This window comes from Salmo salar, chromosome 01 (genome assembly GCF_965601325.2).
Source record: "Salmo salar chromosome 01, fSalSal1, whole genome shotgun sequence".
In the NCBI taxonomy this organism is placed as follows: Eukaryota; Metazoa; Chordata; class Actinopteri; order Salmoniformes; family Salmonidae; genus Salmo; species Salmo salar.
The window spans coordinates 437,735-726,092 of record NC_138291.1 but is presented as its reverse complement, the minus strand read 5'-3'; the positions used below and the strand labels follow the sequence as shown (position 1 = coordinate 726,092).

The window sequence follows — 288,358 nt, the reverse complement described above, 5'->3', positions numbered from 1 at the left end:
GTGTGTGTGTGTGTGTGTGTGTGTGTGTGTGCCAATGTTTGTGTCTCTTCACAGTCCCCGCTGTTCCATAAGGTGTATTTTTTATCTGTTTTTTAAATCTGATTCTACTGCTGCATCAGTTACCTGATGTGGAATAGAGTTCCATGTAGTCATGGCTCTATGTAGTACTGTGCGCCTCCCATAGTCTGTTCTGGACTTGGGGACTGTGAAGAGACCTCTGGTGGCATGTTTTGTTGGGTATGTATGGGTGTCAGAGCTGTGTGCCAGTAGTTTAGACAGACAGCTCAGTGCATTCAACATGTCAATACCTCTCACAAATACAAGTAGTGATGAAGTCAATCTCTCCTCCAATTTGAGCCAGGAGAGATTGACATGCATATTATTAATATTAGCTCTCTGTGTACATCCAAGGGCCAGCCGTGCTGCCCTGTTCTGAGCCAATTGCAATTTTTCTAAGTCCTTTTTTGTGGCACCTGACCACACGACTGAACAGTAGTCAAGGTGCGACAAAACTAGGGCTTGTAGGATGTGGCGGATGAATCAGAATGTATCCCTTTGGACTCTTGGTGTTGGAAGCCTGAATTCTTCCCTCCGCTGGGGCTCAGTCACTTGGGGCCCAGAGATGGGAGAGGTCAGGCTTGTCTTTTACATATCCCTGGTGCTATGCAGAATATCAGAAAGGGAAGAGGACAGGATGGAACATTGTCTTCATATGTGAATGGATCTGTTAAACCATGTGAAGGGGTGGCGTGATTAATGGGGAACCAGTTACTTGTCTCCACAATGTCTGTGCGCAAGTCACTCCCTCCTTTGGCATTGGGGGGAGGTGTATGGCAGTGTCTGGAACCATTGTATGTCCTCTCTGATGTTGCACTTATCCTGGGATAGTGTATGACCTAGAGACTCACTCCCCTCAGTGAGCTTGTCCAGGAGTGGGGTCAAGAAGGAGTTTACTTGAGATGGGAGTATCTAGAGTTGTCAATTGATATATGCCATTGGATGAGATGGTGTTTTTGTGCTATGAAGTACCAGGAACGGGATTAGAACCTCGTTTTAGGGACCAAACTGAACGATAATTTATAGCGAATGCTATCTGGCTATGGGATACTCCTTTCTCAATTATAAAGTCCCTTTGTGAACTCTTCCTAAGATCTGTGGTTCCTCTTGTACGTTGAGAGGGGTGTATCTTGGCTATAAAAGATCTTTGTACTTTTGTGTTGTCACTCTCAACGGTTCATTAGAAATGGTGAATCGTTGAAAGTCTAGTGCTAATGCAAAGCTCTAATTATTAAAGATGTAGTTTAAGTATAACTCTGACTGGTGTGTGAAGTTTAACTCTCCTCATTTGGTAATGCAGAAATTAGCCACCACAAGGACCTGCCTTATTGATAGTGTTGTTAAGAAGGTAGAAACTAGGGCCTGTAGGAGCTGCCTTATTGATAGTGTTGTTAAGAAGGTAGAAACTAGGGCCTGTAGGACCTGCCTTGTTGATAGTGTTGTTAAGAAGGTAGAAACTAGGGCCTGTAGGACCTGCCTTGTTGATAGTGTTGTTAAGGTGAATGCACCAATTTGTAAGTCGCTCTGGATAAGAGTCTGCTAAATGACGTAAATGTAAATGTAAATGTTAAGAAGGCAGAGCATCGCTTTATTATAGACTCCTCCCCATCTTAGCTGCTACTGCATCAATATGTTTTGATCATGACAGTTTACAATCTAGGGTTACTCCAAGCAGTTTAGTCATCTCAACTTGCTCAATTTCCAAATTATTTATTACAAGATTTAGTTGAGGTTTAGAGTTTAAGGGGAAACTTTTAAATGTCTTGGAATGGTCTAATCAAAGCCCAGACCTCAATCCAATTGAGAATCTGTGGAATTACTTAAAGATTGCTGTACACCAGAGGAACCCATCCAACTTGAAGGAGCTGGAGCAGTTTTGCCTTGAAGAATGGGCAAAACTCCCAATGGCTAGATGGGCCAAGCTTATAGAGACATTTTTATTTCACCTTTATTTAACCAGGTAGGCCAGTTGAGAACAAGTTCTCATTTACAACTGCGACCTGGTCAAGATAAAGCAAAGCAGTGCGACACAAACAACACAGGGTTACACATGGGATAAACAAACGTACAGTCAATAACACAATAGAAAAATCTATGTACAGTGTGTGCAAGTGTAGTAAAGTTAGGGAAGTAAGGCAATAAAAAAAAAATGTAAATGTAAATAGGTCATAGAGGCGAAATAATTAATTAAGCATCAACACTGGAATGATAGCTGTGCAGATGATGATGTGCAAGTAGAGATACTGGGGTGAAAAGAGCAACAACAAACAAAAACAATACAGGGATGAGGTAGTTGGACGGGCTATTTACAGATGGGCTATTTACAGATGGGCTATGTACAGATGGGCTATGTACAGATGGGCTATTTACAGATGGGCTATTTACAGATGGGCTATGTACAGATGGGTTATTTACAGATGGGCTATGTACAGATGGGCTATGTACAGATGGGCTATTTACAGATGGGCTATTTACAGATGGGCTATGTACAGATGGGCTATGTACAGATGGGCTATTTACAGATGGGCTATTTACAGATGGGCTATGTACAGATGGGTTATTTACAGATGGGCTATGTACAGATGGGCTATTTACAGATGGGCTATTTACAGATGGGCTATTTACAGATGGGCTATGTACAGATGGGCTATTTACAGATGGGCTATTTACAGATGGGCTATGTACAGATGGGCTATGTACAGATGGGCTATGTACAGATGGGCTATGTACAGATGGGCTATTTACAGATGGGCTATTTACAGATGGGCTATGTACAGCTGGGCTATTTACAGATGGGCTATTTACAGATGGGCTATTTACAGATGGGCTATGTACAGATGGGCTATTTACAGATGGGCTATGTACAGATGGGCTATTTACAGATGGGCTATGTACAGATGGGCTATTTACAGATGGGCTATGTACAGATGGGCTATGTACAGATGGGCTATTTACAGATGGGCTATTTACAGATGGCTATTTACAGATGGGCTATGTACAGATGGGCTATTTACAGATGGGCTATTTACAGATGGGCTATTTACAGATGGGCTATGTACAGATGGGCTATTTACAGATGGGCTATTTACAGATGGGCTATTTACAGATGGGCTATTTACAGATGGGCTATGTACAGATGGGCTATGTACAGATGGGCTATTTACAGATGGGCTATGTACAGATGGGCTATTTACAGATGGGCTATTTACAGATGGGCTATGTACAGATGGGCTATTTACAGATGGGCTATGTACAGATGGGCTATTTACAGATGGGCTATTTACAGATGGGCTATGTACAGATGGGCTATTTACAGATGGGCTATGTACAGATGGGCTATTTACAGATGGGCTATTTACAGATGGGCTGTGTACAGATGGGCTATTTACAGATGGGCTATGTACAGATGGGCTATTTACAGATGGGCTATTTACAGATGGGCTATGTACAGATGGGCTATGTACAGATGGGCTATTTACAGATGGGCTATTTACAGATGGGCTATGTACAGATGGGCTATGTACAGGTACAGTAAGCTGCTCTGACAGCTGATGCTTTAAACTTAGTGAGGGAAATATGAGTCTCCAGCTTCAGTGATTTTTTTTTTTGTTGCAATTCGTTCCAGTCATTGGCAGCAGAGAACTGGAAGGAAAGGCGGCCAAAGTAGGAATTGGCTTTGGGGATCACCAGTGAAATATACCTGTGATGTAGTGATGCTAGTCGGGTGGGCGGGCGGGAGCAGGCAGCGAGCGGTTGAAGAGCATGCATTTAGTTTTACTTGCATTTAAGAGCAGTTGGAGGCCACAGAAGGAGTGTTGTATGGCATTGAAGCTCGTCTGGAGGTTAGTTAACACAGTGTCCAAAGAAGGGCCAGAAATATACAGAACGGTGTCGTCTGCATAGAGGTGGATCAGAGAATCACCAGCAGCAAGAGCGACATCCTTGATATACACAGAGAAGAGAGTCGGCCCGAGAATTGAACCCTGTGAAACCCCCATAGAGACTTCCAGAGGTCTGGACAACAGGCCCTCCGATTTGACATACTGAACTCTGTCTGAGAAGTAGTTGGTGAACCAGGCGTGGGAATAATTTCAGAAAACAAGGCTGTTGAGTCTGCCGATAAGAATGCGGTGATTGACAAGTCGAAAGCCTTGGCCAGGTCGATGAAAACGGCTGCACAGTACTGTCTTTAATCGATGGCGGTTATGACCTCGTTTAGGACCTTGAGCATGGCTGAGGTGCACCCATGACCAGCTCGGAAACCAGATTGCATAGTGGAGAAGGTATGGTGGTATTCAAAATGGTCGGTGATCTGTTTGTTAACTTGGCTTTCGAAGATTTTAGAAAGGCAGGGCAGGATGGATATAGGTCTATAAAAGTTTGGGTCTAGACTGTCACCCCCCCCCCCCTTTGAAGAGGGGGACTACCGCGGCAGCTTTCCCATCTTTAGGGATCTCAGATGACACGAAAGAGAGGTTGAACAGGCTAGTTATAGGGATTGCAACAATTTTGCTGGATCATTTTAGAAAGAGAGGGTCCAGATTGTCTAGCCCGGCTGATTTGTAGGGATCCTGATTTTGCAGCTCTTTCAGAATATCAGCAGTCTGGATTTTGGGGAAGGAGAAGCGGGGGGGTGCTTGGGCAAGTTTCTGCTGGGGGTGCAGAGCTGTTGGACGGGGTAGGGGTAGCCAGGTGGAAAGCATGGCCAGCCGTAGAAAAATGCTTATTGAAATGATCAATTATCTTAGATTTATCGGTGGTGACAATGTTTCCTAGCCTCAGTGCCGTGGGCAGCTGGAAGGAGATGCTCTTATTCTCGATGGACTTTACAGTGTCCCAAAACCTTTTGGAATTAGTGCTACAGGATGCAAATTTCTGTTTCAAAAAACTAGCCTTAGCTTTCCTAACTGATAGACTGTGTATATTGGTTCCTGACTTCCCTTAAAAGTTTAATTTCGCGGGGGCTATTTCATGCTAATGCAGTACGCCATAGAATGTTTTTGTGCTGGTCAAGGGCAGTCAAGTCTGGGGTGAACAAAGGGCTACATCTGTTCTTAGTTCTATATTTTTTGAATGGGGCATGCTTATTTAAGATGGTGAGGAAGGCATTTTTAAAGAATAACCAGGCATCCTCTACTGACGGAATGAGGTCAATATCCTTCCAGGATACCCAGGCCAGGTCGATTAGAAAGGCCTGCTCACTGAAGTGTTTTAGGGAGCGTTTGACAGTGATGAGTGGTGGTCGTTTGGCCGCGGACCCATTTCGGACGCAGGCAATGAGGCAGTGATTGCTGAGATCCTGGTTGAAAACAGCAGAGGTGTATTTAGAGGGCAAGTTGGTCAGGATGATATCTATGAGGGTGCCCATGTTTACGGATTTGGGGTTGTACCTGGTAGGTTCCTTGATAATTTGTGTGAGACTGAGGGCATCTAGCTTAGATTGTAGGACTGCCGGGGTGTTAAGCAGATCCCAATTTAGGTCACCTAACAGTACGAGCTCTGAAGATGGATGGGGGCAATCAATTCACATATGGTGTCCAGGGCACAGCTGGGGGCAGAGGGGGGTCTATAGCAGCTGGGGGCTGAGGGGGGTCTATAGCAGCTGGGGGCAGAGGGTGGTCTATAGCAGCTGGGGGCTGAGGGGGGTCTATAACAGCTGGGGGCTGAGAAGGGTCTATAACAAGCGACAACGGTGAGAGACTAATTTCTGGAGAGATGGGTTTTCAAAAGCAGAAGCTCAAACTGTTTTTTTGTTGTGTTTTTTAGGCCTGGATAGTAATTCTGCAGAGTTCTGTCAATCTTTGCAGTAGGTTGAAACTCTGATGTTAACATGCATGAAACCAAGGCTTTTACGGTTGCAGATGTCAACAAATGAGAGCGCCTGGTGAATAGGTGTGGTGCTGGGGTCAACAGGGCCTGGGTTAACCTCTACATCACCAGAGGAACAGAGGAGGAGTAGGATGAGGGTACGGCTAAAGGCTATAAGAACTGGTCGTCTGGTGCGTTGGGGACAGAGAATAAAAGGAGCAGATTTCTGGGCGTGGTAGAATAGATTCAGGGCATAATGTACAGACAGGGGTATGGTGGGGTTCGGGTACAGCGGAGGTAAACCTAGGCATTGAGTGACAAGGAGAGAGCTTGCATCTCTGGAGACACAAGCTAACCCAGGTGAGGTCTCATGTGTGACAAAAAGAGCTATCTAAGGCATGTTGAGCTGGACTAGGGGCTCTACAGTGAAATAAAACAACTACCCAAAACAGCAGAAGACAAGGCATATTGACATTAGAGAGAGTCATGTGTAGCCGAGGGATCATAGGGTCCAATGAGCAGCAATAGGTGAGTCCGGGAGCCATTCGGTAGTCGCTACTATGCTAGGTGAGCGGAAGTCACGGCATTCGGAAATCTAGCGGGCCGGGGCTAGCAGATGGGTCTTCGGCACGTCACAACGGAAAAGCCTGTTGAAACCCTCCTCGGAAGATTACGTCGGCAGACCAGTCGTGATGGATCGGCGGGGCTCCGTGTCGGCAATAAAGGGTCCAGGCCAGTTGGCAAAAGAGGTTTTGGTGCCCAAGAATTAGCTGGTGGACTTCTTCGGCTAGCCGGGAGATGGGCCTAGCTCGAGGCTAACTCAAGGCTAACTGGTTCTTGCTTCGGGACGGAGATGTTAGCCAGGAGTAGCCAATCGGATTGCAGCTAGCTAGCTGCGATGATCCGGTGTAAAGGTCCAGAGCTTGTGGTACGAATCCGGAGATGTGGTAGAGAAAAAGCAGTCCGATATGCTCTGGGTTGATATTGCGCTGTGCAGACTGGCAGGTATTGACCGAACTGAGGCTGGCTGATGTCCGAGTTAACGGTGAGGACCGCTAGCAGTGGCTAACTGACTGACTAGTAGCTAGTTAGCTGGCTAGGTTCTGATGGGGGTTCTGGTTCTAAGGTATAAAAATAGCAGATCCGTACCACATTGGATGAGCCGGGTTGCAGGAGAGTGTATTCAGTCCTTAGATGGAAAGTGAGATTGAAATATATACGAAATATATACCAAAAAAATGAGGAAAACGACATTTACTCGGGACAGGACAAGACAAAACACACGTCCGACTGCTACGCCATCTTGGACTTGTAACTGTAATTGCTGCCAAAGGTGGCTCTGCAAAGTATTGACTTTGGGGGGGTGAATAGCTATACACGCTCAAGTTTACTGTTGTTTTTTATGTCTTATTTCTTGTTTGTTTCACCCAAAAATATATTTTGGATCTTCAAAGTGGTAGGCATGTTGTGTAAATCAAATGATACAAACCCCCCAAAAATCTATTTTAATTCCAGATTGTAAGGCAACAAAATAGGAAAAATTCCAAGGGGGGGTGAAGACTTTCGCAAGCCACTGTAGGTAAATGTGATATTTCCATTTTTTATTTGGAAATTAGCAACATTTCTAAAAACCTGTTTTGGCTTTGTCATTATGGGTTATTGTGTGTAGATTGATGAGGGGGAAACTATTTAATACATTTTAAGGCTGTAACCTAACCAAATGTGGAGAAAGTCAAGGGGTCTGAATACTTTCCGAAGGCACTGTATGCACATCTGGCACAAAAGTGTTTCGTTATCGTAGAAATACGGGACGTGTGGAGGGTCGTTACAAGGCTGGACAAATTCCAGAAACTGTACGTTTTCAGACTTGTGCACTGGAGTGTTCGAGCCATAAGTGTGGCTTTCCATGCAGAGATGAACTACAAAATGCATTTATATGACATAATATTACTATATTTCAGGGACTGAACTACAAAGACGATTGGAAGCTGGTGACAGTGCTTATTGGAATGAATGACATCTGTGATTATTGTAAAAACAAAGTAAGGAAAAACATTTTTTTTCATAGATTGTTGGATATAAAGTCACCCCTGCCCAGTAGATACAGTCACTCCTGCCCAGTAGATACAGTCACTCCTGCCCAGTAGATGCAGTCACTCCTGCCCAGTAGATACAGTCACTCCTGCCCAGTAGATGCAGTCACTCCTGCCCAGTAGATACAGTCACTCCTGCCCAGTAGATACAGTCACTCCTGCCCAGTAGATGCAGTCACCCCTGCCCAGTAGATGCAGTCACCCCTGCCAAGTAGATACAGTCACTCCTGCCCAGTAGATGCAGTCACTCCTGCCCAGTAGATACAGTCACTCCTGCCCAGTAGATGCAGTCACTCCTGCCCAGTAGATACAGTCACTCCTGCCCAGTAGATACAGTCACTCCTGCCCAGTAGATACAGTCACTCCTGCCCAGTAGATACAGTCACTCCTGCCCAGTAGATGCAGTCACTCCTGCCCAGTAGATGCAGTCACTCCTGCCCAGTAGATGCAGTCACTCCTGCCCAGTAGATACAGTCACTCCTGCACAGTAGATACAGTCACTCCTGCCCAGTAGATGCAGTCACTCCTGCCCAGTAGATGCAGTCACTCCTGCCCAGTAGATACAGTCACTCCTGCCCAGTAGATACAGTCACCCCTGCCCAGTAGATACAGTCACTCCTGCCCAATAGATACAGTCACTCCTGCCCAGTAGATACAGTCACCCCTGCCCAGTAGATACAGTCACTCCTGCCCAGTAGATACAGTCACCCCTGCCCAGTAGATGCAGTCACTCCTGCCCAGTAGATACAGTCACTCCTGCCCAGTAGATGCAGTCACTCCTGCCCAGTAGATACAGTCACTCCTGCCCAGTAGATACAGTCACTCCTGCCCAGTAGATACAGTCACTCCTGCCCAGTAGATACAGTCACCCCTGCCCAGTAGATACAGTCACTCCTGCCCAGTAGATGCAGTCACTCCTGCCCAGTAGATACAGTCACCCCTGCCCAGTAGATACAGTCACCCCTGCCCAGTAGATACAGTCACTCCTGCCCAGTAGATGCAGTCACCCCTGCCCAGTAGATACAGTCACCCCTGCCCAGTAGATACAGTCACTCCTGCCCAGTAGATACAGTCACTCCTGCCCAGTAGATACAGTCACTCCTGCCCAGTAGATGCAGTCACCCCTGCCCAGTAGATGCAGTCACCCCTGCCCAGTAGATACAGTCACCCCTGCCCAGTAGATACAGTCACTCCTGCCCAGTAGATACAGTCACTCCTGCCCAGTAGATGCAGTCACTCCTGCCCAGTAGATGCAGTCACTCCTGCCCAGTAGATGCAGTCACCCCTGCCCAGTAGATGCAGTCACTCCTGCCCAGTAGATGCAGTCACTCCTGCCCAGTAGATACAGTCACTCCTGCCCAGTAGATACAGTCACTCCTGCCCAGTAGATACAGTCACTCCTGCCCAGTAGATACAGTCACTCCTGCCCAGTAGATACAGTCACTCCTGCCCAGTAGATGCAGTCACCCCTGCCCAGTAGATGCAGTCACTCCTGCCCAGTAGATACAGTCACCCCTGCCCAGTAGATGCAGTCACTCCTGCCCAGTAGATGCAGTCACTCCTGCCCAGTAGATACAGTCACTCCTGCCCAGTAGATACAGTCACTCCTGCCCAGTAGATGCAGTCACTCCTGCCCAGTAGATACAGTCACTCCTGCCCAGTAGATACAGTCACTCCTGCCCAGTAGATACAGTCACTCCTGCCCAGTAGATACAGTCACTCCTGCCCAGTAGATACAGTCACTCCTGCCCAGTAGATACAGTCACTCCTGCCCAGTAGATGCAGTCACCCCTGCCCAGTAGATGCAGTCACTCCTGCCCAGTAGATGCAGTCACTCCTGCCCAGTAGATGCAGTCACTCCTGCCCAGTAGATACAGTCACTCCTGCCCAGTAGATGCAGTCACTCCTGCCCAGTAGATGCAGTCACTCCTGCCCAGTAGATGCAGTCACTCCTGCCCAGTAGATACAGTCACTCCTGCCCAGTAGATACAGTCACCCCTGCCCAGTAGATACAGTCACTCCTGCCCAGTAGATACAGTCACCGCTGCCCAGTAGATGCAGTCACCCCTGCCCAGTAGATGCAGTCACCCCTGCCCAGTAGATGCAGTCACCCCTGCCCAGTAGATGCAGTCACCCCTGCCCAGTAGATACAGTCACTCCTGCCCAGTAGATACAGTCACTCCTGCCCAGTAGATGCAGTCACTCCTGCCCAGTAGATGCAGTCACTCCTGCCCAGTAGATGCAGTCACCCCTGCCCAGTAGATGCAGTCACCCCTGCCCAGTAGATACAGTCACTCCTGCCCAGTAGATGCAGTCACCCCTGCCCAGTAGATGCAGTCACCCCTGCCCAGTAGATGCAGTCACCCCTGCCCAGTAGATGCAGTCACCCCTGCCCAGTAGATGCAGTCACTCCTGCCCAGTAGATGCAGTCACTCCTGCCCAGTAGATACAGTCACTCCTGCCCAGTAGATACAGTCACTCCTGCCCAGTAGATACAATCACCGCTGCCCAGTAGATGCAGTCACCCCTGCCCAGTAGATGCAGTCACCCCTGCCCAGTAGATGCAGTCACCCCTGCCCAGTAGATGCAGTCACCCCTGCCCAGTAGATACAGTCACTCCTGCCCAGTAGATACAGTCACTCCTGCCCAGTAGATGCAGTCACTCCTGCCCAGTAGATGCAGTCACTCCTGCCCAGTAGATGCAGTCACTCCTGCCCAGTAGATACAGTCACTCCTGCCCAGTAGATACAGTCACTCCTGCCCAGTAGATACAGTCACTCCTGCCCAGTAATTACAGTCACTCCTGCCCAGTAGATACAGTCACTCCTGCCCAGTAGATGCAGTCACTCCTGCCCAGTAGATGCAGTCACTCCTGCCCAGTAGATGCAGTCACCCCTGCCCAGTAGATGCAGTCACCCCTGCCCAGTAGATACAGTCACTCCTGCCCAGTAGATACAGTCACTCCTGCCCAGTAGATACAGTCACTCCTGCCCAGTAGATGCAGTCACCCCTGCCCAGTAGATGCAGTCACCCCTGCCCAGTAGATACAGTCACCCCTGCCCAGTAGATACAGTCACCCCTGCCCAGTAGATGCAGTCACCCCTGCCCAGTAGATGCAGTCACCCCTGCCCAGTAGATGCAGTCACCCCTGCCCAGTAGATGCAGTCACCCCTGCCCAGTAGATGCAGTCACCCCTGCCCAGTAGATGCAGTCACCCCTGCCCAGTAGATGCAGTCACCCCTGCCCAGTAGATACAGTCACTCCTGCCCAGTAGATACAGTCACTCCTGCCCAGTAGATACAGTCACTCCTGCCCAGTAGATGCAGTCACTCCTGCCCAGTAGATGCAGTCACTCCTGCCCAGTAGATGCAGTCACTCCTGCCCAGTAGATGCAGTCACTCCTGCCCAGTAGATGCAGTCACCCCTGCCCAGTAGATGCAGTCACCCCTGCCCAGTAGATGCAGTCACCCCTGCCCAGTAGATGCAGTCACTCCTGCCCAGTAGATGCAGTCACTCCTGCCCAGTAGATGCAGTCACTCCTGCCCAGTAGATACAGTCACTCCTGCCCAGTAGATGCAGTCACTCCTGCCCAGTAGATGCAGTCACTCCTGCCCAGTAGATGCAGTCACTCCTGCCCAGTAGATGCAGTCACTCCTGCCCAGTAGATGCAGTCACTCCTGCCCAGTAGATGCAGTCACCCCTGCCCAGTAGATGCAGTCACCCCTGCCCAGTAGATGCAGTCACCCCTGCCCAGTAGATACAGTCACTCCTGCCCAGTAGATACAGTCACTCCTGCCCAGTAGATACAGTCACTCCTGCCCAGTAGATACAGTCACCCCTGCCCAGTAGATGCAGTCACCACTGCCCAGTAGATACAGTCACTCCTGCCCAGTAGATACAGTCACCCCTGCCCAGTAGATGCAGTCACCCCTGCCCAGTAGATGCAGTCACCCCTGCCCAGTAGATGCAGTCACCCCTGCCCAGTAGATGCAGTCACTCCTGCCCAGTAGATGCAGTCACTCCTGCCCAGTAGATGCAGTCACTCCTGCCCAGTAGATGCAGTCACTCCTGCCCAGTAGATGCAGTCACTCCTGCCCAGTAGATGCAGTCACTCCTGCCCAGTAGATGCAGTCACTCCTGCCCAGTAGATGCAGTCACTCCTGCCCAGTAGATGCAGACACTCCTGCCCAGTAGATGCAGTCACTCCTGCCCAGTAGATGCAGTCACCCCTGCCCAGTAGACACAGTCACCCCTGCCCAGTAGATGCAGTCACTCCTGCCCAGTAGATGCAGTCACTCCTGCCCAGTAGATGCAGTCACTCCTGCCCAGTAGATACAGTCACCCCTGCCCAGTAGATGCAGTCACCCCTGCCCAGTAGATGCAGTCACTCCTGCCCAGTAGATGCAGTCACCCCTGCCCAGTAGATACAGTCACCCCTGCCCAGTAGATGCAGTCACTCCTGCCCAGTAGATGCAGTCACTCCTGCCCAGTAGATGCAGTCACTCCTGCCCAGTAGATGCAGTCACCCCTGCCCAGTAGATACAGTCACCCCTGCCCAGTAGATACAGTCACCCCTGCCCAGTAGATGCAGTCACCCCTGCCCAGTAGATGCAGTCACTCCTGCCCAGTAGATGCAGTCACTCCTACCCAGTAGATGCAGTCACTCCTGCCCAGTAGATACAGTCACTCCTGCCCAGTAGATACAGTCACCCCTGCCCAGTAGATGCAGTCACCCCTGCCCAGTAGATACAGTCACTCCTGCCCAGTAGATACAGTCACTCCTGCCCAGTAGATGCAGTCACTCCTGCCCAGTAGATGCAATCACTCCTGCCCAGTAGATACAGTCACTCCTGCCCAGTAGATGTAGTCACTCCTGCCCAGTAGATGCAGTCACTCCTGTCCAGTAGATACAGTCACTCCTGCCCAGTAGATACAGTCACTCCTGCCCAGTAGATGCAGTCACTCCTGCCCAGTAGATGCAGTCACTCCTGCCCAGTAGATGCAGTCACTCCTGTCCAGTAGATGCAGTCACCCCTGTCCAGTAGATGCAGTCACCCCTGCCCAGTAGATGCAGTCACCCCTGCCCAGTAGATGCAGTCACTCCTGTCCAGTAGATGCAGTCACTCCTGCCCAGTAGATGCAGTCACTCCTGCCCAGTAGATGCAGTCACCCCTGCCCAGTAGATACAGTCACTCCTCCCCAGTAGATGCAGTCACTCCTGCCCAGTAGATGCAGTCACCCCTGCCCAGTAGATGCAGTCACTCCTGCCCAGTAGATGCAGTCACTCCTGCCCAGTAGATGCAGTCACCCCTGCCCAGTAGATACAGTCACCCCTGCCCAGTAGATACAGTCACCCCTGCCCAGTAGATGCAGTCACTCCTGCCCAGTAGATGCAGTCACTCCTGCCCAGTAGATGCAGTCACTCCTGCCCAGTAGATGCAGTCACCCCTGCCCAGTAGATACAGTCACCCCTGCCCAGTAGATACAGTCACCCCTGCCCAGTAGATGCAGTCACCCCTGCCCAGTAGATGCAGTCACTCCTGCCCAGTAGATGCAGTCACTCCTGCCCAGTAGATGCAGTCACTCCTGCCCAGTAGATACAGTCACTCCTGCCCAGTAGATACAGTCACCCCTGCCCAGTAGATACAGTCACCCCTGCCCAGTAGATACAGTCACCCCTGCCCAGTAGATGCAGTCACCCCTGCCCAGTAGATACAGTCACTCCTGCCCAGTAGATACAGTCACTCCTGCCCAGTAGATGCAGTCACTCCTGCCCAGTAGATACAGTCACCCCTGCCCAGTAGATGCAGTCACCCCTGCCCAGTAGATGCAGTCACCCCTGCCCAGTAGATGCAGTCACCCCTGCCCAGTAGATGCAGTCACCCCTGCCCAGTAGATACAGTCACTCCTGCCCAGTAGATACAGTCACTCCTGCCCAGTAGATGCAGTCACTCCTGCCCAGTAGATGCAGTCACTCCTGCCCAGTAGATGCAGTCACCCCTGCCCAGTAGATGCAGTCACCCCTGCCCAGTAGATACAGTCACTCCTGCCCAGTAGATGCAGTCACCCCTGCCCAGTAGATGCAGTCACCCCTGCCCAGTAGATACAGTCACTCCTGCCCAGTAGATACAGTCACTCCTGCCCAGTAGATACAGTCACTCCTGCCCAGTAGATGCAGTCACCCCTGCCCAGTAGATGCAGTCACCCCTGCCCAGTAGATGCAGTCACCCCTGCCCAGTAGATACAGTCACCCCTGCCCAGTAGATACAGTCACCCCTGCCCAGTAGATGCAGTCACCCCTGCCCAGTAGATGCAGTCACCCCTGCCCAGTAGATGCAGTCACCCCTGCCCAGTAGATGCAGTCACCCCTGCCCAGTAGATGCAGTCACCCCTGCCCAGTAGATGCAGTCACCCCTGCCCAGTAGATGCAGTCACCCCTGCCCAGTAGATACAGTCACTCCTGCCCAGTAGATACAGTCACTCCTGCCCAGTAGATACAGTCACTCCTGCCCAGTAGATGCAGTCACTCCTGCCCAGTAGATGCAGTCACTCCTGCCCAGTAGATGCAGTCACTCCTGCCCAGTAGATGCAGTCACTCCTGCCCAGTAGATGCAGTCACCCCTGCCCAGTAGATGCAGTCACCCCTGCCCAGTAGATAGAGTCACTCCTGCCCAGTAGATGCAGTCACTCCTGCCCAGTAGATGCAGTCACTCCTGCCCAGTAGATGCAGTCACTCCTGCCCAGTAGATACAGTCACTCCTGCCCAGTAGATGCAGTCACTCCTGCCCAGTAGATGCAGTCACTCCTGCCCAGTAGATGCAGTCACTCCTGCCCAGTAGATGCAGTCACTCCTGCCCAGTAGATGCAGTCACTCCTGCCCAGTAGATGCAGTCACCCCTGCCCAGTAGATGCAGTCACCCCTGCCCAGTAGATACAGTCACTCCTGCCCAGTAGATACAGTCACTCCTGCCCAGTAGATACAGTCACTCCTGCCCAGTAGATACAGTCACCCCTGCCCAGTAGATGCAGTCACCCCTGCCCAGTAGATACAGTCACTCCTGCCCAGTAGATGCAGTCACTCCTGCCCAGTAGATGCAGTCACTCCTGCCCAGTAGATGCAGTCACTCCTGCCCAGTAGATACAGTCACTCCTGCCCAGTAGATGCAGTCACTCCTGCCCAGTAGATGCAGTCACTCCTGCCCAGTAGATGCAGTCACTCCTGCCCAGTAGATGCAGTCACTCCTGCCCAGTAGATGCAGTCACTCCTGCCCAGTAGATGCAGTCACCCCTGCCCAGTAGATGCAGTCACCCCTGCCCAGTAGATACAGTCACTCCTGCCCAGTAGATACAGTCACTCCTGCCCAGTAGATACAGTCACTCCTGCCCAGTAGATACAGTCACTCCTGCCCAGTAGATACAGTCACCCCTGCCCAGTAGATGCAGTCACCACTGCCCAGTAGATACAGTCACTCCTGCCCAGTAGATACAGTCACCCCTGCCCAGTAGATGCAGTCACCCCTGCCCAGTAGATGCAGTCACCCCTGCCCAGTAGATGCAGTCACCCCTGCCCAGTAGATGCAGTCACTCCTGCCCAGTAGATGCAGTCACTCCTGCCCAGTAGATGCAGTCACTCCTGCCCAGTAGATGCAGTCACTCCTGCCCAGTAGATGCAGTCACTCCTGCCCAGTAGATGCAGTCACTCCTGCCCAGTAGATGCAGACACTCCTGCCCAGTAGATGCAGTCACTCCTGCCCAGTAGATGCAGTCACCCCTGCCCAGTAGATGCAGTCACCCCTGCCCAGTAGATGCAGTCACTCCTGCCCAGTAGATGCAGTCACTCCTGCCCAGTAGATGCAGTCACTCCTGCCCAGTAGATACAGTCACCCCTGCCCAGTAGATGCAGTCACCCCTGCCCAGTAGATGCAGTCACTCCTGCCCAGTAGATGCAGTCACCCCTGCCCAGTAGATACAGTCACCCCTGCCCAGTAGATGCAGTCACTCCTGCCCAGTAGATGCAGTCACTCCTGCCCAGTAGATGCAGTCACTCCTGCCCAGTAGATGCAGTCACCCCTGCCCAGTAGATACAGTCACCCCTGCCCAGTAGATACAGTCACCCCTGCCCAGTAGATGCAGTCACCCCTGCCCAGTAGATGCAGTCACTCCTGCCCAGTAGATGCAGTCACTCCTGCCCAGTAGATGCAGTCACTCCTGCCCAGTAGATACAGTCACTCCTGCCCAGTAGATACAGTCACCCCTGCCCAGTAGATACAGTCACCCCTGCCCAGTAGATACAGTCACCCCTGCCCAGTAGATGCAGTCACCCCTGCCCAGTAGATGCAGTCACTCCTGCCCAGTAGATACAGTCACTCCTGCCCAGTAGATGCAGTCACTCCTGCCCAGTAGATGCAGTCACTCCTGCCCAGTAGATACAGTCACTCCTGCCCAGTAGATGTAGTCACTCCTGCCCAGTAGATGCAGTCACTCCTGTCCAGTAGATGCAGTCACTCCTGCCCAGTAGATACAGTCACTCCTGCCCAGTAGATGCAGTCACTCCTGCCCAGTAGATGCAGTCACTCCTGCCCAGTAGATGCAGTCACTCCTGTCCAGTAGATGCAGTCACCCCTGTCCAGTAGATGCAGTCACCCCTGCCCAGTAGATGCAGTCACCCCTGCCCAGTAGATGCAGTCACTCCTGTCCAGTAGATGCAGTCACTCCTGCCCAGTAGATGCAGTCACCCCTGCCCAGTAGATACAGTCACCCCTGCCCAGTAGATACAGTCACCCCTGCCCAGTAGATGTAGTCACTCCTGCCCAGTAGATGCAGTCACCCCTGCACAGTAGATACAGTCACCCCTGCCCAGTAGATGCAGTCACTCCTTCCCAGTAGATGCAGTCACTCCTGCCCAGTAGATGCAGTCACTCCTGCCCAGTAGATGCAGTCACCCCTGCCCAGTAGATACAGTCACCCCTGCCCAGTAGATACAGTCACCCCTGCCCAGTAGATGCAGTCACCCCTGCCCAGTAGATGCAGTCACTCCTGCCCAGTAGATGCAGTCACTCCTGCCCAGTAGATGCAGTCACTCCTGCCCAGTAGATACAGTCACTCCTGCCCAGTAGATACAGTCACCCCTGCCCAGTAGATACAGTCACCCCTGCCCAGTAGATACAGTCACCCCTGCCCAGTAGATGCAGTCACCCCTGCCCAGTAGATACAGTCACTCCTGCCCAGTAGATACAGTCACTCCTGCCCAGTAGATGCAGTCACTCCTGCCAGTAGATGCAGTCACTCCTGCCCAGTAGATACAGTCACTCCTGCCCAGTAGATGTAGTCACTCCTGCCCAGTAGATGCAGTCACTCCTGTCCAGTAGATACAGTCACTCCTGCCCAGTAGATACAGTCACTCCTGCCCAGTAGATGCAGTCACTCCTGCCCAGTAGATACAGTCACTCCTGCCCAGTAGATGCAGTCACTTTTGTCCAGTAGATGCAGTCACCCCTGTCCAGTAGATGCAGTCACCCCTGCCCAGTAGATGCAGTCACCCCTGCCCAGTAGATGCAGTCACTCCTGTCCAGTAGATGCAGTCACTCCTGCCCAGTAGATGCAGTCACTCCTGCCCAGTAGATGCAGTCACCCCTGCCCAGTAGATACAGTCACTCCTGCCCAGTAGATGGAGTCACCCCTGCCCAGTAGATGCAGTCACCCCTGCCCAGTAGATGCAGTCACTCCTGCCCAGTAGATGCAGTCACTCCTGCCCAGTAGATGCAGTCACTCCTGCCCAGTAGATGCAGTCACTCCTGCCCAGTAGATGCAGTCACTCCTGCCCAGTAGATGCAGTCACTCCTGCCCAGTAGATGCAGTCACTCCTGTCCAGTAGATACAGTCACCCCTGCCCAGTAGATGCAGTCACCCCTGCCCAGTAGATACAGTCACTCCTGCCCAGTAGATACAGTCACCCCTGCCCAGTAGATGCAGTCACCCCTGCCCAGTAGATGCAGTCACTCCTGCCCAGTAGATGCAGTCACTCCTGCCCAGTAGATACAGTCACTCCTGCCCAGTAGATACAGTCACCCCTGCCCAGTAGATGCAGTCACCCCTGCCCAGTAGATGCAGTCACCCCTGCCCAGTAGATGCAGTCACCCCTGCCCAGTAGATGCAGTCACTCCTGCCCAGTAGATACAGTCACTCCTGCCCAGTAGATGTAGTCACTCCTGCCCAGTAGATGCAGTCACTCCTGTCCAGTAGATACAGTCACTCCTGCCCAGTAGATACAGTCACTCCTGCCCAGTAGATGCAGTCACTCCTGCCCAGTAGATGCAGTCACTCCTGCCCAGTAGATGCAGTCACTTTTGTCCAGTAGATGCAGTCACCCCTGTCCAGTAGATGCAGTCACCCCTGCCCAGTAGATGCAGTCACCCCTGCCCAGTAGATGCAGTCACTCCTGTCCAGTAGATGCAGTCACTCCTGCCCAGTAGATGCAGTCACTCCTGCCCAGTAGATGCAGTCACCCCTGCCCAGTAGATACAGTCACTCCTGCCCAGTAGATGGAGTCACCCCTGCCCAGTAGATGCAGTCACCCCTGCCCAGTAGATGCAGTCACTCCTGCCCAGTAGATGCAGTCACTCCTGCCCAGTAGATGCAGTCACTCCTGCCCAGTAGATGCAGTCACTCCTGCCCAGTAGATGCAGTCACTCCTGCCCAGTAGATGCAGTCACTCCTGCCCAGTAGATGCAGTCACTCCTGTCCAGTAGATACAGTCACCCCTGCCCAGTAGATGCAGTCACCCCTGCCCAGTAGATACAGTCACTCCTGCCCAGTAGATACAGTCACCCCTGCCCAGTAGATGCAGTCACCCCTGCCCAGTAGATGCAGTCACTCCTGCCCAGTAGATGCAGTCACTCCTGCCCAGTAGATACAGTCACTCCTGCCCAGTAGATACAGTCACCCCTGCCCAGTAGATGCAGTCACCCCTGCCCAGTAGATGCAGTCACCCCTGCCCAGTAGATGCAGTCACCCCTGCCCAGTAGATGCAGTCACTCCTGCCCAGTAGATGCAGTCACTCCTGCCCAGTAGATGCAGTCACTCCTGCCCAGTAGATGCAGTCACTCCTGCCCAGTAGATGCAGTCACTCCTGCCCAGTAGATGCAGTCACTCCTGCCCAGTAGATGCAGTCACTCCTGCCCAGTAGATGCAGTCACTCCTGTCCAGTAGATACAGTCACTCCTGCCCAGTAGATACAGTCACTCCTGCCCAGTAGATACAGTCACTCCTGCCCAGTAGATGCAGTCACTCCTGCCCAGTAGATGCAGTCACTCCTGCCCAGTAGATGCAGTCACTTTTGTCCAGTAGATGCAGTCACCCCTGTCCAGTAGATGCAGTCACCCCTGCCCAGTAGATGCAGTCACCCCTGCCCAGTAGATGCAGTCACTCCTGTCCAGTAGATGCAGTCACTCCTGCCCAGTAGATGCAGTCACTCCTGCCCAGTAGATGCAGTCACCCCTGCCCAGTAGATACAGTCACTCCTGCCCAGTAGATGGAGTCACCCCTGCCCAGTAGATGCAGTCACCCCTGCCCAGTAGATGCAGTCACTCCTGCCCAGTAGATGCAGTCACTCCTGCCCAGTAGATGCAGTCACTCCTGCCCAGTAGATGCAGTCACTCCTGCCCAGTAGATGCAGTCACTCCTGCCCAGTAGATGCAGTCACTCCTGCCCAGTAGATGCAGTCACTCCTGTCCAGTAGATACAGTCACCCCTGCCCAGTAGATGCAGTCACCCCTGCCCAGTAGATACAGTCACTCCTGCCCAGTAGATACAGTCACCCCTGCCCAGTAGATGCAGTCACCCCTGCCCAGTAGATGCAGTCACTCCTGCCCAGTAGATGCAGTCACTCCTGCCCAGTAGATACAGTCACTCCTGCCCAGTAGATACAGTCACCCCTGCCCAGTAGATGCAGTCACCCCTGCCCAGTAGATGCAGTCACCCCTGCCCAGTAGATGCAGTCACCCCTGCCCAGTAGATGCAGTCACTCCTGCCCAGTAGATGCAGTCACTCCTGCCCAGTAGATGCAGTCACTCCTGCCCAGTAGATGCAGTCACTCCTGCCCAGTAGATGCAGTCACTCCTGCCCAGTAGATGCAGTCACTCCTGCCCAGTAGATGCAGTCACTCCTGCCCAGTAGATGCAGTCACTCCTGCCCAGTAGATGCAGTCACCCCTGCCCAGTAGATACAGTCACCCCTGCCCAGTAGATGCAGTCACCCCTGCCCAGTAGATGCAGTCACTCCTGCCCAGTAGATGCAGTCACTCCTGCCCAGTTAGGACAGTCACTCCTGCCCAGTAGATACAGTCACCCCTGCCCAGTAGATACAGTCACCCCTGCCCAGTAGATACTGTCACCCCTGCCCAGTAGATGCAGTCACCCCTGCCCAGTAGATGCAGTCACTCCTGCCCAGTAGATGCAGTCACTCCTGCCCAGTAGATGCAGTCACTCCTGCCCAGTAGATACAGTCACTCCTGCCCAGTACATACAGTCACCCCTGCCCAGTAGATGCAGTCACCCCTGCCCAGTAGATGCAGTCACCCCTGCCCAGTAGATGCAGTCACCCCTGCCCAGTAGATGCAGTCACTCCTGCCCAGTAGATGCAGTCACTCCTGCCCAGTAGATGCAGTCACTCCTGCCCAGTAGATGCAGTCACCCCTGCCCAGTAGATGCAGTCACCCCTGCCCAGTAGATGCAGTCACTCCTGCCCAGTAGATGCAGTCACTCCTGCCCAGTAGATGCAGTCACTCCTGCCCAGTAGATACAGTCACTCCTGCCCAGTAGATGCAGTCACTCCTGCCCAGTAGATGCAGTCACCCCTGCCCAGTAGATACAGTCACCCCTGCCCAGTAGATGCAGTCACTCCTGCCCAGTAGATGCAGTCACTCCTGCCCAGTAGATGCAGTCACTCCTGCCCAGTAGATGCAGTCACTCCTGCCCAGTAGATACAGTCACCCCTGCCCAGTAGATACAGTCACCCCTGCCCAGTAGATACTGTCACCCCTGCCCAGTAGATGCAGTCACCCCTGCCCAGTAGATGCAGTCACTCCTGCCCAGTAGATGCAGTCACTCCTGCCCAGTAGATGCAGTCACTCCTGCCCAGTAGATACAGTCACTCCTGCCCAGTAGATACAGTCACCCCTGCCCAGTAGATGCAGTCACCCCTGCCCAGTAGATGCAGTCACCCCTGCCCAGTAGATGCAGTCACCCCTGCCCAGTAGATGCAGTCACTCCTGCCCAGTAGATGCAGTCACTCCTGCCCAGTAGATGCAGTCACTCCTGCCCAGTAGATGCAGTCACTCCTGCCCAGTAGATGCAGTCACTCCTGCCCAGTAGATGCAGTCACTCCTGCCCAGTAGATGCAGTCACTCCTGCCCAGTAGATGCAGTCACTCCTGCCCAGTAGATGCAGTCACTCCTGCCCAGTAGATGCAGTCACTCCTGCCCAGTAGATACAGTCACCCCTGCCCAGTAGATACAGTCACCCCTGCCCAGTAGATACTGTCACCCCTGCCCAGTAGATGCAGTCACCCCTGCCCAGTAGATGCAGTCACTCCTGCCCAGTAGATGCAGTCACTCCTGCCCAGTAGATGCAGTCACTCCTGCCCAGTAGATACAGTCACTCCTGCCCAGTAGATAGAGTCACCTCTGCCCAGTAGATACAGTCACCCCTGCCCAGTAGATACAGTCACCCCTGCCCAGTAGATACAGTCACCCCTGCCCAGTAGATGCAGTCACCCCTGCCCAGTAGATACAGTCACTCCTGCCCAGTAGATACAGTCACTCCTGCCCAGTAGATGCAGTCACTCCTGCCCAGTAGATGCAGTCACTCCTGCCCAGTAGATGCAGTCACTCCTTCCCAGTAGATGCAGTCACTCCTGCCCAGTAGATGCAGTCACTCCTGCCCAGTAGATACAGTCACCCCTGCCCAGTAGATGCAGTCACCCCTGCCCAGTAGATGCAGTCACTCCTGCCCAGTAGATGCAGTCACTCCTGCCCAGTAGATGCAGTCACCCCTGCCCAGTAGATACAGTCACCCCTGCCCAGTAGATACTGTCACCCCTGCCCAGTAGATGCAGTCACCCCTGCCCAGTAGATGCAGTCACTCCTGCCCAGTAGATGCAGTCACTCCTGCCCAGTAGATGCAGTCACTCCTGCCCAGTAGATACAGTCACTCCTGCCCAGTACATACAGTCACCCCTGCCCAGTAGATGCAGTCACCCCTGCCCAGTAGATGCAGTCACCCCTGCCCAGTAGATGCAGTCACCCCTGCCCAGTAGATGCAGTCACTCCTGCCCAGTAGATGCAGTCACTCCTGCCCAGTAGATGCAGTCACTCCTGCCCAGTAGATGCAGTCACCCCTGCCCAGTAGATGCAGTCACCCCTGCCCAGTAGATGCAGTCACTCCTGCCCAGTAGATGCAGTCACTCCTGCCCAGTAGATGCAGTCACTCCTGCCCAGTAGATACAGTCACTCCTGCCCAGTAGATGCAGTCACTCCTGCCCAGTAGATGCAGTCACCCCTGCCCAGTAGATACAGTCACCCCTGCCCAGTAGATGCAGTCACTCCTGCCCAGTAGATGCAGTCACTCCTGCCCAGTAGATGCAGTCACTCCTGCCCAGTAGATGCAGTCACTCCTGCCCAGTAGATACAGTCACCCCTGCCCAGTAGATACAGTCACCCCTGCCCAGTAGATACTGTCACCCCTGCCCAGTAGATGCAGTCACCCCTGCCCAGTAGATGCAGTCACTCCTGCCCAGTAGATGCAGTCACTCCTGCCCAGTAGATGCAGTCACTCCTGCCCAGTAGATACAGTCACTCCTGCCCAGTAGATACAGTCACCCCTGCCCAGTAGATGCAGTCACCCCTGCCCAGTAGATGCAGTCACCCCTGCCCAGTAGATGCAGTCACCCCTGCCCAGTAGATGCAGTCACTCCTGCCCAGTAGATGCAGTCACTCCTGCCCAGTAGATGCAGTCACTCCTGCCCAGTAGATGCAGTCACTCCTGCCCAGTAGATGCAGTCACTCCTGCCCAGTAGATGCAGTCACTCCTGCCCAGTAGATGCAGTCACTCCTGCCCAGTAGATGCAGTCACTCCTGCCCAGTAGATGCAGTCACTCCTGCCCAGTAGATACAGTCACCCCTGCCCAGTAGATACAGTCACCCCTGCCCAGTAGATACTGTCACCCCTGCCCAGTAGATGCAGTCACCCCTGCCCAGTAGATGCAGTCACTCCTGCCCAGTAGATGCAGTCACTCCTGCCCAGTAGATGCAGTCACTCCTGCCCAGTAGATACAGTCACTCCTGCCCAGTAGATAGAGTCACCTCTGCCCAGTAGATACAGTCACCCCTGCCCAGTAGATACAGTCACCCCTGCCCAGTAGATACAGTCACCCCTGCCCAGTAGATGCAGTCACCCCTGCCCAGTAGATACAGTCACTCCTGCCCAGTAGATACAGTCACTCCTGCCCAGTAGATGCAGTCACTCCTGCCCAGTAGATGCAGTCACTCCTGCCCAGTAGATGCAGTCACTCCTTCCCAGTAGATGCAGTCACTCCTGCCCAGTAGATGCAGTCACTCCTGCCCAGTAGATACAGTCACCCCTGCCCAGTAGATGCAGTCACCCCTGCCCAGTAGATGCAGTCACTCCTGCCCAGTAGATGCAGTCACTCCTGCCCAGTAGATGCAGTCACTCCTGCCCAGTAGATACAGTCACCCCTGCCCAGTAGATACAGTCACCCCTGCCCAGTAGATACAGTCACCCCTGCCCAGTAGATGCAGTCACCCCTGCCCAGTAGATACAGTCACTCCTGCCCAGTAGATGCAGTCACTCCTGCCCAGTAGATGCAGTCACTCCTGCCCAGTAGATGCAGTCACTCCTGCCCAGTAGATACAGTCACTCCTGCCCAGTAGATGTAGTCACTCCTGCCCAGTAGATGCAGTCACTCCTGTCCAGTAGATACAGTCACTCCTGCCCAGTAGATACAGTCACTCCTGCCCAGTAGATGCAGTCACTCCTGCCCAGTAGATGCAGTCACTCCTGCCCAGTAGATGCAGTCACTCCTGTCCAGTAGATGCAGTCACCCCTGTCCAGTAGATGCAGTCACCCCTGCCCAGTAGATGCAGTCACCCCTGCCCAGTAGATGCAGTCACTCCTGTCCAGTAGATGCAGTCACTCCTGCCCAGTAGATGCAGTCACTCCTGCCCAGTAGATGCAGTCACCCCTGCCCAGTAGATACAGTCACTCCTGCCCAGTAGATGCAGTCACTCCTGCCCAGTAGATGCAGTCACCCCTGCCCAGTAGATGCAGTCACTCCTGCCCAGTAGATGCAGTCACTCCTGCCCAGTAGATGCAGTCACTCCTGCCCAGTAGATGCAGTCACTCCTGCCCAGTAGATGCAGTCACTCCTGCCCAGTAGATGCAGTCACCCCTGCCCAGTAGATGCAGTCACTCCTGCCCAGTAGATGCAGTCACTCCTGCCCAGTAGATGCAGTCACCCCTGCCCAGTAGATGCAGTCACCCCTGCCCAGTAGATGCAGTCACTCCTGCCCAGTAGATGCAGTCACCCCTGCCCAGTAGATGCAGTCACTCCTGCCCAGTAGATGCAGTCACCCCTGCCCAGTAGATGCAGTCACTCCTGCCCAGTAGATGCAGTCACTCCTGCCCAGTAGATGCAGTCACTCCTGCCCAGTAGATGCAGTCACTCCTGCCCAGTAGATGCAGTCACTCCTGCCCAGTAGATGCAGTCACCCCTGCCCAGTAGATGCAGTCACTCCTGCCCAGTAGATGCAGTCACTCCTGCCCAGTAGATGCAGTCACCCCTGCCCAGTAGATGCAGTCACCCCTGCCCAGTAGATGCAGTCACTCCTGCCCAGTAGATGCAGTCACCCCTGCCCAGTAGATGCAGTCACTCCTGCCCAGTAGATGCAGTCACCCCTGCCCAGTAGATGCAGTCACTCCTGCCCAGTAGATGCAGTCACCCCTGCCCAGTAGATGCAGTCACTCCTGCCCAGTAGATGCAGTCACCCCTGCCCAGTAGATGCAGTCACCCCTGCCCAGTAGATGTAGTCACCCCTGCCCAGTAGATACAGTCACCCCTGCCCAGTAGATGCAGTCACCCCTGCCCAGTAGATGCAGTCACTCCTGCCCATTTAGTCTTTCTGCCCTACTTTAGATACATTGCAATGTTTGTTAACTCAAATAACTAGAATATCTGTTATCTAAACTCACCAGATGATCTGTTATCTAAACTCACCAGATTATCTGTTACCTAAACTCACCAGATTATCTGTTACCTAAACTCACCAGATTATCTGTTACCTAAACTCACCAGATTATCTGTTACCTAAACTCGCCAGATTATCTGTTACCTAAACTCGCCAGATTATCTGTTACCTAAACTCGCCAGATTTTCTGTTACCTAAACTCGCCAGACTATCTGTTACCTAAACTCGCCAGATTATCTGTTACCTAAACTCGCCAGATTATCTGTTACCTAAACTCGCCAGATTATCTGTTACCTAAACTCGCCAGATTATCTGTTACCTAAACTCAGCAGATTATCTGTTACCTAAACTCGCCAGATTATCTGTTACCTAAACTCACCAGATTATCTGTTACCTAAACTCACCAGATTATCTGTTACCTAAACTCAGCAGATTATCTGTTACCTAAAGTCAGCAGATTATCTGTTATCTAAACTCACCAGATTATCTGTTACCTAAACTCACCAGATTATCTGTTACCTAAACTCACCAGATTATCTGTTACCTAAACTCGGCAGATTATCTGTTACCTAAACTCAGCAGATTATCTGTTACCTAAACTCAGCAGATTATCTGTTACCTAAACTCACCAGATTATCTGTTACCTAAACTCACCAGATTATTTGTTACCTAAACTCAGCAGATTATCTGTTACCTAAACTCAGCAGATTATCTGTTACCTAAACTCACCAGAATATCTGTTACCTAAACTCACCAGATTATCTGTTACCTAAACTCAGCAGATTATCTGTTACCTAAACTCAGCAGATTATCTGTTACCTAAACTCAGCAGATTATCTGTTACCTAAACTCACCAGATTATCTGTTACCTAAACTCACCAGATTATCTGACAGAGTAATAATCGGTGTATATTAAACAGAGAAATAGAGCAGTGCTGTTCTAGCTGCTGTAAGACTGATACTGTTTAACTATTGGTTATTAATATTCCACAGACTCTCTTCTCAGCGGACAACTTCATCTACTACATGACAGAGATGCTTGACACGATGATGAACGAGGTATAGTCAAGTTATTTTGTAACATTTTATTATGCACTGAAGGGGATTCTATGATGACTAATATTGTGGTCCTTTATTCTTCACTGATTTCTCTTTCCGTCTCTTTTCTCCCCCCTCACTTCTCTCTCTCTTCTCTCTCCCTCTTCTCTCTTTCCCTCTTCTCTCTCTTCTCTCTCCCTCTTCTCTCTCCCTCTCTCTCTCCCTCTCCCTCTCTCTCTCTCCCTCCTCTCTCTCTCTTCTCTCTCCCTCTTCTCTCTCTTCTCTCTCCCTCTTCTCTCTTTCCCTCTTCTCTCTCTTCTCTCTCCCTCTTCTCTCCCTTCTCTCTCCCTCTTCTCTCTTTCCCTCTTCTCTCTCTTTTCTCTCTTCTCTCTTTCTTCTCCCCCTCGCTCTCTTCTCCCCCTCTCTCTCTTCTCCCTCTCTCTCTTCTCCCTCTCTCTCTTCTCCCTCTCTCCCCCACTCTCTCTTCTCCTCTCTCTCTTCCCCTCTCTCTCTCTTCCCCTCTCTCTCACTTCCCCTCTCTCTCTTCCCCCTCTTGTTCTCGTTCTTTCTTTCTTTCTCTCTCTCTCTCCCACTCAGGTCCCTAGGATGATCGTGAACATTGTGCAGATCCTACCCATGGAGGCTCTCAGAGAAGTTCAGAGGCCCTCCATCGGCTGTGAGCTCCAAAAGTAGGACTGCTCTCCCTAACCTTGATACAATTCCACTCAAGTGTCTTTAAATGTTGTAATTTCTACCACGGAGGTTCTGCTCCCGCTTGGTGTTACCAGAGGATAACTCTACTGACCTGAAGGAACTAGGGTTTGGTGTTACCAGAGGATAACTCTACTGACCTGAAGGAACTAGGGTTTGGTGGTACCAGAGGATAACTCTACTGACCTGAATGAACTAGGGTTTGGTGGTACCAGAGGATAACTCTACTGACCTGAAGGAACTAGGGTTTGGTGTTACCAGAGGATAACTCTACTGACCTGAAGGAACTAGGGTTTGGTGGTACCAGAGGATAACTCTACTGACCTGAAGGAACTAGGGTTTGGTGGTACCAGAGGATAACTCTACTGACCTGAAGGAACTAGGGTTTGGTGGTACCAGAGGATAACTCTACTGACCTGAAGGAACTAGGGTTTGGTGGTACCAGAGGATAACTCTACTGACCTGAAGGAACTAGGGTTTGGTGGTACCAGAGGATAACTCTACTGACATCTGTTAGGGGTTGGGGTTAAATTACTGAAATGTTGTAATCTCTACCAAGGAGGTTCTGCTCCTGCTTGGTGTTACCAGAGGATAACTCTACTGACCTGAAGGAACTAGGGTTAGATGTTAGGGGTTGGGGTTAAATTACTGAAATGTTGTCATCTCTACCAAGGAGGTTCTGCTCCTGCTTGGTGTTACCAGAGGATAACTCTACTGACCTGAAGGAACTTATAGAACTCAACTTTGAATTTCAGGTGCGTGTTGATACAACCCTCTATCCCAGGGGTGGGCAACTCCGGTCCTCAAGGGCCTGATTGGTGCCCACCCCTGCTCTATCCCAGCATGCAACTTGTGTGTACACTTCCCTATCTTCCACTGAGTACCCTTGAAATGATACTGTATTGATACCTATCTCCCATTGTGTTTCCAGTGGAGGCTGGAGAAGCTTCTGGAAAGCGACCGCTTCTTCAAAGAGGACTTTGCTGTGGTTCTGCAGCCCTATCTTCAAAACATCCAGCCACCAAGATTGCCTGTTCGTTCCCTACCCATGAACCTCTAACCTCTAACCCCTACCTATAACGCTCCCAACCACCAAGATGACCTGTTGTCATTTCCTAACCCCTAACCCCTAACCCCTACCTACAATACGCCCAATCACCAAGACTAACTGTTCGTTCTCTAACCCCTAACCCCTAACCCCTACCTACAATACGCCCAATCACCAAGACTAACTGTTCATTCTCTAACCCCTAACCCCTACCTACAACACACCGAACCACCAAGACTAACTGTTCGTTCTCTAACCCCTAACCCCTAACCCCTAACCCCTAACCCCTACCTACAATACGCCCAATCACCAAGACTAACTGTTCGTTCTCTAACCCCTAACCCCTAACCCCTAACCTCTACCTACAACACACCGAACCACCAAGACTAACTGTTTGTTCTCTAACCCCTAACCCCTACCTACAATACGCCCAATCACCAAGACTAACTGATTGTTCTCTAACCCCTAACCCCTACCTACAACACACCGAACCACCAAGACTAACTGTTCGTTCTCTAACCCCTAACCCCTAACCCCTAACCTCTACCTACAACAAGCTAAACCAGACTAATTGTTTGTTCACTAACCCCTAACCTCTAACCCCTAACCTCTACCTACAACAAGCTAAACCAGACTTATCGTTTGTTCACTAACCCCTAACCCCTAACCTCTACCTACAACAAGCTAAACCAGACTAATCGTTTGTTCCTTCAGGCCAAAGAGTTCAATCTTGGTTTCATCAGACGAGAAAATCTTGTTTCTCATGGTCTGAGAATCCTTTAAGTGCCTTTTGGCAAACTCCAAGCGGGCTGTCATGTGCCTTTTACTGAGGAGTTGCTTCCGTCTGGCCACTCTACCATAATGGCCTGATTGGTGGAGTGCTGCAGAGATGGTTGTCCTTCTGGAAGGTTCTCCCATCTCTACAGAGGAACTCTGGAGCTCTGTCAGAGTGACCATCGGGTTCTTGGTCACCTCCCTGACCCAGGCCCTTCTCCTCCGATGGCTCAGTTTGGCTCTAGGAAGAGTCTTGGTGGTTCCAAACTTCTTCCATTTAAGAATGATGGAGGCCACTGTGTTCTTGGGGACCATCAATGTTTTGGTACCCTTCCACAGATCTGTGCCTCAACACAAGCCTGTCTCTGAGCTCTACGGACAATTCCTTCGACCTCATGGCTTGTTTTTTCTCTGACATGCACTGTCAACAGTGAGACATGTTAAAGGATGCACCTGAGCTCCGTTTCTAGTCTCATAGTAAAGGCTCTGAATACCAATGTAAATAAGGTATTTATTTTTTTTTTTAAATGTTTATTTCTAAAAACCTGTTTTGGCTTTGTCATTACGGGGTATTGTCTATAGATTGATGAGGAAAGGTTTTTATTTAATCAATTTTAGAATAAGGCTGTAATGTAACAAAATGTAGAACAAGGGGAGGTTTCTGAATACTTTCTGAATGCCCTGTAAGTAACTCTACATGAAGCATATAGGAGTACCTGTGTCCTTTTTGACCGCTCTACACAGAATGGCCACATGAGGGCGCTCCCTCAAATCCTTTGGAGAAAACATCCTTTCTATTTTATTCAGCTTTGTTCAATTATATTCCTCATACTATAAAATAATGCCATGGAATTCTGAGCAAATCTGTAGAACACAGCCATATGGCATAACCACATCAGGACCTTAACATCAGGACAACTCAGAGGATGCTATTCTGTTCTTCTGAAATAGACTACATTTTCTTCATATCATGTTTCTTTAAACCTGTCTAAAATAAATAATGGATTTATTGTGAAGGTGTAGGCTATATTACATGGGTTTATTAGACTTTTTACATAACCCATTAAATGTTAAGGAGCCTTTTGGACCTAGACTTGGCGCTCCGGTACAGCTTGCCGTGAGGTAGCAGAGAGAACAGTCTATGACTTGTGTGAGTGGAGTCTTAACCCCTAAACCCTAACCTCTAACCCTTACCTACAACACGCGCAACCACCATGACTACTGGTTTTCATTTCATTTCCTTACCTCTAACCCCTATCTATAACACCCCAACCATTAAGAAAAAAGGTTTGTTTCCTAACCCCTAACCCTTACCCCCTAAACCCTAACCTCCAACCCCTACCTACAACAGGCCCAAACACCAAGACTAACTGCTCGTTCCCTAACCCCTAACCCCTACCCCCTAACCCCTAACCCCTACCCCCTAAGCCCTACCTACACTACAACAGACTGCCTATTAGTTCCCTAACCCCTACCCCCTAACCCCTACCTACACTACAACAGACTGCCTATTAGTTCCCTAACCCCTAACCCCTACCCCCTAAGCCCTACCTACAACATTCCCAACCACCAAGACTACCTGTTTTGTTCCCTAACACCTACACCACAACAGACTGCCTATTAGTTCCCTAACCCCTACCCCCTAACCCCTACCTACACTACAACAGACTGCCTATTAGTTCCCTAACCCCTACCTACACCACAACAGACTGCCTATTAGTTCCCTAACCCCTACCCCCTAACCCCTACCTACACTACAACAGACTGCCTATTAGTTCCCTAACCCCTACCTACACTACAACAGACTGCCTATTAGTTCCCTAACCCCTAACCCCTACCTACACTACAACAGACTGCCTATTAGTTCCCTAACCCCTACCTACACTACAACAGACTGCCTATTAGTTCCCTAACCCCTACCCCCTAACCCCTACCTACACTACAACAGACTGCCTATTAGTTCCCTAACCCCTACCCCCTAACCCCTACCTACACTACAACAGACTGCCTATTAGTTCCCTAACCCCTACCCCCTAACCCCTACCTACACTACAACAGACTGCCTATTAGTTCCCTAACCCCTACCTACACTACAACAGACTGCCTATTAGTTCCCTAACCCCTAACCCCTACCTACACTACAACAGACTGCCTATTAGTTCCCTAACCCCTACCTACACTACAACAGACTGCCTATTAGTTCCCTAACCCCTAACCCCTAACCCCTACCTACACTACAACAGACTGCCTATTAGTTCCCTAACCCCTACCTACACTACAACAGACTGCCTATTAGTTCCCTAACCCCTACCCCCTAACCCCTACCTACACTACAACAGACTGCCTATTACTTCCCTAACCCCTACCCCCTAACCCCTACCTACACTACAACAGACTGCCTATTAGTTCCCTAACCCCTAACCCCTACCTACACTACAACAGACTGCCTATTAGTTCCCTAACCCCTACCTACACTACAACAGACTGCCTATTAGTTCCCTAACCCCTACCCCCTAACCCCTACCTACACTACAACAGACTGCCTATTAGTTCCCTAACCCCTACCTACACTACAACAGACTGCCTATTAGTTCCCTAACCCCTAACCCCTAACCCCTACCTACACTACAACAGACTGCCTATTCGTTCCCTAACCCCTAACCCCTAACCCCTACCTACACTACAACAGACTGCCTATTCGTTCCCTAAACCCTACCTACCCTCCAACCGAGGCTGCCTGTTTGTTCCCTACCCCCTAACCCCTACCCCCTAACCCCTACCCTCTAACCTCTAACCTCTAACCCCTTCCTACAACACGCCCAACCAACCAAGATTTACACAGTATTCAATAAATCAAGTCGATCTGCAATCTATGATCTATGATTTTACTAAATAACCGAATCACTTAAAAATATATATGTTTTAGCATAGCACCCTTGATAAATTAATGAAAGTCTGTTATTGATTTTCACTTTAGGATGGAAAAATAGATCTCAGCTTTTTCACCGCAGACTGTTTCCACTTCAGAGTGAAGGGCCACGAGGAGCTGGCCAAGGGTTTATGGAACAACATGGTGAGTTAGGGGTAAAGGTTAAAGGGTTAAGGTTAGGAGCTGGCCCAGGAACAATGAAACAACATGGTGAGTTAGGGGTAAAGGTTAAAGGGTTAAGGTTAGGAGCTGGCCAAGGAACAATGGAACAACATGGTGAGTTAGGGGTAAAGGTTAAAGGGTTAAGGTTAGGAGCTGGCCCAGGAACAATGAAACAACATGGTGAGTTAGGGGTTAAGGTTAAAGGGTTAAGGTTAGGAGCTGGCCAAGGAACAATGGAACAACATGGTGAGTTAGGGGTTAAGGTTAGGTTAAAGGGTTTAGGTTAGGAGCTGGCCAAGGAACAATGGAACAACATGGTGAGTTAGGGGTAAAGGTTAAAGGGTTAAGGTTAGGAGCTGGCCAAGGAACAATGGAACAACATGGTGAGTTAGGGGTTAAGGTTAGGTTAAAGGGTTTAGGTTAGGAGCCGGCCAAGGAACAATGGAACAACATGGTGAGTTAGGGGTTAAGGGGTTAGGATTTAGGGGTTTGGGTTAGCAGTTGGGACTAACCTTTCTATGTTAAATAACGATATGGGAAAATATTGCATACATTTTTTTGCAAGACAACACCGAGTTGTGGTTTTGTTAATTTGAGCATAATGTCCTCCCATTTTTTTCCAGTTCCAACCGGAGGGACATAAAGAGTTGGTGAACACATTCTCAAACCCTATCAAACTCATCTGCCCTCCCAAGGTACTTGTATTGTATTTATTATGGATCCCCATTAGTTCCTGCCAAGGCAGCAGCTACTCTTCCTGGGATCCTGCAAAATTAAGATAGTCGTATACAATTTTAAAAACAACAATACATTTCAAAACCGATTTCACAACACATTAAGTGTTACTCTACAACACAAAATCCATGTGTACGTGTGTATAGTTCGTATGTTATAGTGTGTGTGTACAGTATGCATGTGTCTGTGTGTGTGTGTGTCTCTAAGATGGCGCAGACAGACATGGCCGCTCTGCTTCTGGCTCCAAAGCAACTTTGCAGTATTTTTTTTATTTTTGTGTGTTATGTCTTACATTATTGGCCCAGAACATTTTTTCCATTATTACATTCAACCAGAAATAAGTTTTGGATATCAGAGCGATGGTAATTCACTAGCATTCTGACCAGAAATACGACCGAATTGTTGATACCCCCCCAAGGCAATGTAACTTATCCCAGAGGCTGCTCCAAGATCACACCGGCGGAGAAGAGGTTTTTGGAGTGGACTTCTAGTCCGACTCATTAGGTGTGCACACCATCCACCACTTCCGAGTATATTACTCGCTAATGTTCAGTCTCTGGACAATAAAGTAGACGAACTCAGGGCGAGGATCTCCTTCCGAAGAGACATCAGGGACTGTAACATACTCTGTTTCACGGAATCATGGCTCTCTCCGGATATACTGTCTCCATCCATACAGCCAGCTGGGTTCTCAGTACATTGCGCAGACAGCAATAAAGAACTCTCCAGGAAGAAGAAAGGTGTATGTTTCATGGTTAACTACTCATGGTGTGATTGTCGTAATGTATAGGAACTCAAGTCCTTTTGTTCACCGGACCTAGAATCGCTCACAATCAAATGCCAACCGTATTACCTCCAAAGAGAATTCTCTTCGGTTATAGTCACAGCCGTGTATATTCCCCCCTCAAGCCGATACCACAGCGGCCCTCAAGGAACTACACTGGACTTTGTGTTAACTAGAAACCACATATCCTGAGGCCACAAATATTGTAGCTGGGAACTTTAAATAAAGCAAATCTGAGGAAAACTCTACCGAAATTCTATTAACACATTGCCTGTAGTATTCGTGCTTCAAAAACTCTCAACCATTGTTCCTCCCCCTTCCGGGATGGCTACAAGGCACGACCCCACCCTCCCTTTGGGAAATCAGATCACGACTCCATTCTGCTCCTGCCTTCTTATAGGCAGAACCTCAAACAGGAAGTACCCATGCTAAGGTCTATTCAACGCTGGTCTGACCAATCAGAATCCATGCATCAGGATTGTTTTTAAACACACAGACTGGGATATCAATTTATCAATCAAATGTATTTATTAAGCCGTTCTTACATCAGCTGATGACACAAAGTGTTGTACAGAAACCCAGCCTAAAACCTCAAACAGCAAGTAATGCAGGAATAGAAGCACGGTGGCTAGGAAAAACTCCCTAGAAAGGCCAGAACCTAGGAAGAAACCTAGAGAGGAACCAGGCTATGAGGGGTGGCCAGTCCTCTTCTGGCTGTGCTGGGTGGAGATTATAAGCAGAACATGTTCATAGATGACCAGCAGGCTCAAATAATAATCACAGTGGTTGTAGAGGGTGCAACAGGTCAGCACCTCAGGAGTAAATGTCAGTCGGCTTTTTCATAGCCGATCATTGAGAGTATCTCTACCGCTCCTGCTGTCTCTAGTGAGTTGAAAACAGCAGGTCTGGGACAGGTAGCACGTCCGGTGAACAGGTCAGAGTTCCATAGCCGCAGGCTGAACAGTTGAAACTGGAGCAGCAGCACGGCCAGGTGGACTGGGGACAGCAAGGAGTCATCATGCCAGGTAGTCCTGAGGCATGGTCCTAGGGCTCAGGTCCTCCGAGAGAGAGAAAGAAAGAGAGAATTAGAGAGAGCATACTTAAATTCACACAGGACACCGGATAAGACAGGATAAATACTCCAGATATAACAGACTGACCCTAGCCCCCCGACACAAACTATTGCAGCATAAATACTGGAGCATGAGACAGGAGGGATTGGGAGACACTGTGGTCCCGTCCGATGATACCCCCGGACAGGGCCAAACAGGCCGGATATAACCCCACCCACTTTGCCAAAGCACAGCCCCACACCACTAGAGGGATACCTTCAGCCACCAAGTTACTACTCTGAAACAAGACCGAGTATAGCCCACAAAGATCTCCCCCACGGCACGAACCCAAGGGGGGGAGCCAAACCCGGACAGGAAGATCACGTCAGTTACTCAACCCACTCAAGTGGCGCACCCCTCCTAAGGACGGCATGGAAGAACACCAGTAAGCCAGTGACTCAGCCCGTGTAATAGGGTTAGAGGCAGAGAATCTCAGTGGAGAGAGGGGAACCAGCCAGGCAACGACAGCAAGGGCGGTTCGTTGCTCCAGTACCTTTCCGTTCACCTTCACACTCCTGGGCCAGACTACACTCAATCATAGGATCTACTGAAGAGATGAGTCTTCAATAAAGACTTAAAGGTCGAGACCGAGTCTGTCTCTCACATGGATAGGCAGACCATTCCATAAAAATGTAGCTCTATAGGAGATAGCCCTGCCTCCAGCTGTTTGCTTAGAAATTCTAGGGACAATAAGGAGGCCTGCGTCTTGTGACTGTAGAGTACGTGTTGGTATGTATGGCAGGACCAAATCAGAAAGATAGGTAGGAGCAAGTCCATGTAATGCTTTGTAGGTTAGCAGTAAAACCTTGAAATCAGCCCTTGCCTTAACAGGAAGCCAGTGTAGAGAGGCTAGCACTGGAGTAATATGATCACATTTTTGGGTTCTAGTCAAGATTCTAGCAGCCGTGTTTAGCACTAACTGAAGTTTATTTAGTGCTTTATCCAGTAGTCTAATCTAGAAGTGACAAAATCATTGATACATTTTTCTGCATAATTTTTGGACAGAAAGTTTCAGATTTTTGCAATGTTATGTAGATGGAAAAAAGCTGTCCTTGAAACAGTCTTGATATGTTCGTCAAAAGAGAGATCAGGGTCCAGAGTAACGCCGAGAACCTTCACAGTTTTATTTGAGACGACTGTACAACCATAAAGATTAATTGTCAGATTCAACAGAGGATCTCTTTGTGTCTTAGGACCTAGAACTAGCATCTCTGTTTTGTCCGAGTTTAAAAGTAGAACATTTGCCGCCATCCACTTCCTTATGTCTGAAACACAGGCTTCCAGGGAGGGCAATTTTGGGGTTTCACCATGTTTCATCGAAATGTACACCTATGTGTCGTCCGCATAGCAATGAAAGTTAACATTGTTTCCGAAATGACATCACCAAGAGGTAAAATATATAGTGAAAACAATAGTGGTCCTAAAACAGAGCCTTGAGGAACACCGAAATGTACCGTGGATTTGTCAGAGGACAAACCATCTACAGAGACAAGCTGATATCTTTCCCGACAGATAAGATCTAAACCAGGGAAGAACTTGTCCATGTAGACCAATTTGGGTTTCCAATCTCTCCAAAAGAATGTGGTGATCGATGGTATCAAAAGCAGCACTAAGGTCTAGGAGCACGAGGACAGATGCTCCTAGACCTGATGCCATTAAAAGGTAATTTACCACCTTCAGAAGTCTCGGTGCTATGCTGGGGTCTAAAACCAGACTGAAGCGTTTCGTATACATTGTTTGTCTTCAGGAAGGCAGTGAGTTGCTGCGCAACAGCTTTTTCAAAATTGTTTGAGAGGAATGGGAGATTCGATATAGGCCGATAGTTTTTTTATATTTTCTGGGTCAAGGTTTGGCTTTTTCAAGAGAGGCTTTACTACTGCCACTTTTAGTGAGTTTGGTACACATCCGGTGGATAGAGAGCCGTTTAATATGTTCATCATAGGCGGGCCAAGCACAGGAAGCAGTCTTTCAGTAGTTTAGTTGGAATATGGTCCAGTATGCAGCTTGAAGGTTTAGAGGCTATTTGTTTTTTCATCAATGTGTCAAGGGATATAATATTTAAAAAACTTGAGTATCTCCCTTGATCCTAGGTCCTGGCAGAGTTGTGCAGACTCAGGACAACGGAGCTTTGGAGGAATACGCAGATTTAAAAAAAGATTTAAAAAGGAGTCCGTAATTTGCTTTCTAATGATCATGATCTTTTTGTCAAAGAAGTTCATGAATTTATCACTGCTGAAGTGAAAGCCATCCTCTCTTGGGAAATGTTGCTTTTTAGTTAACTTTGCGACAGTATCAAAAATAAATTTTGGATTGTTCTTATTCTCCTCAATTAAGTTGGAAAAATAGGATGATCGAGCAGCAGTGAGGGCTCTTCGATACTGCACGGTACTGTCTTTCCAAGCTAGTCGGAAGACTTCCAGTTTGGTGTAGCGCCATTTCCGTTCCAATTTTCTGGAAGCTTGCTTCAGAGCTTGGGTATTTTCCGTATACCAGGGAGCTAGTTTCTTATGACAAATGTTTTTTTGTTTTTAGGGGTATGACTGCATCTAGGGTATTGTGCAAGGTTAAATTGAGTTCCTCAGTTAGGTGGTTAACTGATTTTTGTCCTCTGACGTCCTTGCGTTGGTGGAGGGAGTCTGGAAGGGCATCTAGGAATCTTCGGGTTGTCCGAGAATTTATAGCACGGCTTTTGATGATCCTTGGTTGGGGTCTAAGCAGATTATTTGTTGGAATTGCAAATGTAATAAAATGATGGTCCGATAGTCCAGGATTATGAGGAAGAACATTGAGATCCACAACATTTATTCCACGGGACAAAACTAGGTCCAGAGTATGACTGTGGCAGTGAGTAGGTCCGGAGACATGTTGGACAAAACCCACTGAGTCGATGATGGCTATGAAAGCCTTTTGGAGTGGGTCTGTGGACTTTTCCATGTGAATATTAAAGTCACCAAAAATGTGAATATTATCTGCCATGACTACAAGGTCCGATAGGAATTCAGGGAACTCGGTGAGGAACGCTGTACATGGCCCAGGAGGCATGTAAACAGTAGCTATAAAAAGTGATTGAGTAGGCTGCATAGATTCCATGACTTCCAGCTCAAAATATGAAAATGCAGTCGTTTATTTTTGTAAATTTACATTTGCTATCGTAAATGTTAGCAACACCTCTGCCTTTGCGGGATGCGCGGTGATATGGTCACTAGTGTAACCAGGAGGTGAGGTCTCTTACCACAATAAATTCATCAGGCTTAAGCCATGTTTCAGTCAGGCCAGTCACATCAATATTATGATCAGTGATTAGTTCATTGACTATAACTGCCTTGGAAGTGAGGGTCTAACATTAATTAGCCCTATTTTGAGATGTGAGATATCACAATCTCTTTCAATAATGACAGGAATGGAGGAGGTCTTTATTCCAGTGAGATTGCTAAGGCGAACACCGCCATGTTTAGTTTTGCCCAACCTAGTTCAGGCACAGACACGGTCTCAATGGGGATAGCTGAGCTGACAACACTGACTGTGCTAGTGGCAGACTCCACTAAGCTGGCAGGCTGGCTAACAGCCTGCTGCCTGGCCTGCACCCTATCTCATTGTGGAGCTAGAGGAGTTAGAGACCTGTCTATGTTCATAGATAAGATGAGAGCACCCCTCCAGCTAGGATGGAGTCCGTCACTCCTCAACAGGCCAGGCTTGGTCTTTTTTGTGGGTGAGTCCCAGAAAGATGGACAATTATCTAGAAATTCTATCTTTTGGGAAGTGTAGAAAACAGTTTTCATTGAGTTGTGAGACTCTGCTGTACAGCCCATCACTCCCCCTAACTGGGAGGGGGCCAGAGACAATTACTCGATGCCGACACATCTTACCAACTGATTTACACACTAAAGCTATGTTGCGCTTGGTGACCTCTGACTGTTTCATCCTAACATCGTTGGTGCCGACGTGGATAACAATATCTCTATACTCTCTACACTCGCCAGTTTTAGCCTTAGCCAGCACCATCTTCAGATTAGCCTTAACGTCGGTAGCCCTGCCCCCTGGTAAACAGTGTATGATCGCTGGATGATTCATTTTAATTCTAATACTGTGGGTAAGGGAGTTGCCAATGACTAGGGTTTTCTCTTTGTCAGAGCTAATGGTGGGAGGCTTCGGTGTCTCAGACCCCGTAATGGGAGGATGAGAGACCAGAGAAGGCTCAGACCCCGTAACGGGAGGAGTAGAGACCAGAGAAGGCTCAGACCCCGTAACGGGAGGAGTAGAGACCAGAGAAGGCTCGGCCTCTGACCCCGTAACGGGAGGAGGAGAGACCAGAGAAGGCTCGGCCTCTGACCCCGTAACGGGAGGAGGAGAGACCAGAGAAGGCTCGGCCTCAGACCCCGTAACGGGAGGAGGAGAGAACGGAGAAGGTCTCGGCCTCTGACTCCGACCCGTTGCTTAATGGGGTGAACCGGTTCAAAGTTTCTGTCGGCTGAATGAGCGGCACCGGTTGAGCATTCCTACAGCATTTCCTTCCAGAAGCCATGAGAAAGTTGTCCGGCTGCGGGGACCGTGCGAGGGGGTTTATACTAACGTTACTATCTGTACTTACTGGTGGCACAGACGCTGTTTCATCCTTTTCCTACACTTAAATGACCCTTGCCTAACGATTGCATCTGAAGCTGGGCTTGCAGCACAGCTATCATCGCCATAAGGCGATTGTTCTCCTGTATATTATGAGTACAGCGACTTCAATTAGAAGGCATCATGTTAATGTTACTAATTAGCTTCGGCTGGTGGAGGCCCTGACGAACCACGTCCAGAAAAAGTTGAAATATAATAGTTGAGCAAGGGGGAAAAATAAAAACCGTAAAGTTGTCAGGTAGCAAAATAAGGCTAGCAACAAAACGCCCAGCAGCACGTTAACAAGTCCACAAGCTGTGACAGGAAATGACGTCATCAACCCCTTCATATAGCTATAGTTTATCATGTGTCTTCAGATGATGAATACTTTAGTGCCTTGTTGCAAACAGGATGCATTTTTGGAATATTTATATTTGTTCAATTAGGACCTAGACAATGAGGTGAGGGGTGTTCCTTACAATTCAGCGACCAATTAGGGTTTCCAATCTCTCCCCCCCAAAAAAGTGGGGATCGATGGTCTAGGAGCACGAGGACAGATGCAGAACCTTGGTCTGATGCAATTAAAAGATAATTTACCATTTTCACGAGTGCAGTCTCAGTGCTATGATGGAGTCTAAAACCAGACGGAATCGTTAAGTATGGTGTATAGGTCAGGGTTCCAGCAGGTCTGGGACAGCAGGTCTGGGACAGGTAGCACGTCCGGTGAACAGGTCAGGGTTCCAGCAGGTCTGGGACAGCAGGTCTGGGACAGGTAGCACGTCCGGTGAACAGGTCAGGGTTCCAGCAGGTCTTCGACAGCAGGTCTGGGACAGGTAGCACGTCCGGTGAACAGGTCAGGGTTCCAGCAGGTCTGGGACAGCAGGTCTGGGACAGGTAGCACGTCCGGTGAACAGATCAGGGTTCCATAGCTGCAGGCAGAACAGTTGGAACGGGATCAGCAGCACGGCCAGGTGTCTAAAACCAGACTGAAGCGTTAAGTATGCATTGTTTGTCTTCAGGAAGGCAGTGAGTTGCTGCGCATCAGCTTTTTTTTCTGGGTCAAGGTTTGGCTTTTCCAAGAGAAGCTTTATTACTGCCACTTTTAGTGAGCTTGGTACACATCCGGTGGATGTGGAGAGCCATTTATTATGTTCAATATAGGAGGACCAAGCACAGGAAGCAGCTCTTTCAGTAGTTTAGTTGGAATACGGTCCAGTACGCAGCTTGAAGTTTTAGAGGCCATGACTATATACATGAATGTACCAAGAGATATAGTATTAAAACACTTGTCTCCATGGCAGCGTTTAACTTCTTTATATTTTGTAAAAAATTACACTTTGACATTATGGGGGTATTGTGTTTAGGCCGGTAACAAGAAATCTAAATTCAATCTATTTTAAATTAAGGTTGTAACACAAGAAAATGTAAAAAGTCAAGCGACGTGAATACTTTCTGAAGGCAATATATAAGACTTTCCATTCGCCCCAGGGTGGGAGCGTTAGAATGAGGTTTGGACTTTCCATTCGCCCCAGGGTGGGAGCGTTAGAATGAGGTTTGGACTTTCCATTCGCCCCAGGGTGGGAGCGTTAGAATGAGGCTTGGACTTTCCATTCACACCAGGGTGGGAGCGTTAGAATGAGGCTTGGAAAAGAGGAATCATTCAGGAGATGGCAAGCACTCAATAAATAATGGCACGTATTTGAATGCTGCATATTGTTAAGTTGTCCGGCTGCGGGGACTGTGCGATGGGATTTATACTACTATCTGTACTTATTGGTGGCACAGACGCTGTTTCATCCTTTTCCTACACTTAAATTACCCTTGCCTAACGATTGCGTCTGAAGCTGGGCTTGCAACACAGCTATCCTCGCCATAAGGCGATCGTTCTCCTGTATATTATGAGTACAGCGACTGCAATTAGATACAGTCAGTATCTGGATAATACATCTGAAATGCTTGATAATGTACAGTGGTTCTTCCTTTAAAAGTTGCATCGTACAGCAGCACAGCTTGTTATTTAAGTGTCAGGCATTGTTGCCATTAATGGTAGTTAGTGTTACTGCTGTTTTAGTGTAACTTACTTATTGGCATAAAGGCCTACTTAAATATACAGTACATCAATCAATCACTCATTCATTTGTGCATGTCATCACACAGCATACAAGTCATCCATGTCTTTAAATACAGTCAAGCATTTTAGTTATAAAACAAACACATTTTACAATCACGGCTAAAGTGATTTAATTAGGGGTTTCCGTTAGGGGAAATATGGCGCTGTACAATGTGACTGGTCGGGAGTAGGCCTAGGCTACTAAGTGACAGAGTAAAGAGCAAAATAATCTTTACATTTCCACATAAAAATCTGATTGATTTATAAAGACCCATGCTCTGTCATTCAGTGATATTTATTTGCCTCGCAAACATCCATTAATACTGTACATTTAAAGTCCCTAAACTGTGCTGACCAACTGGCAGGTGTCTTCACTGACATTTTCAACATGTCCCTGACCCAGTCTGTAATATCAACATGTTTTAAGCAGACCACCATAGTCCCTGTGCCCAAGAGCACTAAGGTAACCTGCCTAAATGACTACAGACCCGTAGCACTCACGTCCGTAGCCATGAAGTGTTTGAAAGGCTGGTCATGGTTCACATCAACACCATTATCCCAGAAGCCCTAGACCCACTCCAATTTGCATACCAAACCGCCCAAACAGATCCACAGATGATGCAATCTCTATTGCACTCCACACTGCCCTTTCCCACCTGGACAAAAGGAACACTTATGTGAGAATGCTGTTCATTGACTACAGCTCAGCGTTCAACACCATAGTACCCTCAAAGCTCATTAATAAGCTAAGGACCCTGGGACAAAACACCTCCCTCTGCAACTGGATCCTGGACTTCCTGACGGGCCGCCCCCAGGTGGTGAGGGTAGGTAGCAACACATCCGCCACGCTGATCCTCAACACTGGAGCTCTCCAGAGGTGCGTGCTCAGTCCCCTCCTGTACTCCCTGTTCACCCACGACTGCATGGCCAAGCACAACTCCAACACCATCATTAAGTTTGCAGACGACACAACAGTGTCGTCTGCAAACTTGATCACCGACAACAATGAGATAGCCTATAGGTAGGAAGTCAGAGACCTGGCCGGGTTGTGCCAGAATAACAACCAAGACTAAGGAGATTATTGTGGACTACAGGAAAAGGAGGACCGAGCACGCCCCAATTCTCATCGACGGGGCTGTAGTGGAGCAGGTTGACAGCTTCAAGTTCCTTGGTGTCCACATCAACAACAAACTAGAATGGTCCAAACACACCAAGACAGTCGTGAAGTGGGCACAACAAAGCCTATTCTCCCTCAGAAAACTAAAAAGATTTGGCATGGGTCCTGAGATCCTCAAAAGGTTCTACAGCTGCAACATCGAGAGCATCCTGACTGGTTGCATCACTGCCTGGTACGGCAATTGCACGGCCTCTGACCGCAAGGCACTACAGAGGGTAGTGCGTACGGCCCAGTCACCCCAGTCATAGACTGTTCTCTCTACTACCGCATGGCAAGTGGTACCCGGAGAGCCAAGTCTAGGACAAAAAGGCTTCTCAACAGTTTTTACCGCCAAGCCATAAGACTCCTGAACAGGTAATCAAATGGCTACCCAGACTATTTGCATTGTGTGCCCCCCCAAACCCTCTTTTTACGCTGCTGCTACTCTCTGTTTATCATATATGCATAGTCACTTTAACTATACATTCATGTACATACTACCTCAATTGGGCCGACCAACCAGTGCTCCCGCACATTGGCTAACTGGGCTATCTGCATTGGGTCCCACCACCCGCCACCCACCAACCCCTCTTTTACGCTACTGCTCCTCTCTGTTCATCATATATGCATAGTCACTTTAACCATATCTACATGTACATACTACCTCAATCAGCCTGACTAACCGGTGTCTGTATGTAGCCTCGCTACTTTTATAGTCTGTCTTTTTACTGTTGTTTTATTTCTTTACTTACCTCTTGTTCACCTAATACCTTTTTTGCACTATTGGTTAGAGCCTGTAAGTAAGCATTTCACTGTAAGGTCTACTACACCTGTTGTATTCAGCATTTCACTGTAAGGTCTACACCTGTTGTATTCAGCATTTCACTGTAAGGTCTACTACACCTGTTGTATTCAGCATTTCACTGTAAGGTCTACTACACCTGTTGTATTCAGCATTTCACTGTGAGGTCTACTACACCTGTTGTATTCAGCATTTCACTGTAAGGTCTACACCTGTTGTATTCAGCATTTCACTGTGAGGTCTACTACAGCTGTTGTATTCAGCATTTCACTGTGAGGTCTACTACAGCTGTTGTACTCAGCATTTCACTGTAAGGTCTACACCTGTTGTATTCAGCATTTCACTGTGAGGTCTACTACACCTGTTGTATTCAGCATTTCACTGTGAGGTCTACCTACACCTGTTGTATTCAGCATTTCACTGTGAGGTCTACACCTGTTGTATTCAGCATTTCACTGTAAGGTCTACTACACCTGTTGTATTCAGCATTTCACTGTGAGGTCTACTACACCTGTTGTATTCAGCATTTCACTGTAAGGTCTACTACACCTGTTGTATTCAGCATTTCACTGTGAGGTCTACTACACCTGTTGTATTCAGCATTTCACTGTAAGGTCTACACCTGTTGTATTCAGCATTTCACTGTGAGGTCTACTACACCTGTAGTATTCAGCATTTCACTGTGAGGTCTACTACACCTGTTGTATTCAGCATTTCACTGTAAGGTCTACACCTGTTGTATTCAGCGCACGTGACAAATAAACTTTGATTTGAACTCGGCAAGAGGACTATTGTCCTGCTGATAGCCCATCAAGGGTGGTGGCTTCCAGCCCATCAAGGGTGGTGGCTTCCAGCCCATCAAGGGTGGTGGCTTCCAGCCCATCAAGGGTGGTGGCTTCCAGCCCATCAAGGGTGGTGGCTTCCAGCCCATCAAGGGTGGTGGCTTCCAGCCCATCAAGGGTGGTGGCTTCCAGCCCATCAAGGGTGGTGGCTTCCAGCCCATCAAGGGTGGTGGCTTCCAGCCCATCAAGGGTGGTGGCTTCCAGCCCATCAAGGACACATTGTTTGCAGAGTTCACAAACAGGAGCTGGAGTTCCAGAGCTCACAGGTGTGCCTGGTGGATTGTGACTCTATGCACAATAATAAATTCCCCCATTGTATTTATCCAAGTTTTCTCTTAACTCCAGGACCACTGACAGTTTCTGTTGTTGTTACCTGATGCAGGACTCTATTGCCAGGGAGGAGAGACTCTCAGACTGAAAACGGCTCCATTAATTTACGAAAAGCTTGTCAATTTGTTGTTGTTTAGATTACCGATAGATCAGCGTTCTAACGTTTAGTTGTTTAGATCAGCGTTCTAACTCCCCCTTGTGCAATGACAGAATGCCACCATCTACCACTAACCGTCGCGGCATAAGCTCAAAATTTTAAAGGAAGAACCACTGTATGTGATTTCAACAGAGAATAATATTTTCTGGGTAATTTAAATATTGACTGGCTCTCATCAAGCTGCCCACTCAAGAAAACTTCAAACTGTAACCAGTGCCTGCAACCTGGTTCAGGTTATCAGTCAACCTACCAGGGTAGTTACAAACAGCACAGGAATAAAATCATCAACATGTATTGATCACATCTTTACTAATGCTGCAGAAATGTGCTTTAAAGCAGTATCCAAATCCATAATGTAGTGATCACAATATAGTAGCCATATCTAGGAAAACCAAAGTTCCAAAGGCTGGGCCTAATATAGTGTAGAGGTCATACAATAAGTTTTGTAGCGATTCATATGTTGATGATGTAAAGAATATCTGTTGGTCTGTGGTGTGTAATGAGGAGCAACCAGACGCTGCACTTGACATATTTATGAAATTTCTTATTTCAGTTACTAATAAGCACCCATTAAGAAAATGACTGTGAAAACTGTTAAATCCCCGTGGATTGATGAGGAATTGATCAATTGTATGGTGGAGAGGGATGAGACAAAACGAACGGCAAATTAACAAATCATGTGACTAAACTAAATAAATAAAAATAAAAAACCTATACTATGAAACTTAAATAAATGATATACAGAATGACAGTCAAAAGCTTTGGAGCATCTCAAACTCAGCTCCATCATTCATTGAATCAGATGCCCATTTATCACAAAGCCCACTGATATTGCAAACTACTTTAATTACTTTTTCATTGGCAAGATAAGCAAACTTGGGGATGACATGCCAGCAACAAACGCTGACACTACACATCCAAGTATATGGGACCAAATTATGAAAGACAAGAATTGTACTTTTGAATTCTGTAAAGTCAGTGTGGAAGAGGTGAAAACAATTATTGTTGTCTATCAACAATGACAAGGCATCGGGGTCTGACAATCTGGATGGAAAATTACTGAGGATAATAGCAGATGATATAGAATAGAATAAAACTTTATTGTCCATCCAGGATGGAAATGTTTCTTTGGCATCACCTTCATTAAAATAATCACATACACATACATTGTCACATGACATTTAAACCAGTCAGTCCATCATGTTACATACACTAACAACACAGAGGACATTAACACATTCACTCACAACACAGAGGACATTAATACATTCACTAACAACACAGAGGACATTAATACATTCACTAACAACACAGAGGACATTAATACATTCACTATCAACACAGAGGACATTAATACATTCACTAACAACACAGAGGACATTAATACATTCACTAACAACACAGAGGACATTAATACATTCACTAACAACACAGAGGACATTACTACATTCACTCACAACACAGAGGACATTAATACATTCACTCACAACACAGAGGACATTAATACATTCACTAACAACACAGAGGACATTAATACATTCACTAACACAGAGGACATTAATACATTCACTAACAACACAGAGGACATTACTACATTCACTAACAAAAAAGAGGACATTAATACATTCACTAACAACACAGAGGACATTAATATATTCACTATCAACACAGAGGACATTAATACATTCACTAACAACACAGAGGACATGAATACATTCACTAACAACACAGAGGACATTACTACATTCACTAACAACACAGAGGACATTAATACATTCACTATCAACACAGAGGACATTAATACATTCACTAACAACACAGAGGACATTAATACATTCACTAACAACACAGAGGACATTACAACATTCACTAACAACACAGAGGACATTAATACATTCACTAACAACACAGAGGACATTAATACATTCACTAACAACACAGAGGACATTAATACATTCACTAACAACACAGAGGACATTACTACATTCACTAACAACACAGAGGACATTAATACATTCACTAACACAGAGGACATTAATACATTCACTATCAACACAGAGGACATTAATACATTCACTAACAACACAGAGGACATTACTACATTCACTATCAACACAGAGGACATTAATACATTCACTAACAACACAGAGGACATTAATACATTCACTAACAACACAGAGGACATTACAACATTCACTAACAACACAGAGGACATTAATACATTCACTAACATCACAGAGGACATTAATACATTCACTCAACACAGAGGACATTAATACATTCACTATCAACACAGAGGACATTAATACATTCACTAACAACACAGAGGACATTACTACATTCACTATCAACACAGAGGACATTAATACATTCACTATCAACACAGAGGACATTAATACATTCACTAACAACACAGAGGACATTAATACATTCACTAACAACACAGAGGACATTAATACATTCACTATCAACACAGAGGACATTAATACATTCACTAACAACACAGAGGACATTACTACATTCACTATCAACACAGAGGACATTAATACATTCACTAACAACACAGAGGACATTAATACATTCACTAACAACACAGAGGACATTAATACATTCACTATCAACACAGAGGACATTACTACATTCACTAACAACACAGAGGACATTAATACATTCACTAACACAGAGGACATTAATACATTCACTAACAACACAGAGGACATTAATACATTCACTAACAACACAGAGGACATTAATACATTCACTAACAACACAGAGGACATTAATACATTCACTAACAACACAGAGGACATTAATACATTCACTAACAACACAGAGGACATTAATACATTCACTAACAACACAGAGGACATGAATACATTCACTAACAACACAGAGGACATGAATACATTCACTATCAACACAGAGGACATTAATACATTCACTAACAACACAGAGGACATTAATACATTCACTAACAACACAGAGGACTTTCACACATTCACTAACAACACAGAGGACATTAATACATTCACTATCAACACAGAGGACATTAATACATTCACTAACAACACAGAGGACATTAATACATTCACTAACAACACAGAGGACATTAATACATTCACTATCAACACAGATGACATTAATACATTCACTAACAACACAGAGGACATTAATACATTCACTAACAACACAGAGGACATTAATACATTCACTAACAACACAGAGGACATTACTACATTCACTCACAACACAGAGGACATTAATACATTCACTCACAACACAGAGGACATTAATACATTCACTAACAACACAGAGGACATTAATACATTCACTAACACAGAGGACATTAATACATTCACTAACAACACAGAGGACATTACTACATTCACTAACAACACAGAGGACATTAATACATTCACTAACAACACAGAGGACATTAATACATTCACTATCAACACAGAGGACATTAATACATTCACTAACAACACAGAGGACATGAATACATTCACTAACAACACAGAGGACATTACTACATTCACTAACAACACAGAGGACATTAATACATTCACTATCAACACAGAGGACATTAATACATTCACTAACAACACAGAGGACATTACAACATTCACTAACAACACAGAGTACATTAATACATTCACTAACAACACAGAGGACATTAATACATTCACTAACAACACAGAGGACATTAATACATTCACTAACAACACAGAGGACATTACTACATTCACTAACAACACAGAGGACATTAATACATTCACTAACACAGAGGACATTAATACATTCACTATCAACACAGAGGACATTAATACATTCACTAACAACACAGAGGACATTACTACATTCACTATCAACACAGAGGACATTAATACATTCACTAACAACACAGAGGACATTAATACATTCACTAACAACACAGAGGACATTACAACATTCACTAACAACACAGAGGACATTAATACATTCACTATCAACACAGAGGACATTAATACATTCACTAACAACACAGAGGACATTACTACATTCACTATCAACACAGAGGACATTAATACATTCACTATCAACACAGAGGACATTAATACATTCACTAACAACACAGAGGACATTAATACATTCACTAACAACACAGAGGACATTAATACATTCACTATCAACACAGAGGACATTAATACATTCACTAACAACACAGAGGACATTACTACATTCACTATCAACACAGAGGACATTAATACATTCACTAACAACACAGAGGACATTAATACATTCACTAACAACACAGAGGACATTAATACATTCACTATCAACACAGAGGACATTACTACATTCACTAACAACACAGAGGACATTAATACATTCACTAACACAGAGGACATTAATACATTCACTAACACAGAGGACATTAATACATTCACTAACAACACAGAGGACATTAATACATTTACTAACAACACAGAGGACATTAATACATTCACTAACAACACAGAGGACATTAATACATTCACTAACAACACAGAGGACATTAATACATTCACTAACAACACAGAGGACATTAATACATTCACTAACAACACAGAGGACATGAATACATTCACTATCAACACAGATGACATTAATACATTCACTAACAACACAGAGGACATTAATACATTCACTAACAACACAGAGGACATTAATACATTCACTAACAACACAGAGGACATTACTACATTCACTCACAACACAGAGGACATTAATACATTCACTCACAACACAGAGGACATTAATACATTCACTAACAACACAGAGGACATTAATACATTCACTAACACAGAGGACATTAATACATTCACTAACAACACAGAGGACATTACTACATTCACTAACAACACAGAGGACATTAATACATTCACTAACAACACAGAGGACATTAATACATTCACTATCAACACAGAGGACATTAATACATTCACTAACAACACAGAGGACATGAATACATTCACTAACAACACAGAGGACATTACTACATTCACTAACAACACAGAGGACATTAATACATTCACTATCAACACAGAGGACATTAATACATTCACTAACAACACAGAGGACATTACAACATTCACTAACAACACAGAGGACATTAATACATTCACTAACAACACAGAGGACATTAATACATTCACTAACAACACAGAGGACATTAATACATTCACTAACAACACAGAGGACATTACTACATTCACTAACAACACAGAGGACATTAATACATTCACTAACACAGAGGACATTAATACATTCACTATCAACACAGAGGACATTAATACATTCACTAACAACACAGAGGACATTACTACATTCACTATCAACACAGAGGACATTAATACATTCACTAACAACACAGAGGACATTAATACATTCACTAACAACACAGAGGACATTACAACATTCACTAACAACACAGAGGACATTAATACATTCACTATCAACACAGAGGACATTAATACATTCACTAACAACACAGAGGACATTACTACATTCACTATCAACACAGAGGACATTAATACATTCACTATCAACACAGAGGACATTAATACATTCACTAACAACACAGAGGACATTAATACATTCACTAACAACACAGGGGACATTAATACATTCACTATCAACACAGAGGACATTAATACATTCACTAACAACACAGAGGACATTACTACATTCACTATCAACACAGAGGACATTAATACATTCACTAACAACACAGAGGACATTAATACATTCACTAACAACACAGAGGACATTAATACATTCACTATCAACACAGAGGACATTACTACATTCACTAACAACACAGAGGACATTAATACATTCACTAACACAGAGGACATTAATACATTCACTAACACAGAGGACATTAATACATTCACTAACAACACAGAGGACATTAATACATTTACTAACAACACAGAGGACATTAATACATTCACTAACAACACAGAGGACATTAATACATTCACTAACAACACAGAGGACATTAATACATTCACTAACAACACAGAGGACATTAATACATTCACTAACAACACAGAGGACATGAATACATTCACTATCAACACAGAGGACATTAATACATTCACTAACAACACAGAGGACATTAATACATTCACTAACAACACAGAGGACTTTCACACATTCACTAACAACACAGAGGACATTAATACATTCACTATCAACACAGAGGACATTAATACATTCACTAACAACACAGAGGACATTAATACATTCACTATCAACACAGAGGACATTAATACATTCACTAACAACACAGAGGACATGAATACATTCACTAACAACACAGAGGACATTACTACATTCACTAACAACACAGAGGACATTAATACATTCACTAACAACACAGAGGACATTAATACATTCACTATCAACACAGAGGACATTAATACATTCACTATCAACACAGAGGACATTAATACATTCACTATCAACACAGAGGACATTAATACATTCACTAACACAGAGGACATTAATACATTCACTAACAACACAGAGGACATTAATACATTCACTCACAACACAGAGGACATTAAACCATTCACTAACAACACAGAGGACATTAATACATTCACTAACAACACAGAGGACATTAATACATTCACTATCAACACAGAGGACATTAATACATTCACTAACAACACAGAGGACATTAATACATTCACTAACAACACAGAGGACATTAATACATTCACTCACAACACAGAGGACATTAATACATTCACTAACAACACAGAGGACATTAATACATTCACTCACAACACAGAGGACATTAATACATTCACTAACAACACAGAGGACATTAATACATTCACTATCAACACAGAGGACATTAATACATTCACTAACACAGAGGACATGAATACATTCACTAACAACACAGAGGACATTAATACATTCACTATCAACACAGAGGACATTAATACATTCACTATCAAAACAGAGGACATTAATACATTCACTATCAACACAGACGACATTAATACATTCACTAACACACAGGACATTAATACATTCACTAACAACACAGAGGACATTAATACATTCACTATCAACACAGAGGACATTAATACATTCACTAACAACACAGAGGACATTAATACATTCACTAACAACACAGAGGACATTAATACATTCACTAACAACACAGAGGACATTAATACATTCACTATCAACACAGAGGACTTTCACACATTCACTAACAACACAGAGGACATTAATACATTCACTATCAACACAGAGGACATTAATACATTCACTAACAACACAGAGGACATGAATACATTCACTAACAACACAGAGGACATTACTACATTCACTAACAACACAGAGGACATTAATACATTCACTAACAACACAGAGGACATTAATACATTCACTAACAACACAGAGGACATTAATACATTCACTATCAACACAGAGGACATTAATACATTCACTATCAACACAGAGGACATTAATATATTCACTATCAACACAGAGGACATTAATACATTCACTAACAACACAGAGGACATTACTACATTCACTATCAACACAGAGGACATTAATACATTCACTAACAACACAGAGGACATTAATACATTCACTAACAACACAGAGGACATTAATACATTCACTATCAACACAGAGGACATTTATACATTCACTATCAACACAGAGGACATTAATACATTCACTAACAACACAGAGGACATTAATACATTCACTATCAACACAGAGGACATTAATACATTCACTAACAACACAGAGGACATGAATACATTCACTAACAACACAGAGGACATTACTACATTCACTAACAACACAGAGGACATTAATACATTCACTAACAACACAGAGGACATTAATACATTCACTATCAACACAGAGGACATTAATACATTCACTATCAACACAGAGGACATTAATACATTCACTATCAACACAGAGGACATTAATACATTCACTAACACAGAGGACATTAATACATTCACTAACAACACAGAGGACATTAATACATTCACTCACAACACAGAGGACATTAAACCATTCACTAACAACACAGAGGACATTAATACATTCACTAACAACACAGAGGACATTAATACATTCACTATCAACACAGAGGACATTAATACATTCACTAACAACACAGAGGACATTAATACATTCACTAACAACACAGAGGACATTAATACATTCACTCACAACACAGAGGACATTAATACATTCACTAACAACACAGAGGACATTAATACATTCACTAACAACACAGAGGACATTACTACATTCACTCAACACAGAGGACATTAATACATTCACTCACAACACAGAGGACATTAATACATTCACTAACAACACAGAGGACATTAATAAATTCACTATCAACACAGAGGACATTAATACATTCACTAACACAGAGGACATGAATACATTCACTAACAACACAGAGGACATTAATACATTCACTATCAACACAGAGGACATTAATACATTCACTATCAAAACAGAGGACATTAATACATTCACTATCAACACAGAGGACATTAATACATTCACTAACACACAGGACATTAATACATTCACTAACAACACAGAGGACATTAATACATTCACTATCAACACAGAGGACATTACTACATTCACTAACAACACAGAGGACATTAATACATTCACTAACAACACAGAGGACATTAATACATTCACTAACAACACAGAGGACATTAATACATTCACTAACAACACAGAGGACATTAATACATTCACTATCAACACAGAGGACTTTCACACATTCACTAACAACACAGAGGACATTAATACATTCACTATCAACACAGAGGACATTAATACATTCACTAACAACACAGAGGACATGAATACATTCACTAACAACACAGAGGACATTACTACATTCACTAACAACACAGAGGACATTAATACATTCACTAACAACACAGAGGACATTAATACATTCACTAACAACACAGAGGACATTAATACATTCACTATCAACACAGAGGACATTAATACATTCACTATCAACACAGAGGACATTAATATATTCACTATCAACACAGAGGACATTAATACATTCACTAACAACACAGAGGACATTACTACATTCACTATCAACACAGAGGACATTAATACATTCACTAACAACACAGAGGACATTAATACATTCACTAACAACACAGAGGACATTAATACATTCACTATCAACACAGAGGACATTAATACATTCACTATCAACACAGAGGACATTAATACATTCACTAACAACACAGAGGACATTAATACATTCACTAACACACAGGACATTAATACATTCACTAACAACACAGAGGACATTAATACATTCACTATCAACACAGAGGACATTACTACATTCACTAACAACACAGAGGACATTAATACATTCACTAACAACACAGAGGACATTAATACATTCACTAACAACACAGAGGACATTAATACATTCACTAACAACACAGAGGACATTAATACATTCACTATCAACACAGAGGACTTTCACACATTCACTAACAACACAGAGGACATTAATACATTCACTATCAACACAGAGGACATTAATACATTCACTAACAACACAGAGGACATGAATACATTCACTAACAACACAGAGGACATTACTACATTCACTAACAACACAGAGGACATTAATACATTCACTAACAACACAGAGGACATTAATACATTCACTAACAACACAGAGGACATTAATACATTCACTATCAACACAGAGGACATTAATACATTCACTATCAACACAGAGGACATTAATACATTCACTATCAACACAGAGGACATTAATACATTCACTAACAACACAGAGGACATTAATACATTCACTAACAACACAGAGGACATTAATACATTCACTATCAACACAGAGGACATTAATACATTCACTATCAACACAGAGGACATTAATACATTCACTATCAACACAGAGGACATTAATACATTCACTATCAACACAGAGGACATTAATACATTCACTAACAACACAGAGGACATTACTACATTCACTATCAACACAGAGGACATTAATACATTCACTAACAACACAGAGGACATTAATACATTCACTAACAACACAGAGGACATTAATACATTCACTATCAACACAGAGGACATGAATACATTCACTATCAACACAGAGGACATTAATACATTCACTAACAACACAGAGGACATGAATACATTCACTAACAACACAGAGGACATTACTACATTCACTAACAACACAGAGGACATTAATACATTCACTAACAACACAGAGGACATTAATACATTCACTAACAACACAGAGGACATTTAATACATTCACTATCAACACAGAGGACATTAATACATTCACTATCAACACAGAGGACATTAATACATTCACTAACAACACAGAGGACATTAATACATTCACTAACAACACAGAGGACATTTAATACATTCACTATCAACACAGAGGACATTAATACATTCACTATCAACACAGAGGACATTAATACATTCACTAACACAGAGGACATTAATACATTCACTAACAACACAGAGGACATGAATACATTCACTAACAACACAGAGGACATTAATACATTCACTATCAACACAGAGGACATTAATACATTCACTAACAACACAGAGGACATTAATACATTCACTAACATCACAGAGGACATGAATACATTCACTATCAACACAGAGGACATTAATACATTCACTAACAACACAGAGGACATTAATACATTCACTAACAACACAGAGGACTTTCACACATTCACTAACAACACAGAGGACATTAATACATTCACTATCAACACAGAGGACTTTAATACATTCACTAACAACACAGAGGACATTAATACATTCACTAACAACACAGAGGACATTAATACATTCACTATCAACACAGATGACATTAATACATTCACTAACAACACAGAGGACATTAATACATTCACTAACAACACAGAGGACATTAATACATTCACTCACACCACAGAGGACATTAATACATTCACTAACAACACAGAGGACATTAATACATTCACTAACACAGAGGACATTAATACATTCACTAACAACACAGAGGACATTACTACATTCACTAACAACACAGAGGACATTAATACATTCACTAACAACACAGAGGACATTAATACATTCACTATCAACACAGAGGACATTAATACATTCACTAACAACACAGAGGACATGAATACATTCACTAACAACACAGAGGACATTACTACATTCACTAACAACACAGAGGACATTAATACATTCACTATCAACACAGAGGACATTAATACATTCACTAACAACACAGAGGACATTACAACATTCACTAACAACACAGAGGACATTAATACATTCACTAACAACACAGAGGACATTAATACATTCACTAACAACACAGAGGACATTAATACATTCACTAACAACACAGAGGACATTACTACATTCACTAACAATACAGAGGACATTAATACATTCACTAACACAGAGGACATTAATACATTCACTATCAACACAGAGGACATTAATACATTCACTAACAACACAGAGGACATTACTACATTCACTATCAACACAGAGGACATTAATACATTCATTAACAACACAGAGGACATTAATACATTCACTAACAACACAGAGGACATTACAACATTCACTAACAACACAGAGGACATTAATACATTCACTAACATCACAGAGGACATTAATACATTCACTCAACACAGAGGACATTAATACATTCACTATCAACACAGAGGACATTAATACATTCACTAACAACACAGAGGACATTACTACATTCACTATCAACACAGAGGACATTAATACATTCACTATCAACACAGAGGACATTAATACATTCACTAACAACACAGAGGACATTAATACATTCACTAACAACACAGAGGACATTAATACATTCACTATCAACACAGAGGACATTAATACATTCACTAACAACACAGAGGACATTACTACATTCACTATCAACACAGAGGACATTAATACATTCACTAACAACACAGAGGACATTAATACATTCACTAACAACACAGAGGACATTAATACATTCACTATCAACACAGAGGACATTACTACATTCACTAACAACACAGAGGACATTAATACATTCACTAACACAGAGGACATTAATACATTCACTAACACAGAGGACATTAATACATTCACTAACAACACAGAGGACATTAATACATTCACTAACAACACAGAGGACATTAATACATTCACTAACAACACAGAGGACATTAATACATTCACTAACAACACAGAGGACATTAATACATTCACTAACAACACAGAGGACATGAATACATTCACTATCAACACAGAGGACATTAATACATTCACTAACAACACAGAGGACATTAATACATTCACTAACAACACAGAGGACTTTCACACATTCACTAACAACACAGAGGACATTAATACATTCACTATCAACACAGAGGACATTAATACATTCACTAACAACACAGAGGACATTAATACATTCACTATCAACACAGAGGACATTAATACATTCACTAACAACACAGAGGACATGAATACATTCACTAACAACACAGAGGACATTACTACATTCACTAACAACACAGAGGACATTAATACATTCACTAACAACACAGAGGACATTAATACATTCACTATCAACACAGAGGACATTAATACATTCACTATCAACACAGAGGACATTAATACATTCACTATCAACACAGAGGACATTAATACATTCACTAACACAGAGGACATTAATACATTCACTAACAACACAGAGGACATTAATACATTCACTCACAACACAGAGGACATTAATACATTCACTAACAACACAGAGGACATTAATACATTCACTAACAACACAGAGGACATTAATACATTCACTATCAACACAGAGGACATTAATACATTCACTAACAACACAGAGGACATTAATACATTCACTAACAACACAGAGGACATTAATACATTCACTCACAACACAGAGGACATTAATACATTCACTAACAACACAGAGGACATTAATACATTCACTAACAACACAGAGGATATTACTACATTCACTCAACACAGAGGACATTAATACATTCACTCACAACACAGAGGACATTAATACATTCACTAACAACACAGAGGACATTAATACATTCACTATCAACACAGAGGACATTAATACATTCACTAACACAGAGGACATGAATACATTCACTAACAACACAGAGGACATTAATACATTCACTATCAACACAGAGGACATTAATACATTCACTATCAAAACAGAGGACATTAATACATTCACTATCAACACAGAGGACATTAATACATTCACTAACACACAGGACATTAATACATTCACTAACAACACAGAGGACATTAATACATTCACTATCAACACAGAGGACATTACTACATTCACTAACAACACAGAGGACATTAATACATTCACTAACAACACAGAGGACATTAATACATTCACTAACAACACAGAGGACATTAATACATTCACTAACAACACAGAGGACATTAATACATTCACTATCAACACAGAGGACTTTCACACATTCACTAACAACACAGAGGACATTAATACATTCACTATCAACACAGAGGACATTAATACATTCACTAACAACACAGAGGACATGAATACATTCACTAACAACACAGAGGACATTAATACATTCACTAACAACACAGAGGACATTAATACATTCACTAACAACACAGAGGACATTAATACATTCACTATCAACACAGAGGACATTAATACATTCACTATCAACACAGAGGACATTAATACATTCACTATCAACACAGAGGACATTAATACATTCACTATCAACACAGAGGACATTAATACATTCACTAACAACACAGAGGACATTACTACATTCACTATCAACACAGAGGACATTAATACATTCACTAACAACACAGAGGACATTAATACATTCACTAACAACACAGAGGACATTAATACATTCACTATCAACACAGAGGACATTAATACATTCACTATCAACACAGAGGACATTAATACATTCACTATCAACACAGAGGACATTAATACATTCACTATCAACACAGAGGACATTAATACATTCACTAACAACACAGAGGACATTACTACATTCACTATCAACACAGAGGACATTAATACATTCACTAACAACACAGAGGACATTAATACATTCACTAACAACACAGAGGACATTAATACATTCACTATCAACACAGAGGACATGAATACATTCACTATCAACACAGAGGACATTAATACATTCACTAACAACACAGAGGACATGAATACATTCACTAACAACACAGAGGACATTACTACATTCACTAACAACACAGAGGACATTAATACATTCACTAACAACACAGAGGACATTAATACATTCACTAACAACACAGAGGACATTTAATACATTCACTATCAACACAGAGGACATTAATACATTCACTATCAACACAGAGGACATTAATACATTCACTATCAACACAGAGGACATTAATACATTCACTAACAACACAGAGGACATTAATACATTCACTAACAACACAGAGGACATTTAATACATTCACTATCAACACAGAGGACATTAATACATTCACTATCAACACAGAGGACATTAATACATTCACTAACACAGAGGACATTAATACATTCACTAACAACACAGAGGACATGAATACATTCACTAACAACACAGAGGACATTAATACATTCACTATCAACACAGAGGACATTAATACATTCACTAACAACACAGAGGACATTAATACATTCACTAACATCACAGAGGACATTAATACATTCACTATCAACACAGAGGACATTAATACATTCACTAACAACACAGAGGACATTAATACATTCACTATCAACACAGAGGACATTAATACATTCACTAACAACACAGAGGACATTAATACATTCACTAACAACACAGAGGACATTAATACATTCACTAACATCACAGAGGACATTAATACATTCACTATCAACACAGAGGACATTAATACATTCACTAACAACACAGAGGACATTACTACATTCACTAACAACACAGAGGACATTAATACATTCACTATCAACACAGAGGACATTAATACATTCACTAACAACACAGAGGACATTAATACATTCACTAACAACACAGATGACATTACTACATTCACTAACAACACAGAGGACATTAATACATTCACTCACAACACAGAGGACATTAATACATTCACTCACAACGACCACTGTCCCAACTACACTTGCCACTCCTATTTGCCACATCTTCAATTTAAGCCTACTAGTGTGTGCCCTCAGGCCTGAGGGAAGCTAAAGTCATTCCGCTACCTAAGAATGGTAAAGCCCACTTTACTGGCTAAAATAGCCGACCAATCAGCCTGTTACCAACCCTCAGTAAACATCTGGAAAAAATTGTCTTTTACCAGATACAATGCTATTTCACAGAAAACATATTGACAAGACTTTCAGCATGCTAATAGGGAAAGACATTTAACAAGCACAAAACTTACACAAATGACTGATGATTGGCTGAAAGAAATTGATGATAAAAGATGGTGGGGGCTGTCTTGTTAGACTTCAGTGCAGCTTTTGACTTTATCGATCATAGTCTGCTGCTAGAAAAATGTAGGTGTTATGGCTTTACACCCCCTGCTATATTGTGGATAAAGAGTTACTTGTCTAACAGAACACAGAGGGTGTTCTTTAATGGAAGCATCTCAAATATAATCCATTTAGAATCAGGAGTTCCCCAGGGCAGCTGTTTAGGCCCCTTACTTTTTTCAATCTTTACTTATGACATGCCACTGACTTTGAGTAAAGCCATTGTGTCTATGTATGCTGATGACTCTACACTATACACGTCAGCTACTACAGCTAGTGAAATGACTGTAGCACTTAACAAATAGCTGCAGTTAGTTTCAGTGGGTGGCAAGGAATAAGTTAGTCCTAAATATTTCCAAAAGTAAAAACATTGTATTTGGGACGTATCATTCACTAAACCCTATACCTCAACTTGAAATTGAGCAAGTTGAGGTGAATAAACTGCTTGTAGTAACCCTGGATTGTAAACTGTTATGGTCAAAACATGTTGATGCAACAGTAGGTAAGATGGGGAGAAGTCTGTCCATAATAAAGTGCTGCTCTGCCTTCTTAAAAACACAAGGCAGGTCCTACAGGTCCTAGTTTTGTCACATCTTGACTACTGTTCAGTCGTGTGGTCAGGTGCCACAAAGAGGGACTTGGGAAAATTGCAGTTGGTTCAGAACAGGGCAGCACGGCTGGCCCTTAAAAGTACATGGAGAGCTAACATTAATTATATACATGTCAATCTCTCCTGGCTCAAAGTAGAGGAGAGATTGACTTCATTACTACTTGTTTTTGTAAGAGGTGTTGACAAGCTGAACGTACCGAGCTGTCTGTTTAAAATACTCAGACACCCACACATACCCCACAAGACATGCCACCAGAGGTCTCTTCACAGTCCCCAAGTCCAGAACAGACTATGGGAGGCGCACAGTACTACATAGAGCCATGACTACATGGAACTCTATTCCACATCAGGTAACTGATGCAGCAGTAGAATCAGATTTAAAAAACAGATAAAAAATACACCTTATGGAACAGCGGGGACTGTGAAGAGACACACACACACACCAAGGTACAGACACATACATACACACACATTGTGATATTGTTGTATGGTGGTATTATACATGTTGTATTGTAGATATGTAGTGGTGTAATAATGTTATATGATGTACTGTTTTATCTTTTGTTTTATATGTAATGTAAGTGGTGTCTTAATATGTTTGGACCCCAGGAAGAGTAGCTGCTGCCTTGGCAGGAACTAATGGGGATCCATATTAAACCCCAGGAAGAGTAGCTGCTGCCTTGGCAGGAACTAATGGGGATCCATAATAAACCCCAGGAAGAGTAGCTGCTGCCTTGGCAGGAACTAATGGGGATCCATAATAAACCCCAGGAAGAGTAGCTGCTGCCTTGGCAATGGGGATCCCTAATAAATACAAACCCTATATATTTTACAGTAGCCCCTATGTCAACCCTATGTCAGCTCTGTCTTCCACAGTAGGCCCCATGTCAACCCTACGTCAGCTTTATATATTTTACAGTAGGCCCCATGTCAACCCTGTCAGCCCTGTATATTTTACAGCAGGCACTATGTCAACCCTATGTCAGCCCTATATATTCTACAGCAGGCACTATGTCAACCCTGTATATTTTACAGTAAGCCCCATGTCAACTCTATATATTTCATAGTAAACTCAATGTCAACTATATATTTTACAGTAAGCCCCATGTCAACCCTACGTCAGCTCTATATATTTTAGAACAAGCCCCATATCAACCCTATATATTTTACATAGGAACTATGTCAACCCTATGTGTTCCACAATAGGCCCCATGTCAACCCTGTGTCCGGTCTATGTATTTTACAGTAGGCCCTATGTCAACCCTGTCAGCCCTATATATCTTACACTAAACCCCATGTCTACCCTATGTCATTCCTATATATTTTACAGTAAGCCCCATGTCAACCCTATGTCAGCCCTATACATTTTACATAGGCCATATGTCTTCCACAATAGGCCCCATGTCAACCCTATGTCAGCCCTATATATTTTACATAGGCCCTATGTCTTTGAATCTTGAATTACTCTTAAGTGAGATGTATGAACTAATGAATTGAAGACATTCACAGCTATCTGTTAATAATGGGGATGTTTTGTGATTTAGGATCATCCTTACATCTACACAAGACCCAGAGCTGTGTCTGCAGGACCACCACTGACCCTCCACATGCCCATGGTCATCCTCCTGCTACTCCTTACAATGTCTGCAATCTACTGATCTACATGACTGTTTCCAATGGGCTGATAATCTACATGACTGTTTCCAATGGTCTGATAATCCACATGACTGTTTCCAATGGGCTGATAATCCACATGACTGTTTCCAATGGGCTGATAATCCACATGACTGTTTCCAATGGTCTGATAATCCACATGACTGTTTCCAATGGGCTGATAATCCACATGACTGTTTCCAATGGGCTGATAATGCACATGACTGTTTCCAATGGGCTGATAATCCACATGACTGTTTCCAATGGGCTGATAATCCACATGACTGTTTCCAATGGGCTGATAATCCACATGACTGTTTCCAATGGGCTGATAATCCACATGACTGTTTCCAATGGGCTGATAATCCACATGACTGTTTCCAATGGGCTGATAATCCACATGACTGTTTCCAATGGGCTGATAATCCACATGACTGTTTCCAATGGGCTACTCTTCATGCAGTCACTGATATACTTTTATTTACAAAGCCATTTTGAGTTTACTACCATTTCATTTTGGCATTTTTATTGTTCAGAAATGTGGTGGGTCGTCTCTTCGTTCGCTGGACTTTATCCTGCTAACTGTTCCAAATGTCCGAACTGAATTTGGTAAAAGGGCTTTTATGTACTCTGCGCCATCGCCTTGGAAACGCCTTACAAAATACTTTTAAACTGGAAGAACTTGGTCCCGATTGGTGTTTTTAAATCACTGATGAATGATCTGGAGACTGATGCCCTGACATGTCAATGTTTTTAATTTGCTGTTTTTGATTTTGTTATACTCTTGTAAATTCTATGGTTTTTATTAGATTACTTGGAGTTTTTCATGTTGTCTGTCTTTAATTGTGTAATGACAAAACGACACTTCATGTTATCTATGGGACCCTTTGGATGATACATTCTGAAATCTTGCTCTGATTTAAGTACACATTTCACCTTCAGAGGTGAATTTATCAAACCTATCACAGTGAAAAAAATGTGTTTTGTTGTTAGGAGCTCTCCTCAAACAATAGCATGGCATTTTTTCACAGTAATAGCTACTATACATTGGACAGTGCAGTTATATTAACAAGAATTTAAGCTTTCAGCCAATATAAGACACTTATATGTACCGACATTTGTTGTTTCTCTTAAATCTGCGATGGTGACATAAGGCGCTGCATGATTTACAACTGTCCCGTTAACGGGATGCCTATCCCTAATGAAACACGGACATGAACAGCGTCTGGACAGGGGGAAAATAACGACATCAATGCTGACACAGGGAACAAACTGAGGAGCAGACAGATATAGAGGTGTAATCAACAAAGTAATGGAGTCCAATATTGCGCAGCTGCGCGTAATGATGGTGACAGCTGTGCGTAATGAAGGGCAGCCTGGAGGCCCTCGAGCGCCAGAGAGGGGGAGCGGGAGCAGGCGTGACACAGGTCAGCTTTGCAATAAATAACTTCAGCCAGACCCCCTTTCACCCGCAGAGGGGAACTGGTGGGGGGTTGACAGCTCACACCCTGTTGTAAATCAAAGACAAGAACATTCAACTATCTCCCTCTTCAAATTCACCAAAGAAATGTGCCTTTGTCTACACAGCCATTTTCCCGCCAAAACTCGAACACTTTCTGAAGAGAATACTGGAACATTATTTCTAACAGAGAACATGGGGAATGGTCAGAGGCGATCTAAAGAATAATAATGTAATTTGGTTGTTATTTTGTGATGTCATTAAAAATGTTATACAGGAAATACTGTAAATTGAAAAGTATACACAGTACATGTATGAAGTCTCCATCCTCTACATTGTGTACGAAATATGAAAAATTATGAAAGTGTTTTTTTGCTAAGAGAGGGATGTGACTGGTAGTGTATTGGAGCCCTGTGCAAGGACCAAGTTAGGCCTTACTGTTGAATTCAGTCTACATGAATTAAGTAGCAAATTATGTTATACACCAATAGAGCTGTAGGCAGGATTATCGTTCAGAGTATGTCTGTGTGTTTCCTTTTGACCCAGATAGCAGGGAAAGATTGACTCCGGTGTTGAATACCTGACAAAGGGTCAGAGTGTGTAGGATGAATTATTACGTTTCCAGAGCTAGGACATAAGAAAAGATATTTGTCGAGTAGTCTCGGCGAGTATTAATTTCCAGAGCTAGGACAAAAGGGCCAGCCGATTTAAGGAAATTTGAGTAATACATTTGTTTGGCCGAAGCGAAGTATTATCTCTCTGTCTATCGCGCTTCAGGAGCGTGAGTAACTTTGAGACGGCGAGTATTTATTTATGTCACCGAGTGTTCCGGTAACGTTGCTAGCAAGAAACGCTGATTGGGTTGAACGTGAGACGTTGTTAATAAACTCCGTTCCCGAATTGAAGGGGACCTTTTTGTGCTTGAAGTAAACATTCTGGTACAAGAACGGCTAGCTTTGCATTAGAGGCTAAGCTAACAAAGAGAGAGAATCCATTCTCCTTTGTTTACAGCGAAATCCTGCGCCTTGTGCGACGGAAGTCCTGCCTTTGCTGGAATCCCGTGTGATTTCAGCTTTCAGGGGTAAGTGACCCCTTATGGTGAAGTAATTATTTTTTGAGAAAAAAAAATCTAATGTGAGGGAAAATGTATTCTCACATCTGTAACAACTGGTTACACTTTATAATATCCAACGAATCTCAACTGATTGGATATCATTGTCTCATTCGATTTAACAAGGAAATTTAAATTGCCAAACAAATCACTAGGTTGATCACTCAGATAAGTTAATTTGTTCCAACGAATGAGACATTTTAAACTTGTCAATCTTAACTTGGATACAACGACGCTTCCAGGTTTATTAACCTCTTGGGGCTAGGTGGGACGCTAGCGTGCCACCCGTGGTGCACTCCATCAACAGCAGGTGCATTTCAAGAGCGGCAAATTTGAATCCAAATAAATGTCAAAATTCAAATTTTTCAAAAATACAACTATGTTACACCATTTGAAAGATAAACATCTCCTTAATCTAACCACGTTTTACGATTTCAAAAAGGTTTTACGGCGAAAGCATAAATTTAGAGTATGTTAGGACAGTACATTTACAAGAGTTGTGTGTAATGTTTTGTCAAGTCAAAGACAGGGTCACCAAAACCATAAAACCAGCTAAAATGATACACTAACCTTTTACAATCTCCATCAGATGACACTCCTAGGACATTATGTTAGACAATGCATGCATTTTTAGTTCTATCAAGTTGATATTTATATCCAAAAACAGCGTTTTACTATGGCATTGATGTTGAGGAAATCGTTTCCCTCCAATAACCGGCAGTCAAGTCAGCGTCACAAATTAAATAATTAAAATTAGAAAACATTGGTAAAATATTATATTGTCATTTAAAGAATTATAGATTTACATCTTTTGAACGCAATCAACTTGCCAGATTTAAAAATAACCTTACTGGGAAATCACACTTTGCAATAATCTGAGCACTGTGCCCAGAAAAATACGCGTTGCGATACAGACTAGACGTCATGTTGGGGAGATCTAAAATCGAAAATACTATGTAAATAATCCATTACCTTTGATTCTCTTCATCAGATGTCACTTCCAGGTATCACAGGTCCATAACGAATGTAGTTTTGTTCAAAAAAGCTCATCATTTATGTCCAAAAATCTCCGTCTCGTTAGCACATGATGTAAGCCAGCCGGACTTCTCGTCATGAACGAGGGGAAAAAATATATTTCCGTTCGTTCAAACATGTCAAACGTTGTATAGCATAAATCATTAGGGCCTTTTTTAACCAGAACATGAATAATATTCAAGGTGGACGAATGCATAGCCTTTTATAACGTATTGGAACGAGGGTACCCAACATGAAGTAGCGCGCCAGGTGTCTAATGGGACATCACCGTTCCATGGCTCTTGTTCGGTCAGATCTCCCTCCAGAAGACTCAAAACACTTTGTAAAGGCTGGTGACATCTAGTGGAAGCAATAGGAAGTGCCAAAATATTCCTAAACCCCTGTGTTTTTCAATGGGATAGGTTTAAAGTCAATACAACACATCAGGTATCCACTTCCTGTCAGAAAATGTCTCAGGGTTTTGCCTGCCAAATGAGTTCTGTTATACTCACAGACACCATTCAAACAGTTTTGGAAACTTTAGAGTGTTTTCTATCCATATATAATAAGTATATGCATATTCTAGTTACTGGGTAGGATTAGTAACCAGATTAAATCGGGTACATTTTTTTTATCCAGACGTGCAAATGCTGCCCCCTAGACCCAACAGGTTAAAGTTTAATTCCCAGATAGCCTATACGGATATGATTAATAATGAACTTTACATTTGTAATAAGTGTTGACAAGCTGAATGCACCAATCTGTCTGCCCCTGACACCCATCCATACCCCACAAGACATTCTACCAGAGGTCTCGTCACAGTCCCCAAGTCCAGAACAGACTATGGGAGGCGCACAGTACTACATAGAGCCATGACTACATGGAACTCTATTCCACATCAGGTAACTGATGCAAGCAGTATAATCAGAAAAAAACAGATAAAAATGCACCTTATGGAACAGCGGGGACTGTGAAGAGACACACACAAAGGTACAGACACATGCATACACATACACATACACACGCTGGACATGCCCACAGATGAGTTCAGATTGGTCTGCCATGTAGCACGCTTCTGTTAATAACATGAGCTGCTCAGTATGTGTAGGTAATCCTTTCTAACAGCTTTTTATATAGACATCACAAAGAACTGCAAAAAACCTCTGTCTCCGGATTACATCTTCAAACTAAGGGCAGCCATGGCATCTGTGACAGAGACGGAGAAGCGTTCATCCATGTATACGGGTAAGAGAGTCTAGCTAGCTACATTTTCAGATATTATACGTTTCTAATGCTGTCAGAAAGTTGTTTTCATTGCAAGTTAAAGCATACTGCTAGCTAGCTAGCTAACGTTACGTGTATGATCTGTGTAGTATTATTATTCATATCTCAATCCATTTGCATTGCTAGATATAGCATAATGTTAGCTAGCTATCTAACGTTGAACCTAACTTTAGCTACCTGTAGATTCATGCAGGGTAGTAACGTTATGAGTTGGGATTATGGTTCATTGTTTAGCTAGCTAGATAAAGGTTTAAACAGAAGACTCCACTATGCAAGTAACCATTTCACTGTACCGTTTACACTTTCTGTATCCTGTGTATGTGACAAATAAACGATGATTTTATTTGATATTGTGTGTGTTTACCAGAGACGGTAATGTGAAGAACAACATGACCTGCACCAAAGTCAAATAAGGATATAACGTTAGGCCAACGAGACTGTGTCCATGTCCTAACATTCTCCGGTAGAATGCCCTGCTTTTATAACCGTATGCTATTTTCTGTAATTAGCTTGCCGTTAACTTGGAAATATTCATCTTGTTGTAAGTTTATTTTCCTGCAATAGTGAATAGAAATTAGCTAAAGTAAAGACGTTACTAACTTAACGTTAGCCAGCTAGCTAACAAGCTAGAAACTAACCAAAACATTGTTTACAAAGTTGCTTTTAGTTGTCTGGTTTGCTAGATTGACATATACTAAGTTCATGTTTAAATGGATGGGTTAATTGGTGTTAAAATACACCAGTTATGCTATTTTGAACAACCAGGCTGCTGATGTCATGTAGCCTGCAGTTTTTGTGTTTACAGTTTTTCATTAGGACAACGACAAGTTTGATGTTGGACGACAATATAATGTTCATGATTTCACTATGACAACTGTCCACAGACATGTCGTTAGATGTAATATAAACAGTCTTGCAATCTTTGGTTGTTTAGTACACTCACACTGTTTAGCACATGGCCTCACGTGAATCCTTAAAGAGAAAGGTGGGGCTAAGGCGTAAGTGCTTGTGAAAAATACTGAATGGGTGTAGACAAAGAAGAGCTCTCCATTAGGTGTACCCAAAACATTTAAGGGCCATTTTCTCAAACGTGAGTTTACAAGTTTATGAACTTTCAAAGCAGAATTACTTTCCCATTGTTCCTGAACTGTAGTGTATGATATACAATTTTTTAGCTCTGAGCCTCTACTTTTATCCATTGTAAAAAATAAAAAAATAAAGATTTTGCTACATAGATCGAGGCGGTCGGTCACATATGAATGCCATCTGTTACTAGCAAGTTATTTATTTCATGAACCTTGTTTGAGGTCGGGGCTCTGTGCAGGCCAGTCAAGTTCTTCCACACTAATCTCAACAAATTATTTCTGTATGGACCTCGCTTAGTGCACAGGGTCATTCTCATGCTGAAACAGGAAAGGGTCTTCCCCAAACTGTTACCACAAAGTTAGAAGCACAGAATAATTGAGAATGTCATTGTATGCTGTAGTGTTAATTTCTCCCTTCACTGTAACTAAGGGGCCTTGCCCACAACATGAAAAACAGCCCCAGACCATTATTCCTCCTCCACCAAACTTTACAGTTAGCATTATGCATTGGGGCAGGTAGCATTCTCCTGGCCACTGCTCCAGAGCGGCGAGCTTGACACCACTCCAGCCAACAATTGGCATTGCGCATGGTGATATTAGGCTTGTCAGTCATGGAAACCCATTTCATGAAGCTCCTGACGAACAGTTATTGTGCTGACGTTGCTTCCAGAGGCAGTTTGGAACTCGGTAGTGAGTGTTGCAACCGAGGACAATCGATTTTTACTCGCAACGCGCTTTAACACTCGACGGTCCCGTTCTGTGAGCTTGTGTGGCCTACCACTTCACGGCTGCGCCGTTGTTGCTCCTAGATGTTTCCACGTCATAATAACAGCACTTACAGTTGACCAGGGCAGAAATTTGACTAACTGACTTGTTGGAAAGGTGGCATCCTATGAAAATGCCACGATGAAAAATACCTGTACTCTTCAGTAAGGCCATTCTACAATGTTTGTTTATGGATATTTCATGGCTGTGTGCTCAATTTTATTCACCTGTCAGCAACAGGTTAGGGTTAGGCCAAATCCACTAATTTGAAGGGGTGTCCACATACTTTTGTATATATAGTGCATGTTAATGTGGGCTATTTTGAGCACTTTTATGGGATTCTTGATTGTTTGTATTGCTTTACTGGGAAGCTTATCAGAAGTAGACATGACAATTTTATTTACAGTGCATTCGGAAAGCATTCAGACCCCTTTAACTTTTCCCACATTTTGTTATGTTTCAGCCTTATTCTAAAATTGATTTTTTTTAATATTCTCATCAATCTACACAGTACCCCATAATGACATCACAGTACCCTATAATGACATCACAGTACCCCATAATGACAAAGTGAAAACAGGTTTTTATGACCAGAAAATGTTTAACTTTTGATGGATAGGTGCCAGCCAACTTTGTCAAGACGGGTCACCACAACGTTTCCCCAGACGACTGGTTCACCAAAGAATATTTATAACTGAACCAAGATAGACCACCACCTGTCGTTTCAAATGGCAATACATTTGTCATAGTGGGCAGAACAAGCAAGAAGTTCGGCACCAGTGCAATAATTCAATTCGCCTTTTTACTCCTTCTAAACAACGCAAAAAAAAAAGTGTACACCTTTGTCAAAGGATTATGTCTACGACACGTAGTCCACTGTTCGTAACAGATTCTAGTTTTGGAAACCAAAAACTGTATTGAGATTAAATTTTTTACCGATGAGAAAATGTGCAGAATTTCGGCCAAAATCCATCTCGTTCCATCTTCTCCCACTGGGCTTCCTGTCACTACCATATTTGGTAGAGAGCGGAAACGCTAACCGGAAGCTTCACATTTAAACATCTGGTGAAATATCTGTCTCTTTGTTATATCTGTGGTTTCACTAAGTGGCTGTTAATGTCAAGTTACGTGAGGTTTAACCCACCAGGTTTACGCTAGTAAATGTCATTGCTACCAACAGCGAAGCTAGCATTGATGGGTTGGGAACACCGCGTTCAATAACTATTAGGAACTGTCAGGGTGAAAAATGCCCTAAAATAAGTCCTGGTTTCCGCTTTTACTTCAAAACTACGGCAACACAGCTAGGACAGAAGGTAATATTATGAAACTGGACTCCATGGCGGATGCAATAAATTGATTTGCATCAGGGGGGGAGAAAAAAAAGCGTTGTTAAATAAAATGCCTACAAACTATTGTTATTTATTTCACAAGAAATACCTGTCCTTAATCCTTACTCTAAATGTGTTTAGTGCCCTTAAGAAACTGCTAATTGCATTCCCTCGCCTAACAAAAAAAAAAAAACACAAATTGTCACTTTTCACTTCAACAAATAGCAATTTTGTCGTGTTGTGTTTGTCCCTGAATTATTGACGCAGGCCAATCATATTGGATGAGGAGCCCCAAATGAGGGGTGTTTTGTGGGTAAAGGAAGCTATCGACAATATGGCGGACGATGGAGACAGGGCGAGTGGAGGGCTGGGGACTTCAGACGACTCGGACTCCTTCAGTCTCGGCGGGATGTTATTAAATTTAACTATTTTAGTTTTACTTGTTACGATCTGCTATGTTATTTATCGACGATGGGGTAAACGGATTGGTACTGACGCCGCTAAACGAAGCGAGGCCTCGTCTCTTCCGAAAATGAGAAGACGGGATTTCACTTTGGAGCAACTTGGGGAATACGATGGACTGCAAAACCCCCGCATCATGATGGCTGTCAATATGAAAGTATTCGATGTTACCACCGGAAAAACGTTTTATGGCCGAGGTAAGAATCCGGTAACGGGAAATAAAACACACTGGATGACCATCGGTTGTTTGTGCGCAATAGTTAGCTTCTACTAGCTCGGTAAAGTTAGCCTGCTAACTAACTCCATTTAAAGCAAGTTAGCAGCTAGCTACCTAAACAGTTAATTTTACTGTTTTTATTTAGCACCGTTAGCCAACTAACTTAGCTGGTTAGTTAGTCTGGCACTGGCTTGTTTAGTTAACTTTTAGTTAGTTTATTCTAGGTTGTAGTTAGACACGTGTGCATGCTTACTGTACTAGTTTAGGTTAGCTGGCTAACGCTAGTTGAGCTAGCTACAAAAGCAACGCTACACTGACGCATGTTAACTAGCTAACGTTACATCACCCAGTTAAAGTATTACGGAAATGTCCACAAAAACCTGCATCAGAGGTTGTTTTAAAAAAAATGTAGTATGCAACTATAGACCTAGCTAGCGTTAGCTAGCTGGTGATTTAATGTTAATGTAACTAGCTAGTTCAAGTTAACTTAGCGTTAACGTTTGCGTTACTTGTTGTTACATAGGTAAGGTACAAATGCAGATTAACTCGTTAGCTAAACAGACTGATTAGCGTTTGCTTCAACGGGGACCAAGAGTAAACTAACGTTAGTTAATTAACGTTAGCTATCTAGCTAGTTATTCCCTAAAGCGTGTCAAAACCCGAGCCCCTGTTAGTTAGTGGTGGGGAGTCGACTCCAAAAGAATCGACTTCTTGTCCGTGGACTCCTATTTCTGGGTGTCAAAGCTTGGAATCGACTCCTAAGATTCAGTATTTTTTGCAGAAGAGGAAACCGTAGTCTACTTGGAACACACTCCCATGTTTCACTGGAGGAAGAGCGAGATGGGAGGGGTAGGCATGTCGGCCACCGGGCAGACCGTCATAACCGGTCAGCAAAAATGGCTCCCGTTTGGCGCAGCGGTCTAAGGCACTGCATCTCAGTGCTAGAGGCCTCACTGTAGACCCTGGTTCGATCCCGGGCTGTATCACAACTGGCCGTGATCGGGAGTCATATAGGGCGGGGCACAATTGGCCCAGCGTTGTCCTGGTTAGGGGAGGCCTGTTAGGCCGTCATTGTAATTAAGAATTTGTTCTTAACTGACTTGCCTTTTTAAACAAAAAATATATAGGCTATCGCAATGCTGTATTTTGCAATTTCTTGGCTTGCAATGACTCGTACAAGTTCACTAATGTAGGGGCTGTCAATGAGTAGGCTGAGCTATTCTACACGCAACAGTCCGAAGACCAAACTGGTGTTTGTCATGGCGACGAGAGGGGCGGGCGAGGGAAAGGGGCGGGCAGGAAAGGGGCGGGCGGGCAGGAAAGGGGCGGGCGAGGGAGAGGGGCGGCGGGAGAGGGGCGGCGGGCGAGGGAGAGGGGCGGGCGAGGGAGGGGAGAGGGGCGGGCGAGGGAGGGGAGCGGGCAGGAAAGGGGCGGGAGAGGGAGAGGGGCGGCGGGCGAGGGAGAGGGGCGGGCGAGGGAGGGGAGAGGGGCGGGCGAGGGAGAGGGGCGGGCGAGGGAGAGGAGCGGGCAGGAAAGGGGCGGGCAGGAAAGGGGCGGGCGAGGGAGAGGGGCGGGCAGGAAAGGGGCGGGAGAGGGGCGGCGGGCGAGGGAGGGGAGAGGGGCGGGCGAGGGAGAGGAGCGGGAGAGGGGCGGGCGAGGGAGAGGAGCGGGCGAGGGAGAGAGTCAGAACCGTGTGCATAGGCTAAATCTTGGTAATCTTGCAATGCCTCAAACTCACCAAAAGTATATTAAAGTATATATTAGGCTATCAATGAGTGTGGCTAAGCAATTCTTCATAGTGCCAGTGGATTGAAGTTGAACGTCACCAAATACATCAGTTTAATTGGGCCTAAATCGTCTTACCTGTGGCTCAGTTGGTAGAGCATGGTGTTTGCAACGCCAGCATGGTGTTTGCAACGCCAGGGTTGTGGGTTCGATTCCCACGGGGGACCAGTACGGAGAAAAAAAATGCATGAAATGTATACATTCACTACTGTAAGTTGCTCTGGATAAGAGCGTCTGCTAAATGACTAAAATGTAAATGTAAATAGCTTATTTAAAGAAACCCTGGCTGGCTGTTGGCGTCCTAGGTCTAGGCTCTCCAACCTCTTCCTGGAAAGCTACCTTCCTGTAGGTTTTCACTACAACCCCAGTTGTAACTAACCTGATTCAGTTCATCAACCAGGTAATTATTTAAATCAGATGCACTAGATTAGTGTTGGAGTGAAAACCTACAGGATGGTGACTCTACACAGACAGGGTTGGAGAGTCCTGTCCGAGGCAATAGATCACAAAGCAGCATACCACTAAACTTTTGGGAAATGGCAAGTTCACTTTCTCATCTGTAAACAGTCAAGTGCAAATACTGTTCAGCTGCTCAAATAGAATGAGGTGCATTGTTATACATTTTACATTTACATTTTAGTCATTTAGCAGACGCTCTGATCCAGAGCGACTTACAGTAGTAAATGCATACATTTCATCCATTTTTTTTTTTTCTTCTCCGTACTGGTCCCCCGTGGGAATCGAACCCACAACCCTGGCGTTGCAAACACCATGCTCTACCAACTGAGCCACACGGGACCCGTGTGGAAGGGCATCTACCATGGATGGATTGCTAAAATGATGATTATGATCACACTTTTAAATGTCATGGGGAGACCGATAGAGTACATTTGGCAGCCAAGCACGAGTTGTCAGTGTAGCGTATTATTGTCTAGACGTGACGTATACAATAAAAACATCCAGGCTTCCGTCACGAGTCAATTTAAATGTGAAAATATTAAGAATTACAGAGGGCAGTTCAGAAGAAAAAAAAACGAATCATGTATGAATCGTCCTCTGGAATAACGCACATGCTTGTATAATAATTACAAAACCAACGTCTAGTAAAAACCTGTCTGAACAGGGCTGTAACATGGCAAAGAATAGGCTTATCAGCGCTGCATCATCCCATGGGATCTGTCAAGGCTGCACACAGCAGAAATATCACAGTTCCTATACATCACCTTCTATATTCAAACAAAAAGCCCTTTCATAGGCAGATGGGCGGTATCATGCTCATGTCAGTCCTTTAAAACGCAGATGTAGTCTTCCTCGTAGGACTCTGTAATAATGAGGTGGGGCTCTGTAATAATGGCTAAATTATCCTACTGATATCTAACGGTTTTGAGATCATATCACGTTAGCTAGCAACGTTAGCTAGCAAAGTTAACCAGCATATTGGTGTTGAGAACAATGTGGCGGAGGCAGCAGCAGAGGGAGGAGATGAGGAAACAGACCTTGACTTATTGTCTAAGGAAAGGGAGGAGAGAGGGAACAGACCTTGACTTATTGTCTAAGGAAAGGGAGGAGATGAGGGAACAGACCTTGACTTATTGTCTAAGGAAAGGGAGGAGAGAGGGAACAGACCTTGACTTATTGTCTAAGGAAAGGGAGGAGAGAGGAAACTCCAACTTAATTATGTCTATAATCCATTGCCTTACTGTTAATGTGCCGGGCTTTACGACTCATCCATATGCTGTATATGTACAGAATTGAGATAGATCATGCTTCTGTTTGACTGTTTGGTTGATAGTCTACTGATTCTGTGAGCACCAATTCTCATGCAACAATTTCACAAATTCGGCTGTTTTTAATCTTTGCTGTAATAAAGTCTTTAGACCAGCCTCTGGTATTATTTATCATTCATTTATTGTTTACACTAGTGATGCACCGATGTGACATTTTTGGCCAATATCCAATATTTTCCTTGCCAAAAAAAACAATACCGATAGAAAAATGTTTTGCGGCCTTTTAAGCATCCTAGTATAGTTAACACACAGGGACGCAGCATCCTAGTATAGTTAACACACACAGGGACGCAGCGGTCTAACACGGAACCCAAACCGGCTGAGCACATGCGCCATCGTGCATAAATGTATGTTGTCCCCCCCACATCAAACGCGATCACAACCCGCAGGTTAAAATATCAAAAACTCTGAACCAATTATATTAATTTGGGGTCAGGTCGAAAAGCATTAAACATGTATGGCAATTTAGCTAGCTAGCTTGCACTTGCTAGGTAATTTGTCCTATTTAGCTAGCTTACTGTTGCTAGCTAATTGGTCCTGGGATATAAACATTGAGTTGTTATTTGACCTGAAATGCACAAGGTCCTCTACTCCACCAATTAATCCACACATAAAACGGTCAACCGAATCATTTCTAGTCTCTCTCCTCCTTCCAGGCTTTTTCTTCTCTTGACTTTATAATGTGATTGGCAATTAGCCAGGTACTTAACAGCTATCTATTTATTTTCATGAACAGAAGTTCAATAGGTGAACAAGTGTCAACCTAGCTAATACTTACAAGGATTCCTAAATCATTGCTAAGAATGAAAATGACTGCAGTTTTTACTGGTCATTGTTTTCAGGCTGGTTGTATTGGTGCTAGCTAGGTACCAAGCTAACGCTAGCTACCCCAGAAGTTGCGGTCGAACAAATAATGCTTTATTACCAGCGCGGTATTGTAAACACATCGTACGTGGACGGTGTTCGCTTGTTTGCTGACATTTTTTTTGTACAGCTTTGACAGTGCTAATGTGTTTTTTGACACGCTAACGGCGTTCCGTAGTATGTATGTCGTGATGCTAATAGCAGTGACGCTATTACTGTGTTACTCCGGTAGGGCAACATCTGAAAAATAGCGCACTTGGTAGTGTGTACCGGTGCTCGACCAGTCGGCGAAAGCCAACATCACCCACGACAGAGAACGGTTGATTGTCAAGGGCAATGAATTCCATTATCTTGGCTTTAATGGATTTCGCCTTTGAGTTGTCACGCTGAAATTTTGACTTGTTGACTTCTCGATCCACACAGCAGACATTGTGGGCTAGTTTAGGAACACTGGGTTGCACGTACAGCACAACACTTTACCTGTACCTTCGTTATATAGGTACGTCAGCTTTGACATCGGGCGTTAAACTAGACATCGGCCGATACCGATGTTGGCATTTGTAGCTAATATCGGCTGATTTACGCTATGTTCACCGATATATCATGCATCCCTAGTTTAGACTGTTCCAAATTGTGAAATTATAACAATAACCCTCCTTTTTCCTTGTTCTACTTATTGTTGACATTATTATAATGATGATAATAATATCATTAGTAGGCTTAGTATAGCAGACTTGTATATCCACCATCAAGCTGTAGGGCTAAGAGCGCATCCTGTTTAGTCTTAACACCTTAACTTACTTGGGCCTAAATTTCAATACTTGCAGTGCATTCGGAAAGTTTTCAGACCTCTTGACTTTTTCCACATTTTGGTAAGTTAGACTTAATCTAAAATAGATCAAATAAAAAAAGAATCCTCATCAATCTACACACAATACCCCGTAATGACGTCGCAATACCCCGTAATGACGTCGCAATACCCCGTAATGACGTCGCAATACCCCGTAATGACGTCGCAATACCCCGTAATGACGTCGCAATACCCCGTAATGACGTCGCAATACCCCGTAATGACGTCGCAAAAAACAGGTACTTTTTTTTGATTGCAAATGTACAGTACCAGTCAAAAGTTTGGACACCTACTCATTCAAGGGTTTTTCTTTTTACTATTTTATACATTTTATAATACAAAATTCAAAGGCACTCGCACATCTGAGCAATCTTTTTGCATGTGCATGGCAACAGTTGAATAAGGATAAAGGAAACCGCACACTGCTCTTGATGGTATCACTGATCTTTAATAAGCTTTACATATCGGCCTCACGGTCTTCCTCTGAGCTTTTGACCTAATGATGACCTAAAACATGACATTTCTATCTTTAGATTTTGTGGTATAGAGAAAGTTAAGATGTCAGACAGGGGAGGTGATATTAATAATACTCTTGAGCAAAAGAGAATGTTTTGGGATTTTCACCCTCCAGACATTATTTCCTAATGGTCTTAATGATGAAATGCCTCTGTGTGTTATGTTGTGAATTTGAAATATGTCCCCATTTCAGATTCCTCTGATGCTTTTCGTACGATGTACCCAATGATTAATGAAAACTTGCTGTGTCCTCATTGTGGTTTTATGGACGTGTTTAATGCGTCTTATTTATACACTTTGTGGTGTTTGTGAAATGCATATTGTTATGTTTGGTAGCACCTATTTATTTTTCCTTCGCCTCCAACCCCTTTCCATGCGTGGAACGGATGTGGGTGGGGCTACATAGGGGTGCTGTTTTTTTTTTTTTTTTTATCGCAAAAGCTCTGAGGAAGGCCGTGAGGCCGATACGTAAAGCTTATTAAATATCAGTGATACTATCAAGAGTGCGGTTTCCTTTTTCCTTCATTTTATAATAATAGGGAAGACGACTATGAAATAACACATTGCATCGTGTAGTAACCAAAAAAGTTATTTTAGATTCTTCAAAGTTGCCACCCTTTGCCTTGTTGACAGCTTTGCACACGCTTGGCATTCTCTCAACCAGCTTCACCTGGAATACTTTTCCAACAGTTTTGAAGGAGTTCCCACATATGCTGAGCACTTGTTGGCTGCTTTTCCTTGACTCCGCGGTCCAACTCATCCCAAACCATCTCAATTGGGTTGAGGTCAGGTGATTGTGGAGTCCAGGTCATCTGATGCAGCACTCCATCACCCTCCTTGGTCAAATAGCCCTTACACAGCCTGGTGGTGTGTTGGGTCATTGTCCTGTTGAAAAACAAATGATAGTCCCACTAAGCCCAAACCAGATGGGATTATGTATCGCTGCAGAATGCTGTGGTAGCCATGCTGGTTAAATGTGCCTTTTTAATTCTAAATAAATCACTGACAATATCACCAGCAAAGCACCATCACACCTCCTCCTCCATGCTTCACGGTGGGAACCACACATGCAGAGAGAGAGTAGGTGAACAAATTGTCTCACGAAGACACGGTGGTTGGAACCAAAAATCTGGACTCATCAGACCAAAGGACAGATTTCCACCGGTCTAATGTCCATTGCTCGTGTTTCTTGGCCCAAGCAAGTCTCTTCTTCTTATTGGTGTCCTTTAGTAGTGGTTTCTTTGCAGCAATTTGACCATGAAGGCCTGATTCACGCAGTCTCCTCTGAACAGCTGTTGAGATGTGTCTGTTACTTGAACTCTGTGAAGCATTTATTTGGGCTGCTATCTAAGGTGCCGTTAACGCTACTGAACTTATCCTCTCCAGCAGAGGTAACTCTGGGTCTTCCTTTCCTGTGGCGGTCCTCATGAGAGCCAGTTTCATCATAGCGCTTGATGGTTTTTGTGACTGCACTTGAAGATACTTTCAAAGTTCTTGAAATTTTCCAGATTGACTGACCTTCATGTCTTAAAGTAATGATGGACTGTCATTTCTCTTTGCTTGAGCTGTTTTTGCCATAATATGGACTTGGTCTTTTACCAAATAGGGGTGGTATACAGAAGATAGCCCTACCTTGTCACAACACAACTGATTGGCTCAAACGCATTAAGAAGGAAAGAAATTACACAAATTCACTTAACAAGGCACACCTGTTAATTGAAATGCATTCCAGATGATGGAAGCTGGTTGAGAGAATGCCAAGAGTGTGCAAAGCTGTCGTCAAGGCAAAGGGTGGCTACTTCGAAGAATATAAAACATATTTTGTTTAGGACTTTTCTAGTTACTACTATGATTCTATATGTGTTATTTCATAGATTTGATGTCTTCACTATTATTCTACAATGTAGAAAATAGTCAAAATTTGAAGAAAAACCCTTGAATGAGTAGGTGTCAACTTTTTACTGTATTCGGGATGAAACAGTTACCAGTTTCACAATAAACCACGGTAAAATTCCCGACGGTTAGTATTACTGTTTCAAATTTTAATTATCATTAAAACCGTGTTTGATTACCGCGGTTTGAAAAACTCACTGTAAATACTGTCCAGCATCAACCGAAGTTAGCAACAGTCTGATGCAGCTGCAACGCGGGGTTTGTTTTGTGTGGAAACACGGCGGGAGGCAGCGACAGCGCTCAGGAGGTTTTTTAGCCTTCTAAGAGGACTACATCTGAAGTGTGGTCGTATTTTGGGTTTTTACAAGAGTGCTGAGGGAAACTTAAATCGAAGATGGTCACCCTGTCTGCAGAACATGCAACAAAAAAAAATGAAAATCTCTGCGAAAGAGGACAACAACTCATCTCTCGAGTCATTTTTTTTGTGACCATCATCCACAACTTTATAGCGAATGCAAAGTAAGTTAATTTAACTCCATGCATGATGTGGGGGACTTGGGAACGGGGGAAAATGTCATGGTTTGTCCGTCTAACTTACTAATAGCTTGTCAATGTAAACTGAAGCTTCCAGTCTTACCTACTCTTGTAAAAACACTGCACGTCGTTCTGCTGCTGTACGAGTCGTGTGTCTGCAGACTCTATTCGCCAACACGTGATGTAGTTTAGTCACCCAACCTACATATTTTATTCATTTAAAATCCTTCAGTCGTCGACTTGGTTGTAAAAAGTGTTCCAACAGGAGAATCACTGTATACTCCTGTACAAAGACTCCTGTATTTATGTCAAATTGTTGGGCTCATTGCAGTTAATCGCCGTCTTAAGACTCATTTTGTATTTATGTAAATCTTGCATGGGGTCATTTTGCATATACTCAAATGCAACACAGAAGAAAGACGTGAGTTAATAATTATAAATGTAACAATAATATATTTTCTATTCTCTTGTTTACAGAGTGGGCGTGCTGCAGGCAAACCCAGTGACGCTACTGGTCCATCTACAGTTGTGACACAGACACTAGACCAAGTGTTTTAAAAGGCAGGCTGCAACCAAGTGTTTTAAAAGGCCGGCTGCAACCAAGTGTTTTAAAAGGCAGGCTGCAACCAAGTGTTTTAAAAGGCCGGCTGCAACCAAGTGTTTTAAAAGGCAGGCTGCAACCAAGTGTTTTAAAAGGCCGGCTGCAACCAAGTGTTTTAAAAGGCCGGCTGCAACCAAGTGTTTTAAAAGGCAGGCTGCAACCAAGTGTTTTAAAGGCCGGCTGCAACCAAGTGTTTTAAAAGGCCGGCTGCAACCAAGTGTTTTAAAAGGCCGGCTGCAACCAAGTGTTTTAAAAGGCCGGCTGCAACCAAGTGTTTTAAAAGGCCGGCTGCAACCAAGTGTTTTAAAAGGCCGGCTGCAACCAAGTGTTTTAAAAGGCCGGCTGCAACCAAGTGTTTTAAAAGGCCGGCTGCAACCAAGTGCTGGTAATTTTGTTTGTTTGTTTGTTTGATTTGCTTACTTAAGGTTGTTGATTAAAACCTGCACTAGGGAACCTTACCTCTCATGGCCACATGGTGTCATCTTTAATGTTTATGCACACAAAAAGTGCAGTGCTGCTAATTTTGTTGGTTTTCAATAGAAAACGGGTGAAATTTCAGTGTATCAGTACTTTTTGAACATTTCCAGCACATTAACAATACCGTGATAGTACTGATAGTACTGATAACGTGATGATACTGATAGTACTGATAACGTGATGATACTGATAACGTGATGATACTGATAACGTGATGATACTGATAGTACTGATAACGTGATGATACTGATAACGTGATAGTACTGATGATACTGATAGTACTGATAACGTGATAGTACTGATGATACTGATAGTACTGATAACGTGATAATACTGAGTACTGATAACGTGATAATACTGATAGTACTGATAGTACAGTACTGATAACATGATAGTACTGATAACACTGATAACGTGATAATACTGATAGTACTGATAACGTGATAATACTGATAGTACTGATAACGTGATAATACTGATAGTACTGTTGTGTCTTTGGCTATGCCGGATTAACCTGTTGGGGATAGGGGGCAGTATTGACACGGCTGGATAAAAAACATACCCGATTTTAATCTGGTTACTACTCCTACCCAGTAACTAGAATATGCATATAATTATTGGCTTTGGATAGAAAACACCCTAAAGTTTCTAAAACTGTTTGAATGGTGTCTGTGAGTATAACAGAACTCCTATGGCAGGCCAAAACCTGAGAAGATTTCAAGCAGGAAGTGGCCTGTCTGAGAAGTAGTGTTTCATCTTGGCTCTTTTTATTGAAGACTCAGGATCTGTGCAATAACGTGACACTTCCTACGTCTTCCATAGGGTCTCAGAGCCCGGGAAAACGTTGAACGATATCGAGGCAGACTCTGGCTTGCCAACACTTTATCGCTTTTGGCAAGTGGCCACTCAGAGTACTATGGGCTTAGGCGCGTGCCCGCTTCGACCGAATGCTTTCTTTTCCTTTGTCTGTTTATCTAAACGCAGATTCCCGGTCGGAATATTATCGCTAAAATTGATTTTAAACAGCGGTTGACATGCTTCGAAGTACGGTAATGGAATATTTAGAATTCTTTTGTCACGAATTGCGCCATGCTCGTCACCCTTATTTAGCCTTTAGGATAGTGTATAGAACGCACGAACAAAACGCCGCTGTTTGGATATAACGATGGATTATTTTGGACCAAACCAACATTTGTTATTGAAGTAGAAGTCCTGGGAGTGCATTCTGACGAAGACAACAAAGGTAAGAACATTTTTCTTATAGTAAATCTGACTTTGATGAGTGCTAAACCTGCTGGGTGTCTAAATAGCTAGCCCTGTGATGCCGGGCTATCTACTGAGAATATTGCAAAATGTGCTTTCACCGAAAAGCTATTTTAAAATCGGACATATCGAGTGCATAGAGGAGTTCTGTATCTATAATTCTTAAAATAATTGTTATGCTTTTTGTGAACGTTTATCGTGAGTAATTTAGTAAATTCACCGGCAGTGTTCGGTGGGAATGCTAGTCACATGCTAGTCACATGCTAATGTAAAAAGCTGGTTTTTGATATAAATACGAACTTGATTGAACAAAACATGCATGTATTGTATAACATAATGTCCTAGGGTTGTCATCTGATGAAGATCATCAAAGGTTAGTGCTACATTTAGCTGTGGTTTGGGTTTATGTGACATTATATGCTAGCTTGAAAAATGGGTGTCTGATTATTTCTGGCTCGGTACTCTGCTGACATAATCTAATGTTTTGCTTTCGTTGTAAAGCCTTTTTGAAATCGGACAGTGTGGTTAGATTAACGAGAGTCTTGTCTTTAAATAGCTGTAAAATAGTCATATTTTTGAAAAATTGAAGTAATAGCATATCTAAGGATTTGAATAACGCGCCACAGGATTCAACTGGCTGTTGAGTAGGTAGCCCATAGAGGTTAAGTGATATGACATGGTATTCTATAAAATCCTTTCTCTGTAATTAATATTACCTGATTAAGCTAATCATGTAAATGTAATTAACTAGAAAGTCGGGGCACCACGGAAGAACGTTTATAGAGCCGTTATCTTCCGAATAAACTCTTAAAATACTTTGTAATATTTTACATCGATAGCAGTCAATATTAACCCTTATCTTATTTTCAGTCTCATAATGAAAGTTGTAAATTCTTGGCTATCTTCACGAACCCTGGCTAACAAGTTGAATCAGCAATACCAAATTGGGTTTAATTATTTATTTACCAAATACATTTACATTTAAGTCATTTAGCAGACGCTCTTATCCAGAGCGACTTACAAATTGGTGCATTCACCTTTATAATATCCAGTGGAACAACCACTTTACAATAGTGCATCTAAATCTTTTAAGGGGGGGTTAGAAGGATTACTTTATCCTATCCCAGGTATTCCTTAAAGAGGTGGGGTTTCAGGTGTCTCCGGAAGGTGGTGATTGACTCCGCTGTCCTGGCGTCATGAGGGAGCTTGTTCCACCATTGGGGTGCCAGAGCAGCGAACAGTTTTGACTGGGCTGAGCGGGAACTGTGCTTCCTCAGAGGTAGGGAGGCAAGCAGGCCAGAGGTGGATGAACGCAGTGCCCTTGTTTGGGTGTAGGGCCTGATCAGAGCCTGAAGGTACGGAGGTGCCGTTCCCCTCACAGCTCCGTAGGCAAGCACCATGGTCTTGTAGCGGATGCGAGCTTCGACTGGAAGCCAGTGGAGAGAGCGGAGGAGCGGGGTGACGTGAGAGAACTTGGGAAGGTTGAACACCAGACGGGCTGCGGCGTTCTGGATGAGTTGTAGGGGTTTAATGGCACAAGCAGGGAGCCCAGCCAACAACGAGTTGCAGTAATCCAGACGGGAGATGACAAGTGCCTGGATTAGGACCTGCGCCGCTTCCTGTGTGAGGCAGGGTCGTACTCTGCGAATGTTGTAGAGCATGAACCTACAGGATTGGGTCACCGCCTTGATGTTAGTGGAGAACGACAGGGTGTTGTCCAGGGTCACGCCGAGGCTCTTAGCACTCTGGGAGGAGGACACAAGGGAGTTGTCAACCGTGATGGCGAGATCATGGAACGGGCAGTCCTTCCCCGGGAGGAAGAGCAGCTCCGTCTTGCCGAGGTTCAGCTTGAGGTGGTGATCCGTCATCCACACTGATATGTCTGCCAGACATGCAGAGATGCGATTCGCCACCTGGTTGTCTAATCACACAGAATTACAAATACACCGAATACAAATGATGTCATACATGATGGCTGGTTACACAAAGGAAAGGGGGTTGGGCTTGAATGAAAGAGCGGGAAGATTTAGGAACACAGAAACAGCAGCTATGCTATCGTAAATACATTATCTTATGCATTCTAAATTACCGCCCATTTGGAAAAGGAAAATGCAATAAATATTTACTCTGAGCTGCGCTTCAGTAGATTGGTCGTAGATGCTGGCCGGGTTGGCCAACAGATCTTCCTGTCCTCGGAAGAATGTCTCTGGTGGTCAATTGGATACGTGGTGGTATCTTCGTCCATCTGTTAGACTGGATCCGTCGTCCGTCCTTTCCTAGCCCCCGTCTACAGCGGCCGCTGCTAACTCAACGGCTAGGAAGTATCACTTCTGTAGTGAATAAGCTCAAAGTTCATACCATTCGCCACCAAAGCTCACGCCGAGGTTGGCTTAGTTCTGTACTTGACGTGTGTCCTTCTAACGTAGAGGCTGCAGCCCTCCCGTACTGGAACAACCTGGTTATCTTTTCGTCAAAGGCTTATATAGTGGAGAGGGGGGAAGGATGTGTTTCATCGTTTATAACCCCTGCCTCTTCACAGGGGTGGGCCACTGATCAAGCAGGGCACTTTCCTTATGAAAACCCAATTCTCTCATTTGGAAGCTAAAATTACATTTAATCTCCTAACAAACAATTTCAATATCAAACATTTCAATTGCATAACAATTCCATGTTACTCTGATAACTAGAGGGTGTATACTTTCTCAGGTACAGTTTATGTCGTCCTGTCATCAGTCATAATGTCTCAGATGACAACCGAACTGACATCCATACTCATTACGTTCCAACGCATATTTCCAACTGGTTCTATTACCAAAATATGGTTCCTTTCCCCCATTTGTTTGATGTTCCCAGACTCTCTATATTTAACACAGGCTATTCAAGTCCTTCAGTAGGGTCAGAGAGGGGAAGGGAGAAAGGTATTTATGGGGGGGGGGGGGTCATAAACCTTACCCACAGGCCAACGTCATGACAGTGCTGATGGTACTGATAACGTGATAATACTGATAACACTGATAGTACTGATAACCGTGATAGTACTGATAACGTGATAATACTGATAGTACTGATAACCGTGATAGTACTGATAACGTGATAATACTGATAACACTGATAGTACTGATAACACGTGATAGTACTGATAACGTGATAATACTGATAACATTGATAGTACTGATAACACTGATAGTACTGATAACGTGATAATACTGAGGTACTGATAACGTGATAATACTGATAGTACTGATAACCGTGATAATACTGATAGTACTGATAACCGTGATAATACTGATAGTACCGTGATAACGTGATAACACTGATAGTACTGATAACCGTGATAATACTGAGTACTGATAACGTGATAATACTGATAGTACTGATAACCGTGATAGTACTGATAACCGTGATAGTACTGATAACCGTGATAGTACTGATAACCGTGATGGTACCGATAGTACGTGATAACGTGATACGTACTGGATGGTACTGATAACGTGATAATGTGATGGTACTGATAACCGTGATGGTACTGATAGTACTGATAACCGTGATAATTTGTCACTATAGTCGTGATATGAAATGTTCTTTCCGTTTCATCTCTATACTGTTATGTAAATAAGGTATCTTTTTTATATTTAAGTATTCAGACCCTTTGCTATGAGACTCGAAAATTGAGCTCAGGTGCATCTTGTTTCCATTGATCATCCTTGAGATGTTTCTACAACTTGATTGGAGTCCACCTGTGGTAAATTCAATTGATTGGACATGATTTGGAAAGGCACACACCTGTTTATATAAGGTCCCACAGTTGACAGTGCATGTCAGAGCAAAAACCAAACCATGAGGTCGAAGGACTTGTCCGTAGAGATCCAAGACGACAGGATTGTGCAGCATTGACGGTCCCCAGTGGCCTCCATCATTCTTAGATGGAAGAAGTTTGGAACCACCAAGACTCTTCCTAGAGCTGGCCGCTCGGCCAAACTGAGCAATCGGGGGAGAAGGGCCTGGGTCCGGGAGGTGACCAAGAACCCGATGGTCACTCTGACAGAGCTCCAGAATTCCCCTGTGGAGATGGGAGAACCTTCCAGAAGGACAACCATCTCTGCAGCACTCCACCTATCGGGCCAGACGGAAGCAACTTCTCAGTTAAAGGCACATGACAGCCCGCTTGGAGTTTGCCAAAAGGCACCTGAATGACTCAGACCATGAGATTCAAGATTCAGTGAAGCATGGTGGTGGCAGTATCATGCCTGCCAGGATTCTTTTCAGCGGCATGGACTGGAAGACTAGTCAGGTTTGAGGGAAAGATTAACAGAGAAAAGTACAGAGATCCTTGATAAGAACCTGCTCACGACCTTAGACTTGGGCGAAGGTTCACCTTCCAACAGGACAACACAGCCAAGACAACGCAGGAGTGGCTTCGGGACAAGTCTCTGAATGTCCTTGAGTGGCCCAGCCAGAGCCCGGACTTGAACCCAATCGAACATCTCTGGAGAGACCTGAAAATAGCTGTGCAGCGACGCTCCCCATCCAACCTGACAGAGCTTGAGAGGAACTGCAGAGAAGAATGGGAGAAACTCACCAAATACAGGTGTGACGGGCTTATAGCGTCATACCCAAGAAGACTCAAAGCTGTAATCGCTGCCAAAAGTGCATCAAAGTACTGAATACTTAAGTAATCAGACAGTGTTTTTGCGTTCTGATTATTGGGTAGATTCAGGGGGGTTCATCCGTTTCAGATTAAAGCTGTAATGTAACAAAATGTGGAAAAAGGGAAGAGGTCTGAATACTTTCCCAATGCACTGTATATTCATTTATTTAGTATTTTCTTTGTTAGACATAAGACTAACACGGAAATCGGCTCCAAGTGATTTTTAATTTTGGAACTCTGTAACCAAGTATTTCCATGTGATCGTATGCAAATGTAAGCAAGGTTTGAAATTAAAACATAATCAAATATCTGTTTGGCTTCTTGCGGTCAATTTGCAGTCTACAAATTATTTGTAATTATGTTCGGTCCCCCCGACCTTCCTTCTACGCAAGAAATCATTCCACGACTGGATCGAGTTGAGGATCCCTGCTACAGACGGTCCGTGGTAGTGGGGGATCCCTGCTACAGACGGTCCGTGGTAGTGGGGGATCCCTGCTACAGACGGCCCGTGGTAGTGGGGGATCCCTGCTACAGACGGCCCGTGGTAGTGGGGGATCCCTGCTACAGACGGCCCGTGGTAGTGGGGGATCCCTGCGACAGACGGCCCGTGGTAGTGGGGGATCCCTGCTACAGACGGCCCGTGGTAGTGGGGGATCCCTGCGACAGACGGCCCGTGGTAGTGGGGGATCCCTGCGACAGACGGCCCGTGGTAGTGGGGGATCCCTGCGACAGACGGCCCGTGGTAGTGGGGGATCCCTGCGACAGACGGCCCGTGGTAGTGGGGGATCCCTGCGACAGACGGCTGTTTATAGAACTGAACCATACAGTTAAATTCAGTAGGTATATATTCTGTTTACTGAACTGTCTCTCTCCTACAGACGGTCCATATGGTATCTTTGCGGGCCGGGATGCATCGAGGGGTCTGGCCACGTTCTGTTTGGAGAAAGATGCCCTGAGGGAGGAGTATGATGACCTGTCGGATCTCAACGCTGTTCAGATGGAGTCAGTCAGAGAGTGGGAGAGGCAGTTCATGGGTAAGCTGTATGAACAATATGTAGGATACAGGGCCTAAAACACCTGCCAAAATGCGGGTAGATTTTGCCGTTGGCGGCTAAGAATGTCTAATTCACCAGCCATGGCAGGTAGTCACACTCAGGCCTTTACAGTGTGAGCAGAGTAAATGCTGCAGTAGCTGTTTTCAAAAGTATTTCTGCCATTTTGTTTCATGCTGGTAATGGACAATCTGAATCCTACCATTTATAGCTATCCCACCTCACGCAGCAAAGCTAGGGGGCTGTGTGCACTGAATGAAATGCTGCTGAAAGATTTTAGAAGCAATGTGCACAGGCATAAAAGTTTGTCTAATTTACTCGAATGTCTACCAAAGTGAGACTTTGTCCTTTTTGTGTTTTGGCTATTTAAACATTGTTTTGTTCACAAGCCAGGTTGGTTTGCATCTATTGCTAGCAAAGAGACATAGGCACACATGACAGGAATTTCCCCGTTACCAAGGTAACCTTAAAGGGCCAGCTGAATGTTTTGTCTGATATTTTGATCGAAAGACTCAGGTCAGAGTATTACATTTAAATTGAGCAATATACCACATTACTTTGTTTTAGGCCCTGGTAGGATATATGTTGGTGCTCGATTTAGAGTGTAATGTGGTTTTATTTGACCCTTGTGATCTCTCATTTCAGAAAAATACGATTATGTTGGTCGGCTGTTAAAGCCCGGGGATGAGCCGTCAGAATACACGGATGAGGAGGACATCAAGGACCACCTGAAACATGACTGAACTGTTGCCCTGTTCTGTTCACACCACCAACCAAAGCCTTGACCCAAACAGCTGACAGCATCTGTACCCCCCACACCCCCTCTTCCCCCCCCCCCCCCCCCCCTCTCAAGCCCCCTCCTTCGCTCCCTCTCAAGCCCCCTCCTTCGCTTCCCTCTCAAGCCCCCTCCTTCGCTTCCCTCTCAAGCCCTAATTTTCCTCTGGTTGGATAGCCCAGTCCTGGATGGCCCAGTCCTGGATGGCCCAGTCCTGGATGGCCCAGTCCTGGATGGCCCAGTCCTGGATGGCCCAGTCCTGGATGGCCCAGTCCTGGATGGCCCAGTCCTGGATGGCCCAGTCCTGGATAGCCCAGTCCTGGCCTGACTCCTCACCATACAGATCACCACTAACAGAAATGAGTGATGAAACTGTTTCAGGGGGATTTGAATGACATTAACTTGTCTTTGTGCTGTTAGAATATTTGAAAAAGGAAAAACAACATTTTTATAGAATTTTCCTTACTATGTCCCTGTTGTGTAAATGTGAACAGAGGCATAAAGGTCTCGACAAACCATTTCTGTATGGACCTTGCTTTGTGCCCGGGGGCATTGTCATGCTGAAACCGATAAGGTCCTTGCCACAACATATTTAGAATCACGATTGATTGATTGATTGATTGATTGATTGATTGATTGATTGATTGATTGATTGGGAATACAAAGGGAAGGACTGCTGACAAAGTTCTAATCAATCAACTGTTTCTAAACCACGCTACTGGATGTTGGTATCATCATCCCCAGGACATGAAATGGTCAAAGTGTTAATTGTGCCTTATTGTTTTTGTTTTTTATATATACTACTAAAATCCTGTCTAACAAAAAAAGAAGGGGGTGGGGGTGGTGGAAACTATTCTGCCCATGATGTTTATTGGTTTTCTTGGAGGTGCTATAGAAAGCGGTTCATCTTCTTGGGAAGTTGTATAGACTAGTTTCCTTTTTTTAAAGCCATCAGTCGAAGGCATGCTTTGGTCTGTCACACTGACTGGCAGAGACTCCACGCATCACTACCTTGTATATAGACCTCTCTTGCTGTCCTATTGATGTAGGTAATGGACTCCATATTGCTGGGTTGTGTTTTTCCTTTTTAGTTTTTTTGTTTGTTGCTGAGGTTCTTTTTAAACGTGGGTGAATGTTGAAAGGGTTGTGGTGTGGGACGGGGACGGGATCAGGGACGGGATCGGGGACGGGATCGGGGAATGTTCACATTTGGGAGAGAAGTTGCTTATCTTGTAAATATATCTATCATTTTATGAAAGCATGTGCGTCAATGTTGAGCAATGCTGAATTCCCACCATGTCATGTATTTAATGTTGGGTATATGTCTGCAGAGAGAGACGGGCATGCATAATAAAGTGATTTGGTTAATAATTCATGTCCGAGTTATTTCATTCCAGACAGAAGTATTTACACTACCGGTCAAAAGTGTTAAAACACCTTGTCAGTCAAGGGTTTATCTTTTTTTTACTATTTTCTACATAGTTGATGTTTTCACTATTTTATTCTACAATGAAATCATGTAGTAACCAAAAAAGGGTTAAATCAATCAAAATATATATTTAAGATTCTTCAAATGGCCACCCTTTGCCTTGATAGCTTTGCACACTCTTATTCTCTCAACCAGATTCACCTGGAATGCTTTTCCAATGGTCTTGAAGGAGTTCCCACATATGCTGAGCACTTGTTGTCTGCTTTTCCTTGACTCCGCGGTCCAACTCATCCCAAACCATCTCTATTGGGTTGAGGTCGGGGGATTGTGGAGGCCATTTCCTCTGATGCAGCACTCCATCACTCTCCTTGGTAAAATAGCCCTTACACAGCCTGGAGGTGTGTTGGGTCATTTGTCACGTTGAAAAACAAACACAATGAGTAACGGCTATATACAGGAAGTACCAGAGTCGATGTGCCAGGGGGTACGAGGTAATAACATGGCTTTATACAGGAAGTACCAGAGTCGATGTGCCAGGGGGTACGAGGTAATAACATGGCTTTATACAGGAAGTACCAGAGTCGATGTGCCAGGGGGTACGAGGTAATAACATGGCTTTATACAGGAAGTACCAGAGTCGATGTGCCAGGGGGTACGAGGTAATAACATGGCTTTATACAGGAAGTACCAGAGTCGATGTGCAGGGGTACGAGGTAATAACATGGCTTTATACAGGAAGTACAAGAGTCGATGTGCCAGGGGGTACGAGGTAATCCGTACATAGACAGTAGGTAGGGGTAAAGTGACTAGGCAACAGGATAGATAAAACAGCAGCAGTGTATGTGTTTGAGTCAAAAGAGTTAGTGAAAAAAGGGTAAATGCGGGTAGCGATTGGTTAACTATTGAACAATTTATCAGTCTTATGGCTTGGAGGTAGAAGCTGTTCAGGGTCCTGTTGGTTTCATGCTTGGTGCATCGGTATCGCTTGCTGTGTGGTAGCAGAGAGAACAGCCTGGCTTTTAGGCACTTTCCTCTGACACCACCTGGTATAGAGGTCCTGGATGGCAGGGAGCTGGGCCCCAGTGATGTACTGGGCCTTCCTCTGACACCGCCTGGTATAGAGGTCCTGGATGGCAGGGAGCTGGGCCCTGTGATGTACTGGGCAGTACGCACTACCCTCTGTAGCACCTTACAGTCGGATGCCAAGTAGTTACTGTACCAAGCGGAGATGCAGCCAGTCAAGATGCTCTCAGTGGTGCAGCTATAGAACATTCTGAGGATCTGAGGGCCCAAATCTTATCAGTCTCCTGAGGGGGAAGATGCGTTGTAGGGACTTCTTCATGACTGTGTTGGTGTGTTTGGACCATGATAATTCCCTTGTGATGTGGACAACTAAGAACGTGAAGTTGTCGACCCGCTACAGCCCTGTCAATGTGGATGGGGGCGTGTCCGGCCCTCCGTGGACTGCAGGACACAATCAGCTCCATTGTCTTGCTCACATTGAGGGACAGGTTGTTGTCCTGGCACCTCACTGCCAGGTCTCTGACCTCCTCCCTATAGGCTGTCTCATCATCTTCAGTGATCAGGTCTACCACCGTTAGGTCATCAGCAAACTTAATGATGGTGTTGGAGTCGTGCTTGGCCACGCAGTTGTGGGTGAACAGGGAGTACAGGAAGGGACTAAGCACACACCCCTGAGGGCCCCCGTGTTGAGGATCAGCATGGTGGATGTGTTGTTACCTACCATCACCACCTGGGGGCGGCCCCTCAGGAAGTCCAGGATCCAGTTGCAGAGGGAGGTGTTTAGTCCCAGGATCCTTAGCTTAGTGATGAGCTTTGAGGGCACTATGGTGTTGAACGCTGCGCTGTAGTCAATGAACAGCATTCTCATGTAGGTGTTCTGTGGATCTGTTCGGGCAGTATGCAAATTGGAGTGGGTCCAGGATGTCTGGGATGATAGTGTTGATGTGAGCCATGACCAGCCTTTCAAAGCATTTCATGGCTACAGATGTGAGTACTACGGGGCGATAGTCATTTAGACAGATTACCTTGGCGTTATTGGGCACAGGGACTATGGTAGTGTCCTTGAAACATGTAGGCATTAGAGACTGGGTCAGGGAGAGGTTGAAAATGTCATTGAAGACACTTGCCAGCTGGTTAGCGTATGCTCCAAGTACGCGTCCTGGTGATCCGTCTGGCCCTGCGGCCTTGTGAATGTTAACCTGTTTAAAGCTCTTACTTTGGTTATGGAGAGCGAGATCACCCAGTTATCCAACAGCTGTTGCTCTCATGCATGGTTCAGTGTTGCTTGCCTCGAAGCGAGCATAGAAGGAATTTTGCTCATCTGGTAGGCTCGCGTCACTGGGCAGCTCCCGATTGGGTTTCCCTTTATAATCCGTGATAGTTTGCAAGCCCTGCCACATCCAATGAGCGTCAGAGCTGGCGTAGTAGGATTCGATCTTAGTCCTGTTTTGACTGTTTGATGGCTCGTCGGAGGTCGTAGCGGGATTTCTTATAAGCGTCCGGATTAGTGTCCCGCTCCTTGAAAGCGGCAGCTCTAGCCGTTAGCTCAGTTTGGATATTACCTGTTATCCAAGGCTTCTGGTTGGGATATGTATAGTACGTACAGTCACTGTGGGGACGACGTCCTCGATGCACTTATTGATAAAGCCAGTGACTGATGTGGTGTACTCCTCATTGCCATCGGACGAGTCCCGAAACATATTCCAATCTGTGCTAGCCAGACATTCCTGTAGCTTAGCATCCGCTTCATTGGACCACTTCCGTATTGAGCGAGTCACTGTTACTTCCTGTTTGAGTTTTTGCTTGTAAACAGGAATTAGGAGGACAGCCTTATGGTTAGATTTGCCATATGGAGGGCGAAGGAGAGCTTTGTATGCGTCGCTATGTGTGAAGTAAAGGTGATCTAAAAATGTTTTGCCTCTAGTTGCACAGGTGACATGGTGGTATAAATGAGGTAAAACGGATTTCAGTTTTCCTTCATTAAAATCAGCGGCCACTAGGAAAGCTGCGAAAATTGTGTGGATAAAGGCATGACACAATCTCTATTTAGGCTAGTTACATTAACAGTAAACGCTGTAAACAAAAGGCAAATGGACTGGAAACAGCTCATGAGTACAGCAACACGTTGTCATATGGCACAATACACTTCTGTGGAATCAAATTCAACCCACCTAATAATTTAAGCAATGCCAGCCTACCACAAACACATTTCCAATAAGTACAGTTCCATTTCCAACCAGGAAGACCAACAGGCTACCAGAGTATTCCAGCCACTCTTGTCTTCTAGGCTAACCTGGGCTGGCTCCTCTGTTTCAAGATTGTTAGGTAACAGTCAGAGGTGAAGGGGGCTGTGGAGCCAAAATCCTGGCAGAGCTTGTGGAAGGGTGGGTAGGCCATCATGGCTGCTGGGCTTGGCGGCGTTATCGGTGGTTTGCTGCGGCTGCTCTCCTCCTTTTGGCTTTGTTTGGGTACTTTGGCGATTTCTGATATCCATCTTGGCAGTGGCAGATTAGCTGGTTTGAGCTAGCTAAATAGGCTAAGGCTAATAACGTTTTTTTTTTTTTTTTTACAGCTAGCTAAGAAGCTAACTAAACTCGGTAGTGGTGGGGCAGAGTTGAGTGAAGCAGCTTCAATGGTAAACTTGACTCCACCCTTATAAATGAAACTCAGATATTACAGACGGAGGAGTATCACGCCATTCACTTAGCCTACCACAGATGAGAAGCGTTTTCCTCCTGCTTTCTATGGAAACCCAAAGGAGTCATACTGTACCTAACCACACCAGTGGCTTTCCATAGCCCTCGTACACACACCGCGGCACACTCTGTCCATTGTGCTGACACAGCGCAGCGGAGATATAGATTTTGTGCCAACTTGTCACTCAATATTTTTAACTTTTTTGCAATTCTACATGACCAAAAGTATGTAGACACCTGCTTGTCGAACATCTCGTTCCTAAATCATGGGCATTAATATGGAGTTGGTCCCCCCTTTGCTGCTATAACAGCCTCCACTCTTCTGGGAAAGGTTTCCACTAGATGTTGGAACATTGCTGCTATAACAGCCTCCACTCTTCAGGGAAGGCTTTCCACTAGATGTTGGAACATTGCTGTTATAACAGCCTCCACTCTTCTGGGAAGGCTTTCCACTAGATGTTGGAACATTGCTGCAGGGACTTGCCTCCATTCAGCCACAAGTGCATTAGTGAGGTCGGGCACTGATGTTGGGCGATTAGGCCTGGCTCGCAGTCGGCGTTCCAATTCATCCAAAAGGTGTTTGATGGGGTTGAGATCAGGGCTCTGCAGGCAAGTCAATTTCTTCCACACCGATCTCGACAAACCATTTCGCTCTACTCGCTTTAGCACTCTGCCGTCCTGTTCTGTGAACTTGTGTGGCCTACGACTTCACGGCTGCGCCGTTGTTGCTTCTAGACTTTTCCACATCACAATAACAGCACTTACAGTTGACCGGGGCAGCTCTAGCAGGGCAGAAATTTGAGTTCTTCAGTAAGGCCATTATACTGCCAATGTTTGTCTATGGAGATTGCATGGCTATGTGCTCGATTTATACACCTGTCAGGGGCTGAAATAGCCAAATACACAAACTTGAAAGTGTGTCCCCATACTCACCCGTGTGGCTCAGTTGGTAGAGCATGGTGTTTGCAACGCCAGGGTTGTGGGTTCGATTCCCACGGGGGACCAGTACGGGGGAAAAAAATGTATGAAATGCATGCATTCACTACTGTAAGTAAAGGTGAGAGGTTAGCATGTCTTGGGGGGTATGAAATAAAATGCTAACCTCCCCTGTTATTGTAATGGTGAGAGGTTAGCATGTCTTGGGGGTATGATATAAAATGCTAACCTCCCCTGTTATTGTAATGGTGAGAGGTTAGCATGTCTTGGGGGGTATGATATAAAATGCTAACCTCCCCTGTTATTGTAATGGTGAGAGGTTAGCATGTCTTGGGGGTATGATATAAAATGCTAACCTCCCCTGTTATTGTAATGGTGAGAGGTTAGCATGTCTTGGGGGGTATGATATAAAATGCTAACCTCCCATGTTATTGTAATGGTGAGAGGTTAGCATGTCTTGGGGGGTATGATATAAAATGCTAACCTCCCCTGTTATTGTAATGGTGAGAGTTTAGCATGTCTTGGGGGTTATGATATAAAATGCTAACCTCCCCTGTTATTGTAATGGTGAGAGGTTAGCATGTCTTGGGGGTATGATATAAAATGCTAACCTCCCCTGTTATTGTAATGGTGAGAGGTTAGCATGTCTTGGGGGTATGATATAAAATGCTAACCTCCCCTGTTATTGTAATGGTGAGAGGTTAGCATGTCTTGGGGGTATGATATAAAATGCTAACCTCCCCTGTTATTGTAATGGTGAGAGGTTAGCATGTCTTGGGGGTATGATATAAAATGCTAACCTCCCCTGTTATTGTAATGGTGAGAGGTTAGCATGTCTTGGGGGTATGATATAAAATGCTAACCTCCCCTGTTATTGTAATGGTGAGAGGTTAGCATGTCTTGGGGGTATGATATAAAATGCTAACCTCCCCTGTTATTGTAATGGTGAGAGGTTAGCATGTCTTGGGGGGTATGATATAAAATGCTAACCTCCCCTGTTATTGTAATGGTGAGAGGTTAGCATGTCTTTTGGGTATGATATAAAATGCTAACCTCCCCTGTTATTGTAATGGTGAGAGGTTAGCATGTCTTGGGGGTATGATATAAAATGCTAACCTCCCCTGTTATTGTAATGGTGAGAGGTTAGCATGTCTTTACTGAAGACTTATCTCTTCAGTAGGTCCTATGATTAAGTATAGTCTGGCCCAGGAGTGTGAAGGTGAACGGAAAGGCTGGAGCAACGAACCGCCCTTGCTGTCTCTGCCTTGCCGGTTCCCCTCTTTCCACTGGGATTCTCTGCCTCTAACCCTTTTACAGGGGCTGAGTCACTGGCTTACTGGTGTTCTTCCATGCCGTCCATGGGAGGGGTGCGTCACTTGAGTGGGTTGAGTCACTGATGTGGTCTTCCTGTCTGGGTTGGCGCCCCCCCTTGGGTTGTGCCATGGCGGAGATCGTTGTGGGCTACACTCGGCCTTGTCTTAGGACGGTAAGTTGGTGGTTGGAGACATCCCTCTAGTGGTGTGGGGGCTGTGCTTTGGCAAAGTGGGTGGGGTTATATCCTGCCTGTTTGGCCCTGTCCGGGGGTATCATCGGATGGGGCCACAGTGTCTTCTGATCCCTCCTGTCTCAGCCTCCAGTATTTATGCTGCAGTAGTTTATGTGTCGGGGGGCTAGGGTCAGTCTGTTACATCTGGAGTATATCTCTTGTCTTATCCGGTGTCCTGTGTGAATTTAAATATGCTCTCTCTAATTCTCTCTTTCTGTCTTTCTCTCGGAGGACCTGAGCCCTAGGACCATGCCTCAGGACTACCTGGTATGATGACTCCTTGCTGTCCCCAGTCCACCTGGCCGTGCTGCTGCTCCAGTTTCAACTGTTCTGCCTGCGGCTATGGAACCCTGACCTGTTCACCGGACGTGCTTGTTGCACCCTCGACAACTACTATGATTATTATTATTTGACCATGCTGGTCATTTATGAACATTTTAACATCTTGACCATGTTCTGTTATAATATCCACCCTGCACAGCCAGAAGAGGACTGGCCACCCCTCATAGCCTGGTTCCTCTCTAGGTTTCTTCCTAGGTTTTTGGCCTTTCTAGGGAGTTTTTCCTAGGGAGTTTTTCCTAGCCACTGTGCTTCTTTCACATGCATTGCTTGCTGTTTGGGGTTTTAGGCTGGGTTTCTGTACAGCACTTTGAGATATCAGCTGATGTACGAAGGGCTATGTAAATACATTTGATTTGATTTGATTTGATCTTGGGGGGCATGATATAAAATGCTAAACTCCCCTGTTATTGTAATGGTGAGAGGTTAGCATGTCTTGGGGGGTATGATATAAAATGCTAACCTCCCCTGTTATTGTAATGGTGAGAGGTTAGCATGTCTTGGGGGGTATGATATAAAATGCTAACCTCCCCTGTTATTGTAATGGTGAGAGGTTAGCATGTCTTGGGGGGTATGATATAAAATGCTAACCTCCCCTGTTATTGTAATGGTGAGAGGTTAGCATGTCTTGGGGGTATGATATAAAATGTTAACCTCCCCTGTTATTGTAATGGTGAGAGGTTAGCATGTCTTGGGGAGTATGATATAAAATGCTAACCTCCGCTGTTATTGTAATGGTGAGAGGTTAGCATGTCTTGGGGGGTATGATATAAAATGCTAACCTCCCCTGTTATTGTAATGGTGAGAGGTTAGCATGTCTTGGGGGGTATGATATAAAATGCTAACGTCCCCTGTTATTGTAATTGTGAGAGGTTAGCATGTCTGGGGGTATGATATAAAATGCTAACCTCCCCTGTTATTGTAATGGTGAGAGGTTAGCATGTCTTGGGGGTATGATATAAAATGCTAACCTCCCCTGTTATTGTAATGGTGAGAGGTTAGCATGTCTTGGGGGTATGATATAAAATGCTAACCTCCCCTGTTATTGTAATGGTGAGAGGTTAGCATGTCTTGGGGGTATGATATAAAATGCTAACCTCCCCTGTTATTGTAATGGTGAGAGGTTAGCATGTCTTGGGGGTATGATATAAAATGCTAACCTCCCCTGTTATTGTAATGGTGAGAGGTTAGCATGTCTTGGGGGGTATGATATAAAATGCTAACCTCCCCTGTTATTGTAATGGTGAGAGGTTAGCATGTCTTGGGGGGTATGATATAAAATGCTAACCTCCCCTGTTATTGTAATGGTGAGAGGTTAGCATGTCTTGGGGGTATGATATAAAATGCTAACCTCCCCTGTTATTGTAATTGTGAGAGGTTAGCATGTCTGGGGGTATGATATAAAATGCTAACCTCCCCTGTTATTGTAATGGTGAGAGGTTAGCATGTCTTGGGGGTATGATATAAAACGCTAACCTCCCCTGTTATTGTAATGGTGAGAGGTTAGCATGTCTTGGGGGTATGATATAAAATGCTAACCTCCACTGTTATTGTAATGGTGAGAGGTTAGCATGTCTTGGGGGTATGATATAAAATGCTAACCTCCCCTGTTATTGTAATGGTCAGAGGTTAGCATGTCTTGGGGGTATGATATAAAATGCTAACCTCCCCTGTTATTGTAATGGTGAGAGGTTAGCATGTCTTGGGGGGTATGATATAAAATGCTAACCTCCCCTGTTATTGTAATGGTGAGAGGTTAGCATGTCTTTTGGGTATGATATAAAATGCTAACCTCCCCTGTTATTGTAATTGTGAGAGTTTAGCATGTCTTGGGGGTATGATATAAAATGCTAACCTCCCCTGTTATTGTAATGGTGAGAGGTTAGCATGTCTTTTGGGTATGATATAAAATGCTAACCTCCCCTGTTATTGTAATGGTGAGAGGTTAGCATGTCTTTACTGAAGACTTATCTCTTCAGTAGGTCCTATGATTAAGTATAGTCTGGCCCAGGAGTGTGAAGGTGAACGGAAAGGCTGGAGCAACGAACCGCCCTTGCTGTCCCTGCCTTGCCAGTTCCCCTCTTTCCACTGGGATTCTCTGCCTCTAACCCTTTTACAGGGGCTGAGTCACTGGCTTACTGGTGTTCTTCCATGCCGTCCATGGGAGGGGTGCGTCACTTGAGTGGGTTGAGTCACTGATGTGGTCTCACTGTCTGGGTTGGCGCCCCCCCTTGGGTTGTGCCATGGCGGAGATTGTTGTGGGCTATACTCGGCCTTGTCTTAGGACGGTAAGTTGGTGGTTGGAGACATCCCTCTAGTGGTGTGGGGGCTGTGCTTTGGCAAAGTGGGTGGGGTTATATCCTGCCTGTTTGGCCCTGTCCGGGGGTATCATCGGATGGGGCCACAGTGTCTTCTGATCCCTCCTGTCTCAGCCTCCAGTATTTATGCTGCAGTAGTTTATGTGTCGGGGGGCTAGGGTCAGTCTGTTACATCTGGAGTATTTCTCTTGTCTTATCCGGTGTCCTGTGTGAATTTAAATATGCTCTCTCTAATTCTCTCTTTCTGTCTTTCTCTCGGAGGACCTGAGCCCTAGGACCATGCCTCAGGACTACCTGGTATGATGACTCCTTGCTGTCCCCAGTCCACCTGGCTGTGCTGCTGCTCCAGTTTCAACTGTTCTGCCTGCGGCTATGGAACCCTGACCTGTTCACCGGACGTGCTTGTTGCACCCTCGACAACTACTATGATTATTATTATTTGACCATGCTGGTCATTTATGAACATTTTAACATCTTGACCATGTTCTGTTATAATATCCACCCTGCACAGCCAGAAGAGGACTGGCCACCCCTCATAGCCTGGTTCCTCTCTAGGTTTCTTCCTAGGTTTTTGGCCTTTCTAGGGAGTTTTTCCTAGGGAGTTTTTCCTAGCCACCGTGCTTCTTTCACATACATTGCTTGCTGTTTGGGGTTTTAGGCTGGGTTTCTGTACAGCACTTTGAGACATCAGCTGATGTACGAAGGGCTATGTAAATACATTTGATTTGATTTGATCTTGGGGGGTATGATATAAAATGCTTAACTCCCCTGTTATTGTAATGGTGAGAGGTTAGCATGTCTTGGGGGGTATGATATAAAATGCTAACCTCCCCTGTTATTGTAATGGTGAGAGGTTAGCATGTCTTGGGGGGTATGATATAAAATGCTAACCTCCCCTGTTATTGTAATGGTGAGAGGTTAGCATGTCTTGGGGGGTATGATATAAAATGCTAACCTCCCCTGTTATTGTAATGGTGAGAGGTTAGCATGTCTTGGGGGTATGATATAAAATGCTAACCTCCCCTGTTATTGTAATGGTGAGAGGTTAGCATGTCTTGGGGGTATGATATAAAATGCTAACCTCCCCTGTTATTGTAATGGTGAGAGGTTAGCATGTCTTGGGGGTATGATATAAAATGCTAACCTCCCCTGTTATTGTAATGGTGAGAGGTTAGCATGTCTTGGGGGTATGATATAAAATGCTAACCTCCCCTGTTATTGTAATGGTGAGAGGTTAGCATGTCTTGGGGGTATGATATAAAATGCTAACCTCCCCTGTTATTGTGATGGTGAGAGGTTAGCATGTCTTGGGGGGTATGATATAAAATGCTAACCTCCCCTGTTATTGTAATGGTGAGAGGTTAGCATGTCTTGGGGGTTATGATATAAAATGCTAATCTCCCCTGTTATTGTAATGGTGAGAGGTTAGCATGTCTTGGGGGTACGATATAAAATGCTAACCTCCCCTGTTATTGTAATGGTGAGAGGTTAGCATGTCTTGGGCGTATGATATTTGTGCTTCTAACTTTCTCACTCATCATTTACAATTTATTCAGGACTATCCATAACCACAGTCACATCCACATGAATGTAGAAGTGTTTAGAAACTTTTTCTATTCTTATTTACAATAAAAGTGACTCTAAAATTACACAATACTTTATTTACCATTAATTTCTATTGGGCACCAAATAATCTGAAACACAACCAAAACAAACTGCAAATGCATCCAACAAATGTGTGGAGCCACAAGCTTGATGTAATCATTGCGTGCTAAGAATATGGGACCAAATATGAAACTTTTGACTACTTTAATACACATAAGTGAATATGTCCCAATACTTTTGGTCCCCTAAAATGGGGGGACTATGTAAAAATGTGCATAGTTCATCCGATATGGATGAAAATACCCGCAAATTAAAGTTGACAGTCTGTACTGTAACCTCTAAGTCATTGTGTCACTTCAAATCCAAAGTGCTGGAGTACAGAGCCACAACAACAACACGTGTCACTGTCCCAATACTACTGGAGACCCTTGTATCTGCTCTCTATAATTCTCCAGACCTTATATTCCAATGCAGCCAATGTTATGCATGACCACCATGGTATTGTACAGCTGCTATCTGGGAACTCATCTGGTTCAGAAATCAAACTCTGGTCATCTTATTGCAGAACACATTGTATAACTGTTTTTAAGAGAAGATTGTATTGGAAGGTATGCTATATGTGTAGGCTATACCATGTGTATTGCTGGCTAATACACATATGCAGCTGTCTTTTTTAAACCTCCATTCTAGCATACATGACACACACATCTGTCAATCTATATGCTTTTATTTGGTTTTCAATGCAAATTATATGATAGAATGTCTTCAAGAATGTAGCTAGATACAGAATATGATTAAAAATGTAATTGACAGAGAGAGATAGCTAATGAAACACTAACTGCTCAGGACAGGCACATTGACGTTTCCAGTATTAGCTGGCTAGGCTAGGCAACATTGGCTAGCTTTCAATATATCGGCTAAATGCTCAACGGTGTTACCTCTTCATAGGATCAAGACTATCTGTATCCTCTACGTCTTTTACTTCTTCCCGTTCAAGATACACTACATGACTGCTCGTCAAACATCTCATTCCAAAATCATGGGTATTAATATGGAGTTGGTCCCCCCCTTCGCTGCTATAACAGCCTCCACTCTTCTGGGAAGGCTTTCCACTAGATGTTGGAACATTGCTGCGGGGACTTGCTTCCATTCAGCCACAAGAGCATTAGTGAGGTCTGGCACTGATGTTGGGCGATTAGACCTGGCTCGCAGTCGGTGTTCCAATTCATCCCAAATGTGTACGATGGGGTTGAGGTCAGGGCTCTGTGCAGGCCAGTGAAGTTCTTCCACACAGATCTCGACAAACCATATCTGTATAGACCTCTTTGTGCACGGGGGAATTGTCATGCTGAACCAGGAAAAGGTCTTCCCCAAACTGTTACGACAAAGTTGGAAGCACATAATCGTCTAGAATGTAATTGAATACTGTAGCGTTAAGATGTCCCTTCACTGGAACTAAGGGGCCCAAACCATGAAAAACAGCCCCAGACCGTTATTCCTCCCCCACCAAACTTTACAGTTGGCACTATGCATCGGGGCAGGTAGCGTTCTCCTGGCATCCGCCAAACTCAGATTCGTCCGTCGGACTGCCGGATGGTGAAGCATGAATCATCACTCGAGAGAATGCGTTTCCACTGCTCCAGAGTCCAATGGCAGCGAGCTTTACACCACTCCACCCAACGCTTGGCATTAGGCATGGTGATCTTAGGCTTGTGTGCGGCTGCTCGGCCATGGAAACCCATTTCATGAAGCTCCCGACGAACAGTTCTTGTGCTGACGTTGCTTCCAGAGGCAGTTTGGAACTCGCTAGTGAGTGTTGCAACAGAGGACAGATGATTTTTACGCGCTTCAGCGGTCTCTTTCTGTGACCTTGTGTGGCCTTCCACTTCGCGGCAGAGCCGTTGTTGCTCCTAGACATTTCCACTTCACAATAACAGCACTTACAGTCGACCGGGGCAGCTCTAGCAGGGCAGAAATTTGACGAACTGACTTGTTAGAAAGGTGGCATCCTATGACGCTGCCATGTTGAATGTCACTGAGCTCTTCAGTAAGGCCGATGAGGTTTAACGGCGGTTGGCATTCAATAAATGTTGCATTACCAACCACCTACTAGACTGGAGTATAACTCCCTTTTGCTTTGCTTGAAAATAAAAATCAACAAATACCCTACACTCTAATACTAAAAACCCACCACCCTACTACACTATTTAAATACCCTACCATCTACCATCTAACCCTACACTCACTAAAAACCCAGCACCCTACTACACTATTTAAATACCCTACCATCTAACCCTACACTCATTACCAACCCACCCCCTACTACACTATTTAAATACCCTACCATCTACCATCTACCCCTACACTCATTACCAACCCACCCCTACTACACTATTTAAATACCCTACCATCTACCCCTACACTCATTACCAACCCACCCCCTACTACACTATTTAAATACCCTACCATCTACCCCTACACTCATTACCATCTACCACCCTACTACACTATTTAAATACCCTACCATCTAACCCTACACTCATTACCAACCCACCCCCCTACTACACTATTTGAATACCCTACCATCTACCATCTAACCCTACACTCATTACCAACTACCACCCTACTACACTATTTAAATACCCTACCATCTACCATCTAACCCTACACTCATTACCAACTACCACCCTACTACACTATTTAAATACCCTACCATCTAACCCTACACTCACTACCATCTACCACCCTACTCCACTATTTAAATACACTTTTCCCAGCGCATACTTCACCCTTTAACACCTGACACGGGCTTCCTACATATGCATCCTTACCCAACAAACGCATTCCAACAAGAAGCGATTCATTATCATTCATACAAGTTTCCTCCACTCCAATTTTAGACCATTCCCTTTTTGTTGCAGTTTTCGCTACTACTGTTGTCCATTCAGAACATTTGTCTTCACCAACTTTGTTCGATGCACTGCTTGATTTTGAACTCCGCATTCACTTCCGCCATCTTTTTCCTGAACCAGAACCGTAGTCCTCACATGTGCGCCCCAATAGGAATTCATAGGTATAACCAATCAAACTCAGATCAGACATCAATAGAGGACACAGATCGTATGATCAACATTTAGATAAATGAATAGAATATGACTTACTGGTACACATTATGATTCTGTATAATTTCGTTATTATTAAGGCACTTTCAATAATATCTCACTACTAGGCTCATGCCATGAACATGCATAGCCATCTCGAAACAACTCTGATATTGTTTTTTTTTCTCAAAGTTGCCGTGTGACGTGCCCTACTCATATCAGTACACTCGTAACAACTTAAGCATGACGAAACTTATATTCGATCAAATAAACCTTATGTAGCAAATAAGCCATTCATTTTTTTTTGTGTTGTTGACCAAATTCTACACTCTCATTGACCTCCATACAAAAACTCATTGCTTGTTGGGTGAACCAATGCCACCTTCTGGAGGGGAGACAGATTTTTCACCGAGTTGGGCCTCTCTCTTCATTTTCCTCTCTGATGTGAGTAGATTGTTGTTTTTAAGGTTATCTTGGACGCAGTCTCCAGTTCTTATTATACCGTAGTGGTTCCCATATGTCTGAAAGCAGCATTTAGGGCGGAGAGACAAGTATCTTGTCAGTATATCCGTAATTCTTTGGTAACATCGTATAGATGTAGGCCATTGGCTGCCTTCATCACAAGGGGTAGGTACGGGAGTTCTGATTGGTTCCAAGTTTAGCAGTTTGCAAATATGCCTGGGCAGTGTTTGAAATATTTTGTTTTTACTGACAAACTGCAAGAATTGAATGTGCAACAAATTTTACAGTATTCAGGAATATTTTATTGTCAGATACAAAAACTAATCTCCTCCCTCGGCGTAGATCGATCAACTTCACTGTTTACGGCGTTGGTCCACCACCGAAACGAGCAGTATAATGCCGCACTACACAACTGGGAACTCTGATTTGGGACTTCGGTGCGTTCAAAACAACTGGAAACTCGAAGAAGATAAAAAACAAACTCCGCGGAAAAATCCGAGTTCCCAGTTGTCTTTATAGCGCCATAATTCCCTTTATTTTTGAAAATTGTTTTATACATTTTGTCGTTACAATGCTGCGCCAATACTGAGGTCGTCACTAGTTACCACAGCAACAAAGCCATAAACCCCGCCTATTTACAAAAAAAAAAAAAAAGTATTTTAAAAATGTTGAGATTTTGAAAGCTAACCCAAACCACACTGCTAACCTTAAATGAACACTGAAAAAAAAAAAACATTTTTGATTTCAGGAATTTTTATGGATATATATTGTGGCTGTGGTAACTAGTGACAACCCAATAGCTGATGACTGGTCATTTGTCAACGATCAATGCGCACAAACTCAAACCCCATTGGATGAGAAAGACAGAAGTCCCTCCGCTCTGACCGTTTCCTCCAATGGGGTTTTGAGAAAAGGACGCGAGGGGAATGTGATTGAGGAAAGGCCAATGTACAGGTTTGCGGTCCAAAAATAAATCGACCTATGGTTTATTCGGTTGACGGTTGTAAACGAGGAGTATTTGTCGATTGTGAACCTTTTTTTCCAGGCGGGTTTTAGGTCACCTTTTTCCGATTAATCACGCAAAAAAACGCGTTGGCCCGATGAAAGTGCCCCATCTTGCGACAACAGGCAGTAGTTGAGTATACCCTCCAAATCCACCATACGCCACTGTTTGTGTTTGAGGAATGCGGGGTGAGTGGTACTCTCTCCTACACCAGCTGTATTTAGACACCACCGCATCGGCCAGACGTGCTGTAGGTATTGTCCCCTATTTTTTTTTTTGTAAAATTTTTTTTCTTCTCGTTTTTAACAAAAAATAATCTTCCTCTGGGTTTTTTAAAACAGGAATTTCTCATGTAAACTTATGTTTTTCACCCCATGTGAACGTTGTGCTACCATATTTCCCAGCCCGTTAGCACTGAGTTTGCCGCTAGTTACTACGTCATTTAAAATGGCGCCAAGATTAAAGTTCAGAGGGCCACTGAATCTGTCATAATGCTCCGTAATAAACATACATTATATTCACTCGCATGCAGAGTGGTGGCACAATACCGTGTGGGCAAGCGCTGCTTGTACATCTCAGCCACATTCGTTGTAAGGGAACTTTAGCATTAGCTAGGCTAGATGGCTAACTAAAGCAGATAGCTACTAGCTAGCTTAGCTAGTTAACTAGCTACCGTGTTTACTAGTTAAAGGGGGTGCGACGAGCAAGTCTGCCAAGTTCGCACGTCGGGCAGGCTATCTTTCAGTGACAAACATGTTGTCTTATTTACTTGTTCGTATAGCTACTCAACTAGCTGCGAATGTTTGTTTGTTTTACACGTTGTCGCAGGTCATACATGGTTGTGCTTGCTTCAACATGAGGTAGCAGATTCGTAAAGTTTTTTGTTGTTGTTGTTGAGTCTGTGTCCTGCCTTAGCTATTTGTTTGCATATTGAGGTGGTTTATTATAGCTAAACACATTCTAACCTTATTCATCATGTGCGTTCAAGATAACTGGGAACTCGCAAAATACGAGGTCAAATCATGACGTCAGTGCTCTAGAAAGATGACCGCTCCAAAACCATTAATCCCATTTTGAGGAGGTTTATTCCGAGTTGCCAGTTGTTTGGAACGTGGCTTCGGTCATCATGGGCTCACCGTTTTTATATATTTTTATTTTATTTATTCAAAATACAGATCAACAATTTTACATCATACAAAACAACGCAGGTATTAACGAGAAAATACTGAAACAAACAAAAATAAGATAAACAACTCTAGTGCAATTGTTGAACATTCAGACACAGCCGTGAGGTCATTTGTGATGTAGTTAGTGTTTTTTGCTTGATAACTTGTATGGGAATAAACACTGTCAGTAACACAGGTGTGTTTCGCTTGTTGCTAGTTAGTTAGGAGGCTTGAAACAAATGCACGAAGAGTGACGAGCACTTCTGTGTGATGTTTCTGTGGAAGGCAGTGGAGGAGGTGACCATCTTATAACTGACCAGTAACGTTAATATTTTTGTTTCTTCATAATTGCAAACAAATGATTTACCATTATCTGTCAACTCTGTCCAATAACTCTTCATTGATCATCAGTCAGTCTGATGACAGCCATGTGTAGTGTCTGGTGACAGAGTTCTGTACATGGAGGCAAAGGAATCTGTCTGTACTTTGCAGTTAGTTATGAATCTTCTCTTTTCAGATTACACCTTGACCTCGCCAAGACAGACCATGAAGAGAAGTCGGCATCCAAGCAGCAGCGAAGAAGACTCTGATAATGGAAGTAAGCATTCTCTCTAGTCTAGAATAATGCTATGTTCAAAACAACTGGGAACTCTGACAAATACAAGGTCAAATCATGACGTCGTTGATTTTCAGGTCGGGAAAGTCTGAGCTCTAGAAAAAGGCCAGAGTTGGAATACCGAGTTGGATGACCGTTCAAATCGATTTTTCCCAGTTGGAGCTAGTTTTTTTTCCAGAGTTCCCAGTTGTTTTGAACGCACTGAAGTCGGAAGTCAGAGATTACCGAGTTCCCAGTTGATTTGAACACGGCATAACACTAACCTCTACCCTAGACTAACCCCAGGGCTTGACATTAGGGTTAGGGTCACTTGTCCAAAAATTCAAATTGTGTAATGCAAGGAACCACTTTATGAAATGCATTGCTGTATTATTTTTTTTCCCCATAGAGAATCCGACAGAGTAGAATACACTCTGCCTATTGGCTTCTTTGCACATTCAAGCCTGTTTCAAAATACCCTTGGTAGCCTAAGATATTGCTACATTGCAATTACAAAAAAAGTTAAATAGCAATGAGGCTGATGCAACAGATCAGACCGCTTAGCTTAAAATGTTGATCAAGTTTTATTTCTTCATATTATAAGCTCAGCACTGACTGTAGGCTACGTGCAAATGTTTCTGAAACGCAATGAGCGGGAAACGGCATGCTCAAATCAAATGTATTTATATAGCCCTTCTTACATCAGCTGATATCTCAAAGTGCTGTACAGAAACAAACAATAATAATCATAGTAGTTGTCGAATGCACAAGTGGTTTTAAATGTCAGAGATGCAAATGTATGTTAGAAATGAAGAAACGGGGGGGATCTGAAGATGCATCAACTACCCCGGGTTGTTAGTATGGCTAGGATTGGGTCTTTGGCTGCTGGACGATAACATCATGTTGTTTTGATAACCAATCCAACATGGTTTCATGGCATACGAAGTGTTTATAAAATAATCCCCTCAACGTTTCTAAGATCGTATTTTTAAAGGCTACTTTGAAACATGCTTCATGAAATGACATGACACTTTCAGATTTTAAACAATTACATTTATGGTTTATAAATAGTTTCAAAATGCTGACTGCATCTGCTCAGATTCCAGATGGGGGATGGGCGGTGCTTAACTGGCACTGTGATCTGAACCGCGCCTCGAGTATGTCAACAAAATCAAACCTTTATATGTTAATTCTTTCATCATATTTCTCAAACATGACTGTGTGCTGCTATAGCCCCTTGCTTTAGCTACTGTCATGGAGTTCGCTAAATATTTTCATCGAGAAGCTGATAAAACACACAGGTGCAAGATCAAGGTGACTTACAAAGGTGAGGACTAAGAGCAAGAGAGGGAGTGTGGTGACGTAGTGTCCACAACTAAAGAATCATTATGGAATCTGAAAAGACACGTATCCCGACAGCATGATGGCGTACTAAGTAGGTCCACATGCTAACAGAAAGGATTGAGGTGGGTAGCTAGCTGAGTGTGTCATTGTAGCAAGGTATTTCTGAACAAAACAATCAGATTTCCTTCTATTAGCCTATTAGCATAGATATCATTGATTTTTGTCCTAATAGGCCAGACATATTACCTCTTTCAAGGAAGTTTCCATTTTTATCTGGTTATTTTGCCTAAAAACCCTTTTAGGCCTACCTAATTTAAAAATATATTTTTAAATCTGCATCCCTGCCCAGACTGGCATGAATGAAGGGTGTTTAGCACCCCCATCGCATGAAGCCACAGACTCTGGCCGAACTCTCTGTTTCTAAAAATGAATTCAAAGGCACGGAGGCTAAAAAGGCATTTTTCATTTGCATTTCATTCTAAGTAAGTCACAGCCTATTTGTTGGAATTTATAGACTATAATGATTCAATAGAACGAAATGTTGTTTTAAATGCGGAGCTTTAATATTCCTGCCAGTCTAGTGTGTCACTTGCAATTGCTTTACTTATTTGTAGGCTATAGCTTTGAAATAACTGAAATAATAGGCTAGTAATATAGCCTAAATAATTCACTCCCTGTCTGGCTGTTGACCTATTCAGTGTTTATACGACAGGTATTTGAAATGATGAGCGCTTTTTACAGTCACCTTTCCATGTTTATGAAAATACTTTTCATTTAAATCATATGGTTTGGTTTCAATACTTCAAAACCAAATGGTAGGTCCAGGTAGTCACAAAAATAGGTTGGTGTTGGTGAAATGGTCATTTTAATGGTCAGAATTTGGAGCGGCAATTTCTTCTTATTCTTCCTGTGAGCGAGGAGCGTTTTTAGCGAAGTGGTTGGAAATGATGGAGCACGCCAGAGCGCGACCGATGAGCGGGATTTACGACCACTCAACATACTTGGCTCTGATCCAATGCTGATTGGAGTAATTATTTGATATTGTGATAAACATTTTTTGTTGTTGCTTATCCCGGACAAGTGTTAATGTCGAGCTCCATCTAACCTCTTTCCCCCAGACTAACCCTAACCTCTTTCCCCCAGACTAACCCTAACCTCTTTCCCCCAGACTAACCCTAACCTCTTTCCCCCAGACTAACCCTAACCTCTTTCCCCCAGACTAACCCTAACCTCTTTCCCCCAGACTAACCCTAACCTCTTTCCCCCAGACTAACCCTAACCTCTTTCCCCCAGACTAACCCTAACCTCTTTCCCCCAGACTAACCCTAACCTCTTTCCCCCAGACTAACCCTAACCTCTTTCCCCCAGACTAACCCTAACCTCTTTCCCCCAGACTAACCCTAACCTCTTTCCCCCAGACTAACCCTAACCTCTTTCCCCCAGACTAACCCTAACCTCTTTCCCCCAGACTAACCCTAACCTCTTTCCCCCAGACTAACCCTAACCTCTTTCCCCCAGACTAACCCTAACCTCTTTCCCCCAGACTAACCCTAACCTCTTTCCCCCAGACTAACCCTAACCTCTTTCCCCCAGACTAACCCTAACCTCTTTCCCCCAGACTAACCCTAACCTCTTTCCCCCAGACTAACCCTAACCTCTTTCCCCCAGACTAACCCTAACCTCTTTCCCCCAGACTAACCCTAACCTCTTTCCCCCAGACTGACCCTAACCTCTTTCCCCCAGACTGACCCTAACCTCTTTCCCCCAGACTGACCCTAACCTCTTTCCCCCAGACTAACCCTAACCTCTTTCCCCCAGACTAACCCGAGCCTGGCTTTCGGATCCAGAATTGTAACCCTAGACGGTCTTTCCCCCAGACTGAACCCGAACCTCCACCCTATTGGTGGAACTTGCTTTAACACTTTACAAGTATTTTTGTGGTAGTGGAAGAAGTTTAAAATATTTTACTTAAGCCAAGAAGTTAAATATAGTCAAAGTAAAATAATTGGTCTGATTACTTTGATAGACTACACATATTTGTTGCAAAATGCTGTTACGGGAGAACATCATTCTCAAACGAACACCGGATCGTTTTTTATCATGCGACAGAGCTGCATATTACAGCCTAATGGTAGAAACTTAGAGAGAATATCTGAAGATATAACGATAGGATTGCGCTTTACTGTTTTTGGACAGTAGTAGTAGAAGACATGCTGGTTTCAATATCAGGAAATCTAAGATTATTATTTTTTTCTTCTGTGGTGGTGGGATTTTGGCTGTAGGCAAGGTAGTCTGACTGACAGCTCTCACAGCTCATCCTCGCTCTATAATCACGTGGGTCGTGTCATTCAGGCTAGTGGAATCTGACTTTGTGGCTGTGGAATCTAGTGGAACCTGCATTCAGGCTAGTGGAATCTGACTTTGTGGCTGTGGAATCTAGTGGAACCTCGCTTTCTGCCCATTCAACTGGCGTTTTGCGTCCGTTCATCAAGTGGAAGCAGAGAGAGTTTCGGAGCGACAACTGTTTTGAGTGTCGGAATTTGACAGTTTTTTTTTTTTCTCAGAGTGAGAATGGAAGAGACACAGGGGACATCCTGCTGTGGGAAAGGGTTCTTAGCCATGAAGCGCATAAAGTCAGACTGGAGGTCCAGCCTGTCCACCAGCATGATGCACAGTTTACTGCTTGACTGACTGAGGACTGCAAGGCAGAGAGGGCCGTTAGCAAGTAATGGTTCTCAAAAAGGTCAAGGAGGCCGTTCTTCAGTGACTGAAGCAGGGAGGGTGAAGCAGGGAGGGTGAAGCAGGGAGGGTGAAGCAGGGAGGGTGAAGCAGGGAGGGTGAAGCAGGGAGGGTGAAGCAGGGAGGGTGAAGGCTGGGAAACACACCCACTTATTCTTTAACACAAGATGGCGCCGATAAAGATGGCAGCTTCGCTTCTAGTCCTTAGGAAACTGTGCAGTATAAAATAAATGTAATTCTTACATTGTTAGCCCAGAAAATGTGTTATTACATTCAACAGGGAAGAACTATTGGATATCAGAGAAACGTCAACTTACCAGCACTACGACCAGGAATACAACTTTCCAAGAGCGGATCCTTTGTCTGCACCTCCCAGGGCATTTGATCTGATTCCAGAGGCCGACCAGAAACGACGCCGCCAGAGAGAAGGGAGGGAGCCGGAACGGTCTTCTAGTGAGGCTTCGGATGCGCTCACAACACCCGCCGCTTCCCAGTATATTACTCGCTAGTGTCCAGTCCCTAGTTAGTCTTAGAAAGTAGGGCAAGTGTTGCTTTCTAAAGTGATATCCAGGATTGTAAACATATTTCACGGAAACATGGCTAGCTGTGGACATGCTGTCGGAGTCCGTACAGCCAATGGGATTTTCAGAATAAATATCTCTCCGGCAAGAAGAAGGGCGGAGGTGTATGTTTCATGATTAACGACTCGTGGTGTAATTGTAACATACAAGAACTCAAGTTCTTTTGTTCACCTGACCTAGAATTCCTCAATCAAATGCCGACTGTATAATCTCCTAAGGGAATTCTCCTCGGTTATCGTCACAGCCGTGTATATCCCAACGCAAGCGGATACCAGAACAAGGAACTTCACTGGACTTTATGCAAAATGGAAACCATATATCCTGAGGCTGCAGTTATTATAGTTGGGGATTTTAACAAAGCTAATTTGAGAACAAGGCTACCTAAATTCTATCAGCATATCGATTGCGGTACACGAGCGAGTAACACGCTCGACCATTACTACTCTAACTTCCGCGACGCGTACAAGGCCCTTCCCCCGCCCTCCTTTTGGCAAATCCGACCATGACTCCATCTTGTTGCTCCCCTCCTATAGGCAGAAACTAAAACGGGAAGCAGCGCCCGTGCGTAGGTCTATCCAACGCTGGTCTGACCAATCGGATTCCACGCTTCAAGATTGCTTCGATCACATGGACTGGGATATGTTCCGGGTAGCCTCAGAGAATAACATTGACGTATCCACTGACTCTGTGAGAGAGTTTTATATGGAAGTGTATTGGAGATCCACTGTGAGATGTATGACACATGTATAACTGTTTTGTGTTTAAGAATTTGTGTTTAAGAATCTGTTGCTTTTATATTGTTTTGTAAACAGTTCATTTGTATGTGGGACCAATACATTGGATATGCCTAGGATAAACGCTCAGGCACTTTTGGAGAGGTTGACAAAACACTTGGATATCCCCTGTATGTCCCGACACCACCACAATGTTTGAGAGAGGTTTAGTTTTTATAGTGAACAATAACTTTTAGGAACATCCATTGTGTACATACAGTGCAATTACCACATTTGGACACTTTGTAAGGCCACTTGAATGTACCCTGGATACCCCATAACACCACCACAATGTGGGAGTGAGGTTGATATTTTTACATTTACATTTTAGTCATTTAGCAGACGCTCTTATCCAGAGCGACTTACAGTACTGAATGCATACATTTCATACATTTTTTTTCTCCCCCCCGTACTGGTCCCCCGTGGGAATCGAACCCACAACCCTGGCGTTGCAAACACCATGCTCTACCAACTGAGCCACAGGGAAGGCCTGATATAGTGCACATGTTGCGGAAGCCATCTGATCTGTTTCCAGCTCTAGTCATCAATAATTCACATATAGCTTGACTTTCAAAACATAAAAATGTATTTTGTGTGAGCTTGATCTTGTGTATTCTGAACTATCTAACTCCTATCTTCTGATCATTTCCTCATCTCCCAGATGTCGTCTTTCCAAATATACCAAGTTTAACATTGTCAGAATCATGTAATTGCACATGAATAGCAGTTACTCTTGGGTATGTCTATTTAGGCAGAAATCTACATTTCTGAAGGCTTACATTCTTTATAATAGAGAGGCACATTTTTGTACATTTTGCTTCCTACTGACCCTCATTAACGGGTCAACAAACCGTTAAAAAAAAATCTGACCAGTAAAATGACGTGACCAACAGATAATACTATCAGAGATCTGTATATAATGACGAGAGGCTTATGTTTCCGCCCTAACAGTGGGAGTCGTCCCAATGTGGAAAGGCAGGCGACAAGCTTAGGCCCAATATAAGCCCATAGAAATGCATTGGACTTATTTTGGCGAGAGTGAAACCTCTCGCTTTGCCTCTTCCACTCTGATAAGTGCTTAATGTAAACATGCAACAATAGCAAGCCTATGTCTTACAGTCAAAAGGCCTGTTATTGAACGACTCCTGTAATATAGCAGCTAATAAAACCTCATTTTCAAAGATTTGCCAAAATGCAATTCACGGAAAACACAGTTCTAAACAGCGTACCTAATGCGAGCGGATCCATATGTGGCAGAAATGAAAATCTCTGTTAGAAACGTAGAAAAGGGGGGAATCTGACAACTACTATGATGGGCTGCTAATATGACTGGGATTGTGCTTCTGGACAATGGAGAAACAAGTTGATATGCAAACCAATAGAACAGGAGAGAAATGCGGGTCAACGGCATGAGGAAACCTCCACGTTTCTATGGATGGATTATCTCAAGATGTAAAGGAAGACACCTTTATTATTTGAAGTGAAGTAAAACGTTCAGGTTTCAAAAATTATACTGTCTCCAGCTCACATTACATTATGCTGTCTCCTCACGATGCGTTATACTGTCTCCTCACGATGCGTTATACTGTCTCCTCACGATGCGTTATACTGTCTCCTCACGATGCGTTATACTGTCTCCTCACGATGCGTTATACTGTCTCCAGCTCGTTATTTTTAACTTGTGGCCACAAGTTAACACGCAGTTGCATTTAGAATTGTTATTTGTTATGACTGGGGCTGACCAAGGACTGGGGCTGACCAATGACTGGGGCTGACCAAGGACTGGGGCTGACCCAAGGACTGGGGCTGACCCAAGGACTGGGGCTGACCCAAGGACTGGGGCTGACCCAAGGACTGGGGCTGACCCAAGGACTGGGGCTGACCCAAGGACTGGGGCTGACCCAAGGACTGGGGCTGACCCAAGGACTGGGGCTGACCAAAGGACTGGCCTTACAAAAGCAGGTTTCACTCCAGTAGTCTACAGACTTTGAAGAGCTTCTCTGGTGCTGTCTGACAGGTGGTAGACTATTCCTCTCCTCTAACTAGTCTGTCTGTGTGTGTGTGTGTGTGTGTGTGTGTGTGTGTGATTTAATAAAATGCATGACGACTAATGAAAATACACTTGCCAATTTTAATTCCACCAAATTATGCACATTTTTACTGATCAGCATGACCGGTCAAATGTTTTTCCGGTGGCTAACCGGTTAACATCCCTACTCCATAAATATTCATAGTTGACATATTCCCCCGTTGTATCTGTTTCCAGGTCTATGTTTCCTAGATGCATTAAGATTTTATAATGCTGTTTGTTTGTTTGTATGTAGTGCAGACAACTGACTACTTCTATTCCACATTTTAGCAATATCAGAGCTTGTAATATTGGGTTACATGAGTTTGTGGCCCTTCCTCCTTCCTGCCAGGCATGTTCTGCACTTTCTTAGATAAAGGGGTCTCTCACAATATTGATCAATTTAACCTATTTTGCAGTTAAACACTTTTACACAACCATCCATTTGATCAATGGGAGACATTAGGGATGTGAAAAAACATGGTTGTGTTTTGTTCTACCTCCTGGTAGGAGTTTCTCAAATGTAGTGGCCTTGCCACTGGCCTACAAGTAAGGAAATGTCAGATAATTGAGATGACTGAAGTCTGTGATGTCTTTTCTCTGTCATCTCTAAGGTAACTCCACTTCCTGGTCCCAACATTCTCAACCCAGGAGAACCAATTGGAAGAAGCCCTCAGAAGTAAGTCACCCAACCCTTAACACCTAATCCCTCACCCAGCTTCTGTCTGCCTGTTGCTGTGTGCTGCTGAATGTCGATGTCCCAGTTATTGAAGGATCTCTCTGTCTATGTCCCTATTTTCGGTTTGGGTGGTAGACCATATATACCGGAAAAGGCAATGGTATAGTTTTTCAATATCATCAAAACTATCCGTTTTTTTTTTTAGTAAGTTAATACCTGCAGTCAACTTGTACAATAGGTTAGGAGATTGCCTTCTTAATTTGACCTGTTACATTTTATATTATGAAGCTTACCGTGGTTCCCCAAAACAGTTGAGACGGTCATTTGTTTGTAAATAGCAGAACGGGTCAATGCGGGAGATGGTGACGATATTTCCACTGTCCGGACGATAACGATATATCATTTACTGTAACTTTTTTATTTTTTATTTTTTTGGGGTGACATTTTATGAGCCCTTCGAAGTTAATAAATTACAAAAATATTGCTTTTAACCACCTGAAAACCCTGCATGTGCACGAATATGAAGAATCTACCAGAATGCGTGCTGCAAACCCCCGGAGCAGCGGAGACACCTTCCAGCCAGAAACAGAAAGGGGGCATTGCACTTATTGTTTTACTTCTGTGGGAAACCTGTGCAAACATGAAACAAAGGTGTATGAGTTAAATAAAGATGCAGTAAAATTACATAAAAAAAATATTTAAGGTATTCAGGATGTAAAGCAAATGTAAAAACATTTCTTTACCTTTCCCTGCCAAATATAAATGTATTATAAATGTATAACACCGGCCATTATGAATTCAAGTTGTAAACCTTTTCAAACTAACTTCTTCAAGCAGGAACACAGTTTCTGACTTCAAAGTTGCCCTGTGGCATGTGTCCACGTTGCCCTCCGTGCTAAATGCTCAGAGGGCCATCTTGTGGCTGGGATGCACAAGATGCACCACTGGCTTTCTTAAAGAAGACTTCTTCGCTGATTTGTGGAGCAGTGGCAGCTTCTTTCTCTAGTCCTCTTCAAGAGAGAGGTCTCCCACGGCTGTGTTCCCTACCAGGAGGGCTTCTGTCTCGGAGGCAGCTCTCACCTTCACCAGCGGTTATGTATGTGGTCTTGAACCTTGGGTCCAGAAAGGTAGCCATGGTGAGCAGCTCATCTGTTTCAGGGTCGGTGTATTTGTCATTCAGGTACCGTAAATTCCGGACTATAAGCCGCAACTTTTTTTCCCAGGCTTTGAACCCCGCGGCTTAAAAAATGACGCGGCTAATATATGGATTTTTCCCGCTTTAAATTTTTTTTCTCTCCAAAAAAACATTATGTGACGTGCTCATGTTTTTGGCGGCATGAAGCTTTCATTAGACCAATGAAATTGTCGAACGGGTTAAGGTCAAACAACTTTTTAGTTTACTGTTTAGATTAAATCGAGCGCTCTCAAACTTCCCATCATTCTGATTACGGTAGTCATTTTGTCACCCTCATCATGGCAAAGACACGGAGAAATGCATATGATGCAGCTTTCAAGTTGAAGGCGATTGATCTGGCTGTTGGAAAAGGAAATAGAGCTGCTGCACGGGAGCTTGGTCTTAATGAGTCGATGATAAGACGTTGGAAACAGCAGCGTTAGGAATTGACTCAGTGCAAAAAGACAACTAAAGCTTACTGCAAATTTTTTATTTTTTGTTACAAGCCGTGTTTCGTTGAAGCCTATTTATTTTTGTTACAAGCCGTGTTTCGTTAAAGCCTATTTATTTTTGTTACAAGCCGTTGTCATGACGTTGGCCTGTGGGTAAGGTTTATGACCCCCCCCCCCCCCCCATAAATACCTTTCTCCCTTCCCCTCTCTGACCCTACTGAAGGACTTGAATAGCCTGTGTTAAATATAGAGAGTCTGGGAACATCAAACAAATGGGGAAAAGGAACCATATTTTGGTAATAAAACCAGTTGGAAATATGCTTGGGAACGTAATGAGTATGGATGTCAGTTCGGTTGTCATCTGAGACATTATGACTGATGACAGGACGACATAAACTGTACCTGAGAAAGTATACACCCTCTAGTTATCAGAGTAACATGGAATTGTTATGCAATTGAAATGTTTGATATTGAAATTGTTTGTTAGGAGATTAAATGTAATTTCATCTTCCAAATGAGAGAATTGGGTTTTCATAAGGAAAGTGCCCTGCTTGATCAGTGGCCCACCCCTGTGAAGAGGAGGGGTTATAAACGATGAAACACCTCCCTCCCCCTCTCCACTATATAAGCCTTTGACGAAAAGATAACCAGGTTGTTCCAGTACGGGAGGGCTGCAGCCTCTACGTTAGAAGGACACACGTCAAGTACAGAACTAAGCCAACCTCGGCGTGAGCTTTGGTGGCGAATGGTATGAACTTTGAGCTTATTCACTACAGAAGTGATACTTCCTAGCCGTTGAGTTAGCAGCGGCCGCTGTAGACGTGGGCTAGGAAAGGACGGACGACGGATCCAGTCTAACAGACGGATACGTGGATGGCATCCTCGTATCCAATTTACCACCAGAGACATTCTTCCGAGGAACAGGAATATCTGTTGGCCAACCCGGCCAGCATCTACGACCAATCTACCGAAGCGCAGCTCAGAGTAAATATTTATTGCATTTTCCTTTTCCAAATGGGCGGTAATTTAGAATGCATAAGATAATGTATTTACGATAGCATAGCTGCTGTTTCTGTGTTCCTAAGTCTTCCCGCTCTTTCATTCAAGCCCAAACCCCTTTCCTTTGTGTAACCAGCCATGATACAGGTTCCGTTCACCAGGGGTGAATTCTGTATGACATCATTTGTATTCGGTGTATTTGTAATTCTGTGTGATTTAGTTTAGGTATTTAGTAAATAAATAATTAAACCCAATTTTGTATTGCTGATTCAACTTGTTAGCCAGGGTTCGTGAAGATAGCCAAGAATTTACAACTTTCATTATGAGACTGAAAATGAGACAAGGGTTAATATTGACTGCTATCGATGTAAAATATTACTAAGTATTTTAAGAGTTTATTCGGAAGATAACGGCTCTATAAACGTTCTTCCGTGGTGCCCCGACTTTCTAGTTAGTTACATTTACATGATTAGCTTAATCAGGTAATATTAATTACAGAGAAATTATTTTATAGAATAGCATGTCATATCACTTAATCCGGCATAGCCAAAGACACGACACCGTGTTTCGTTAAAGCCTATTTATTTTTGTTACAAGCCGTGTTTCGTTAAAGCCTGTGTAAAGTTAATTTGTTTCAATGTACCGGTAGGCACCTGCGGCTTATAGACGTGCGGCTTATTTATGTTCAAAAAATATATATTTTTTAATTCAGTGGGTGCGGCTTATATTCAGGTGCGCTTAATAGTCCGGAAATTACGGTAATTGAGGACCCTCATCTTAATCTCTCGGGTCAGTTTGGCTTCACCCTCATTTGATTTGAGAACCTCTGTCTTGAGTGAGTGGAGGACCGGCTTCAGATAGGACATGTTCACGTATGACGGGGCATCTGTGAATCCGGGAGGGGCATAAGTGCTGGCGTGATAGATTCAAAGACCTCATTGTCTTGCATGGGGGGTGCAAGGTGGCGGTTTGTTGTTGTTGTCTGCTGCCAGGACTTGTGTGATGGCCTTTTTCTGCTCCAGGACTCTTTCCATCATCTGCAGTCCAGATCCCCACCTTGTCCGTGATGAGCTTGTGGAGGGGCAGACTCAGTTTATCCTATGCACTTATCAGACCACTGACCACTTTCTTGCACACTCCTATAGCCCGGGAACCCGAGGTTTGTTTTGGACACTCCTCTAAAAAAATAATAATAATTACATATGAATCACAATTATTCAATAGAAATAACATTGCATCTGCTGTAATTAGAACAATTTACAGCATGGACCCTGGACATCATTACAAATGTAATCCATCTATCGATTTACATACAACCGTTGTGATTGAGAGCTATGTTGCTTTAGAAAACGGGACCATTTATTGAGTTGGCTATTATTATTAAAAAAAGAGAAGATGGATAAATAATTGAAACCACAGGCTAATGTGACTGGATATTTCACACATTTTTACAAATAACATATGAGGATCAGGCAGTGTAGTCAGCTATAACTTTAAACAGAGGAGATAAGGAATACATTTTAAGTTGTTTGTTTTTAAGTTATGTTATTTTTCTACCTAGTTCTGTGTTTTGGATGTTGAAACTTACCAGCATTTATGGATTTCGTTGGCAACTCTGTCCCGACCATTCAGAGTTCTGGCAGACATGTTTTGCTGTAGTATTTACGGCTCGGGATCTCTCGTATCTTGGGTCTAGAGTTCGAATCAACTTTCTGAAACCGTCTTTCTCCACAGTTTGAATTGGTTCTACGTGATACGTAATTCCACTCGTTATCTCATTCCACTTGTTGCTCTTCTTGTCATAGGGAGTACCACTAACAAATGATGAGTGATAGCTGAGTGTAGGTCTGGCTGGAAGGTGTCTTGGGATTTGCTCCGCTGCTCCAGGGGGTTTGCTTCACGCATTCTGGGAGATTCTTCATATTCGTGCACATGCAGGATTTTCAGGTGGTGAAAAAGATTGCTGGTGTTTTCCACCTTTTTGGCTTTAGCACAATGCGTCAACACAACTTGTCCACCAAACGGTACTGTGCGAGGTGTGTTAGCTGAGTGTAGGTCTGGCTGGAAGGTGTCTTGGGATTTGCTCGTACTGTGCGAGGTCGGATGTCTTAACGGCAAGCCAGTTCCAAACGACGAGGCCTCCCTTTTTTTTGAAACAATTCTTCATTGTCCTGCAAATCATACTCAATGCTTGCTTACACTTTTGCGCTTGATTTTTGCTAACGAAAGGAGTTTACTTGACTAAATGTTCACTTACTCTGCAGTTGCACATGCTAGTTTGTTGAAGTTACACTTGTATATGCAGTTCACTACTAAATGTTTGCCATCAGATATCTTATAATGGCCAGAAGTCAAAGAGCTCTGGATGGGTTCTGTTCAGTTCTCCCCCTCTGGGCCGTTCTCCCCCTCTGGGCCGTTCTCCCCCTCTGGGCCGTTCTCCCCCTCTGGGCCGTTCTCCCCCTCTGGGCCGGTGTACACATGCTGCTCTTTCTTCAGAAAGGCATGCATCACAACTCTGTTCATTTGCACAATTTCTGTCGTTCACTTTCGCTTGTAAGTCCACACACGATTAAATGACATTCGGTAACTAGCTACGTTTGTATAACTTTATGAGATGGATTTTCCTACCTTTGCAATTAGTTTGTTCATTTTTGCTCATTAGCATTTAGTTAACAGCATCTATGTAATTTCGTTATTAATTGTGCTAAGTTTGTTAGCATTCTGGTAATAGATGCCCAATAAGCTTTTGTTGCGTTTTTGGCGCCATTAATAATAAATTCCATGTTGGCAGAAGAATGGTATGACAATCTGGATACCGCCCAAGCCTACCCAATGTCCCCGGTATTTAGTGAGTGACCTGTCTTTGTCACTACAGTGCATTCTGAAAGTATTCAGACCCATTGACTTTTTCCAAATTTTGTTACGTTACAACCTATTTCTAAAATTGATTCAATAGTTTTTCCCCCCTCATCAATCTACACACAATACCCCATAATGAAAATGCAAAAACAGTTGATAACGGTTAGCTGGAAATATATTTCTTTCCCCCCCATCTATCTTCAGAGTTCGTACTGTCAGGTGACCTAAACTGGGATCTGCTTAACACCCCGGCCGTCCTACAATCTAAGCTAGATGCCTTCAATCTCACACAAATTATCAAGGAACCTACCAGGTACAACCCTAAATCCGTAACCATGGGGGCACCCTCTTAGATATCATCCTGACCAACCTGTCCTCCAAATACACCTCTGCTGTCTTCAACCAGGATCTCAGCGTTCACGCCTCATTGCCTGCGTCTGTGTTCTGAATTTGCACGTGCAAGCCAAGCGCCACCACTACTATCAGTAGCAATGTCAAAGCTGAACAAAAAAAGTCTGCAAACACCGTCCACGAACGATGTGTTTACAATACCGCGCTGGTAATAAAGCATTATTTGTTTGACCGCAACTTCTGGGGTAGCTAGCTTAACCACCATGGAGCTGGAGGCCTGCTCCTACACCCTCCTTTGGGTTAGGGTTAACCTAACCACCATGGAGCTGCTCCTACACCCTCCTTTGGGTTAGGGTTAACCTGACCACCATGGAGCTGGAGGCCTGCTCCTACACCCTCCTTTGGGTTAGGGTTAACCTGACCACCGGGCGGAGGCCTGCCCCCCCCCGGGAGGGCCTCCCCGGAGCGCCCTCCCCCCGGGGGGCCTCCCCTGGAGCGGAGGCCGCTCCCCCTCCTTGGGTTAGGGTTAACCTAACCACCATGGAGCTGGAGGCCTGCTCCTACACCCTCCTTTGGGTTAGGGTTAACCTAACCACCATGGAGCTGGAGGCCTGCTCCTACACCCTCCTTTGTCTGGATCTCCAGTAGTTTCCACAGCTAAGCCAAATGTCTTCCACACATCTGACTTCCCCTTTCCCTTCTGAGCAACCAGTAAACATTAGCCTGTTTCCAGTTTGTTTTTCACGTCCTCTGCATCCATTTTGGTGTTACGGTGTTCAGAGTTTATAACCAATGTATTGATTTGATTGATAGGCTATTGGTCACGTGCATGTGATGCATACATGTGTCACATCAAGGGTTGAGGGAATAGGGAATGTTTTTTTCCTAAACAAATGAGGGATTTTGGTAACAACTTTTCAATCAGAATTGGCTGTGACTATGTTGAGAGAGAGAGAGAGATTTTTTGCGCAGCATGTCTGAGCCCGGCCCTACTCAATCAAATCAATTTCGTACTCCCTCTACAGTAATTTGTATGTGTTAATTATTTAAACAAACAGTGCGCTTAAAGAATCAGACCATCTCGGTTATTAAAACACAGGATGTGTCTATATATGGAAAAATACACGGCTAAAAATGTTTCAATCATTTGGTCGAAAGAACAGACGACTCTCACTCCTACCCTCATCAATTATTTAGTGAGTGATCTGTCTGTGTCCCAGGTATTTAGTGGGTGATCTGTCTGTGTCCCAGGTGTTTAGTGAGTGATCTGTCTGTGTCCCAGGTATTTAGTGAGTGATCTGTCTGTGTCCCAGGTGTTTAGTGAGTGATCTGTCTGTGTCCCAGGTATTTAGTGGGTGATCTGTCTGTGTCCCAGGTATTTAGTGAGTGATCTGTCTGTGTCCCAGGTATTTAGTGAGTGATCTGTCTGTGTCCCAGGTATTTAGTGAGTGATCTGTCTGTGTCCCAGGTATTTAGTGGGTGATCTGTCTGTGTCCCAGGTATTTAGTGAGTGATCTGTCTGTGTCCCAGGTATTTAGTGGGTGATCTGGTCTGTGTCCCTGGTATTTAGTGGGTGATCTGTCTGTGTCCCAGGTATTTAGTGAGTGATCTGTCTGTGTCCCAGGTATTTAGTGAGTGATCTGTCTGTGTCCCAGATGTTTAGTGAGTGATCTGTCTGTGTCCCAGGTATTTAGTGAGTGTCTGGTCTATGTCCCTGTGTTGTGCAGGTGTTCAGGACAGACTTCATCACGGCCATGAAGCTCCATGACACATACCATCTGAACCCAGAGGATTATTACGTCCTGGTCGATCCCTGGAGACAGGAGTGGGAGAAAGGAGTCCAGGTCCCTGTCAGCCCACACACCATCCCCCAGCCTGTAGCCCGGTAAGACATGTAGCCTGTAGCCCGGTAAGACATGTAGCCCACACACCGTCCCCCAGCCTGTAGCCCGGTAAGACATGTAGCCTGTAGCCCGGTAAGACATGTAGCCTAAACACCATCCCCCAGCCTGTAGCCCGGTAAGACATGTAGCCTAAACACCATCCCCCAGCCTGTAGCCCGGTAAGACATGTAGCCTGTAGCCCGGTAAGACATGTAGCCCACACACCGTCCCCCAGCCTGTAGCCCGGTAAGACATGTAGCCTGAACTCCATCCCCCAGCCTGTAGCCCGGTAAGACATGTAGCCTGAACTCCATCCCCCAGCCTGTAGCCCGGTAAGACATGTAGCCTGTAGCCCGGTAAGACATGTAGCCTGAACTCCATCCCCCAGCCTGTAGCCCGGTAAGACATGTAGCCTGAACTCCATCCCCCAGCCTGTAGCCCGGTAAGACATGTAGCCTGTAGCCCGGTAAGACATGTAGCCTGAACTCCATCCCCCAGCCTGTAGCCCGGTAAGACATGTAGCCTAAACACCATCCCCCAGCCTGTAGCCCGGTAAGACATGTAGCCTGAACTCCATCCCCCAGCCTGTAGCCCGGTAAGACATGTAGCCTAAACACCATCCCCCAGCCTGTAGCCCGGTAAGACATGTAGCCTGTAGCCCGGTAAGACATGTAGCCTAAACACCATCCCCCAGCCTGTAGCCCGGTAAGACATGTAGCCTGAACTCCATCCCCCAGCCTGTAGCCCGGTAAGACATGTAGCCTAAACACCATCCCCCAGCCTGTAGCCCGGTAAGACATGTAGCCTGAACTCCATCCCCCAGCCTGTAGCCCGGTAAGACATGTAGCCTGAACTCCATCCCCCCAGCCTGTAGGCCCGGTAAGACATGTAGCCTATCTCTGCTCTCTAGTCATATCTAATCTCTAATCATATCTCTGCTCTGTAGGGTGGTGGCTGAGCAGGGGATGGAGGTGATGTTCTCGACGCCTAAGAAGTGGATCCGTTCGGGGTGTTCAGGGGCGCTGGGGTACGTGGACGTCCAGACCCTGGCCGAGGGGGCGTGTCGATACGACCTCAACGACACTGACGTGGCCTGGCTGGAGCTCATCAACCACCACTTCACTCTGATGGGTCAGTAGATCTACCTCCACTACGGTTGTACAGCTCACTGTGTAGTGGTTCAGCGCTGTGTAGTATCGACTGTGTAGTGGTTCAGCGCTGTGTAGTGGTTCAGCACTGTGTAGTGGTTCAGCGCTGTGTAGTATCGACTGTGTAGTGGTTCAGCGCTGTGTAGTGGTTCAGCGCTGTGTAGTGGTTCAGCGCTGTGTAGTGGTTCAGCACTGTGTAGTGGTTCAGCGCTGTGTAGTGGTTCAGCACTGTGTAGTGGTTCAGCGCTGTGTAGTGGTTCAGCGCTGTGTAGTGGTTCAGCGCTGTGTAGTGGTTCAGCACTGTGTAGTGGTTCAGCGCTGTGTAGGGGTTCAGCACTGTGTAGTATCGACTGTGTAGTGGTTCAGCGCTGTGTAGTGGTTCAGCGCTGTGTAGTGGTTCAGCACTGTGTAGTATCGACTGTGTAGTGGTTCAGCACTGTGTAGTGGTTCAGCACTGTGTAGGGGTTCAGCACTGTGTAGTGGTTCAGCACTGTGTAGTATCGACTGTGTAGTGGTTCAGCGCTGTGTAGTGGTTCAGCGCTGTGTAGTGGTTCAGCGCTGTGTAGTGGTTCAGCGCTGTGTAGGGGTTCAGCACTGTGTAGTATCGACTGTGTAGTGGTTCAGCGCTGTGTAGTGGTTCAGCGCTGTGTAGTGGTTCAGCACTGTGTAGTATCGACTGTGTAGTGGTTCAGCACTGTGTAGGGGTTCAGCACTGTGTAGTGGTTCAGCACTGTGTAGTATCGACTGTGTAGTGGTTCAGCGCTGTGTAGTGGTTCAGCGCTGTGTAGTGGTTCAGCACTGTGTAGTATCGACTGTGTAGTGGTTCAGCGCTGTGTAGGGGTTCAGCACTGTGTAGTATCGACTGTGTAGTGGTTCAGCGCTGTGTAGTGGTTCAGCGCTGTGTAGTGGTTCAGCACTGTGTAGTATCGACTGTGTAGTGGTTCAGCACTGTGTAGTGGTTCAGCACTGTGTAGTGGTTCAGCACTGTGTAGTGGTTCAGCACTGTGTAGTGGTTCAGCACTGTGTAGTATCGACTGTGTAGTGGTTCAGCGCTGTGCAGCGGTTAATGTTATCTGTTCTCCAGGTATGGTGCTGCTGGACGAGATGACCATGGAGCGAGCGATGGAGGAGTTTGAGCGGCGTTGCTATGACAGAATGAGCCATGCCATGGCAACGGAGGAAGGGCTTGGCATGGAGTACGACGAGGACGTCGTGTGCGATGTCTGTCGGTCACCTGACAGCGAGGACAACAACGAGATGGTGTTCTGCGACAAGTGCAACATCTGTGTTCACCAGGTACGCTTCTGTGTTCACCAGGTACGCTTCTGTGTTCACCAGGTACGCTTCTGTGTTCACCAGGTACGCTTCTGTGTTCACCAGGTACGCTTCTGTGTTCACCAGGTACGCTCCTGTGTTCACCAGGTACGCTCCTGTGTTCACCAGGTACGCTCCTGTGTTCACCAGGTACGCTCCTGTGTTCACCAGGTACGCTCCTGTGTTCACCAGGTACGCTCCTGTGTTCACCAGGTACGCTCCTGTGTTCACCAGGTACGCTCCTGTGTTCACCAGGTACGCTCCTGTGTTCACCAGGTACGCTTCTGTAATCCGGCGGTATTTCCTCTTTCCTTGACCTTGATCGATGAATGAAGGTCACTGATTAGTAAGGACCTCCCTGGTTGTCTAGGTCTGTAAAAGACACCAGGCCCTCCGTGGAGGGGAGCAGATGAGAAGAGTCTCTTCCCTGACGATGGGATTTGTTGTCCACGGAGCAGAACGGCGGGCTGTCAAGCTCCCGCCTATTCCTCTCTTTGGATTGGTGGATACGTCTCGTTATGTTGATGAGAGATGTTGCCATCGGCGTCTATGCTATGCTGACCTCTCACCTCTAGAATATAGTCTTGTATTTCAACAGGGACAAACAACTCTGATGTAAAGGGTTTCTTCTCAGCATGGATGTCATTACCTCCCTCCTCAGCATTACCTCACTCCTCAGCATTACCACAGCATTGCCACACTCCTCACTCCTCAGCATTACCACAGCATTACCTCACTCATAACAACCTCGGCATTACCACACCCCTAACAACCTCAGCATTACTGCACTCCTCGCTCCTAACAACCTCGGCATTACCTCGCTCCTAACAACCTCGGCATTACCTCGCTCCTAACAACCTCGGCATTACCTCGCTCCTAACAACCTCGGCATTACCTCGCTCCTAACAACCTCGGCATTACCTCGCTCCTAACAACCTCGGCATTACCTCGCTCCTAACAACCTCGGCATTACCTCGCTCCTAACAACCTCGGCATTACCTCGCTCCTAACAACCTCGGCATTACCTCGCTCCTCACAACCTCGGCATTACCTCGCTCCTCACAACCTCGGCATTACCTCGCTCCTAACAACCTCGGCATTACCTCGCTCCTAACAACCTCGGCATTACCTCGCTCCTAACAACCTCGGCATTACCTCGCTCCTAACAACCTCGGCATTACCTCGCTCCTCACAACCTCGGCATTACCTCGCTCCTAACAACCTCGGCATTACCTCGCTCCTAACAACCTCGGCATTACCTCGCTCCTAACAACCTCGGCATTACCTCGCTCCTAACAACCTCGGCATTACCTCGCTCCTCACAACCTCGGCATTACCTCGCTCCTCACAACCTCGGCATTACCTCGCTCCTCACAACCTCGGCATTACCTCGCTCCTCACAACCTCGGCATTACCTCGCTCCTCACAACCTCGGCATTACCTCGCTCCTAACAACCTCGGCATTACCTCGCTCCTAACAACCTCGGCATTACCTCGCTCCTGTTAGATCAGATCTGTTGAGCAATGGGTAAAGTAATATGTAAATGATGTAGATATTCCTCTCAGAAAACCATTGGTCCAACCCTCATGCCTGTCATAATCCGATCAAAAGTTATTGGAGTTTTTTTTACCTATTATAAGATGACCAGAATTAGACTAAATCAATGGAAGCCAGAGGGGAAAAAGAGGTCAAAAATCTGGAAAATTGCATCTCGTCAGCTAGCCTGTTAGGGCTAGGGGGCAGTATTGCCAGCGTCCCACCTTGCCCATAGAGGCTAGGATTCTCTGCAAGAGAACTGGCTACCTGACAGGCTCACTTTCCCATTGAACTCGCCATCTTTCTTCTCGAATCCTCAGGACATGAAACAAAAGAGATGAGATATACATTTTTCAGACATGACGTAGTATTTTCATATTCATATTTTTTTTATTTCTCACAAATAAACAAGCGCAGCTCTGTGAAATGTCAACAGACCACTTAGCGCTGTGGTCACCCACCTTTTCTGATCACTTTCACAGTCAAACAGTAAGATCTCTCACTCAGATGTTTTTTGGTTTTAAACATGACTTTAAAAATGTAACATGAACCTAATAAAAACAGTTGTGTAGGAATGAGGTTTGTGGAGTAGGTCTAATACATTATCACAGCATAGTGGCTATATGCCTGGTCTAATACATTATCACAGCTTAGTGGATATATGCCTGGTCTAATACATTATCACAGCATATTGGCTATATGCCTGGTCTAATACATTATCACAGCATAGTGGCTATATGCCTGGTCTAATACATTATCACAGCATAGTGGCTATATGCCTGGTCTAATACATTATCACAGCATAGTGGCTATATGCCTGGTCTAATACATTATCACAGCATAGTGGCTATATGCCTGGTCTAATACATTATCACAGCATAGGGGCTATATGCCTGGTCTAATACATTATCATAGTGGCTATATGCCTGGTCTAATACATTATCATAGTGGCTATATGCCTGGTCTAATACATTATCACAGCATAATGGCTATATGCCTGGTCTAATACATTATCACAGCATAGTGGCTATATGCCTGGTCTAATACATTATCACAGCATAGTGGCTATATGCCTGGTCTAATACATTATCACAGCATAATGGCTATATGCCTGGTCTAATACATTATCACAGCATAGTGGCTATATGCCTGGTCTAATACATTATCACAGCATAGTGGATATATGCCTGGTCTAATACATTATCACAGCATAGTGGCTATATGCCTGGTCTAATACATTATCACAGCATAGTGGCTATATGCCTGGTCTAATACATTATCACAGCATAGTGGCTATATGCCTGGTCTAATACATTATCACAGCATAGTGGCTATATGCCTGGTCTAATACATTATCACAGCATAGTGGCTATATGCCTGGTCTAATACATTATCACAGCATAGTGGCTATATGCCTGGTCTAATACATTATCACAGCATAGTGGCTATATGCCTGGTCTAATACATTATCACAGCATAGTGGCTATATGCCTGGTCTAATACATTATCACAGCATAGTGGCTATATGCCTGGTCTAATACATTATCACAGCATAGTGGCTATATGCCTGGTCTAATACATTATCACAGCATAGTGGATATATGCCTGGTCTAATACATTATCACAGCATAGTGGCTATATGCCTGGTCTAATACATTATCACAGCATAGTGGCTATATGCCTGGTCTAATACATTATCACAGCATAGTGGCTATATGCCTGGTCTAATACATTATCACAGCATAGTGGCTATATGCCTGGTCTAATACATTATCACAGCATAGTGGCTATATGCCTGGTCTAATACATTATCACAGCATAGTGGCTATATGCCTGGTCTAATACATTATCACAGCATAGTGGCTATATGCCTGGTCTAATACATTATCACAGCATAGTGGCTATATGCCTGGTCTAATACATTATCACAGCATAGTGGCTATATGCCTGGTCTAATACATTATCACAGCATAGTGGCTATATGCCTGGTCTAATACATTATCACAGCATAGTGGCTATATGCCTGGTCTAATACATTATCACAGCATAGTGGCTATATGCCTGGTCTAATACATTATCACAGCATAGTGGCTATATGCCTGGTCTAATACATTATCACAGCATAGTGGCTATATGCCTGGTCTAATACATTATCACAGCATAGTGGCTATATGCCTGGTCTAATACATTATCACAGCATAGTGGCTATATGCCTGGTCTAATACATTATCACAGCATAGTGGCTATATGCCTGGTCTAATACATTATCACAGCATAGTGGCTATATGCCTGGTCTAATACATTATCACAGCATAGGGGCTATATGCCTGGCCTGCCAACATTGTTATTCTCAGACCATATTATATTTCAAAACTAGAGCAAATAGATCAGCATAAATTAAAATATTTTTACTTGACTGATGGTACCTGCATCTGATGGTCATGGTGCTTTCAGGACAACTGGGAACTCTGGGAGGGGAAACGAGGTCAAATCATGACATCAGTGATTTTCAGGTTGAAAAGTCGGAGCTCTAGAAAGATCACTCCTCCATTCTCCGACTTGGAATTCTGAGTTTGATGACCGTTCAAAACTATTTCCCAATCGGATTTAGTTTTTTTCCCTCAAGAGTTCCCAGATGTTTTGAATACGGCATTAGACTCAGGAGAGTCTGCCTCTCACCTTCCCTGCTCTCTCCTTCCTTTCCTCCGGTGAGACTGACCAGGATGAGGGGCCTCCGTCTTCCATCTGATGGTGAAACTCGAGTCGCAGAAGCATCTGCCTCATGCACACATTCATGTTACTGTCCATTAACACCGTGCTTCATTTTGTTTATCTGTCTGACCCAGCCTCAAACTCAGGCCCTGTGTGAAGCTAACTGACCCTCTCTGCCCATTCCATCGCCATTTACCTGTTGTTGTCTTAGCCATCCCAATCAACACCTGTGATTGCTTATGCCTCTCTAATGTCAATATGCCTTGTATACTGTTGTTTAAGGCAGCTCTCATTGTTTTATCATACAGCGGAGCCCCTAGTCCCACACAGACCTCACCTGGCTTAACTGGTGCCTCCCAGAGACATGCAACCTCTCTCATCGTCACTCAATGCCTAGGTTTACCCCCACTGTACTCACACCCTACCATACCCTTGTCTGTACATTATGTGTGGTGGCTAATTTCTGCATTACCAAATGAGGAGAGTTACAACTTCACACACCAGTCAGAGTTATACTTAAACTACATCTTTAATAATTAGAGCTTTGCATTAGCACTAGACTTTCAACGATTCACCATTTCTAATGAACCGTTGAGAGTGACAACACAAAAGTACAAAGATCTTTTATAGCCAAGATACACCCCTCTCAACGTACAAGACGAACCACAGATCTTAGGAAGAGTTCACAAAGGGACTTTATAATTGAGAAAGGAGTATCCCATAGCCAGATAGCATTCGCTATAAATTATCGTTCAGTTTGGTCCCTAAAACGAGGTTCTAATCCCGTTCCTGGTACTTCATAGCACAAAAACACCATCTCATCCAATGGCATAAATCAATTGACAACTCTAGATACTCCCATCTCAAGCAAACCCCCTCTTGACCCCTCTCCTGGACAAGCTCACTGAGGGGAGTGAGTCTCTAGGTCATACACTATCCCAGGATAAGTGCAACATCAGAGAGGACATACAATGGTTCCAGACACTGCCATACACCTCCCCCCAATGCCAAAGGAGGGAGTGACTTGCGCCCAGACATTGCGGAGACAAGTAATTGGTTCCCCATTAATCACGCCACCCCTTCACATGGTTTAACAGATCCATTCACATATGAAGACAATGTTCCATCCTGTCCTCTTCCCTTTCTGATATTCTGCATAGCACCAGGGATATGTAAAAGACAAGCCTGACCTCTCCCCTCTCTGGGCCCCAAGTGACTGAGCCCCGGGGTGACTGAGCCCCGGGGTGACTGAGCCCCGGGGTGACTGAGCCCCGGGGTGACTGAGCCCCGGGGTGACTGAGGCCCAGCTGAGGGAAGAAGTACAACTGCCAACACCAGAGTCCAAAGGGATACATTCTAATAACAAGTATCTCACATAAGCATATTATGCAGATAAGACATCTTCATTATCTATGTTACCCAACTAATTCTGATTCATCCGCCACATTATGCCCTGGATCTATTCTACCACGCCCAGAAATCTGCTCCTTTTATTCTCTGTCCCCAACGCACTAGACGACCAGTTCTTATAGCCTTTAGCCGTACCCTCATCCTACTCCTCCTCTGTTCCTCTGGTGATGTAGAGGTTAACCCAGGCCCTGTTGACCCCAGCACCACACCTATTCACCAGGCGCTCTCATTTGTTGACTTCTGTTACTGTAAAAGCCTTGATTTCATGCATGTTAACCTCTCTGGGCCAGTGGGACGTTTGCGTCCCACCCTATTCAATCAAGTTCATATTTATATCAAAAACCAGCTTTTCACATTAGCATGTGATGTTCAGAACTAGCATATCCACCGAAAACTTACAGTGAATTTACTAAATTACTCACGATAAACGTTGACAAAATACATAACAATTATTTTAAGAATTATAGATACAGAACTCCTTTATGCAAATGCTATGTCAGATTTTAAAATAGCTTTTCGGCGAAAGCACATTTTGCAATATACTGAGGACATAGCTCAGCCATCATGGCTAGTTAATTTGACATCCACCAAGTTTGGGACAACCTAAACTCAGAATTCCTATTAGAAAAATTGGATTACCTTTGCTGTTCTTCGTCAGAATGCTCTCCCAGGACTTCTACTTCAACAACAAATGTTTTGGTTCCAAATAATCCATAGTTATGTCCAAATACCTCCGTTTTGTTAGTGCGTTCAGGTCACTATCCGAAGTGTAACGCGCGAGCGCATTTCGTGACAAAAAAAATTCAAAATATTCCATTACCGTACTTAGAAGCATGTCAAACGCTGTTTAAAATCAATTTTTATGCTATTTTTCTCGTAAAATAGAGATAATATTCCAACCGGACAACGTTGTATTCATTCAAAGAGAGAAAGAAAAAAAATGGCGAAGTCTCGTGACTGCGCATCTGCAGACTCACTGTCCCCAGGCAGACCACTCACAAACAGAGCTGCTGTACTTTACCCAGAGACAGCAGACACCCCATTCCACTTTCTGGCGACTTTAGAGAGCCAATGGAAGCCTTACAAAGTGTCACGTTACAGCACAGATGCTGTAATGTCGATAGAGATGCAACAGAAGGACAACAAATTGTCAGACAGGGCACTTCCTGTATGGAATCTTCTCAGGTTTTGGCCTGCCATATGAGTTCTGTTATACTCACAGACACCATTCAAACAGTTTTAGAAACTTCAGAGTGTTTTCTATCCAAACCTACTAATTATATGCATATTCTCGTTTCTGGGCAAGAGTAGTAACCAGTTTAAATCGGGTACGTTTTTTTATCCAGCTGTGAAAATACTGCCCCCTAGCCCCAACAGGTTAACATTAAAAGCCTCCTCCCTAAGTTTGTTTTCTTCACTGCTTTAGGACACTCTGCCAACCCAGATGTCCTAGCCGGGTCTGAATCCTGGCTTAGGAAGACCACCCAAAACTCGGAAATTTCCGTCCCCAATTACAACATTTTCCGTCAAGACAGAATTGCTAAAGGGGGCGGAATTGCGATCTACTGTAGAGATAGACAGAACTCGATCCATCTCTCCAGAAATGAGTCTCTCACCGTTTTCGCTTGTTATAGACCCCCCTCAGCCCCCAGCTGTGCCCTGGACACCATATGTGAATTGATTGCCCCCATCCATCTTCAGAGCTCGTACTGTTAGGTGACCTAAATTGGGACATGCTTAACACCCCGGCCGTCCTACAATCTAAGATGGATGCCCTCAATCTCACACAAATTATCAAGAAACCTACCAGGTACAACCCTAAATCCGTAACCATGGGCACCCTCATAGATATCATCCTGACCAACTTGCCCTCTAAATACACCTCTGCTGTTTTCAACCAAGATCTCAGTGATCACTGCCTCATTGCCTGCATCCGTAATGGGTCTGCGGTCAAACGACCACCCCTCATCACTGTCAAACGCTCCCTAAAACACTTCAGCGAGCAGGCCTTTCTAATGGACCTGGCCCGGGTATCCTGGAAGGATATTGACCTCATCCCGTCAGTAGAGGATGCCTGGTTGTTCTTTAAAAGTGCTTTCTTCACCATCTTAAATAAGCATGCTCCATTCAAAAATGTAGAACTAAGAACAGATATAGCCCTTGGTTCACTCCAGACTTGACTGCCCTTGACCAGCACAAAAACACCCTGTGGCGTACTGCAGTAGCTTCGAATAGTCCCCGCGATATTCAACTTTTCAGGGAAGTCAGGAACCAATACAGTTAGGAAAGCAAAGGCTAGCTTTTTCAAACACACATTTGCATGCTGCAGCCCTAATTCCAAAACGTTTTTGGACACTGTAAAGTCCATGGAGAACAAGAGCACCTCCTCCCAGCTGCCCGCTGCCCTGAGGCTAGGAAACACTGTCACCACCGATAAATCCACTATAATTCGCTAATTTCAATAAGCATTTTTTCTCTACGGCTGGCCATGTTCTCCACCTGGCTACCCCTACCCCGGTCAACAGCCCTGCACCCCCCACAGCAACTTGCCCAAGCCTCCCCCATTTCTCCTTCACCCAAATCCAGACTAGCTGATGTTCTGAAAGAGCTGCAAAATCTGGATCCCTACAAATCAGCCGGGCTAGACAATCTGGACCCTCTCTTCCTAAAATGATCTGCCGCAATTGTTGCAACCCCTATTACTAGTCTGTTAAACCTCTCTTTCGTATCGTCTGAGATTCCTAAAGATTGGAAAGCTGCTGCGGTCATCCCCCTCTTCAAAGGGGGAGACACACTAGACCCAAACTGTTACAGACCTATTTCCATCCTGCCCTGCCTTTCTAAAATCTTCGAAAGCCAAGTGAACAAACAGATCACCGACCATTTCGAATCCCACCGTACCTTCTCCGCTATGCAATCTGGTTTCCGAGCTGGTCATGGGTGCACCTCAGCCACGCTCAAGGTCCTAAGCGATATCATAACCGCCATCAGATAATAGACAGTACTGTGCAGCCGTCTTCATCGACCTGGCCAAGGCTTTCAACTCTTGTCAATCACCATATTCTTATCCGCAGACTCAACAGCCTTGGTTTCTATAATGACTGCCTCGCCTGGTTCACCAGCTATTCCTCAGATAGAGTTCAGTGTGTCAAATCGGAGGGCCTGTTGTCAGGACCTCTGGCATGTTGTCAGGACCTCTGGAAGTCTCTATGGGGGTGCCACAGGGTTCAACTCTCGGGTGAGTCTTTTGTCTGTAAATATCAATGATTCTTTGATCCACCTCTACGCAGACGACACCATTGTGTATACATCTGGCCCTTCTTTGGACACTGTGTGAACTAACCTCCAAATGAGCTTCAATGCCATACAACTCTCCTTCCGTGGCCTCCAACTGCTCTTAAATGCTAGTAAAACGAAATGCATGCTCTTCAACCGATCGCTGCCCTCCCATCTAGCATCACTACTCTGGACGGTTCTGACTTTGAATATGTGGACAACTATAAATACCTAGGTGTCTGGTTAGACTGTAAACTCTCCTTCCAGACTCAAATTAAGCATCTCCAATCCAAAGTTAAATCTAGAATCGGCTTCCTATTTCGCAACAAAGCATCCTTCACTCATGCTGCCAAACATACCCGCGTAAAACTGACCATCCTACCGATCCTTGACTTCGGTAATGTCATTTACAAAATAGCCTCCAACACTCTACTCAGACTACATCCAATTTGCTATCACAGTACCATCCGTTTTGTCACCAAAGTCCCATATACTACCCACCACTGCGACCTGTATGCTCTCGTTGGCTGGCCCTCGCTTCATACTCGTTGTCAAACCTACTGGCTCCAGGTCATCTACAAGTCTATGCTAGGTAAAGCCCCGCCTTATCTCAGCTCACTGGTCACCATAGCAACACCCACCAGCAGGTACAGTTGAAGTCGGAAGTTTACATACACTTATGTTGGAGTCAATAAAACCCGTTTTTCAACCACTCCACAAATATCTTGTTGGCAAACTATAGTTTTGGCAAGTTGGTTAGGACATCTACTTTGCATGACAAGTAATTTTTCCAACAATTGTTTACAGACAGATTTTTTCACATAATTCACTGTATCACAATTCCAGTGGGTCAAAGTTTACATACACTAAGTTGACTGTGCCTTTAAATAGCTTGGAAAACTCCAGAAAATGTCACGGCTTTAGAAGCTTCTGATAGGCTAATTGACATAATTTGAGTCAATTGGAGGTGTACCTGTGGATGTATTTCAAGGCCTACCTTCAAACTCAGTGCCTCCTTGCTTGACACCATGGGGGAATCAAAAGAGATCAGCCAAGACTTCAAAAAAAATGTGTGGACCTCAACAAGTCTGGTTCATCCTTGGGAGCAATTTCCAAACGCCTGAAAGTTCCACCGTCATCTGTACAAACAATAGTACGCAAGTATAAACACCATGGGACCAGGCAGCCGTCATACCGCTCAAGAAGGAGATGCGTTCTGTCTCCTAGAGATGAACGTACTTTGGTGCGAAAAGTGAAAATCAATCCCAGAACAACAGCAAAGGACCTTGTGGAGATGCTGCAGGAAAAAGGTACAAAAGTATCTGTAAAAAGATCGTACTTTTTGGAGAAAGGTCCTCTGGTCTGATGAAACAAAAATATAACTATTTGGCCATAATGACCATCGTTATGTTTGGAGGAAAAAGGGGGAAGCTTGCAAGCTGAAGAACACCATCCCAACAGTGAAGCACGGGGGTGGCAGCATCATGTTGTAGGGGTGCTTTTCTGCCGGAGGGACTGGTGCACTTCACACAATAGATGGTATCATGAGGGAGGAAAATGAAGTGGATATATTGAAGCAACATCTCAAGACATCAGTCAGGAAGTTAAAGCTTGGTCGCAAATGGGTCTTCCAAATGGACAATGACCCCAAGCATACTTCCAAAGTTGTGGCAAAATGGCTTAAGGACAACAAAGTTAAGGTATTGGAGTGGCCTTCACAAAGCCCTCAATCTTATAGAAAATTTGTGGGCAGAACTGAAAAGCGTGTGCGAGCAAGGAGGCCTACAAACCTGACTCAGTTACACCAGCTCTGTCAGGAGGAATGGGCCAAAATTCACCCAACTTATTGTGGGAAGCTTGTGGAAGGTGACCTGACACATTTGACCAAGTTAAACAATTTAAAGGCAATGCTACCAAATACTAATTGAGTGTATGTGAACTTCTGACCCACTGGGAATGTGATGAAAGCTGAAATAAATCGTTCTCTCTACTATTGTTCTGACATTTCACATTCTTAAAATAAAGTGGTGATCCTAACCGACCTAAGACAGGGAATTTTTACTAGGATTAAATGTCAGGAATTGTGAAAAACTGAGTTTAAATGTATTTGGCTACGGTGTATGTAAACTTCCGACTTCAACTGTATATTTCACTGGTCATCCCCAAAGCCAACACCTCCATTCGCCTCCTTTCCTTCCAGTTCTCCGCCGTCAATGACTGGAACGAATTGCAAAAATCACTGAAGCTGTAGACTTATATCTCCCTCACTAACTTTAAGCATCAGCTGTCAGAGCAGCTTACCGATCGCTGCAGCTGAACACAGCCCATCTGTAAATAGCCCATCCAACTACCTCATCACCATATTGTATTTGTTTTTCTGCCCTTTGTACACCAGTATTTCTACTTGCAAATCCTCATCTGCACAAATATCACTGCAGTGTAAATTGCTAAATTGTAATTACATCGCCACTATTGGCCTATTTATTGCCTTACCTCCTTACTTCATTTTCACACACTGTATACAGATTTTGCTATTGTGTTATTGACTGTACGATTGTTTATCCCATGTGTAGCTGTTGTTTTTGTCGCACTGGCCTACCTGGTTAAAAAAGTATGACCATCTGCCTCGTAGACATATTCATGTTTGTGCTTAGTATTGTTTTCTATGGCAACTGTGGTATAAACTGGATGAACAGCTTAAACGCAACGGAATAAACATTTCTGTTATTCTGGCAGAAGAGGTAGTGACTGTGTTCCAGTATATCTGTGTGTTCCAGTGGGTCTGTGTGTTCCAGTATATCAGTGTGTTCCAGTGGGTCTGTGTGTTCCAGTGGGTCTGTGTGTTCCAGTGGGTCTGTGTGTTCCAGTGGGTCTGTGTGTTCCAGTGGGTCTGTGTGTTCCAGTCGTGTTATCAGTATTGTTCCAGGCGTGTTCTGTGTTCCTGTAATGATTGCGCTGAGAGTCGGGAAGGGAGTTCAGGGAGTGAGTGTTTTAATAAATAAAAGCAACACAAAACACCGACATGAAAACCGAGTGAATATCACCTGAGGAAAGGGGAGGGCTGATACAGGGAAGATAATCAAGGAGGTGATGGGAGTCCAGGTGAGTGTCATGTGGCGCAGGTGCGCGAGACGATGGTGACAGGTGTGGGGGATAATCAGCAGCCTGATGACCTAGAGGGAGGAGAGGAAGGATAATCAGCAGTCTGATGACCTAGAGGTCAGAGAGGGAGGATATTCAGCAGTCTGATGACCTAGAGGGAGGAGAGGGAGTATAATCAGCAGCCTGATGACCTAGAGGGAGGAGAGGGAGGATAATCAGCAGCCTGATGACCTAGAGGGAGGAGAGGGAGTATAATCAGCAGCCTGATGTCCTAGAGGGAGGAGAGGGAGGATAATCAGCAGCCTGATGACCTAGAGGTCAGAGAGGGAGGATAATCAGCAGCCTGATGACCTAGAGGGAGGAGAGGGAGGATAATCAGCAGCCTGATGACCTAGAGGTCAGGAGAGGGAGGATAATCAGCAGCCTGATGACCTAGAGGGAGGAGAGGGAGGATAATCAGCAGCCTGATGACCTAGAGGGAGGAGAGGGAGGATAATCAGCAGCCTGATGACCTAGAGGGAGGAGAGGGAGGATAATCAGCAGCCTGATGACCTAGAGGGAGGAGAGGGAGTATAATCAGCAGCCTGATGACCTAGAGGGAGGAGAGGGAGGATAATCAGCAGCCTGATGACCTAGAGGGAGGAGAGGGAGTATAATCAGCAGCCTGATGACCTAGAGGGCAGGAGAGGGAGGATAATCAGCAGCCTGATGACCTAGAGGGAGGAGAGGGAGGATAATCAGCAGCCTGATGACCTAGAGGGCAGGAGAGGGAGGATAATCAGCAGCCTGATGTCCTAGAGGGAGGAGAGGGAGGATAATCAGCAGCCTGATGACCTAGAGGGAGGAGAGGGAGGATAATCAGCAGCCTGATGACCTAGAGGGAGGAGAGGGAGGATAATCAGCAGCCTGATGACCTAGAGGGAGGAGAGGGAGGATAATCAGCAGCCTGATGACCTAGAGGTCAGAGAGGGAGGATAATCAGCAGCCTGATGACCTAGAGGGAGGAGAGGGAGGATAATCAGCAGCCTGATGACCTAGAGGTCAGAGAGGGAGGATAATCAGCAGCCTGATGACCTAGAGGTCAGAGAGGGAGTATAATCAGCAGCCTGATGACCTAGAGGGAGGAGAGGGAGGATAATCAGCAGCCTGATGTCCTAGAGGGCAGGAGAGGGAGGATAATCAGCAGCCTGATGACCTAGAGGGAGGAGAGGGAGTATAATCAGCAGCCTGATGACCTAGAGGGAGGAGACGTGACAATTCCAGACGTGTTCTAAGGAAAGGGAAAGGGGGGATACCTAGTCAGTTGTACAACTGAATGCCTTCAACTGAAATGGGTCTTCCACATTTAACCCAACCCCTCTGAATCAGAGAGGTGAGGGGGGGCTGCCTTAATAGACATCCACGTCTTCGGGCGCCCGGGGAACAGTGGGTTAACTGCCTTGCTCAGGGCCCGGGGAACAGTGGGTTAACTGCCTTGCTCAGGGCCCGGGGAACAGTGGGTTAACTGCCTTGCTCAGGGCCCGGGGAACAGTGGGTTAACTGCCTTGCTCAGGGGCAGAACGACAGATTTTTACCTTGTCATCTTGGGGATTCGATACAGCCACCTTTTGTTTACTAGTCCAACGCTCTAACCTAGTGGTTATGTTCTGTGTTCCAGGCTTGTTATGGGATTCTGAAGGTGCCAAAGGGAAGCTGGCTGTGTCGGACCTGTGACCTCGGCATCTTGCCAAAATGCCAACTCTGCCCCAAGAAGGGCGGGGCCATGAAACCCACCCGCAGCGGAACAAAGTGGGTCCACGTCAGCTGTGCTCTGTGGATCCCCGAGGTGACGACCCCTAACCTCTGACCCCTAAGCCTTTATAGTCTGTCCAATCATATGTCTTTGTCCAAGCCTATCCTGGTATGCGGCCTCATCAAGGCGGCTAGTCGTTATCAAGTGATACTATCCTAGTGTTTCAAAGATGGTTGCATAAAGGGGACTTTCACATCTTGGCAAGGAGTGTATTGTCTAATGATTGTGTGTGTAGGTGAGCATTCGGAACCCAGAGAAGATGGAGCCGATCACCAACATGTCCCACATCCCCAGTAACAGATGGGCTCTGACCTGCTGTCTCTGTAAAGACCAGACTGGAGCCTGTATACAGGTACACACGGACACTGGGGCTATGTAGCTACTGCATTGAGATGGCTTTCTACCTGGTAGTTACCTCAACAATCCTCTCTCTCTCGCTCTCTGCATTCCCTCAGTGTTCAGCTGGGATCTGTCTGTCTGTCTATTCCCTCAGTGTTCAGCTGGGGTGTCTGTCTGTCTGTCTGTCTGTCTGTCTGTCTGTCTGTATTCCCTCAGTGTTCAGCTATGACCTGTAACACTCTGTGTATTCCCTCAGGGTTCAGCATTTGTATCTCTCTCTCTGTCTCTCTCTCTGTCTCTCTCTCTGTCTCTCTCTCTGTCTCTCTCTCTGTCTCTCTCTCTGTCTCTCTCTCTGTCTCTCTCTCTGTCTCTCTCTCTGTCTCTCTCTCTGTCTCTCTCTCTGTCTCTCTCTCTGTCTCTGTCTCTCTCTCTGTCTCTGTCTCTCTCTCTGTCTCTGTCTGTCTCTCTCTGTCTCTCTCTCTGTCTCTCTCTCTGTCTCTCTCTCTGTCTCCCTCTCTGTCTCCCTCTCTGTCTCCCTCTCTGTCTCCCTCTCTGTCTCCCTCTCTGTCTCCCTCTCTGTCTCCCTCTCTGTCTCCCTCTCTGTCTCCCTCTCTGTCTCCCTCTCTGTCTCTCTCTCTCTCTCTCTCTCTCTCTGTGTGTGTATTCCCTCAGTGTTCAGCCGAGAGCTGTAACTTTCTCTCTGTATTCCTGGTGTCTGCCAGGTCGCAGTTGTAAATGAGAACTTGTTCTCAACTGGGCTACCTGGTTAAAAAAATTGAAATAAAATAAAAATTCCCTCAGTGTTCAGCTAAGAGCTGTAACTCTGTATTCTCTGTGTTCAGCTAAGAGCTGTAACTCTCTCTGTATTCCCTCAGTGTTCGGCTAAGAGCTGTAACTCTCTCTGTATTCCCTCAGTGTTCGGCTAAGAGCTGTAACTCTGTATTCTCTGTGTTCAGCTAAGAGCTGTAACTCTGTATTCTCTGTGTTCAGCTAAGAGCTGTAACTCTCTGTATTCCCTCAGTGTTCGGCTAAGAGCTGTAACTCTCTCTGTATTCCCTCAGTGTTCGGCTAAGAGCTGTAACTCTCTGTATTCCCTCAGTGTTCGGCTAAGAGCTGTCGGACAGCGTTCCATGTGAGCTGTGCCTTACAGAGCAGCCTGGAGATGAACACCATCCTGACAGAGCAGGATGAGGTCAAGTTCAAATCCTTTTGCCCCAAACACTCCGGTCTGAAGGGAGGCCAGGACGGAGAGGGGGAGGAGGGGGCCAGAGACAAGAAGTGGCGGAAGAGTGACAGAGTCAGAGGTGATGAAGGGCCACCCCTCGTCCCAGCCCCCCAGGAGGAGAGCAGGGTGAACCAGCAGGCGGTGAACCTGCGTCAGCTCAAACTGCAGCAGCTGGAGGAGGAGTTCTACCAGTTTGTTGACGTTAAGGAGGTAGCCAATCACCTGCAGTTGCCCCCGGAAACGGTAGACTTCCTGTATCAGTATTGGAAGCTGAAGCGCCGAGCCAATCACAGCCAGCCGTTGCTGACCCCCCAGAAAGAGGAAGAGGAGAGTCTGGCTAGGAGAGAGCATGATGTCCTCCTCCACCGCTTACAGCTGTTCACTCACCTCCGCCAGGATCTGGAGAGGGTAGGTTCTACTTCCTCTTCCTGTTGCGCTGGGGGAGGGGTCAGGGTGCCACATGTTCACAGGCCACGCCTCCCAGGCCAGCCACGCCCAGGCAGCCGGCGATGGCTTCTCTACTAGACTGACTGACTGACAGTACTACTCTACTAGACTGACTGACTGACAGTACTACTCTACTAGACTGACTGACTGACAGTACTACTCTACTAGACTGACTGACTGACAGTACTACTCTACTAGACTGACTGACTGTACTACTCTACTAGACTGACTGACTGCTGACTGACTGTACTACTCTACTAGACTGACTGACTGACAGTACTACTCTACTAGACTGACTGACTGTACTACTCTACTAGACTGACTGACTGACAGTACTACTCTACTAGACTGACTGACTGACTGACTGTACTACTCTACTAGACTGACTGACAGTACTACTCTACTAGACTGACTGACTGACTGACTGACAGTACTACTCTACTAGACTGACTGACTGACTGACAGTACTACTCTACTAGACTGACTGACTGACTGACTGACTGTACTACTCTACTAGACTGACTGACTGACAGTACTTCTCTACTAGACTGACTGACAGTACTACTCTACTAGACTGACTGACTGACTGACAGTACTACTCTACTAGACTGACTGACTGACTGACTGTACTACTCTACTAGACTGACTGACTGTACTACTCTACTAGACTGACTGACTGACTGTACTACTCTACTAGACTGACTGACTGACTGACTGTACTACTCTACTAGACTGACTGACTGACTGACTGACTGACTGTACTACTCTACTTGACTGACTGACTGACTGACTGACTGTACTACTCTACTAGACTGACTGACTGACTGTACTACTCTACTAGACTGACTGACTGTACTACTCTACTAGACTGACTGACTGACAGTACTACTCTACTAGACTGACTGACTGACAGTACTACTCTACTAGACTGACTGACTGACAGTACTACTCTACTAGACTGACTGACTGTACTACTCTACTAGACTGACTGACTGACTGACTGACTGTACTACTCTACTAGACTGACTGACTGACTGACTGACTGTACTACTCTACTAGACTGACTGACTGACTGTACTACTCTACTAGACTGACTGACTGTACTACTCTACTAGACTGACTGACTGACTGACTGTACTACTCTACTAGACTGACTGACTGACTGTACTACTCTACTAGACTGACTGACTGACTGTACTACTCTACTTGACTGACTGACTGACTCTACTAGACTGACTGACTGACTGTACTACTCTACTAGACTGACTGACTGACAGTACTACTCTACTTGACTGACTGACTGACTGACTGTACTACTCTACTAGACTGACTGACTGTACTACTCTACTTGACTGACTGACTGACTGACAGTACTACTCTACTAGACTGACTGACTGACTGACTGTACTACTCTACTAGACTGACTGACTGTACTACTCTACTTGACTGACTGACTGACTCTACTAGACTGACTGACTGACTGTACTACTCTACTAGACTGACTGACTGACTGACTGACAGTACTACTCTACTTGACTGACTGACTGACTGACTCTACTAGACTGACTGACTGACTGTACTACTCTACTAGACTGACTGACTGACTGACTGACAGTACTACTCTACTAGACTGACAGCAGCTGGAGACGCTCAGCGAGAGACGGAGGACGTGATTGTCACCCTACACATGTTTTAGTTGTTTATGACAAGATGAGATAAAATGGGATTATATGGGTGGGATTATATGGGTGGGATTATATGGGTGGGATTATATGGGAGGGGATTATATGGGAGGGGAATTATAAGGGAGGGGATTATATGGGAGGGATTATATGGGAGGGGATTATGGGTGGGGTTTATGTATGGGTGGGGTTTATGTATGGGAGGGGTTTATGTATGGGTGGGGTTTATGTATGGGAGGGGTTTATGTATGGGTGGGGTTTATGTATGGGTGGGGAATTATATGGGAGGGGTTTATGTATGGGTGGGGTTTATGTATGGGTGGGGTTTATGTATGGGAGGGGTTTATGTATGGGAGGGGTTTATGTATGGGAGGGGTTTATGTATGGGAGGGGATTATGTATGGGAGGGGATTAGTTATGTATGGGAGGGGTTTATATGGGTGGGGTTTATATGGGTGGGGTTTATATGGGTGGGGTTTATATGGGTGGGGATTATGTATGGGAGGGGTTTATGTGGTGGGGATTATGTGTGGGAGGTTTGAGTCTGTAAAGTTCGTGCCACCTGGTTCTGCGTGCCACCTGGTTCTGCGTGCCACCTGGTTCTGCGTGTCACCTGGTTCTGTGTGTCACCAGGTGCGTAACCTGACCTACATGGTGTCTCGGAGGGAGAAGATAAAGAGGACTCTGTGGAGGATCCAGGAACAGATCTTCACTCATCAGGCCGAGCTGCTGGACCATGAGATCATCAACGGTACGTCGTGGTTAGGGTTAGGCTGGTAGTCGTGGTTAGGGTTAGGCTGGTAGTCGTGGTTAGGCTGGTAGTCGTGGTTAGTCTGTTAGTCGTGGTTAGGCTGGTAGTCGTGGTTAGGATTAGGCTGGTAGTCGTGGTGAGGGTTAGGCTGGTAGTCGTGGTTAGGGTTAGGCTGGTAGTCGTGGTTAGGCTGGTAGTAGTGGTGAGGGTTAGGCTGGTAGTCGTGGTGAGGGTTAGGCTGGTAGTCGTGGTTAGGGTTAGGCTGGTAGTCGTGGTTAGGCTGGTAGTAGTGGTGAGGGTTAGGCTGGTAGTCGTGGTGAGGGTTAGGCTGGTAGTCGTGGTTAGGGTTAGGCTGGTAGTCGTGGTGAGGGTTAGGCTGGTAGTCGTGGTTAGGGTTAGGCTGGTAGTCGTGGTTAGGGTTAGGCTGGTAGTCGTGGTGAGGGTTAGGCTGGTAGTCGTGGTTAGGGTTAGGCTGGTAGTCGTGGTGAGGGTTAGGCTGGTAGTAGTGGTGAGGGTTAGGCTGGTAGTCGTGGTGAGGGTTAGGCTGGTAGTCGTGGTTAGGGTTAGGCTGGTAGTCGTGGTGAGGGTTAGGCTGGTAGTCGTGGTTAGGGTTAGGCTGGTAGTCGTGGTTAGGGTTAGGCTGGTAGTCGTGGTTAGGGTTAGGCTGGTAGTCGTGGTGAGGGTTAGGCTGGTAGTCGTGGTTAGGCTGGTAGTCGTGGTGAGGGTTAGGCTGGTAGTCGTGGTTAGGGTTAGGCTGGTAGTCGTGGTTAGGGTTAGGCTGGTAGTCGTGGTGAGGGTTAGGCTGGTAGTAGTGGTTAGGCTGGTAGTCGTGGTTAGTCTGTAGTCGTGGTTAGGCTGGTAGTCGTGGTTAGGTTAGGCTGGTAGTCGTGGTGAGGGTTAGGCTGGTAGTCGTGGTTAGGGTTAGGCTGGTAGTCGTGGTTAGGCTGGTAGTAGTGGTGAGGGTTAGGCTGGTAGTCGTGGTGAGGGTTAGGCTGGTAGTCGTGGTGAGGGTTAGGCTGGTAGTCGTGGTTAGGATTAGGCTGGTAGTCGTGGTTAGGGTTAGGCTGGTAGTCGTGGTGAGGGTTAGGCTGGTAGTCGTGGTGAGGGTTAGGCTGGTAGTCGTGGTTAGGGTTAGGCTGGTAGTCGTGGTGAGGGTTAGGCTGGTAGTCGTGGTTAGGATTAGGCTGGTAGTCGTGGTGAGGGTTAGGCTGGTAGTCGTGGTGAGGGTTAGGCTGGTAGTCGTGGTTAGGGTTAGGCTGGTAGTCGTGGTTAGGGTTAGGCTGGTAGTCGTGGTTAGGGTTAGGCTGGTAGTCGTGGTGAGGGTTAGACTGGTAGTCGTGGTTAGGCTGGTAGTCGTGGTGAGGGTTAGGCTGGTAGTCGTGGTTAGGGTTAGGCTGGTAGTCGTGGTGAGGGTTAGGCTGGTAGTCGTGGTGAGGGTTAGGCTGGTAGTCGTGGTTAGGCTGGTTGTCGTGGTTAGGGTTAGGCTGGTAGTAGTGGTGAGGGTTAGGCTGGTAGTCGTGGTGAGGGTTAGGCTGGTAGTCGTGGTGAGGGTTAGGCTGGTAGTCGTGGTTAGGGTTAGGCTGGTAGTCGTGGTGAGGGTTAGGCTGGTAGTCGTGGTTAGGTTGGTAGTCGTGGTGAGGGTTAGGCTGGTAGTCGTGGTGAGGGTTAGGCTGGTAGTCGTGGTGAGGGTTAGGCTGGTAGTCGTGGTGAGGGTTAGGCTGGTAGTCGTGGTGAGGGTTAGGCTGGTAGTCGTGGTGAGGGTTAGGCTGGTAGTCGTGGTTAGGGTTAGGCTGGTAGTCGTGGTTAGGGTTAGGCTGGTAGTCGTGGTTAGGCTGGTAGTCGTGGTTAGGCTGGTAGTCGTGGTTAGGCTGGTAGTCGTGGTTAGGCTGGTAGTCGTGGTGAGGGTTAGGCTGGTAGTCGTGGTGAGGGTTAGGCTGGTAGTCGTGGTGAGGGTTAGGCTGGTAGTCGTGGTTAGGGTTAGGCTGGTAGTCGTGGTTAGGGTTAGGCTGGTAGTCGTGGTTAGGCTGGTAGTCGTGGTTAGGCTGGTAGTCGTGGTGAGGGTTAGGCTGGTAGTCGTGGTGAGGGTTAGGCTGGTAGTCGTGGTGAGGGTTAGGCTGGTAGTCGTGGTTAGGGTTAGGCTGGTAGTCGTGGTTAGGGTTAGGCTGGTAGTCGTGGTGAGGGTTAGGCTGGTACGTCGTGGTGAGGGCTAGACTGGTTCGTCGTGGTGAGGGCTAGTTGGGCTAGACTGGTACGTCGTGGTGAGGGTTAGACTGGTACGTCGTGGTTAGGGTTAGGCTGGTAGTCGTGGTTAGGGTTAGGCTGGTAGTCGTGGTTAGGGTTAGGCTGGTAGTCGTGGTTAGGCTGGTAGTCGTGGTAAGGGTTAGGCTGGTAGTCGTGGTTAGGGTTAGGCTGGTAGTCGTGGTTAGGGTTAGGCTGGTAGTAGTGGTGAGGGTTAGGCTGGTAGTCGTGGTTAGGGTTAGGCTGGTAGTCGTGGTGAGGGTTAGGCTGGTAGTCGTGGTGAGGGTTAGGCTGGTAGTCGTGGTTAGGGTTAGGCTGGTAGTCGTGGTTAGGCTGGTAGTCGTGGTTAGGGTTAGGCTGGTAGTCGTGGTTAGGGTTAGGCTGGTAGTCGTGGTTAGGCTGGTAGTCGTGGTTAGGCTGGTAGTCGTGGTTAGGGTTAGGCTGGTAGTCGTGGTTAGGGTTAGGCTGGTAGTCGTGGTGAGGGTTAGGCTGGTAGTCGTGGTTAGGGTTAGGCTGGTAGTCGTGGTGAGGGTTAGGCTGGTAGTCGTGGTTAGGCTGGTAGTCGTGGTTAGGGTTAGGCTGGTAGTCGTGGTGAGGGTTAGGCTGGTAGTCGTGGTGAGGGTTAGGCTGGTAGTCGTGGTTAGGGTTAGGCTGGTAGTCGTGGTTAGGGTTAGGCTGGTAGTAGTGGTGAGGGTTAGGCTGGTAGTAGTGGTGAGGGTTAGGCTGGTAGTAGTGGTGAGGGTTAGGCTGGTAGTAGTGGTGAGGGTTAGGCTGGTAGTAGTGGTTAGGGTTAGGCTGGTAGTCGTGGTTAGGGTTAGGCTGGTAGTCGTGGTGAGGGTTAGGCTGGTAGTCGTGGTTAGGGTTAGGCTGGTACGTCGTGGTGAGGGCTAGACTGGTTCGTCGTGGTGAGGGCTAGTTGGGCTAGACTGGTACGTCGTGGTGAGGGCTAGACTGGTACGTCGTGGTGAGGGTTAGACTGGTACGTCGTGGTTAGGGTTAGGCTGGTAGTCGTGGTTAGGGTTAGGCTGGTAGTCGTGGTTAGGCTGGTAGTCGTGGTTAGGCTGGTAGTCGTGGTTAGGGTTAGGCTGGTAGTCGTGGTGAGGGTTAGGCTGGTAGTCGTGGTGAGGGTTAGGCTGGTAGTCGTGGTTAGGGTTAGGCTGGTAGTCGTGGTTAGGGTTAGGCTGGTAGTCGTGGTTAGGGTTAGGCTGGTAGTCGTGGTGAGGGTTAGGCTGGTAGTCGTGGTGAGGGTTAGGCTGGTAGTCGTGGTTAGGGTTAGGCTGGTAGTCGTGGTTAGGGTTAGGCTGGTAGTCGTGGTGAGGGTTAGGCTGGTAGTCGTGGTTAGGGTTAGGCTGGTAGTCGTGGTTAGGGTTAGGCTGGTAGTCGTGGTTAGGGTTAGGCTGGTAGTCGTGGTTAGGGTTAGGCTGGTAGTCGTGGTGAGGGTTAGGCTGGTAGTCGTGGTGAGGGTTAGGCTGGTAGTCGTGGTGAGGGTTAGGCTGGTAGTCGTGGTGAGGGTTAGGCTGGTAGTCGTGGTGAGGGTTAGGCTGGTAGTCGTGGTGAGGGTTAGGCTGGTAGTCGTGGTGAGGGTTAGGCTGGTAGTCGTGGTGAGGGTTAGGCTGGTAGTCGTGGTGAGGGTTAGGCTGGTACGTCGTGGTGAGGGCTAGACTGGTTCGTCGTGGTGAGGGCTAGTTGGGCTAGACTGGTACGTCGTGGTGAGGGTTAGGCTGGTAGTCGTGGTGAGGGTTAGGCTGGTAGTCGTGGTGAGGGTTAGGCTGGTACGTCGTGGTGAGGGCTAGACTGGTTCGTCGTGGTGAGGGCTAGTTGGGCTAGACTGGTACGTCGTGGTGAGGGTTAGACTGGTACGTCGTGGTTAGGGTTAGGCTGGTAGTCGTGGTTAGGGTTAGGCTGGTAGTCGTGGTTAGGCTGGTAGTCGTGGTTAGGGTTAGGCTGGTAGTCGTGGTTAGGCTGGTAGTCGTGGTTAGGGTTAGGCTGGTACGTCGTGGTGAGGGCTAGACTGGTTCGTCGTGGTGAGGGCTAGTTGGGCTAGACTGGTACGTCGTGGTGAGGGCTAGACTGGTAGTCGTGGTGAGGGTTAGACTGGTACGTCGTGGTTAGGGTTAGGCTGGTAGTCGTGGTTAGGGTTAGGCTGGTAGTCGTGGTGAGGGTTAGGCTGGTAGTCGTGGTTAGGCTGGTAGTCGTGGTGAGGGTTAGGCTGGTAGTCGTGGTTAGGGTTAGGCTGGTAGTCGTGGTGAGGGTTAGGCTGGTAGTCGTGGTGAGGGTTAGGCTGGTAGTCGTGGTGAGGGTTAGGCTGGTAGTCGTGGTTAGGGTTAGGCTGGTAGTCGTGGTTAGGGTTAGGCTGGTAGTCGTGGTGAGGGTTAGGCTGGTAGTCGTGGTTAGGCTGGTAGTCGTGGTGAGGGTTAGGCTGGTAGTCGTGGTTAGGGTTAGGCTGGTAGTCGTGGTGAGGGTTAGGCTGGTAGTCGTGGTGAGGGTTAGGCTGGTAGTCGTGGTGAGGGTTAGGCTGGTAGTCGTGGTGAGGGTTAGGCTGGTACGTCGTGGTGAGGGCTAGACTGGTTCGTCGTGGTGAGGGCTAGACTGGTAGTCGTGGTGAGGGCTAGACTGGTACGTCGTGGTGAGGGCTAGACTGGTAGTCGTGGTTAGGGTTAGACTGGTAGTCGTGGTTAGGGTTAGGCTGGTAGTCGTGGTGAGGGTTAGGCTGGTAGTCGTGGTTAGGGTTAGGCTGGTAGTCGTGGTTAGGGTTAGGCTGGTAGTCGTGGTGAGGGTTAGGCTGGTAGTCGTGGTGAGGGTTAGGCTGGTAGTCGTGTTGAGGGTTAGGCTGGTAGTCGTGGTTAGGGTTAGGCTGGTAGTCGTGGTTAGGGTTAGGCTGGTAGTCGTGGTTAGGGTTAGGCTGGTAGTCGTGGTTAGGGTTAGGCTGGTAGTCGTGGTTAGGCTGGTAGTCGTGGTTAGGGTTAGGCTGGTAGTCGTGGTGAGGGTTAGGCTGGTAGTCGTGGTGAGGGTTAGGCTGGTAGTCGTGGTGAGGGTTAGGCTGGTAGTCGTGGTGAGGGTTAGGCTGGTAGTCGTGGTGAGGGTTAGGCTGGTAGTCGTGGTGAGGGTTAGGCTGGTAGTCGTGGTGAGGGTTAGGCTGGTAGTCGTGGTTAGGCTGGTAGTCGTGGTTAGGCTGGTACGTCGTGGTGAGGGTTAGGCTGGTACGTCGTGGTGAGGGCTAGACTGGTACGTCGTGGTGAGGGCTAGACTGGTACGTCGTGGTGAGGGCTAGACTGGTACGTCGTGGTGAGGGCTAGACTGGTACGTCGTGGTGAGGGCTAGACTGGTACGTCGTGGTGAGGGCTAGACTGGCACGTCGTGGTGAGGGCTAGACTGGTACGTCGTGGTGAGGGCTAGACTGGTACGTCGTGGTGAGGGCTAGACTGGTACGTCGTGGTGAGGGCTAGACTGGTACGTCGTGGTGAGGGTTAGACTGGTACGTCGTGGTGAGGGCTAGACTGGTACGTCGTGGTGAGGGCTAGACTGGTACGTCGTGGTGAGGGCTAGACTGGTACGTCGTGGTGAGGGCTAGACTGGTACGTCGTGGTGAGGTTCAGACTGGTACGTCGTGGTGAGGGCTCGACTGGTACGTCGTGGTGAGGGCTAGACTGGTACGTCGTGGTGAGGGTTAGTTGGGGTTAGACTGGTACGTCGTGGTGAGGGTTAGTTGGGGTTAGACTGGTACGTCGTGGTGAGGGCTCCTCTGGTACGTCGTGGTGAGGGTTAGACTGGCACGTCGTGGTGAGGGTTAGACTGGTACGTCGTGGTGAGGGTCAGACTGGTACGTCGTGGTGAGGGCTAGACTGGTACGTCGTGGTGAGGGCTAGACTGGCACGTCGTGGTGAGGGTTAGTTGGGGTTCCTCTGGTACGTCGTGGTGAGGGTTAGTTGGGGTTAGACTGGTACGTCGTGGTGAGGGTTCCTCTGGTACGTCGTGGTGAGGGCTAGACTGGTACGTCGTGGTGAGGGCTAGACTGGCACGTCGTGGTGAGGGTTAGACTGGCACGTCGTGGTGAGGGTTAGACTGGCACGTCGTGGTGAGGGTTAGACTGGTACGTCGTGGTGAGGGTCAGACTGGTACGTCGTGGTGAGGGCTAGACTGGTACGTCGTGGTGAGGGCTAGACTGGCACGTCGTGGTGAGGGTTAGTTGGGGTTCCTCTGGTACGTCGTGGTGAGGGCTAGACTGGTACGTCGTGGTGAGGGTTAGACTGGCACGTCGTGGTGAGGGCTAGACTGGTACGTCGTGGTGAGGGCTAGACTGGTACGTCGTGGTGAGGGCTAGACTGGTACGTCGTGGTGAGGGCTAGACTGGTACGTCGTGGTGAGGGCTAGACTGGTACGTCGTGGTGAGGGCTAGACTGGTACGTCGTGGTGAGGGTTAGACTGGTACGTCGTGGTGAGGGTCAGACTGGCACGTCGTGGTGAGGGCTAGACTGGTACGTCGTGGTGAGGGTTAGACTGGTACGTCGTGGTGAGGGCTAGACTGGTACGTCGTGGTGAGGGCTAGACTGGTACGTCGTGGTGAGGGCTAGACTGGTACGTCGTGGTGAGGGCTAGACTGGTACGTCGTGGTGAGGGCTAGACTGGTACGTCGTGGTGAGGGCTCGACTGGTACGTCGTGGTGAGGGCTCGACTGGTACGTCGTGGTGAGGGCTCGACTGGTACGTCGTGGTGAGGGCTCGACTGGTACGTCGTGGTGAGGGCTCGACTGGTACGTCGTGGTGAGGGCTCGACTGGTACGTCGTGGTGAGGGCTCGACTGGTACGTCGTGGTGAGGGCTCGACTGGTACGTCGTGGTGAGGGCTCGACTGGTACGTCGTGGTGAGGGCTCGACTGGTACGTCGTGGTGAGGGCTCGACTGGCACGTCGTGGTGAGGGCTAGACTGGCACGTCGTGGTGAGGGCTAGACTGGTACGACGTGGTGAGGGCTAGACTGGCACGTCGTGGTGAGGGCTAGACTGGCACGTCGTGGTGAGGGTTAGTTAGGGTTAGACTGGTACGTTAGGGACGGATTAGTGTTATTTGATGGATAGACGTTATAATAAAATAATACATAGCTAATATTAATAATGTAAATCTCCCATTGTGTCTGAACTTCTCTGGTTTCCAGACTAGTACCTAAAATAATATGGTACTAGTCTGTTATTCACCAATAAACATTCTCGTTGGCTTGGTCTGGCAGATACGGGTATAAATTAGTCTAGGAGATTCGTATTGTCACTAATCAAATGTTATTGGTCACATGCACATGTTTAGCAGATGTTAATGCGGGTGGAGTGGAATACTTGTATTCCCAGAGCCAACAGTGCAGTAGTATCTAACAATACTACTAACAGTATCTAACAGTGCAGTGCAGTAGTGTCTAGCAGTGCAGTGCAGTAGTGTCTAACAGTGCAGTAGTGTCTAACAGTGCAGTAGTGTCTAACAGTGCAGTAGTGTCTAACAGTGCAGTAGTGTCTAACAGTGCAGTGCAGTAGTGTCTAGCAGTGCAGTAGTGTCTAGCAGTGCAGTAGTGTCTAACGGCAGTGCAGTAGTGTCTAACAGTGCAGTAGTGTCTAACAGTGCAGTGCAGTAGTGTCTAGCAGTGCAGTAGTGTCTAGCAGTGCAGTAGTGTCTAGCAGTGCAGTAGTGTCTAACAGTGCAGTAGTGTCTAGCAGTGCAGTAGTGTCTAACAGTGCAGTGCAGTAGTGTCTAACAGTGCAGTAGTGTCTAGCAGTGCAGTAGTGTCTAACAGTGCAGTGCAGTAGTGTCTAACAGTGCAGTAGTGTCTAACAGTGCAGTGCAGTAGTGTCTAACAGTGCAGTAGTGTCTAACAGTGCAGTAGTGTCTAACAGTGCAGTAGTGTCTAACAGTGCAGTAGTGTCTAGCAGTGCAGTAGTGTCTAGCAGTGCAGTAGTGTCTAGCAGTGCAGTGCAGTAGTGTCTAACAGTGCAGTAGTGTCTAACAGTGCAGTAGTGTCTAACAGTGCAGTAGTGTCTAGCAGTGCAGTAGTGTCTAGCAGTGCAGTGCAGTAGTGTCTAGCAGTGCAGTAGTGTCTAACAGTGCAGTAGTGTCTAACAGTGCAGTAGTGTCTAGCAGTGCAGTAGTGTCTAGCAGTGCAGTGCAGTAGTGTCTAACAGTGCAGTAGTGTCTAACAGTGCAGTGCAGTAGTGTCTAGCAGTGCAGTAGTGTCTAGCAGTGCAGTAGTGTCTAGCAGTGCAGTGCAGTAGTGTCTAACAGTGCAGTAGTGTCTAGCAGTGCAGTAGTGTCTAGCAGTGCAGTAGTGTCTAGCAGTGCAGTGCAGTAGTGTCTAACAGTGCAGTAGTGTCTAGCAGTGCAGTAGTGTCTAGCAGTGCAGTAGTGTCTAGCAGTGCAGTAGTGTCTAGCAGTGCAGTAGTGTCTAGCAGTGCAGTAGTGTCTAGCAGTGCAGTAGTGTCTAACAGTGCAGTAGTGTCTAACAGTGCAGTAGTGTCTAACAGTGCAGTAGTGTCTAGCAGTGCAGTAGTGTCTAACAGTGCAGTAGTGTCTAACAGTGCAGTGCAGTAGTGTCTAACAGTGCAGTGCAGTAGTGTCTAACAGTGCAGTAGTGTCTAGCAGTGCAGTAGTGTCTAACAGTGCAGTAGTGTCTAACAGTGCAGTGCAGTAGTGTCTAGAGGCAGTGCAGTAGTGTCTAGCAGTGCAGTAGTGTCTAACAGTGCAGTGCAGTAGTGTCTAGCAGTGCAGTAGTGTCTAGCAGTGCAGTAGTGTCTACAGTGCAGTGCAGTAGTGTCTAGCAGTGCAGTGCAGTAGTGTCTAGCAGTGCAGTGCAGTAGTGTCTAGCAGTGCAGTGCAGTAGTGTCTAACAGTGCAGTAGTGTCTAACAGTGCAGTAGTGTCTAGCAGTGCAGTAGTGTCTAACAGTGCAGTAGTGTCTAGCAGTGCAGTAGTGTCTAGCAGTGCAGTAGTGTCTAGCAGTGCAGTAGTGTCTAGCAGTGCAGTAGTGTCTAGCAGTGCAGTAGTGTCTAGCAGTGCAGTAGTGTCTAGCAGTGCAGTAGTGTCTAGCAGTGCAGTGCAGTAGTGTCTAACAGTGCAGTAGTGTCTAACAGTGCAGTAGTGTCTAGCAGTGCAGTAGTGTCTAACAGTGCAGTAGTGTCTAACAGTGCAGTGCAGTAGTGTCTAGCAGTGCAGTAGTGTCTAGCAGTGCAGTAGTGTCTAGCAGTGCAGTAGTGTCTAGCAGTGCAGTAGTGTCTAACAGTGCAGTAGTGTCTAGCAGTGCAGTAGTGTCTACAGTGCAGTGCAGTAGTGTCTAACAGTGCAGTGCAGTAGTGTCTAACAGTGCAGTAGTGTCTAACAGTGCAGTAGTGTCTAACAGTGCAGTGCAGTAGTGTCTAGCAGTGCAGTGCAGTAGTGTCTAGCAGTGCAGTAGTGTCTAGCAGTGCAGTAGTGTCTAAGGCAGTGCAGTAGTGTCTAACAGTGCAGTAGTGTCTAGCAGTGCAGTGCCGTAGTGTCTAACAGTGCAGTGCAGTAGTGTCTAGCAGTGCAGTAGTGTCTAGCAGTGCAGTAGTGTCTAGCAGTGCAGTGCAGTAGTGTCTAACAGTGCAGTAGTGTCTAACAGTGCAGTAGTGTCTAACAGTGCAGTAGTGTCTAACAGTGCAGTAGTGTCTAACAGTGCAGTGCAGTAGTGTCTAGCAGTGCAGTGCAGTAGTGTCTAGCAGTGCAGTAGTGTCTAGCAGTGCAGTAGTGTCTAGCAGTGCAGTAGTGTCTAGCAGTGCAGTAGTGTCTAGCAGTGCAGTAGTGTCTAGCAGTGCAGTAGTGTCTAGCAGTGCAGTAGTGTCTAACAGTGCAGTAGTGTCTAACAGTGCAGTAGTGTCTAGCAGTGCAGTAGTGTCTAGCAGTGCAGTGCAGTAGTGTCTAGCAGTGCAGTAGTGTCTAACAGTGCAGTAGTGTCTAGCAGTGCAGTGCAGTAGTGTCTAACAGTGCAGTGCAGTAGTGTCTAACAGTGCAGTAGTGTCTAGCAGTGCAGTAGTGTCTAGCAGTGCAGTAGTGTCTAGCAGTGCAGTAGTGTCTAGCAGTGCAGTGCAGTAGTGTCTAGCAGTGCAGTAGTGTCTAACAGTGCAGTAGTGTCTAACAGTGCAGTAGTGTCTAACAGTGCAGTAGTGTCTAGCAGTGCAGTAGTGTCTAGCAGTGCAGTAGTGTCTAGCAGTGCAGTAGTGTCTAGCAGTGCAGTAGTGTCTAGCAGTGCAGTAGTGTCTAACAGTGCAGTAGTGTCTAGCAGTGCAGTAGTGTCTAGCAGTGCAGTAGTGTCTAGCAGTGCAGTGCAGTAGTGTCTAGCAGTGCAGTGCAGTAGTGTCTAGCAGTGCAGTGCAGTAGTGTCTAACAGTGCAGTAGTGTCTAGCAGTGCAGTAGTGTCTAGCAGTGCAGTAGTGTCTAGCAGTGCAGTAGTGTCTAGCAGTGCAGTAGTGTCTAGCAGTGCAGTGCAGTAGTGTCTAGCAGTGCAGTAGTGTCTAGCAGTGCAGTAGTGTCTAGCAGTGCAGTGCAGTAGTGTCTAGCAGTGCAGTGCAGTAGTGTCTAGCAGTGCAGTGCAGTAGTGTCTAGCAGTGCAGTAGTGTCTAACAGTGCAGTAGTGTCTAACAGTGCAGTGCCGTAGTGTCTAGCAGTGCAGTAGTGTCTAGCAGTGCAGTAGTGTCTAACAGTGCAGTAGTGTCTAGCAGTGCAGTAGTGTCTAACAGTGCAGTAGTGTCTAACAGTGCAGTAGTGTCCAACAGTGCAGTAGTGTCTAACAGTGCAGTAGTGTCTAGCAGTGCAGTGCAGTAGTGTCTAGCAGTGCAGTGCAGTAGTGTCTAACAGTGCAGTAGTGTCCAACAGTGCAGTAGTGTCTAGCAGTGCAGTGCAGTAGTGTCTAGCAGTGCAGTGCAGTAGTGTCTAGCAGTGCAGTGCAGTAGTGTCTAGCAGTGCAGTAGTGTCTAGCAGTGCAGTGCAGTAGTGTCTAGCAGTGCAGTAGTGTCTAGCAGTGCAGTGCAGTAGTGTCTAGCAGTGCAGTGCAGTAGTGTCTAGCAGTGCAGTAGTGTCTAGCAGTGCAGTAGTGTCTAGCAGTGCAGTAGTGTCTAGCAGTGCAGTAGTGTCTAGCAGTGCAGTAGTGTCTAACAGTGCAGTAGTGTCCAACAGTGCAGTAGTGTCTAGCAGTGCAGTGCAGTAGTGTCTAGCAGTGCAGTGCAGTAGTGTCTAGCAGTGCAGTGCAGTAGTGTCTAGCAGTGCAGTGCAGTAGTGTCTAGCAGTGCAGTGCAGTAGTGTCTAGCAGTGCAGTGCAGTAGTGTCTAGCAGTGCAGTGCAGTAGTGTCTAGCAGTGCAGTAGTGTCTAGCAGTGCAGTAGTGTCTAGCAGTGCAGTAGTGTCTAGCAGTGCAGTGCAGTAGTGTCTAGCAGTGCAGTAGTGTCTAGCAGTGCAGTAGTGTCTAGCAGTGCAGTGCAGTAGTGTCTAGCAGTGCAGTGCAGTAGTGTCTAGCAGTGCAGTGCAGTAGTGTCTAGCAGTGCAGTGCAGTAGTGTCTAGCAGTGCAGTGCAGTAGTGTCTAGCAGTGCAGTGCAGTAGTGTCTAGCAGTGCAGTGCAGTAGTGTCTAGCAGTGCAGTGCAGTAGTGTCTAGCAGTGCAGTGCAGTAGTGTCTAGCAGTGCAGTAGTGTCTAGCAGTGCAGTAGTGTCTAGCAGTGCAGTAGTGTCTAGCAGTGCAGTGCAGTAGTGTCTAGCAGTGCAGTGCAGTAGTGTCCAGCAGTGCAGTGCAGTAGTGTCCAACAGTGCAGTAGTGTCCAGCAGTGCAGTAGTGTCTAACAGTGCAGTAGTGTCTAGCAGTGCAGTAGTGTCTAGCAGTGCAGTAGTGTCTAGCAGTGCAGTAGTGTCTAGCAGTGCAGTGCAGTAGTGTCTAGCAGTGCAGTAGTGTCTAGCAGTGCAGTGCAGTAGTGTCTAGCAGTGCAGTGCAGTAGTGTCTAGCAGTGCAGTGCAGTAGTGTCTAGCAGTGCAGTGCAGTAGTGTCTAGCAGTGCAGTGCAGTAGTGTCTAGCAGTGCAGTGCAGTAGTGTCTAACAGTGCAGTAGTGTCCAACAGTGCAGTAGTGTCCAGCAGTGCAGTGCAGTAGTGTCCAACAGTGCAGTAGTGTCCAACAGTGCAGTAGTGTCCAACAGTGCAGTAGTGTCCAGCAGTGCAGTAGTGTCCAGCAGTGCAGTAGTGTCCAGCAGTGCAGTAGTGTCTAGCAGTGCAGTAGTGTCTAGCAGTGCAGTAGTGTCTAGCAGTGCAGTAGTGTCTAGCAGTGCAGTAGTGTCTAGCAGTGCAGTAGTGTCTAGCAGTGCAGTAGTGTCTAGCAGTGCAGTGCAGTAGTGTCTAGCAGTGCAGTGCAGTAGTGTCTAGCAGTGCAGTGCAGTAGTGTCTAGCAGTGCAGTGCAGTAGTGTCTAGCAGTGCAGTGCAGTAGTGTCTAGCAGTGCAGTGCAGTAGTGTCTAGCAGTGCAGTAGTGTCTAGCAGTGCAGTAGTGTCTAGCAGTGCAGTAGTGTCTAACAGTGCAGTAGTGTCTAACAGTGCAGTAGTGTCTAACAGTGCAGTAGTGTCTAGCAGTGCAGTGCAGTAGTGTCTAGCAGTGCAGTGCAGTAGTGTCTAGCAGTGCAGTGCAGTAGTGTCTAGCAGTGCAGTGCAGTAGTGTCTAGCAGTGCAGTGCAGTAGTGTCTAGCAGTGCAGTGCAGTAGTGTCTAGCAGTGCAGTGCAGTAGTGTCTAGCAGTGCAGTGCAGTAGTGTCTAGCAGTGCAGTGCAGTAGTGTCTAGCAGTGCAGTGCAGTAGTGTCTAGCAGTGCAGTGCAGTAGTGTCTAGCAGTGCAGTGCAGTAGTGTCTAGCAGTGCAGTGCAGTAGTGTCTAGCAGTGCAGTGCAGTAGTGTCTAGCAGTGCAGTGCAGTAGTGTCTAGCAGTGCAGTGCAGTAGTGTCTAGCAGTGCAGTAGTGTCTAGCAGTGCAGTGCAGTAGTGTCTAACAGTGCAGTGCAGTAGTGTCTAACAGTGCAGTAGTGTCTAACAGTGCAGTGCCGTAGTGTCTAGCAGTGCAGTAGTGTCTAGCAGTGCAGTGCAGTAGTGTCTAACAGTGCAGTGCAGTAGTGTCTAACAGTGCAGTGCAGTAGTGTCTAGCAGTGCAGTAGTGTCTAGCAGTGCAGTGCAGTAGTGTCTAGCAGTGCAGTCCAGTAGTGTCTAGCAGTGCAGTAGTGTCTAGCAGTGCAGTGCAGTAGTGTCTAACAGTGCAGTGCAGTAGTGTCTAGCAGTGCAGTGCAGTAGTGTCTAGCAGTGCAGTGCAGTAGTGTCCAACAGTGCAGTGCCGTAGTATCTAAAAACAATTCACAACAATTCACACCTAAAAGTAAAGGAATGGAATTAAGAAATGTATAATTATTAGATTGAGCAACATCAGAGTGGCATTGACTAAAGCAGTATGTAAACGTTATTTAAACATTGTTAAAGTGACCAGTGATTCCATGTCTATGTATATGGGGCATCAGCCTCTAAGGTGCAGGGCTGAGTAACCAGGTGGTAGCCGGCTAGTGATGGCTGTTTACCAGTCTGATGGCCTGGAGATAGAAGCTGTTTACCAGTCTGATGGCCTGGAGATAGAAGCTGTTTACCAGTCTGATGGCCTGGAGATAGAAGCTGTTTACCAGTCTGATGGCCTGGAGATAGAAGCTGTTTATCAGTCTGATGGCCTGGAGATAGAAGCTGTTTATCAGTCTGATGGCCTGGAGATAGAAGCTGTTTATCAGTCTGATGGCCTGGAGATAGAAGCTGTTTATCAGTCTGATGGTCCTGGAGATAGAAGCTGTTTAACAGTCTGATGGCCTGGAGATAGAAGCTGTTTACCAGTCTGATGGTCTGGAGATAGAAGCTGTTTTTCAGTCTCTCGGTCCCAGCTTTGATTCACCTGTACTGACCTCTCCTTCTGGATGGTAGCGGGGTGAACAGGCAGTGGCTCGGGTGGTTGTTGTCCTGGAGGGACCCAGTTGCCGTACCAGGCGGTGATACAGCCCGACAGGATGCTCTCCATTCTGCATCTGTAAAAGTTTGATGGTTTTAGGACCAAGCCACATTTCTTCAGCCTCCTGAGGTTGAGGAGACGCTGTTGCTCCTTCTTCACCACACTGTCTGTGTGGGTGGACCATTTCAGATCGTCAGTGAAGTGTACGTCGAGGAACTTGAAGCTTTCCACCTTCTCCACTGCAGTCCCGTCGATGTGGATAGGGGGCTGCTCCCTCTGCTGTTTCCTGAAGTCCACGATCATCTCCTTTTTGTTTTGAGGTTATTTTCCTGGCACCACTCTCCCAGGGCCCTCTCCTCCTCCCTGTAGACTATGTCATCCTTGTTGGTAATCAGGCCTACTACTGTCGTCTGCAGACTTGATGACTGAGTTGGAGCTGCCGTGCTTGGTAGTCATGGGTGAACAGGGAGTACAGGAGTGGGCTGAGTACGCACCCTTGTGGGGCCCCTGTCTTGAGGATCAGCGGAGTGGAGATGTTGTTTCCTACCTTCACCTCCTGGGGGCGGTCCGTCAGGAAGTCCAGGACCCAGTTGCACAGGGCGGGGTTGAAACCCAGGGCCCCGAGGTACATGATGAGCTTGCAAGGTACTATAGTGTTGAAGGATGAGCTGTATTCAATGAACAGCATTCTTATATAGGTATTCTTCTTGTCCAGATGGGATAGGGCAGTGTGCAGTGCAATGGTGATTGCATCGTCTGTGGATCTATCGAGGCGGTAAGCAAATTGAAGTGGGTCAGTTGAAGTGACATGATCCTTAACTAGCCTCTCAAAGCATTTCATGGGTACAGGAACAATGGTGAACATCTTGAAGTAAGTGGAGATAGCAGACTGGGCTGGGAGTGATTTAATATGTCCGTAAATACGCCAACCAGCTGGTCTGCGCATCCTCTGAGGATGCGGTTAGGGATGCCGTCTGGGCCGGCAGGTCTGCGAGGGTAACGCGCTTAAACGTCTTACTCACATCAGCCACGGAGGAGGAGAGCCCACAGTCCTTGGTAGCGGGCCACGTCGGTGGCACTGTGTCATTCTCGAAAGTGGGCAAAGGAGGTGTTTAGCTTGTCCGGAAGCAAGACGTCTTAGTCCGCGACCTGGCTGGTTTTCCCTTTGTAGTCTGTTGTTGTCTATAGACCCTGCCACATACGTCTTGTGTCTGAGAGGTTGAATTGCGACTCCACTTTAATTGCTTTTACGAGGGAATAACTACACTGTTTGTATTCGGGCCATATTCCCTGTCATGGTTAAAATGCGGTGGTTCACGCTTTCAGTTTTGTGTGAATGCTGTCATCTATGCACGGTTTCTGGTTTGGGTTTAAATAGTCACAGTGGGAATAACAACTCCTATACACTTCCTGATAAACTGTCACCGTATCCGTATATTTGTCCATATTATTCTCAGAGGCTACCCGGAACATATCCCAGTCCGCGTGATCAAAACAATCTTGAAGCATGGATTCCGATTGGTCAGACCAGCGTTGAATAAACCTTAGCACGGGTACTTCCTGTTTGAGTTTCTGCCTATAGGAAGGGAGGAGCAAAATGGAGTCGTGATCAGATTTGCTGAAGGGAAGGCGGGGCAGGGCCTTGTTGGCATTTCAAGAAGTTGAGTAGCAGTGGTCCAATGTTTTACCAGAGTGAGTACTACAGTCAATGTGTTGATAGAACTTCGGTAGCGTTTTCCTAAATTTGCTTTGTTAAAATCCCCAGCTACAATAAATGCATTCTCAGGATATGTGGTTTCCAGTTTGCATAAAGTCCAGTGTAGTTCCTTGAGGGCCGCTGTGGTATCGGCTTGAGGGGGGAATATACACGGCTGTGACAATAACCGAAGAGAATTCTCTTGGGAGGTAATACGGTCGGCATTTGATTGTGAGGGATTCTAGGTCGGGTGAACAAAAGGACTTGAGTTCCTATACATTACGACAATCACACCATGAGTAGTTAATCATGAAACACACCTCTGCCTTCTTCCTGGAGAGTTCTTTATTCCTGTCTGCACAATGTACTGAGAACCCAGGTGGCTGAATGGACGGGGACAGTATATCCCAAGAGAGCCATGTTTCTGTGAAATAGAGTATGTTACAATCCCTGATGTCTTTGGAAGGAGATCCTCGCCCTGAGCTCGTCTACTTTATTGACCAGAGACTGAACATTAGCGAGTAATGTACTCGGAAGCGGTGGATGGTGTGCACGCCTCCTGAGTCGGACTAGAAGTCCACTCCGAATACATGTTCGCCGGCGGTGTTTTGGAGCAGACTCTGGAATTAGTTAAATTGCCCTGGGGGGTACGAACAAAGGATGCAATTTGGAAAAGTCGTATTCTTGGTCGTAATGCTGGGACAGAAACAGAATGCTTCCAATGTTTAAGTAGGCTAGTAGTACTCTCTCTTATCAATGTTCTGAAAACTCGATCAAACTCACTCACTCACTGTTAACCTCTATGGGCTAGGTGGGACGCATGCTAGCTACGTAACAGCCACTGCCAGCCTGTGGCGCGATTTTCAAAACCTTAAAAATCCTATTACTTCAATTTCTCAAACATATGACTATTTTACAGCCATTTAAAGACAAGACTCTCGTTAATCTAACCACACTGTCCGATTTCAAAAAGGCTCTCTCTGGTTTTGACCTGCCATTTGAGTTCTGTTATACTCACAGACACCATTCAAACAGTTTTAGAAACTTTAGGGTATTTTCTATCCATATGTAATAAGTATATGCATATTCTAGTTACTGGGTAGGAGTGGTAACCAGATTAAATCGGGTATGTTTTTTATCCAGCCGTTTCAATACTGCCCCCTATCCCCAACAGGTTAAAGCTTTAGGCATTCTAAATGGGCGTTCTCCCACTTTCTGATTTGAAGGAATGACCTCGGGGGAAAGGTAACTAGCTCTATGAACACAGTGTCTTCAGAAAGTATTCAGACCCCTTGACTTTTTCCACATTTTGTTACGTTACAGCTTTTTTCTAAAATTGATTAAATCGTTTTTTCCCTCCCTTAACAACATACAATACCTCAATGTCTAAGCAAAATTGTTACTAATTTATAAAAAAATAAATAAAAATGTTCACATTTACATAAGTTATATACATATTCAGACTCTTTACTTTGAAGCACCTTTGGCAGCGATTACGGCATCTTCTCTGCCTAAGCTCTGTTGGATGGGGAGCGTCATTGCACAGCTATTTTCAGGTCTCTCCAGAGATGTTCAGGCTCTGGCTGGGCCACACTAGGACATTCAGAGCCTTGTCCTGAAGCCACTCCTGTGTGGTCTTGGCTGTGTGCTTAGGGTTGTTGTCCTGTTGGTAGGTGAACCTTCTCTCTGGAGCAGGTTTTCATCAAGGATCTCTGTTCTTTGCTCCGTTCATCTTTCCCTGACTAGTCTCCCAGTCCCTGCCACTGAAAAACATCCCCACAACATGATGCTGCCACCACCATGCTTCACCGTAGAGATGGTGCCACGCTTCCTCCAGATGTGACACTTGGCATTCAGGCCAAAGAGTTCAGTCTTGGTTTCATCAGACCAGAGAATCTTGTTTCTAATAGTCAGAGTCCTTTAAGTGCCTTTTGGCAAACTCCAAGCGGGCTGTCATGTGCCTTTTACTGAGGAGTGGCTTCCGTCTGGCCACTCTACCATAAAGGCCTGATTGGTGGAGTGCTGCAGAGATGGTTGTCCTTCTGGAAGGTTCTCCCATCTCCACAGAGAAACTCTGTCAGAGACCATCAGGTTGTTGATGACCTCCTTGACCGAAGCCCTTCTCCCCAGATGGCTCCGTTTGGCCGGGTTCATGTAATACAGCTATTAGATTTACCCTAGGCTACTTCAACGTCAATTAATCACAAGCTGCTACTACTAGAATTGTCATCTTTTGCTCAAATCAAATTTTATTTATCACATGCGCCGAGTGTAGACTTGACCGTGAAATGCTAACTAGCTAGCTATGCTAAATAAGAGAATTAGCCAATAAAATGTAAAAATAAAATAAAAAAGACAGCCTCTGTTATTTTATAGTGTTACTATGTACCAGGAGGACCAGGACAGAGACAATGTGCTTGGCGGTACGAGGTAGTTGAGGTAATATAATGTAGGTAGGGGTGAAGGGACTATCCATAGATAATAAACAGAGTAGCAGCAGTGTTGGTAGTTGAGGTAATATAATGTAGGTAGGGGTGAAGTGACCATCCATAGATAATAAACAGAGTAGCAGCAGTGTTGGTAGTTGAGGTAATATAATGTAGGTGGGGTGAAGGGACCATCCATAGATAATAAACAGAGTAGCAGCAGTGTTGGTAGTTGAGGTAATATAATGTAGGTAGGGGTGAAGGGACCATCCATAGATAATAAACAGAGAGTAGCAGCAGTGTTGGTAGTTGAGGTAATATAATGTAGGTAGGGGTGAAGTGACTATCCATAGATAATAAACAGTGTGTAGCAGCAGTAAGTGTAAAGAGTGTGCTGGAGTGTGTGTGTGTGTGTGTGTGTGAGCTGGAGTGTGTGTGTGTGTGTGCTGGAGTGTGTGTGTGTGTGTGTGCTGGAGAGTGTGAGTGTGTGAGTGTGTGTGCTGGAGAGTGTGAGTGTGTGTGCTGGAGAGTGTGAGTGTGTGTGCTGGAGAGTGTGTGTGAGTGTGTGTGTGCTGGAGAGTGTGAGTGTGTGTGCTGGAGAGTGTGAGTGTGTGTGCTGGAGAGTGTGAGTGTGTGTGCTGGAGAGTGTGAGTGTGTGTGCTGGAGAGTGTGAGTGTGTGTGCTGGAGAGTGTGAGTGTGTGTGCTGGAGAGTGTGAGTGTGTGTGCTGGAGAGTGTGAGTGTGTGTGCTGGAGAGTGTGAGTGTGTGTGCTGGAGAGTGTGTGTGCTGGAGAGTGTGTGTGCTGGAGAGTGTGACTGTGTGTGTGCTGGAGAGTGTGACTGTGTGTGTGCTGGAGAGTGTGACTGTATGTGTGCTGGAGTGTGTGAGTGTGTGTGTGCTGGAGAGTGTGAGTGTGTGTGTGCTGGAGAGTGTGAGTGTGTGTGTGCTGGAGAGTGTGAGTGTGTGTGTGCTGGAGAGTGTGAGTGTGAGTGTGTGTGCTAGAGTGTGTGTGCTAGAGAGTGTGCGCTAGAGAGTGTGTGTGTGCTAGAGAGTGTGTGTGTGTGTGTGTGTGTGTGTGTGGGTAGAGTCCTGTCAGTGTACATAGAGCCAGTGCAAGAAAGTCAGTGAAAAAACGGGATCAATGCAAATACCCCAGGTAGCCATTTGATGAACTGTTCAGCAGTCTGATGGCTTGGGGGTAGAAGCTGTTAAGGAGCCGTTTGGTCCCAGACTTGGCCCCCCGGTACCGCTTTCCATGCGGTAGCGGAGAGAACAGTCTATGACTGGGGTGGCTGGAGTCTGACAATTTTTAGGGCCTTCCTCTGACACAGCCTGGTGTAGAGGTCCTGGATGGCAGGAAGCTTGGACCCAGTGATGTACTGGGCCGTACGCACTACCCTCTGTAGTGTCTTGCGGTCGGAGGCCAAGCAGCTGCCGTAACAAGTGGTGATGCAACCAGTCAGGATGCTCTCAATGGTGCAGCTGTAGAACCTTTTGAGGATCTGAGGACCCATGCCAAATCTTATCAGCATCCTGAGGGGGAATTGGCTTTGTCGTCCCCTCTTCATGACTGTGTTGGTGTGTATGGACCATGATCCGTCCTCAGTGATGTGGACACTGAGGAACTTGAAGCTCTCAACCTGCTCCACTGCAGCCCCGTCGATGTGAATGGGGGGCGTGCTCGGTCCTCTTCTTTTAGTCCACGATCATCTCCTCAGTCTTGCTCACATTGAGGGACAGGTTGTTGTCCTGGCGCCACACTGCCATGTATCTGACCTCCTCCCTATAGGCTGTCTCGTCGTTGTCGGTGATCAGGCCTACCCCTGTTGTGTCGTCGGCAAACTTAATGATGGTGTTGGAGTCGTGCCTGGCCATGCAGTCGTGGGTGAACAGGGAGTACAGGAGGGGACTGAGCACACACCCCTGAGGGGCCCCGTGTTGAGGATCAGCATGGCAGATGTGTTGCTACCTACCCTCACCACCTGGGGGCGTCCCGTCAGGAAGTCCAGGATCCAGTTGCAGAGGGAGGTGTTTAGTCCCAGGATCCTTAGCTTAGTGATGAGCTTTGAGGGCACTATGGTGCTGAGCTGTAGTCAATGAACAGCATTCTCACACAGGTGTTCCTTTTGTCCAGGTGTGAAAGGGCAGTGTGGAGTGAATAGAGAATGTGGCATATGTGGGTGTGTCTGGGATGATGGTGTTGATGTGAGCCATGACCAGCCTTTCAAAGCACTTCATGGCTACAGATGTGAGTACTACGGAGCGATAGTCATTTAGGCAGGTTACCTTGGCGTTATTGGGCACAGGGACTATGGTGGTCTGCTTGAAACGTAGATATTACAGACTGGGTCAGGGAGAGGCCAGCTGGTCATGCTCTGAGTGTGTTACAGACTGGGACAGGCCAGCTGGTCATGCTCTGAGTATATTACAGACTGGGTCAGGGAGAGGCCAGCTGGGCATGCTCTGAGTATATTACAGACTGGGTCAGGGAGAGGCCAGCTGGTCATGCTCTGAGTGTGTTACAGACTGGGTCAGGGAGAGGCCAGCTGGTCATGCTCTGAGTATATTACAGACTGGGTCAGGGAGAGGCCAGCTGGTCATGCTCTGAGTATATTACAGACTGGGTCAAGGAGAGGCCAGCTGGGCATGCTCTGAGTATATTACAGACTGGGTCAGGGAGAGGCCAGCTGGTCATGCTCTGAGTATATTACAGACTGGGTCAGGGAGAGGCCAGCTGGTCATGCTCTGAGTATATTACAGACTGGGTCAGGGCAAGGCCAGCTGGTCATGCTCTGAGTGTGTTACAGACTGGGTCAGGGAGAGGCCAGCTGGTCATGCTCTGAGTGTGTTACAGACTGGGTCAGGGAGAGGCCAGCTGGTCATGCTCTGAGTATATTACAGACTGGGTCAGGGCAAGGCCAGCTGGTCATGCTCTGAGTGTGTTACAGACTGGGTCAGGGAGAGGCCAGCTGGTCATGCTCTGAGTGTGTTACAGACTGGGTCAGGGAGAGGCCAGCTGGTCATGCTCTGAGTATATTACAGACTGGGTCAGGGAGAGGCCAGCTGGCCTTTCCCTGTCTGCAGCGTCCCAACAGTTTGGGCTCCTGTGACGAGCCGGGTGCAGTGCACGCTGACACGGTCGCCAGTTGTACGGTGTTTCCTCCGACACATTGGTGCGGCTGGATTCCGGGTTAAGAGAGCAGAGTGTCAAGAAGCAGTGCGACTTTGCAATATCGTGTTTCGGAGGACGCACGGCTCTCGACCTTTGCCTCTCCCGAGTCCGTAGGGGAGTTGGATATCATGAAAATGGGGGGTAAACATAATAATAATAATAATAATGATGACCATCAGTGTAGAGATCTGGTTTGGATGAGTCTCAATCCACCGCATCTGCCGATGTCGCACTTCCGCATCGCGGTGAAAGGTGACAGAGCTAGAGCTGTGTTTGTCAGTCTTCGTTCTTCTCACAAAAATCGTCTGTAGCTTCAGGACGGTTTGGCCTACAAAATTATTATGACCCCTCTATGGAAAGATGAGACTCTCACGATGGTGTTCTCTGACCCCCACAAGCATCTTGTGACTCGCCGAGCAGCCGATCTGCCAACTTCTGTCTGCAGCGTCCCAACAGTTTGGGCTACACATTAATATGACCCCTCTGTGGAAAGCTGAGACTCTCATGAGCATGTACATGTCAGTTGCTTTGCCCTCAGGCCTCTAAAGACTTGTCTGAATTAAACTGGCTCTCATGAGGACAGCCACAGAAAAGTTCATTAGAGTTAATTGAACCTCAGATTGCAGCCCAAATAAATGCTTCAGAGTTCAAGTAACAGACACATCTCAACATCAACTGTTCAGAGGTGACTGCGTTAATCACGACTTCATGGTCAAATTGCTGCAAAGAAACCACTACTAAAGGACACCAATAAGAAGAGACTTGCTTGGGCCAAGAAACACGAGCAATGGACATTAGACCGTTGGAAATCTGTCCATTGGTCAGATGAGTCCAAATTTCAGATTTTTAGTTCCAACCACCGTGTCTTTGTGAAATGCAGAGTAGGTGAACGGATGATCTCTGCATGTGTGGTTCCCACCGTGAAGCATGGAGGAGGTGGTGTGAGGGTGATTTGCTGATGACACAACCAGCATGGCTACCACAGCATTCTGCAGCGATACGCCATCCCATCTGGTTTGCCCTTAGTGGGACTATCATTTGTTTTTCAACAGGACAATGACCCAACACACCTCCAGGCTGTGTAAGGGCTATTTGACCAAGAAGGAGAGTGATGGAGTGCTGCATCAGATGACCTGGCCTCCACAATCCCCTGACCTCAACCCAATTGAGATTGTTTAGGGATGAGTTGGACCGCAGAGTGAAAGAAAAGAAGCCAACAAGTGCTCAGCATATGTGGGAACTCCTTCAAGACTGTTGGAAAAGCATTCTAGGTGAAGCTGGTTGAGAGAATGGGTGGCTACTTTGAAGAATCTGAAATATATTTTTAATTGTTAGACACTTTTTTGGTTACTAATTTATTCCATATGTGTTATTTCATAGTTTTGATGTCTTCACTATTCTACAATATTAAGAAAAACCCTTGAATGAGTAGGTGTCTCAACTTTTGACTGGTACTGTATATATGGAGACTGTTTAGTGCCAAAAATAAGGGGTTAAATGCAATTTCCTGATATTTATACTTATCTCTCAGATATAGGACAGACACTTCAGAACAAACTTCCTTTAGATATTTTGGCGGGGACTATAATCCATGTGAATCTGTTATTCAATGTGTTTGTATGGGCTAACAGCAGTAAGGCCAAAAATAATTTTACAGAAAAAAATTAAGAAATATTGGTGCTTCAAAGGGTCTTAAAATTCTAAATCAAATAGCAAAATGATCCAAATCCATATAACTGTTTATTGTTAAAAAAAATATGGGGTTAAATCCATGTCAAAAAAGCAATACGTTTCCTAATCTTTCTTATACAGTGCATTCGGAAAGTATTCAGACACCTGACTTGTTCCACATTTTGTTACGTTACAGTCTTATTCTAAAATGGATTAAATAGTTTTTCCCCCCTCATCAAGCTACACACAATAACCCATAATGACAAGCATAAACAGAGCTTACCCGACGCTGTCATTCTATCCTGCCGACGTATAGAAAAACAGCTAGATTTGATATTTTTCATGTCAGCCATGACTTGGTGAAACACAGGATATTACAATCTTTTGACCTGACAACAAAAACATTATCATAATGGGGATGGGTGTTCTGATTCTCAATGGGGATGGGTGTTCTGATTCTCAATGGGATGGGTGTTCTGATTCTCAATGGGGATGGGTGTTCTGATTCTCAATGGGGATGGGTGTTCTGATTCTCAATGGGGATGGGTGTTCTGATTCTCAATGGGGATGGGTGTTCTGATTCTCAATGGGGATGGGTGTTCTGATTCTCAATGGGATGGGTGTTCTGATTCTCAATGGGGATGGGTGTTCTGATTCTCAATGGGGATGGGTGTTCTGATTCTCAATGGGGATGGGTGTTCTGATTCTCAATGGGGATGGGTGTTCTGATTCTCAATGGGGATGGGTGTTCTGATTCTCAATGGGGATGGGTGTTCTGATTCTCAATGGGGATGGGTGTTCTGATTCTCAATGGGGATGGGTGTTCTGATTCTCAATGGGGATGGGTGTTCTGATTCTCAATGGGGATGGGTGTTCTGATTCTCAATGGGGATGGGTGTTCTGATTCTCAATGGGATGGGTGTTCTGATTCTCAATGGGGATGGGTGTTCTGATTCTCAATGGGGATGGGTGTTCTGATTCTCAATGGGGATGGGTGTTCTGATTCTCAATGGGGATGGGTGTTCTGATTCTCAATGGGATGGGTGTTCTGATTCTCAATGGGGATGGGTGTTCTGATTCTCAATGGGATGGGTGTTCTGATTCTCAATGGGGATGGGTGTTCTGATTCTCAATGGGGATGGGTGTTCTGATTCTCAATGGGGATGGGTGTTCTGATTCTCAATGGGGATGGGTGTTCTGATTCTCAATGGGGATGGGTGTTCTGATTCTCAATGGGGATGGGTGTTCTGATTCTCAATGGGGATGGGTGTTCTGATTCTCAATGGGGATGGGTGTTCTGATTCTCAATGGGGATGGGTGTTCTGATTCTCAATGGGGATGGGTGTTCTGATTCTCAATGGGGATGGATGTTCTGATTCTCAATCACTGGTTATATCAAGAGGCATTCAGCCATAGCATAATTAATAACACATAATTCAGCTAACCAAAATACTTACAATGCCGACGTTAGCATAGCTAGCTAGCTACTGTACTTCTGTACAATTGCTCAAAGCTGTGCGCATAGTGTGATTGGGTTAGCATAGCGCGATTGGCCACACCACAATAAAGACAATAACACAACATAACTGCAGCTCTCACTGAGTGCAGGGTCCATGCGGAAACACGTGCGCTTAAAGAGGGCTCATGCGCTCAAAGAGGGCCCCCGCGCGCTTAGAGGGCCCCCGCGCGCTTAGAGAGGGCCCCCGCGCACTTAGAGAGGGCCCCCGTGCGCTTAGAGAGGGCCCCCGTGCGCTTAGAGAGGACCCGTGCGCTTGATGGAGATGTGATTAAAGGTGTAAATAGAAAATGTAATGAGTTAACTTTGACAGCCCTAATTGGAACACATGTTGCAAACATTCATATCGACCACACGGTGGCGCTGTAACGGGCACATGTTTATCTCTTGATCTGTTTGACTCGGTGATGAAATTTGGCACACATACTCAGGGATATGAGTCTAGCTAACCCACGCAATATCTTAGACACCTTTAGCCCGGTTTTGGGTGAATGATGCAGCATTTTAAAATCACACTGATTGGTCCAAGGGTTGCATCATTCATGGGATGTTTACTGTGTCCTTGTTGGATATTAATGTTCCTGATGTTTACATGTGGAAGATTTCCCTCTTTAGGCAGATCGGTGTCCAGTTGAACCTGTATTAACCCTGTGTTGTCTTCATCAGGGTGTCTGAACGACAGCGCGCGTCTCAGTGTGGTTTCAGCTCCAGTGGCGGTGTTGGGGTACAGCGGTCTGAAGACCCAGAGGAGAGACCGGAGAGGAGGCCTGCATCTACTACACAGTCTGACTGACGGGGGCAGTAGACACGTCAGAGGACAGACGGACAACAACTCCAGAGGACAGACGGACAACAACTCCAGAGGACAGACAGACAACAACTCCAGCAAACTGAAGACAGAAAGTAGAGAGAGCAGCAGACCCAGAATAGAGGGTAGTAGGAGCCTGAGGAAGGAGGCCCCAGAACCTGAGCAGCAGAAGAGCAGCAGGAGGAAGAGAGGAGAGGACCAGGGATCGGAGGAGAGGACCGAGGACCAGGAAACAGAGAGGAGAAAGAGGAGAAGAGAGGAGGATCAGGGAAGGGTGGAGAGGAGGAGGAGGAGGAGGAGGAGAGGAGAGGTGGACCATGGAACAGAGAGGAGGAGAGGACTCAAGGAAACCTCTCCAATCAAAGCCAAAACCAGACTGGGGTCAAAGGCTGGTGAGAAACTAGCCAGTAGGGTCAGTGATATGACTGATGCTAAACCAGCCAATAGAATGAGTGAAGCTAGGGTTAGGTTAACTAGGATCAAGGTTCATAATGTGACTGAGGCTAGGGTCAGGTTAACGAGGGTCAGGGTTAGCGATCACGTGACTGAAGTGAAGGAGAGGAAAGTGAGGCTCAGCGGAACAGACAGCCAATCAGACCCCAGAGACACCGCTGTATCCATGACAACCAAACACAACGGCTGGCCGGCCAGTAGCCATCTTAAGAACTGGGGTAAGTTCAGAATCCCCAAGAGGAGCGAGAGGCCAAAGGAGGAGCCATCGAACTCCACACAGCGCAGGCCACGACTCCGTACGGAGAGCGATGGGTACTCCTCTGAAACTCCGCCCAGTGGGCTGGACATGAAGGCCTGTCTGAAGAGATGCCACGCCCACCAGCTGAGGGGCGGGGCCTATGGCTCTGACATCATCCACCAAGGGGTTTTAGCCTCCTGATGACATGCACATAGCTAACGAAGCTAGCCCGAAGCTGAGGCTTTTTTATAATCAAATCACAACTGATATTATTTATTATCATTTGTTAAGGTTGTATATATTTTCAATTATGTTATCAATAAAAAAGTTAAGATTATTTTTCAGTGAATGTATTATGACATGGCGAATAGCCTCAAAATCACACATGACAACTGGTTTTATGTTGAAGCATAAAGCCACATCTTTAATTTGTAGTTTCGAAATCACATTATAGCACTGGCACACAATCGAAGAATGGTCAAGTATTAATGATTAGTAGAAAATGAATAATGGAAATTTTACCTGAAACCAAACACTACACAACGAGTCAGAATAAATCCTTTCTGTACTTCCCAGCAGTGAATCAAGAGGTCTAATATACTGCTCAAAAAATAAAGGGAACACTTAAACACAATGTAACTCCAAGTCAATCACACTTCTGTGAAATCAAACTGTCCACTTAGGAAGCAACACTGATTGACAATAAATTTCACATGCTGTTGTGCAAATGGAATAGACAACAGGTGGAAATTATAGACAATTAGCAAGACACCCCCAATAAAGGAGTGGTTCTGCAGGTGGTGACCACAGACCGCTTCTCAGTTCCTATGCTTCCTGGCTGATGTTTTGGTCACTTTTGAATGCTGGCGGTGCTTTCACTCTAGTGGTAGCATGAGACGGAGTCTACAACCCACACAAGTGGCGCAACTCATCCAGGATGGCACATCAATGCGAGCTGTGGCAAGAAGGTTTGCTGTGTCTGTCAGCGTAGTGTCCAGAGCATGGAGGCGCTACCAGGAGACAGGCCAGTACATCAGGAGATGTGGAGGAGGCCGTAGGAGGGCAACAACCCAGCAGCAGGACCGCTACCTCCGCCTTTGTGCAAGGAGGAGCAGGAGAAGCACTGCCAGAGCCCTACAAATGTGCATGTGTCTGCTCAAACGGTCAGAAACAGACTCCATGAGGGTGGTATGAGGGCCCGACGTCCACAGGTGGGGGTTGTGCTTACAGCCCAACACTGTGCAGGACGTTTGGCATTTGCCAGAGAACACCAAGATTGGCAAATTCGCCACTGGCGCCCTGTGCTCTTCACAGATGAAAGCAGGTTCACACTGAGCACGTGACAGAGTCTGGAGACGCCGTGGAGAACGTTCTGCTGCCTGCAACATCCTCCAGCATGACCGGTTTGGCGGTGGGTCAGTCATGGTGTGGGGTGGCATTTCTTTGGGGGGCCGCACAGCCCTCCATGTGCTCGCCAGAGGTAGCCTGACTGCCATTAGGTACCGAGATGAGATCCTCAGACCCCTTGTGAGACTATATGCTGGTGCGGTTGGCCCTGGGTTCCTCCTAATGCTAGACCTCATGTGGCTGGAGTGTGTCAGCAGTTCCTGCAAGAGGAAGGCATTGATGCTATGGACTGGCCCGCCCGTTCCCCAGACCTGAATCCAATTGAGCACATCTGGGACATCATGTCTCGCTCCATCCACCAACGCCACGTTGCACCACAGACTGTCCAGGAGTTGGCGGATGCTTTAGTCCAGGTCTGGGAGGAGATCCCTCAGGAGACCATCCGCCACCTCATCAGGAGCATGCCCAGGCGCTGTAGGGAGGTCATACAGGCACGTGGAGGCCACACACACTACTGAGCCTCATTTTGACTTGTTTTAAGGACATTACATCAAAGTTGGATCAGCCTGTAGTGTGGTTTTCCACTTTAATTTTGAGTGTGACTCCAGACCTCCATGGGTTGATAAATTGGATTTCCATTGATTATTTTTGTGTGATTCTGTTGTCAGCACATTCAACTATGTAAAGAAAAAAGTAATTAATAAGATTATTTCTTTCATTCAGATCTAGGATGTGTTGTTTAAGTGTTCCCTTCATTTTTTTGAGCAGTATATTTCTAGAAAACCTTTGAACCAACAGTGGCTGAACTAGGAAGGGTTCTCATTAATGTCTGATGGTGCTGAAGTGTTAATGGTGGGATTGATGTTTAAAGGTCGTTCGCTGACCTTCAGCGATACGGTTTGAATAGAAGGGCTGATCTGTCTATAAGGCAAAACTGATCAGAGGCTTTATGGAGAACGGCCCAGAGCTTAAAGACTGAAACCATTTCCTAGTCATCGGATGGACTTGTCTATGTCTCTTTATTATTGGTGGCTGGGCTTGGAAGAAATTATCTTTACAGAAAAACATTTTGTACCATCGACTGCTGCATCATCGTTATGCAAATGACCAGTTCTGTCACGTCTTAAATAAATTCACCTCAACGTGGTTCCTCGGACAGGTTTCCTGGACAGGTTAAGGGGTCTAGAATCAGCTGTCATTAGACAATGATCATGGACCACAAACTGGACAAAAAGTTGAAACAAATGTGAGTGTACTGAACTAATAACTTCAATAAAGTCCTCTTTATTCCGGTATAAAGCCACAGGTACATGTTGGGCACCATGGTTAGCTGAAGGGTTACAGTCCACAAGGTTTCTGTGCTTTAATAACTCTGAACAGGTGGGTAATCGCATTACTCAAATGAAAACAATTAGTTCAAATTAAAACAATATGCTGTACTTGTCTATAGTAAGTCAAGACCTATCCATAGTGTCTTACGATATTACTTCAGATAAAAACAGATTCAACCTGGCACTAACAATATTCCAGTATTATAATTTTGGTCTTTCATATACACACACATATATATATACACATATAAAACACTACTGGGGAGAGGAGTGATGAGACTAATGCTGTATCTGTCTCTGCAGTCTTTGTGCTTTTCTACCACAGGTGTTGTTCTCAGTGCAGACGAGTTACAGACGAACACAACAGGTTACAAGCTGAGTGGAAGGACCCGATTGGCTGGCTGAGTGTAAAAGGACCTGATTGGTTGAATGAGCTGTAGAGAAAAATCCCTGATGAGAGAGGAGTGCCGTCAGTCATATTGAAAACATAATGGAGTTGGGTTCCTGTTCTGCTGCAGGTCAGCGTCTCCCAGTCTCTAGACCTGAACCGTCAGGCCTCTCGGAGCGTTTAGAGGCCCAGGGGCGGTCAGGCCTCAGTCCGCTCCAGGTCAGGGAGTTGGGGTAGGGTCAGGGATCATCGTGCTCCTGGCAGCAGAGCTGTCCGGTGTGGGGCCAGGGCCGCAGGGCCCCCTCCTGGTGGTTCTTGCAGAATGAGTTGGGGCACAGCTGGCAGAACGACTCAGATGGTTTCCCACACACATCACAGTGGTGCCACGGGCAGTCCCAGCGCCCTGAAATATATAAAACAATCTCTGAAATATAACGGACAAGAGCTGAAATATATAAAACAATCTCTGAAATGTTATTCAAAAAGCTTATTTCTCTCATTGTTGTTTACATCCCTGTTCGTGAGCATTTCTCCATCCACCTGACAGGTGTGGCACAGCATGATCATTACACAGGTGCACCTTGTGCTGGGGACAATAAAAAGGTCACAAATGGTGCTGAGGAGTATTTGTCTGTAATAAAGCCTGATTGGCTGGGTGGGGCTATGCCCACCCATGGTTGCGCCCCTGCCCAATGAATTTATTTCATTTGACTGATTTGCTTCTATAAACTAACTCGGTAAAATCTTTGAAATTGTTGGGTTTATATTTTTGTTCAGCATATACACTACCGTTCAAAAGTTTGGGGTCACTTAGAAATGTCCTTGTTTTTGAAAGAAAAACATTTGTCTGTTAAAATAACATTCATTGATCCGACATTGTAAATGACTTGTAGCTGGAAACTAGATATTCCATAAAACAATCTGCCGAGGCCCATTTATCAGCAACCATCTGAGAAATGATGGCTATTCCATGCAAGAAACTGAAGATCTTGTACAACGCTGGGTTTCTACTCCCTTCACAGAACAGAGCAAACTGTCTCTAACCAGAATAGAAAGAGTGGGAGGCCACGGTGCACAACTGAGCAGGACAAGTACATTCGAGTGTCTAATTTGAGAAACAGACGCCTCAAGTCCTCAACTGGCAGCTTCGCAAAACACCAGTCTCAGCGTCAACAGTGACGAGGCGACTCAGAGATGCTGGCCTTCTAGGCAGAGTTGCAAAGAAAAAGGCGTATCTCAGACGGGTCAACAAAAAGATGGGCAAAAGAACACAGACACTGGACAGAGGAACTCTGCCTAGAAGGCCAGCATCCCGGAGTCGCCTCTTCACTGTTGACGTTGAGACTGGTGTTTTGTGGGTACTATTTAATGAAGCTGCCAGTTGAGGACTTGTGAGGCATCTGTTTCCCAAATTAGACACACTAATGCACTTGTCCTCTTGCTCAGTTGTGCACCGGGGCCTCCTACTCTTTCTATTCTGGTTAGAGCCAGTTTGCGCTGTTCTGTGAAGGGAGTAGTACACAGCGTTGTACGAGATCTTCAGTTTCTTGGCAATTTCTCGCAAAGTTCTTTGTTTCTGGCCATTTTGAGCCTGTAATCGAACCCACAAATGCTGATGCTCCAGATACTCAACTAGTCTAAAGAAGACCAGTTTTATTGCTTCTTTAATCAGAACAACAGTTTTCAGCTGTTCTAACATAATTGCAAAAGGGTTTTCTAATGATCAAATAGCCTTTTAAAATGATGAACTTGGATTAGCCAACACAACATGCCATTGGAACACAGGAGTGATGGTTGCTGATAAAGGGCCTCTGTACGCCCATGTAGATATTCCATAACAAATCTGCAGTTTCCAGCTACAATAGTCATTTACAGTGCATTCGGAAAGTATTCAGACCTTGACACTTTTACGTTACAACCTTCTACTAAAACGGATTTAAAAAATCAGTTCCTCCTCAATCTACACACAATACCCCATCATGACATCACAATACCCCACAATGACATCACAATACGCCACAATGACGTCACAATACATCACAATACCCCATAATGACAAAGCAGAAACAAGTTGACATTTTTGCAAATATATTAAAAATAAACTGAAATATCTATTTACATAAGTATTCAGACCCTTTACTCAGTACTTTGTTGAAGCACCTTTGGCAGCGATTACAGCCTCGAGTCTTCTATGACGTTACAAGCTTGGCACACCTGTATTTGGGGAGTTTCTTCCATTCTTCTCTGTAGATCCTCTCAAGCTCTGTCAGGTTGGATGGGGAGCGTCATTGCACAGCTATTTTCAGGTCTCTCCAGAGATGTTCATGGCTGGGCCACACTAGGACATTCAGAGCCTTGTCCTGAAGCCACTCCTGTGTGGTCTTGGCTGTGTGCTTAGGGTTGTTGTCCTGTTGGTAGGTGAACCTTCTCTCTGGAGCAGGTTTTCATCAAGGATCTCTGTTCTTTGCTCCGTTCATCTTTCCCTGACTAGTCTCCCAGTCCCTGCCACTGAAAAACATCCCCACAACATGATGCTGCCACCACCATGCTTCACCGTAGAGATGGTGCCACGCTTCCTCCAGATGTGACACTTGGCATTCAGGCCAAAGAGTTCAGTCTTGGTTTCATCAGACCAGAGAATCTTGTTTCTAATAGTCAGAGTCCTTTAAGTGCCTTTTGGCAAACTCCAAGCGGGCTGTCATGTGCCTTTTACTGAGGAGTGGCTTCCGTCTGGCCACTCTACCATAAAGGCCTGATTGGTGGAGTGCTGCAGAGATGGGAGAACCTTCCAAAAGGACAGCCATCTCTACAGAGGAACTCTGGAGCTCTGAGTGACCATCGGGTTCTTGGTCACCTCCCTGACCCAGGCCCTGCTCAGAATGATGGAGGTCACTGTGTTCTTGGGGACCTTCAATGCTGCAGAAATGTTTTGAATGAGAGACTACCAAGAGTGTACAAAGCTGTCATCAAGGCAAAGGGTGGCTACTTTGAAGAATCTCAAATATATTTTGATTTGTTCAACACTTCTTTGGTTACTACATGATTCCATGTGTTATTTCATAGTTTTGATGTCAACACTTATTCTACAATGTAGAAAAACCCTGGAATAAGGAGCCCAAACTTTGGATTGGTTCTGTATACAGTCCCAGCGCCCTGAAATATAATATACACATAACATTAGAATATCCATCTATCCAGAGATAGATGTTTGGGTCTACCGAAGGTTCTCTTGGTGCGGTCCAGACAGGAGAGGTGGAAGGGTCAGGGGGTTAAGGTCTTACCGAAGGGTCTCTTGGTGCGGTCCAGACAGGAGAGGTGGAAGGGTCAGGGGGTTAAGGTCTTACCGAAGGGTCTCTTGGTGCGGTCCAGACAGGAGAGGTGGAAGGGTCAGGGGGTTAATGTCTTACCGAAGGGTCTCTTGGTGCGGTCCAGACAGGAGAGGTGGAAGGGTCAGGGGGTTAATGTCTTACCGAAGGGTCTCTTGGTGCGGTCCAGACAGGAGAGGTGGAAGGGTCAGGGGTCAGGGGGTTAATGTCTTACCGAAGGGTCTCTTGGTGCGGTCCAGACAGGAGAGGTGGAAGGGTCAGGGGGTTAAGGTCTTACCGAAGGGTCTCTTGGTGCGGTCCAGACAGGAGAGGTGGAAGGGTCAGGGGTCAGGGGGTTAAGGTCTTACCGAAGGGTCTCTTGGTGCGGTCCAGACAGGAGAGGTGGAAGGGTCAGGGGTCAGGGGGTTAAGGTCTTACCGAAGGGTCTCTTGGTGCGGTCCAGACAGGAGAGGTGGAAGGGTCAGGGGGTTAATGTCTTACCGAAGGGTCTCTTGGTGCGGTCCAGACAGGAGAGGTGGAAGGGTCAGGGGTCAGGGGGTTAAGGTCTTACCGAAGGGTCTCTTGGTGCGGTCCAGACAGGAGAGGTGGAAGGGTCAGGGGTCAGGGGGTTAAGGTCTTACCGAAGGGTCTCTTGGTGCGGTCCAGACAGGAGAGGTGGAAGGGTCAGGGGTCAGGGGGTTAAGGTCTTACCGAAGGGTCTCTTGGTGCGGTCCAGACAGGAGAGGTGGAAGGGTCAGGGGTCAGGGGGTTAAGGTCTTACCGAAGGGTCTCTTGGTGCGGTCCAGACAGGAGAGGTGGAAGGGTCAGGGGGTTAATGTCTTACCGAAGGGTCTCTTGGTGCGGTCCAGACAGGAGAGGTGGAAGGGTCAGGGGTCAGGGGGTTAAGGTCTTACCGAAGGGTCTCTTGGTGCGGTCCAGACAGGAGAGGTGGAAGGGTCAGGGGTCAGGGGGTTAAGGTCTTACCGAAGGGTCTCTTGGTGCGGTCCAGACAGGAGAGGTGGAAGGGTCAGGGGGTTAAGGTCTTACCGAAGGGTCTCTTGGTGCGGTCCAGACAGGAGAGGTGGAAGGCCTTGGTGCAGCTCTTCTTGTCACACAGAACCAGCTGCCCTCCGTCCCCACAGCGGAAACACTCGTCCTCAGACTCCTTCCCCTCGTTACGCGTCCGACGCTTCTTCACTTTCTTCTTGGCTTTCTTCTCCTTGGGCTCCGCAACCTGGAAACCAGACGTCTGGACAGGAAACAACAGTCAGATAGAGGTCTGGACAGGAAACAGCAGTCAGATAGAGGTCTGGACAGGAAACAGTCAGATAGAGGTCTGGACAGGAAACAGCAGTCAGATAGAGGTCTGGACAGGAAACAACAGTCAGATAGAGGTCTGGACAGGAAACAGCAGTCAGATAGAGGTCTGGACAGGAAACAGTTCGTACCAAGAGGAGCCAACTCACCTTGGGCCGGTCTCCAAGGAAACCGCTACAGTTGGGAGCCCCACAGCGACACACTGTCTTCTCGTTACCAAGGCAATCCAGGTTGTAGTTGAAGGTGAGCTCTGTCCCTGTACACCACAATATTACTACAACTAACCCAAACCACCAAGACAACAGCAGTCTCTGGCCTACCCTCGTTTTTTAACCACAAAGTGTTTTACAATAAGGAGATGGCTGATGCTCACCAGCAGGGACGTCACAGACGGCAAAGAGCCCGACCCTGGTGTCTCCGTTCACCGTCCATTTCTGCGTCTCACAGTTGGGCTGGCAGCTGTGGTTCATGAAGCGGGAGTAGTTCCCTTTAGGCCCGGCGTCTATGATCCGATCCTGGAAACACAGGTCAGGCTGGTGAAGAGGTACGCAGTAACAGATGACGATAGATACAGCTATAGATGTGTAGTACTGAAGTACAGCTATAGATGTGTAGTATTGAAGTACATCTACAGCTGTGTAGTATTAAAGTAGAGCTACAGTTATAGCTATAGAGTATGTAGTATTGTTTTCTGTAATGTCACAGAGGTCTTGAGTGTAACATCCCCAAAGCAATACTGTTCCTCTGGCTCTGGCAGTCAAGGACACAGCCACAGACAGGCAGGTCCTCCCATGCTGGAGCAGACAGGCAGGTCCTCCCATGCTGGAGCAGACAGGCAGGTCCTCCCATGCTGGAGCAGACAGCACTTCTCTGTCCAGGCTCCCCGATGGTGGAACGCTTCCCCCTGACGCAAGGACAGCAGTCCCTGCCCATCTCCCGAAAACATCTGAAACCCTACCGCTTCAATAAGTATTTTAAATAATCCCACAGCGCCACCCACGAACCCCCCCCTAATAATATATTTGGTGAACACGCGAACTTTACTTCCCCCCTTACTAGCTCTGATACGCTGATAGCTACTTTATTAAGGAAAAATATACTTACTGTCTATGATATGTGGCTGTCCAATGAATGGATTAACAGTAAATCGCTCTGGATTAGAGCATCCGCTAAATGACAAATGTACATTTACTCCACCACCAGGGAGGAATAGTGTAGTACTCCACCACCAGGGAGGAATAGTGTAGTACTCCACCACCAGGGAGGAATAGTGTAGTACTCCACCACCAGGGAGGAATAGTGTAGTACTCCACCACCAGGGAGGAATAGTGTAGTACTCCACCACCAGGGAGGAATAGTGTAGTACTCCACCACCAGGGAGGAATAGTGTAGTACTCCACCACCAGGGAGGAATAGTGTAGTACTCCACCACCAGGGAGGATAGTGTACTACACCACCAGGGAGGATAGTGTACTACACCACCAGGGAGGATAGTGTACTACACCACCAGGGAGGATAGTGTACTACACCACCAGGGAGGATAGTGTACTACACCACCAGGGAGGATAGTGTACTACACCACCAGGGAGGATAGTGTACTACACCACCAGGGAGGATAGTGTACTACACCACCAGGGAGGATAGTGTACTACACCACCAGGGAGGATAGTGTACTACACCACCAGGGAGGATAGTGTACTACACCACCAGGGAGGATAGTGTACTACACCACCAGGGAGGATAGTGTACTACACCACCAGGGAGGATAGTGTACTACACCACCAGGGAGGATAGTGTACTACACCACCAGGGAGGATAGTGTACTACACCACCAGGGAGGATAGTGTACTACACCACCAGGGAGGATAGTGTACTACACCACCAGGGAGGATAGTGTACTACACCACCAGGGAGGATAGTGTACTACACCACCAGGGAGGATAGTGTACTACACCACCAGGGAGGGTAGTGTACTACACCAGGGAGGGTAGTGTACTACACCAGGGAGGGTAGTGTACTACACCAGGGAGGGTAGTGTACTACACCAGGGAGGGTAGTGTACTACACCAGGGAGGGTAGTGTACTACACCAGGGAGGATAGTGTACTACACCAGGGAGGATAAGGTACTACACCAGGGAGGATAAGGTACTACACCAGGGAGGATAGTGTACTACACCAGGGAGGATAGTGTACTACACCAGGGAGGATAGTGTACTACACCAGGGAGGATAGTGTACTACACCAGGGAGGGTAGTGTACTACACCAGGGAGGGTAATGTACTACACCAGGGAGGGTAATGTACTACACCAGGGAGGGTAGTGTACTACACCAGGGAGGGTAGTGTACTACACCAGGGAGGGTAGTGTACTACACCAGGGAGGGTAGTGTACTACACCAGGGAGGGTAGTGTACTACACCAGGGAGGGTAGTGTACTACACCAGGGAGGGTAGTGTACTACACCAGGGAGGATAGTGTACTACACCAGGGAGGATAGTGTACTACACCAGGGAGGGTAGTGTACTACACCAGGGAGGATAGTGTACTACACCAGGGAGGGTAGTGTACTACACCAGGGAGGGTAGTGTACTACACCAGGGAGGGTAATGTACTACACCAGGGAGGGTAATGTACTACACCAGGGAGGGTAGTGTACTACACCAGGGAGGGTAGTGTACTACACCAGGGAGGGTAGTGTACTACACCAGGGAGGATAGTGTACTACACCAGGGAGGATAGTGTACTACACCAGGGAGGGTAGTGTACTACACCAGGGAGGATAGTGTACTACACCAGGGAGGATAGTGTACTACACCAGGGAGGGTAGTGTACTACACCAGGGAGGGTAGTGTACTACACCAGGGAGGATAAGGTACTACACCAGGGAGGATAGTGTACTACACCAGGGAGGGTAGTGTACTACACCAGGGAGGGTAGTGTACTACACCAGGGATGGTAGTGTACTACACCAGGGAGGGTAGTGTACTACACCAGGGAGGATAAGGTACTACACCAGGGAGGATAGTGTACTACACCAGGGAGGGTAGTGTACTACACCAGGGAGGGTAGTGTACTACACCAGGGAGGGTAGTGTACTACACCAGGGAGGATAAGGTACTACACCAGGGAGGGTAGTGTACTACACCAGGGAGGATAGTGTACTACACCAGGGAGGGTAGTGTACTACACCAGGGAGGGTAGTGTACTACACCAGGGAGGATAGTGTACTACACCAGGGAGGATAGTGTACTACACCAGGGAGGGTAGTGTACTACACCAGGGAGGATAGTGTACTACACCAGGGAGGGTAGTGTACTACACCAGGGAGGGTAGTGTACTACACCAGGGAGGGTAGTGTACTACACCAGGGAGGATAGTGTACTACACCAGGGAGGATAGTGTACTACACCAGGGAGGGTAGTGTACTACACCAGGGAGGATAGTGTACTACACCAGGGAGGGTAGTGTACTACACCAGGGAGGGTAGTGTACTACACCAGGGAGGGTAGTGTACTACACCAGGGAGGATAGTGTACTACACCAGGGAGGATAGTGTACTACACCAGGGAGGGTAGTGTACTACACCAGGGAGGGTAGTGTACTACACCAGGGAGGATAGTGTACTACACCAGGGAGGATAGTGTACTACACCAGGGAGGATAGTGTACTACACCAGGGAGGGTAGTGTACTACACCAGGGAGGGTAGTGTACTACACCAGGGAGGGTAGTGTACTACACCAGGGAGGATAGTGTACTACACCAGGGAGGATAGTGTACTACACCAGGGAGGATAGTGTACTACACCAGGGAGGGTACCTTGTCGATGGTGAGCATGTAGAAGTGAGTGATGTCATTCTCCTGGTAGTACTTGATCCTGGAGCGACATTCCTCTTCATCGATCAGCTCTCCGATGTACTCATTCACAAACTCACCCTGCGGAGAGGTATTCACCAATCAGATCACAGATAGCCATGAAATGCTTTGAAAGGCTGATCATGGCTCACATCAACATTATTATCCCATAAACCCTAGACCCACACCAATTTGCATACCACCCCAACAGGTCCACAGATGATGCAATCTCTATTGCACTCCACACTGCCCTTTCCCACCTGGACAAAAGGAACACCTATGTGAGAATGCTATTCATTGACTACAGCTCAGCGTTCAACACCATAGTACTCTCAAAGCTCATCACTAAGCTAAGGACCCTGGGACTAAACACCTCCCTCTGCAACTGGATCTTATGACTTCCTGACGGGCCGCCCCCAGGTGGTGAGGGTAGGTAACACATCCGCCACGCTGATCCTTGACATGGGGACCCTTCAGGGGTGTGTGCTCAGTCCCCTCCTGTACTCCCTGTTCACTCACGACTGCGTGGCCAAATGACGACTCCAACACCATCATTAAGTTTGCTGACGACACAACAGGGGTAGGCCTGATCACCGACAACGACGAGACAGCCTATAGGGAGGAGGTCAGAGACCTGTCCGGGTGGTGCCAGGACAACAACAACTCCCTCAATGTAAGCAAGACTGAGGAGATGATCGTGGACTCCAGGAAAAGGAGGGCCGAGCACGCCCCCACTCATATCAACAGGGCTGTAGTGGAGCAGGTTGAGAGTTTCAAGTTCCTTGTTGTCCACCAACGAACTACCATGGTCCAAACACACCAAGACAACACCTTTTCCCCTTCAGGAGACTGGAGAGATTTGGAATGGGTCCCCAGATCCTCAAAAAGTTCTAAAGCTGTACCTGAGGTCATCCTGGCTGGTTGCATCACCACCTGGTACGGCAACTGCTCTGCATCTGACCGTAAGGTGCTACAGAGGGTAGCGCGTACGGCCCAGTACATCACTGGGACCAAGCTCCCTGCCATCCAGGACCTCTATACCAGGTGGTGTCAGAGGAAGGATCAAAAATGTACTTGGTACCGGTAACCCCTTTATATAGCCCCATTGTTATTTTATTGTTACTTTTTAAATATATTTGACTTTATTTAGTAAATATTTTCTTAACCATTTCTTGAACTGCATTGTTGGTTAAGGGCTTGTAGGTGAGCATTTCACAGGTCTGGTTTTATGTGACAGGTTTGATTTGTTGATTTGTTTATTAATCCAAATTGTCACACAATACCCAATAATGACAAAGCGAAAAGGTATATATTTTTGCAAATGTATATATATATTTTAAACGGAAATACGTTATTTACATAAGTATTCAGACCCTTTTGCTATGAGAGTTGAAATTGAGCCCAGGTGCATCCTGTTTCCATTGATCATCCTTGAGATGTTTCTACAACTTGATTGGAGTCCACCTGTGGTAAATTCAACTGATTGGACATGATTTGGAAAGGCACACACCTGTCTATATAAGGTCCCACAGTTGACAGTGCATGTCAGAGCAAAAACCAAGCCATGAGGTCGAAGGAATTGTCCGTAGAGGTCTGAGACAGGATTGTGTCGAGGCATAAATCTGGGGAAGGGTACCAAAACATTTCTGCAGCATTGAAGGTCCCCAAGAAAACAGTGGCCTCCATCATTCTTAAATAGAGCTGGCCCCAGAGCGGTCAGGACCTCAGATTGGTGCGAAGGTTCACCTTCCAACAGGAAAATGACCCTAAGCACACAGCCAAGACCACGCAGGAGTGGCTTCAGGACAAGTCTCTGAATGTCCTTGAGTGGCCCAGCCAGAGCCCGGACTTAAACCCGATCGAACATCTCTGGAGAGACCTGAAAATAGCTGTGCAGCGACGCTCCCCATCCAACCTGACAGAGCTTGAGAGGATCTGCAGAGAAGAATGGGAGAAACTCCCCAAATACAGGTGTGCCAAGCTTGTAGCGTCATACCCAAGAAGACTCGAGGCTGTAATCGCTGCCAAAGGTACTTCAACAAAGTAGAGTAAAGTGTCCAAATACTTATGTAAATTTGATCTTTTTATTTTTAATACATTTGAAAAATTCTAAAAATGCTGTTTTGCTTTGTCATTATGTGGTATCGTGTGTAGATTGATGAGGGAAAAAAATGAATTCATCAATTTTAGAATAAGGCTGTAAAAGTAACAAAATGTAGAAAGAGTCAAGGGGTCTGAATACTTTCCAAATGCCCCGTATAAATAATAAATATACCTTCTTAATATCCCGTAGTGCCACCAGACCCCAGCCCTTTCCAGCAGTCTTGACGATCTTAGTTTCTGGGTAGTGTCTCTTGGTGAAGTCCTGGTTGCAGCATCGCTCTGCGTTGGGACAGACCTGAGGGTGGCACTCGTACATCAACATCCTGTTCAGGCATTCTGACTCAAACCCACACGGCTTCTCATCCGTGGGCTTACAGTTACACTTGGGGATCTCCGACACGTCGGCTGTGTAGACCTGCACCCGGCCACACGGCTTGTTGATCTGCAGAACAGGGGAGAACAACTATTACATACATGTAATATATCAAAACTGGACTGGGTCGAGACAGTTTCACGACAGAAGAGTTAAAGGGTTATAAGCGTTCAGACCTTGATGTATTTGTACGGAGGTGGTTTCCTGTTGTTCTCCTGCGCCTCCTTGGCCTCCCGTTCCATCTTGATCTCCTTGAAGCGCTGCTCCGCCTCCAACAGCGCTGGAGAGAGATTATATTGTTATATTCTGTCGTCTTACAGTTATACTATAACGAATATTAGATTAATAACGTGTAATATTATATTAATATAAACTCGGCAAAAAAAAGAAACGTCCCTTTTTCAGGATCCTGTCTTTCAAAGATAATTCGTAAAAATCCAAATAACTTCACAGATCTTCATTGTAAAGGGTTTAAACTCTGTTTCCCCATGCTTGTTCAATGAACCATAAACGATTAATGAACACGCACCTGTGGAGCGGTCGTTAAGACACGAACAGCTTTGGTTTCAAGGGCTTCACAGAAAACATTATTAATAGCTTGAGTCCAACAACTACAGTTGATTAATGGATACTTCCAAGACTTCAGTGAGAAAATAATGTCAAAACTTAGCCAACGTGTAAGCTGGACAGCACAACAGCTCGCAATTAAGGTCACAGTTATGAAAACTTAGGACACTAAAGAGGCCTTTCTACTACTGACTCAAAAACACCGAAAGATGTCCAGCGCTACAGGTAGACAGGACGGACAGCTGATCGTCCTCGCAGTGGCAGACCACGTGTAACAACACCTGCACAGGATCGGTACATCCGAACATCACACCTGCGGGACAGGTACAGGATGGCAACAACAACTTCCCGAGTTACACCAGGAACGCACAATCCCTCCATCAGTGCTCAGACTGTTCGCAATAGGCTGAGAGAGGCGGGACTGAGGGCTTGTAGGCCTGTTGTAAGGCAGGTCCTCACCAGACATCAACGGCAACAACGTCGCCTATGGGCACAAACCCACCGTCGCTGGACCAGACAGGACTGGCAAAAAGTGCTCTTCACTGACGAGTCGCGGTTTTGTCTCACCAGGGGTGATGGTCGGATTGTGTTTATTGTCGAAGGAATGAGCGTTACACCGGGGCCTGTACTCTGGAGCGGGATCGATTTGGAGGTTGAGGGTCCGTCATGGTCTGGGGCGGTGTTTCACAGCATCATCGGACTGAGCTTGTTGTCATTGCAGGCAATCTCAACGCTGTGCGTTACAGGGAAGACATCCTCCTCCCTCATGTGGTACCCTTCCTGCAGGCTGATCCTGACATGACCCTCCAGCATGACAATGCCACCAGCCATACTGCTCGTTCTGTGCGTGATTTCCTGCAAGACAGGAATGTCAGTGTTCTGCCATGGCCAGCGAAGAACCCGGATCTCAATCCCATTGAGCACGTCTGGGACCTGTTGGATCGGAGGGTGAGGGCTAGGACCATCCCCCCCAGAAATGTCCGGGAACTTGCAGGTGCCTTGGTGGAAGAGTGGGGTAACATCTCACAGCAAGAACTGGCAAATCTGGTGCAGTCCATGAGGAGGAGATGCACTGCCGTATTTAATGCAGCTGGTGGCCACACCAGATATTAACGCTTACTTTTAATTCTGACCAAAAGTAAGTGTTTCTTGCTCCATGATTGACTCTCTGCTAGACACCAATAAAAGACCCATCGTATCTGGCCCTGATCCCTTCTCTGAATCGCGGCATTGAACACTTTAGCAGGATTCTCTCTTCACAACTGGCTACGTGATTGCAGTTTTAATGGGTGTAACTTTTGTTGACAAATCATTTGGGTTCCTGGATCCTTTCACAGCATTAAACTTATCAATGACCTAAGCCCAGCTCAGTGAAACATCTACCCTTGTGACAATGAGCTGTCACAATGGTTCAGAAAATGTACATTATACCAGGGGCGTTGAAAAGACAAAGTAACCTAATATATGTCCCTCTAACTGCCCTGAATGTCTCTGCTGATCCTACAGCTACTGTATGCAGTAATCATACGCCTACGAACCAGATTTATACTGTTAGCACTGAGGACGTGTGCCCTAGTAGGAAGTCCACTGTGTGCAGCTCACCCTGCACTAACATAAATAACATGAGCACATCTACTGCTGCTAAGCTTCCCAGTAAAGCAATGAAAAACAAGCAAGCATCCCAGAAGTGCTCAAAATAACACATGGTAACACATGTAGCTTAAGAAACAAGGTTCATGAAATCAATCATTTGCTAGTAACTGATGACATTCATATTCTGACAATCTCTGAAACTCACTTAGATAATACCTTGTATTGCTACCATTGTATCCATCAAAGGTTATAACATTTACAGGAACAACAATGGTGGAGGTGTTGCTGTTTATATTCAGAACCACATTCCTGTAAATATTAGAGAGGATCTCATGTTAAATACTGTTGAAGTAATATGGCTACAGGTTAATCTGCCTCACCTAAAGCCCATTCTGGTGGGAAGCTGCTATAGACCACCAAGTGCTAACAGTCAGTATCTGGATAATGTTAAATACTGTTGAAGTAATATGGCTACAGGTTCATCTGCCTCACCTAAAGCCCATTCTGGTGGGAAGCTGCTATAGACCACCAAGTGCTAACAGTCAGTATCTGGATAATGTTAAATACTGTTGAAGTAATATGGCTACAGGTTCATCTGCCTCACCTAAAGCCCATTCTGGTGGGAAGCTGCTATAGACCACCAAGTGCTAACAGTCAGTATCTGGATAACATGTGTGTGAAATAATTTGAGGTATATTTTCTGGGTGACTTTGTTTTTCCCTCCATCAAGCTGCCCACTCCAAGAAAAAGTTTCAAACTGTAACCAGTGCCTGCAACCTGGTTCAGGTTATCAGTCAACCTACCAGGGTAGTTACAAACAGCACAGGAATAAAATCATTAACATGTAATCCATCTAATCTTTCCTACAGAAATTTGCTTTAAAGCAGTATCCAAATCCATCGGAAGTAGTGATCACAATATAGTGGCAATATCTAGGAAAACCAAAGTACAAAAGGCTGGCCCTAATTGTGTATGTTTTGTAGAGATTCCTGTTGTTGATGTAAATAATGTTTGTCTGTAATGAGGAGCAACCAGACAGTACACTATTCCAGTTACTAATAAGCCATTTAACCCGTTTAACGAAATGACTAAAAACATTGAGGAATTGAAACATTTTATGGTTGAGAGAGATGATCCAAAAGGAATGGCCAATAAGTCTGGCTTCACAACCGATTTGACAATGTATTGAGCATGCGCAGACCAGCTGTCCCAACATGCTTCAAGATGGCCACCATTGTTCCTGTACCCAAGAAAGCAAAGGTAAGTGAACTAAATGACTACCGCCCCGTAGCACTCACGTCTGTCATCATGAAGTGCTTTGAGAGACTAGTCAAGGACCATATCACCTCCACCCTACCTGACACCCTAGACCAACTCCAATTTGCTTACGGACCCAATAGGTCCACAGACGACGCAATCACCATCACACACACTACCGTTCAAAAGTTTGGGGTCAAGTAGAAATGTCCTTGTTTTTGAAAGAAAAGCTATTTTTTGTCCATTAAAATAACATCAAATTGATCAGAAATACATTGAAATAGATTGTTAATGTTAATAATAGATACATTGTTAATGTTGTAAATTACTATTGTAGCTGGAAACGGCTGATTTTTAATGGAGAATCTGTGTTCCAATGGCACGTTGTGTTAGCTAATCCAAGTTTATCATTTTAAAAGGCTAATTGATCATTAAAAAACCCTTTTGCAATTATGTTAGCACAGCTGAAAACTTGTTCTGATTAAAGAAGCAATAAAACTGGCCTTTAGACTAGTTGAGTATCTGGAGCATCAGCATTTGTGGGTTCGATTACAGGCTCAAAATGCCCACAAACATTTACATTTTAGCCATTTAGCAGACGCTCTTATCCAGAGCGACTTACAGTAGTGAATGCATACATTTCGTACTGGTCCCCCGTGGGAATCGAACCCACAACCCTGGCGTTGCAAACACCATGCTCTACCAACTGAGCCACACGGGACCAAAGCACTTTCTTCTGAAACTCGTCAGTCTATTCTTGTTCTGAGAAATGATGGCTATGATGAAACTGGCTCTCATGAGGACCGCCACAGGAAAGGAAGACCCAGAGTTACCTCTGCTGCAGAGGATAAGTTCATTAGAGTTACCAGCCTCAGAAATTGCAGCCCAAATAAATTCTTCAGAGTTCAAGTAGCAGACACATCTCAACGTCAACTGTTGAGAGGAGACTGTGAATCAGGCCTTAATGCTTGAATTGCTGCAAAGAAACCACAACTAAAGGACAGGCAGGACCAAGAATAGGAGCAGTGGACATTAGACCGGTGGAAATATGTCCTTTTTGTCTGAGAACAAATTTGAGATTTTTGGTTCCAACCGCCGTGTCTGTGTGAGATGCAGAGTAGGTGAACGGATGGTCTGCGCATGTGTGGTTCCCAACGTGAAGCATGGAGGAGGTGGTGTGGGGGTGCTTTGCTGGTGACACGGTCAGTGAATTATTTAGAATTCAGGGCTCACTTAACCTCAAAGCACCATTTTACCTTAACCTCTATGGGCTAGGTGGGACGCTTGCGTCCCACCTACTCAACAGCCAGTGTAATCCCGTGGCGCGATATTCAAATACCTCAAAAATGCTATTACTTCAATTTTTCAAACATATGACTATTTTACACCATTTTAAAAGACAAGACTCTCGTTAATCTAACCACACTGTCCGATTTCAAAAAGGCGTTTACAACGAAAGCAAAACATTAGATTATGTCAGCAGAGTACCCAGCCAGAAATAATCAGACACCCATTTTTCAAGCTAGCATATAATGTCACATAAACCCAAACCACAGCTAAATGCAGCACTAACCTTTGATGATCTTCATCAGATGACAACCCTAGGACATTATGTTATACAATACATGCATGTTTTGTTCAATCAAGTTCATATTTATATAAAAAAACAGCTTTTAACATTAGCATGTGACTAGCATGTGACTAGCATTCCCACCGAACACTGCCGGTGAATTTACTAAATTACTCACGATAAACGTTCACAAAAAACAATTATTTTAAGAATTATAGATACAGAACTCCTCTATGCACTCGCTATGTCCGATTTTAAAATAGCTTTTCGGTGAAAGCACATTTTGCAATATTCTCAGTAGATAGCCCGGCATCACAGGGCTAGCTATTTAGACACCCAGCAAGTTTAGCACTCACCAAAGTCAGATTTACTATAAGAAAAATGTTATTACCTTTGCTGTCTTCGTCAGAATGCACTCCCAGGACTTCTACTTCAATAACAAATGTTGGTTTGGTCCCAAATAATCCATTGTTATATCCAAATAGCGCCGTTTTGTTCGTGCGTTCAAGACACTATCCGAAAGGCTAAATAAGGGTGACGAGCATGGCGCATTTCGTGACAAAACATTTCTAAATATTCCATTACCGTACTTCGAAGCATGTCAACCGCTGTTTAAAATCAATTTTTATGCCATTTTTCTCGTAAAAAAGCGATAATATTCCGACCGGGAAATCGTTTTTTTAATACAAAGAGAGTGAAAGTAAAAGCATGCTATCCCCTCATGCACGAGCCTCAGTCTGATGGCCCTCTGATAGAGCACTTGCCAAACGCGATAATGTGTTTCAGCCTGGGGATGGAATTACATCGTTCAGCTTTTTCCCGCCTTCTGAGAGCCCATGGGAGCCGTAGGAAGTGTCACGTCATGCCAGAGATCCCCTGTATTTGTTAGAGATGATCAAGGAGGGCAAGAAATGGTCAGACAGGCCACTTCCTGTAAGGAATCTTCTCAGGTTTTGGCCTGCCAAATGAGTTCTGTTATACTCACAGACACCATTCAAACAGTTTTAGAAACTTTGGGGTGTTTTCTATCCAAAGCTAATAATTATATGCATATTCTAGTTACTGGGCAGGAGTAGTAACCAGATTAAATCGGGTATGTTTTTTATCCGGCCGTGCAAATACTGCCCCCTAGCCCCAACAGGTTAACCGGCATGGCTACCACAGCATTCTGCAGCGATACACCATCCCATCTGGTTTGCGCTTAGTCCCACTATCATTTGTTTTTCAACAACAATTCTTACTGGTTGGTAGGTGATCAAATACTTATGTCATGCAATAAAATGCAAATTAATTACTTAAAAATCAAACAATGTGATTTTCGTTTTAGATTCCGTCTCTCAAGGTTGAAGTGTGCCTATGATAAAAATGACAGACCTCTACATGCTTTGTAAGTAGGAAAACCTGCAAAATCGGCAGTGTATCAAATACTTGTTCTCCCCACTATATGTGTGTGTAGCAAGAATTTTGTGGAGTGGTTGAAAAAAAGAAAAATATATAATCTAATGTTTTGCTTTCGCTGTAAAGCCTTTTTGAAATCGGACAGTGTGGTTAGATAAAGGAGAGTCTTGTCTTTAAAATGGTGTAAAATAGTCATATGTTTGAAAAATGGAAGTTTTCGGATTTGAGGACTTTGTATTTCGCGCCACGCCCATCATCGGATATTGGAGCAGGTGTTCCGCTAGCGGAACGTCTAGATGTAAGAGGTTTTTAAGCAATAAGGCCCAAAGGGGTGTGGTATATATACAAAAGGGTATATGGCCAATATACCACGGCTAAGGGCTGTTCCTGGGCATGACAGAACGGGTGGAGCAGTGGCAGGACAGAGTTTGGGAAACCCTGGCTTAGAGGATACAACATGATCAAGATGGGGGCTGACCGTTCTTGAAGACCTTCCCTATCCCATTCTTCTGGAACCTGCTGCCCCTGTCTCCCTCCATGTAGGGGAAAACTCGGCCCTGGTGCGTCCAGAAGTAGTCCTTAGAACCGAAGAAGAAGACTGGGAACTCTCCGATCTCGTGGCGAAGGTGCTGGATGTTGGTGGGGATGTTCCGAGGGTGCTGGATCTCTGCAGGCCACCACCTGGACAGGGTTAGGGTAAGTTAGGTCAAGGGAGAGAAGAGGCAGTGCTCTACACAAACATACTGCTGACTGATCCCTAGTCTCTGCTAGGTAAAGCCCCGCCTTATCTCAGCTCGCTGGTCACCATAGCAGCACCCACCTGTAGCACGCGCTCCAGCAGGTATATCTCACTGGTCACCCCCAAAGCCAACTCCTCCTTTGGCCACCTTTCCTTCCAGTTCTCTGCTGCCAATGACTGGAACGAACTGCAATAATCTCTGAAGCTGGAGACTCTTATCTTCCTCACTAGCTTTAAGCACCAGCTGTCAGAGCAGCTCACAGATCACTGCGCCTGTACATAGCCCATCTGTAAATAGCCCACCCAACTACCTCATCCCCATACAGTTATTTATCTTGCTCCTTTGCACCCCAGTATCTCAACTTGCACATTCATCTTCTGCACATCCTACCATTCCAGTGTTTAAATGCTATATTGTAATTACTTCACCATGATGACCTATTTATTGCCTTACCTCTCTTATCCTACCTCATTTGCACATGCTGTATATAGATTTTTCTACTGTATTATTGATTGTATGTTTGTTTATTCCATGTGTAACTCTGTGTTGTTGTTTGTGTCGAACTGCTTTGCTTTATCTTGGCCAGGTCGCAGTTGCAAATGAGAACTTGTTCTCAACTTGCCTACCTGGTTAAATAAAGGACTTGTTCTCAACTAGCCTACCTGGTTAAATAAAGGACTGGTTCTCAACTGGCCTACCTGGTTAAATAAAGGTTAATTAAATACATTTAAAAAAATAAATGTGGGCCAGGTCCCTGTACTGACCCATAGTGGGGCCAGGCACTGACCCGTAGTGGGGCCAGGCACTGACCCGTAGTGGGGCCAGGCACTGACCCGTAGTGGGGCCAGGCACTGACCCGTAGTGGGGCCAGGCACTGACCCGTAGTGGGGCCAGGCACTGACCCGTAGTGGGGCCAGGCACTGACCCGTAGTCGGCCAGGTCCCTGTACTGACCTGTAGATGCCCAGTTTGACCCAGATGATGTCTCTGTATTTGGGTTTCTTTCCGGCCCGGCAGTCGTTACAGAACCAGCTGCCATCCGGCATGGCGATGTTCAGACAGTCTGGATGGAACGCTGCTGGACACGACTCACAGCACAGGAGCTGGCCACCTGCACACACACACACACACTTACAACACAAGGCAGCACGTCTCTCCTGCTTGGACTACAGACGAACTGTTCAGAACAGAATTGTGTAGCTGACGTGTGAGTGGTGGTTTTTGCTCTAACATGCACTGTCAACTGTGGGACCTTATATAGACAGGTGTGTGCCTTTCCAAATCATGTCCAATCAATTGAATTTACCACAGGTGGACTCCAATCAAGTTGTAGAAACATCTGAAGGATGATCAATGGAAACAGGAGGCACCTGAGCTCAATTTCAACTCTCATAGCAAAGGGATCTGAATACTTATGTAAATAAGGAATCTGTTTTTTTGTTCTTTGTCATTATGGGGTATTGTGATGTCATTGTGGGGTATTGTGATGTCATTGTGGGGTATTGTGATGTCATTGTGGGGTATTGTGATGTCATTGTGGGGTATTGTGATGTCATTGTGGGGTATTGTGATGTCATTGTGGGGTATTGTGATGTCATTGTGGGGTATTGTGATGTCATTGTGGGGTATTGTTTGTAGATTGATGAGGGGGAAAAATAATTTAATTAATTTTAGAATAAGGCTTCAACGTAACAAATGTGGAAAAGTCAAGGGGTCTGAATACTTTCTGAATACCCCGTCTATGCTACTGCTCAACAAAACAAGAATCTGTCGACCAACAGCCTATTGACCAAACAATGGACTAGTTAGTGGCTGTGCATCTGTGTAGTAGTGTCTGTGTAGTAGTTGGTAGTGTCTGTGTAGTAGTTGGTAGTGTCTGTGTAGTAGTTAGTAGTGGCTGTGCATCTGTGTAGTAGTGGCTGTGCATCTGTGTAGTAGTGTCTGTGTAGTAGTTAGTAGTGTCTGTGTAGTAGTTAGTAGTGTCTGTGTAGTAGTTAGTAGTGTCTGTGTAGTAGTGTCTGTGTAGTAGTAGTAGTGTCTGTGTAGTAGTTAGTAGTGGCTGTGCATCTGTGTAGTAGTGTCTGTGTAGTAGTTAGTAGTGTCTGTGTAGTAGTTAGTAGTGGCTGTGCATCTGTGTAGTAGTGTCTGTGTAGTAGTTGGTAGTGTCTGTGTAGTAGTTGGTAGTGTCTGTGTAGTAGTTAGTAGTGTCTGTGCATCTGTGTAGTAGTGGCTGTGCATCTGTGTAGTAGTGTCTGTGTAGTAGTTAGTAGTGTCTGTGTAGTAGTTAGTAGTGTCTGTGTAGTAGTTAGTAGTGTCTGTGTAGTAGTGTCTGTGTAGTAGTTAGTAGTGTCTGTGTAGTAGTTAGTAGTGGCTGTGCATCTGTGTAGTAGTGTCTGTGTAGTAGTTAGTAGTGTCTGTGTAGTAGTTAGTAGTGTCTGTGCATCTGTGTAGTAGTGTCTGTGTAGTAGTTAGTAGTGTCTGTGTAGTAGTTAGTAGTGGCTGTGCATCTGTGTAGTAGTGTCTGTGTAGTAGTTAGTAGTGTCTGTGTAGTAGTTAGTAGTGTCTGTGTAGTAGTTAGTAGTGTCTGTGCATCTGTGTAGTAGTGTCTGTGCATCTGTGTAGTAGTGTCTGTGCATCTGTGTAGTAGTGTCTGTGCATCTGTGTAGTAGTGTCTGTGCATCTGTGTAGTAGTGTCTGTGTAGTAGTTAGTAGTGTCTGTGTAGTAGTTAGTAGTGTCTGTGTAGTAGTTAGTAGTGTCTGTGTAGTAGTTAGTAGTGTCTGTGTAGTAGTTAGTAGTGTCTGTGTAGTAGTTAGTAGTATCTGTGTAGTAGTTAGTAGTATCTGTGTAGTAGTTAGTAGTGTCTGTGTAGTAGTTAGTAGTGTCTGTGTAGTACTGCGTCTGATAGAGGAGGAGGAGATACTGACCTTTGGAGCAGACGAAGCACCAGCTGACGTTGACGTGAGAGTGATGGCTGTAGCCCTTCTGGGGCGAGAAGTGGTTGGTGCAGATGATGGTGGTGGGGGTCAACATCTCACTGCCAGCCGCAACACACACCTCTCCTGTATGGTACGCCACCGGACATCGCAGGCACCTCATCAGCTTACCTACAATACACGGTTATATTAACACACCTGACCTACAATACACCGTTATATTAACACACCTGACCTACAATACACCGTTATATTAACACACCTGACCTACAATACACCGTTATATTAACACATCTGACCTACAATACACCGTTATATTAACACACCTGACCTACAATACACCGTTATATTAACACACCTGACCGATAATACACCGTTATATTAACACATCTGACCGATAATACACCTGACCTACAATACACCGTTATATTAAGGGCTGTCCCCCCTCCCTCCCAAAATAAATCTTGGTCGACCGAGAGTTCTGTGTCTGAAGTGGATTTATCCCCTCAGACCAATCAATTTTAAAACGTGCCAGATGGTGAAGCGTGATTCATCACTCCAGAGAACACGTTTCCACTGCTCCAGAGTCCAATGCCGGAAAAGCCAACGCTTGGCATTGCGCATGGTGATCTTAGACTTGTGTGTGGCTGCTCGGCCATGGAAACTAGTTTCATGAAGCTCCCGATGAACAGTTGTGCTGACATTTAAAAGTGCTTTCCTCACCATCTTAAATAAGCCCCATTGAATAATAAACAGGAACAGATTTAGTCCTTGGTTCACTCCAGACCCGACTGCCCTTGACCAGCACAAAAACATCCTGTGGCGTTCTGCATTAGCATCTAATAGCCCCTGTGATACGCAACTTTTCAGGGAAGTTAGGAACTAATATACACAGGCAGTTAGGAAAGCAAAGGCTAGCCTTTTCAAACAGGAATGTGCATCCTGTAGCTCTAACTCCAAACAGTTCTGGGACACTAAAGTCCATGGAGAATAAGAGCACCTCCTCCCAGCTGCCCATTGCTCTGAGGCTAGGAAACTGTCACCACCGATAAATCCACTATAATTGAGAATTTCAATAAGCATCTCTCTACGGCTGGCCATGTTCTCCACCTGGCTACCCCTACCCCGGTGAACAGCCCTGCACCCCCTGCAGCAACTTGCCCAAGCCTCCCCCATTTCTCCTTCACCCAAATCCAGACAGCTGATGTTCTGAAAGAGCTGCAAAATCTGGATCCCTACAAATCAGCCGGGCTAGACAATCTGGACCCTCTCTTCCTAAAATGATCTGCCGCAATTGTTGTAACCCCTATTACTAGCCTGTTCAACCTCTTTCGTATCGTCTGAGATTCCCATAGATTAGAAAGCTGCCGCGGTCATCCCCCTCTTCAAAGGGGGAGACACACTAGACCCAAACTGCTACAGACCTATATCCATCCTGCCCTGCCTTTCTAAGGTCTTCGAAAGCCAAGTGAACAAACAGATCACTGACCATTTCGAATCCCACCGTACCTTCTCCACTATGCAATCTGGTTTCCGAGCTGGTCATGGGTGCACCTCAGCCACGCTCAAGGTCCTAAACGAGGTCATAACCGCCATCGATTAAAGACAGTACTGTGCAGCCGTATTCATCGACCTGGCCAAGGCTTTCGACTCTGTCAATCACCACATTCTTTTCGGCAGACTCAACAGCCTTGGCTTCTCAAATGATTGCCTCGCCTGGTTCACCAACTACTTCTCTGATAGAGTTCAGTGTGTCAAATCGGAGGGCCTGTTGTCTGGACCTCTGGCAGTCTCTATGGGGGTTTCACAGGGTTAAATTCTCGGGCCGACTCTCTTCTCTGTATACATCATTGATGTCACTCTTGCTGCTGGTGATTCTCTGATCCACCTCTACGCAGACAACACCGTTCTGTATACCTCTGGCCCTTCTTTGGACACAACTGACCTCCAGACGAGCTTCAACGAGCTCAACCGATCGCTGCCTGCACCTGCATCACTACTCTGGACGGTTCTGACTTAGAATATGTGGACAACTACAAATACCTAGGTGTCTGGTTAGACTGTAAACTCTCCTTCCAGACTCACATTCAGCATCTCCAATACAAAATTACATCTAGAATCGGCTTCCTATTTCGCAACAAAGCATCCTTCACTCATGCTGCCAAACATACCCTCGTAAAACTGACTATCCTACCGATCCTTGACTTCGGCAATGTCATTTACAAAATAGCCTCCAACACTCTACCCTGCAAATTGGATGTAGTCTATCACAGTGCCATCCGTTTTGTCACCAAAGCCCCATATACTACCCACCACTGCAACCTGTATGCTCTCGTTGGCTGGCCCTCGCTACATACTCGTCGCCAAACCCACTGGCTACAGGTCATCTACAAGTCTCTGCTAGGTAAAGTCCCACCTTATCTCAGCTCACCAGCACCCACTCGTAGCACGCGCTCCAGCAGGTATATCTCACTGGTCATCCCCAAAGCCAATTCCTACTTTGGCTGCCTTTCCTTCCAGTTCTCTGCTGCCAGTGACTGGAACGAATTGCAAAAATCACTGTATATACTTCTCTATTGTATGTTTGTTTATTCCATGTGCTGTGTTGTTGTTTGTGTCACACTGCTTTGCTTTATCTTGGCCAGGTCGCAGTTGTAAAAGAGAACTTGTTCTCAACTGACCTGGTTAAATAAAGGACTGGTTCTCAACTGGTTAAATAAAGGTGAAATAAATTAAATTACGAACTGACTTGTTGGAAAGCTGGCATCTTATGACAGTGCCACATTGAAAGTCTATTGTATTTGGGAAGCTCCTCCCATTCCTAAAACAAAAAGTGATAAAATAGTTTCCCCCCCCCTCATCAATCTACACACAATATCTCATAATAAAAAAGCAAAAAAAGTTTAGAAATGTTTGCAAATTTATTGTTAAAAACGAAATATAACATTTACATAAGTATTCAGACCCTTTACTCAGTACTTTGTTGAAGCACCTTTGGCAGCGATTACAGCCTCAGGTCTTCTTGGGTATGACGCTACAAGCTTGGCAACACCTGTATTTGGGGAGTTTCTCCCATTCTTCTCTGCAGATCCTCTCAAGCTCTATCAGGTTGGATGGGGAGCGTCGCTGCACAGCTATTTTCAGATCTATCCAGAGAAGTCCGATCAGGTTCAAGTACGGGCTCTGGCTGGGCCAATCAAGGCCATTGAGACTTGTCCCGAAGCCACTCCTGTGTTGTCTTGGCTGTGTGCTTAGGTTCATTGTTCAGTTGGAAGAATAACCTTCGCCCCAGTCTGAGGTCCTGAGCGCTCTGGAGCAGGTTTTCATCAAGGATCTCTGTACTTTGCTCCGTTCATCTTTCCTTTGATCCTGAATAGTCTCCCAGTCCCTGCCGCTGAAAAACATCCCCACAGCATGATGCTGCCACCACCATGCTTCACCATAGGGATGGTGCCAGGTTTCCTACAGATGTAACGCTTGGCATTCAGGCCAAAGAGTTCAGTCTTGGTTTCATCAGACCAGAGAATCTTGTTTCTAATAGTCAGAGTCCTTTAGGTGCCTTTTGGCAAACTCCAAGCGGGCTGTCATGTGCCTTTTACTGAGGAGTGGCTTCCATCTGGCCACTCTACCATAAAGGCCTGATTGGAGTGCTGCAGAGATGGTTGTCCCATATCCACAGAGAACCTCGAGCTCTGTCAGAGTGACCATCGGGTTCTTGGTCACCTCCCGGACCCAGGCCCTTCTCCCCTGATTGCTCAGTTTGGCCGGGCGGTCAGCTCTAGGAAGAGTCTTGGTGGTTCCAAACTTCTTCCATTTAAGAATGATGGAGGCCACTGTGTTCTTTGGGACCTTCAATGCTGCAGAAATGTTTTGGTATCCTTCGCCAGATCTGTGCCTCGACACAATCCTTTCTCGGAGCTCTACGGACAATTCCTTCGACCTCATGGCTTGGTTTTTGCTCTGACATGCACTGTCAACTGTGGGACCTTATATAGACAGGTGTGTGCCTTTCCAAATCATGTCCAATCAGTTGAATTTACCACAGGTGGACTCCAATCAAGTTCTAGAAACATCTCAAGGATGATCAATGGAAACAGGATGCATCTGAGCTCAATTTCAGGTCTCATAGCAAAAGGTCTGAATACTTACGTAAATAAGGAACGTTTTAATTTTAATAACGTTCCAAAATGTCTAAAAACCTGTTTTCGCTTTGTCCTTATTGAGTAGTATGTGTAGATTGACGAGGAATTGTTTTCATTTAATCCATTTAAGATTAAGGCTGTAAGGTTGTGCCACTAGGAAGGAGGAGATAAAGATAGCTCTTTCAGCTCTCTAGGAGGAAGCTCTTGGTTGGCGCGACAGTTTGATTGGGTGTGCTATGCTGCAGAAGTCCTTGTTTATTTTCAGCGTGTTTAGTTTATAAAGTGTTTAACTCGTCGGTGTGACCCCTCTAGGTCGTGGTTGTTATCGTTGGGGACCGTGCCGGTTATGGATCGCGTGGATTAGTAGCAACATTGTTGCGAAGCTTTGACATACAAGCCAACAAAACATCGGACGGTCAGACAACTGCCTGAAGTCAACAGCTAAGATCTCTTTCCGTCTCTCTTTTCCCCTCTATCGTTCCAGTGCTTTACACTGCAGCAGACTTTCTATTTTCAAATGCACTTCCCGTTGATGTTGATTAGCGCTGGACTATTATTGCCCTGCCAGAAGTATTTGGGTTGACATTTTAGTTAACCTGTTGGGGTGTAGGGGGCTGTATTTTCACGGCCGGAAGAGTCTCCTAAGCAGACTCTTCAGTATCGTTGTCACTTCAGAGCTGTGTGTGTGTGTGTGTGTGTGTGTGTGTGTATATACACAAAAAAAAAAAGCATAATAATCGGCCGATTAATCGGTACCGGCTTTTTTGGGCCTCCAATAAATCGGCATAGAAAAATAATCGGTCGACCTCTACTCCACACTGCCCTTTCCCACCTGGACAAAAGGAACTCCTATGTGAGAATGCTGTTCATTGACTACAGCTCAGCGTTTAACATCATAGTGCCCTCAAAGCTCATCACTGAGATAAGGACCCTGGGACTAAACACCTCCCTCTGCAACTGGATCTTATGACTTCCTGACGGGATGCCCCCAGGTGGTGAGGGTAGGTAACACATCCGCCACGCTGATCCTTAACACAGGGGCCCCTCAGGGGTGTGTGCTCAGTCCCCTCCTGTACTCCCTGTTTACCCATGACTGCATGGCCAGGCACGACTCCAACACCATCATTAAGTTTGCTGATGACACAACGGTGGTAGGTAGGCCTGATCACCGACCGAGAGCAGCCTATAGGGAGGAGTTCAGAGACCTGGCAGTGTGGCGCCAGGACAACAACCTCTCCCTCAATGTGACAAAAGGAGCTGATCGTGGACTCCAGGAAAAGGAGGGCCGAGCACGCCCCCACTCATATCAACGGGGCTGTAGCGGAGCGGGTTGAGAGAGTCAAGTTCCTTGGTGTCCACAACACTAAGGACCTATTATGGTCCAAACACATCAAGACAGTCGAGAGCATCCTGACCGGTTGCATCACCGCCTGGTATGGTAAGTGCTCGGCCTCCGACCGCAAGGCGCTACAGAGGGTAATGCGTACAGCCCAGTACATCACAGGGCCGAGCTCCCTGCCATCCAGGACCTATACCAGGCGGTGTCAGAGGAAGGCCCAGTACATCACAGGGCCGAGCTCCCGCCATCCAGGACCTATACCAGGCGGTGTCAGAGGAAGTTGCAAAAAATGGTCAAAGACTCCAGCCACCCTAGTCATAGACTGTTCTCTCTGCTACCGCATGGAAAGCGGTACCGGGGGGCCAAGTCTGGGACCAAACGGCTCCTTAACAGCTTCTACCCCACAAGCCATCAGACTGCTGAACAGTTCATCAAATGGCTACCTGGGGTATTTGCATTGACCCCTTATTTTATTATTTATTTGTGCAACAACTCTTGCATAGGCTCGATGTACACTCACTGGACTCTAACCCCACACACACACACACACACACACACCCCCCCGATGCTGCTGCCACTCCGTTAATTAACTATGCATAGTCACTATACACCTACCTATATGTACATATGACCTCAGTTACCTCTACTAACCGTACCTTTGCACATTGACTCGGTACTGGTACTTCTATATAGCCATATTATCTGGTTACTATTTTTCCTTTAGTTCATGTTACCTATATTTTTTTAAACCCCCTGCATTGTTGATTAAGGGCTCGTAAGCATTTCACGATACCTTTTGTATTCGGCGCATGTGACAAATAAAATTAGATTTTGATTTATAAAAGACCGGCACATTAACAGTTAGGCTATGGATTATAGACATAATTAAGTTGGAGTTTCCTCTCTCCTCCCTTTCCTTAGACAATAAGTCAAGGTCTGTTCCCTCTCTCCTCCCTTTCCTTAGACAATAAGTCAAGGTCTGTTTCCTCTCTCCTCCCTTTCCTTAGACAATAAGTCAAGGTCTGTTCCCTCTCTCCTCCCTTTCCTTAGACAATAAGTCAAGGTCTGTTCCCTCTCTCCTCCCTTTCCTTAGACAATAAGTCAAGGTCTGTTTCCTCATCTCCTCCCTTTCCTTAGACAATAAGTCAAGGTCTGTTCCCTCATCTCCTCCCTTTCCTTAGACAATAAGTCAAGGTCTGTTTCCTCATCTCCTCCCTTTCCTTAGACAATAAGTCAAGGTCTGTTCCCTCTCTCCTCCCTTTCCTTAGACAATAAGTCAAGGTCTGTTCCCTCTCTCCTCCCTTTCCTTAGACAATAAGTCAAGGTCTGTTTCCTCATCTCCTCCCTTTCCTTAGACAATAAGTCAAGGTCTGTTCCCTCTCTCCTCCCTTTCCTTAGACAATAAGTCAAGGTCTGTTCCCTCTCTCCTCCCTTTCCTTAGACAATAAGTCAAGGTCTGTTTCCTCTCTCCTCCCTTTCCTTAGACAATAAGTCAAGGTCTGTTTCCTCATCTCCTCCCTCTGCTGCTGCCTCCGCCACATTGTTCTCAACACCAATATGCTGGTTAACTTTGCCATTATGCCCATCGCAACATGGTCTAGGAAAAGGCGCCAATTCAGAACCGCCCTGATGTGTTTCAGAACCACGGACAGCGACCACTATCCAACGCAGGAGAACGCACATTTGTTATAAAATAATACTTTTTTAGTGTTCCACCATTGTTCTTACATAATACAACCATATGCAATTTCAGTAGCACCATGTCTTAGAGGGATGGACTGCTCCATCCCCACAACGGATCAGCACATCTCGCCTCCGGTAGCCTAGGGTTAGGGTACTGACTCACCCTTGGTAGCCTTGGGTTTAGAGTGGCAGCTGAGACAGGTGTGGAGGGGGCAGCGGAAGCCCTTGTTGTCGAACACCGTGAGGGCGTTGGGCCGGACGCAGGCTTCATGGTAGAACTTCCCACAGTGCTGCACGTTACAGCGATGCACCTGGCCCTCCGACAGCTTACAGCTGAAACACTGGTGCACCCCTGGAGAGGAGAGGACAGAGAGATGGGGTTAACCTGCCACCAGTCATTACCTGAGCTGCTACAGACAAGCAGCCTGACTGATGATCTTACCTGAGGTGCAGTCTGGACAGAGCAGCCTGTCCTGTGGTTGGAGGATGGATCCTAGACAGGAGAGGTGAAAGGACCCACAACACAGACCTTCACATGGCACCACGTCCTCTCCAGCCTGCTCACACACCTACAACACACACACACACACACACACAGCAACACAGTGAACCCCACACCTACAACACACACCGCCAGCAGCATAGTGAACCCCACACCGCCAGCAGCAGCATAGTGAACCCCACACCGCCAGCAGCAGCATAGTGAACCCCACACCGCCAGCAGCAGCATAGTGAACCCCACACCGCCAGCAGCAGCATAGTGAACCCCACACCGCCAGCAGCAGCATAGTGAACCCCACACCGCCAGCAGCAGCATAGTGAACCCCACACCGCCAGCAGCAGCATAGTGAACCCCACACCGCCAGCAGCAGCATAGTGAACCCCACACCGCCAGCAGCAGCATAGTGAACCCCACACCGCCAGCAGCAGCATAGTGAACCCCACACCGCCAGCAGCAGCATAGTGAACCCCACACCGCCAGCAGCAGCATAGTGAACCCCACACCGCCAGCAGCAGCATAGTGAACCCCACACCGCCAGCAGCAGCATAGTGAACCCCACACCGCCAGCAGCAGCATAGTGAACCCCACACCGCCAGCAGCAGCATAGTGAACCCCACACCGCCAGCAGCATAGTGAACCCCACACCGCCAGCAGCATAGTGAACCCCACACCGCCAACAGCCAGCAGCAACATAGTGAACCCCACACCGCCAGCAGCATAGTGAACCCCACATCGCCAACAGCCAGCAGCAGCATAGTGAACCCCACACCGCCAGCAGCATAGTGAACCCCACACCGCCAACAGCCAGCAGCAGCATAGTGAACCCCACACCGCCAACAGCAGCATAGTGAACCCCACACCGCCAACAGCATAGTGAACCCCACACCGCCAACAGCCAGCAGCAGCATAGTGAACCCCACACCGCCAACAGCCAGCAGCAGCATAGTGAACCCCACACCGCCAGCAGCATAGTGAACCCCACACCGCCAACAGCCAGCAGCAGCATAGTGAACCCCACACCGCCAGCAGCATAGTGAACCCCACACCGCCAACAGCAGCATAGTGAACCCCACACCGCCAACAGCAGCATAGTGAACCCCACACCGCCAACAGCAGCATAGTGAACCCCACACCGCCAGCAGCAGCATAGTGAACCCCACACCGCCAACAGCCAGCAGCAGCATAGTGAACCCCACACCGACAACAGCCAGCAGCAGCATAGTGAACCCCACACCGCCAACAGCATAGTGAACCCCACACCGACAGCAGCCAGCAGCAGCATAGTGAACCCCACACCGCCAACAGCCAGCAGCAGCATAGTGAACCCCACACCGCCAGCAGCATAGTGAACCCCACACCGCCAGCAGCATAGTGAACCCCACACCGCCAGCAGCATAGTGAACCCCACACCGCCAACAGCATAGTGAACCCCACACCGACAGCAGCCAGCAGCAGCATAGTGAACCCCACACCGCCAACAGCCAGCAGCAGCATAGTGAACCCCACACCGACAACAGCCAGCAGCAGCATAGTGAACCCCACACCGCCAACAGCCAGCAGCAGCATAGTGAACCCCACACCGCCAGCAGCATAGTGAACCCCACACCGCCAACAGCCAGCAGCAGCATAGTGAACCCCACACCGCCAGCAGCATAGTGAACCCCACACCGCCAACAGCAGCATAGTGAACCCCACACCCACAACAGCCAGCAGCAGCATAGTGAACCCCACACCCACAACAGCAGCATAGTGAACCCCACACCGCCAACAGCAGCATAGTGAACCCCACACCGCCAACAGCAGCATAGTGAACCCCACACCGCCAACAGCAGCATAGTGAACCCCACACCGCCAGCAGCATAGTGAACCCCACACCGCCAACAGCATAGTGAACCCCACACCGCCAACAGCCAGCAGCAGCATAGTGAACCCCACACCGACAACAGCCAGCAGCAGCATAGTGAACCCCACACCGCCAACAGCATAGTGAACCCCACACCGACAGCAGCCAGCAGCAGCATAGTGAACCCCACACCGCCAACAGCCAGCAGCAGCATAGTGAACCCCACACCGCCAGCAGCATAGTGAACCCCACACCGCCAACAGCATAGTGAACCCCACACCGCCAGCAACATAGTGAACCCCACACCGCCAGCAACATAGTGAACCCCACACCGCCAGCAGCATAGTGAACCCCACACCGCCAACAGCATAGTGAACCCCACACCGACAGCAGCCAGCAGCAGCATAGTGAACCCCACACCGACAACAGCCAGCAGCAGCATAGTGAACCCCACACCGCCAACAGCCAGCAGCAGCATAGTGAACCCCACACCGCCAACAGCCAGCCAGCAGCATAGTGAACCCCACACCGCCAACAGCATAGTGAACCCCACACCGCCAACAGCAGCATAGTGAACCCCACACCGACAACAGCCAGCAGCAGCATAGTGAACCCCACACCGCCAGCAGCCAGTAGCATAGTGAACCCCACACCGCCAGCAGCCAGCAGCATAGTGAACCCCACACCGCCAGCAGCATAGTGAACCCCACACCGCCAGCAGCATAGTGAACCCCACACCGCCAGCAACATAGTGAACCCCACACCGCCAGCAACATAGTGAACCCCACACCGCCAGCAACATAGTGAACCCCACACCGCCAGCAACATAGTGAACCCCACACCGCCAGCAACATAGTGAACCCCACACCGCCAGCAACATAGTGAACCCCACACCGCCAGCAACATAGTGAACCCCACACCGCCAGCAACATAGTGAACCCCACACCGCCAGCAGCATAGTGAACCCCACACCGCCAACAGCATAGTGAACCCCACACCGCCAACATAACACACTGAAACTCCTCCCCCAACCCTAGGAGATGAGCTGTTCTCACCTGACAGACAGATTCCTTCTTGGGGGCTCCTCCGTTGGTCTTCTTGGCCCCGTTGGCCTGGTCTACGCTGTCACTGGGGGACTCTGGACGCTCCTCAATGCCAGAACCCTCTGGCTCAGGACTGGCTGCTGCTCGCTTCCTCTTCTTGGTCTGGGAGGCTGCTAATTGGCTGGCTGAGTCCAGCCTCCTCTTCATGATTGGCTTTGTCTTCTCTGGTTCTTTCTCTGGCGATTTAGAACTAATGAATCCTTTAACTTCCGTCTCCGTCATCTTCCTGTTTCTCTTCTTCGTGGGGGCGGAGGAGTCTGCTGCCACAGCCTGAGGTTAGAGTTAGGAGAGGAAAATCCGACTCGTCATCACGGACATCTAAAAAGGCAACAGACTGGCAGTGTTTTCCACACGTACATGGAGTAGCCAGCTAGAAGGAGTAGCCAGCTAGAAGGAGTAGCCAGCTAGAAAAAGGGTCCAGACAGGTTCCCGCGGGCCAGCTTGGTTTTGGTGGCCTCCAGTACATTCTAATGCCTTGATACAATCCAAAATACACAGCTAAATTATTTAATGCTTTAACTGAGTTTACTTCCCAGGAAAATAAGCAAATCCTGCAGGGTCTAATTTTGTCTTATCTTGATTATTTTCCAGTCCTGTGGTCAAGTGCTGCAAGGATAGACCTAGTTAACTTGTTATGGATAGGGGGCAGTATTTTCACGGCCGGATAAAAAACGTACCCGATTTAATCTGATTATTACTCCTGCCCAGAAACTAGAATATGCATATAGTTATTAGCTTTGGATAGAAAACACTCCAAAGTTTCTACAACTGTTTGAATGGTGTCTGTGAGTATAACAGAACTCATTTGGCAGGCCAAAACCCTGAGAAGATCCCAAACAGGAAGCGCCCTCTGACTATTTCTTGGCCTCCTTGATCATCTCTATCCAAAACAGGGGATCTCTGCTGTAACGTGACATTTTCTAACGCTCCCACAGGCTGTCAGAAGGCACCAGAACGTTGAATGATGACTTTGCAGGCCATGGCTGAAAAACATTAGCGCATTTGGATAGTGGTCGATCTGAGAACAATGAGACTGGGGCGCGTGCACGAGACGTCTTTGAACGAAAACAGGGTTTCCCGGTCGGAATATTATCGCTTTTTTACGAGAAATCGCATAAAAATTGATTTTAAACAGCGTTTGACATGCTTCGAAGTACGGTAATGGAATATTTTGAATTTTTTTGTCACGAAACGCGCCGGGTGCGTCACACTTCTTTACCCTTCGGATAGTGTCTGGAACGCACGAACAAAACGCCGCTATTTGGATATAACAATGGATTATTTGGAACCAAACCAACATTTGTTATTGAAGTAGAAGTCCTGGGAGTGCATTCTGACAAGGAACAGCAAAGGTAATAACATTTTTCTTATAGTAAATCTGAGTTTGGTGAGGGCTAAACTTGGTGGGTGTCTAAATAGCTAGCCATGATGGCCGGGCTATCTACTCAGAATATTGCAAAATGTGCTTTCACCGAAAAGCTATTTTAAAATCGGACACCTCGATTGCATAAAGGAGTTCTGTATCTATAAATTCTTAAAATAATTTATGTTTCTTGTGAACGTTTATCGTGAGTAATTTAGTAAATTCACCGGAAGTGTTCGGTGGGAATGCTAGTTCTGAACGTCACATGCTAATGTAAAAAGCTGGTTTTTGATATAAATATGAACTTGATTGAACAAAACATGCATGTATTGTATAACATAATGTCCTAGGGTTGTCATCTGATGAAGATCATCAAAGGTTAGTGCTGCATTTAGCTGTGGTTTTGTTTTTTGTGACATATGCTAGCTTGAAAAATGGGTGTCTGATTATTTCTGGCTGGGTACTCTGCTGACATAATCTAAATGTTTTGCTTTCGCTGTAAAGCCTTTTTGAAATCGGACAGTGTGGTTAGATAAAGGAGAGTCTTATCTTTAAAATGGTGTAAAATAGTCATATGTTTGAAAAATTGAAGTTTTTGTATTTTTGAGGAATTTGTCATTTGCGCCACGCCCATCATTGGACATTGGAGCAGGTGTTCCGCTAGCGGAACGTCTAGATGTAAGAGGTTAACCAGAACAACAGTTTTCAGCTGTTCTAACATAATTGAAAAAGGTTTTTTTAATGATCAATTATCCTTTTAAAATGATAAACTTGGATTAGCTAACACAACGTGCCATTGGAACACAGGAGTGATGGTTGCTGATAATGGACCTCTGTACGCCTATGTAGATATTCCCTTAGATTATTTTTTAATCGTTTCCAGCTACAATAGTCATTTACAACATTAATGTCTACACTGTATTTCTGATCAATTTCATGTTATTTTAAAGGAATGTTCTATTTTTTTGCTTTTCTTTCAAAACAATAAGTTCTACGTGACCCCAAACCAGCAGTGAATACCCAGCCACGTTCTGTTCACGCTCCCTATTATACCCAGCCACGTTCTGTTCACGCTCCCTATTATACCCAGCCACGTTCTGTTCACGCTCCCCATTACACCCAGCCACGTTCTGTTCACGCTCCCCATTACACCCAGCCACGTTCTGTTCACGCTCCCCATTACACCCAGCCACGTTCTGTTCACGCTCCCTATTATACCCAGCCACGTTCCGTTCACGCTCCCTATTATACCCAGCCACGTTCTGTTCACGCTCCCTATTATACCCAGCCACGTTCTGTTCACGCTCCCCATTATACCCAGCCACGTTCTGTTCACGCTCCCCATTACACCCAGCCACGTTCTGTTCACGCTCCCCATTACACCCAGCCACGTTCTGTTCACGCTCCCCATTATACCCAGCCACGTTCTGTTCACGCTCCCTATTACACCCAGCCTCGTTCTGTTCACGCTCCCTATTACACCCAGCCACGTTCTGTTCACGCTCCCCATTATACCCAGCCACGTTCTGTTCACGCTCCCTATTATACCCAGCCACGTTCTGTTCACGCTCCCTATTACACCCAGCCTCGTTCTGTTCACGCTCCCTATTACACCCAGCCACGTTCTGTTCACGCTCCCCATTATACCCAGCCACGTTCTGTTCACGCTCCCTATTATACCCAGCCACGTTCTGTTCACGCTCCCTATTATACCCAGCCACGTTCTGTTCACGCTCCCTATTATACCCAGCCACGTTCTGTTCACGCTCCCCATTATACCCAGCCACGTTCTGTTCACGCTCCCTATTATACCCAGCCACGTTCTGTTCACGCTCCCTATTATACCCAGCCACGTTCTGTTCACGCTCCCTATTATACCCAGCCACGTTCTGTTCACGCTCCCTATTATACCCAGCCACGTTCTGTTCACGCTCCCTATTATACCCAGCCACGTTCTGTTCACGCTCCCTATTATACCCAGCCACGTTCTGTTCACGCTCCCCATTATACCCATCCACGTTCTGTTCACGCTCCCTATTATACCCAGCCACGTTCTGTTCACGCTCCCCATTATACCCAGCCACGTTCTGTTCACGCTCCCTATTATACCCAGCCACGTTCTGTTCACGCTCCCCATTATACCAGCCACGTTCTTTTCTAATTACTGTGTGTGTGTGTGTAGCCAAGTTATTTTTATTCCTCGTGTCATTTCTATTTAATAATATCTTTAACTCTGCGGTGTTGGAAACGGACCCGTAACTAAGCATTTTACTGTTAGTCTACAAAGCATGTGACAAATCAAATTTGATAAAAAAATGGCCAACGCACCACGACTCAAAGAAAATAAATGAATTTGCCAGAAAACTAGGCTGAGTTGATTTCGACACATCATTCGTTACCACTTACCATTGTAATGTAGGAGCATCATGCTCTCCACCTCTTTAATGTAATGACATTTGACTGCAACCAGCTACTGGGAGGTGGAACAGACTGTGAAACCAGCCGTTCTCTGTCATTGCTCGCTTTGTGACCCGACAGGTGACTTTCCTCTCAATAGATCGCTAGGAGATGCATATCGTTCATTCTAGCAGGAGAGGGCTCAACTTAAATTCTGACTACCGTATTTAAACGTTTAAATGAAAAAGTAGCCTTGTTAATATGAAGTGGAAAAAGTCTTACCGGCTGTTTAGCCGTCAACCAGTACGAATGGAAAACAGCGATCATACTGGATACACCAACGTTTCATAATAACTCACCTTCTGTTTGGCGCCAACTCCACGTATCTTCAACCAGTACGAACAGCGATCATACTGGATACACCAACGTTTCATACCGTATAATAACTCACCTTCTGTTTGGCGCCAACTCCACGTATCTTCTTGGGTTGTTGGTCCTTGTCCTCATCGATCTCTAGAGCTTGTTTACCAGGCAGCTGCTGCTTCTTCTTCTGAGGATCCTTCTTACCTGGAAACAAGTTAAAGAGGCCAGATTGTGATGAAACTACAACTGAGGGACCCTCACGGCAAACGTTCACCTGATCAGTAGAGACTCAGTGGAACTAACGGCGAGTATCAACAACTTTCCACCTTTAGGTTCTGCCTTTCGCTGTTCTTTAACGGGACAGGTCTTGGTACCTTTCTTAGCTAGGAGGAAAACCGACATGTTAGCTGACATTTTTTACAAAACTAAATAATACCCTATCTATAACTGACGATATGTTGATATGACCCTGACTTACCTATAGGTGCACGTGACAGGGTTTCTAGCATGTTGGTAGTCATGGCAACCCCTTTGGACCTTTTCCTCGCTGTCTTGGCAGGTAGTTGAGGTTTCAGGTTGGACTTCTGTTTCTGCTTGTGAGGTTCAAGTAGTTCAGTCTCTGAGCTAGGGGAGACAAGATCCTACAAAACAACAACTTCCTCAAAAATAAGGACAACACAAAAGAGTGAAAACAGTCACTTTCTAAACACAATACATTTGGCCTGTAGATAACAGTATATCAGTCCCTTCCAGGATTCCCAGGATTCTGAGATCGCATAATTCAATGCAAAAATCAACCAATCAGCGCATATTATTATATTACCAATCCCCGCTGAAAGAATCAAGGTGAGTGGCATTTTACTCAAACTTTTACTCCGCTAATCTTGGCTTTACTAGGGTGGTCGGCACTCTGCTCTCCCCAGTCTGTCTATGGAGAGCGCTGCTCAAAGCACAGAGTGCTATTTGCCAGCATTGCCAGCAGTATTCGGATGAATGACGTGCCCAAATTAAACTGCCTACTTCTCGGGCTCAGAACGTAGGATATGCATATTATTAGTAGATTTGGATAGAAAACACTCTGACGTTTCTAAAACTGTTTGAATGATGTCTGTGAGTATAACAGAACTCATATGGCAGGCAAAAACCTGAGAAAAAAATCCTACCAGGAAGTGACTTGTAGTTCTATCTAATCCCTATTCAAACTACAGTGTCTGTGGGGTCATTTTGCACTTCCATTGGCTGTCAACAGCCTTTAGAAACTTGTTTCATCCGTCTACTGTTACTGGACAGAGAATAGGAGCTCAGTCATGCGTCTAATGTTACTGGGCAGAGAATAGGAGCTCAGTCATGCGTCTACTGTTACTGGACAGAGAATAGGAGCTCAGTCATGCGTCTAATGTTACTGGGCAGAGAATAGGAGCTCAGTCAATCAGTGGACTGCCTGGGACCAGTGAGTTGTTTACTGCGCGGGCACATTGGCACGCCTCTCCTTTTTCCTCCAATGAATACGCTATTGTCCGGTTGGAATATTATCGACGTTTTATGTTAAAAAGACCCTAAGGATTGATTGTAAACATCGTTTGACATGTTTCTATGAACGATAATGGAAGTATTTGACTTTTCGTCTCTGGTTCTGCGCTCGCGCGTTATGCCTTTGGATTAGTGACCTGAACAAAACAGAGGTATTTGGACATAAATATGGAGTATTTCGAACAAAAAGAACATTTCTTGTGGAAGTAGGAGTCCTGGGAGTGCATTCCGACGAAGATCAGCAAAGGTAAGGGAAGATTTATAATACTAATTCTGAGCTTAATTGACTCGAGAACTTGGCGGGTAACTGTATAGCTTGCTTTGATGGCTGAGCTCTGTACTCAGAATATTGAAAAATGTGCTTTCGCAGAAAAGCCATTTTAAAATCTGACACAGCGGTTGCATTAAGGAGTAGTATATCTATAATTCTTTCAATAACTGTTGTAAAGTTTATCAATGTTTATGATGAGTATTTTTGTAAATTGATGTGCTCGTTCACCGGTAGTTTTGGTGGGAATACATTTTCTTAACCTCTCTAGGGTAGGGGGCAGTATTTGCACGGCCGGATAAAAAACGTACCCGATTTAAGCTGGTTATTACTACTGCCCAGAAACTAGAATATGTATATAATTGATTTGGATAGAAAACACCCTAAAGTTTCTAAAACTGTTTGAATGGTGTCTATGAGTATAACAGAACTCATATGGCAGGCCAAAACCTGAGAAGATTCCATGCAGGAAGTGGCCTATCTGACAAGTTGTGTTTCATCTTGGCTCTTTTTATTGAAGACTGAGGATCTTTGTTATAACGTGACACTTCCTACGGCTCCCATAGGCTCTCAGAGCCCGGGAAAAAGCTGAACGATATCGAGGCAGCCTCTGGCTGAAACACATTATCGCGTTTGGCAAGTGGCCGATCAGAGGACAATGGGCTTAGGCTCGTGCCCGAGTCGACCCCATGCTTTATTTTCTTTCGTCTGTGTACCTAAACGCAGATTCCCGGTCGGAATATTATCGCTTTTTTATGAGAAAAATGGGATAAAAAATGGATTTTAAACAGCGGTTGACATGCTTCGAAGTACGGTAATGGAATATTTAGAATTTTTTTGTCACGAATTGCGCCATGCTCGTCACCCTTATTTACCCTTTCGGATAGTGTCTTGAACGCACGAACAAAACGCCGCTATTTGGATATAACTATGGATTATTTGGGACCAAACCAACATTTGTTATTGAAGTAGAAGTCCTGGGAGTGCATTCTGACGAAGACAGCAAAGGTAATAACATTTTTCTTATAGTAAATCTGACTTTGGTGAGTGCTAAACTTGCTGGGTGTCTAAATAGCTAGCCCTGTGATGCCGGGCTATCTACTGAGAATATTGCTAAATGTGCTTTCACCGAAAAGCTATTTTAAAATCGGACATATCGAGTGCATAGAGGAGTTCTGTATCTATAATGCTGAAAATAATTATGCTTTTTGTGAACCTTTATCGTGAGTAATTTAGTAAATTCACTGGCAGTGTTCGGTGGGAATGCTAGTCACATGCTAATGTAAAAAGCTGGTTTTTGATATAAATATGAACTTGATTGAACAAAACATGCATGTATTGTATAACATAATGTCCTAGGGTTGTCATCTGATGAAGATCATCAAAGGTTAGTGCTGCATTTAGCTGTGGCTTTGTTTTTTGTGACATTATATGCTAGCTTGAAAAATGGGTGTCTGATTATTTCTGGCTGGGTACTCTGCTGACATAATCTAATGTTTTGCTTTCGTTGTAAAGCCTTTTTGAAATCGGACAGTGTGGTTAGATTAACGAGAGTCTTGTCTTTAAAATGGTGTAAAATAGTCATATGTTTGAGAAATTGAAGTAATAGGATTTCTAAGGTATTTGAATATCGCGCCACGGGATTCCACTGGCTGTTGAGTAGGTGGGACGATTTCGTCCCACATACCCTAGAGAGGTTAACATCACGCGCCAATGTAAAATGGGGTTTATGGATATAAATATGAACTTTATCGAACAAAACATACATTATTTTGTAACATTGAGTCCTGGGAGTGTCATCTGATGAAGATCAAAGGTTAGTGATTTATTTTAGCTGTATTTCTGTTTTTTGTGACGCCTCTCCTTGCTTGGAAAATGGCTGTGTGGTTTTTCTTGTCAAGGTGATGTCCTAACAATGTAATGTTTTGCTTTCGCCGTAAAGCCTTTTTGAAACCGGACACTGTGGTTAGATTAAGGAGAATCTTATCTTTAAAATGGTGTATAATACTTGTATGTTTGAGAAATTTGAATTATGAGATTTTTGTTGTTTTGAATTTGCCGCCCTGTTATTTCACTGGCTGTACCGCGGGTGGGACGCACATAGCCCATACTAGATAAACTCTAAAACTTAACACTGTTCACGAAAGAACAATCTTTCTGGATTTAAAAAAAATGGTAATACTGTTTTAAAAGTACATCTCCCTTATGACTCTTTCAGAAAGAAAAAAAATAAAATCACAATCTCTTATTAAAAACTTATTAGAAAGAAATATCGATCTTCAAATTGAAAGTGATTGATCACCTTTGAATCTATTTGGGTTTTTTGAGAAAGAGAAGGAATGGGAGGGTCATCCCGTGCTGATAGCAAGCCCCAAGCCTGATGGAGAGGAGAGGTGTGTGAGAGTGGGAATGGGAGGGTCATCCCGTGCTGATAGCAAGCCCCAAGCCTGATGGAGAGGAGAGGTGTGTGAGAGTGGGAATGGGAGGGTCATCCCGTGCTGATAGCAAGCCCCAAGCCTGATGGAGAGGAGAGGTGTGTGAGAGTGGGAATGGGAGGGTCATCCCGTGCTGATAGCAAGCCCCAAGCCTGATGGAGAGGAGAGGTGTGTGAGAGTGGGAATGGGAGGGTCATCCCGTGCTGATAGCAAGCCCCAAGCCTGATGGAGAGGAGAGGTGTGTGAGAGTGGGAATGGGAGGGTCATCCCGTGCTGATAGCAAGCCCCAAGCCTGATGGAGAGGAGAGGTGTGTGAGAGTGGGAATGGGAGGGTCATCCCGTGCTGATAGCAAGCCCCAAGCCTGATGGAGAGGAGAGGTGTGTGAGAGTGGGAATGGGAGGGTCATCCCGTGCTGATAGCAAGCCCCAAGCCTGATGGAGAGGAGAGGTGTGTGAGAGTGGGAATGGGAGGTGCATCCCGTGCTGATAGCAAGCCCCAAGCCTGATGGAGAGGAGAGGTGTGTGAGAGTGGGAATGGGAGGGTCATCCCGTGCTGATAGCAAGCCCCAAGCCTGATGGAGAGATGTGAGTGGATTATGACGGAGCTGTTTGTTCAGGAAAATAAACACAATTGAGCACTTTAGATGTTTCTAATTGTTGTCGTTTTCTGCTTGAAATCATCCTAAAACGGAGCACATATGACTTCTTATTAATTTATATGAAATTAACGTGGGAAAAAACATAGCAAAATGTATGGCAGGATTTCAGAAAAGCTGCCGCAAAAATCAAGCATTTTTTGCCGCAGAAATCACATAAGTGTTGCGAAATCCTGGAGGGACAGGTATATAGACCATGAAAATGATTGTAGTTTATCCAGACCTGAGAAGGCATCTGTGTTTGTCCTTTATGGGAGACCAGGACTTTAGTCTTTGTAGTCGTTTTCAGTGTTGAAGTGCTCTGCTTCCGTTTCCCTCGTTTCTCAGCTGTGTTTCTGGGGCCACCGCTCTTCTTTTTCTCCAGCGAAGTGCTGCAGTCTGTGGGGGTGGGCTGGACCGGGGGACTGGTTGGACTGGGAGACAGGAGAGTCAGCCTGGATGGCTCCTGGTCCGGTGTTTGGGCCTTTGTCTGCTCTGGTCCTGTGTCGGGGCCGTGCTCAGCCAGCAGGCGGGGGTTGAGGTGTGGTCCGTCAGTATCGTAGGTAAAGGTAAACCTGGCCAGGCGTTCCTCCAGGGCCAGGCTGGCAGCTTCCTTGGCCTGAGTGATGCCCACCACCCACTGGGCATGGAGCTTCCTGGGTATGGAAGAAGTGGAACTCTGGGAACAGAGGACAGTAAAACTCAGAACTACTAGTAAAGGACAGCAGGGCTCAGGCCGACAGTGATGTCATTGTTAGAAAAGGTCAATTTCCTGAAGAAACCTTGAGTAATTGAGTGGGGGTTTAAGGTTACTGTACCTTTCTGTGGACGACCCGGGAAGATGGTTGTTTGTTGCCATGGCAGAGCTCAACATATTGCTCCTCCCTACTGAAGGAGGCCATGTTCTTCTCAAAGATGTAACCCCTCTCCGCGGTGTTCCCAAAATACTGGACGTGGTACAGGATGCCAGACGTATGGCTGTTAATTGCTAAAAAAAAAAAAAGTTACATTAAAAACATTAGTTAGAACTTCTGTGCAAAAATATTCCACTGGTCACTATTGCCATCTAAAACATGCTTTCTAATGTCTCTTTTCAATGTAACCAAACTGTGTGTGTGTATAAGGACTTGGCAGGTAGTCTGTTCTGTTATGCGTTTCTACCTTTGCGTTTGAGGTGTGTGTTGAGTTCTGGGTCGGTAGAGACCATGCAGGGCCACCATGGGTATCCTGACACCTTGGTCCACACCACATCACCCACAGAGAACACTGTATGGACAGGGAGCTCCTCCTCCTGCCTCTGATCCACCAGAGGACTGGCCTGCTGCATCTGAGAGGAACAGCATGCTGTCAGAAACCTCAATATTAACACTGAGGATCAGGAGGACTCTCAGAAACAAGGACTCACAAGGAGTGTATGATAAACTTCTATTGAATCACAAAGACTGACAGGCACAAGTGACACTCTATGGTCAGCCTTTCATTTGGTCAGGGTCCAGCCCATAGAGATACAACAGTTGTTTTATGTCAATGATCTGGCCTTCTGTGTATTGAACTATAAAACCCAGCCCCACCTGTTGTGGTGCAGCAGTGCCATCTTCTGGCTGACTGGCAGCTGACACCTCCACAGGAACTGGGTCATGGTTAGAGGCAGAGGAAAGTTTGTGCAGAGGTTTGGGTTTGATGAGTCTTCTCTTCCTCCCTGCCCTACTGGCTGGAACCAGGAGGCCCTCAGTAGGCAGGTTGGGCCCCTCTCCACAGAACGCCTCGAAGCGCCCCGGCTTCCCCTTGGACACCATCTTGGTGATCTTCAGTTTAATCTCGGGGGAGGTGGCCTTCCTCTGGGGGCTGGGGTGGGAGGACGGGGCCTCAGCACCCTTCAGGATGGGGGGCTCGGGGGGGCACAGCTTGGGCAGCTTGTCCTGGTCGCCGTTCAGCATGCGGGACGTCAGGTCCTTCAGCCTCTCATGACTATGACCATGGGAGGCCATCTTGTTTAGAACACTGTCCTGGAGCGTCACGGCCAACTGGGCAGCTGCCTTGTCCATCAGCAGGGCCGGGTCCGCCCCCAGGTCCCCCCCACCCCGACCCTTCCTCCCCCCCAGGGGCTCAGACGGCTGCTTCATGCTGACTGGGTTGAGGGCCTCTGGCATCGAGGGAAGAGACCTCCCCTTACTGGTACTGTCCATCCCAGACCGTCCCTTACTGTCCATCCCATCTAACTCCAGCCTCACTCAGCTACAGCACAGAGGGGGAAGGAGAGAAATAATGAATTACACTTTATGGTCCAAAGCCCTCGCATCTTCCAAACACACTTCCACTTTAAAGTCTGATTCAATAGGCATCAATCTGATTATTACATTACTCATCATGATGTTGTCAAGTAACTTGACAATCAAAAATCATACTTACACTAACTCTTAATTTAATGGAAAAATATAAGGCATTCTAGATTTCACATTGCATATTTTATGGCAGCCATTCATTTTTTAAAGTGTGTATTGTCTAATGGAAGAGTCAGGGCTTTTCCCCTAAGAGTCGAGAATGACAATACTGAGCATTCAAACAAGCTTGATCTACAGGTGAAAAACAACATTCACAACTGCACCTGTTCTGAGTGGTTTAGCAATGCATGTTGGAGGATGCAGAAAGTCTTAACACTCCAATATAACAGAACAATAGTGCAAACAAATAGTCAGTGAAAAATGCACAGGCGGATATATCAAACACTGGACTGAAAGCTGATAAAGCCGCGTCATTAACGCACTAAGATGGCTCCACATTCAAATCGGAACAGTGCAAATTAGCTAGTAGAACAGTTAGCTACTTTGATAACATGCTGACCAACTACTAGCTGTAGTATCTGATACGCACCGAGTGGACACTTTGCTACATTTGACATAATTTACTGTAACAATCAGAAGAATTACCAGCTCGCTAAACACTCTATAGTAGTTGGCCTGCTTACTACTGCAATGTCCCAACATTGAATGAATGGCTAGTACAGGCAAGGAACAGCTAGCTAGCTCGCTAACCACATGCAATGTGTAACAAGCTAACAGTAACGCAGCCAGCATCGCCGACCGTGAAAAGCCGCGGAAACTTGAGACAGTCTAGCTAGTTAACATACTTCACCAACAGAAAAATGTAGACATTGTCAATCACATATTACGAATAAATAAAAGTCAATACACTTTTTCTTTTCTTCTAAGTCTCACTCTTTAGGAATATGGTAACATATTTCCCATTTTGAGATACTGACGCGACAACAATAACGAATTAGTTAGCTAACGTTACAGTTAGCTAACTGGTTTAACTTAGCTAGGACCTCTGGGTTACGTTAATGGCCAAGGTTAGTTGCAGATAGCTAACGTAGCGTCAACTAAACCGTGCCATATGAAAAAATACAGAATGGCAATGTCCTGTTAGCTACTTCACATAATGAAATGAATCCGAAAATGATTTAAATTAACCGACGCTCAATGACACTAGCTCCCGAGTTAAGTCAGTTAGCTAGAGGAGCTAACTGGCTAGCTAGCCACCATTCAAAGTTAGCTAGCGACGTGCCAACTTGCCTGACATGCGCAGCTACAGCTAGCTAGCTAGCTAGCTAACGTTACATTGCTAGCTAACTCGCTACGTTAGAAGAGACAAGTTTATTCAAAGATGACCATGCTACACTTGTCCTTCCATAATTCTAGTAATGTGTTAAATTACCTGTGTTGAATTTCTCGAATAGTTATCAAATTTGAAAATAGTCTGTTTGAATCATCTTGAAAACGCCGATTTCATTCAACTTGAATCAAAGCTTGCGGGAAACTCTACTCCCAATCAGCGCGAAAAATACTCACTTCCGATTGGTTGGGAGGAGCGACGAGTTTAACCGGTCCTTTCAAAAATGTCTGCGCTATTTGAGATCCTTGGGACGTTTACATTTTAAATGGAGACGGTCAGGTAAGGGTTATAGTAAAGGTAGGGGTCGGAGTTAAAGGAAAAAAGATACATATATTGTGCTTTTCTGTGTTTTGTCGTAAAAAGATAGAAGGAGATACAACGTTTACAGATGCACCTTGAGAGCATCCTGTAGGGCTGTATCGCCGCCTGGTACGGCAACGGCATCTTGAGAGCATCCTGTCGGGCTGTATCGCCGCCTGGTACGGCAACGGCACCTTGAGAGCATCCTGTCGGGCTGTATCGCCGCCTGGTACTGCAACGGCACCTTGAGAGCATCCTGTCGGGCTGTATCGCCGCCTGGTACTGCAACGGCACCTTGAGAGCATCCTGTCGGGCTGTATCGCCGCTTGGTACGGCAACGGCACCTTGAGAGCATCCTGTCGGGCTGTATCGCCGCCTGGTACTGCAACGGCACCTTGAGAGCATCCTGTCGGGCTGTATCACCGCCTGGTACGGCAACTTCACCACCCGCAACCGCAGGGCTCTCCAGAGGGTGGTGCGGCCCAACACATTACCGGGAGCACAGAACATCTACAGCACCCGGTGTCACAGGAAGGCCAACAAGATCATCAAAGACCACAGCCACCCGAGCCACTTCTATCTCAAGGCCAAAATAGCCACCACTAGCTAGCTAGCTAGCTGCCCAGTACCCCACTTCAGTCACTAGCCGGCTACCACCCGGTTACTTTACCATGCACCTTAGAGACTGCTGCCCAATGTACATAGTCAGGGATTGTTGTTGTTGAAATTTAACTAGGCAAGTCAGTTAAGAACAAATTCTTATTTACAATGACAGCCTACCAGGGAACAGTGGGTTAAACTGCCTTGTTCAGGGCCCGGGGAACAGTGGGTTAACTGCCTTGTTCAGGGGCAGAACAACAGATTTTTACCTTATCAGCTCTGGGATTCGATCCAGCAACTTTTCGGTTACTGGCCCAACGTAACCCAGAGGTCCTAGCTAAGTTAAACCAGTTAGCTAACTAACTAATTCGTCTTCACTAGGCTACCTGTCGCCCCTCACTGGTTGCTTTAATAATGTTTACATAATGTTTACATACTGTTGTTCTGTTGTACTGTTCTTAACTTTATACCCACTTCATATTGCTGTAATATACTATTTTTCACATATATTACATATTCTATCCATATACTGTCCATATTGTCAATACATCCCATCACATATGTATGACTCCTTGAGAAAATAAAGGTTAGATAAATACATTTAATTATATTTATAATCTGGACTCCGACATAATATTTATGTTTCTTAACTCCGTTATTTTACTTTAGATGTGTGTGTATTGTTGTGAATTGTTAGATACTACTGCACTGTTGGAGCTGGGGGAAAAAGCATTTCACTACACCCGCAATAATCTAGAGGTGAAAGAAACGCGCACCTATTAGAATAAAGGAGAGCCGCACTCTCCAGGAGCTCAGATGCTAAAACATTTATCCAACGTTTGGACAGACAAGCTGTCTTCATCAGGGTATAATGACAAACACTGCGAGATGACTCATTTATATAGTGTCAGAAGACACACACAGGGGTCTGTAATCATGGCAAGGTGTGGCCTGATATCATTGATTCATTCTCATATATTAAAATAGCATACAAAAAAAAACATAAATGGATAGCGTACGAAATTAGATACAATTTAGCTACATAAGCCTACAAACATTTACAATAGCAAAATCACAATAATCACAAGAACGGCTTCAGATCAAAGTCTACTTTGAGACCAAAATTACAGATCCAGGCAGCCTGCCGTTTTAACAATAAATTGTCGAGGTCACCCGGTCTCCTAGGGAGGGTGACATGGTCGATGCTGATATAACGTAGAGACGAAAGCGAGTGGTTTTCTTCCAAAAGGTGGGCTGCGACTGGTAAGTCGAGTTTTACCACCTAATGGTGCTACAATGCTCCGAGATACGTGCTTTCAATTGTTTTACCCACATCATTTTTACCACAAGGACAAGTTATAAGATAAATAACTGCCTTAGTGGAGCAGGTGGAAACACCTTTGATTGGGATCTGTTTCCCTGTTTGTGGGTGTTTGAAGGATCTACATTTATAAGTGCCATTGCATTGGGCACAGTTGTTACATTTGTAGTTTCCATCCAGTAGGAGCGCAAATAGATGTTGTTCAGGGATATCTTGGGGTGGTAAATCCTCTGAGGTTTCTGCCCCGAGAGAATACGACCAAGGGAAGGTCTGAAAACACATTACCGATACTATCATCGGATCTTACAATGTGCCTCTGTTTGGGAACGATTCCCTTAATTTGTTCAGAGCGCTTTGAATAGCGGGTAGTTACAACGCAAGAATGCTTCAATGGCAATATTAATCTGACCATTTTTGTACCCCCTCTCCTTGAATTTTCTTTGAGTCTCAGCTATATTTCTGAGCGATGTCGGATTGTTTTTTACAAATTCTTTTGATTCGACAGAATTGGCTCTAGGGCAAACTGTTTTCAAGGGAAGTGGGTGACAACTATCAGCCCTCAACAAACTGTTACGATCAGTAGGTTTCCTGTAAAGATCAGTAGGTTTCCTGTAAAGATCAGTAGGTTTCCTGTAAAGATCAGTAGGTTTCCTGTAAAGATCAGTCGTTTTCCTGTAAAGATCAGTAGGTTTCCTGTAAAGATCAGTAGGTTTCCTGTAAAGATCAGTAGGTTTCCTGTAAAGATCAGTAGGTTTCCTGTAAAGATCAGTAGGTTTCCTGTAAAGATCAGTAGGTTTCCTGTAAAGATCAGTAGGTTTCCTGTAAAGATCAGTCGGTTTCCTGTAAAGATCAGTCGGTTTCCTGTAAAGATCAGTAGGTTTCCTGTAAAGATCAGTAGGTTTCCTGTAAAGATCAGTAGGTTTCCTGTAAAGATCAGTCGTTTTCCTGTAAAGATCAGTAGGTTTCCTGTAAAGATCAGTAGGTTTCCTGTAAAGATCAGTAGGTTTCCTGTAAAGATCAGTAGGTTTCCTGTAAAGATCAGTAGGTTTCCTGTAAAGATCAGTAGGTTTCCTGTAAAGATCAGTAGGTTTCCTGTAAAGATCAGTAGGTTTCCTGTAAAGATCAGTAGGTTTCCTGTTACGATCAGTAGGTTTCCTGTAAAGATCAGTGTATAGAACATTATCTTCACACAAGATCAGAATATCAAGGAAACTGATTTGAAGGGTGTCAGACTGCAGAGTAAATCTCAAATGCTCAGAACACGAGTTAAGAAAAGCATGGAAAGCTTGGAGCTGTTTTGCATCACCCCTCAATAGAACACAAATATCATCAATATACCGTTTCCAAATAACGATGTAAGGCAAGAAAACATTTTTGAGAGGGCTGAAAATAGATTGTTTCTCCATGTAACCCACATACAAATTAGCATAGTTAGGAGCCATGGGGGATCCCATAGCAGTACCCTTCATCTGAATAAAGAAATCATTTAGAAACATGAAATAGTTATGTGTGAGTACTATTTCAGCCAATGTTACAATGCAGCACTGGAAGGTAGTTCATTAGGGTCACGTTGCAGAAGAAAATGTTCCATGGCTTCAATACTGCCCTCGTGTGGAATATTTCTGTATAACGACTCAACATCAAACCAAACTAACAAAGTATTCCCTGTAGCTCAGTTGGTAGAGCATGGTGTTTGCAATGCCAGGGTTGTGGGTTCGATTCCCACGGGGGGCCAGCACAGAAAAAATGTGTGAAATATATGCATTCACTACTGTAAGTCACTCTGGATAAGTGCGTCTGCTAAATGACTAAAATGTAAATCTATTCATTCTCAGGGAGAGGATCAAGAGATTGAATAATAGAGATCATGCTAGTGGTGTCCTTTACAATCTATTCATTCTCAGGGAGAGGATCCAGAGATTGAATAATAGAGATCATGCTAGTGGTGTCCTTTACAATGTTTCTAAAAATAACTTTAACATCAAAATCGTTGCACTGAGTTCTAGGCACAAAATATAACCCTTTATTAAACAAGGAGATATGGGCAGGGCTCAATATCTTGCTTGATAAATTAAAAACACTCAGTCCCGTGGGTTCTGGGACCGTGTGAACGGTCTCCTCTGCCTCTGGTGGTCGTTTCTTCTTACCCCGTCGGGTGCGGCATCTCGTCGGTGCGCGTGCCCGCGGCCACATCCGCCCTTCCGTTGGCCCACACCAGAACTCGCTGTCACAAGGATGGTTCTATTTGCCACCTGAGCCCCCCGTGGAACACCCGCTAAATATATGTGCGCGACCAATACAATTGGATTTGAAGTGTTTCCAATAACATCATCGGTGTGCATCGTGATTTTAACACATTTTTAGTATGTGTTGCATACTAATTACCAAGTCATTGTCTACTAATTGGTTGGTGATGTCATTGGAAACACTTATCTTCCTCTATCTATTTTACCACAAAACATAGAAATGCCCATTTTCACATTTGTTGAAGTTGGGATGGTCCTGGAAATGATGGAAAAGGTAGGGACGCCCCAAGAATCCCAGATAGCATTGCCCTGTTCAAAAACAAACCTTTGTTAGTTATCTCCATGGGTTCTCTGAAGAATATCAAAATAACTATTTTGACTCCATGGCATTGTTGAATATTAATTTCTGATTGGCCTGAAGGCCATTCTAGAGCGTGCATTATTTCCCTATAATGCACGCTATAATTCAATTACTTTCAATTCCAAGATGGCGTAGCAGTCAGGTGTCTGTTTTGTTTGTCTTGTCCCATCCCGTGAATATATCGTTTTCTTCCTATATATTTCGTACATATTTTTAATCTCAATTTCCATCTACAGACTGAACATACTCTCCTGCAACCCACCTCACCCAATGTGGTACGGATCTGCTATTTTTATACTTTAGAACCGGAACCCCCATCAGAACCTAGCCAGCTACTAGCTACTAGCTAGTAGTCAGTTAGCCACTGCTAGCGGTCCTCACCGTTAACTCGGACACCAGCCAGCCTCAGCCCGGTCAATTCCTGCTAGTCTGCACAGCGCGATATCAACCCAGAGCATATTGGACTGCTTTTTCTCTACCAAATCTCCAGATTCCTACCGCAAGCTCTGAACCTTTACGCCGGATCATCGCAGCTAGCTAGTTGCTATCTGAGTGGCACCTCCTGGCTAACGTCTCTGTCCCGAAGCAAGCACCAGTTAGCCTGGAACTTGCCTGATGCTAGGCCTATCTCCCGGCTAGCCGAAGAGATCCCTCAGACAATTCCTGGGTTTCAATAAATCTTTTGCCAATTGGCCTGGACCCTTTGCTGCAGACACGGAGCCCTGCCGATCCATCAGGACTTGTCTGTCGACGTAATCCGTCCAAGGGGGTTTCAACAGGCTCTTCCGTTGCAACGTCCCCCTGAGGCCCATCTGCTAGCCCTTTTGTTCCACCCCTCACACATGGAGTGACCTCACCTGGCTTAAATGGTGCCTCTAGAGACATAACCTCTCTCATCGTCACTCAATGCCTAGGTTTACCTCCACTGTACTCACATCCTACCATACCTTTGTCTGTACATTATGCCTTGTATCTATTCTTCCGTGCCCAGAAATCTGCTCCTTTGACTCTCTGTTCCGAATGCACTAGACGACCAGTTCTTATAGTCTGTAGCCGTACTCTTATCCTTTTCGTCCTCTGTTCCTCTGGTGATGTAGAGGTCAACCCAGGCCCTGCAGCCCCGAGCTTCACTCCCATTCCCCAGGCGCTCTCATTGGTTGACTTCTGTAACCGTAAAAGCCTTGGTTTCATGCATGTTAACATCAGAAGCCTCCTCCCTAAGTTTGTTTTATTCACTGCTTTAGCACACTCTGCCAACCCGGATGTCCTAGCTGTGTCTGAATCCTGGCTTAGGAAGACCACCAAAACCCCTGAAATTTCCATCCCTAACTATAACATTTTCCGACAAGATAGAACTGACAAAGGGGGCGGAGTTGCAATCTACTCCAGCGATAGCCTGCAGAGTTCTGTCATACTATTCAGGTCTGTGCCCAAACAATTCGAGCTTCTACTTCTAAAAATCCACCTTTCCAGAAACAAGTCTCTCACTGTTGCCGCTTGCTATAGACCACCCTCTACCCCCAGCTGTGCCCTGGACACCATATGTGAATTGATTGCCCCCCATCTATCTTCAGAGCTCGTGTTGTTAGGTGACCTAAACTGGGACATGCTTAACACCCCGGCCATCCTACAACCTAAGCTTGATGCCCTCAATCTCACACAAATGATCAATGAACCTACCAGGTACAACCCCAAATCCGTAAACACGGGCACCCTCATAGATATCATCCTAACCAACTTGCCCTCTAAATACACCTCTGCTGTTTTCAACCAAGATCTCAGTGATCACTGCCTCATTGCCTGCATCCGTAATGGGTCTGCGGTCAAACGACCACCCCTCATCACTGTCAAACACTCCCTAAAACACTTCAGCGAGCAGACCTTTCTAATCGACTTGGCTCGGGTATCCTGGAAGGATATTGACCTCATCCTGTCAGTAGAGGATGCCTGGTTATTCTTTAAAAGTGCTTTCCTCACCATCTTAATTAAGCATGCCCCATTTAAAAAATGTAGAACCAGGAACAGATATAGCCCTTGGTTCACTCCAGACCTGACTGCCCTTGACCAGCACAAAAACATCCTGTGGCGTTCTGCATTAGCATCGAATAGCCTCTGTGATACGCAACTTTTCAGGGAAGTTAGGAACCAATATACACAAGCAGTTAGGAAAGCAAAGGCTAGCTTTTTCAAACAGGAATTTGCATCCTGTCGCACAAACTCTAAAAAGTTCTGGGACACTGTAAGAGAATAAGAGCACCTCCTCCCAGCTGCCCACTGCACTGAGGCTACGAAACACTGTCTCCACTGATAAATCCACGATAATTGAGAATTTCAATAAGCATTTTTCTACGGCTGGCCATGCTTTCCACCTGGCTACCCCTACTCCGGTCAACTGCCCGGCACCCCCACAGCAACTCACCCAAGCCTCCCCCATTTCTCCTTCACCCAAATCCAGATAGCTGATGTTCCGAAAGAGCTGCAAAATCTGGACCCCTACAAATGAGCCAGGCTAGACAGTCTGGACCCTCTCTTTCTAAAATGATCTGCCGAAATTGTTGCAACCCCTATTACTAGCCTATTCAACCTCTCTTTCGTATCGTCTGAGATCCCCAAAGATTGGAAAGCTGCCACGGTCATCCCCCTCTTCAAATGGGGAGACACTCTAGACCCAAACTGCTACAGACCTATATCTATCCTTCCCTGCCTTTCTATGGTCTTCGAAAGCCAAGTTAACAAACAAATCACCGACCATTTCGAATCCCACCGTGCCTTCTCCGCTATGCAATCTGGTTTCAGAGCTGGTCATGGGTGCACCTCAGCCATGCTCAAGGTCCTAAACGATATCATAACCGCCATCGATAAGAGACATTACTGTGCAGCCGTATTCATCGACCTGGCCAAAGCTTTCGACTCTGTCAATCACCACATTCTTTTCGGCAGACTAAACAGCCTTGGTTTCTCAAATGACTACCTCGCCTGGTTCACCAACTACTTCTCTGATAGAGTTCAGTGTGTCAAATCGGAGGGCCTGTTGTCTGGACCTCTGGCAGTCTCTATGTGGGTGCCACAGGGTTCAATTCTCGGGCCAACTCTCTTCTCTGTATATATTAATGATGTCGCTCTTGCTGCTGGTGATTCTCTGATCCACCTCTACGCAGCCGACACCATTCTGTATACTTCTGGCCCTTCTTTGGACACTGTGCTAACTAACCTCCAGACGAGCTTCAATGCCATACAACTCTCCTTCCGTGGCCTCCAACTGCTCTTAAATGCAAGTAAAGCTAAATGCAACCGATTGCTGTCTGCCCATCCAGCATCACTACTCTGGACCGTTCTGACTTAGAATATGTGGACAACTACAAATACCTAGGTGTCTGGTTAGACTGTAACCTCTCGTTCCAGACCCACATTAAGCATCTCCAATACAAAATTAAATCTCGATTCGGCTTCCTATTTTGCAACAATGCCTCCTTCACTCATGCTGCCAAACATACCCTCGTAAAACTGACTATCCTACCGATCCTCGACTTTGGCGAAGTCATTTACAAAATAGCCTCCAACACCCTACTCAGCAAATTGGATGCAGTCTATCGCAGTGCCATCCGTTTTGTCACCAAAGCCCCATACACTACCCACCACTGCGACCTGTATGCTCTTGTTGGCTGGCCCTCACTTCATACTCGTCGTGAAACCCACTGGCTCCAGGTCATCTACAAGTCTTTGCTAGGTAAAGCCCCGCCTTATCTCAGTTCACTGGTCACCATAGCAGCCCCACCCATAGTACGCGCTCCAGCAGGTATATTTCACTGGTCACTCCCAAAGCCAATTTCTCCTTTGGCTGCCTTTCCTTCCTGTTCTCTGCTGCCAATGACTGGAACGAACTGCAAAAATCACTGAAGTTGGAGACTCTTATCTCCCTCACTAACTTCAAGCACCAGCTGTCAGAGCAGCTCACAGATCACTGCACCTGTACATAGCCCATCTGTAAACAGCCCATCCAACCACCTCATCCCCATACTGTATTTATTTATCTTGCTCATTTGCACCCCAGTATCTCTACTTGCACATTCATCTTCTGCACATCTACCACCCCAGTGTGGAATTGCTATATCGTAATTACCTCGCCACTATGGCCTATTTTATTGCCTTACCTCCCTAATCTTACCTCATTTGCACACACTGTATATATACTTTTTGTTCTGCTGTATTATTGACTGTATGTTTGTTTATCCTATGTGTAACTCTGTGTTGTTTGTGTCGCACTGCTTTGCTTTATCTTAGCCAGGTCGCAGTTGTAAATGAGAAATTGTTCTCAACTAGCCTACCTGGTTAAATAAAGGACTTGTTCTCAACTAGCCTACCTGGTTAAATAAAAATAATAAAAAACCTCTGCACTTAGCAAAATATTACAGTCTGCACTGCTATTTTAGTTTTTAATCTGACTATTTTACTATTCGCTTATTGATTTCATTTATACTGATCAAAAATATGAATGCAACATGTAAAGTGTTGGCACCATGTTTCATGAGCTGAAATAAACGATCACAGAAATTGTCCACGAGAAGTTTATTTCTCTAAAATGTTGTGCCCAAATTTGTTAACATCCCTGTTAGTGATTTCTCCTCTACCAAGATAATCCCGCCACCTGACAGGTGTGGCATATCAATAATCTGATGAAATAGCATCCGACGCCGACAGAGATGGCTTCGCGTTCCTAGGAAACTATGCAGTATTTTTTATTTTTTTATGTGTGTTATTTCTTACATTGTTACCCCAGGAAATCTTAGGTTTTATTACATACAGCCGGGAGGAACTATTGGATATAAGAGCAACGTCAACTCACCAACATTACGACCAGGAATACGACTTTCCCGAAGCGGATCCTCTGTTTGGCCCACCTACCACCCAGGACAATGGATCGGATCCCAGCTGGCGACCCAAAACAATGGCGCCGCAGAAGGGGCAGACAGAGCGGTCTTCTGGTCAGGCTCCGTAGACGGGCACATCGCGCACCGCTCCCGAGCATACTACTCGCCAATGTCCAGTCTCTTGACAAGGTAGACGAAATCCGAGCAAGGGTTGCCTTCCACAGAGACTGTAACGTTCTTTGTTTCACGGAAACATGGCTCACTCGAGACACGCTATCTGAGTCGGTACAGACACCTGGTTTCTTCACATCTCTCTGGTCAGAAGAAGGGCAGGGTTGTATGCCTTATGATTAACGAGACGTGGTGTAATCATAACAACATACAGGAACTCAAGTCCTTTTGTTCACCTGACCTAGAATTCCTCACAATCAAATGCCGACCGCATTATCTACCAAGAGAATTCTCTTCGATTATAATCACAGTTGTGTATATTCCCCCCCCCCCCCCCCCAAGCAGACACATCGACGGCCCTGAACGAACTTAATTTGACTCTATGTAAACTGGAAACCACATATACTGAGGCTACATTTATTGTAGCTGGTGATTTTAACAAGGCTAATCTGAAAACAAGGCTCCCTAAATTTTATCAGCATATCGAATGCACGACCCGGGCTGGCAAAATCCTGGATCATTGTTATTCTAACTTCCGCGATGCATATAAGGCCCTCCCCTGCCCTCCTTTCGGAAAAGCTGACCACGACTCCATTTTGTTGCTCCCAGCCTATAGACAGAAACTAAAACAGGAAGCACCCGTGCTCAGGTCTGTTCAATGCTGGTCCGACCAATCGGATTCCACGCTTCAAGATTGCTTCGATCACGTGGACTGGGATATGTTCCGCATAACGTTGAACAACAATATTGATGAATACGCTAATTCGGTGAGCGAGTTTATTAGCAAGTGCATCGGTGATGTTGTACCCACAGCGTCTATTAAAACATTCCCCAACCAGAAACCGTGGATTGATGGCAGCATTCGCGCAAAACTGAAAGTGCGAACCACTGCTTTTAATCAGGGCAAGGTGACCGGAAACATGACCGAATACAGACGGTGTAGCTATTCCCTCCGCAAGGCAATCAAACAAGCTAACCGTCAGTATAGAGACAAAGTGGAGTCGCAATTCAACGGCTCAGACACGAGAGGTATGTGGCAGGATCTACAGTCAATCACGGACTACAAAAGAAAAACCAGCCCCGTCGCGGATCACGATGTCTTGCTCCCAGACAGACTAAACAACTTCTTTGCTCGCTTTGAGGACAATATAGTGCCACTGACACGGCCCGCTACCAAAACCTGCGGGCTCTCCTTCACTGCAGCCAACGTGAGTAAAACATTTAAACGTGTTAACCCTCGCAAGGCTGCAGGCCCAGACGGCATCCCTAGCCGTGTCCTCAGAGCATGTGCAGGCCAGCTGGCTGGTGTGTTTACGGACATATTCAATCAATCCTTATCCCAGTCTGCTGTTCCCACATGCTTCAAGAGGGCCACCATTGTTCCTGTTCCCAAGAAAGCTAAGGTAGCTGAGCTAAATGACAACCGCCCTGTAGCACTCACTTACGTCATCATGAAGTGCTTTGAGAGACTAGTCAAGGATCATATCACCTCCACCCTACCTGACACCCTAGACCCACTCCAATTTGCTTAAAGCCTTTTTGTGGGGAAAAACTCATTCTGATTGGCTGTGGGTGGGCCTGTCTCCCAAGTGGGTGGGCCTATGCCCAGTCATGTGAAATCCATATATTAGGAACTAATGAATTTATTTTAATTGACTGACTTCCTTATCCTCTTGAACTGTAACTCAGTACAATCCAGATGTCTATGTGTCAGGGGAAAAGCTCCAGCTGGTATCTGATGCTACTGAACCAGATGTCTGTGTATCAGGGGAGAAGCTCCAGGTGGTATCTGATGCTACTGAACCAGATGTCTGTGTATCAGGGGAGAAGCTCCAGGTGGTATCTGATGCTACTGAACAAGATGTCTGTATCAGGGGAGAAGCTCCAGGTGGTATCTGATGCTACTGAACCAGATGTCTGTGTATCAGGGGAGAAGCTCCAGGTGGTATCTGATGCTACTGAACCAGATGTCTGTGTATCAGGGGAGAAGCTCCAGGTGGTATCTGATGCTACTGAACCAGATGTCTGTGTATCAGGGGAAAAGCTCCAGCTGGTATCTGATGCTACTGAACCAGATGTCTGTGTATCAGGGGAGAAGCTCCAGGTGGTATCTGATGCTACTGAACCAGATGTCTGTGTATCAGGGGAGAAGCTCCAGGTGGTATCTGATGCTACTGAACAAGATGTCTGTATCAGGGGAGAAGCTCCAGGTGGTATCTGATGCTACTGAACCAGATGTCTGTGTATCAGGGGAGAAGCTCCAGGTGGTATCTGATGCTACTGAACCAGATGTCTGTGTATCAGGGGAGAAGCTCCAGGTGGTATCTGATGCTACTGAACAAGATGTCTGTATCAGGGGAGAAGCTCCAGGTGGTATCTGATGCTACTGAACCAGATGTCTGTGTATCAGGGGAGAAGCTCCAGGTGGTATCTGATGCTACTGAACCAGATGTCTGTGTATCAGGGGAGAAGCTCCAGGTGGTATCTGATGCTACTGAACCAGATGTCTGTGTATCAGGGGAGAAGCTCCAGGTGGTATCTGATGCTACTGAACCAGATGTCTGTGTATCAGGGGAGAAGCTCCAGGTGGTATCTGATGCTACTGAACCAGATGTCTGTGTATCAGGGGAGAAGCTCCAGGTGGTATCTGATGCTACTGAACCAGATGTCTGTGTATCAGGGGAGAAGCTCCAGGTGGTATCTGATGCTACTGAACCAGATGTCTGTGTATCAGGGGAGAAGCTCCAGGTGGTATCTGATGCTACTGAACCAGATGTCTGTGTATCAGGGGAGAAGCTCCAGGTGGTATCTGATGCTACTGAACCAGATGTCTGTGTATCAGGGGAGAAGCTCCAGGTGGTATCTGATGCTACTGAACCAGATGTCTGTGTATCAGGGAGGAGCTCCAGGTGGTATCTGATGCTACTGAACCAGATGTCTGTGTATCAGGGGAGAAGCTCCAGGTGGTATCTGATGCTACTGAACCAGATGTCTGTGTATCAGGGGAGAAGCTCCAGGTGGTATCTGATGCTACTGAACCAGATGTCTGTGTATCAGGGGAGAAGCTCCAGGTGGTATCTGATTTTAAGTACCTTGGCATCATACTTGATTCCAACCTCTCTTTTAAAAAGCAGGTGAAAAAGGTAATTCAAATAACCAAATCCAACCTCGCTAATTTCCGATTTATACAAAATTGTTTGACTACAGAGGTAACAAGACTGTGCTTCAAATCGATGATACTCCCCCACTTAACATACTGCTTGACTAGTTGGGCCCAAGCTTGCTGTACAACATTAAAACCCATTCAGTCTGTCTACAAACAGGCTCTCAAAGTGCTCGATAGGAAGCCCAATATCCATCATCACTGTTACATCCTCAGAAAGCATGAGCTCCTGAGTTGGGAAAATCTTGTGCAATACACCGACGCATGTCTTGCATTCCAGATCCTAAATGGCCTGGCTCCTCCCCCTCCACTCAGTACTTTTGTTTCACAAAATGCATGAAGACATGGCTAAAGGTCAATCAGATTTGTGAACATAATCCCTAGCTGTGTATTGCCGCTTTCCATGTTGTCTGTAGCTTGTGAGGTGTGGAAACACTGTTGCTTTTATGGATTTTGTCTTGTTGCTTTTTGTTCTATGTTGCTCTGTCTGTATGCTACATCTTGCTTGTTCTATGTTGCTCTGTCTGTATGCTATGTCTTGCTTGTCCTATGTTGCTCTGCGTGTGCTCACTGTTCAATAATTGTCTATATTGTAATTGTTTTTAATAACCTGCCCAGGGACTACGGTTGAAAATTAGCCGGCTGGCTAAAACCGGCACTTTTACTGAAACGTTGATTAATGTGCACTGTCTCTGTTAAAATATAAATAATCTCAAACTCAAATTGTTGCATGTTGCGTTTTATTTTTGTTTTGTGTACTTATTTCAGCTATTTGAGTTTGTGATTAGATTTAACGTAGCTACAAAGAGCTGTGGCCCCAAGCAGCCTCATAAACGTTTTCAGTCAGACATTCACGGGTCGCCATACAGAGTTGAGATATCTAGCCAACATTTTTAATTGAATAACATTGCTTGTTAATGTCAGAGCTATAACAATTTGACACGTCGGCTTTGGAAAGTACAAATGCATACTAGTGGTAGTCATGGCTCCTGCTGGAGAGTCGACACATTCTGGGAAACAACGTCATCCCACTGGCTTCTTCTCTGGTGAGCTCTCATTGGCTATCGCTGATCACTGTTCTCAAAACCTGTCGTTGCACATATCACACTACAAGAGCATTGCAGATTGTGTCTGGGACTGCTCAAAGACGAGATCGGTATTCCTTAGATTGCGCGTCTGACCCGCTCACATTAAATGAGCATTGGCGACGATGTGGAAACGATGTTGATTCAACCAGTTTTTGCCCAGTGGGTAGTTTATTTTATAGATGTTTTATTTGAGACATTTTTTTTGTCACCCTTCAGGAGCATTTCTGTTATAATTTGGTTTTTCCAACCCACTGGATTTCTACTTTTATGAATGGAATGATTGTAGGTGTACTTTCACTTCTCCTATGCAATCAGCAATTAGTACAGGGAGGACTTCACCTCTGCTCGGCATTTAGCGATTAGTGTCAGTACTTCAGTCTCCCCTGGTTTTCTCAGCGGCAGCTGTAAGTGGCGGTCTTGTCGTAAAACTAAGACTGTCGCCGAAACAAGACTGTTCTGCCTTTCGAAGAAGGCTCCACACCCCTCTCGAGTATCTTACCTAGTTATTTACAGATTATCTAATTTTGCTCTTTTGTAGCTTTGTCAACTGTGTGTGTTTTTCTTTTGTAACAGTATTTTTATTGGAATTTCACAATTTTCACCCATATTAAGAGAGACAAAGCAAAAAACAGCACTCACTTACACATACATACATACATACATACATCATACATACATACATCATACATACATACATACAACATACATACATACATACATACATACATACAATTGAAGTCGGAAGTTTACATACACTTAGGTTGGAATCATTAAAACTCATTTTTCAACCGCTCCACAAATTTCTTGTTAACAAACTATAGTTTTGGCAAGTCGGTTAGGACATCTATATCCACAGTAAAACGAGTCCTATATCGGCATAACCTGAAAGGCCGATCAGCAAGGAAGAAGCCACTGCTCTAAAACCGGCATAAAAAAGCCAGACTACGGTTTGCAACTGCACATGGGGACAAAGATTGTACTTTTTGGAGAAATATCCTCTGGTCTGATGAAACAAAAATAGAACTGTTTGGCCATAATGACCATTGTTATATTTGGAGGAAAAAGGGTGACGCTTGCAAGCTGAAGAACACCATCCCAACCGTGAAGCACGGGGGTGGCAGCATCATGTTGTGGGGGTGCTTTGCTGCAGGAAGGACTGGTGCACTTCACAAAATAGATGGCATCATGAGGGAGGAAAATTAAGTGGATATATTGAAGCAACATCTCAAGACATCAGTCAGGAAGTTAAAGCTTGGTCGCAAATGGGTCTTTCAAATGGACAATGACCCCAAGCATACTTCCAAAGTTGTGGCAAAATGGCTTAAGGACAACAAAGTCAAGGTATTGCAGTGGCCATCACAAAGCCCTGACCTCAATCCTATAGAAAATGTATGGGCAGAACGGAAAAAGCGCGTGCGAGCAAGAAAGAATTGCTACACCTCTACATCTGGATGTAAATGATGAGAAAAACACTTGACCAAACCCCCCCTTGTTGCAATTTCAGATGCTCCTTATCTTCCAAATGAGTTTCTTGTAACAGGGCAATATCAATATTTAATTTTTTCAAAAAATACAGTACCTTTTTCCATTTAATGGAGTTATGGCTCCCTCTAATGTTCCATGTACATACATGCAGTCTGTTACCTGCCATTGCGCTTTGACCAATCAATATCCAGACTGAATCCTACTGTAAAGATGGGGTGTTACCTTCTCCCATGTGTTGAACTCTCATCAGTCTCACCGAGCATAAACAAGCGATCTGAACCCTGAACTATACTAAACTCAAAATGTAACATGTAAAGATCCAAAAGGGGGTTTTCCCACTAGATAACATGCAGGGGATTTCAACTCTCCAATGTAGACTCTTAAGTCCGCATAGCCACTCAATAGCCTCATCCTTTGTATATGTGGAAATGAAAATCAATAGAAGAATACTGAGGCTCTTCCACATAAAACCAAGCCTGGGCACCAATACAGATTCACACATATCTCAGTCTGAGCTATAGTGGCAGTTACTTTAGCAAGAAAAATAATAACGATACGAATATTACTGAACAGGAGCACGTGAGAACTCACCCCACTGCTTCATGATCAGATTCAAATAAAAAGTTATCCAATGGAGGTGCAGCTTAAGGTTATTTACCCGAGAGAGTCAATAAACGCAGCAGCCTCTTCAGATGTGTAGAGTTTTTTTAGGCGATCCGTTGACCATAATCTTCAATGTGGCCGGGTACAGCAGTGCGTAGTCCATCTTCATTCTCTAGAGTCGAGCTTCCACCTTATCAAACGCTTTGCGCCTTCGTACAACCGCTGTGGAATAATCATTGAAGAATGAGACCTTTGGACCTTTACGTCGACTACCGTCAGAACCGATGTTTCTGGCCGCATCCATGACACACTGCTTGTCGGTAAAGTTGTGGAACTTTATAACCACTGGTCGTGGGCACTGGTTGGGACCAGTTATCGGTGCTTTATAACCACTGGTCGTGGGCGCTGGTTGGGACCAGGTATCGGTGCTTTATAACCACTGGTCGTGGGCGCTGGTTGGGACCAGGTATCGGTGCTTTATAACCACTGGTCGTGGGTGCTGGTTGGGACCAGGTATCGGTGCTTTATAACCACTGGTCGTGGGCGCTGGTTGGGACCAGGTATCGGTGCTTTATAACCACTGGCCGTGGGCGCTGGTTGGGACCAGGTATCGGTGCTTTATAACCACTGGTCGTGGGCGCTGGTTGGGACCAGGTATCGGTGCTTTATAACCACTGGCCGTGGGCGCTGATTGGGACCAGGTATCGGTGCTTGAGAGCGATGTGCTCTGTCCAGCTTCACACGACCAGCCTTAGTGTCCATTTGTAGGTAGCCAGGGATCCATTCCTCAAAAGATTTTACTGAACGTGTCCCTTCAGAATTTTCCGGGAGTCCCACAACACGGATATTGCATCTGCGTCCTCGATTATCCAAGTCGTCAATGTGCTCCACCATTTCGCGCACCTGTTCCTCAAGTGCCTTTATCTTAGTGTCCATTGATGTAGTTGAAGTTTCCACAGTAGCAATTCTTCCTTCCGCCTCATCCACCCGTTTGACAACCCTCTGCAGTTCAGCTGAATGGCCTGCTATTGCTTCCAGGACCGTTCTTATCTTAACATCGATCACTTTAGTAATGTTATCCGTCATCCTTTGAATCACCAGGTCCATTGTTCCTGGATCCGCAATGTTGTTAGCTTCGCTAACGTTAGCTAGCTCCTCCTGCACATCTACATGGATGGTTGTTTTGGTCGAGGTCTTAGTAGTTCTGCTGGGCATGTTGTTGGACATTTTTTGAGAAATAGCCACTAAGACTCATTGTAGGATAACTTATTTAGCAAATTCTACCACTTTTTCAAGCTAGAAAATTAATGTTAAAAGAAAAATGTACGAATGCCACGGGAGCTCGCTGAAACACAGTGTTCTCTCTACGGCGCCATTTTGTCCCCTCGTGTGTTTTCTATACCTGTTCGCACCTCTCCCTGTAGGCTTTAGACACTCCACACCCCTTGGCTGCAACCTTTTCTAATTTAGTGTACCTTGTGCACACAACCCGGGGCTCTGGCAGCATTTGGAACTGCCGATCTGCGGTCAAGAACGTTGAGTTCATCCCAGCCTAGGCTGCCCTTCAGTCCTTGACTTATTGGCCCTGACAGAGTCATGGATCAACCCCAGAGAACACTGCTACTCCAGCTGCTCTCTCTTCATCTGACTGTGTTTTCTCTCATAGTCTGAGAGCATCTGGTCGTCATGGTTGTGGCACAGGGCTACTCATTTCTCCTAACTGGAGATTTTCTCTTTTCTCCCTCTCACCTGTCCATCTCCTCATTTGAATTCCATGCTGTCACTGTCACTTGTCTAATCAAACTTAACATTATTGTCATCTATTTCCCACCAGGTGACCTTAGAGCGTTAATCAATGAGCTTGACACCTTGATAAGCTAATTTTCTGACGATGGCTCACTGCTCTTTGTACTTTCTGACTTCAACCTCCCGACATCTACTTTTGATTAATTTCTTTCCAACTCGCTCTTTCCCCTCCCTGCCTCTTTTGACCTCACCCTTTCCCAATCCCCTCCAACTCACAAGACAGGCAATACGCTTGACCTCATCTTTACTAGAGGCTGTTCTCCTACTAATCTCACTGTAACCCCCCTCCAGGTCTGTTCTCCTACTAATCTCACTGTAACCCCCCTCCAGGTCTCTGATCACTACTTTTTTCCTTTCCTGTCTCCCTCTCCTCCAACCCTAACCACTCCCCTACACAGATGGTCATGCGCCATCACAATCATTGCTCTCTCTCCCACTACTTTCTCCTCTTCTATCCCATCGTCTCTCCCTTCTGCTAAATCCTTCTCCCTCCTGTCTCCTGATTCTCCCTCTTCAAACCAACTCTCCTCCCTTTCCACATCCTATGACTCGCTCTGTCCCCTTTCCTCCCGGCCCGGCTCTACCCTCTCCTCCTGCTCCGTGGCTGAGTGACTCATTGCGAGCTTACAGAACAGGGCTGTGGGCAGCTGAACAAAAATGGAGGAAAACTAAACTTCCGGGGGACCTATCATCCTTTCACTCCCTCCTCTCGACCTTCTATTCCTCTGGATCCTCTGCTAAAGCCACTTTCTAGCACTCTAAATTTCTAGCTTCTGCCTTTAAACCCTAGGAAACTTTTTTCCACCCCCTCCTCCCTCCTTAATCCTCCATTCCTCCCTCTGTGGACGACTTTGTCAACCACTTTGAAAAAAAGGTTTATGACATCCGTTACTAATTCCCTCACCCTATTGAGTCCACTGGTGTCACTCACACAGAACTACCCTACGCCTTGACATCTTTCTCCCATCCTGCAACTAGTAAGGTCTGGCCACCCAACAACCTGCCCGTTCAACCCCATTCCCTTCCTCCCTTCTCCAGACCATCTCTGGAGACCTTCTCACTTCCCTCATCAACTCATCCCTGACCACTGGCTGCATTCCCTCTGACTTCAAAATGGCCTGAGTTGCTCCCCTCCTCAAGAAACCAACACTCGACTCATCTGACGTCAAAACCTACAGACCTGTGTACCTTCTTTCTTTTCTTTCCAAAACACTTGAGTGTGTTGTCTCTGATCAACTTTCTCGTTATCGCTCTAGTCTCTCAAAGCACTTCATGATGACGGAAGTGAGTGCTACGGGGCGGTAGTCATTTAGTTCAGTTACCTTTGCTTTCTTGGGAACAGGAACAATGGTGGCCCTCTTGAAGCATGTGGGAACAGCAGACTGGGATAAGGATTGATTGAATATGTCCGTAAACACACCAGCCAGCTGGTCTGCGCATGCTCTGAGGACGCGGCTAGGGATGTCATCTGGGCCTGCAGCCTTGCGAGGGTTAACACGTTTAAATGTTTTACTCACGTTGGCTGCAGTGAAGGAGAGCCCGCAGGTTTTGGTAGCGGGCCGTGTCAGTGGCACTGTGTTGTCCTCAAAGCGAGCAAAGAAGTTGTTTAGTCTGTCTGGGAGCAAGGCATCGTGGTCCGCGACGGGGCTGGTTTTTCTTTTGTAGTCCGTGATTGACTGTAGACCCTGCCACATACCTCTCGTGTCTGAGCCGTTGAATTGCGACTCCACTTTGTCTCTATACTGACGGTTAGCTTGTTTGATTGCCTTGTGTAGGGAATAGCTACACTGTCTGTATTCGGTCATGTTTCCGGTCACCTTGCCCTGATTAAAAGCAGTGGTTCGCAGTAAGTGCATTTATCATAACAGGTGAGACTGCTTGTGATAAGTGGTTATCTCACCTAGCTATCTTATGATAAATGCACTTACTGTAAGTCTGCTAAATGACTAAAATGTAAAAAAAAAAATACTCTGCTTTTACCTCAACACATTTGAATACACAATTGAAATAGTCAAATCTTTATGTATCAATGACTACTCCTCTCCTCTCCCTCCTTCTCCTCTTCCTCATCTCCCTTTAGGGTTGAGGGGTGATTTAGAGGTTGGGTCCAGATGGGGGTTGGGACCGGTGGGAAAAAAAGTAATGAGGCAGTGGATGGGGAGAGAGTGGGAGGAACAAAGAGGAGGGGAAGGAGGAGGAGCAAAGAGGAGGAAAGAGGAGGGGGAGGAACAAGGGGGAGGAGAAGAGAAGGAGGGGGGGAGCAAAGAGAAGGAGAGGGGGAGGAGCAAAGAGAAGGAGAGGGAGAGGAGAGAAGGGGGAGAGGAGAGGAGAGGAGAGGAGGAGAGGGAGCAAAAAGAATGAGGGGGAGGAGTAAAGAGGAGGAGCAAGGAGGGGGAGGAGAGAAGGAGAGGGGGAGGAATAAAGAGGAGGAGAGGGGTGGAGAGAAGGGGGAGGAGAGAAGGAGAGGGGGAGGAATAAAGAGGAGGAGAGGGGGGAGAGGGGTGGGAGAGAAGGGGGGAGGAGGGAGGAGAGAGGGGGAGGAGAGAAAGGGAGGAGAGAAGGGGAGGAGGAGGGAGGAGGAGGAGGGGGGGAGGGATGGATAGAAATCCTCCCCAGCAGCAGCAGCAATGTGAAAACAGAACTATCCATTGAGTAGCAAACTAGCCCCCACAGTAGTGTGAATAGAGCTATAGAAATCTCCAGCAGCAGCAGGAAGTTCCACTGAGGGGCAAGAAGTTCCCTTCAGGACGCACTTCAGATGGGACGGGACCTGGGCCAACGGCCGAACAGCAGCCTCAGTACAGAGCTCAACAGCCGAGCAAGTACGAGGGCAGCCTGCAGCATCAGTACATACAGTGCATTCAGAAAGCATTCAGACCCCTTGACATCAGGTTGGATGGGGAGTGTTGCTGCACAGCTATTGTGAGGTCCCTCCTATATACATCCCTGGGTCGCTCGTCTCTTCAGTTCGCTGCAGCTAGCGACTGGAACGAGCTCCAACAAACACTCAAACTGGACAGTTTTATCTCCATCTCTTCATTCAAACACTCAAACTGAACAGTTTTATCTCCATCTCTTCATTCAAAGACTCAATCACGGACCCTCTTACTGACAGTTGTGGCTGCTTTGTTGTGTTCTCTACCTTTTTGCCCTTTGTTTGTGCCCGATAATGTTTGTACCCTGTGCTGCTGCCATGTTGTGTTGCTACCATGCTGTGTTGTTGTCTTAGGTCTCTCTTTATGTAGTGTTATGTTGTCTCTCTTGTAGTGATGTGTGTTTTGTCCTACATTTTTATTCAATTTATTTATATTTTTAATCCCAGCCCAAGTACCTGCAGGAGGCCTTTTGGTAGTCAGTCATTGTAAAAAAAAAATTGTTCTTAACTGACTTGCCTAGTTAAATAAAGGACTTGTTCTCAACTGATTTATTTGTATTTTAGAGTAAGGCTGTAACATAACAAAATGTGGAAAAAGTCAAGGAGTCTGAATACTTTCAGAATGCACATTTTTACATTTACATTTTAGTCATTTAGCAGACGCTCTTAGCCATAGCGACTTACAGTAGTGAATGCATACATTTCATTTGTACTCGCCCACCCGTGGGAATCGAACCCACAACGCTGGCGTTGCACACATCATGCTCTACCAACTGAGCCACAGGGAAGACTAGACCCTCAGCCCCACCTCAGTACAAAAGGGGACATCAGCCATTTCTCTGCCTGCCCCCCTCTCAAATACCCCCCACCATCTCTCTCTCTCCAGCCGCCTTATGGGCTGGCTGCCCTTTAAACATACAGGCCTTTAGCCCCTCCACATCGCTCTCCATCCATCCAGAGAGGCAGAAGGGATGAATAGCAACTCCACTCAGCTGTTAAGAGAGGTCATGTGTTCAGTACGCTACAGTAAAGCAACATACATAATGCAAGGCATGTAGATGTGTTGAACATATCTTTATCAAGAAGCCTATTAGTTTTCAGGGTGTGTAGGATGCTAACACATGCTAACACACGCTAACACACGCGTACACATGGGTTTTGAATTGTAGATATGTGATAGTAGAGTAGCGGCCTGAGGGAATAAATGTAATGTGTTGTGAAAAGTGTTATGAAATGTATTTTTTTATTGTGTATAACTGCCGTAATGTTGCTGGACCCCTGGAAGAGTAGTTTCTGCCTTGGATCCTTAATAAATACCTGATCACTAATCATTCATCCTGGATAAAGACATGAGGAAGATGGTTTACTTGTCAGGAACAATATCCGAGCGTAACCTCGACAACACCCCTGCTGAAACAATCACACCCTGACTCAGTCTCACATAAATTCAGATGCAGAATAAAGTCTGCTTGGAGAGCTACCTTTTTCTATAAATACGACAAGTCAGAGGTGACCAAGCTGGTTGCAAAACTAACAGATTTCCAGGAGACAGGAGAACGTCTCCATATCCAGGAGACAGGAGAACGTCTCCATATCCAGGAGAACGTCTCCGTATCCAGGAGAACGTCTCCGTATCCAGGAGAACGTCTCCGTATCCAGGAGAACGTCTCCGTATCCAGGAGACAGGAGAACGTCTCCGTATCCAGGAGACAGGAGAACGTCTCCGTATCCAGGAGGCAGGAGAACGTCTCCGTATCCAGGAGAACTTCTCCGTATCCAGGAGAACTTCTCCATATCCAGGAGAACGTCTCCGTATCCAGGAGACAGGAGAACGTCTCCGTATCCAGGAGACAGGAGAACGTCTCCGTATCCAGGAGACAGGAGAACGTCTCCGTATCCAGGAGAACGTCTCCGTATCCAGGAGAACGTCTCCGTATCCAGGAGAACGTCTCCGTATCCAGGAGAACGTCTCCGTATCCAGGAGGCAGCAGAACGTCTCCGTATCCAGGAGACAGCAGAACGTCTCCGTATCCAGGAGACAGGAGAACGTCTCCGTATCCAGGAGAAAGTCTCCATATTCAGGAGACAGGAGAACGCCTCCTTATCCAGGAGGCAGGAGAACGTCAGAACGTCTCCATATTCAGGAGACAGGAGAACGCCTCCATATGCAGGAGACAAGAGAACGTCTCCATATCCAGGAGACAGGAGAACGTCTCCATATCCAGGAGGCAGGAGAACGTCTCCATATGCAGGAGACAAGAGAACGTCTCCATATCCAGGAGGCAGGAGAACGTCTCCATATCCAGGAGGCAGGAGAACGTCAGAAGGTAACCATATCCTGGAGACAGGAGAACGTCTCCATATCCAGGAGGCAGGAGAACGTCTCCATATCCAGGAGGCAGGAGAACGTCTCCATATCCAGGAGGCAGGAGAACGTCAGAAGGTAACCATATCCAGGAGACAGGAGAACGTCTCCATATCCAGGAGACAGGAGAACGTCTCCATATCCAGGAGAACGTCTCCATATCCAGGAGGCAGGAGAACGTCTCCATATCCAGGAGGCAGGAGAACGTCTCCGTATCCAGGAGGCAGGAGAACGTCAGAAGGTAACCATATCCAGGAGACAGGAGAACGTCTCCATATCCAGGAGAACGTCTCCATATCCAGGAGAACGTCTCCATATCCAGGAGAACGTCTCCATATCCAGGAGAACGTCTCCAGAACGTCTCCGTATCCAGGAGAAAGGAATCAGCGGCCCCTCAGAAACAGAGACATGATGGAGAGACAGGTCTATTATACATCTGGGTGTGTATCCTCCTCATAACAACAACATCAGCAGAGTGTATACAGTATAATCCTCTCACGATAGGTCAAGCTCTTATTTAACCAGTATGGAAGAATATATACCGGGAGACAACAGCTCATCAGCATTACTAGATCCAACTAGACTACAGAAGAAGAAATGCCTTTTCTCTGGTTCACTACCATACAGGTCTTATTATTATTATAATTATTATTATTATGACAATCACCTGCACCAACCGGTAATTTAGCAATCATACATTAAAATACAATTAAATGTATTAAATTAATTCATCTATCAATTAATTCCAGGACTTTTAATCGATTAACAATTCAACCCAGTAGACAATTAATCTGGATGGTTGAACAGTCGTCTGAAATGAAACTGTGAAGGACCTCGGCGTTACTCTGGATCCTGATCTCTCTTTTGACGAACATATCAAGACTGTTTCAAGGACAGCTTTCTTCTATCTACGTAACATTGCAAAAGTCTGAAACTTTCTGTCCAAAAATTATGCTGAAACATTTATTCATGCTTTTATCACTTCTAGATTAGACTACTGCAATGCTCTACTTTCCAGCTACCCGGATAAGGCACTAAATAAACTTCAATTAGTGCTAAACACGGCTGCTAGAATCTTGACTAGAACCAAAAAATGTGATCATATTACTCCAGTGCTAGCCTCTCTACATTGGCTTCCTGTTAAGGCAAGGGCTGATTTCAAGGTTTTACTGCTAACCTACAAAGCATTACATGGCCTTGCTCCTACCTATCTTTCCGATTTGGTCCTGCCGTACATACCTACACGTACGCTACGGTCACAATACGCAGGCCTCCTTACTGTCCCTAGAATTTCTAAGCAAACAGCTGGAGGCAGGGCTTTAGCCTATAGAGCTCCATTTTTATGGAATGGTCTGCCTATCCATGTGAGAGACGCAGACTCGGTCTCGACCTTTAAGTCTTTATTGAAGACTTATCTCTTCAGTAGGTCCTATGATTAAGTATAGTCTGGCCCAGGAGTGTGAAGGTGAACGGAAAGGCTGGAGCAACGAACCGCCCTTGCTGTCTCTTCCTGGCCGGTTCCCCTCTCTCCACTGGGATTCTCTGCCTCCAACCCTATTACAGGGGCCGAGTCACTGGCTCACTGGTGCTCTTCCATGCCGTCCCTAGGAGGGGTGCGTCACTGACGTGGTCTTCCTGTCTGGGTTGGCGCCCCCCCTTGGGCTGTGCCATGGCGGAGATCTTTGTGGGCTATACTCGGCCTTGTCCCGGGATGGTACGTTGGTGGTTGAAGACATCCCTCTAGTGGTGTGGGGGCTGTGCTTTGTCAAAGTGGGTTATATCCTGCCTGTTTGGCCCTGTCCAGGGGTATCGTCAGACAGGGCCACAGTGTCTCCCGAGCTCTCCTGTCTCAGCCTCCAGTATTTATGCTGCAGTAGTTTATGTGTCGGGAGGCTAGGGTCAGTCTGTTTTATCTGGAGTATTTCTCCTGTCTTATCCGGTGTCCTGTGTGAATTTAAGTATGCTCTCTCAAATTTTCTCCTTTCTCTTTCTCTCTCTCTCTCGGAGGACCTGGTCCCAAGGACCATGCCTCAGGACTACCTGGCCTGATGACTCCTTGTTGTCCCCAGTCTCAACAAAGCCAATTCCCCCTCAGGAAACGAAAAAGATTTGGCATGGGTCCTGAGATCCTCAAAAGGTTCTACAGCTGCAACATCGAGAGCATCCTGACTGGTTGCATCACTGCCTGGTACGACAACTGCATCGGCCTCCGTCTGCAAGGCACTACAGAGAGTAGTGCGTACGGCCCAGTACATCACTGGGGCTAAGCTGCCTGCCATCCAGGAATTATATACCAAGGGGTGTCAGAGGAAGGCCCTAAAAATTGTCAAAGACCCCAGCCACCCCAGTCATAGACTGTTCTCTCTACAACCGCATGGTAAGCAGTACCGGAGTGCAAAGTCTAGGACAAAAAGGCTTCTCAACAATTTTTACCCCCAAGCCATAAGACTCCTGAACAGGTAATCAAATGGCTACCCAGACTATTTGCATTGTGTGCACCTCCCCCCCCCCCCCCCCCACCCCCCCCCCCCACCACCCCCAAACCCTCTTTTTACGCTGCTGCTGCTACTCTCTGTTTATCATATATGCATAGTCACTTTAACTATACATTCATGTACTACCTCAATTGGGCCGACCAACCAGTGCTCCCGCACATTGGCTAACCGGGCTATCTGCATTGTGTCCCACCACCCACCCGCCAACCCCTCTTTTACGCTACTGCTACTCTCTGCTCATCATATATGCATAGTCACTTTAACCATATCTACATGTACATACTACCTCAATCATGAGATCATGGGATGAGGTAGTTGGGTGGGCTATTTACAGATTGGCTGTGTGCAGGTACAGTGATCGGTAAGCTGCTCTGACAGCTGATGCTTAAAGTTAGAGAGGGAGATATAAGACTCCACCTTCAGGGAGTTTTGCAATTCATTCCAGTCATTGACAGCAGAGAACTGGAAGGAAAGGCGGCCAAAGGAAGTGTGGCTTTGGGGATGACCAGTGAGATATACCTGGTGGAGCACGTGCTACGGGTGGGTGTTGGTATGGTGACCAGTGAGCTGAGATAAGGCGGGGCTTTACCTAGCAAAGATGACCTGGAGCCAGTGGGTTTGGCGACGAATATGTAGTGAGGGCCAGCCAACGAGAGCATACAGGTCGCAGTGGTGGGTAGTATATGGGGCTTTGGTGACAAAATGGCCGGCACTGTGATAGACTGCATTCAGTTTGCTGAGTAGAGTTTTGGAGACTATTTTGTAAATTACATTGCCCGAAGTCAAGGATGGGTAGGATAGTCCGTTTTACGAGGGTATGTTTGGCTGAATGAGTGAAGAAGGCATTGTTGTGAAATAGGAAGCTGATTCTAGATTTAATTTTGGATTGGAGATGCTGAATGTGAGTCTGGAAGGAGAGTTTACAGTCTAACCAGACACCTAGGTATTTGTAGTTGTCCACATATTCTAGGTCAGAACCGTCCAGAGTAGTGACGCTAGTTGGGCGGGAGGGTGCGAGCAGCGATCAGTTGATGAGCATGCGCTTAGTTTTACTAGCATTTAAAAGCAGATGGAGGCCACGGAAGGAGAGTTGTATGGCGTTGAAGCTCGTTTGGAGGTTTGTTAACACAGTGTCCAAAGAAGGGCCAGATGTATACACAATGGTGTCGTCTGCGTAGAGATGGATCAGAGAATCACCAGCAGCATTGATATATACAGAGAAGAGAGTCGGCCCGAGAATTGAACCCTGTGGCACCCCCATAGAGGCTGCCAGAGGTCCAGACAACAGGCCCTCCAATTTGACACACTGAACTCTATCAGAGAAGTAGTTGGTGAACCAGGCGAGGCAGTCATTTGAGAAGCCAAGGCTATTGAGTCTGTCGATAAGAACGAGGGGATTGACAGAGTCAAAAGCCTTGGCCAGGTCGAAGAAGACGGCTGCACAGTACTGTCTTTTATCGATGGCGATATGATATCGTTTAGGACCTTGAGCATGGCTGAGGTGCACACATGACCAGCTCGGAAACCAAATTGCATAGTGGAGAAGGTACAGTGGCATTCGAAATGGTCAGTGATCTGTTTATTAACTTGGCTTTCGAAGATTTTAGAAAGGCAGGGCAGGATGGATATAGGTCTGTAACAGTTTGGGTCGAGAGTGTCACCCCCTTTGAAGAGGGGGATGACTGCGGCAGCTTTCCAATCTTTATAGATCTCAGATGATATGAAAGAGGTTGGACAGGCTAGTAATAGGGGTTGCAACCATTTTAGAAAGAGGGTCTAGGCCAGCTGATTTGTAGGGATCCTGATTTTGCAGCTCTTTCAGAATATCAGCAGTCTGGATTTGGGTGAAGGAGAAGCGGGGGAGGGGGGGGCTTGGGCAAGTTTCTGCAGGGGATGCAGAGCTGTTGGCTGGGGTAGGGGTAGCCAGGTGGAAAGTAAGGCCAGCCATAGAAAAACGCTTATTGAAATGATCGATTATTGTAGATTTATCGGTGGTGACAGTGTTTCCTATCTTCAGTGCAGTGGGCAGCTGAGAGGAGGTGCTCTTATTATCCATGGACTTTACAGTCTGTTTGAAAAAGCTAGCCTGAGCTTTCCTAACTGACTGAGTATATTGGTTCCTGACTTCCCTGAAAAGTTGCATATGACAGGGGCTATTCGATGCTAATGCAGTACGCCACAGGAAGTTTTTGTGCTGGTCAAGTGCAGTCAAGTCTGGGGTGAACCAAGGGCCATATATGTTCTTAGTTCTACATTTTTTGAAAGGAGCATACTTATTTAAGATGGTGAGGAAAGCACTTTTGAAGAGCAAACAGGCATCCTCTACTGACGGGATGAGGTCAATATCCTTCCAGGATACCCGGGCCAGGTCAATTAGAAAGGCCTGCTCGCTGAAGTGTTTTAGGGCGCGTTTGACTGTGATGAGGGGTGGTCATTTGACCGTGGACCCATTACGCACGCAGGCAATGAGGCAGTGATCGCTGAGATCCTGGTTGAAGACAGCAGAGGTGTATTTAGAGGGCAAGTTGGTCAGGATAATATCTGAGGGTGCCCATGGTTACGGATTTAGGGTTGTACCTGGTAGGTTTCTTGATAATTGGTTCTAGGCATCTAGCTTAGATTGTTGGACGGCCGGGGAGTAAGCATGTCCCAGTTTAGGTCACCTAACAGTACGAACTCTGAAGATAGATCGGGGGCGATCAATTCACATATGGTGTCCAGGGCACAGCTGGGGGCTGAAGGGGGGTCTATAACAGGCGGCAACAGTGAGAGACTTGTTTCTGGAAAGGTGGATTTTTAAAAGTAGAAGCTCAAATTGTTTGGGCACAGACCTGGATAGTAAGACAGAACTCTACAGGCTGTCGCTGGAGTAGATTGCAACTCTGCCCCCTTTGGTAGTTCTATCTTGTCGGAAAATGTTATAGTTAGGGATGGAAATGTCAGGATTTTTGGTGGCCTTCCTAAGCCAGGATTCAGACACGGCTAGGACATCCGGGTTGGCGGAGTGTGCTAAAGCAGTGAATAAAACAAACTTTGGGAGGCTTCTAATGTTATCATGCATGAAACCAAGGCTTTTACGGTTACAGAAGACAACAAATGAGAGCGCCTGGGGAATGGGAGTGATGCTGGGGGGATACAGGGCCTGGGTGAACCTCTATATCACCAGAGGAACAGAGGAGAAGTAGGATAAGGGTACGGCTAAAGGCTATAAGAGCTGGTCGTCTCGTGCATTCGGAACAGAGAGTAAAAGAGCAGATTTCTGGGCACGGAAGAATAGATACAATGCATAATGTACAGACAAGGGTATGGTAGGATGTGAGTACAGTGGAGGTAAACCTAGGCATTGAGTGACGATGAGAGAGGTTATGTCTCTGGAGGCACCATTTAAGCCAGGTGAGGTCACTGCATGTGTGGGTGGTGGAACATAAGGGCTAGCTAAGGAATATTGAGCAGGGCTGGAGGCTCTACAGTGAAATAAGACAATAATCACTAACCAAAACCAGCAATAGACAAAGCATATTGACATTAGGGAGAGGCATGTGTAGCCGAGTGATCATAGGGTCCAGTGAGTAGCTAGGCGAGCTGGAGACACAGCGATTCAGACAGCTAGCAGGCCAGGGTTAGCAGGCTAGCAGATGGGCCTCAGGGGGACGTCGCAACGGAAGAGCCTGTTGAAACCCCCTCGGACGGATTACGTTGGCAGACCAGTCGTGATGGATCGGCAGGGCTCCATGTCTGCAGCAAAGGGTCCAGGCCAATTGGCAAAAGATTTATTGAAGCCCAGGAATTGTCTGATCGATCTCTTTGGCTAGCCAGGAGCTCGAGGCTAGCTCCAGGCTAACAGGTGCTTGCTTCGGGACGGAGACGTTAGCCAGGGGTAGCCACTCAGATAGCAGCTAGCTTTCTGCGATGATCTGGTGTAAAGGTTCAGAGCTTGCGGTAGGAATCCAGGAGATGTGGTAGAGAATAAGCAGTCCGATATGCTCTATGTTGACATCGCGCTGTGCAGACTAGCAGGAATTGACCGGGCTGAGGCTGGCTTATGTCTGAGTTAACGGTGATGACCACTAGCAGTGGCTAACTGACTAGTAGCTAGTTAGCTGGCTAGCTCCTGATGGGGGTTCCGGTTCTAAAGTGTAAAAATAGCAGATCCGTACCACATTGGGTGAGGCGGGTTGCAGGAGAGTATGTTTAGGCTGTAGATGGAAATTGGGATTAAAAATATATACGAAGAAAACGATATATACACGGGATGGAACAAGACAAAACACAGACGTCCGACTGCTACGCCATCTTGGAAACACTTCTAGAACTAGCATGGGAAGCTAGCATGGTAACTACTTCTAGAACTAGCATGGGAAACTAGCATGGTAACTACTTCTAGAACTAGCATGGGAAACTAGCATGGTAACTACTTCTAGAACTAGCATGGGAAGCTAGCATGGTAACTACTTCTAGTACTAGCATGGGAAGCTAGCATGGTAACTACTTCTAGTACTAGCATGGGAAACTAGCATGGTAACTACTTCTAGTACTAGCATGGTAAACTAGCATGGTAACTACTTCTAGAACTAGCATGGGAAACTAGCATGGTAACTACTTCTAGTACTAGCATGGGAAGCTAGCATGGTAACTACTTCTAGTACTAGCATGGGAAACTAGCATGGTAACTACTTCTAGTACTAGCATGGGAAGCTAGCATGGTAACTACTTCTAGTACTAGCATGGGAAGCTAGCATGGTAACTACTTCTAGTACTAGCATGGGAAGCTAGCATGGTAACTACTTCTAGTACTAGCATGGGAAACTAGCATGGTAACTACTTCTAGTACTAGCATGGGAAACTAGCATGGTAACTACTTCTAGAACTAGCATGGGAAACTAGCATGGTAACTACTTCTAGTACTAGCATGGGAAGATAGCATGGTAACTACTTCTAGTACTAGTATGGGAAACTAGCATGGTAACTACTTCTAGTACTAGCATGGGAAACTAGCATGGTAACTACTTCTAGAACTAGCATGGGAAACTAGCATGGTAACTACTTCTAGTACTAGCATGGGAAACTAGCATGGTAACTACTTCTAGAACTAGCATGGGAAACTAGCATGGTAAAACATACCTAAAATGTAAAATGTACAAAAATAAATGTGACTTTTAGCAAATATTTTACTAAAATCCTCTCTAGTGAGTTTAGAGACTCAGCTTCGTCTTCTTCTTCTTCTTCTTGCCCAGCAATAGTTACTTTTTGCTTTGATGTTGCAAAAGTCAACTTTACAACCAAGGTAACCAAGTTGTTAACCTGTTAGGGCTAGGGGGCAGTATTTACACGGCCGGATAACCGATTTAATCTGGTTATTACTACAAGGTAACCAAGTTAACACTCAATAACGTTTCACATCCTAGATTTAAATTTCAATCGAGCTAAATTTCATTGTCCTGCTCTGCTCATTAAAATTGCTTTAAATCTTTCATACATTCTTTATTTATTTTTTTACTGTAAATGAAAAAAGATGGATAAAAAAACGAGAGAAATAAAATCTGCCAGTTGTGAAAATAATGTTGTTCTGTTGTCAAATAAGTTACAAAAAAAGAAATTAAAAAATCTTTGCTGACAGTACTAAAATTCTAAACTAGATGAAGCACATGTTAAGTCTATAAATATCTTTACAAATATACACGTTAATTATTAAAATTGACATTTTGTATCACTTTAAATGATTATATAATCATGACAGTGTATTTTAGATTGCAATGCTTTGACTCAAAAACAATATTTTAGGAAATTGTACAAGGCAACAATATGATATATTTGAGTTTATATATTTACAATAATAACTTTTTAAAGATGCATAGAAACGTCCCCATCTATATTTATTTCCTGCTGAAGGAGTCGACTGAAGGGGCTGACTGGGAATGGTGGGACCCATTGGATTGTCAATAACTAAAGACTGGCCAAGTACAAAAATATACATTTTCATTATGAAGAAGGAAAATACAAATCCATCCTTCAATGCAAAGAGTCTTTTAAAAACGTGTCAGTTTGTATTTAATTTCTATCAAGAGTAGGAACAGAAACATATCTGAAGCACTGTGGAAGTAGTGCCTGCGTTTCTATGGAAACAGAACAGGTTCAAGGTTCAAAGATGTCACGGGTTCAAAGATGTCACGGGGTGATCTATGTCCTGATCACCCCATTGGTCTGCAGCAGTTTGACAGGGTTTGGGAGACAGGCTTCATTCCCCTGGATCAGTTTGGGGAAGCAGGATTCGTCTGGGAGGGGGTCGTGGGCGAACACTGAGTCGTCTCCTGAGGAACAAGTACTGCTGGAGTCCTGGCAGGCTGGTGAGTACTGCTCAAAAGGAACAGACAGGTCCAGGTATTCCTGAAGGAACCAACACAGCGTTAGAACAGACAGGTCCAGGTATTCCTGAAGGAACCAACACAGTGTTAGAACAGACAGGTCCAGGTATTCCTGAAGGAACCAACACAGTGTTAGAACAGACAGGTCCAGGTATTCCTGAAGGAACCAACACAGTGTTAGAACAGACAGGTCCAGGTATTCCTGAAGGAACCAACACAGTGTTAGAACAGACAGGTCCAGGTATTCCTGAAGGAACCAACACAGTGTTAGAACAGACAGGTCCAGGTATTCCTGAAGGAACCAACACAGTGTTATTTGGACACTGGGGTCAAAGAGGGTTATTTGGACACTGGAGTCCAAAAAGTTATCTGCGATTCCAAGAAAGTAAACTCAGAGACCCCTAAGGAGGGTCAAAGAAAGTCCAAGACATTAATCTGGGGTTAGGGTTATAGTAATCTGGGGTTAGGGTTATAGTAATCTGGGGTTAGTGTAATAGTAATCTGGGGTTAGGGTTATAGTAATCTGGGGTTAGGGTTATAGTAATCTGGGGTTAGGGTTATAGTAATCTGGGGTTAAGGTTACAGTAATCTGGGGTTAGGGTTACAGTAATCTGGGGTTAGTGTAATAGTAATCTGGGGTTAGTGTAATAGTAATCTGGGGTTAAGGTTACAGTAATCTGGGGTTAGGGTTACAGTAATCTGGGGTTAAGGTTACAGTAATCTGGGGTTAGGGTTACAGTAATCTGGGGTTAAGGTTACAGTAATCTGGGGTTAAGGTTACAGTAATCTGGGGTTAGGGTTACAGTAATCTGGGGTTAAGGTTACAGTAATCTGGGGTTAAGGTTACAGTAATATGGGGTTAGGGTTACAGTAATCTGGGGTTAAGGTTACAGTAATCTGGGGTTAAGGTTACAGTAATCAGGGTTTAGTGTTACAGTAATTGTTGTGACTTACATCCATGGAGGTCATGGATAGAACCCTGTCATGGTCTTCCACCAGCTGCCTGAATGTAGGTCTCTGAGATGGAACAGCATGCCAGCACTCCCTCATGATTATATATCTACAGAGATACAACAGTTACAATATAACACTCCCTCATGATCATATACCTACAGAGACACACAACAGTTACAATACAACACTCCCTCATGATTATATACCTACAGAGACACACAACAGTTACAATACAACACTCCCTCATGATTATATACCTACAGAGATACAACAGTTACAATACAACACTCCCTCATGATTATATACCTACAGACACACAACAGTTACAATACAACACTCCCTCATGATTATATACCTACAGAGATACAACAGTTACAATACAACACTCCCTCATGATTATATACCTACAGAGATACAACAGTTACAATACAACACTCCCTCGTGATTATATACCTACAGAGATACAACAGTTACAATACAACACTCCCTCGTGATTATATACCTACAGAGATACAACAGTTACAATACAACACTCCCTCGTGATTATATACCTACAGAGATACAACAGTTACAATACAACACTCCCTCGTGATCATATACCTACAGAGATACAACAGTTACAATATTACATGTTTTATTTAGCTAGGCAAGTCAGTTAAGAACACATTCTTATTTACAATGACGGCCTACACCGGCCAAACCCGGGCCAATTGTGCGCCGCCCTATGGGACACCCAATCATGGCCAGATGTGATACAGCCTGGATTCAAACCAGGGTGTCTGTAGTGATGCCTCTAGCACTGAGATGCAGTGCCTTTGACCACTGCGCCACTCGGGAGGCACAATACAAAACTCCCTCATTATCATATACCTACAGAGATACAACAGTTACAATACAACACTCATGATCATATATCTACAGAGATACAACAGTTACAATACAACACCCCCTCATGATCCATGTCTATATGATAGTGTGTATTACATACCATCCGACTGATATCTTCATACAAACACCATGCATTAAACCCCTACAGAGTTCATGTCGATATGATAGTGTATAAACATTACATACTGTTCATGTGTGCAGTTGGCTGGCTTGTCCATGCGGTGGCCTTCCTTTAGCAGTTTGAACAGCTCCTCTACAGGGATGCCGGGGTACGGGGACCCTCCCAGGGTAAAGATCTCCCAGAGCAGCACCCCATAGGACCACCTAGGAGAGAGGGAACATAGGTCAAAGGTTAGGAACACAGTACAGTTGTATGTTTTTTCTTTCCAGTTCCACTGCTCTTAGAAAGTCTGATATGTGGCTGATATGTGGCTGATCTATTGTTCAGCCTCCTCCTCTTCCTCCCCCTCCTCCTCCTTCTCCCCCCTCCTCTTTCTCCCTCTCCCCCTCTTCAGGCCCAGAACAGAAGATGGACGGGGTGTGATTATGACATCTAGCTAAACAAAGAGAGGACCATGGACATTCCACAGAGGAGCCAGAGGGAAACTCATTGGGGTCATAAAATGTATAGCTGGGGAGGTGATGCCTATAAGAGGGGGGTCACCAAAAGGAGGGAAGAGTTTAAAATGTGTTGTGAACTTTCTAAATGCATTCACTCAGCTGGTATTAAACACTTTAAACTTCTCTTGAGCTTTTGGTCTCAATTCCTTATTGCAAAGAGGTTGCAATAGCCTTTTCCTTTTGAACATTGCGTTACAGCCTTATTTACATAAGTATTCAGACCCTTTGCTATGAGACCTGAAATTGAGCTTAGGTGCATCCTGTTTCCATTGATCATCCTTGAGATGTTTCTACAACTTGATTGGAGTCCACCTGTGGTAAATCCAATTGTTTGGTTATGATTTGGAAAGGCACACACCTGTCAATATAAGGTCCTATATAAGGTCCACCCTCTCCGAGTTGGGCATCTCCCGCGTGGCTCACTCTTGAATTGCGTCCTACCTGACAGGTCGCTCCTACCAGGTGGCATGGCGAGAATCTGTCTCCGCACCACGTGCTCTCACCACTGGTGTCCCCCAGGGCTCTGTTCTAGGCCCTCTCCTATTCTCGCTATACACCAAGTCACTTGGCTCTGTCATATCCTCACATGGTCTCTCCTATCATTGCTACGCAGACGAAACACAATTAATCTTCTTCTTTCCCCCTTCTGATAACCAGGTGGCGAATCGCATCTCTGCATGTCTGGCAGACATATCAGTGTGGATGACGGATCACCACCTCAAGCTGAACCTCGGCAAGACGGAGCTGCTCTTCCTCCCGGGGAAGGACTGCCCGTTCCATGATCTCGCCATCACGGTTGACAACTCCATTGTGTCCTCCTCCCAGAGTGCTAAGAGCCTTGGCGTGACCCTGGACAACACCCTGTCGTTCTCCGCTAACATCAAGGCGCTGACCCGATCCTGTAGGTTCATGCTCTACAACATTCGCAGAGTTCGACCCTGCCTTACACAGGAAGCGGCGCAGGTCCTAATTCAGGCACTTGTCATCTCCCGTCTGGATTACTGCAACTCGCTGTTGGCTGGGCTCCCTGCCTGTGCCATTAAACCCCTACAACTCATCCAGAACGCCACAGCCCGTCTGGTGTTCAACCTTCCCAAGTTCTCTCACGTCACCCCGCTCCTCCGCACACTCCACTGGCTTCCAGTTGAAGCTCGCATCTGCTACAAGACCATGGTGCTTGCCTACGGAGCTGTGAGGGGAACGGCACCTCCGTACCTTCAGGCTCTGATCAGTCCCTACACCCAAACAAGGGCACTGCGTTCATCCCCCTCTGGCCTGCTGGCCCCCCTACCTCTGCGGAAGCACAGTTCCCGCTCAGCACAGTCAAAACTGTTTTCTGCTCTGGCACCCCAATGGTGGAACAAGCTCCCTCATGACGCCAGGACAGCGGAGTCAATCACCACCTTCCAGAGACACCTGAAACCCCACCTCTTTAAGGAATACCTAGGATAGGATAAAGTAATCCTTCTAACCCCCCCCCCCCCCCCCCCCCCCCCCATTTAAGATGGGGGGGTTAGTTCCATTTAAGATTTCACTTAAATGGAACTAAGGGGACTGGCCTGAACCATGAAAAACAGCCCCAGACAATTTCTCTTCCTCCACCAAACTTTACAGTTGGCACTATGCATCGGGGCAGGTAGCGGTCTCCTGGCAAACCCAGATTTGTCTGTCAGACTACCAGATGGTGAAGCCTGATTCATCACTCACAGCCAGAGTCCAATGGCTGTGAGCTTTACACCACTCCAGCCGACACTTGGCATTGCGCATTGTGATCTTAGGCTTGTGTGCGGCTGCTCGACCATGGAAACCCATTTCATGAAGCTCCCGACAAACAGTTAATATGCTGACATTGCTTCCAAAGGCAGTTTGGAACTCTTTCTTCCAAAGGCAGTTTGGAACTCTTTCTTCCAGAGGCAGTTTGGAACTCCGTAGTGAGTGGCAAAGTAATTACAATATACCAATTCAACACTGGAATGGTAGATGTGCAGAAGATGAATGTGAAGGTAGAGATACTGGGTTGCAAAGGAGCAAGACAAAGAAATAAATACAGTATGGGGATGAGGTAGTTGGATGGGCTATTTACAGATGGGCTATGTACAGATGGGCTATGTACAGATGGGCTATTTACAGATGGGCTGTTTACAGATGGGCTATGTACAGATGGGCTATGTACAGATGGGCTATGTACAGATGGGCTATGTACAGGTGCAGTGATCTGCTCTGACAGCTGATGCTTTAAGCTACTGAGGGAAATATGAGTCTCCAGCTTCAGTGATTTTTGCAGTTCATTCCAGTCATTGGCAGCAGAGAACTGGAAGGAAAGGCGACCAAAGGAGGAGTTGGCTTTAGGGGTGACCAGTGAGATATACCTGCTGGAGCGCGTGCTACGGGTGGGTGCTGCTATGGTGACCACTGAGCTAAGATAAGGCGGGACTTTACCTAGCAAAGACTTATAGATGACCTGGAGCCAGTGGGTTTGGCGACAAGTATGAAGCGAGGGCCAGCCAACGAGTGTGTACAGGTCGCAGTGGTGGGTAGTATATGGGGCTGTGGTGACAAAACGGATGGCACTGTGATAGACTACATCCAATTTGTTGAGTAGAGTGTTGGAGGCTATTTTGTAAATGACATCGCCGAAGTCGAGGATCGGTAGGATGGTCAGTTTTACGAGGGTATGTTTGGCAGCATGAGTGAAGGATGCTTTGTTGCGATATAGGAAGCCGATTCTAGATTCCATTTTGGATTGGAGAAGCTTAATGTGAGTCTGGAAGGAGAGTTTACAGTCTAACCAGACACCTAGGTAATTGTAGTTGTCCACATATTCTAAGTCAGAACCGTCCAGAGTAGTGATGCTGGACGGGCGGGCAGGTGCGGGTAGCAAGTCGGTTGAAGAGCATGCATTTAGTTTTACTTGCATTTAAGAGCAGTTGGAGGCCACAGAAGGAAAGTTGTACGGCATTGAAGCTCGTCTGGAGGGTTTTTAACACAGTGTCCAAAGAAGGGCCAGAGGTATACAGAACGGTGTTGTCTGCGTAGAGGTGGATCAGAGAATCACCAGCAGCAAGAGTGACATCATTGATGTATACAGAGAAGAGAGTCGGCCCGAGAATTGAACCCTGTGAAACCCCCATAGAGACTGCCAGAGGTCCGGACAACAGGCCCTCTGATTTGACACACTGAACTCTATCAGAGAAGTAGTTGGTAAACCAGGCGAGGCAATCGTTTGAGAAACCAAGGCTACTAAGTCTGCCGATGAGGATGTGGTGATTAACAGAGTCGAAAGCCTTGACCAGGTCGATGAATACGGCTGCACAGTAATGTCTCTTATCGATGGGTTAGGGTTAGGGTTAGGGCGGTTATGATATCGTTTAGGACCTTGAGCGTGGCTGAGGTGCACCCATGACCAGCTCTGAAACCAGAATGCATAGCGGAGAAGGCACGGTGGGATTCGAAATGGTCGGTAATCTGTTTGTTAACTTAGCTTTCGAAGACCTTAGAAAGGCGTTGTAGGATAGATATAGGTCTGTAGCAGTTTGGGTGTAGAGCGTCTCCCCCTTTGAAGAGGGGGATGACCGCGGCAGCTTTCTAATCTTTGGGGATCTTTGGGGATCTCAGACGATACGAAAGAGACGTTGAACAGGCGAGTAGTAAGGGTTGCAACAATTTCGGCAGATCATTTTAGGAAGAGAGGGTCCAGATTGTCTAGCCTGGCTCATTTGTAGGGGTCCAGATTTTGCAGCTCTTTCAGAACATCAGCTATCTGGATTTGGGTGAAGGAGAAATGGGGGAGGCTTGGGCGAGTTGCTGTGGGGGTGCAGGGCTGTTGATCGGGGTAGGGGTAGCCAGGTGGAAAGCATGGCCAGCTAGCCTCAGTGCAGTGGGCAGCTGGGAGGAGGTGCTCTTATTCTCCATGGACTTTACAGTGTCCCAGAACTTTTTGCTACAGGATACACATTTCTGTTTGAAAAAGCTAGCCTGAGCTTTCCTAACTGCCTGTGTATTTTGGTTCCTAACTTCCCTGAAAAGTTGCATATCACGGGGGCTATTCGATGCTAATGCAAAATTCCACAGGATGTTTTTGCGTCCACTTCACGGCTGAGCAGTTGTTGCTCCTAGACATTGCCACTTCACAATAACAGCACTTACAGTTGACCGGGGCAGCTCTAACAGGGCAGAAATTTGACGAACTGACTTGTTAGAAAGTCACTGAGCTCTTGGGTAAGGCCATTCTACTGCCAATGTTTGTCTATGGAGATTGTATGGCTGTGTGCTCAATTTTGTATGGCTGTGTGCTCAACCTGTCAGCAACGTGTGTGGCTGAAATGGACAAATCCACTAATTTGAAGGGGTGTCCATATACTTTTGTATATATATATATATATACATACTTTTGTATATATACTGCTCAAAAAAATAAAGGGAACACTTAAACAACACAATGTAACTCCAAGTCAATCACACTTCTGTGAAATCAAACTGTACACTTAGGAAGCAACACTGATTGACAATACATTTCACATGCTGTTGTGCAAATGGAATAGACAACAGGTTGAAATTATAGGCAATTAGCAAGACACCCCCAATAAAGGAGTGGTTCTGCAGGTGGGGACCACAGACCACTTCTCAGTTCCTATGCTTCCTGGCTGATGTTTTGGTCACTTTTGAATGCTGGGGGTGCTTTCACTCTAGTGGTAGCATGAGACGGAGTCTACAACCCAAACAAGTGGCTCAGGTAGTGCAGCTCATCCAGGATGGCACATCAATGCGAGCTGTGGCAAGAAGGTTTGATGTGTCTGTCAGCGTAGTGTCCAGAGCATGGAGGCGCTACCAGGAGACAGGCCAGTACACCAGGAGATGTGGAGGAGGCCGTAGGAGGGCAACAACCCAGCAGCAGGACTGCTACCTCCGCCTTTGTGCAAGGAGGAGCAGGAGAAGCACTGCCAGAGCCCTGCAAAATGACCTCCAGCAGGCCAAAAATGTGCATGTGTCTGCTCAAACGGTCAGAAACAGACTCCATGAGGGTGGTATGAGGGCCCGACGTCCACAGGTGGGGGTTGTGCTTACAGCCCAACACCGTGCAGGACGTTTGGCATTTGCCAGAGAACACCAAGATTGGCAAATTCGCCACTGGCGCCCTGTGCTCTTCACAGGGCGGTCCCGAGCACATGTGACAGACGTGACAGAGTCTGGAGACGCCGTGGAGAACGTTCTGCTGCCTGCAACATCCTCCAGCATGACCGTTTTGGCGGTGGGTCAGTCATGGTGTGGGGTGGCATTTCTTTGGGGGGCTGCACAGCCCTCCATGTGCTTGCCAGAGGTAGCCTGACTGCCATTAGGTCCCGAGATGAGATCCTCAGACCCCTTGTGAGACCATATGCTGGTGCGGTTGGCCCTGGGTTCCTCCTAATGCAAGACAATGCTAGACCTCATGTGGCTGGAGTGTGTCAGCAGTTCCTGCAAGAGGAAGGCATTGATGCTATGGACTGGCCCGCCTGTTCCCCAGACGTGAATCCAATTGAGCACATCTGGGACATCATGTCTCGCTCCATCCACCAACGCCACGTTACACCACAGACTGTCCAGGAGTTGGCGGATGCTTTAGTCCAAGTCTGGGAGGAGATTCCTCAGGAGACCATCCGCCACCTCATCAGGAGCATGCCCAGGCGTTGTAGGGAGGTCATACAGGCACGTGGAGGCCACACACACTACTGAGCCTCATTTTGACTTGTTTTAAGGACATTACATCAAAGTTGGATCAGCCTGTAGTGTGGTTTTCCACTTTAATTTTGAGTGTGACTCCAAATCCAGACCTCCATGGGTTGATAAATTGGATTTCCATTGATTATTTTCGTGTGATTTTGTTGTCAGCACATTCAACTATGTAAAGAAAAAAGTATTTAATAAGATTATTTCTTTCATTCAGATCTAGGATGTGTTGTTTTAGTGTTCCCTTTATTTTTTTGAGCAGTATATATATATATATATATATATATATATATATATACACACACATATACACACACACACATACAGTACATTTGAAGTCGGAAGTTTAACTTAGGTTGGAGTCATTAAAACTCGTTTTTCAACCAAAGGGGTTTTCTTATGATCAATTAGCCTTTTAAAATGATAAACTTGGATTAGCTAACACAACGTGCCATTGGAACACAGGAGTGATGGTTGCTGATAATGGCCTCTCTACGCCTATGTAGATATTCCATTAAAAAATCAGCCGTTTCCAGCTACAATAGTCATTTACAACATTAACTATGTCTACACTGTATTTCTGATCAATTTGATGTTATTTTAATGGACAAAAAATGTGCTTTCAAAAACCAGGACTTTTCTAAAGTGACCCCAAACTTTTGAACGGTTGTGTTTATATATATCTAAATAAACAACAATAGAAAATAACATCAGAGTTTGGCCGTACAGTATGTGACATTTTAAGAGTAAAAAATCTCTTCATGTTCACATGTTCACATGATTGGTTTATCATGTGAACAGTGATATGCTTAATTACAAGCCCTAACCAACAGTGCAATTTTTTAAGAAAAAATAGGCATTAGGCAAACAATAGATAAGTCAAGAAATGCAAAAGAAAAAGAAAACATTAAAATGACAGTGAAAATAACAGAAGCGAGACTATATACAGGGTATTACGGTACAGAGTCAATGTGGAGGCTATATACAGGGTATTACGGTACAGAGTCAATGTGGAGACTATATACAGGGGGTACCGGTACAGAGTCAATGTGGAGGCTATATACAGGGTATTACGGTACAGAGTCAATGTGGAGGCTATATACAGGGGGTACCGGTACAGAGTCAATGTGGAGGCTATATACAGGGTATTACGGTACAGAGTCAATGTGGAGGCTATATACAGGGTATTACGGTACAGAGTCAATGTGGAGGCTATATACAGGGTATTACGGTACAGAGTCAATGTGGAGGCTATATACAGGGGGTACCGGTACAGAGTCAATGTGGAGGCTATATACAGGGAGTTACGGTACAGAGTCAATGTGGAGGCTATATACAGGGGGTACCGGTACAGAGTCAATGTGGAGGCTATATACAGGGGGTACCGGTACAGAGTCAATGTGGAGGCTATATACAGGGGGTACTGGTACAGAGTCAATGTTGAGGCTATATACAGGGGGTACCGGTACAGAGTCAATGTGGAGGCTATATACAGGGGGTACCGGTACAGAGTCAATGTGGAGGCTATATACAGGGGGTACCGGTACAGAGTCAATGTGGAGGCTATATACAGGGTATTACGGTACAGAGTCAATGAGGAGGCTATATACAGGGTATTACGGTACAGAGTCAATGTGGAGGCTATATACAGGGTATTACGGTACAGAGTCAATGTGGAGGCTATATACAGGGGGTACCGGTACAGAGTCAATGTGGAGGCTATATACAGGGGGTACCGGTACAGAGTCAATGTGGAGGCTATATACAGGGGGTACCGGTACAGAGTCAATGTGGAGGCTATATACAGGGGGTACCGGTACAGAGTCAATGTGGAGACTATATACAGGGGGTACCGGTACAGAGTCAATGTGGAGGCTATATACAGGGGGTACCGGTACAGAGTCAATGTGGAGGCTATATACAGGGTGTACCGGTATAGAGTCAATGTGGAGGCTATATACAGGGGGGTACCGGTACAGAGTCAATGTGGAGGCTATATACAGGGGGTACCGGTACAGAGTCAATGTGGAGGCTAAATACAGGGGGTACCGGTACAGAGTCAATGTGGAGGCTATATACAGGGGGTACCGGTACAGAGTCAATGTGGAGGCTATATACAGGGGGTACCGGTACAGAGTCAATGTGGAGGCTATATACAGGGGGTACCGGTACAGAGTCAATGTGGAGGCTATATACAGGGAGTTACGGTACAGAGTCAATGTGGAGGCTATATACAGGGTGTTACGGTACAGAGTCAATGTGGAGGCTATATACAGGGTGTTACGGTACAGAGTCAATGTGGAGGCTATATACAGGGTGTTACGGTACAGAGTCAATGTGGAGGCTATATACAGGGTGTTACGGTACAGAGTCAATGTGGAGGCTATATACAGGGTGTTACGGTACAGAGTCAATGTGGAGGCTATATACAGGGGGTACCGGTACAGAGTCAATGTGGAGGCTATATACAGGGGGTACCGGTACAGAGTCAATGTGGAGGCTATATACAGGGGGTACCGGTACAGAGTCAATGTGGAGGCTATATACAGGTGGTACCGGTACAGAGTCAATGTGGAGGCTATATACAGGGGGTACCGGTACAGAGTCAATGTGGAGGCTATATACAGGGGGTACCGGTACAGAGTCAATGTGGAGGCTATATACAGGGGGTACCGGTACAGAGTCAATGTGGAGGCTATATACAGGGGGTACCGGTACAGAGTCAATGTGGAGGCTATATACAGGGGGTACCGGTACAGAGTCAATGTGGAGGCTATATACAGGGGGTACCGGTACAGAGTCAATGTGGAGGCTATATACAGGGGGTACCGGTACAGAGTCAATGTGGAGGCTATATACAGGGGGTACCGGTACAGAGTCAATGTGGAGGCTATATACAGGGGGTACCGGTACAGAGTCAATGTGGAGGCTATATACAGGGGGTACCGGTACAGAGTCAATGTGCGGGGGCACTGGTGAGTCGGGCTAATTGAGGTAGTATGTACGTGAATGTATAGTTAACGTGACTAGATGATAAACAAAGAGTAGCAGCAGAGTAAAAGAGGGGTTGGCGGGGGGGTAAAAGCTGTTGAGAAGCCTTTTGGTCCTAGGCTTGGCGTTCCGGTACCGCTTGCCATGCGGTAGCAGAGATAACAGTCTATGACTGGGGTGGCTGGGGTCTTTGACAATTTTTAGGGCCTTCCTCTGACACCGCCTATTATATAGGTCCTGGATGGCAGGAAGCTTAGCCCCAGTGAGGTACTGGGCGGTACGCACTACCCTCTGTAGTGCCTTGCGGTCGGAGGCCAAGCAGCTGCCGTACCAGGCAGTGATGCAACCAGTCAGGATGCTCTCAATGTTGCAGCTGTAGAACCTTTTGAGGATCTGAGGACCCATGCCAAATCTTTTCAGTCTCCTGAGGGGGAATAGGTTTTGTCGTGCCCTCTTCACGACTGTCTTGGTGTGTTTGGACCATTCTAGTTTGTTGGTGATGTGGACATCAAGGAACTTGAAGCTCTCAACCTGCTTCACTACAGCCCCGTTGATGAGAACGGGGGCGTGCTCGGCCCTCCTTTTCCTGTAGTCCACAATCATCTCCTTTGTCTTGATCACATTGAGGGATAGGTTGTTATTCTGGCACCACCCGGACAGGTCTCTGACCTCCTCCCTATAGGCTGTCTCGTCGTTGTCGGTGATCAGGCCTACCACTGTTGTGTCGTCTGCAAACTTAATGATGGTGTTGGAGTTGTGCCTGGCCATGCAGTCGTGGGTGAACAGGGAGTACAGGAGGGGACTGAGCACGCACCCCTGAGGGGCTCCAGTGTTGAGGATCAGCGTAGCAGATGTGTTGTTACCTACCCTCACCACCTGGGGGCGGCCCATCAGGAAGTCCAGGATCCAGTTGCAGAGGGAGGTGTTTAGTCCCAGGATCCTTAGCTTAGTGATGAGCTTTGAGGGCTCTATGGTGTTGAACGCTGAGCTGTAGTCAATGAATAGCATTCTCACATAGGTGTTCCTTTTGTCCAGGTGGGAAAGGGCAGTGTGGAGTGCAATAGAGATTACATCATCTGTGGATCTGTTTGAGCGCTATGCAAATAGGAGTGGGTCTAGGGTTTCTGGGATATTTGTGTTAATGTAAGTCATTACCAGCCTTTCAAAGCACTTCATGGCTACATACGTGAGTGCTACTGGTCTGTAGTCATTTAGGCAGGTTGCCTTAGTGTTCTTGGGCACAGGGAGTATGGTGGTCTGCTTGAAGCATGTTGGTATTACAGACTCAGTCAGGGACATGTTGAAAAGCAGGAGCACCTGCCAATATGTCAGCATATGCCCGGCGCACACGTCCTGGTAATCCATCTGGCCCAGTGGCCTTGTGAATGTTGACCTGTTTAAAGGTCTTACTCACGTCGGCTATTGGAGAGCGTGATCACACAGTTGTCCGGAACAGCTGATGCTCTCATGCATGCCTCAGTGTTATTTGCCTCGAAGCGAGAATAGAAGTGATTTAGCTCGTCTGGTAGGCTCGTGTCACTGGGCAGCTCTCAGCTGTGCTTCTCTTTGTAGTCTGTAATAGTTTTCAAGCCCTGCCACATCCGACGAGCATCAGAGCCTCTGTAGTATGATTCAATCTTAGTCCTGTATTGACGCTTTGCCTGTTGGATGGTTCGTCTGAGGACATAGCAGGATTTCTTATAAGCCTCTGGTGAGAGTCCCGCAACTTGAAAGCGGCAGCTCTAACCTTTAGCTCAGTGCGAATGTTGCCTGTAATCCATGGCTTCTGGTTAGGGTATGTACGTACAGTCACTGTGGGGACAACGTCCTCGATGCACTTATTGATAAAGCCGGTGCCTGATGTGGTGTACTCATCAATGCCATCGGAAGAATCCCGGAACATATTCCAGTCTGTGCTAGCAAAACAGTCCTGTAGCTTAGCATTTGCCACTTTTTTATAGACCGAGTCACTGGTGCTTCCTGCTTTAATTTTGCTTGTAAGCAGGAATCAGTAGGCTCAGTTGGTAGAGCATGGTGTTTGCAACGCCAGCATGGTGTGTGCAACGCCAGGGTTGTGGGTTCGATTCCCACGGGGGGCCAGTACAAAAAAAAATACATTTTTTTTTTATAAATGCACCCTATTTCTGATCATTTGTCCTACATACAGTGCATTCGGAAAGTATTCAGAACCCAGAACCCTTACATCTCAAGGATGATCAATGGAAACAGGACTACTAACCATCAGTCCTGGCAACCCACATTATGCACACCTGGCAACCATCATTGCCTCACACCTGCTCCCCATCGTTACACACACCTGGACTTCATCATCATCCTGATTACTCTCCCTTTATTTAGCCCTCAGTAGTATCAGTCATCAGGTAGTATTGTTTTCTCTCACCTTCTGTACTCGGCGCATGTTTGTTCATTTGTATCGTTTAATTATTTAAATGTGTCTGAATACTTATTTAAATAACAAACATTTCTAAAAACCTGTTTTTGCTTTGTCATTATGGGGTATTGTGGTGTAGATTGATGATTATATATTTTTTATTCAATCCATTTCAGAATAAGGCTGTAACGTAACAAAATGTGGAAAAAGTCAAGGGGTCTGAATACTTTCCGAATGCACCGTACGTACTGTATAAGGATAATGAAACTAAGACTGACATTTCATAAACATGCTCTCAACCTGCCATTGAATACAAATTATTTAAAATTGTGCATGTCAAGTTATAGTCAAATACTATATGGAAAATTATATTTACCATCCACAATTGTTGCTATTCAACACTTGAAAAAGAACAGTTTTGATATGTTTATCTTGTATGTTTTGCTGTAGGATTAAATTGTATTTAAATGACTAAATGGTGAGTGTTATTATCTGATGTATTGGGGACTAAACTAAATGGTCTCAAGGTATGTCATGGAAAATGTATTGCCAGAATGAATCTGAGGTGAAAGATGTGAAAAATGTTGAACATAAGATAGGGGGCATTGCAAGTGTTATCAGTTTACAGTCTTGTACTTAAGAGTTTTTCAAACATACCCCTTACATCTGAAAAATGTGCCGAAGTGGCTATCTTCTATAAGAAATGGTGGATTACAGGGCTGTGTGACACCTCTCTGATGCCTGGTTTAGAGATTAAAGTAAAAACAGTGGATGGAATGTGGTGGTCTGATAAAATGGAGCTGGAGTATCACACAGCACAGATGAAAGGGAGAGAGGGAGATACCGAGGGAGAGAGAGAGAGGGAGATACCGAGGGAGAGAGAGAGAGGGAGATACCGAGGGAGAGAGAGAGAGGGAGATACCGAGGGACAGGGAGAGAGGGAGATACCGAGGGAGAGAGAGAGAGGGAGATACCGAGGGAGAGAGAGAGAGGGAGATACCGAGGGACAGGGAGAGAGGGAGATACCGAGGGAGAGAGAGAGAGGGAGATACCGAGGGAGAGAGAGAGAGGGAGATACCGAGGGAGAGAGAGAGAGGGAGATACCGAGGGAGAGAGAGAGAGGGAGATACCGAGGGACAGGGAGAGAGGGAGATACCGAGGGAGAGAGAGAGAGGGAGATACCGAGGGAGAGAGAGAGAGGGAGATACCGAGGGAGAGAGAGAGAGGGAGATACCAAGGGAGAGAGAGAGAGGGAGATACCGAGGGAGAGAGAGACGGATACTGAGGAAAAGATGGAGGGAGGGAGAGAGACAGAGGGACAGACGGAGGGAGAGAGGGAGAGAGAGAGAGACATACGAGAGAGAGACAGAGATAGAGACGGAGGGAGAGCGAGAGAGAGGGAGAGCGAGAGACGGAGGCAGAGTGAGAGAGAGGGAGAGCGAGAGACTGAGGGAGAGCGAGAGAGAGGGAGAGCGAGAGAGAGGGAGAGCGAGAGAGAGGGAGAGCAAGAGACGGAGGGAGAGCGAGAGACGGAGGGAGAGCGAGAGAGAGGGAGAGCGAGAGACGGAGGGACAGACGGAGGGAGAGAGAGAGAGAGAAACATATTGCGAGAGGGAGGGAAGCTAATGAATCCATATTGACACAGAGGACGTTAGGTTTGATGCTAATTCACTAAGTCATGATATTACAAAATAGATTCCTGTCCTGCATATCTCTCTACATGGAAAGAGCAGAGGCATGCTGCGCGGCCAGCTGTCTCCACTCACACATCACTCTGGTTCGTGTAGACGCGGTCGAACAGAGCCTCTGGTGCCATCCATTTCACGGGGAGACGACCCTGCAACAACAACACAGACAACAGAACAATAACCTCAGCACAATGGATTAAACTTGCAGCCACCGAGAACAGATATACCCAGACCAACCCACTAGGCCTCCCAAATACTGTCTTACCCAGAACAGATATATCCTGCCCACCCTCACTCCCCAAATACTGTCTTACCCAGAACAGATATATCCTGCCCACCCTCACTCCCCAAATACTGTCTTACCCAGAACAGATATATCCTGCCCACCCTCACCCCCAAATACTGTCTTACCCAGAACAGATATATCCTGCCCACCCTCACTCCCAAAATACTGTCTTACCCAGAACAGACACCACGCCCACCCTCACCCCCAAATACTGTCTTACCCAGAACAGATATATCCTGCTCACCCCCAATCACCGTATTTTCCAAAACAGATATAACGCGTTAAACTCACGTTGGTAGTCTTCTTGTAGTAGTCTATGTTGTGCACATCTCTAGCCAGACCGAAGTCTGCGATCTTCATCACGCTGTCTTCAGTTACCAGGACGTTTCTGGCTGCCAGGTCTCTATGGATACACTGAGGAGGAAGAGGAACAACACCTCAGGTTAAAACACACTGGACTCTAACGGGCTGTATTATACTGTATTATACTGTATTATACTGTATAGACCAACACACTGGGCTGTATTATACTGTATTATACTGTATTATACTGTATTATACTGTATTATACTGTATAGACCAACACACTGGGCTGTATTATACTGTATTATACTGTATAGACCAACACACTGGGCTGTATTATACTGTATTATACTGTATAGACCAACACACTGGGCTGTATTATACTGTATTATACTGTATTATACTGTATAGACCAACACACTGGGCTGTATTATACTGTATAGAGCCAACACACTGGGCTGTATTATACTGTATTATACTGTATAGACCAACACACTGGGCTGTATTATACTGTATAGACCAACACACTGGGCTGTATTATACTGTATTATACTGTATAGACCAACACACTGGGCTGTATTATACTGTATTATACTGTATAGACCAACACACTGGGCTGTATTATACTGTATTATACTGTATTATACTGTATAGACCAACACACTGGGCTGTATTATACTGTATTATACTGTATTATACTGTATAGACCAACACACTGGGCTGTATTATACTGTATTATACTGTATAGACCAACACACTGGGCTGTATTATACTGTATTATACTGTATAGACCAACACACTGGGCTGTATTATACTGTATAGACCAACACACTGGTCTGTATTATACTGTATTATACTGTATAGACCAACACACTGGGCTGTATTATACTGTATTATACTGTATAGACCAACACACTGGGCTGTATTATACTGTATTATACTGTATAGACCAACACACTGGGCTGTATTATACTGTATAGACCAACACACCGGGCTGTATTATACTGTATTATACTGTATAGACCAACACACTGGGCTGTATTATACTGTATAGACCAACACACTGGGCTGTATTATACTGTATAGACCAACACACTGGGCTGTATTATACTGTATTATACTGTATAGACCAACACACTGGGCTGTATTATACTGTATTATACTGTATAGACCAACACACTGGGCTGTATTATACTGTATAGACCAACACACTGGGCTGTATTATACTGTATTATACTGTATAGACCAACACACTGGGCTGTATTATACTGTATAGACCAACACACTGGGCTGTATTATACTGTATTATACTGTATAGACCAACACACTGGGCTGTATTATACTGTATAGACCAACACACTGGGCTGTATTATACTGTATTATACTGTATAGACCAACACACTGGGCTGTATTATACTGTCTTATACTGTATAGACCAACACACTGGGCTGTATTATACTGTATAGACCAACACACTGGGCTGTATTATACTGTATTATACTGTATAGACCAACACACTGGGCTGTATTATACTGTATTATACTGTATAGACCAACACACTGGGCTGTATTATACTGTATTATACTGTATAGACCAACACACTGGGCTGTATTATACTGTATTATACTGTATAGACCAACACACTGGGCTGTATTATACTGTATAGACCAACACACTGGTCTGTATTATACTGTATTATACTGTATAGACCAACACACTGGGCTGTATTATACTGTATTATACTGTATAGACCAACACACTGGGCTGTATTATACTGTATTATACTGTATAGATCAGTGGTACTCATTGCCAGCAGGCTGCATTAATTTGTGGCTCGCATTGATTTTCAATTTTTTTTTCATAATACATAACAATGATACAATTGAAATTCAATGTGTTTAATGCAGGCCTGAATCACTTCATTGAATATATCTATTGTTCCATGGATGGCAGATAGATGGAAGTATAGCGCCGCTGTTTAACAGAAAGGCCAAAATGGAAAGTTTGTGTAAATAGAACGCAGCTGTTCAACTACAGCGACTGACATATCACTTTGCTACTAGCTAATGTTGTAGCCTGGTCGACATGGATTGATTTATTGTAAAAAAAGAAACGTACATCTATTGACAACGAAATTGAGGAGAAAGAGCTGGAGAACAACGTGACGGCTATGAACGAACAGGAGAACCAGGAAAATCAGGAAGATGGCGGTGGGGATATGCAGCAAGCTAACGTGGCTAACGTGGCTAACGTGGCTAAGAGAAGGATATGCTCGATTCAGGAAGAACACAGAAAGTTCCAAGAGAAATGGACAGACAAGTATTTTGTTGTAGTGAATGATGGGACTATTTCACTGTGTCTTATTTGCCAGAAATCAGTCAATTGTTTAAAACAAGCAAATTTAGAGCGACATTTCCAGTCACACCATGCCCACTTTGACAAAACATATCCGCCACAAAGCAACCTCAGAAACAACAAAATAGCGCATCTCAAAGGACAACAACAAATGATGGACAGATCTAGCACTGTTGCAGAGAAAACAACATAGCTTGGATACTCGTTAGAAACAAGAAGGCATTCACAGATGCTGAGACTGTCAAATAATGTTTTTTGTCCTCAGCCAAACAAGGAAGCTATTTTAAAGCAAATTAAGGGACTGCAACTCTCAGACTCGACCATAACAGGACACATAGAAGACATCGACGAGGACATCGCTAAGCAACTGATTACTGACATATCCGTGGCGCCGTGTTTTTATTATTGCGCTTGACGAAAGCACAGATGTGACATTGCCCAATTATGTGTTTGGGTCCGCTTCCCTCAAAACGAGTCGTTCAGAGAGGAACTTTTATGTTTACTGCCCCTTCAGGGACCAACACGAGGGTAGGATATTCTGAAAGCCCTTGATACCTTGACTGGTCCAATCTGGCATCTGTGTGCACTGACGGCACCCCAAACGAAAAAAGATTTCTCTCTCTCCTCCCTCAAATCCATGAATTTGTGGCAAACAAGGGGAGAGAGGAGCCAGAGCTGGATGGTCCACAGTGGGTATTAAATTAGCCTATCAGAAACTTCTAAAGCCATGACATCATTTTCTGGAATTTTCCAAGCTGTTTAAAGGCACAGTCAACTTAGTTTATGTAAACTTCTGACCCACTGGAATTGTGATACAATTATCTGTCTGTAAACAATTGTTGGAAAAATTACTTGTGTCATGCACAAAGTAGATGTCCTAACCGACTTGACTATACAAACTATAGTTTGTTAAGGATTCACATGTGAGGGTATGTACTAAACAACCAAAGATTTATACTACGGGTGTGTTTGTAAATGTAATCTGGAGTGCCAGAGTGTGCTCTGGGAGCTTGTAAACTCAGAGCATTGTCAGATTGGCCGTTCGTAAATTCAGAGCGTTTTGCTCTTGGAGCACACACTGGACACTCTGGCTGACCTAACAACAGCAGTCAACCACCCAAGCTAACTGGCTAGTGTTGGCTAGCTTGCCAGCTACTTCCAGAATTCAAATGAAAAACAACTTTCTGACAGCATTAGAAATGCATAATATCTGAAAATGTAGCTAGCTAGACTCTCTTACCCGAATACATGGATGGACACTTCTTCCTCTCTGTCACGGATACCATGGCTGCCCCTTAGTTTGAAGATGTAATCCAGAGCCTTCTGTGTTCTATTTTCGACTCCGTCTGCATATTTGCAATCAAACGCCAGATTTTTCTCCATCTCCTTAGCTAGCATACTCTAATTCCACTGATTTCAAAACTCGGTCCTCCAGAAAGTGGAGAGAAACACTTTTGCAGTTCTTTGTGATGTCTTTATAAAAAGCTGCGTTAGAAAGGATTACCTACACATACTGACCAGCTCCTATTATAGACAGAACTGTGCTACATGGCAGACCAATCTGAACTCATCTCTCTGCATGTCCAGCCCACTCATTATCTCAGCCAATCATGGCTAGCGGGAAGGTTGCTCTCACTTTTTCCATGGCTAAACCAACTAGGCTCATAATTTAACAAGTTTATTTGTATTTACAGATGTCATACAAGTTTATTATTAAGGCACATGAAAGTTCACATGTACGAGAAGGCATTTCTGCCCAAAATTGCATTTTGATTAAAAAATAAAAATTGATTCGTTCAAACGGCTCTACTGTGATGTTGTGACTTGCGACATACGCCTGGTTTCCTGAATCGGGTCACATTTGTGCGTTTTTGACCAAATGTAAGTCAGAACAAATTTATTTAACCAGGCAAGTCAGTTAAGAACAAATTCTCATTTAAAATGATGGCCGAGGAACAGTGGGTTAACTGCCTTGCTCAGGGCCCGGGGAACAGTGAGTTAACTGCCTTGTTCAGGGCCTGGGGAACAGTGGGTTAACTGCCTTGTTCAGGGCCCGGGGAACAGTGGGTTAACTGCCTTGTTCAGGGGTAGAAGGACAGATTTTTACCTTGGCAGCTCGGGGATCCGATCTAGCAACTTTTCGGTTACTGGCCCAACGCTCTAACCCCTAGGCCAACTGCTGCCCCACATACTTAAATACTTATTTCACTTTTATAATATTCCTGTTGCTATTTTTATATGTAAATACAAGAAATGTGTATGTAGAGGGGTACCTTTCTTCACCAGTTCTCTTACCATTTTGTACAATTGTGTGATTAGTTGAAAAGTTGAAGTTCAAATGAAGCTCCTGTGAAATGGTGAGGAGCGACATAGGCCTAGTTTCCTGAAATGAGTAACATTTGGTCTATCTATTAGTAATAGAGGAAGGAGAATACATTGGAATGACTTTTCCAAGGTTAGCACCATAGGGCCTGAGGCCGCAGCCAATATCAAAATGAGGTACTCTTAGAGTAACCAATGATGTAATGGGTTACAAAATACCACAAACGTTTTAAAAAATGCCAAGGTTTTCCAGAAATCCTGGTTGGAAGATTCACGGAATCAGGAGGGAATAAACAGGAATTCTGGAATCCTCCTACCAGGATTTCTGGAAAACCCAGGAATTTGGGAAAAGTATTTTTGCAACCCTACTATGCCCAGTATGCCACCCACCTTCTGTGAGGCCAGATACTCCATGCCACGCGCCACCTGGTAGGCACAGGACACCAGGTCTTTAAAGGTGAGCTGCTCATCAGGGATCTTACAGGTGTCGAAGGAGTAGTCCGTCCCCGGGGGCCGACGGGCCCTCAGGTACTCCCTCAGGTTCCCTTTGGAAGCGTACTCCACCAGCACGTACAGGGGACCTGGAGAATATATAATACAGATACAATATATATACAAAAGTATGTGGACACCCCTTCAAATTAGTGGATTCGGATATTTCAGCCACACCCGTTGCTGACAGGCAGTGGTGGAAAAAGTACTCAATTGTCATACGTGAGTAAAAGTAAAGATACCTTAATAGAAAATGACTCAAGTAAAAGTGAAAGTCACCCAGTAAAATACTACTTGAGTAAAAGTCTAAAAGTATTTAGTTTTAAATATACTTAATTATCAAAAGTAAATGTAATTCCTAAAATATACTTAAGTATAGAGAGTAAAAGTATGAATATTTCAAATTCCTTATATACAGTGTCTTCGGAAAGTATTCAGAGTCAAGTATTCGGTATTCAGATCAGTATTTGTATGTTGATTGATGACAATTTAAAAAAATATATATATTTTGGAATAAGGCTGTAACATAACAAAATGTGGAAAAAGACAATACTTTCCGAAGGCACTGTAAAGCAATCCAGATGGCAACATTTTCTTGTTTTTATTTATTGACGGATAGCCAGGGGCTCCAACACTCAGACATCATTTACAAACGAAGCATTTGTGTTTAGTGAGTCCTCCAGATCAGAGGCAATAGGGATGATAAGTGTTTGAATTGGACCATGTTCTGTCAAAATTGAACTTTTGGGTGAAAAGTATGGCTTACATTATTTTCTGTAGGAATGTGGTGAAGTAAAAGTTGGCTAAAATATAAATATTAAAGTACAGTACAGATACCCCCTAAAATTACTTAAGTACTTTACACCACTGCTAACAGGTGTATAAAAACAAGCACACCGCCATGCAATCTCCATAGACAAACATTAGAAGTAGAATGGCCTTACTGAAGTGCTCAGTGACATTCAACGTGGTACCGTCATAGGATGCCACGTCTCCAACAAGTCAGTTCGTAAAATTTCTGACCTGCTAGAGATGCAACTGTGAGTGCTGTCGGTAGTGTCATGAAATGGGTTTCCATGGCCGAGCAGCCGCACACAAGCCTAAGATCACCATTCTCAATGCCAAGCGTTGGCTGGAGTGGTGTAAAGCTCGCTGCTATTGGGCTCTTGAGCAGTGGAAACGCATTCTCTAGAGTGATGAATCACGCTTCACAAATCTGGGTTTGGCGGATACCTGCCCGAATGCATAGTGCCAAATGTAAAGTTTGGTGGAGGCGGAATAATGGTCTGGCGCAGGTTTTCATGTTTCGGGCTAGGGCCCTTAGTTCCAGTAAAGGGAAATCTTAACACTACAGCATACAATGACATTCTTGACGATTCTGTGCTTCCAACTTTGTGGCAACAGTTTGGTGAAGGCCATTTCCTGATTCAGCATGACAATGCCCCCATGCACAAAGCGAGGTCCATACAGAAATGGTTTGTCAAGATTCGGTGTGGAAGAACTTGACTGGCCTGCACAGAGCCCTGACCCCAACCCCATCGAACACATTTGGGATGAATTATAGGGATGAATCTCTAACTTTAAGCATCACCTGTCAGGGCAGCTGACCGATCACTGTACCTGTACACAGCCCATCTGTAAATAGCCCACCCAACTACCCCATCCCCATATTGTTATTATTTTTTTGTTGTTGCTCTTTTGCACCCCAGTATCTCTACTTGCACATCATCATCTGCACATCTATCACTCCAGTGCCCGACCTCACTAATGCTCTTGTGGCTGAATGGAAACAAGTCCCCTGAAGGACTAAAAACAAACAAACGATAACTATTGTAAAAAATACTGTGTCCGTAAAATGCATAGAGTATGGATAAGCTGGAAGTAGAAGCCTAAGTGTTGTTGTTCATTAGTTTACTCTAGTTATGTGAGGGGTGGTAGGGTTAGGGGAAAATAATAAAGGCAAATATATTTAAATAATATACAGTACCAGTCAAAAGTGGACACACCTACTCATTCAAGTTTTTTTTTTAAACAATTTTCTCGATTGTAGAAGTAATAGCGAAGAAATCAAAACTATGAAACACATATGGAATGATGTAGTAACCAAAAAAAGTGTTAAACAAAGTGTGCCTTGAATTCTAAATAAATCACAGACAGTGTCACCAGCAAAGCACCCCCACACATCACACCTCCTCCTCCATGCTTCACGATGGGAACCACACATGCGGAGATCATCCATTCACCTACTCTGCGTCTCACAAAGACATGGCAGTTGGAACCAAAAATCTCAAATTTGGACTCATCAGACCAAAGGACAGATTACCACCGGTCTAATGTCCATTGCTCGTGTTTCTTGGCCCAAGCAAGTCTCTTCTTCTTATTGGGGTCCATTAGTAGTGGTTTCTTTGCAGCATTTCGACCATGAAAGCCTGATTCACTCAGTTGCTGTTGAGATGTGTCTGTTATTTGAACTCTGTGAAGCAATTATTTAGGCTGCAATCTGAGGTGCAGTTAATTCTAATGAATTTTTCCTCTCCAGCAGAGGTAACTCTGGGTCTTCCTTTCCTGTGGCGGTCCTCATGAGAGCCAGTTTCATCATAGGGCTTGATGGTTTTTGTGACTGCACTTGAAGAAACTTTCAAAGTTCTTGAAATGTTCCGGATTGACTGACCTTCATGTCTTAAAGTAATGGACTGTCATTTCTCTTTGCTTATTTGAGCTGTTCTTGCCATAATATGGACTTGGTATTTTACCAAATAGGGCTATTTTCTGTATACCACCTCTACCTTGTCACAACACAACTGATTGGCTCAAATGCATTAAGAAGGAAATAAATTCCACAAATTAACTTTTAACAAGGCACACCTGTTAATTGAAATGCATTCCAGATGACTACCTCATGAAGCTGGTTGAGAGAATGCCAAGAGTGTGCAAAGCTGTCATCAAGGCAAAGGGTAACTACTTTGAAGAACGTTAAATATAAAATATATTTAGATTTGTTTATCACTGTTTTGGTTACTACAGGATTCCATATGTGTTATTTCATAGTTTTGATGTCTTCACTATTATTCTACAATGTAGAAAATAGTCAAAATAAATAAAAACCCTGGAATGAGTAGGTGTGTCCAAACTTTTGACTGGTACTGTATAAAGTATGTGAACCTTTTGGAACTACCTGGATTTCTGCATAAATTGGTCATCAAATTTTATCTGATTTTCATCTAAGTCACAACAATAGACAAAGATAGTGTGCGTAACCTAATAACACACACATTATTGCATTGTTCTTGTCTATATTGAATACATCATTCATTAAACATTCACAGTGTAGTTTGGGAAAAGTATGTGAACCCCAAGGCTAATGACTTCTCCAAAAGCTAATTGGAGTCATCTAATCTGGAGTCCAATCAATGAGACGAGATTGGAGATGTTGGTTAGAGCTGCCCTGCCCTATAAAAAACACTTCCAAAATGTGAGTTTACTGTTCACAAGAAGCATTGCCTGATGGGAACCATGCCTCGAACAAAAGAGATCTCAGAAGACATAGAATAAGATTTGTTGACTTGCATAAAGCTGGAAAGGGTTACAAAAGTATCTCTAAAAGCCTTGATGTTCATCAGTCCAAGGTAAGACAATTGTCTATAAATGGAGAAAGTTCAGCACTGTTGCTACTCTCCCTAGGAGTGACCATCCTGCAAAGATGACTGCAAGACCACAGCGCAGAATGCTCAATGAGGTTAAGAAGAATCCTAGAGTGTCAGCTAAAGACTGACAGAAATCTCTGGAACATGCTAACATCTCTGTTGGCGAGTCTACGATACGTAAAACACTAAACAAGAATGGTGTTCATGTGAGGACCCCACGGAAGAAGCCACTGCTGTCCAAAAAAAACATTACTGCACATCTGAAGTTTGTAAAAGTTCACCTGGATGTTCCACAGCGCTACTGGCAAAATATTCTGTGGACAGAGGAAACTACAGTTGAGTTGTTTGGAAGGAACACACAACACTATGTGTGGAGAAAAAAAGGCACAGCACACCAACATCAAAACCTCATCCCTACTGTAAAGTATGGTGGAGGGAGCATGGTTTGGGGCTGCTTTGCTGCCTCAGGGCCTGGACAGCTTGCTATTATTGACAGAAAAATGAATTCCCAAGTTTATCGAGACAATTTGCAGGAGAATGTTAGGCTATCTGTCCGCCAATTGAAACTCAACCGAAGTTGGATGATGGAACAGGACAACGACCCAAAACACAGAAGTAAATCAACAACAGAAAGGCTTCAACAGAAGAAAATACGCCTTCTGGAGTGGCCCAGTCAGAGTCCTGACCTCAACCCGATTGAGATGCTGTGGCATGACCTCAAGAGAGCAGTTCACACCAGACATCCCAAGAATATTGCTGAACTGAAACAGTTTTGTAAAGAGGAATGGTCCAAAATTCCTCCTGACCGTTGTGCAGGTCAAGAAAATGTTAACACACAGATCACTGACCATTTCGAATCCCACCGTAACCTTTTCTGCTATGCAATCTGGTTCCCGAGCTGGTCATGGGTGCACCTCAGCCACGCTCAAGGTCCTAAACGATATCATAACCGCCATCGATAAGAGACAATAATGTGCAGCTGGATTCATCGACCTGGCCATGGCTTTTGACTCTGTCAATCACCACATTCTTATCGGCAGACTCAATAGCCTTGGTTCCTCTAACCTGTTGAGGTGTAGGGGGCAGTATTTTCATGGCCGGATGAAAAACGTACCCAAATTAAATTGGTTACGACTCTGGCCCAGAAACTAGCATATGCATATTATTAGTGGATTTGGATAGAAAACACTCTGAAGTTTCTAAAACTGTTTGAATGGTGTCTGTGAGTATAACAGAACTCATATGGCAGGCAAAAACTTGAGAAAAATCCAACCAGGAAGTGGAAAGTCTGAGAATTGTAGTTCTTCTTTTGATTCTCTATCGAAACTACAGTTTCTGTGGGGTCACGTTGCACTTCCTAAGGCTTCCATTGGCTGTCAACAGCCTTCAGAAAGTTCTTTCAGCATTCTCCTGTCACTGGGCAGATAATAGGAGCTCAGTCAATCAGTGGACTGCCTGTGGACAAATGGATCGGATATGCGCGATCCTGCGAGCAAACCGTTCCTTCTTTTTCTTCTTGAATGAATATGCTACTGTCCGGTTGGAATATTATCGCAATTTTACGTAAAAAATACCATAAAGATTGATTTTAAACAGCGTTTGACATGCTTCTAAGTACGGTAATGGAACATTTTGACTTTTCGTGTCTGGTAACGCGCTCGCGCGTTATGCCTTTGGATAGTGCTCTGAACGCACGAACATGAGGTATTTATGTCTACAAATTAGGTATTTGGACATAAATATGGATTATTTTTAACAAAAACAACATTTATTGTGGAAGTAGCAGTCCTGGGAGTGCATTCTGACGAAGATCTGCAAAGGTAAGAGAATATTTACAATACTAATTCTGAGTTTAGGTGACCCCGAACATGGCGGGTGTCTGTATAGCTTTCTGTGATGGCGAGCTATGTACTCAGAATATTGAAAAATGTGCTTTCTCCGTAAAGATATTTTAAAATCTGACACAGCGGTTGCATCCAGGAGTAGTCTATCTATAATTCTTTAAATAATTGTTATATATTTTGTCAACATTTATGATGAGTATTTTTGTAAATTGATGTGCACATTCACCGGCAGTTTTGGTGGGAATACATTTTCTGAACATCACGCGCCAATGTAAAATGCTGTTTTTGGATATAAATATGAACTTTATCGAACAAAACATACATGTATTGTGTAACATAATGTCCTAGGAGTGTCATCTGATGAAGATCGTCAAAGGTTAGTGCTTCATTTAGCTGTGTTTTGGGTTTTATTGACACATGTCCTTGCTTGGAAAATGGCTGTGTGATTATTTTTGTCTATGTACTCTCCTAACATAATCTAATGTTTTGCTTTCGCTGTAAAGCCTTTTTGAAATCGGACAATGCAGTTACATCAAGGAGAAGTGTATCTTTAAAATGGTGTAAAATAGTTGTATGCTTGAGAAAGTTGAATTATGACATTTTGTTGTTTTGAATTTGACCTGATATTTCACTGGCTGTGTCCCGCAGGTGCGTCCCACATAGCCCATAGAAGCTAATGACTGTCTCGCCTGGTTTACCAACTACTTCTCAGACAGAGTTCAGTGTGTCAAATTGTAACTTACCATCCTGTGTACAAGCTCCCAGCAGGTTATGTTGTAACCTACCATCCTGTGTACATGCAGGTTATGTTGTAACCTACCATCCTGTGTACAAGCTCCCAGCAGGTTATGTTGTAACCTACCATCCTGTGTACATGCAGGTTATGTTGTAACCTACCATCCTGTGTACATGCAGGTTATGTTGTAACCTACCATCCTGTGTACAAGCTCCCAGCAGGTTGAGGATGTTTTTGTGTTTTCCAATCATCTTCATCATCTCCATCTCTGAGACCAGGTCTGACAGGTCCTTATCTGTGGCGTCGTCTGATGGGGGGAGGGAGGGAGAGAGGGAGAGAGGGAGGCAGAGAGGGAGAGGGGAGGGAGAGGGAGAGAGGGAGAGAGGGAGGCAGAGAGGCAGAGAGGCAGAGAGGGAGAGAGGGAGAGAAATTACATTTCCAGAATGTATTCACAGAGGAGAATGGACAGTCAGAGATAGTCAGTCACTGTCAGAGGAGATGGACAGTCAGAGACAGTCAGTCACTGTCAGAGGAGATGGACAGTCAGAGATAGTCAGTCACTGTCAGAGGAGATGGACAGTCAGAGATAGTCAGTCACTGTCAGAGGAGATGGACAGTCAGAGATAGTCAGTCACTGTCAGAGGAGAATGGACAGTCAGAGATAGTCAGTCACTGTCAGAGGAGATGGACAGTCAGAGATAGTCAGTCACTGTCAGAGGAGATGGACAGTCAGAGATAGTCAGTCACTGTCAGAGGAGAATGGACAGTCAGAGACAGTCAGTCACTGTCAGAGGAGAATGGACAGTCAGAGATAGTCAGTCACTGTCAGAGGAGAATGGACAGTCAGAGACAGTACAAACCCTCCAACCCAAAAAGGCCTGTGGTGTTGATGGTATCCTAAATGAAATTTTACTTTTTACATTTTAGTCATTTAGCAGATGCTCTTATCCAGAGCGACTTACAGTAGTGAATGCATACATTTCATTTAATTTCATGCATTTAAAAAAAATAAAAAATAATCTAAATTTCAAAAAAAAAAAAATTGTACTGAAATGATCAAATATACACACCACAAATTCCAATTGGCTATACTTAAAATCGTTAACACCATCCTTAGTTCTGGCATCTTCCCCAATATTTGGAACCAAGGACTGATCACCCCAATCCACAAAAGTGGAGACAAATTCGACCCCAATAACTACCGGAGGATATAAGTCAACAGCAGCCTTGGGGAAATCCTCTGCATTATCATTAACAGCAGGCTCATACATTTCCTCAGCGAAAACAATGTACTGAGCAAATGTCAAATTATCTTTTTACCAAATTACCATACGACAGACCACGTATTCACCCTGCACACCTTAACTGACAAACAAACAAACCAAAACAAAGGTAGTCTTCTCATGCTTTGTTGATTTCAATAAAGCTTTCGTAACAGCATTGTGGACTGGTATTTTTTTTTTAAAGTAACAGTATTGTGGACTGGTAGGGTGTGACCACCATCAAGCCAAAAACCTTTGGATATCAGAACGGCGGCAACTCACCAGCATTACAATCAGGAATATGACTTTCCCGAATTGGATCCGTTGTTTGTACCCCCCCAGGGAAATGTAACTTATCCCAGAGGCTGCTCCAAGATGCTGCCTTCGGAGAAGAGGTTTTTGGAGTGGACTTCTAGTCCGACTCAGGAGGCGTGCACACCATCCACCGCTTCTGAATATATTACTCGCTTATGTTCAGTCTCTGAACAATAAAGTAGATTAGTTCAGGGCGAGGATCTCCTCCCAGAGAGACATCAGGGACTGTAACATACTCTGTTTCATGGAATCATGGCTCTCTCCGGATATACTGTCCCCACCCTTACAGCCAACTGGGTTCTCAGTACATTGTGCAGACAGGAATAAAAAACTCTCCGGGAAGAAGAAAGGCGGTGGTTTCATGATTAACTACTCATGGTGTGATTGTGATAACGTACAGAAACTCAAGTCCTTTTGTTCACCCGACCTAGAATACCTCACAATCAAATGCCGACCGTATTACCTCCCAAGAGAATTCTCTTCGGTTATAGTCACAGCCGTGTATTTTCCCCCTCAAGCCGATACCACAGCGGCCCTCAAGGAACTACACTGGACTTTGTGCAAAGTGGAAACCACATATCCTGAGGCCGCATTTATTGTAGCTGGGGATTTTAACAAAGCAAATTTAGGAAAACGCTACAGAAGTTCTACCAACACATTGACAGTAGGACTCGCGCTGCTAAAACACTTGACCACTGCTACTCCAACTTCCGGGATGCCTACAAGGCCCTGCCCTGCCCTCCCTTCGGCAAATCAGATCATGACTCCATTTTGACCATCCCTTCCTATAGGCAGAAACTCAAACAGGAAGTACCTTTGCTAATGTCTATTCAAAGCTGGGCTGACCAATTGGAATCCATGCTTCAAGATTGTTTTGATCACGCGGACTGGGATGTGTTCCGGGTAGCCTCTGAGAATAACATGGATGTATACACTGACACTGATAATTCAACGGCTCGGACATGAGCTGTATGTGGCAGGGTCTACAGACAATCACGGATTACAGGGGAAAACCAGCCACGTAGCGGACACCGACGTCTTGCTCCCGGACAAGCTAAACACCTACTTTGCCCGCTTTGAGGATTAAACAGTGCTACCGATGCGGCCCGCTCCCAAGGACTGTGGGCTCTTGTTCTCCGTGGCCCATGTGAGTAAGACATTTAAATCTGTTAACCCTCGCAAGGCTGCCGGCCCAGACGGCATCCCCGGCCGCGTCCTCAGAGCATGCTCAGACCAGCTGGCTGGAGTGTTTACGGACATATTCAATCTCTCCCATTCCCAGTCTGCTGTCCCCACTTGCTTCTCTAATGACTGCCTCGCCTGGTTCACCAACTACGTCTCAGACAGAGTTCAGTGTGTCAAATCGGAGGGCCTGTTTTCCGGACCTCTGGCAGTCTCTATGGGGGTGCCACAGGGTTCAAAGAGTCGGGCCGACTCTTTTCTCTGTATACATCAATGATGTTGCTCTTGCTGCTGGTGATTCTTTGATCCACCTCTACGCAGACGACACCATTCTGTATACTTCTGGACCTTCTTTGGGCACTGTGCTAACTAACCTCCAGACGAGCTTCAATGCCATACAACTCTCCTTCCGTGGCCTCCAACTGCTCTTAAATGCAAGTAAAACTAAATACATGCTCTTCAACCGATCGCTGCCCACACCTGCCTGCCCGTCCAGCATCACTACTCTGGACGGCTCTGACTTAGAATATGTGGACAACTACAAATACCTAGGTGTCTGGTTAGACTGTAAACTCTCCTTCCAGACTCACATTAAGCATCTCCAATCCAAAATTCTATCTAGAATCGGCTTCCTATTCCGCAACAAAGCATCCTTCACTCATGCTGCCAAACATACCCTCGTAAAACTGACTATCCTACCGATCCTTGACGGCGATATCATTTACAAAACAGCCTCCAACACTCTACTCAGCAAATTGGATGCAGTCTATCACAGTGCCATCTGTTTTGTCACCAAAGCCCCATATACTACCCACCACTGTGACGTGTATGCTCTCGTTGGCTGGCCCTCGCTTCATATTCGTCGCCAAACCCACTGGCTCCAGGTCATCTATAAGTCTTTGCTAGCTAAAGCCCCGCCTTATCTCATCTCACTGGTCACCATAGCAGCACCCACTCGTAGCACGCGCTCGAGCAGGTATATTTCACTGGTCACCCCCAAAGCCAATTCCTCCTTTGGCCGCCTTTCCTTCCAGTTCTCTATTGACAATGACTGGAACGAACTGCAAAAATCACTGAAGCTGGAGACTCATATCTCCCTCACTAACTTTAAGCACCAGCTGTCAAAGCAGCTCACAGATCACTGCACCTGTACATAGCCCATCTGTAAATAGCCCAACCAACTACCTCATCCCCATACTATTATTTATCTTGATCCTTTGCACCCCAGTATCTCTACTTGCACACTCATCTGCTGCACATCTATCAGTCCAGGGTTTAATTGCTGTATTGTAATGATTTCGCCACTATGACCTATTTATTGCCTTACCTCCCTTATCCTACCTCATTTGCACACACTGTATATAGACCTTTTCTACTATATTATTGACTGTATGTTTGTTTATTCCATGTGTAACTCTGTGTTGTTGTTTGTGTCGCAATGCTTTGCTTTATCTTGGCCAGGTCGCAGTTGTAAATGAGAACTTGTTCTCAACAAGCCTACCTGCAGTTTTCTAGATTGGGAGGGGGTTTACAAGGTAACAGTATTCTAGACTGGGAGGGGGTTTACAAGGTAACAGTATTCTAGACTGGCAGGGGGTTTACAAGGTAACAGTATTCTAGACTGGGAGGGGGTTTACAAGGTAACAGTATTCTAGACTGGCAGGGGGTTTACAAGGTAACAGTATTCTAGACTGGGAGGGGGTTTACAAGGTAACAGTATTCTAGACTGGGAGGGGGTTTACAAGGTAACAGTATTCTAGACTGGCAGGGGGTTTGAAAGGTAACAGTATTCTAGACTGGCAGGGGGTTTACAAGGTAACAGTATTCTAGACTGGCAGGGGGTTTGAAAGGTAACAGTATTCTAGACTGGGAGGGGGTTTACAAGGTAACAGTATTCTAGACTGGGAGGGGGTTTACAAGGTAACAGTATTCTAGACTGGCAGGGGGTTTACAAGGTAACAGTATTCTAGACTGGGAGGGGGTTTACAAGGTAACAGTATTCTAGACTGGGAGGGGGTTTACAAGGTAACAGTATTCTAGACTGGGAGGGGGTTTACAAGGTAACAGTATTGTCGACTGGGAGGGGGTTTACAAGGTAACAGTATTCTAGACTGGGAGGGGGTTTACAAGGTAACAGTATTGTCGACTGGGAGGTATGAACAGTGGTCTTGTACTAATACCAACCTTTCAGCATCTTCACAGCAACGTTGAGTGGTGTGTTGGGTTTCTCCTTTTCGATCCCGATGGCCTCCGCCATTACCACCTGACCGAAGCAGCCTTCTCCCAGAGGTTTACCCAACGTTAGCCTAAAACACAACTCAAACCAGTTAGCCTGAAACACAACCACAACCAGTTAGCCTGAAACACAACCAGTTAGCCTGAAACACAACCAGTTAGCCTGAAACACAACCAGTTAGCCTGAAACACAACCAGTTAGCCTGAAACACAACCAGTTGGCCTGAAACACAACCAGTTAGCCTGAAACACAACCAGTTAGCCTGAAACACAACCAGTTAGCCTGAAACACAACTCAAACCAGTTAGCCTGAAACACAACCACAACCAGTTAGCCTGAAACACAACCACAACCAGTTAGCCTGAAACACAACCAGTTAGCCTGAAACACAACCACAACCAGTTAGCCTGAAACACAACCACAACCAGTTAGCCTGAAACACAACCAGTTAGCCTGAAACACAACCAGTTAGACCTGAAACACAACCAGTTAGCCTGAAACACAACCAGTTAGCCTGAAACACAACCAGTTAGCCCTGAAACACAACCAGTTAGCCTGAAACACAACCAGTTAGCTCTTGCAACACAACCCCAACCAGTTAGCCTGAAACACAACCAGTTAGCCTGAAACACAACCAGTTAGCCTGAAACACAACCAGTTAGCCTGAAACACAACCACAACCAGTTAGCCTGCAAACACAACCAGTTAGCCTGAAACACGACCAGTTAGCCTGAAACACAACCAGTTAGCCTGAAACACAACCAGTTAGCCTTGTAAACACAACCAGTTAGCCTGAAACACAACCAGTTAGCCTGAAACACAACCAGTTAGCCTGAAACACAACCAGTTAGCCTTGAAACACAACCAGTTAGCCTGAAACACAACCAGTTAGCCTGAAACACAACCAGTTAGCCTGAAACACGACCAGTTAGCCTGAAACACAACCAGTTAGCCTGAAACACAACCAGTTACCCTGAAACACAACCAGTTAGCTTTAAACACAACCACAACCAGTTAGCCTGAAACACAACCAGTTAGCCTGAAACACGACCAGTTAGCCTGAAACACAACCAGTTACCCTGAAACACAACCAGTTAGCCTGAAACACAACCAGTTAGCCTGAAACACAACCAGTTGCCCTGAAACACAACCAGTTGGCCTCAAACACAACCCCAACCAGTTAGCCTGAAACACAACCAGTTAGCTTTAAACACAACCCCAACCAGTTAGCCTGAAACACAACCAGTTAGCTTTAAACACAACCACAACCAGTTACCCTGAAACACAACCAGTTAGCCTGAAACACAACCAGTTAGCTTTAAACACAACCACAACCAGTTAGCCTGAAACACAACCAGTTAGCTTTAAACACAACCCCAACCAGTTAGCCTGAAACACAACCAGTTAGCCTGAAACACAACCAGTTAGCTTTAAACACAACCACAACCAGTTAGCCTGAAACACAACCAGTTAGCCTGAAACACAACCAGTTAGCCTGAAACACAACCAGTTAGCTTTAAACACAACCACAACCAGTTAGCCTGAAACACAACCAGTTAGCTTTAAACACAACCCCAACCAGTTAGCCTGAAACACAACCAGTTAGCCTGAAACAACAACAATGACACACAACTTAAAGTGTAAAAAACTACCAGAGAAATGTTTTAATCTGATCTGGGACAATCTTTTGTGAAGGTACACATTGTGTTTTATCTGTGAAATGATCCAAGGAAATGATCCAAGGAAATGATCCAAGATGTTATCTGGCTGCTCCTGCAGCATTTAACCTGTTAGGGCTAGGGGGCAGTATTGACACGGCTGGATAAAAAACATACATTTAATCTGGTTACCACTCCTACCCAGTAACTAGAATATGCATATACTTATTACATATGGATAGAAAACACCCTAAAGTTTCTAAAACTGTTTGAATGGTGTCTGTGAGTATAACAGAACTCAAATGGCAGGTCAAAACCTGAGAGATTCCTTTACAGGAAGTGGCCTGTCTGACCATTTCTTGAACTTCTTTTCCATCTCTATCTTTTACTAAGGATCTCTGCTCTAACGTGACACTTCCTACGTCGTCCATAGGCGCTCAGAGCCCGGGAAAAACCTGAATGTCGTCATCCCAGCCCCAGGCTGAAACACATTATCGCCTTTCTCAAGTGGCCGATCAAGGGACTCTGGGCTTAGGCGCGTGACCTGACCGCCCCCGTCTTTGTGATTTTTTCCTCTGTTTGCCGAAAAGGAGATTCCCGGTCGGAATATTATCGCTTTTCTACGAGAAAAATGGCATAAAAATTGATTTTAAACAGCGGTTGACATGCTTCGAAGTACGGTAATGGAATATTTAGAATTTTTTTGTCACGAATTGCGCCATGCGCGCGACCCTTCTTTACCATTTCGGATAGTGTCTGGAACGCACGAACAAAACGCCGCTATTCGGATATAACGATGGATTATTTTGGACCAAACCAACATTTGTTATTGAAGTAGCAGTCCTGGGAGTGCATTCTGACGAAGACAACAAAAGGTAATCAAACTTTTATAATAGTAAATATGATTATGGTGAGTGCTAAACTTGCCGGGTGTCTAAATAGCTAGCCCGTGATGCCTGGGCTATGTACTTAGAATATTGCAAAATGTGCTTTCACCAAAAAGCTATTTTAAAATCGGACATATCGAGTGCATAGAGGAGGTCTGTATCTATAATTCTTAAAATAATTGTTATGCTTTTTGTGAACGTTTATCGTGAGTAATTTAGTAAAATGTTAGCGAATTCCCCGGAAGTTTGCGGGGGGTATGCTAGTTCTGAACGTCACATGCTAATGTAAAAAGCTGGTTTTTGATATAAATATGAACTTGATTGAACAAAACATGCATGTATTGTATAACATAATGTCCTAGGGTTGTCATCTGATGAAGATCATCAAAGGTTAGTGTTGCATTTAGCTGTCTTCTGGGTTTTTGTGACATTATATGCTAGCTTGAAAAATGGGTGTCTGATTATTTCTGGCTTGGTACTCTGCTGACATAATCTAATGTTTTGCTTTCGTTGTAAAGCCTTTTTGAAATCGGACAGTGTGGTTAGATTAACGAGAGTCTTGTCTTTAAATAGCTGTAAAATAGTCATATGTTTGAGAAATTGAAGTAATAGGATTTTTAAGGTTTTGAAAATCGCGCCACAGGCTTCAAGTGGCTGTTACGTAGGTGGGACGAATTCGTCCCGCCTAGCCCATAGAGGTTAAACGTGTCTGAAGCCACCCAGCTCTGTCTTTTTGTAACAGACAGGACTGATAGTGATTGTTAGTGTTAGTTTACGTATTTATGTTAACAGTATTTCTCCAAGATATCACCCTCTGTCTCACCTGGTCTAAGGTATGTTAAGGTATCTCTGTCTCACCTGGTCTAAGGTATGTTAAGGTATTCCTCTGTCTCACCTGGTCTAAGGAATGTTAAGGTATCTCTGTCTCACCTGCTCTAAGGTATGTTAAGGTATCTCTGTCTCACCTGGTCTAAGGTATGTTAAGGTATCTCTGTCTCACCTGGTCTAAGGTATGTGAAGGTATCCCTCTGTCTCACCTGGTCTAAGGTATGTTAAGGTATCTCTGTCTCACCTGGTCTAAGGTATGTTAAGGTATCTCTGTCTCACCTGGTCTAAGGTATGTTAAGGTATCTCTGTCTCACCTGGTCTAAGGTATGTTAAGGTATTCCTCTGTCTCACCTGTTCCTAGAGAACTCCCATTTGGGATCTGAGGGCAGCTCCAGCTCGGAGACGTTGGCCAGCATTGGTCCATCGCTGGATGACAGGCGGGCGATCCTGACTAATGGTGTGATGGAGTTCATGGAGGAGTTAGACTCCAAGGAAACCTGCTGGGTGATAAAGAGACTGTTATAGGGATGAGCGAGAGAGAGAGTAGTTAGAAAGAGGAGAGGAGAGAGGAGAGAGGAGAGGAGTGGATATGAGATGTTACAACAGGCAGGAACTGGGTCGTTCCTTTGAAAAATGGGCTCCTCTCTGAAACCTCCAGAGCCTTTTACAGGTGTACTGTAGAGGTAATTATCTATAAAATACCACAATGGGGTGCAGAGCGTTTTATTTTGATGCTGAGGGGTATCCCTGCTAAAACCATTGACAATTGTATGCCGTTTTCAAGGGATTGTTAAATAAATGTTAACTATTTTAATATCAGCACCTCCTGAAGAGCATAGTCAGAACTGCAAATGTCAGATTATTCCATGCGAAACAATTTCGGACATTTAACTCTATCAGAGTTATACAAGCAGAGCCGCTGGAAAAGTTAACGTCATAGAAAAACATTTCACAACCATGCCTCTCAACAACTGTGTTTGGTTGCACCATGCCTCTCAACAACTGTGTTTGGTTGCACCATGCCTGTCAACAACTAAGTTTGGTTGCACCAGCACCTCGATGTTTGACTCTGCACTTAGTTGCTTTCTTTGCTCACGCTCCTCTCCTGCCTGCCTGGCAGCCTGCTTTATGAGAGAACGAACACACATTTTAATTGAAAACAAGGTATGTGTTAATAAAATAAGTTATGTAGTTTAGTTGTCCTCTAAAACTATATAGAATGACCCAATCTATTGCTAGCTAAAAAAAACTACAAACATTAGCTTTAGAGTAGCCTAGCTAGATAGCTAGCTAACGTTAATAATTTAGACCCACTGAATTAATATGTTTGTGTAACAGGGTTGGTTATGTTTCCACTTGCCTCTAAAGAAATGTGTACTTAATGTTCAAGCATTCGTATTGGTTGGTTCAACTGATGACAATAAGGTGTGTTGTGATTGGCCCCGCTTGCAGATAGGGGGAGATCGCGAACGTCAGGTCTTCCCAGTATGAAAATGTGATGCAAGGGGTAGGTCACGTTCTGAATACTGTTTTATATTTTATATTTTACAATGTGTACAAGTTTGCTGTACGTTACGGATTTATACATGTGTGGGTATATGGTACCTGTTAGGGATTGAGGGGCTTTCTGGAATGTGCTTTGGCATATGATTTCTGTAGATAAGTGTTAGATAGCATACATCGTTGTAATGGTCACATAAGCCCACTGCTAACACAGTTGTCTTCATGCTACAGCTTTTGCCATTGACAGCCATCAGTATCATTAAGCCCTGCACAACTACCGTGCTGTTTCTCATTTAACAACAGGTATTTACACATGTTATATTTTGTATTGTATTTTTGTATTATGTGACCCAGTATGAAAATGTGATGCAAGGGCTTTTGCCATCGACAGCCATCAGTATCATTAAGCCCTGCACAACTACCGTGCTGTTTCTCATTTAACAACAGGTATTTACACATGTTATATTTTGTATTGTATTTTTGTATTTTGTGACCCAGTATGAAAATGTGATGCAAGGGCTTTTGCCATCGACAGCCATCAGTATCATTAAGCCCTGCACAACTACCGTGCTGTTTCTCATTTAACAACAGGTATTTACACATGTTATATTTTGTATTGTATTTTTGTATTTTGTGACCCAGTATGAAAATGTGATGCAAGGGCTTTTGCCATCGACAGCCATCAGTATCATTAAGCCCTGCACAACTACCGTGCTGTTTCTCATTTAACAACAGGTATTTACACATGTTATATTTTGTATTGTATTTTTGTATTTTGTGACCCAGTATGAAAATGTGATGCAAGGGCTTTTGCCATCGACAGCCATCAGTATCATTAAGCCCTGCACAACTACCGTGCTGTTTCTCATTTAACAACAGGTATTTACACATGTTATATTTTGTATTGTATTTTTGTATTTTGTGACCCAGTATGAAAATGTGATGCAAGGGCTTTTGCCATCGACAGCCATCAGTATCATTAAGCCCTGCACAACTACCGTGCTGTTTCTCATTTAACAACAGGAATAAATGATGCTCAACTGGGACCGCTGGCTGATGTGATTTATTAGGAAAAAAACACAACGCAAGGAGAGTACGCTATACATCTGTTACATTTGGCACAGGATAAAGACGATGAAACAATCTGCTGCTGCTACAGAAGGGATACTGACGTTCCTGAAAAAGTTAGTCAGACAGTTTGTTAGTCCAGTAATGTTCGTTGGCATATTATTTTATTTCCACTGCTGGTGATTATTCACAAATGTTTGTGGCACAAATTTCAATGTCTTAAAAGTAAACAACCTACAAATTCTGCCACAGAGCAGTCTACACAGACAATATGAACACATTTGTCCAACCATAACAGATGGATGGCTAATGTAGAAAGAGAGAATTGATGGATTCCAGCACCACCATAACTTTTATCAAATACAGAGACAGGCAGCCATCATGGCATCAGTCTTTTTCGACTAGCTAGTGCATAGTGACACCTACTGATATGAACTGGTATTGCAGGTTTGGTTAGAATAGAGTGCAATGGAATGAGTGAAATTCAATAAAATCAACATCATGAAAATGGGGATATTATTTTTTATGAAAAATGTCAAATTAGTTTAATTAATGATTGAATTATAGGGATTTTACAGACAATCAGTTCCTACATTAAGCGCAAGGGAGCCAACCTATGGTGGGCCAGATGGAGTGTAACGCCCTGGCCATAGAGAGGGGTTTTTGTTCTTTATTATGGTTAGGCCAGGGTGTTACATTGGGTGGGCGTTCTATGTTCCTTTTTCTATGTTTTTGTATTTCTTTGTTTTGGGCCGTGTGTGGCTCCCAATCAGGCACAGCTGAAGCTCGTTGTTGCTGATTGGGAGTCACACATAAGGAGCATGTTTTTCCTTTGGGTTTTGTGGGTAATTGTTTCTGTTAGTGTTTGCACCTGACAGGACTGTTTTGGCTGTCAGTTTTCTTGTTTTTTTGTATAGTGTTCACGTTGTTCTATTAAAATTCTAATGATGAACACATCCTCTGCTGCACCTTGGTCTACTTCCACAGACAGCCGTTACATGGAGACCAGGACAACAACACAAGGTTACTGGTTTTATGACTTACACGTGAAACAAACTATGTTACGGAGTCTACTGTCTATAGTGTTTAATGTAACCCTGTCTTGTTACAGTCCTTGTTCCAGTCTACTGTCTATAGTGTTACATGTAACCATGCCTTGTTCCAGTCTACTGTCTATAGTTTTTAATGTAACCCTGCCTTGTTCCAGTCTACTGTCTATAGTGTTTAATGTAACCCTGTCTTGTTCCAGTCTACTGTCTATAGTGTTACATGTAACCCTGTCTTGTTCCAGTCTACTGTCTATAGTGTTACATGTAACCCTGCCTTGTTACAGTCTACTGTCTATAGTTTTTAATGTAACCCTGTCTTGTTCCAGTCTACTGTCTATGGTGTTAAATTTAATTTGTTAC

General features: G+C 45.6%; 5 protein-coding genes across 10 annotated transcripts in view; 3 read left to right on the top strand and 2 right to left on the bottom strand.

Annotated features, from left to right (window-relative positions):
- Positions 1–64,262, top strand: part of LOC106560213 (phospholipase B1, membrane-associated) — a 73,568-nt gene extending 9,306 nt beyond the window's left edge. The window contains exons 9-16 of the mRNA XM_045705021.2: positions 7,827–7,907; positions 26,212–26,277; positions 26,854–26,945; positions 27,641–27,722; positions 27,899–28,000; positions 31,767–31,862; positions 32,504–32,575; positions 62,395–64,262. Of these exons, the coding sequence (XP_045560977.1) occupies positions 7,827–7,907; positions 26,212–26,277; positions 26,854–26,945; positions 27,641–27,722; positions 27,899–28,000; positions 31,767–31,862; positions 32,504–32,575; positions 62,395–62,508 (705 nt within the window). The 3' untranslated portion in view covers positions 62,509–64,262. The remainder of the gene's footprint in view (positions 1–7,826; positions 7,908–26,211; positions 26,278–26,853; positions 26,946–27,640; positions 27,723–27,898; positions 28,001–31,766; positions 31,863–32,503; positions 32,576–62,394) is intronic.
- Positions 64,263–70,848: 6,586 nt separating this feature from the next.
- Positions 70,849–89,644, top strand: LOC106601271 (membrane-associated progesterone receptor component 2). The gene is made up of 3 exons (XM_014193723.3): positions 70,849–71,208; positions 87,325–87,480; positions 88,144–89,644. Exons 1-3 carry the CDS (start codon positions 70,884–70,886, stop codon positions 88,239–88,241), a joined length of 579 nt encoding a protein of 192 aa, XP_014049198.2. The 5' UTR covers positions 70,849–70,883; the 3' UTR covers positions 88,242–89,644.
- A 13,945-nt stretch (positions 89,645–103,589) lies between these two features.
- Positions 103,590–169,667, top strand: jade1 (jade family PHD finger 1). Of its 4 annotated transcripts, none has more exons than XM_045705232.2 (11): positions 103,590–103,710; positions 106,415–106,495; positions 114,612–114,676; positions 122,239–122,396; positions 123,341–123,525; positions 124,627–124,838; positions 138,551–138,718; positions 138,921–139,037; positions 140,124–140,657; positions 143,012–143,129; positions 168,498–169,667. In XM_045705232.2, exons 2-11 carry the CDS (start codon positions 106,444–106,446, stop codon positions 169,529–169,531), a joined length of 2,643 nt encoding a protein of 880 aa, XP_045561188.2. In that variant the 5' UTR covers positions 103,590–103,710; positions 106,415–106,443; the 3' UTR covers positions 169,532–169,667. The 4 variants fall into 4 exon arrangements, with proteins under 4 accessions (XP_045561188.2, XP_045561076.2, XP_045561128.2 ...); XM_045705120.2 differs by lacking the exon at positions 103,590–103,710 and adding an exon at positions 104,625–104,985; XM_045705172.2 differs by lacking the exon at positions 103,590–103,710 and adding an exon at positions 104,626–104,919.
- Positions 169,668–171,945: 2,278 nt separating this feature from the next.
- On the bottom strand, positions 171,946–216,856 carry LOC106607996 (histone-lysine N-methyltransferase NSD2). 3 transcript variants are annotated; one of them, XM_045705381.2, is made up of 21 exons: positions 216,723–216,856; positions 214,580–215,243; positions 214,170–214,335; positions 213,827–213,996; positions 213,253–213,687; positions 208,619–208,781; positions 208,467–208,523; positions 208,229–208,344; positions 203,970–204,287; positions 201,012–201,138; positions 200,733–200,921; positions 193,397–193,576; positions 191,426–191,582; positions 190,211–190,413; positions 183,524–183,627; positions 183,147–183,416; positions 180,836–180,952; positions 177,392–177,533; positions 177,168–177,274; positions 176,749–176,950; positions 171,946–172,799 (listed from the first exon to the last, which is right to left on the bottom strand). In XM_045705381.2, exons 2-21 carry the CDS (start codon positions 215,216–215,218, stop codon positions 172,636–172,638), a joined length of 4,026 nt encoding a protein of 1,341 aa, XP_045561337.2. In that variant the 5' UTR covers positions 215,219–215,243; positions 216,723–216,856; the 3' UTR covers positions 171,946–172,635. The 3 variants fall into 3 exon arrangements, with proteins under 3 accessions (XP_045561337.2, XP_045561378.2, XP_045561395.2); XM_045705439.2 differs by lacking the exon at positions 171,946–172,799 and adding an exon at positions 175,087–175,549; XM_045705422.2 differs by lacking the exon at positions 208,467–208,523.
- A 31,039-nt stretch (positions 216,857–247,895) lies between these two features.
- LOC106560212 (fibroblast growth factor receptor 3) overlaps positions 247,896–288,358 on the bottom strand; it is a 172,173-nt gene continuing 131,710 nt past the window's right edge. Inside the window, exons 10-18 of the mRNA XM_082956570.1 lie at positions 284,730–284,878; positions 280,955–281,076; positions 276,208–276,318; positions 269,686–269,876; positions 264,607–264,729; positions 264,108–264,178; positions 250,818–250,955; positions 249,744–249,849; positions 247,896–248,811 (exon numbers count right to left, since the gene is read on the bottom strand). Of these exons, the coding sequence (XP_082812696.1) occupies positions 248,605–248,811; positions 249,744–249,849; positions 250,818–250,955; positions 264,108–264,178; positions 264,607–264,729; positions 269,686–269,876; positions 276,208–276,318; positions 280,955–281,076; positions 284,730–284,878 (1,218 nt within the window). The 3' untranslated portion in view covers positions 247,896–248,604. The remainder of the gene's footprint in view (positions 248,812–249,743; positions 249,850–250,817; positions 250,956–264,107; positions 264,179–264,606; positions 264,730–269,685; positions 269,877–276,207; positions 276,319–280,954; positions 281,077–284,729; positions 284,879–288,358) is intronic.

Coding starts and splice junctions, on each gene's coding strand:
- LOC106601271 (XM_014193723.3), top strand. CDS start 70,884: ATGGCGGACGATGGAGACAGGGCGAGTGGAGGGCTGGGGACTTCAGAC. Junction 71,209..87,324: donor AAAAACGTTTTATGGCCGAG/GTAAGAATCCGG, acceptor TCTCTCCTACAG/ACGGTCCATATGGTATCTTT. Junction 87,481..88,143: donor GTGGGAGAGGCAGTTCATGG/GTAAGCTGTATG, acceptor CTCTCATTTCAG/AAAAATACGATTATGTTGGT.
- jade1 (XM_045705120.2), top strand. CDS start 104,913: ATGCGGGGTGAGTGGTACTCTCTCCTACACCAGCTGTATTTAGACACC. Junction 123,526..124,626: donor CCACCACTTCACTCTGATGG/GTCAGTAGATCT, acceptor TCTGTTCTCCAG/GTATGGTGCTGCTGGACGAG. Junction 140,658..143,011: donor TCCGCCAGGATCTGGAGAGG/GTAGGTTCTACT, acceptor GTGTGTCACCAG/GTGCGTAACCTGACCTACAT.
- LOC106607996 (XM_045705381.2), bottom strand. CDS start 215,218: ATGGACAGTAAGGGACGGTCTGGGATGGACAGTACCAGTAAGGGGAGG. Junction 191,583..193,396: donor GTGCTTCGTCTGCTCCAAAG/GTCAGTATCTCC, acceptor GTGTGTGTGCAG/GTGGCCAGCTCCTGTGCTGT. Junction 190,414..191,425: donor GTCAAACTGGGCATCTACAG/GTCAGTACAGGG, acceptor AACCCTGTCCAG/GTGGTGGCCTGCAGAGATCC.